At 44.7% G+C, this 242998-nt stretch overlaps 10 protein-coding genes and 2 long non-coding RNA genes across 18 annotated transcripts; 6 read left to right on the top strand and 6 right to left on the bottom strand.

Moving 5' to 3' along the window:
- Window positions 1-2265: 2265 nt before the first annotated feature.
- HEATR9 (HEAT repeat containing 9) lies at window positions 2266-15503 on the top strand. The gene is made up of 16 exons (XM_084862337.1): window positions 2266-2562; window positions 4358-4407; window positions 6015-6196; window positions 6858-7037; window positions 7190-7250; window positions 7414-7470; window positions 8124-8211; window positions 8592-8749; window positions 8917-8971; window positions 10502-10713; window positions 11003-11095; window positions 11201-11320; window positions 12330-12403; window positions 12864-12915; window positions 14041-14273; window positions 14359-15503. Exons 1-16 carry the CDS (start codon window positions 2475-2477, stop codon window positions 14759-14761), a joined length of 2106 nt encoding a protein of 701 aa, XP_084718463.1. The 5' UTR covers window positions 2266-2474; the 3' UTR covers window positions 14762-15503.
- A 3270-nt stretch (window positions 15504-18773) lies between these two features.
- TAF15 (TATA-box binding protein associated factor 15) lies at window positions 18774-56488 on the bottom strand. Its single transcript, XM_084863505.1, has 16 exons — window positions 56355-56488; window positions 44106-44145; window positions 42625-42676; window positions 42454-42538; window positions 42266-42368; window positions 39058-39251; window positions 37489-37609; window positions 30017-30051; window positions 29372-29404; window positions 28063-28172; window positions 25264-25393; window positions 22071-22163; window positions 21324-21405; window positions 21119-21207; window positions 20486-20999; window positions 18774-19100 (listed from the first exon to the last, which is right to left on the bottom strand). The coding sequence occupies exons 1-16, from the start codon at window positions 56359-56361 to the stop codon at window positions 19061-19063; spliced, it is 1728 nt and encodes a 575-aa protein (XP_084719631.1). The 5' UTR covers window positions 56362-56488; the 3' UTR covers window positions 18774-19060.
- LOC311611437 (calmodulin-like) lies at window positions 23822-24239 on the top strand (the record flags this gene model as incomplete). Its single annotated transcript, XM_084863671.1, has 1 exon — window positions 23822-24239. Exon 1 carries the CDS (start codon window positions 23841-23843, stop codon window positions 24237-24239), a length of 399 nt encoding a protein of 132 aa, XP_084719797.1. The 5' UTR covers window positions 23822-23840.
- Window positions 56489-64641: 8153 nt separating the features above from the next.
- On the bottom strand, window positions 64642-71223 carry LOC311611448. Its single transcript, XR_014793113.1, has 4 exons — window positions 71167-71223; window positions 70021-70101; window positions 69275-69408; window positions 64642-65001 (listed from the first exon to the last, which is right to left on the bottom strand). It is a non-coding gene; the product is annotated as an uncharacterized lncRNA (long non-coding RNA).
- On the top strand, window positions 66705-91399 carry MMP28 (matrix metallopeptidase 28). 2 transcript variants are annotated; one of them, XM_084863518.1, is made up of 8 exons: window positions 66706-66860; window positions 78527-78606; window positions 78836-79023; window positions 84701-84925; window positions 87390-87635; window positions 88355-88504; window positions 88808-88975; window positions 89880-91399. In XM_084863518.1, the coding sequence occupies exons 1-8, from the start codon at window positions 66750-66752 to the stop codon at window positions 90272-90274; spliced, it is 1563 nt and encodes a 520-aa protein (XP_084719644.1). In that variant the 5' UTR covers window positions 66706-66749; the 3' UTR covers window positions 90275-91399. The 2 variants fall into 2 exon arrangements, with proteins under 2 accessions (XP_084719645.1, XP_084719644.1); XM_084863519.1 differs by lacking the exon at window positions 84701-84925 and having other exon boundaries at window positions 66705-66860.
- Window positions 91400-92374: 975 nt separating this feature from the next.
- Window positions 92375-95096, bottom strand: LOC311610819 (uncharacterized protein C17orf50 homolog; the record flags this gene model as incomplete). Its single annotated transcript, XM_084862336.1, has 2 exons — window positions 92375-92891; window positions 95084-95096. The coding sequence occupies 2 exons, from the start codon at window positions 95094-95096 to the stop codon at window positions 92518-92520; spliced, it is 387 nt and encodes a 128-aa protein (XP_084718462.1). The 3' UTR covers window positions 92375-92517.
- Window positions 95097-97729: 2633 nt separating this feature from the next.
- GAS2L2 (growth arrest specific 2 like 2) lies at window positions 97730-105847 on the top strand. Its single transcript, XM_084863440.1, has 6 exons — window positions 97730-98495; window positions 99809-100050; window positions 100886-100993; window positions 102048-102144; window positions 102762-103014; window positions 104002-105847. The coding sequence occupies exons 1-6, from the start codon at window positions 98111-98113 to the stop codon at window positions 105509-105511; spliced, it is 2595 nt and encodes an 864-aa protein (XP_084719566.1). The 5' UTR covers window positions 97730-98110; the 3' UTR covers window positions 105512-105847.
- A 591-nt stretch (window positions 105848-106438) lies between these two features.
- RASL10B (RAS like family 10 member B) lies at window positions 106439-117788 on the bottom strand. 3 transcript variants are annotated; one of them, XM_084863648.1, is made up of 5 exons: window positions 117581-117788; window positions 116092-116258; window positions 114186-114548; window positions 109479-109603; window positions 106439-108941 (listed from the first exon to the last, which is right to left on the bottom strand). In XM_084863648.1, the coding sequence occupies exons 3-5, from the start codon at window positions 114399-114401 to the stop codon at window positions 108671-108673; spliced, it is 612 nt and encodes a 203-aa protein (XP_084719774.1). In that variant the 5' UTR covers window positions 114402-114548; window positions 116092-116258; window positions 117581-117788; the 3' UTR covers window positions 106439-108670. The 3 variants fall into 3 exon arrangements, with proteins under 3 accessions (XP_084719774.1, XP_084719772.1, XP_084719773.1); XM_084863646.1 differs by lacking the exon at window positions 116092-116258; XM_084863647.1 differs by lacking the exon at window positions 117581-117788 and having other exon boundaries at window positions 116092-117318.
- A 6577-nt stretch (window positions 117789-124365) lies between these two features.
- On the bottom strand, window positions 124366-209863 carry AP2B1 (adaptor related protein complex 2 subunit beta 1). 3 transcript variants are annotated; one of them, XM_084863427.1, is made up of 22 exons: window positions 209689-209863; window positions 203516-203575; window positions 198056-198161; window positions 191272-191407; window positions 189018-189263; window positions 183764-183954; window positions 181325-181546; window positions 180492-180612; window positions 180276-180371; window positions 179037-179152; window positions 173798-173963; window positions 172033-172131; window positions 169538-169797; window positions 168143-168335; window positions 155665-155706; window positions 154711-154857; window positions 153216-153361; window positions 150766-150895; window positions 136722-136806; window positions 135456-135542; window positions 129190-129344; window positions 124366-125635 (listed from the first exon to the last, which is right to left on the bottom strand). In XM_084863427.1, exons 2-22 carry the CDS (start codon window positions 203550-203552, stop codon window positions 125561-125563), a joined length of 2856 nt encoding a protein of 951 aa, XP_084719553.1. In that variant the 5' UTR covers window positions 203553-203575; window positions 209689-209863; the 3' UTR covers window positions 124366-125560. The 3 variants fall into 3 exon arrangements, with proteins under 3 accessions (XP_084719553.1, XP_084719554.1, XP_084719555.1); XM_084863428.1 differs by having other exon boundaries at window positions 209664-209833; XM_084863429.1 differs by lacking the exon at window positions 155665-155706.
- A 2674-nt stretch (window positions 209864-212537) lies between these two features.
- Window positions 212538-218064, top strand: PEX12 (peroxisomal biogenesis factor 12). Its single transcript, XM_084863593.1, has 3 exons — window positions 212538-213268; window positions 213609-214162; window positions 215134-218064. Exons 1-3 carry the CDS (start codon window positions 213143-213145, stop codon window positions 215531-215533), a joined length of 1080 nt encoding a protein of 359 aa, XP_084719719.1. The 5' UTR covers window positions 212538-213142; the 3' UTR covers window positions 215534-218064.
- LOC311611445 lies at window positions 217889-220300 on the bottom strand. Its single transcript, XR_014793110.1, has 2 exons — window positions 220233-220300; window positions 217889-218091 (listed from the first exon to the last, which is right to left on the bottom strand). It is a non-coding gene; the product is annotated as an uncharacterized lncRNA (long non-coding RNA).
- Window positions 220301-223385: 3085 nt separating this feature from the next.
- On the top strand, window positions 223386-241383 carry LOC311611342 (protein SLFN14-like). 2 transcript variants are annotated; one of them, XM_084863437.1, is made up of 6 exons: window positions 223386-223593; window positions 225960-227037; window positions 228467-228595; window positions 230135-230852; window positions 232973-238676; window positions 238984-241383. In XM_084863437.1, exons 2-5 carry the CDS (start codon window positions 225978-225980, stop codon window positions 233805-233807), a joined length of 2742 nt encoding a protein of 913 aa, XP_084719563.1. In that variant the 5' UTR covers window positions 223386-223593; window positions 225960-225977; the 3' UTR covers window positions 233808-238676; window positions 238984-241383. The 2 variants fall into 2 exon arrangements, with proteins under 2 accessions (XP_084719563.1, XP_084719562.1); XM_084863436.1 differs by having other exon boundaries at window positions 225967-227037; window positions 238984-241382.
- Window positions 241384-242998: the final 1615 nt, after the last annotated feature.

The raw sequence follows: 242998 nt of genomic DNA, 5'->3' as shown, positions 1-242998 counted from the left end.
CTAATTAAACTCAGGTTTCGTTTTTGGCCAGATTACCAGAATGATGCTGTCTCTCTCAGTGCAGCACATCAGGGCACACGATGTCAGTTACCTAGTGATGTCAAGTCTGATTGCATGGTGGCCCATGTTCTCCTGCTACCGTGAGCTGCCTGCTGTGCGCCAAGCACTGTGCTAGGCATTGGGGGTGGGGGTCAGGGGCAGAATAGAGGGGTGAAAGAGCTACCAGCCACAATCTGTACTGTTAGGTAGCTCATAGTCTAGTGAGGAAGATGGAAAGACCCAGGAACAGATGAAACAGAAGACAAAGCCTTTGAAGGGAAGCACCACTACAAAAGGTTGTGGTCATATTGTGGGGTAGGAAGGATTACACCTAAATGGGGTGAGGAAGGGTGCCTCTGAGAGAAAAGAGACTTTAAGAGATAACATTTAAGCCTTAGTGGTTTGGCTCAGTGGATAGAGTGTCGGCCTGCAGACTGCGGGTCGGCCTGCAGACTGGTTCGATTCCAGTCGGGGGCATGTGCCTGGGTTGTGGGCTCGGTTCCCAGTGAGGGGCATTCGGGAGGCAGACAATCAATGGTTCTCTCAGTATTAATGTTCCTATCTCTTCCTCTCTGAAATCAATATATATATATATATATATTTTTTTAAGATAACTTTTAAGTAGAGTTTAAAAGATTTGAAAAACTGTTTAAAATGAAAAACATTTTAAAAATAAAATGAAAGGTCTGACAAGTAGAGGAAACAGCATATGCAGAAGTAGGGGTATGAATGGTCTTAGTCTACACTTAGTTCAGTCTCTTGCTACCCAGGAGGGAGGTGTGTGTTTACGAGGGGCTTTCCCATCCCTGCCATTTTCCTGATGAGTAATCCTAAGAAAAACCCCTGCTCCTAACCGATTTATGTGAGCTTGACACTTCACCAAACCCTTTGACTCTCTCTTTGAATTTATGCCTCACCATAGTCCCTCTAGTTAGCTAGACAGGCCTGACTTTCCCGCTTTTTAGATGGGGATACTGAAGTTCCCAGAGGTAAAATGACTAGCTCAATCCATCCGCCAGTAGATGCCGGGGCTGGGGCTAACGAAGGGAGCTGGAGCCCTGGCTTGGTTGGAGCATTGTCCCACTGTGCAAGAGATGCAGGTTTAATCCCCAGTCAGGGCACATACCAGAGTCGACCAATGAATGCATAAGTACTAGTAAGTGCAACAACAAGTCAATGTATCTCTTTCTCCCTTTCTCTCTCTCTCTCAAAATCAATCAATAATCTTTTTTATTTATTTTTTATTTTTTTAAATATATTTTATTGATTTTTTACAGAGAGAAATTGAGAGAGATAGAGAGTTAGAAACATCAATGAGAGAGAATCATCGATCAGCTGCCTTTTGCACACCCCCTACTGGGAATGTGCCAGCAACCAAGGTACATGCCCTTGATCGGAATCGAACCCGGGACCTTTCAGTCTGCAGGCCAACGCTCTATCCACTGAGCCAAACCAGTTTTGGCAATAATTTTTCTTTAAAGAATGGAACTGGAAAACCAGAGATGGTCTGACCTGCATCACTACCATTTGTCCACCACCTAGAACTGAAGAATCATTGCGGACATGTACACATAAGGACATGTTCCACATTGAAATTGGGTCTCAAAAGAACTGTTGGCTCAGAAAGAAACTCACTACAGACTGATTCATTTGCCTCTCAGCAAGTAACCATTATGGGCTTCTCTCATTTTCGGTTCTTTTAAGTGTATTTTTTGTATCACATGATCTCACACATCTAAGGGAAATAATGAACAACATAAGCTGAAGAACAAAAACAGACCCGGTGACAAAGAAGCATCGATCAGACTGTCAAACCTCAGAGGGAAGGCAGAAGAGGGTGGAGGAAAGGGGGAGAGATCAACCAAAGGACTTGTATTCATGCATATAAACCTAACTAGTGGTCATGGACAACAGAGAGGTGGGGGCATGCGCGGGGAGAGGTTTGGGATGGGAATAGGAGGATGAGGACAATTATGTGATATCATAGTATGGTGTTTCCCAAACTTTTGACATATGTGTACCCCTTCTATAATTTTCATAACACTGATTACCCCTCATACTCATGAGAACGTAGAATTAAGCACAGCTAAACACAGTGCAGTGCATATCTCCACCAAACTCCGGTGCAACGCGTACCCCCACCAAACTCTTCCCATACCCCTGGGGGTACACGTACCACACTTTGGGAAACACTAATCCCATAACCAATTAAGAAATTAAAAAAAAAAAAAAAAGAATGGAACTGGAGCATTCTAGTTACCTAGGACACCTGGTTGCTTAGTATTTGGAAGCTTCCATTTCCAGAAGCCCAGACATCTCATTAGTTCCTCTTGTGCAGAAGACAGGTCTCCCTGACCTTGTCTCCACATCCCAAAGGCCCCGTATTCTTCTACCACCACCACCCTGCCCTCTCGCCCCACCAGGAGAATAAAAAGATGGCCTACGAAAAATCAGTTGATTTCTTTGAAATTGCCAGGTCAATGTTCAAGTACCCATGGCTGGAATATCCAAACAGGACCAAAGGTGAGGCTGGGGTGGAGAGGAACAGAATCAGGGGCCAGGGCCTGAAAAGAAAAGCCCCCTGGCTCCCCTCCCAGGCAGGGGTCTGGGCGAGTTCAGCAAATCCATGGAGTGGGTCAGGGAAAGCCCATGGACACTTGGATGGCTCCCCCAGCTGGCAAGGTAAGTCTCCAGGGTCTTAAGTAGGACATCTTGTGTTTCCCAGGGTCTGCTCCTACATCTGCACCCTGGCTCTCTACCTAACACTCACACCTGCAAGTCTTTGCATACATTGTTCCCCGAGCCTAATGCTCCTCCCCTTATCCATCTGGCTAACTCCTACTTGGACTGAAGACTCAGCTTGTGCAGAGTCTCTGGGTAAACAAGTACCGAGCCAGGTTAAGGGTCCCTCCTCTGTACCACCTGTGCTTTCATCTGTCTTCACATTTGTTTCCCTTTGTGTCTCACCGGCTGGTCCAGTGGCTCTCAAAGTGTGGCCCCAAGACCAGCAGCATCAGCATCTCATTAGAAATGCAAATTCTCAGGCTGAATCCATCTCTAGGGCAGTGTTTCCCAAACTTCTCTCACGATGAGAATCACCTGGTGGAGTTGTTAAACTACAGAATTTTGGGAACATATAGCTTAGAGCACGAATTAAGTATACAATTTTACCTATATGTTCCCAAAAATTCCAGTTTAGCACTTCTTAGTTGGGATTCAGGAATCTGTATTTTAACTCCACTAGGTGATTCTCATCATGAGAGAAGTTTGGGAATTGCTCTGACAAACTCTCCAAGTGACTCTGATGCACACTCAAGTTTGAAAAACACTGGTCAGAAACAATGGTTTTCACCATTAGCTGCACATTAGAATCCTCTGGGGAGTTTTCTCTACTACCGTGTTTCCCCGAAAATAAGACATTCTCCGAAAATAAGACCTACTTACAGGTTTCCTTCTGAGTGAAATTTAAGGCATCCCCCCGAAAATAAGGCCCCCCGTAGGCTCTGTATCAGAATGCTATTGCTAAACATGAGAGATTTGGTCCACTGATTCTGAAAGAAATGGAGTCACAAGAAATTCACCAGGAAATTCAGGAATTGGTTTGTTATGATGATGTTCCAGAAGATGATGACATGATTGTCATTGAATAAATGAGTAAATTCTTAATACTGTAGGATTCACAGTTTGTCTGGTTTGTGTTGACAACTACCGTACTACAGTACCGTATACAGGTAATAAATTTCCTTTATTTTCATTTAACAATAAATGTGTACCGAATTCTTCTTCATGGAAAAATAAGACATCCCCTGAAAATAAGACCTAGCGCATCTTTGGGAGCAAAAATTAATATAAGGCACTGTCTTATTTTCGGGGAAACAGGGTACCTGGGCCCCTTCCTCAGAGAATCTGTTCTGATTCTATTAGTCCTATGTAGGGCCAAGGCATGCTAAAAGTCTCCTCAAATAATTCCAATACGCAGCCAGGTTGAGAACCACTCTGCTAGACCAGAGTTTCTCAAACTTCAAAGTACAAATAAATCTTGTTAAAATGGAGATCCTGATTTGTGAGGCCTGGAGTGGAGCCTGAGACACTGCGTTTCTGAGAATCTCCCAGGCTATGGCAATCCTGCTGTTCCACAAACCACATTTTGAGCAGCAAGTTATCAGGAAACCATGAGCCCCTTGAGGACAGGAATAACACCTTATTTACCTCCCTGGTGCCTGGTACTCCTCCTGTTCACTAAATGCTGAATAAGTGAATGCCTGAAGGGATGCTATCTTTACCCACCTTTGTGACTGCTGTCTCATTTGTACCACAGAACTCAAAAAGGCCTCGGTACCTGTTTGGCTCCCTTTGTCATGCCACAAGGTAAGACCCTAACTTCTGCCACCCTGGGAGCTCTGTTGAATAGGAGGATCAACAGACCTTCCCTTCCCATTGAAGTCGGTTCACAGAACCCCAACACTCACCCTTGGGCATGTTAAAAGTTCCCTTGAATAATTCCAATACACAGCCACGGTTGAGAACTTCCTCTGGTCCCATCTCTGAGCTGGGCTGAGTAACTGAGGGCAGAGAAGAATTTGTCAGTAATTCCAGAACTTTCCTTCTGGACTGGCCTCAGAAGCCTCCTCTGTCACAGGCCAACCCTTTCCCAGCACCCTTCGTGGAACTGTTGTGAGGAACCATCTGCCAGGCCTGGGCTACGCAATCAGTGCTGAATGATGAGTCATTTTTATTAATTAATACAGACATCCTCATTTTAAAACACTGAGCACCCAATTAAATTTGAATTTCACATAAACAATGAAATATAGGGGTGTGTGTGTGTGTGTGTGAGTGTGTGTGTGTGTATCTATATATAAAAAAGCCAGTGGTCCTAACACCGTAACAACCAAATAAGCAGCAGCTCTCGAGGTGGGCCAGGTGGGGTGCAAGCTACTCAGAGAGCTATGAGCTGTCGAGGGCGGGGTGCAAGTTACAAGTGGTGATAGGTGGGGCGGCCAGCTGAGGCAAGCGGAAGTGAGCTACTCACACTGGGCCTCTAGTGTATGTATGTGTATATATACTAGGATATGTGTGTGTGTGTGTGTGTGTACATGGATGTGTATGTACATGTGTGTGTGTGCATATGTATATGTATGTGTATACTACACACATGCATACATACATACACACACATGCATAGTATATATCCTATATAATAAAACCCTAATATGCTAAGTGCCTGGCCAACCTGTCAGCCGTTCAACCCCCGTAAGCTCTGTATCAGCTCTGTATAAGGCCCCCCGTAGCATAATATGCAATCAAAGCATAATATGCTAATGATATTCAAAGGTTACTCAACCATTCACTATGATGTGCACTGACCATCCGGGGTGGGGGGACACTCCGACAGATAGGTTAGCTTGCTGCTGGGGTCCAGCTGACTGGGACTGAGCAAGATGGGCCGCAGTTCCTTCTGGACTGGCCAACCTCCCACATCCCTCCTCAGCCCCAATAGTGTACCAGTGGGGTTTGGCCTGGCCTGTACCCTCTTGCAGTCCAGGCTGAGGGACCTGCTCCCCCCCAACCCCTTGAGTGCACAAATTTCATGCACCGAGCCTCTTGTGTATATATTAGTGCAGTGGTTGGCAAACCACGACTCTCAAGCCATATGCGGCTCTTTGGCCCCTTGAGTGTTCTAATGCCACTTCTTCAAAATAGACTCACCCAGGCAGAAAACCGACTTCTGCGCATGGGCCACAAAGTTTCAATCACACTGTACATGCGTGCCTGCACGTGGTATTTTGTGGAATAGCCACACTCAAGGGACCAAAGAGCCACACGTGGCTCGCCAACCACTGTACTAGTATACACACACACATATACAGTACATAGCATTCATTACCTGAAATCCAAGTTTAACTGAATATCCTGTTATTTGATTGCTATTTACTAAATCTGCAACTGCTCTGCCATCCACCCTGTTCTCCCAGATACCAAAGGAAGAGTTCCCCCCAAGTCCAGAGTGCTGGAGGCAGCACCCAGCCAAGCCAGACTCGGCACCATACTGCTACTCTGAGAAGCCTGAGCTGTACACACACTGGCACGCCTTGTATGATCATCAACAGGAACGGTTGGCCCAGAAGATGTTGCAGAAAATGAGAGAACAACCTAGGTGTGATTTACTGATATTCTCCACACCATGTACAACTTCGAGGAGAGAGAATGAAAGGGTGTGTGTGGGGGGGCAGGGAGTGGAGCAAGTCAGCCTATAGATCCCAGAGAAGATCTCAGGATAGAAGTATAGGAATCTCTTTCACGGCCCGTGTAGAAAGAGTTGCAATTCAGGGTTCAGGTTCTGGAGAAGGGCCGCACACAAATGAAGATACTTGAGACTTGAAGAAATTCAACTTGGCGATATGGGGGGCCAGGTGGTAGTCCTACTCTAGTGGGAGAACTACCACTGCTCTGACCCTGCCATCCCCTTTTATTGAGGCTTCGGGAAAAACATTTTAGGCAACATAAACAGAAATATACATGTAGCCCTTAGGCAGGAAATAATAGAAACTTACACAGGACAAACAAGGTGGAGGCTGCTTCAGCTAACAATATCTCAACTAAAGATTAGAACAATTAAGGTTGTTGACCAGCCTTCCTGGCTTTCTGTCAACATCTCTGTTTTAGTGAAACTGATTTGTTTTCCAGCATAGAAGGAGGCTCATCTGTCTTCCTCTGGTCCCATCTCTAAGCTGGGCTGAGAACCAGGGGCAGAGGAAAATGTGTGAAGTGGGGAGGGAACAAGGGGACCAAGGCTGCCTGTGTAATCTCTCACACAGATACCACTTCAGAGAGGGCAGTCCCATCCAAAAAGTCTATCTCCCCATGGCCAAGTTGTCTACAAAATATCAGAAGGTACCCAAGACTTTACACCCTACGAAGGACTCCTTTAAGCAGCGAAGATTAAAGGTCAGGGACCATGGCGGGAGGAAGGATGGAGAGACTCCCTTCCTGTGGATGCCCTTACCTTGAGCTCACACCATCCTTCAGCCCTCAATCCCATAATGGAGGACAAGGGGGAAAGGGGATTGAATTGAAGGAGCTTCTTTCAGTTTGAAGTTTTAAAACTATATTTATTCCTTTCCTCCTTTCCACTGGCTCCTTTGGAAAGGCAGGAACTCACAAAAAGCCTGAAATCTCCCAGAGAGGATGAGCAATACTACGCAGCAAAGGTGAGAAATTGCAAGGGTGGGGGGCTGACTTGAAGAGGAGAAAGATACTTGAGGTGGGGATTGGGTGCTCTTCCAAGAACCAAATCCAGCTGTGAACAGAGAATGGTAACTCCTGGGGTGGTATCCAAGGTCTCTTCCCTGTCCTCTGCTCCTCTTCCTGCAGGCTCTGGGGTGCCTGGGCATCAGTGATGAATCTATCATAGAGGCACTACTGCAGGTGGTAAGTCTGGGGCTGCACCGAGTTCAGGAGAGGAGGGAGCAGGGCATGAGGTGTGTAGAACATGGGCACAGACAATGCTCACAAGGCTGGTGCGTCAGATCTAGCAAAGAGCCGCTAGGGTGCAGTATATGCCCGCTCATGCCCTTTAAAGGGCAGCTTGATCTAAAAGGATGGGGGAGGTGGGATCTGAAGAGCCCTTTTGTCTAAGAAGACACTCAACGGAAAAACTAGGAGAGAATTGAGACCGAATTCATTCTCTCGACTAAATCAATGCCTCCTATTTATATGCCCATTTATTATGGAGTGCGTGCATCCTTCTACATAATCTCTTACATTATGTAGAGATTTAAATCTTACAATATTAGGTGGTAGTATCTGCATTTTTCCTAATGAGAAAATGGAAACTCGGAGAGGCCAAGCGACTTGCCCCAGGCCACATGGCGACTAGATTAGATCCCAGAGAGGTATTTGAACAAGTCTTCCTCCAAGTTGCGTTCCTTCCATTGCACCTTCCTGGCTGTACTCTGTGTTTGAGTACTAACAGGTCACTCTCTAGGCCTCAGTTTCCTCATTTATACAATGAGATTAAGCTGAGATTTTTTTTTTTAAGCTGATATTCTTAAAGCTCTCACATCCCATCCATCACCTTATAGCATGTTTCCACCACCTGCCTCTTAAATCAGGTCGAAACTGCTCCAGAGAGAGTGAAGTATGAGGCCTATAGAAGCCTGGCCATCCTGGGTAAGTATATCCTCTCCCTGGCTGGAAAGGGTTGTAGTTGGCACCAGGAGTGGATTCCAAGACAGGAGGCAGTGCAGCCACTCTCCCATCTGGGTAAGGACAGAAGGGTAGTGCAGTATATGCCTGTACTAACCTAGCACTGGGCGGTGACTGGGAACTCTCCTAGGTACTGTTGGGCAGAGAGAGAGAGGTGACGTGAAAAGGGAGATTGGAATTGTGGTTGTGCTCAGCCAGCTGCTCTGGTGTCCTGGAAGACGGGCAACATCTTGGGACCTAGTGCTTAGAATTTTATGTCTTGAGGGCAAAGTAGAGTCCAATGGGTCCCGGCGGAGAGGAGCAACCCGAGGCTCTGCCCTGACCTCAGGACCCTCCCTGTCTAGGTTGCCTGAATAAGGATGTGATCCAGGCTCTCATCAAGCAGTTGAAGGAGCCAAATGAGGAGCAAAGGATGGATACTCTGAGGGGACTACGAGTAGCTCTGAACTTCTGGACTGCTATCCCCAAAGACAAGGTGATTGGGAGGAGATCGGTAATTGAGGCAAGATAGGGCAGGTAATTGATGGTGTTGGCTGGGGGTTAGGTCAGGGAGAAGGTAACCTAGCTCCTGATTTTGATGGGAAGGCATTGTCCTGTGGAGTTTCCTGAATAGAAGCACTGGAATAACTTCTTACCAGTTTCAACCTACTTTTGCCCCCCTGTGTACAGCAAGAACAGAGCACTTTCCAAGTTTTGCTAGAAAGGGTTGTAGTTGGCACCAGGAGTGGATTCCAGAAAAAGAAAAATAACATGATCCTAGTCTGAGGGATAATAATTCAGTAGTTAGAAAACTGCTCAATTTGAAGAGAGTAAGAAGAGCTGTGCAGCAATGTTGTTCAGTAGGTGAGTGAGAAGAAATGAGTCTAACTCACAGGTGGGCAGACTGACTTGAGATAAGGTGGTTTGGTTACAGTACAAGTGGAAAGGAAGAACATATGGGTGCAGGTTGAAAGTTGGATAAAAGTGGTGGTATCTGTGAAACTTATACTTGCTCAATAAAGTAGGAAGCAAGGTCATTAGCTGAGTGGGAATGGAGGAAGAAAGCATTACAGGTACCAGAGGAAAGGGTATGAACTAGAGGGTGGGAAAGAGAATTGCCTAGAGAAAAGCAGGATCAGTAGGCAGCATTAGGGATCTACATGAGGTTTGTGTTCATACATCTAAAGCAAGATCAATCATTGTGACAGTGTTTTTCTCCAGGAAGTACAGGCACAGAGCAAGTAAGAGTTGAATACAATGAACCAAGATAAAGTAAAGGAGTTGAGGCAGGAAGTAATTATAGCAGGACCATGGAATTTAAGCTGGTTTAAGAGGGATGAAGGTGAGGAGCAGTGAAATAGTGCTTAATGATGATTAGTCCTTGTGGAGTCCAACTGTTAACATCAAGAGTTGAGCTGGGCCGAGACTGGTTTGGCTCAGTGGATAGAGCATCGGCCTGCGGACTGAAAGGTCCCAGGTTCGATTCCGGTCAAGGACATGTACCTTGGTTGCGGGCACATCCCCGGTAGGGGGTGTGCAAGAGGCAGCTGATCGATGTCTCTCTCTCTCATCGATGTTTCTAACTCTCTATCCCTTTCCCTTCCTCTCTGTAAAAAATCAATAAAATAGCCGAAACCGGTTTGGCTCAGTGGTAGAGCGTGGGTCTGCGGACTGAAAGGTCCCGGGTTCGATTCCGGTCAAGGGCATGTACATTGGTTGCGGGCACATCCCCGGTGGGGGGTGTGCAAGAGGCAGCTGGTCGATGTTTCTCTCTCATCGACGTTTCTAGCTCTCTATCTCTCTCCCTTCCTCTCTGTAAAAAAATCAATAAAATATATTTAAAAAAAAAAAAAATCAATAAAATATATTTAAAAAAAAAAAGAGTTGAGCTGGAAAGATAGGAAGTGATGGTCAGAATGGGATCCATGAAATGTAGAAATTGTAGTAATAAGTAATGATAAAGTCTTTGTGGGAATTAATAGCTGACATAGAATGGAGTACAAGATTATTGGAGGGGAGGAACTGGATCAATGACATGTATATATTTTTAAATGCTGGGAATTAGACAGCAAAAGTGTTAAGAGAGAAACATTAATCCATTCAGAAGATGAAGTCATAGAGAAATGATAGGATGTGACCTAGGAGCAAGTCGATGACAGCAAAAACAAGAAGTGGATAAAATAATCGGATAACATGAGATTCATTTTAGGGAGAATGGTCTGGAAGCAGCAAAGAATTGCCCTCTTAACAAAGCCTGGCTGAGAACGTAATCCAGGCCCATTTTACCTCCTGCCTTCCTCTCAGAGGACTCAAATCGGGGATGAAAGGATGCTGGCATCTGTGCTGCGGATGCTGATGCGGAACGCACCGAATGAAGCAGCCATGGAGGCAGCCCTGTGTTTGGGTTTCCTGAGACCCTGCAGCAACACAGCCCGAGACTTCTTGCTGCAGTGCCTATGCCACGGGTCCATGTCCCAGAAGATGAAGGTGTGCGGGGCAGGAGGCTGGATCCCTGGGAAGGACGGGGAAACAGAGGCTAGTGCTGACTTCCGTCATCCTCATCCCAGGGAGTACTGCAGGTCCTCTGTGTGTGAATGTGTATGCATGGGTATGGGGTCATGTGGACCAGCGTATACACATGTCTGCACATCTTATTTGTATTCATTTATGTGTGTGCACACTCAAGAGGCAGGGCCCCGCCTATTCACCACAAGTTCTAGACTCAGCCCTCAAGTCTGCCTACTTGAACCCCACCCACCCTGCCTGCCCTCCATAGTCACTTAGGATGCTGGTCAAGATGATGCGTGTACACTCAGCCGAGGTCATCAGGGCCGTCCTAGACCAGCTGTGCTATTCTTGTGTCCTTGAGGTGAGTCTAGGGCTGCCTAGTACCCTTCTTTCTCCAGCATTAGGACAGGGTTGGGGATGGATGAGAGGGAGTCTATCCTTCATGGCTCCCCACCCCTGCCCTCAGCACCGCTTTGAGGCCATCCAGATGCTCAAGACCATCGGGCTGGAACAGATCCAGGCACAGGATCTGGAGGGACTCACATTTGAGCTACTCAGGAGGAAGATATTTAATGAACCCTTCCTCGTAAGTGAGACCAAAGCTCCAAAGCCCAAGCAGCCCAAAGCTGTCTCTCTCCCTTCTCAGACCTCCCCTGTCTTGGTTCCAGCCACACCGCCCCCCAAAGAATCACATTCACTCTAACCCACTCCATTTCCCTAAGGCAGCCCGTTTTCAAGCCTCTTTGCCTTTGCTCAAAATGCCCCCGTCACCCCTCTCCCCTCTGCTAAGTAACTCCTGTCTCCTTCTGCCTACTCAAATATGACAGCTCCTTCAAGCCCAGGCTAAGCACCACCTCCTATGGGAAGCTTTCCCAAATCACCACAAAGAGCATCAGCTCTGCCCTCCAACGTCCCATTGCTTTTACCTTTACAACAGCTTATACAAAACCAGTCACACAACTTTTATCTAAAGACATTTTCCTAAAATGTACATCAGGTTGTGCCTTACCTGTGCATAGAACTTTTCAGTAGCTCCCACCGCCCTCAGAATGGTTTACCGTCCTTCACCGCCTAGCCCGCTGATGCCTCCAGCTTCACCTCAAACACTCAACTCCTCAGAAGCACACACCAACTATGCTTAGGATGACCCGACCCTGATTTACACCTGTGATCCCAGTGTAACTTCTCAGTGTCTCATGTTGAAGAGTCACAGTGTGGTCACCTTGATAAACTGAACTATTTTCTGTTCTCTAAACACTCTGTGCTCTCTCTCTCTCTCTTGCCTCCAGGCTTTTATACATGTCCTCCCCTTCACCGGCACCTAGAAAATCACCCTCCCCCAACCCTCTGCCTGGTTTCAGTTAAGACATCACCTCCTCCAGGAAATCTTCCCGGTGCCCAGACTACGTTAGGAGACCTTCCTATGTGCACCCTATCCTTCGCTCCGTTGTAACACTTACCACAGTAATGTAATTGCCTACTCACCTGTCTGCTTCCCCCACCAGAAACTAAGCATCCAACAAAGGTTTGTGGAGCTCTTCAGGGTACACCCCAGTATCCCTTCTCCCTCTTGTCCCATCTTAATATCTCTTCAGGCTATGAGGCAGGCTGTGGCAGAAACTGTGGAAGAGCTCAAGATGAAGCCCATGATGATGAACTTGGTGGAGGAGTGAGTGGCTTAGACTGGGAACAGCCGGGGCCAAATCCTAGGAGGTGGGAATGGGGCAGAGAAGCAGAGAGAGCTAAGAACTCGCTGCCAGTTCTCAGCTCTCACTTGCCTTTGCTCCTGGCCAAGTCACTTTTTGACCCCTGGACTATCCTTCTACTGTAAAGAGACCGATTATACCTCCCAGTCAGGTTTGCTATAAAGCTCAAATTAAGATGAGGACATGAATGGGACTTGTAAAAGGTAAAGTTCTGAACAGATATATTTGTCACTCACCACCTCCTCAGTATCTCCTTTTCCCCTCCCAGCCTCTTCTGACCCAAGAAACAACAGGAAAAATTTAATGAAATTAGCATCACTCATCAGCCTTATGCCCAACTCACTCTGGGCTGTAACAAGAATAATCAGCCTTCTTCCTCTCCTGCTTAACTGAACCACAACACTCTTACTCCCTTCTACACAGGCAGCTAATGAACCCACAAGCCGCTTCACGCCAGGAGGCAGTCATCTCTTTGGTAAGGCCAGTTTTGCTTCTTTGATCAGAGGTGTTGATGGCAAGGGCAATAGGCAACTGAGCAGTTACTGAAAGGGAAAAAAAGGATGTAAAGTTCAGGCTGTTCACTTGTTTATTTTACTAGTAGGAGCCCAGCGCACGAATTCATGCACCTTGAAAGGAACTGTGGGCCGTGAGGCTCTAGTGGGAACAAGGGCGGGTCCTGGCCCATCCTCCGCTCCCCTGCCGGGCCCTTCCCGCTGCGGCCCCCTGTACCCTTCTGCCTGCGGCCCCACTCCCACTGCCGCTGCTCCCACGCACTGACAGCGCTGGCACTGCTTGCACCCACTCACAGCGTGGAGCAATTGGGACCAGCACCAGCAGCGAGCGCAAGCAGGGTCGGTTCTGTCAGCAGGTGTGAGCAGTGGCTGCTGCCCCAATTGCCCTTCAGGAGCAGGGAGAGGTGGAAAAGCCCTCAGAGGCCATCAGGGCCAGCAGCCGCTGCTCGCACCCGCTGACGGCACTGAGCCATCAGAACTGGCACTGGCAGCAGGTGCAAGCAGCGGCTCTGGCACCAGGTGTAAGCGGGGCTGGCACCAGCAGCAGGTGCAAACGCCAGGCGGGACCACAGTGCACAGGAGTAAAGAGTTTTCAGTAACCACCAGAGGCTCACCCCATGATAGCAACCAGCATCCTGCCTAGGTCTGACACCCCCACTCACCTGCCCCACCATCCTGCCATGCTCTTGCCCCTGCTGCCCCTGGTGGTCAGTGCACGTCATAGTAACTGGTTATTGGTTGTTCCACTGTTTGATCTATTTGCATATTAGAATTTTATATATATAGATTCCAGCTCTACCAGAAGTTCAGAGTAACCTTTTCTTCAGGATTAGAGGACAGTGGGTTAAGGAATAAGGGACAGAGATGGATGTAAAAGAGAATTAGATATTAGAGAAACTTTCTGAACTCTTCCTGGTGAATAATGTGCAATGGAACCAAATGCAGTGTCCCCAAAAGGCAAGGAAAGGGATACGTCAGCTGGAAAGCCATTATCTCCCACTCTCCAGAGCCATCACAATGGGATTAGAATTGACAAGGGGATCTTCCTGGGGCTGATAACTTAGGCACTCTCCTTCTACCTCTACCAGGGCGTCCTGGGGATCCGCAGCCCACATGTGTTCCACTTGCTCCTGGAAATGCTAGATAAAGAAAACAACCAGTCTGTAAAGAAGAGAGTAAGGCATTCCTGCTCTCCTCTTCCTCTCCTAACCCCTCCTCCGAGCCCTTCCCATCTATCCTCACTACTTACTTTGTCAGAAGGGAGGAGAGGGGAGTTAGTCCTCACACACCGTCCCTTTACCTCATTCCTTGGGGCCGTAGTGCCCTGTGGCTAGAGCTCCCCCTCCCACGGGTAACCCCCCACCCCCAATCCCACCCAGCCTTAGCCTGAAGTGAGCCAGCCACAGAGCCTTTATTTCAATGCAGCTACAAGAAACACTCACTATTTTGGCCTCAATTGATCCCTGGATCGAAGACAAGCTGAAAAATAAGATTTTCTTTGTATCTGAGTCACCTCTGACCAAGGAGAAGGAAGAGCCTACAAGGTTCAGAACAGAGAACGAGATGCTAGAAGAGTTAAATATCCGAGACTTTCGACTTGCACGGCTGAGCCCCCTGTTTATTGCAAAGGCCAGTACCTCATCAGACCAACAGGAAAAGTTGAGGGCCCAGAAAAGGTCTGCCTGTTACCTCACCTCTGCCTTCCCTCCCCGTTCCCCTAAACCACTAAAACCAAAGTCACAGGCCACAGGGCCTTGGACACTAGAAATCAGGAAACAGCTTTCGATCCTTGCCAAAACCTCCAAATAGGTTAATTTTGGGGGCCTAGCCCTCACTTCCTGAGGATGCTTCTCAGGCTCCCATGAGAAAATGTCTTCTTACTTACCCTCAATGAATAAATGTCACTCTACCTATGCTGTTCCCTTCATCAGAGGCTCCACTGAGATACAGATCTCCTCACGCTGGGTTGAAGGGACACGGAGGACAGAACCACAACTATTCTGGATGACCGGCCTGCCTCCCTAAACCAAGCCCTTGTCTATAACCGAAACTTAATAGCAGAGCTAGAGTAGAGCTTCTGCCCCCAGAAGGGGGCGGAGGAAAAGTGCTGAAGAGAAAATAGGAGAAAATCCTGTAAGCATGGCTCTTGGACTATTGCCTCTTACTAACTTGCCCAACCCCCCACCACTCTCAGTGGAGATAATTAGGCTATAGTTAAGACCAACCATACTCTCTGCTCTCTCTTCTTCTATGCCTACTTTCTACCCACCTCACGCCATTTCTTTGACAGGCCCTATTTATCCTTCCAAACTGCTTTAGTTCCTCCTTGTTTACTGGAGGCTTCAGTTTCCCTTTGCCAGTAGGACCTGCCACACCAATCCAACAAATTATGTCCACCCTCAAGAAAAAAAAAGGTTTAGACTTTGGAATCAGATCATTTGAAATCTAGGGACCACCATTTACTTGATCACATGTTCACCATAAGCTTCCCAAAGTATAGATAACTTTCAGCAGAACTTTTCTTCAAAATACAGTAATGAATTAAAACTTAAAAAAAAGAAAAAAAAGAAAAAAACTTGCCGAAACCGGTTTGGCTCAGTGGATAGAGTGTCGGCCTGCGGACTGAAGGGTCCTGGGTTTGATTCCAGTCAAGGGCATGTACCTTGGTTGCGGGCACATCCCCAGTAGGGGTGGTACAAGAGGCAGTTGATCGATGATTCTCTCTCATCGATGTTTCTCTCTATCCCTCTCTCTTCCTCTCTGTAAAAAATCAATAAAATATATTAAAAAAAAAAAAAAAAAAAGACTTCATTTTGGAGTGAAGCTCAGATATCCTTGTCTTAAAAAACTTACTAATTCCAGTATACAGCTGGGGTAAAGAACCACTATTATGGACAGCCTTATTTTAATCATATCCACTTTCATCTTAATGACTCTCAAATCTGCATCTGTAATAGATTCATTCATTTGATCAATATTCACTAAGTCTCTATCTAACCTGTGCCTCAGACTCTTCTAGGCACTGGCTAGAATAGTGGGCAGCAGACAAGGTTCCCTGCTCTCCTGGAGCTCATAATCTAATCAAGAGAAAAGTTTATACCCACAAAAAGATAATTTCAAATACTTAAAAGTTCTGTGAAGACTTAAGAGGTGATGTGAAAGTAATTAGGAGAGGCAGTATTTTATTTAAAGATTTTTTTTTTTTATTTCAGAGGGAGAAAGGAATAGAAACACCCATGAAAAGATCGGCTACCTCCTACACGCCACACACTGGGGATCAAGCTCTCAATCTGGACAGGTGCCTGACTGGGAATCAAACCATGACCTACCTAATTCATAGGTTGACACTCAACCACTGAACCACGCCAGTCAGGCAGAGAGAGGGAGGCCATTTTTTAGATAAAAGCCAAGGAAGACCTCAAAGGGAAGGAGGAAGAATTTGACCCTAGTTGTAGTGAAAAGGAGGAACAAGAATTCTAAACTATATATAAAATACGGAAGCAGAAGCATATCTGATACCATCTAGAATTATGACCAATGTTCTCAAACCAAGGTAAGTCTAGAGAGGTAGATAGGCCAGATCCTATAGTGTTTTGTAAGCCAGGGTAAGGAATTTGTTGCCTACTTGCATGACACAAGGTCTGATTTACATCATTACAGTATCACTTGGCTACTGTATGAAAAAGTCGATTTTAGAGGGGCAAGACTGGGGGACCCTAATAATAGGCAATTGCAATTGTCCAAAAAAGAAATGACTGTAGTTCATACTAGGATTGTAACCAAGACTATAAAGATGGTTTCAGGATATATTCTGGAGGTACAATTAAAAGGGACTGCAGGTACAGAATGAATGAGAGAAAGCAAGTATAAGCTCTAAAGTTTTTTTACCTGATCTGATCTAGGTGGACAGTGAGGACATTTACTGAGATGGAAAAGACTAGATGGAAAAGAACTTGGAGAGGAAGATCAAAAGTTTTGTTCAATCCTGGAGGAGTTGCCAAGAAAAATCAAATTTATTTAGTAGAGAGGTCAAGTAGGAAGCTGGGTATAAACCAGAGTTAAGGTGAGAGGACAGGACTGAAGACATAAATTTGGTAGTCATTGCTGTATTGGGATATTTAAAGCAATAATATGAGTTTGCCCAGAATAAAAGTGTCAATAAAAAAGAGCAGAGATCAGAACTTCCAACATGCAAAAACCAAGTAGAGAAGTTTAGCAAAACAAATGCCAGTATGAAACAGTATCAGGGAAGTGTAGTTTTCTGAGCTGCAGATTTGCACATCCAGGTCTACTGGATGTCTCTACTTGTAATTTTGAGTGCCCCAAACTCAACATACCTAAAAAAATCCATTCCCACCTTGTTCCCACATCTGTTCCTTACTCAGTGTTTCCTATTTCAATAAATACCTATCCAATTGCCCATGCCAGTAACCTAACTCTTCCCTCCCATTTCTGACATGTAGCCAGATCCTATCTAATTCCCCTCATTATTTCTCAGATTTAGTTATGTCCTCCTCTTCCAGTCAATATCTGAGCTCAGACCAGTGTTTCTCACTGGCTTACCATTGTCTCCTGTTCAGCTTCTTCACTTTCAGCCATTATTGTCTTTCAGTAGATACCTCAGGTTAGGACACTCCCCTGGTTAAAATCTTTTGATTCCCTATTTTAAGGTAGGAGGAAACTGAAATGCAAGGACCTTATGTAAGGTGACCTGACATCCCGATTTTTAACTATTTGTTCGCGTCCCTCGGCATTTTAAAAAAGTCCTGATTTTTGAGATTCTTTTAAATCTTTTGGACTTTTTTAAACCGCGAGACATGGGACTCTCGTTAAAAATCTGGACTCTCTCCCCAAAAACAGGACGTCTGATCACCTTAATTGTGGTAAAGCTTGTTTACCTCTCCAGTCTTATCTTTTGCAAGCCTATCTTTGAACTCCTCCCTCACAATGCACTACTTATACTTCTCAAGCCAGCATCTATTCCTCAATCTCTTCATTTCTCTAATCCCGTGGTCAGCAAACTGAGGCTCAAGAGCCACATTTGGCTTTTTGGCCCCTTGTGTGTGGCTTTTCCACAAAATACCACGGCTAATGAGTTTGCTGACCACTGCTCTAATCTATTTGATGCCATTAATTTTCTGCTGGGAATACCATTTCCTCAACCCAGCCTCATTACTTGGCCAATTCCTACTCTTCCCTCAAGACTCACCAAGCCTTCCTGATCCCATGACTGAATTAAGTGTCCTTCAAATCAGCCCTCAAAAGCATCTTGCATTTATTCTTACTGGAGCACTTATCTGTATATTGTGTTTGCTTGATGTGCACATATCGAGATCTGATATGGTGCCTGTCCCAGGTTCTTGGTAAGGGTAGAAGAAATAGTTTTTAATGAATACCAAATAACACACCCTCTACACTATTGAATTGTTTCTCTTCTTACCTAGCCCTTCGACCTCCATATTCCCAGCATCTAGAACATTGCCCTAAATCAGTGGTTCTAAATTATAAACTGGAATTCTCAAAATCACCTGGTGAGCTTGACATAAAGGAGCTAACTCCTTCCCCACATCCCCACTAAGTTCTGATCCAACAAACCTGAGATGAGGCTTAGGTAATCGAATTTTGACAACTCCCTCAGGTAATTCTGATGTACAGTCATTCTTTAGAAATTGCTATTCTAAACAGAGTAGACGCTCAATAAATACTGTTGAAAGTAACATTTTAATTTAATGAAGTAGGATCCATTTCCTAATTCTTCAGGGTTAGAATCTGCTGTAACTGAATCCTGAGTGTGACAGAACGATGCACTAATATACAAAAATCCACAAAACAAGAAGCCTTTATTGCAGTATTATAAAACACTTTCCATTTTGGCAATATTTTACAACGCACTTAGCTTCAAGGGTTGGGAAGGAGAAAGTTGGAAACTAAAGGAGAAAATTCCAACATTACTAAAAGAAAAACTGTCCCAGACCTCCCACCCAAATAAAATTCTAAATGTCACTTAATTTCACTACCCAAGAAGAGGCCACCAGGAAAGCAGCAGGCAAAACTCTGGCAATTTCACTATGGATCATGTCAGAGACAAAGGAACATTCAAAACAGTCATCAGTATGGTCGGTTGCGCTGATCATTTCTGTAGTCATTTCTAGGAATGAAAAATAAAGAGCCAGATTAAATTCTAATTTTCTACCAAAGGAACACATCAAATACCTCTTCAGGGTGCTGGTGACTGGTATCAGCTTGACAATTTCTGCAAGGTTAGCACCATGCCCGATTTATCTACTTCTAGAGGATGAGTAATAAATCTCAGCTTTAAGATCCTAAAAGCAGCTTTACTATCACCAACTTATTAAAATTTTCCACCTAGAACACATGTGTCAAACACAAGGCCCACGGGCCAAATCCAGCCCGCCAGGCCTTGCAATGTGGCCCGCACCGCGCTGTCATCACTGCACTCCGCTGTCAGTTGATGACATTGTCAGTTTATGACTGTTCAGTAAACCATTCGGCCCGCGATTTAGGCTGGATTTTAGATTTTGGCCCCTTCTCTGAGTTTGACACCCCTAACCTAGAATAAGGACTCCACACCACTGTGGTATTTTCAGGAGGCCAGTGGAAACATATCCTCCTGTGAGGATTAAAACAAACAAATAAATTTTAAAAACCATACTTATTTTAAAAAAGAATAAACTATTTCACAATTGTAACTCTTATCTTTGCCTATTCTGTATACACAGACACTTTTATAGGATTTGCCACACAGAAGTATTCAATAGATGATAATTACTAATAGTAAACAATTACACAATACTTACTATGGGCCAGCAACTGTTATAACAGTTAATCTAAATCCATGAAGGAAGTATTATTAGCCCCACTGTACACATCAGAGTACTGATGCTCCACAGGGGTAAGTAACTTGCCTAAAGACACATAGCTAGAAAGTGGTGAAGACAAGACTTAAACCCAAGCAGTCTGTCTCTAAACTCTGTGCTCTTAACCACATGCTATACTAAGTCTCACTACCTATATTCCCTCTGGCATACAAATGCTTATAATAACTAAAAGTTATTTAATATCACTGGTCATTCCTTTTTTTCTACCTCTACACCATTCATTGTGCAGTATGCAACACACTCCCAGCAGTGCCAACAGTGATTTTCATCTGGAAAAGGTATTACCAGAATTGCCAGAAAAACAACTGTAGAGTATATATAGCACCACGTGATTTGAAAAAGCATACCCTCACCACTGAGATTAAGAATTCCTAATTTACAGTTTCAAAATACCACTCAATCTCACCTTTAGCCAGGGAATGAATAATAAACACATACATATACAAATATAGGGAATTATGAGTAAGAACTTCCAAAACAATAAATTTTAGAAACTGCTAAAAAGGGAACTAAATATCTTCTCCATCCCTACTGGCAGAATTGTCAATGGGAAATTCAAGTGCCAAAACACTGGACAATAAAAGAACCTTAAAAATCTAGGAGCAGTGAGGTAAAACTATGTTCTAATACTCACCTTCCTCCCATTTTGCCTCCATAGCCACCTCGGTCTCCTCCATAGCTGCCACCACTCCGATCTCCTCCGTAGCCTCCACTTCGGTCTCCACCATAGCCACCGCCGCCTCCGTAGCCCCCCCCACTTCGGTCTCCACCGTAGCCACCTCGGTCCCCACCGTAGCCTCCACGGTCCCCACCGTAGCTGCCTCGATCCCCTCCGTAGCCACCTCGGTCTCCTCCGTAGCCGCCTCGGTCCCCGCCGTAGCCACCTCGGTTTCCTCCATAGCCGCCTCGGTCTCCTCCATAGCCGCCTCGGTCTCCTCCATAGCCACCTCCTCTGTCCCCACCATAACCATCCCCACTTCTATCTCCACCATAGCCACCCCCACTTCTGTCTCCTCCATAGCCACCCCCACCTCTGTCTCCTCCATAGCCACCCCCACTTCTGTCTCCACCATAGCCACCTCGGTCTCCACCTCTGCCCCCACGACCTCTATAGCCCCTCTCTCCACCGTAGCCTCTTCCCCGGAAATCTGCAAGGTAGAAATAGAAACCAGTAAGGTCAGCAAAATAATGTAAGGCTTCCTTAGTGCTAGCCAGAAGACAAACACCATGTAGATGCTAACAAGGCGGACCCAAAGAGCTAACCTACCTCCTCCTGAGGGACGAGAATCCTCTGGTCTGGGCTCATTGCACTGATTGCAGGAGTTCCTTCGAGCGAAGTTCATATTACCACATGACCTGAGAAGAAAGGAAAATAAAAGGCTCAATAGCTTCCAATGGATTCAGAACCCCCACTTGCAGCTTCCAACCTCAAACCTAACTTCTACTCCTACCGAAGTAAGTGGAATACTTACGGATTAGGGCAAACCCAGTCCCCACTTTTGGGGTCTCCACCTCTCCCCTGAAAGCCTCCACGGCCTCTATATCCTCCACGGCCTGAGGAATATAGGGGAGGAAGAGAAAAATCAGCAGCAGACCTTAACTAAGCAGAGAAAAAGCACAGATGAAAGAACTAACAGCAAGTGCCTACCAAGAAGTGGACAGCCCCACACCCTGTGGTAAGCCTCCATGATTCTTTAATTTGGGGCTTTATGTAGTAAGCACAGGCTATGTGAGAAAGACCACAGGCACACTTTATAGTGTCAATAATGCACTTAAAAACTTTCCTGTAATACCCTCCTTAGTTTGAGAATCTCAGTAATAAAAGTTAAGTGAAAAGACATATTCCAAATTTAAGGAATTAGACCCAACAGAAATAACAAGCTAGCAGTAACTTTATCAGGGAACTTACAAACCGGTCAAATTAAGTGCCTAATTAGGTGTCATTTAAATGACTGCCTCCTGATTTCAGGGTTAATAACGAACTGCTATACAGCTTTCCAAAGGGATATTTACAACCTTCTCCCACTATTCTCTTAGGTACTATATGACATCTTATTTACTTAGTCTCCTATTTAAGTATCCACTCTCACCTTAAAACAGAAGGAAAAAGACCAAGAGAGCGAAAGAGGTGTAGCAAGTTCTCACAATAGGGACAGAGCATACACTCAAATTCAAACCCTTTGTACAATATTCAGGCCAGTAAGCAACAAGTATCTTACCTCGCCGCCCACCTCCACTTCCACCTCCCCTCATAAATTCAGGTCTTCTAGTAGCAAAGGACACTTTAATGATGTTGCCATGAAATTCTTTTCCTAAGAAGAAAGAAAATGGTTTTGAAGAAATGCTACTCCACATCTGCATTTCTCAACAACTGTAAACTGTCTTGGTAATTTCAATTTCAGAAGAATAAGTAACATGTCCTCACAGAAATTCAAACACACTAGTGTTCCCAAACAGTCAAGGTAACACTGCTAAGACATGACATAATCTATTTAATAGAGCAGATCTATCACTGGGAGTCATTTATTACTAGCAAAAAATAAAATAAAAACTTATTTTTACATGAGCAATGTGTATAGTTTGCTACTATTTGTTTTTTAAAAGGAATGTGTGTGTGCCTAAATACACATGCCTAAGTGTGCACACGTAGTTATATGTGTACACATATGCTTGTATATTCACTGCCTATTTTAGTTCAGTCTCAATAGGGACGAGAGACCACTGATGGGGGAAGGGGTAGTCAAAGGTAGAAAGGAAACTAATTTTTTACTATATACTCTTGGTACTGTCTGACATTTTTTTACTATATGAAAGTAATATCTTTAAAAATAATGTGTGCATATGTGCTTAATTAAATACATGTACTATGTACAAATTCTGCTGCCCTAGGCCTTACAGATAGAAATTTATCTTTACTTTATATTAAATAAGAGAATTGACATATAAAGAAAAGATGCCCAAAGATTCATGAAATAGCTTTAAATCCAAGAGCCTTGGCTCCCTGAACAAAGCCCTAATCACTTTCCACAATGTCAGATGGTATGGCATGCACTTTGACATAGGAAGCAATTCAAGGATCAGTCTTTTCTTTTTTTCTTTTTTTTAAATCTATTTTATTGATTTTTAACAGAGAGAAAGGGAGAGAGATAGAGAGTTAGAAACGTCGACGAGAGAGAAACCTCGACCAGCTGCCTTTTGCACACCCCCTACCGGGGATGTGCCCGCAACCAAGGTACATGCCCTTGACCAGAATTGAACCTGGGACCTTTCAGTCCGCAGACCGACGCTCTACCACTGAGCCAAACCGGCTTCGGCCAAGGATCAGTCTTTTTAAAGCTGTAAAAAGACTTGGTAAGAGATGAACTATAGACATACAATTTAAGAGGCTCATAGACCTTGTGGGCAAATGGCACAATAATTTTTAAACATATCATGAGCAAAAGAAATTGCTTTATGATTCACAGAAACTGTAAAAAAAAAAAAAAAAAAAAAAAAAAAAAAAAAGCAAAAGCAGAAGTGAGGGAAAATGGACCCAACCTTCAAGAGCAAGGTGTTGGTTGGGTGGCCTGATGGAGTAGTATAAAAACAAAGAATATGGAAGTAAGAAGACATAGGGTATCACAATCTCATCTTGAAAGAAGTAAAGTAAAATTATGTTTTGAAAAACAGGGGAATCTATAACATGAGAAAATGACTAGGTTAAAACGTTAAGTGAAAAAAACATGAAGCAGAGAGGGCACACTGAGGGGTTGTGTGGCGGCATCTCAGAGATCAGAGCACTGGCAGCATGGCTGGCCAACTGACTGAAGAGCAGACTGCAGAATTCAAGGAAGCTTTTTCACAATTTGACACAACGTGATGGAACTATAACAAAGAAACTGGGAACTGTAAAAATCAATAAAATATGTAAAAATAAAAATAAATAAATAAATGGGAAAAAAATAATAATAAAAAAAGAAAAAAGAAAAAAAAAGAAACTGGGAACTGTAATGAGGCCTCCTGGGCAGAATCTCACAGAAACAGAGTTACAGGACATGATTAATGAAGTGGATGCTGATGGTAATGGCACAACTGACTTCCCAGAATTTCTGACAATGATGGCAAGAAAAATGAAAGACACAGACGGTGAAGGAGAAATTAGAGAGGAATTCCATGTGTTTGATATAGAGGACACTTGCTACATTGATGCAGCAGAACTTTGTCATGTGATGACAAACCTTGGAGAGAAGTTAGCAGTTAAAGTTGATGAAATGATGATCAGGGGAGCAGCGATTGATAGTGATGGTCAAGTAAACCATGAAGAGTTTGTACAAATGATGACAGCAAAGCGAAGGCATTATACAGAATGTGTTGAATTTCTTGTACAAAACTGTTTATTTGTCTTATAAGTTATTTGGAAAAGCTTTTCCCTACTGTCAAAAAAATATGCATGTATAGTAATTAGGACTTCATTTCTCCATGGTTTCTTCCCTTAATTTACTATCATTGTCCTGAAACCTTATTTTAGAAAATTGATTAAGGGCTTACTCTGGATATATCTAAGACCTTCTGCATGTCTAAACTTAGATGGAGTTGGTCAAATGAGACCTGGGTTATGCCTTTTTTTTAAATGTATTTTTATTGATTTCAGAGAGAAAGGGAAAGGGAGTGACATAGAAACATTAATGATGAAAATCATTAATCGGCTGCCTCCTGCACACCCACTACGGGGGGTGGGAGAGATTGAGCCTGCAACCTGGGCATGTATCCTGGACTGAAATTGAACCCAGGACCCTACAGTCCTCAGGCCAACACTCTATCCACTGAGCCAAACCTGCTAGAGCGTTATGCCTTTTTTAAAGTAGTTTTCTTTAGCCCTAACCGGTTTGGCTCAGTGGATAGAGCGTCAGCTTGCAGACTCAAGGGTCCCAGGTTTTTTGTTTTTCTATTTTTTTTTTTTGGGGGGGGGTGTGTGTAAAGTTTTTAATTGTAAAACAAATCTACAAATTGGAATGGATTTGAGGCAAATTGTGCTGTAATCAAATTTTAAGTGGCTAAACAAAGTTTAAAAAGCAAATAATGAAATAAAGTGTTTCTGGTACAGGATCAGCAGTGCAAAAAATATAAAGTATAATAAACACTTTATTAATAATAAAGAAAATATTCTATCCCATTCCTCCTTGGGGGTGTGCAGGAGGCAGCCAATCAATGATTCTCTCATCACTGATGTATATGTGTGTGTGTGTGTATATATATATATATATATATCCCTTCCTCTCTGAAATCAATAAAAATATATTGATTTTTAAAAAAATATATTGATTTTTTTTAAAAAGTGAACAGAAAAATAACCACTGTCTACCAGAACATATTTTGACTTCAACACTAGGAAATATCCAAATGGCATGTTGAAATTATATGAATAAGATATACCATCAAACCAGTCAATGGCTGCCTTAGCTGAAGGAGGGTCATCAAATGACACTGTCGCCTCCCCTTTTGACTTCCCTGTGTCCTTGTCTGTGTACAGATTTATCATTGGTTTTCCAGTCTTCTTATTTGTCTGAGGAACAAACAAGTTGGTGTTAATATTTTAAGAAAAAAAATGATCAGCAACCATATCATTTATTATTTTTAAGGAATTCATACACCTCACTCTTCAGATTCAGATATAAGACTAAAGCTTACAAAATACTATGTACCTTTTATAAAAATAAAGTTATCTCTAGTTGTAAAAAAGAAAATACTCTTAAGACACATTAAGTGAAAACCAAACTAAAAATACATAGCATAATGTTTTATCTATGTAGAATTCCCTCAAGCCCCGCCCAAAAAATAGTAAATATTGCTTCTTGTAAAACAAATTAAAAAGACCAGGAAAGCCCTAATTGGTTTGGCTCAGTGGATAGAGCATCGGCCTGCAGAATGAAGGGTCCCAGGTTCGATTTCAGTCAAGGGCATGTGCCTTGGTTGTGGGCACACCCCCAGTAGAGGGTGTGCAGGAGGCAGCTGATTGATGTTTCTCTCTCATGGATGTTACTAACTATCCCTCTTCCTTCTCTGTAAAAAAAAAAAAAAAAATCAATTAAAAAAAAAAAAAAAATATATATATATATATATATTTTAAAAATAATAATTTTTTTAAAAGACCAGGAAAAATGTTCACTAAGCAAACCAATACATTATCACTAAGATTACAAACAGATCTGGCTAGGATGGGAGTGGAAGACAAAGCAGAATTTTTACTTAACCAGAATTGTGAATTTTTTACATATTTCATGTGTAATTAATTCCTTCAGAAGTTTTAACTTCCAAAGAAGAGGGGAAAATAGTAAGTTATTCCACAGACACCAAAACAAGACAACTGCCAACTGATTTCAAGCAAATGCTATAATCTACTAACACTGCTCTAAAGGATGCTTTCTACTTGAGAGATGAAAATATTTGCATGAAACAAATAGCATACAACAAACTGAAGTAAACAATAAAGTTATAAAATAAAGCATTATACATTGGGCTAATATATATCACAGACATAAAATAGCGAAGTAAAAATGCTATCTAAAAGGGTAATATACAAATTGTCCATCACTCCAACACATAAGATGGCTGCCCCCTTGTGGACACAAGATGTCCAGCAAGGGAGGGCAGTTGTGGACGATCAGGCCAGCAAGGGAGGGCAGTTTGGAGGAACCAGACCTGTAGGGGAGGGCAGTTTGGGGAAGGCCAGGCCTGCAGGAGAGGGCAGTTGCGAAGAACCAGGCCTGCAAGGGAGGGAAGTTAGGGGAGATCATTCCACAGGGGAGGGCAGTTAGGGTTGGCTGGGTCAGCAGAGGAGGGCAATTGGGGGGTCACCAGGCTGTCAAGGGAGGGCAGTTAGGGGTGACCAGGCCTGCATGAGAGGGCAGTTAGGGGCAAACAGGCAGGGAAAGGAGCAGTTTGGCGTCGATCAGGCTGGCAAGGGAGTGGTTAGGGGTGATCAGGCTGGCAAAAAGAAGTAGTTACGGGCAATCAGGCAGGCAAGTGGTTGGGAGCCAGCAGTCCTAGATTGTGTTCGGACCTAAACGGGCAGTCGGACATTACTCAAGGGTCCCAGGTTGGAGAGGATGCAGACTGGGCTAACGGACACATACCTCCCCCACACCAGGCCTCCAGTGTTTTATAACAACTTGAGTTTGCATTTATTTGTATTTCAGAATCTATAAAATGTTCTCACAATCTCATTTGGTTCTCACAATTTTAGGTGCTAGTCAGACTGTTTATATATATATATATATATATTTAAAATATGTTTTTATTGATTTTAGAGAGGGAGGGAGAAAGATAGATAGAAACATTGATGAGAGTGGAACACCATCAATCTGCTGCCTCCTGAATGTCCCCTACTGAGTTCAAGCCCACAATCTGGGCATGTGCACAGGGAATCACGCCAGTGCTCTCTCTCTTTTTTTTATAGTTTGATTTTTTTTCTTTTTACAAACCCTTGTGTCGAGGGCTGAGTTTCAATAGATCGCAGTGAGGGAGCTGCTCTGCTGCGTACAAAACCCAGACCCAGAAGCAGGTCGTCTACAAATGGTTTTGCCAGCATACCAGTGATCTCTCGATGCCCAACCACTCAGGCACACCTGCTGGGCCAGAGACTATTTTTAGAGCCCTAATATTAAAAGCTAAAGCTGTGAAAGACTGTGGAAAGGTAACACAAGCAAGGAATAAAATCTTAATGTATTTAGCAAATGCCTGCAGACAATGGTGAGCATATACATCAATGAATTTTTAAGAGACAAGGCTATCGCTAGCCCTGGCCCTGGCCCTGAGAGGTTAGCTCAATTGGTTAGAGCATCATCTATTACACCAAGGTTTTGGGTTTAATCCCTAGTTGGGTTTAATCCCTAAAAGAAAGAATACTAATTAGCAGTATAAAATCAAATATTTCTTCACAGAAGAAAAAGCGGAACATAAGAAAGCATAAACATAATTTGTTGCAGCAAACTTTCCAATCTCTCTAAATTTTCCTTTGGGGTATATATAAGAATCAACCATTTATCGTAAATAAATGGAACAACAAAGTGATATTTCTCTCTCCCCCTCTTTCTCTCTAAAATAAATAAATAAAAATCTTATTAAAAAAGAGAGCCAAGCTTAGAGTATAGGCTTATTATGTAATCTATGTATCTTAACCAGAATATGTTAATGACTGTGAGATTTTTAACATAAGCCATACTTTTCACTCACCTTGATAATTCCTATCTGTTTAAAGAACTCCCCCACTTGATCTGTAGACACACCCTCCCCAAGTCCTTGCACAAAGATTGTGTTGTTATCTGTATTATCAGATTCTGAATCTAAGAGGGAAAAAAAATTATGGTTAATTTTACATAGTCCTTGGTTTTACTATATCCTGCTTAGTAAATCAGAATAATTTACTATCCAATATTCAACTGTTTCTCTGACCAAAAGGAAAAAGGATCAATGTAAAAAAAAACACAAAGCAACAACAACAACAAAAAAAACCTTATATAAAACATGCAAAGTGGTCACAATCATTATTTGATCAAGTCCACACTATGTAAAATACGTAAGACCAATTAAGAGAGATCTTACAAATCTGACTCTTCAGATACAGGACTAATGCTCATGAAGAGATAAAGAAAATTTATAAATTTGCACTCCTTTCTTTGAAGAGCTTTAATTCTTATGGTTAATCAATACTTTTAAGGATCTCTAGTGGAAAAGTCCCCAAATCTAGCACTTTGGACCTCCAAGCAAGGTAGGCAGAATTGGTGGTTTCCCCATCCACTGCAAAAAGCTTTGTATATACAAAGGGTAGGGGCACCTTGACACACACCTTACCTTACACACACACTTTTGGATTAGTACAACAAAGCAAAAAAGATGTAAAAAATTCAGTCCATCAAGGGATAATTCAGAAATTGCCATCCATATAGAATACTTTGGCATCTTAATAAAAACAAGAGTTCTGATTTCAATATATATTAAAATTTTTTGTCTCAAAGATTTTAAATCTCTAAATCATAATTTTCAGGCCTGGTCAGGCAGCTCAGTTAGTTAGAGCATCATCCCAATACGCCAGGGTATAGGTTCAATCTCCAGCTGGGGCACATACAGAAACAACCAATGAATGCATAAATAAGTGGAACAACAAATCAATGTTTCTCTCTCTCTCTAAAAATCAATCAATAAATATAATTTAAATCATAACTTTCAAAAGGTTCCATGTAGCCTTGAATTTCATTTAAAAATAAAAGGCCACATGAAATTAGTGACTCATGCCCAGAGTAAGACAATTCTCTCATGAGCGGAACATAAGAGAGCATAAACATAATTTGTTGCAGCAAACTTTCCAATCTCTCTAAATTTTCCTTTCTGGTATGTCTTAAAAAATAACGCACCCTAGTTCTGGCAGGACTATCAGATTAAATCTTTCTCCTGCTCTAACTCCTCCAAACACACCTTTCCCTTGAAAAAAGTAGAAAATTAACATTCTCTTAAAGGCAAAGTTATAAACTACCATAAACCTTACCAGCATCTGGTCTGGGTCCATAATCCCTGTGACCTAAGAAAAAGAAAAGAAAAAGAAAAGAAAAGCTATTTAAGACAACTCATTATAAACTATTATAAAACAGAAATAATAACCAAGGCATGGAAAGTCAATACTTCCAAAATCCTTGAAACAAGTCAACCATCACAGAATTATAAAGTAAATATATAAATTAAGTTTTATTAAAAGTTTAAGAAATCAAGATGAATTGTCAAAATGTCCCAAACAACACCTGCAACTTTGGCATTATGCTAATATCACTTTTGTTAAGCTCTGGTTGTGAAGGCTGATTAAAAACCCTAGTAATTTAAAAACTCCATGTCAGCTACCTTTACTTAAAAAATGTATTGTTCAAAATCCAGTGAAGGTCTTTTCATTGGTCACCATAGACTCTTTCATGCAAATTCACTGTGTCGAAATCCATTGGACTGAGATCAACTTTGGCTTTTTAATGTTTTCTTTGATATATATACATGTATATATAGAGAATCTATTTTTTTTAAAGCACACAACACACACCAGCCTCAACCGAGTAAGATAGGGCTTAGACTGCATCTGCGAGATATTGGTGGCTTTTAGATTTATATAGCATTTCCACGGAAACATTTTGGGATACTCAGCACTTACCACCAAAATTTTTGAAGCCACCGCGGTCACCACCACTGCAGAGGAAAAATTGAAGAAATGATTTCTTCCTTAAGTCTCTAATGTGCTGAGCCCTGGGCTCAATCTACACTTAACTGTCACAAGTAGAGCACCTAGGAAAACAGTAGCACCTCTAACTTTCCAGTAAATTCCACTTCATAAACTTCAAAATGTTGTTTTTATCTAAGTGTTTTCCCAATTATCTATTTCCACAAGCGTGTCTTTTCAAGTGTATTATAAAACATATCTATAATATACTTATTTAAAGTCTTCCCAACCCAAGCCAAAGGGATACTATTCAAATCATAACTTAAAGCTGAAAGCACAGCATGAAGAATGTCAGAGAAACAATCTTTCCAAGGAGATAAAAAATAGAACAACATAAAACAAGGTTAAGATTTTGATAGCAGAATAGGAGAGATAACTTTAGTGTATTTTATTCTGATACAAAATAGGTTTTATGAGATGAAGAAAAAGGGGAAGGTAGTTACAGTAATATTCTAAAAACTATGGATGGTGTCAGATGGATATGAGATTTATCAGAATGATCATTTAGTAAGTTATATAATGTCTAATCACTGAGGTGTATACCTGAAACTAATATAATACTGTATATCAACTGTTAATTGAAAAATAAAAAATGATTTAAAAAATAAGTGTGGTACAAATATACATGAAAATAAGCCTGAGTGAAAGCAGTCTTAAAATTGCAAATCAGTCTAAAAACTGATAAAATGAGCATAAAAAAAGGTTTAACTTAAAATTGCCACTTACTCCATACCCACTATAATGTACTAGGATCTGTTCACAGCAGAGCTACTGAGGGTGATGTTATTAAATGTTCTGTACTCCATTTGGTAGAGTGTATTAAACAGAAAGCAATACACTCCAATACTGTAACTTCCCATAAGAAAATAACTTATTTGGCAAATTTCTACTGTCAGATAAGTCAATGGTCCTTTATGTGCACAGCTTTATGTAAGAATCTAAGATCTGTCTTATCAAGAAACTTTAAACATCCATACACTGAAAGCTTGTTTCTCTTGACTGAATTAAGTAATCCTCTAAGATTCAAGTGCTGAAATGGAAATCAAACACAAAGTTTTTAGATGGTAATACCCAATCTTCTATTTCTACTACTAATCTCCTACTGTAATCCAAGAAACTAATCCAATGTACTAATGTCTCTTCACTACAGAAAAGCTTCTCTGGGGATAACCATGCCCTCTAGATGGCTTTTCTAAGCCATCCAGAGAAAAACTGCTCTGACTAAATATGAGAAAGATAGTCTTCCTTTATCATTAATTTATTCTACTAACTTGATGTAAAAAAAAATTAACTCTTGCAATCAGCTTAGATACATACATCTTAATATGCTACTTATTCTATTTGATTTTTAGGAAGACTAAAAAGGAAAATAAGCCAAAAGAGTTCTTGAGATTAAACTGCTAAAAATCTTATTATTAGAAACCAAAATATCTCAGGTTTCTTCAAAGATGATCATTGGAATTTCAAAAAGTGATGAGAAAAGAACCAGCGAAAATGTTTATTTTAGTTCATATTCCTATGCAAGGGAGTTAAAGTCCCAGGATAAAGCAGATTTTTTTAAATAGGCAATTTTCATAAGTAAATACTGAAAGAAATACTCTTAATTATTTTGCTGTCATCTTAACTGAGTACCAAATTGTTTATATGGCCAAAAGATAACATGTAATTTCATACATCAGCTAATCCCTACAATTTGTTATTATGGCCAGCAATAAAACTTTCAACAATTTTTAAAAAGGATATGTCACTGCAAAATAAAAGGGATATAAAACAAATGACATTTGAATAGGCTTATAATTTTCTATTCCCTCATATAGTGAGTGGCATTTCAATTTAAGTCATCTTTATTGAGCATTTCCTTAGAAAATATAGCAACTGAAGATTTCAACATAATATCCATAAATATGGAAACACCTACCGCACCTTAAATATAGAAACACCTAGTACTAGCCTTCAAACTAAGATTCAGGGTATAGTCTTCTTTTTTAAAAAAAATTTATTTTTTATTGATTTTAGAGAGAAAAAGAGAGAGGGAGAGAGATAGAAACATCAATGAAGAGAAACATCAATCAGCTGCTTCTTGCACACTCCCTACTGGGATCGAACTGGGACATATGCCCTGACAGGGCATCAAATCTGTTACCTCTTAGTGCATGGGACGACACTCAACCAACTGAGCCACACCGGCCAGGGTATAGTCTCAACTATCACTAATCAATCTTGAAAATTTGGACAACACTAATTTTTCCCTTGGCTTCAGATTCTTTCTTTACAAAATAAGGGTCTCTATCCTTGCTACTCAAAGGACCATCCATGGAACAGCAGCATAAACTGAGCCTGCCTACGTCTCAAAAGAGCGTGATTTTGGGCCTCACCCTAGACCTAATGATCAGAATCTGCATTTAAGATCCCCAATAAATTAATATGTACATTAAAGTTTGAGAAGCGCTGGTCTAGATGATCTAAAAAAGTTTTCTTCCAACTTCAAATATTTCAATCATTTTTCTTTTTTTTTAAAGAGCTAATGATGTCCTTAATTTTCATTTAATTTTTTCTTAAATATATTTTGTTGATTTTTTTACAGAGAGGAAGAAAGAGGGATAGTTAGAAACATCGATGAGAGAGAATCATCCATCAGCTGCCTCTTGCACACCCCCTACTGGGGATGTGCCCGCAACCAAATTACATGCCCTTGACCAGAATCGAACCCGGGACCTTTCAGTCTGCAGGCCAACGCTCTACCCACTGAGCCAAACCGGTTTCAGCCATTTTCTATTTTCTTATTAGAAAACTAGTGGCCCAGTGCACATAAAAGGAAATTAGTTAGAAGAAATATTTTAATATTGCTATTTGCCCTTTCTCTATAATAGAAATGTCAGAGATGAAAGGAAATTAGTAAAATGTATATGAAATATATAAATTTATTAATAAACAATAACAACATCATGTCCCTGGCTGGCACTGGGCAGGGACACAGCCTCATGTCCCTGGCCTGCACCAGGCAGTCCCTTGCCCACCCGCACACGCCTCACCACACATGCAGCCCTGCCCACCCATGCCTGCTGGGCACGCAGCCTCCTGCTGATCGTTTGTTACGGCATGAGGGCGTCATGACCATTTGCATATTAGCCTTTTATTATATATGATTCCATATTTGTTATATTATAATCTCTTATAAGAAATTTATTATATTAAATACAGTAAATAAACCAGACAGTACTATTATTTAACAAAGGATCAGTTTATGGTTAAGAATCTTTCTTCCAAACCTGCAGTAAAGTTACAAGTCCCTTTTCCATATACTAAGTTAAGGCCTCACCAGCAAATTAAGACATGAACATATGTGAACATCTATGAGTCAAGATTTTGCCACAACTAATTTGTTTTCCTCCCTGAAAAGGAAGCAAATTTGTGCACATAAAAAAATTCCTAAAGTAAGAACATTTTAAGGTGAAGCAGTAGAGGTATTTATACTCAAAGTTACAGCTGAATGCCCCCTGCATAAGGAAACCAACTGAATACTTTTTAAAAAATATATATTTTTAATGATCTCATAGAGAAAGAAGAGTTAGACCGACAGAAACATCAATGATGATGGAAACAAGCCTGCAACCTGGGCATGTGCCCTGACCGGGAATCAAACCATGACCTCAGAGTTCATGGGTCAGTGCTCAACCACTGAGCCACACTGACCAGGCTAACTGAATACACTTAACTCACCTGCAGGAATGATTTAAAATAACAATGAGCAGCCTACCCCAGGATAGAGCTTAGAAAAGACAGATTTAATTTCAGGTGCTTATCACGAAGAAAAAAGTTCTTTGACAGAATCTCTATTCCCAATCTTTAATTTAAAAATATCTAAATATATCTATTCAAGGGCCCAAACTGCCAAGAGTAAAAGAACAATGCAGTAATCTTTATTCCCAGAATCTAGAGAAAAAAAGGGACTTGGCTAAAACTGAAAAAAGATTAGTTTAAAACAAACAAACTATACTGTACTTGAGTTTTCATATTAGTAAAGCCAAAATATAATATCTGAGCTACAAATAACTCAAACATTAATTCCAAATATAAATGACTCAATGGATGTAAATAGCATTCTCAACAGTAGCCATATTTGTTTCATCTCCTCCCTTGTGTAATATGTGTGTTTCAAAAAGCTTTCTAGATTCAGCAACTACCAATATTGCAGGAGGACAAGAATCTATATTGTAGAGTTATACTGTCCAATACATTATCCCCTGGTCATATGTAGCTGTTGACCATTTGAAATGTGGGATGGTCTAAATTGAAAGGTAGTCTAAATGTAAAACAAAATGGATTTCAAAGTCGTAGTATGAAAAAAAAGAATGTACACTATTTTTTATACTGATTACTTAAATATTTTGGATATATTAAATAAAATATATCGATATTATTAACTTCACTTATTTTTTTGACTACTAGAAAACTTAAAATTACATATGTGGCTTACACTTGTGACATACATTACACTTCTACTAAAATTCGTGCACAGGTGGGATCCCTCTGCCTGGCTGGTTATCGGGGCCTATCAGGGCCATCTTGCCCAGTCCCGATTGGCCAGACCCCAGCAGCAAGCTAACCTACCAGTCAGAGCATCTGCGCCCTGGTGGTCAGTACACTTCATAGTGACCCGTCAGTGGACCACCCAGTCGGACACTTAGCATATTAGGCTTTTCTATATATAGATTGAGCAACATTGTTCTAGACAATCACCAGGACATATGCACATTTTTAAGAGAGCTCACCATAAACTTTTGTAAGAAAACATTGGAAATTAAAAAAACAAAAAAAACCTGTAACAATTATCTTAACTTGATGACATACTAATGAAAAACTGTTATCTATAAAGTTCTGGCATTTTTGTAATGCATTCATCACAAAACTGAAGTTGAAAACAGAGAATTTATGGCCTTAAACTTCTAATTCACTAAGATGTCAGTGATCAATTGTAGATGACAATTAGAAATTCAATCTTTTTTTCTGCAACTGCTTTTCCAAAGCAAAATACTGTTTCCTATAATCTCTATAATGTTCACATTTCTCTTGCATATATGGGAAACTGACAGTTTCCTTTTTGTCTGAATTCTTCCTCCAGTCAAGCAATCATACAACCTGAGTCTACGAGTGTCCCATCCTTTACCACATCGCACCCTCACCCTGTTCTTCAAATATAAACCCAATTAATGCAAGATATCCTTCACACAGCCCCAAAAGGATATTTTCAACCTTACTATTTTTAAGTAAGATGAATAGAAACACAAATGCAAGTGTTAATAAAGACTAACAACAAATGTTTGGGTATTTTGGTACTTACGTGTAAAACCACATGTGAAAAAAATTCTAAAACTGAGCATTTTAATTTTATTTCAAAATACTCCTACAAATGGACTTTTTTTTTTTTTAGCACATCTTTGAGCAAGATATTGTGAATGAATGTATATGAATTTCAAATTTCAGTTTCCCATAAGTAAAGTTTTATTGGAACACAATCATATTTATTCATTTATATATTGTCTAAGGCTGCTTTGATGCTACATGGGCAGAGTTGAGTAGCTGTAAGAAAAACCATATGGCCTGCAAAATCTAAATTATTTATTATGTGGCCTTTCACATAAAAAGTTTGCCAACCCAATATAGAGAATAATTATTACATTCCATACGGGTTTCTATTGATTGACTGAAGGGTTGCCTCAAGTAGACAGAACTTGGGCAAGATCCCTCCCCCATTCTTACCCTGACATGAACCAGATTGGCATTTGACCTAATTAATATATAGTGGGCTCCTGCATAAGATTTCATTTAAAGAGGTTCTAAGACTAAATAAAAAGCTATGAAAATCAAGAACTTAGTACCTGATTCAGCATATAGACTAAAACTTATACTGAAATATGTTGCCAAATAGGTTATAAAGCATTTTAAAACAGAACTTCTGGGCTGGTTATGGTATGGATCTTCACTCCTTCATCAGGAGGATCATTCAAGGTCCTTTCAGCTCTGATTCTTAAATGAGCCATCTCTCCAAAATGAAATTACATAAAGACTTTTCTTCTATCATTCAGACATAATTATAGCTTCCTTATGAAGAAAATTAAACCTGTCATATACTATAAATGTAGAGCATTCCAAGGCAATTACCTAAAACATATTAATTAGAAAATTAAATATGCCTGTTGGTTAACTTGTTTGGAATTCTGTTTTAAAGTAGGAGGGAGGCTATTAGGTAAGCACTGTGTCACTTTATATTGTCACTTTACATTGTTCATTTGCATACAAATGATGGCTGACTGCTCTCTTTGACAATGAAGAGGCATACAATATATTTGTTTTACCTTAGTATTTGATCTAGGCTATAAATAAAAAGGCTTTTAATGTTTAAGTCTTATAAAAAGTTTATCAATTATGTTTAGATTTTTGTTTTGCCATATCAAAACATAAAAAATATTAAGTCAGTGAGATCAAATTCCTGACTCACTTAAAGAAGTAACAGTGCTATGCATAACTGGCTGTGTTTCTCAGGTCACTGCAGGGCAGACACTTGGCTCAGTACCAAAAGGACAAGAGTAAACTAGTACTGATATATTATTATTGTCAGTTAACAAGCCGCTGACAATTTCAATTCCCAGGGAATATAAATTATCTTTTAAGCCTGTGTATTTTACACACAAATTTATAATCTACACACCTCATCTGAGGACAATAAATGACAACTCCTTTTTCATTATTGTTTTTATAGTCAAAGTGCTAAATTTACAGATAACTTAAATGCAATTTTAAAACCAGCTTTCATAAGATATGCCATAGTAAATATCAAGCGTGATAATACTGTCAATGGAGATAGAAAAGCTGAGTTACAAAATAATTCCTTTTCCACAGTTTTAAATATAAAATACACAATGGTATGTGATTTTGCACTTATTTCAATATTTATTTACTAACGAAGAGAATATTTTTCCTTCCCAAGGGGATTCAAGTTTAAGGAAAAGCCTCTCTGCCCTCCAATCTACAATTAACTTACCTTTTATTTTTTACAAACAAAATACTTGGATTTCTCAGAGCCATCTTTTAACATTTAGATTCAAAAGCTCTGGCAATTTTGAAAAACATAGTTATGTCTCCATAGTAGGGGACTTTCATCCATTGGTGTTTAATATACACCGTCTAAACCAACTGCTAACATAACTTATTCTAAGATAATTTATGCGACATCTTAAGACTGAAAATAAATTTTTACTTTTTGCCTTCTTTTCTACAACATAACCTCTTTAAAGCCTCTTAACTACGTTAGATGCTGGAATTAAACCAGCCAAGTAACAATCAAAATTAAAGTTAAAAAAGAAAGAGAGAAGAAATATAGTAGACGTTTATACCTGAAAACTTACCTTGATCCTGTCATAGGACCTCTTCCATCCTTGTCATATCCCCCACGCCCTCTACCTCCTCCCTGTGACCCGCCATATCCTCTATTATCTTCTCCATACCTACTCACATCACGACGGTCATCTATAAAAAAGAAAATATGTACGTAAATAAATAACTACTATTCTGTTTTCAGACACAGACTTCCCGCAACAACCTTAAATGGCTCTTTAGGTCAAACTATATTTCCTTTGGAAAATAGCATTTGTGAACAGAACCCAAATTCAAGCCATCATAAAACCAACTGGAATTAAATGTGTTCAGGAATTATATTTGTGTCAAACAAAGTCAGACAGCAAAATGGTGATGGTGATGTAGAAAAGTGTGAATTCAAGTACAACAATAGGTACAAAACCCTAATAAATTAGGTGAAAAGCATAACCTGAAATCTGAAAAATTATTACTTTCTTGACCTCAAAAATACTTAAATGCAAATTAAGCATGGATCAGAAATAACTGGATTTTCAAACTGAGATACTCAGTGTACACGTTCACTGAAAAAAATATTCAATGCGAAGATATTCAGTGTGTCCAGCCAGTGTGGCTCAGTGATTGAATGTCGACCCATGCACCAAGAGGTTGCTATTTCGATTCACAGTCAGGGTACAAGTCCAGGTTGTGGGCTGGATCCCCGGTTTGCAGGTATCATACAGAAGGCAGCCAGTCCATGTTTCTCTCACATCGATGTTTCTATCTCTCCCTCCCTATCCCTTCCTCTCTCTCTAAAAGTCAATTTTAAAAAATATTTTAAAAGTTTATCTCCATGTATAAATTTAAAAAATATTCAGTAAATGAGCGTCCACTTTTACTCATTCACTTATTCAATTATTCATGAACCAAGCCCTATACTAGGCAATGAAGGTACAAATATAAATAAAACTGAACTTATGCCTTTTCTTGGCAAGGATAGATTCCTAGCTATCAGTTGTATATATAATGTGCTATCGGAAAACAAGAAGAAATGACTGGTCCTTCTTAGATGAGGTCAGAGAAAGCTAATAAAGATTCATAATTTCCCCAAATCAAGTATACTAACACTTCCAAAAGAAGTGGTAGCAGCAGCAATTGCCAAATGATCACATTTCTCTGAGAAAAAAAGGAAATTAATGTATCAGCAACCAAAAAGTCACATGACCATTTGGGAATCTCCAAGAAGCTCAGAAATAGGAATCTAATAAACTAATTTTGATAGCCATGAGAGAACATATGGCCACAGTTACTCTAAATTTTTACAGTTAAAATCCTATTTGAGTTTTGTGGATTTTTTTCTTTTCTTTAAATCCTCACCTGAGGACATGCTTACTGATTAGAGGGGAAAAAAACATCAAAGTGATAAAGAAACATCACTGGTTGCCTTCCATACACAATCCAACTGGGGATCGAACCTGTAACCCAGGTATGTGCCCTGACCTGGAACTGAACCCAGCAACCATTTGGTGTATGGGACGATGATCCAAATGTAAATGTAATTACTCAATATGTAAGTAATTCTGTAAGTAGAGAAATAAAAAAAAGAGGTAAGTATATCTTACCTTGTGTGTGGTGGCTGTAATTTTCCCTTTGTGAATGGTAGGACTGCTGGTTTTGATTATAGGAATCATGCTGCTGATCATAATTTGACTGCTCATCATATGAACCTTGATGATGATCATAGCCTGACTGCTGGCCATACGAATCTTGTTGACCATAGTTTGACTGGTCATATGAAGGCGCTCTTCCACTTTGGCTAAACAGAAATCAAGAACTTGAGAGATTTTATAGAAGGGTTATGTTTACTGTAGCAAGTCGACTGATACTGATATAAAAAGTCTGACTAGCTAAACCTGAACCATATTTACTACTTTTTTGTGGTGGAAATCATTTCGTTCTTTTATCTATCTATAAAGTCTCTTTTATCACCAATAGAATGACCTTCAAACAACAATTCAACTATCCTTGAAGAGGTGCCACATTATGAGAAAAAACATATGCACCTTTGAAAATAGTGAAGCAAAAAAATCAGTATGATTTTTACATCTCCTTAAATTAAAAAATTAATGGAGCCACAAAGTACAGTAATGTCAATTCTTTAACACACATGCCACAAGTACTGAGTCCCTTTAATAATTACACTGAAAGGCTCTATGTCACCTAATTTTAATATTTCATAATGTTTTAAGGACTACTTTAATTTCAAAAAGGAAGGGGGAAGAGAGGAAGAGAGAGAAGGGGGGGAAGAGGGGGAGAAGTGGAAGAAAAGGGGGAGGGAGAGGGGGAGAGAGGAAAAGAGGGAGAGGGAGAGGGAAACATCAAAGAGAGAATTCACTGATCATCTGCTTCCTGCACACCTCCTACTCGGGATCAAGCCAGCAACCTGGCAAGCCCTGACTGGGAATGGAACTGTGATCTCCTGGTGCACAGGTTGACACTCAACCATTGAGCCACACCGGCAGGGCTCTAATCATTTTTTATAATTATCTTTAGAACCTACAGTATATTCTCTTTATTTTAAAATTTTCTATTTACTTAGAAGCATTCAGAACATCAATAAAAGAGCTGCAACATTTTTTTGCAATTAGAGTGGTACAGTCAATTAACAGAACAATTATTTCATATAAGCTGTATCAGAGACAAGTGAAGATGAAAAAACTAGCATCCCTATATATACCTAATTTGTGCTGTGTACCAACAAGAACCTGCTTTAAATTGCCATGCCAATGTACAATCCCTGTATTATACCGAGCAAAGTTAGTGGCTACTGAAAATATCCATAGGACAGGGATATCTAAAGACATTTGGTAGTGTATTAACTATACAAAGAGAGACACTATACAGCTTAAAAATAAATCTTACACAACTTATATTTCAATTTTTTTCTCTAAAAGGAATTAGTTGTGTACAGGGGGTTAAATGATTTTATAGACAAGAAATGAAACTGCATTAAAACCAACATATTCATCATCACATTCTTCTTCATCTTAAGAGTACATTCTTTTAAATATCTTTAATGATAATATGTTTTAGAAAACAGGTATGCATTCAGATTTTTAGTCTGCTGAGTGAATAGAGAATTCACTTTGTGATGCCATTTTTTATCTGAAAAGAAGTCTAACTACCAAATAATAACATTGCTTTCTTATCTCTGGCAATTCAAAAAGGAAATTCTAAGTATGTTCTTTGCAACATGACTATTAATTACCTGCCTTAAGGATAGGGATGTTGAAAGGAATACTTAATTGGATTTGAGTTCTAATGTTCACTTTTTTAAAAGGTCTCATAACTTATTAGTCACATCTTATTCTGCATCAGATGATCAGATCAGTATGCTTCCCAACTTCCTACCCAAAATATATCATATTAATGGTCAGAACCCTAGCACTTCACTTTTAAAATGGTTGTGTTTGATCTCCAATCAGTGCACGTACAAGAAGCAACTAATCCTATATGATAAAGAGCTAATATGCTAATTAGACTGAACAACAGGAAGACTGAATGGATGAAGCCACTATGGCGACGGCCGAGCCCATTGCATGAATTTCATGCATTGGGCCTCTAGTAAATACATAAATAACTGGAACAACAAATCAATGTCTCTCTCTCTCCCTTCCTCTGAAATCAATTTTTAAAATATTTTTAATTGGTTGGGAACCAAAATCTAACATTTCTCTTTGGTCTACATTTACATGTGACACTTCCAAAAATGTATCCTTATAAAAGGGTTCTTCTTAAATTTAAAGCTAACTAGTAGGGCTTGAAGAGTTCTTCCTTCCAATGTAGCATGCTTTCTGGATGTTATCCCCTACATTTGTACTCATTCTCTACTTTTCAAAGCACTCTCATTAAAGTGATAGTTTGACCTCACAAATCTTTCCCCATTGTTTTTATTTGAATTTCACTTAGAATAATTTTTTTTGCTGCAAGAGAAAATACTAGTGACTTCAGTTTTTCCTTTAATTACTGATACTATCTCATTCTGGTGTTCAAGGATCATCAATTAAATTAGAGAATGCAAAAGCATTTCACAAAATGTAAAGCACAATAAAAAAAGTAAATCATTATTATTAAAATTAATAACAAGTACAGACTCCTCAAATCTGAAAGTTAAAAAAACAATAAGGCCCGACTGGTATGGCTCAGTCGGTTGAGCATCATCACCCCATGCACTGAGAGGTCTCAGGTTCAATTCCCAGTCAGGGCATCTACCCAGATTTCAACCTTGATGCCCAGTAGGAACATGTAGAAAACAGCCAATCAATGTTTTTTTCTCTCTCTCCTTCCAAAAACCAATAAAAATTTATTTTTAGAAAACCACAACTATAAAACCTATAAATGTGCTGGCAAATATTCATATACTTATATTAATAAAATATATTTTAGGGTATCTGAAATATGTGGACAGGTTTTGGCACTTTTTAAAGCATTTTTGTCCCTCAAAAGATAATACATTAAAATAATTTAAAAAAATAGAAATAAAAGCATTGAAAAATCTTTCATAGGTAAGTTTTTATTTAATCTCAGGCATAAAGGAGAGGCCAAGTTTTTCCTTCATGTGTATTCATTTACAGCTAAATAATCATTTTACAAATAACACATCATAAGTATTAAATAACATTGCTAACAATAAAACTGTGAAATTCATACTCCATCAAAAAATTTCTGAAAAAAATGTTCAGTTAGGAGTATATTGCTGAAACCTGTTTAATACACAAAGTATTATTTCCACTGCCCGACACAATCTCAGTACTTTTACTGTTTCCTTACCCTCCTGATGGTTCCGTGTTTTGCTGTCCCTGGTTATTATAAGATTGCTGGCCATATGAGCTCTGTTTTTGATTCTCATAACCACCGTAGGATTGTGAATAACCTAAAGATTGGATGGATATACCACTTAGTAAAGGTTCTGATTTTTTTAAATTTGTAAAGTAGCAAATTTAACAAACCAGTCCAACCTGATTGGCTTTGTCCATAATTGGAGTAGCCGCCATAGTTCTGTCCATATGAGGAATCAGTAGTTTGCCCATAACCAGAATAGCCCTGAAATTTAGGTAAATACAAGTTTTGTCATCTACTTAAGATAAAAATAACTATTTATAAAGAATACAATTTGTATTTTAACCTACTTGTGGTGCTTGTCCATAACCTTGATTGCCTTGATTTCCATAGGAAGAATAACTGTAAAAAAAGAAAAAAAAAGAAAAAAGTAATACTTGAAAGAAATTTGCTAGCATTGGCACAAGCAAATTTAACAGCTTGAAGAACCCTAACCTCATTTTCAAATTTAAGCTTCTTTTCTGAGAAACTGTCAATCTGTCTGTCTCTTGAGTCTAAATTGAAAGGTGATGATCAAAGACAACTAAAGATATAAATGAAGTCACTCCCAGACCTTTTGGATGCCAAACACACACCAACAAAAGTTTTCCTTTGATAATCTCCCACAATTAAACAAAACTTCACCAGAGCTGGAAAATCCCAGTGAATTAATTATGCTTAAAAGGTGGGGAGGGAGGGACAATAAAACAAAACCCATAAAATTATCTGACACAGAAAAATGATGACTGTCAATGCTTTAATCAATTTACTATGTTTTGACAGATTAATTTCTTCCTACTATTTGCCTTTCATTTCCTAGAAATGGCACAGGGTGGCACTAAAAGTTTAATTTTTCGTGCCGTGGTAATTAAAATAATGTATATCTTCAGAATATTATCATAAGATTATTTTGAATCCCCAATGTCAAAACACAGCCTGGAATACAGTTTGACTGAACAAATGTAACTTTCTCAGATTTGAAGAAGTATCTTTAATTTTGCCTAACATGTAAGTTCTAACAAGTCAAAAACAAACTTTCTAAATATATGCCAAAGAAAACTAAAACATTTGCAAAAAAATATTTTTATCATTTTAGAGCTTTCAAGTGCTAACAAAATTTAAATTTGAGAAATATATTTCATTGAATAAACATTTGCTAGCTGCCTACTATGAGATTAGCACCATCCTATGAGAATAAAAAATTAAATCAGTTTTCATGAACTAATATCTGAAATGCTATTCTGAATATCTCACAGTGGACTGCAAAACATTTATAGTATAAGTTCAAGGCTGTATTTCTAGTAAGCATGAGAAACCCTACTACATGTAAACATTCACATAAAACATACTTTTTATTGTGAGCATAATAAGGAATCTTTAAAAAATTCTAACCACTTCTATTATAGTGCTTCTAGAAAATCTTTTCCAAATGAATATATTACTTACAATAAAAATATTAAATGCTTTCTCTAAGAATCTGTTATAGTTCTATTGTTTACATCCTTTTAATAACTGTTCTTTTTTAAATTTTCCAAAGAAAACAATCTTTACTATACCTGTAAGGTTCGTTTTAATCTCCAGGAGGCATCTATATTCACTGATTCAAACAGTCTTTTAAAAAGGGAGGAAGTGTCTCACAGCACCTATTTACAAAGGCTGACTCTTTTCCCTTGCCGAGCTAATATTTAACTCTCTTAAGACATTCAAATACCAAATCTCAAGTGGGAAGGCCTAAATTCATCTTTTTTTCAATTCTACTCTTTCATGGTATTAAAATGTATGTATACTTTACCTTTGCTGCTCACCCCCAGACTGACCGTAACTTCCAGAATCTAAAACACATAAAAAGAATTTTTAATCTGATTTTAAATTATGCTTCCCTCAAAGGCTGGCTTAGACCTTATAGAATAATGTGATAAGAAGTTGTCATATAAAGAAACTATAGAAAGAAAAATGAAGTTAAAGAACTGTGCAAGGAGAAATCTGTACAAGTAGCATTTGCTGATAATAGTACCTACTAGAGGCCAGGTGCACGAAATTCATGGTGGTGGGGGGTATCCCTCAGCCCAGTCTGCACCCTCTCCAATCTGGGACCCCTCGAGGGATGTCTGACTGCCTGTTTAGGTCCGATCCAAGTAGGATTGAGCCTAAACGAGCAGTCAGACATCCCTCTCACAATCCAGGACTGCTTGCTCCCAAATGCTCACCTGCCTGCCTTCCTGATTGCCCCTAACTGCTTCTGCCTGCCAGCCAGATCACCCCCTAACCACTCCCCTGCCAGCCTGTTTGCCCTTAACTGCCCTTCCCTGCAAGGCCTAGTCACCTCCTCTGCTGGCCTAGTCACCCCTAACTGCCCTCCCTTGCAGGTCTGGTCCCTCCCAACCGCCTTCCCCTGCTGGCCTGATCACCCATAACTGCCCTCCCTTGCAGGTCTGGTTCCTCCCAACTACCCTCCCCAATGTGATCATAGATGGATGCCCCCATGTGGACACAAGATGTGGAGGCCATCTTGTGTCCACATGGGGACATCCATCTTTGAGCACATGCAGGCAGCCATCTTGTGTTGGGGTGATGGTCAATTTGCATATTACTCTTTTATTAGATAGGATATCTTTGAAAACAACTACTACACAAACGTGTCCTAATGGTCACAAGGACCAAGTGACCAAATGTGAAACCAGTGAAAAATCCATCCTTTTAGCAAAAACTCAAAAGCTCAAACTATATTACCTTTATATACAAAAAGATATATTAAAACTAACCAGGACCAAAAAGGGGGAAGACACTCTGACAAGATAAATGCCAGGATTACATTTACTTCCATATCCTTCTCAGCCCAACATCTATACCATTCCCTTGTACTGGATTGCCTTGGCTGACAGCAGCAACAAAAGCATCTGTGAAGACTTGGTGAAAGCAGCTATTAGTTGTTTAAATATAACTTTACCAAGCTTTCAGGGTGTTAGCCAATTGATAAAGCAACTCAGCAACACATACTTCGAACTTCCTTTTTGGCAATAAAATCTACCAAGAAAGGCATGAATTGAATAATATATGTAAAAAAATAAAAAATTTTCTCAATACTTAAAAAATGTATGCTTTATCAAAAACCTTTTAATAGGCTATAGCTTTCAGGCTCCTACTCACAAATGAATGACCTAAGTTTATCGATGATGAATAAGAGCAAAATATTAGATGACTAGAGGCCCAGTGCACAAAATTCGGCCTGCTCCCTCTCCAATCTGGGATCCCTCAGGGGATGTCCGACTGCCAGTTTAGGCCCAATCCCTGTGGGCCTACACTGGCAGTCAGACATCCCTTTTGCAATCCCAGACTGCTGGCTCCTAACTGCTCACTTGCCTGCCTGATCACCCTTAACCACTTTGCATGCCGGCCTACTCACTCCCAACTGACCCCCACCACAGGTCTGCTCACCCCAACTGCTCTCTCTCCTGGCGTGATCACCCCTAATCACCTCTGCCTTGGCCCCACCACCATGGCTTTGTCCGGAAGGACGTCTGGACGGTCTCCTGGTCTAATTATTAGTATGGATAGAAGATACTTTCAAGCAAAAAATGACACTCATAGTCAAAGTGCTGACCATTAGACCAACCTTATCCAATTTGAAATACAACCATTTGTTGTTGTACAGTTCTGAAAACCAACCAAAAATCAAATCAGTGACTTTTTCATTCAACTCATATAAAGTTACAATATGAAAACATTACTATATAATAAAAGAATATGCTAATTAGACCAAACATCCTTCCAGATGTCCTTCTGAACAACCTTCGGGACGAAGCCAGGGCTGCAAGGGAAGCCGGTGCCAGCAGCCGAGGGAAGGAAGGCCTACTCTCTTTCTTTTTAAAAAATATATTTTATTGATTTTTTACAGAGAGGAAGGGAGTTAGAAATCAATGAGAGAGAAACATCAATCAGCTGCCTACTGGGGATGTGCCCGCAACCAAGGTACATGCCCTTGACAGGAATCAAACCCAGGACCCTTCAGTCCGCAGGTTGATGCTCTATCCAATGAGCCAAACCAGTTTCAGCGGGAAGGCCTACATCGGGCCTCAAATTACTATATTAAGTGGATGACATCAAATTTGGCACTTTCCTAAGTTCTCCAATCAGACTGAAACTATTTTTAAGCCTTAATTAAATGCAATCCTGACACAACTACTCCTATGAATATGAAAAGCATAAAGCTACATGAGATAAAAAACTGCTATGTCCGTGGTAATAAATGACTATCAATTTATAGCTAAGCAAGTAAGAAAAACATGAAAAGAATATAGAGTCTAGCCGAAACTAGTTTGGCTCAGTGGTAGAGCATCGGCCTGCGGATTGAATGGTCCCGGGTTCGATTCCGGTCAGGGGCATGTACCTTGGTTGCGGGTGCATCCCCAGTGGGGGTGTGCAGGAGGCAGCTGGTCGATGTTTCTCTCTCATCGATGTTTCTAACTCCCTATCCCTCTCCCTTCCTTATAGTGAAAAATCAATATATATATTTAAAAAAAGAAAGAAAAAAAGAATATAGACTCTAACTGGACCATAACAATTAGATGCATCTATCAAATGAGGGGGGAAAGTTAGCTTTAATCAGATAAGAAACGGAAAAGAATTATTGGGGGCGGGATAGGTGTCATGTGAATAAAATTTAAGATACTTTAGGGATGTGTGAAGCTAGGTTAAATTATATCCAAAGGTATGAATGTGGTTTCTCTATGACAAAAGTGGAGTCCAAGATCTCAGTATACATCCCTTTGACACAGGCAAAATTACCGAAGTGCATAACACATAGGTCTTTAGTTCCTGGTTCAAATCTAATACTGAGTCCTTAACCGTAACCCAGTCACTTCAGCTAGCTGACTTTAAAACTGCTGAAGATACAAAAATAAGCATACTGACCAATAAGTCTGACCCTTAGTATAAATACTTGAGTCTGAGGAAGTACAGATGTTTATATTCATCAGAGAAAATCAGTTTATAATTATTTAGGGCATTTCAAACAACTGCTTATTACAGGTAGACACCTAGGCCTTGTGTCTGGATCCACGAATTATTTATAAGTGCTTTTACTTCCAAGTGTATAGGGTTTGATTCTCTTTGTTTTTGTCTTCTAATTACATTCCATTGCAGTAAGAAAAGGTATTTTCTGTATTTTTCCTGGTATTTGTTAGGATTTACTGTTTTGTTGCTTTTCCTCCTTGAAAAATGCTTTACTTGTATAAATATCCCGGAGAATCCAAGATGGCTGCTCGGGTAGGCAACTAGCCGCAGCCGCACACAACAATTTTAATAAAATACAACTAAAATATAAAATGGACATTACCCAGAACTACAGGAAAGTCGACTGACTGGAAATCCTACAACAAGAAGCAAGGAGAAAACCAGAAGGAAGCACGGAGGAGCTGTAAAAGCCTAAGGTACGGAGACACGCGGCACACGCGAAGAGGACGGAGCCGGAGAGGAGGGAGGCCGAGTGCCTGGCGGGCGTTCCCTAGCGGAAAGGAGATAAAACTCCGACTGTGCTGGGCCCCTGACTGCTCTGAACCCCCGTTCTAGGCCAGACCCCGGGGACTCAGGCTCAGCCATAGGGAGCTGGGCTGTAAAGCGGAACCCCGGGGTAGCGGAGAAAGGAGGTCCCGGAGGCGCACTCACTGCCCCCAGAGAAGGGACGGCCGGCTGTGCCGCGGGATTGCCCTGACGGGAAGGAGACTGGGGCTCCAGACTGCTGTGAACGCCACCTCCAACTCCACTTCCAACTGAACTGAACCCCAATACCGGGCTCATTGTGGGAGAGCATAGACTGTTTGGCAGCAGGCGAAAATCGAGGGCACCTTTCTCTCAGAGGCGCCGGCAGCGAGCACTGAAGGACCCGCATAGGGCGGGGCTGACGGAAGCCAAAGCTGCAGGCTCCACCCTGAAACCCCGTCCCATCTGTAACTGCGAAATGCGACAACAAAATAGATCACAAACGAAAGAAATGGAGGACAAAAAGCGTCTGGATATAGAGTTCAAATCTACGCTTATAAGGTTTTTCAAGAATTTCCTAGAAAAGATGGATAAGGCCTATGAGGATATGAAAAGAGATCAACTAGAATTAATAAGGAGTCAACAAGAAATGATAAGGGATCAACAAGAAATAAAGAATACATTGTCTGAAATAAAAAATATTCTACAGAGTCCTAAAAACAGAAGGGAAGATCGCAAGAATCAAGTCAAAGATTTGGAACATAAAGAGCCAGAAGACACTCCTCCACAGAAGCTAGAAGGCAAGAGAATCCAGAAAATTGAAGATAATGTAAGAAACCTCTGGGACAACTTCAAACAAACCAACATCAGAATTATGGGGGTTCCAGAAGATGAGAGAGAGCAAGATATCGAAAACATACTGAAAGAAATAGTGACAGAAAACTTCCCCCACCTGGTGAAAGAATTTGACTTACAAGTCCAGGAAGCGCACAGAACTCCAAACAAAAGGAATCCAAAGAGGACCACACCGAGACACATCATTATTAAAATTCCAAGAGCAAAAGATAAAGAGAGAATACTAAAAGAAGCAAGAGCAAAGAAGGTAGTAACTTATAAAGGAGCACCTATACGATTGTCAGCTGACTTCTCAACAGAAACCATGCAGGCCAGAAGGGAATGGCAAGAAATATTCAAGGTGATGAATAGCAAGAACCTACAGCCAAAAGTAAGCTACCCAGCAAAGCTATCACTCAGAATCGAAGGCCAGATAAAGAGCTTCACTAATAAAAAAAAGCTAAAGGAGTTCATCACCACCAAACCAGAATTATATGAATTGCTGAAGGGGGTTCTTTCAGAAGAGAAAGTAAACAAAGATAAAAATTATGAACAACAAATACGTAATTATCAACAAGTGAATCTAAAAACCAAGGAAATTAAAAAAATCTGATGAACAATATTAACTGTTGAATATAATAGAATCAGAGGTATGGAAGGGGAGTGAACTGACGATTCTTGGGGAAAAGGGGAGAGGGGGGCGTGGGAAGAGACTGAACATAAACTGTGCACCTATGGATGAGGACAATGGGGAGAGGGGAAAGGGCAGAGGGTGGGGTGGGAACCTGGTGGAGGAGAGCAATGGTGGGGGGGGGGGGGAAGGAACATTTGTAATAATATGAAAAATAAAAACTTATTAAGAAAAAAAAAATAAATAAATAAATAAATAAATATCCCTATGTGCTCGAAAAGAACTGTGTATTTCTGTTAAATGAATTCCCTAAGACTATAAGATGATGCTTATTAGTTCTATCATTCATATTCTTACTAACGTTTGGTCTGCCCAACCTATTAATTACACAGAGAGGCATGTTTAAAAACTCTATTTGACTTTTTTTTGGCTTTCATATTTTGAAGCTATAATTACAGTTAGGCATATAAAAGTATCAGCTTACATTTCCTGGTGAATTTCCTTTAAACATTCATTACATAAAAACTATCATTTAAAATGTCCACACATTATTCTGCTGGTAACATAATCTCTATACTTTCAAAATTTCTTATATTTTAGGCCTATTTCTGAACAGCACATATTCAGATTTTATTCCAATGAGAAAATCTTTGTCTTTAAGTTATTTCTGTATTTTTACTACTTTATTTCTACCCACTAATATTGAACTTTCTACTTACCAGGGTTGGTTGGTTGATTCCTTTTAAACTCCTTCCCTGCCTTCTATTAAATGTTTACATTTTCCTTTTACTGCTTTATAAGTGATACATTCAATTTGTTATTTTAATAACTCACCACTCATAATTTAATTATGTTCAATTTTAACATGTATTCTTGGCAAAGTTCAAAATGATCAACTCCATTAGAATATAAAAATCTTACTAACAGGCCAATCAGCCTTCACCTATTATTTTGCTCCACTTTTCCCCTATCCTTTTCCTGCCATGTTTTTTAAATCTTTAAATGTAATCATTTTCATCTTCAATAATTTGCTTTTTGTTTGTTTCCTCTATATTACTTTTTATTCTATTCCTCCATTCCAGATTTAACATATTTTATTAGTTCTGTAAGCCAAGACATGAAAGTGGCAGTCTTAGTCTTATTTTGGTAAAAATTTCAAGATCAATGGTTATTTTGCCTCTAAATTCCAAGGATTTCAATATTTTCCAGCTTAAACTTTAAGTCTCTCAATCACTTTCCTATTCCCTCCAGTAGGTTTGTTACTGGTATTTCAATCTGCAGTTTTACATGTGTCTCTAGCTATAACTTTTGTTTGAAACCACTACTTAATTTTTAAAAAATCATCAGTTTTGTAAAACTATCAGCCATCTATTAATTCTTCCATTTCCTCCTCAAATTCATATTCAATGTATGACAGGACTCCTCACACTACTTGCCATGTTTCTTAATCTTTCATTTTTCATCTCTATATCCTTCTAAATTGAATTCTGAGTAAATTGTATCACATCTTCCCCTTCACAATTTCTTCTACAAGGTCTACCGTAATTCAATTTATTCTTTTTTTCCACTTCTAGAAGTTGTACTTGTTTCTTCTTCAAATATGCATGTGGTTTTTCATAGCATCGTGGACTCAGGGTTGATTCTTCCTTTTAGGTTTTTAATAATTTTAAACATATAATATTCACTTTCAGATTACCTATTAGGGGTTCTAATCCCATTTGTCACTAACTCTCATTTTGGCGAATTGTTTCCTGGAGTTCCGCAATTTTCTGTGAACTCATCTTTCCTAAGGCGTGTTTTTTCTTTAAGATTAGTCTTGTGACGTAGGGTGTGAAATTTCTTCCAGGAAAGGTTTTTCATTTGTTTCTACAGTCAAACCTCATTTCTGGAACATCTCCCATCTCAAACAATTCAGTTCTCAACCAAATTGTTCCCCAAAAAATGTGGAACCAAATTTTTTCAACTAGTCAACCCTTTCATACTCATACTTCAGCATGACAAAAAGCTCTCAGATAACAAAGATCATGCTTTTGTTGCTGGGGAAATCATAAAACATAAAGAAGTCATCAAGAGTGCTAATGCTGCCCAGTGGTTAAGCATCAATCTATAAACCAGGAGCTCACAATTCATTTCCTAGTTAAGGCATATGCCCAGGGTTGAGGGCTCAGTCTCCAATAGGGGACGTGCAGAAGGCAGACTATCATAATTCTCATTATTGATGTTTCTATCTCCCTTCCTCTCTGAAATCAATAAAAATTTATTTTTAAAAAGTGCTAATGTTACTAAGGGTGTGAAAGAAACAATGGCCACAGGCAACTGAAAAGGTAGAAAAACTATTGTGTTGCCTTGCATAAAAGAAAAGCAGTTCGTCAGCCAGTAACAGCATTTCAGAGGCAGTGATATGTGGAACAGCAAAGATGCTGCATGCTAACCTGAGAGACACTCCTAGAATGAGTACTAAAAGTGATTCCTTTTGCCGAAACCGGTTTGGCTCAATGGAGAGCGTCGGCTTGGGAACTGAAGGGTCCCAGGTTCGATTCCGGTCAAGGGCATGTACCTTGGTTGCGGGCATATCCCCAGTGGGGGGTGTGCAAGAGGCAGATAATCGATGACTCTCTCTCATTGACGTTTCTAACTCTCTATCTCTTTCCCTTCCTCTCTGTACAAAATCAATAATATATATATATATATATATATATATATATATATATATATATATATATATATATATATATTTTTAAAAAAAGTGATTCCTTTAAGGATGGTAGAGAGTGATTTGATAAATTTAAGAAAAAATGTCTGGCCAGTGTGGTTCAGTGGTTGGCATGTACCTATGGACCAGGAGGTCACCATTCAATTTCCAGTCAGGGTGGGTCATAGGCTCCATCCCCAGTGTGGGGCATGTAAGAGGCAGCCAATCAATGATTCTCTCTCATCATTGATGTTTCTCTCTCTCCCCCATTCCCTTCCCCTCTGAAATCAATGAGTTGTTTGGCCACTGTGCTCAGTGGTTAGAGCATACCTCGGATGCAGGTTCGCACCCTGCCCCCAAAAGGCACATGCATGTTTCTCCGCCCCCCCCACCCTTTCTCCCTTCTGCTCTGAAAATGGAAGAAAATCCTCAGATGAGAATTAAAAAAAATAAAAGTATTTATAAACAGTACATTAAACATGTATAGTATATAAAGCCATGTACTGTATATAAGGTTAAAACGGATTCATTTAGGAGTCTGGAACTAATTAATTCAATTTACATTACGGTGGAACCTTGTTTCTCGAATATCTCCCATCTTGAACAATTCACTCATCAGCTGACAACTCTTTCATGCTGATACCTGTACAATCAGTCATGCATCTCTCAGTTGACAAAGAAAGGAGAGAATGCGGAAATATGAGTCAGTGTACCACTGTTGAAATCTCAAAATGTTTTGCTGTGAATATTTTCATGTTTTTTGCTTTTGCTGCTGCTTGTTAATAAACTTTTCATTTTTTTATTTTTTACTAGAGGCCCAGTGCCCGCAATTCATCCACAGGTAGGGTCCCTAGGCCTGGCTGTCAATCAGGGCTGATCTGTGGGGCAATTGGCGGGGTAATTTGGCTCCCCCCGCTCACACCAACCTTGGCCAGCCTGTGCGGCCTGCTCGCTGCCCCCCCCCCCACAGCAGGTGGCCTCCCTTTGTGGGGTGACCAGCGGGGCTATCAGAGGGACCCCCATTAGCGCCTGCTGTGACCAGCCTGGTGCCTGCAGGCTGGGGGCAGCTCCTGCATTGAACATCTGCCCCCTGGTGGTCAGTGCACATCATAGCATTCCACTGTTTGGTCAATTTGCATATTATGCTTTTATTATATAGGATGTTTTTATTGATTCAGAGAGAAAGGGAGAGGGAGAGAAAAATAGAAACATCAATGATGAGAATCCTTGATCAGCTGCCTCCTGCACACCCCACACTGGGGATTGAGCCCACAACCCAGGCATGTGCTCCCTGACCAGGAATGAAACCATGACCTCCTGATTCATAGGTCAATGCTCAACAACTGAGCCACACCAGTTGGGCAATTTTTCATTATTTTACTATACATTCTTTTCCCTTCTGTTAAATCTTCATTTACATTTCATGTCCTTTTTGTTTTTAAAGTGTTCATTTATACTTTAAAAGTACAATAGACATGTACTGTATATAAGAAAGGTTAAAACAAAATCATTTTGGCGTCTGGAACTGATTAATTCAATTTGCATTACATATTTCTAAAGAGGAAAAAATGATTTGGTTCTCAAAAACAAATGGCTTCTCCAATTGCCTTCCAGAATGAATTAAGTTTGAGAACTGAGGTTCCACTATACCAGGAGCCCCAAGGTTATTACCAACCCAGAACCAATTTTATCTTGATTTCCTTGGGCCCCATAACTAACCTAAATACACATCCAAATTGTCTTTAGAACAGGTTCCAGTTTACGAATCCTCAGAACTTTTTCACTCAGGCATTCTTGCTCTCTCTTATGCTGGTAGGTACAAGTTTTTTCCAGTTCATTCTTTTTCCAAAGGTACAGTCCTTCAAACCGCCAAGTCTTATGTAAGGTTCTTAGTTCCCATTACCTAGCGCTAATGGTCTCAAGGCTTCGTCTCCTGTCTTTAGTTTTAGTTACTGAGCAATGGAATTGTTTCCAAATGATGAGATCCATACCCTCCTCTCCAGGGCAACCACAAGTTAGCTGTAGTACCTACTATAATAGTTATTACTTCATGTCTGGTAGCTGGGGCTTCCCCTATCCCCTTTTGTCATTTCTTACGCTTTTGGGTGTTTATAGAGGATTTTCAAGTTGTCTTGGCCTGCCATATTGCCAAAATGAGAACTTGATCTTTAATTTTTATATGTGTAACTGATACTAGATTTGTAATTTTAACTTGAAAGGTGTTAGATAATTCACATTTGTAAACAGTATTTGAATGTCTGAGAGCCTGACAATATTTATAATTTTGACTTACTGGTTACACAAGTGCTTATATTTTGTTAGGTTTTAGAAGTTTACACTGTCAGGTATATGGTGTGGCTGAGTCAACTTGATAGATTAAACTTATACGTGTAGTTTGGAATGTTTAAAGGACTTAACTAAACCTAATGCCATTAGTTGTTTATGGGGAGTTCACTATTAAATTTACTAACAATATTCACCAAAGAACAAGTCAAAAGCATTACTCCTATATCTTACAAAGTCAAAAATTATAATTATTTTATACACATTATAATTATGTGATTGATGCTAAGTAGACTTAATGATTCTAGCTTGATTGATTTAGACGTGAGCAATTTTAAAATCATTTTCACATGTGAAAACCAATGTTGATGTTAAAAACATTGAAAATATAAAGTGACAAAAATCTGGTGTCTTGGTAATTTGAAGATTTAGTACTAATGTAAACCAGTTCACACACTTGAGATGCTGAAAATCTTGGATTTTACAAATGGTAAACCTCTAAAATTTAATTTTCCATAAAAGCTACCTACTCCTATAAAATTAAGCCATCATTTTATACCAACAATTATGTTAAAAGTCAGGCCAGGCCAAGTTTTTAATGAGCACTGTATCCCTTGAAAGCTGGTGAATTTCTCCATGACTGGAGAATATTTTTTTAACCGTGGATGAAGAGATCACATACCCTCCCTGAGGGTATACTTCTATATACTTCTGGGGAGCTTTACCAGACTTCATCCCACATTATGCACCTGGTAAGACGTACCAATGTCTACTTTAGGGTAAGAAATTATTTCTTGTTTGAGCAAGGATTGCATAGAAACTGAAAGGAGATAAAAGAAGCCCCCTCCCCAAAAAGATAAATATTATGGCTTCCTGACATCAATGTTAATCTAAGGAATGTTTGTCATTTTCCTCTGCAACCATTTCGTCTTAGCCTACTGCTTCCTTTTGACCACATTTCCATCCTCCTGCCACACTGGATTACTTGGGGGTGTGGGTTTTTTGTTTTGAATACCAACGGGGTTCTCCCTTACAAAAGAAAAAAAAAAAGTACAAGACTGTCACCAGTCATTTTCATCCCAACTATTCGACTTTTTTGTTCTGCTTTTGCACCTGAAAGATGGCATCTTACTCTCACGATGGTTTCTAGCACGTGGATAGCTGGGTCTTTGCAGCCTGTGAGGCACCCAATGACCTCGTGTTCTCTTGATTCTAGGACTGCTAAAGCAAAAGAACACCCATGTCCCAGACTTTATATTCTGGGTTAGCAGGACCTAAGTTGGCTGCGCTGTCCTAAAGAGACCAAGGCCTCTCTTTCTCTTCTACACAACATGGGGGGGGGGGGGGGGGGGGGGTTAAGTGCTTCGTTCTTTCTTTCTTTGGTCTATGTTTGCCTGTCGATAATGGGAAAGGCTCCCTTTCAAGTCTTGCAAGAGACTTAGTATTATTATTTTTTTTTAAAGAAACTGAACAGGGGAGAAGACAGACCAGGGAGAAAAGGAAGCTGCATGTCTTACAAACACCCTCGACTGGAATTCGACTCGTTACGACAGAGGGAATGACGACAAGGAGTATTTCGTGGAATGCAACGTCCTTCTGAAAGGGCTCCGAGGGCGTCGAGGCCCTCACCTGGTGAGTGGGTGAGTCCGAAGGCCCAGCTCCACTTCGTGACTAGGTCAACTGAGGCACGAGGCGGAGAGACGACTGGCCCGGGGCCTCGCAGAAGGCTCTGAGGCGAAGGCGCGGAGAGCCAGAAGCGCCGGTTCCCTCAGACGGATGCTCTTCACTCACGGGCTCCCCCCGCCCCTGGGATGGCTGTAGCCTGCCTCCGCCCCCCAACGCACACACCCTCCCCGGGAACGGCACGCCGCCTCGGGTTCCAAGGACAGAGCCGAAAGACAGCGGGGCCCGCGGCGCTCCCGCCGCGATTTGCAGGCGGGGAGCGTTGGGAGCGTGCGTCCCTCCAGTCCAACATGGCGGCGGCCGCGTCCGCGCCCCCACCCCCCAGCCTCCCTCAGGGCCGGAGAGAGCTTTTCCTCGGGGCCCTTCGGTGGGCGGGAAGATGGCCCGACCCTGCCAAACCCCTCTCGCCGCTGCCGCTGCTCGCTGGGAGAATCACCTACCCGACATGGCTAACGGCCGCGGCGCCGGGCCCCCACAGCCCGCCGAGAACAAGGAGTACGGAAGCCAGGCGGCACGGCGGCCGGAGCGGTACTGAGGGCAGAGCGGCGGGGTGAGCACGACTGCGGGGCCTCGGCAGCCAATCAGAAGGCGGCGGGCGGGACCATCGCGTCACGGCCGAAGGGGTGATTCTAGCCTCCAAACCCTGAGGACGTCGGAATCCCCAACTGTCCTCCCCCTCCTCGGACCATACCATTATTGAGAGGGAACGGAGGAGAAAGTACCAACGCCGCGATCAGGATGGGGGGGGAGGAAGCTGAACCTGCTCTCTCTTGTCCTAATGACAGTCCTGGTTCCTACTTTATTGGGTCTGATAGAATTGGAGGCTAGGAAGTAGAAGAGGAGAGACCTTGGGAACACAGATTTATTTGGTTAGAAATGGACTTTCTTCCCCTAAGTTTTCGAATGGTATGCCCCAAGTTTCTAGGCATGGGCTGCAGGCTGCTTGGGCCGCCTGGGGGCGATCAGAGTCTACAAGCTCCGAGACGGAAAATCGTGACCGGTTCAGGTACCTAATCGCCTTCCAGTTTTCAAGTAAACGTGTCAAGTAAAAAATAAATAAATAAATAAATTTTTTAAAAAAGAAAATAGACGACAAGGTAATACGGAAACAAACATGTGCATTAAAACCAAATCACACAGACTTTAAGAAGAAGAAAAAAAAGGAACAGACTGAACGCTCTGAACGCTGAGGATGAGGCGAGATGGGGTGCAGAGCTTTAGTCTTCAATGCTATTGTAGTATCAAACTCTAATGGTCAGGCACCTTACATTATCTCATTTAATTCTCGCAGCAGGTTGATGAAATGTTATCTCCATGAAACAGAAGATGGAGCAGAATTCACTTGCTTGAGGTCACACAGCAAGTAAATGGCCAACGGGAAATTTGAATCCTAGTAACCAGATACCGATGTCTGTCCTGCCTAAAGGAAACTAGAACTCTATTAAGGTGTGAGACAAAACTGTGAACGCCCAGTGAGCATGCAAGGACATTTTCTCCTAGGGCAAGGTGACATCTGAGGCAAACCATAGGTGGTGAGCAGAAGTTGACCAAATTGTGAAAGTGCTTGGGACAACATAGTTGCAAAACAAGTAAGTCAGTATGTTCAGTTTGCTCGTGAGGGTAGAATGGTAGGAGATGAGGCCAGAAAAGTAGCTGAGACCTTGTAAAGTACATGAGAGTCTGTGCTTTACTTTGAAAGCAGTGGGAACCCCTCACCGGGGGATTTCAGAGGGGAGTGCAAGGGATGGAGGAGGGGGAGAGAAAGAGAAAAAAGAAACATAAAGGTGAGAGAGACACATGGATTCATTGCCTCTCACACACCCCTATCAGGGCTGCAACCTGGGTACATACCCTTGACTGGGAATTGAACCTACGACCCTTTGGTCTGTGGGCCCGATGCTCTAATCACTGGGTCAAACCAGCCAGGGTGAGAATTGGGATTTTTTTTTTTTTAAGAATAAGAATATAGAAAGTATTGCTCATCATCAATTCTTTAAGTTTGTACCACCATTCATCAATATATTCATTCATGCACGCATGCATTCTTCAGTCAATTGCCATCTCATGATGATTGCTAGGTGTTAGTTAGGTCCTGGAAGGCCCTAGCGATAGGAAATAGGAAGCACCGCAGCCCCTGCCCTTCAGGAATTGCAATCTCCAAGCAGGGACAGTATAAACCTGTATAAACCTGTGATTCCAATCAACTACTAAACATGCACCCTAGGATGCAAAGGGTGCTCTGAAAACACAAAGGAAGAGCATCTGGGGACCGAAGGGTGGAGGGTGGAAGGGTTGAGGAGGTATTAAGGGAGACTTCCTACCTCCCAAACTGAGCTTTGAAGAAAGAGCAGGAATTCACGGTGTGTGTGTGTGTGTGTGTGTGTGTGTGTGTGTGTGTGTAATATTAGGAATAGCTTGCTCCACATGCAAAGGGCTGTATTTGCAAAGACTAAGAGGGAGCAAAGTTCTGGGAATTGCAAGTGGATTAGTCTGGCTGTTCTGTAGAGTTGCAGGGGTGGGGAGTGATTATAAATGAAGTGAAAGCATTAGGCAGAAATCACAGCTTGAAGAGCCTTATGTGCCTTGTGAAGGATTTTGGATATTCAATTTCAAACAATGGGGAACTTCTGAGGAATCTAATCAAACGAGTGACATTTCGTTTTCTATATCCATCCTCTCTTTTAATCTTCTGGATGCCCTATTGCTGTTATCCACATTTTGTAGACGAGAACACTGAAGATGGAATTCTTTAGTTCACGCAGCCAATTAAGGGCAGAGGCAGAGCTTAAATCTAGGCCTTTGAACCAAGGGCAGTGTTCTTTTTGCAATACCCCTGGTCTCCCAAACTTCAAACGGGGAACTCCTCCCAGGTCTGCACTGCTTTGGGGCTTCTTTCCACGGGTCCTGCTCCACCACACAGGGACTCACAGATTGAATCCTGTGCCCTCCTGCCTTCCAAACTTTTGCCTAGGGATGATTATCTGCAACATAATTCAGCCATTCTTTTTTTAAATATACATTTTTATTGATTTCAGAGACGAAGGGAGAGGGAGAGAGAAATAGAAGCATCAATGATGAGAATCATCGATCAGCTGCCTCCTACAATCACCACTCCCCCTCAACCCCCCCACTCCCCCACCCTGGGATCAAACCTGCGCACAACCGAGCTTGTGCCCTGACAAGGAATCAAACCGTGACCTCCTGGTAGAGCCATGCCAGCCGGCCACCCAGCCATTCTTCACACAAGATCCTGCTCCCCCTACCATGGCCTTAGTCTGCAAATTTAGGGAAGACAGCAGGTACATTTTCACATCGGCTTTAAGAGAATGTATTGGGGAAGGTCTCAGTCCTGGGCCTGTTGCCACTGGTCTAGCCCTTAAGTCCTCACATGGAGAGCTGACCCTGCAGGGAGCTCCGTTTCAGTTTCAGAGATTCCTTCAGGCAATACCTTCCAACTAGAACCAGTCAATGGGTGTCCCATTGGGCAAGAAGGTGGTAGGAAAAAATGAGAAACTAGGGTTATTTCTCCCTACCCTCTCTGCCATGGGCCAGAGGGTGTGGTGTAGGGTCTCAGGCAGCAGCTGTCTTCTCCAGGGCTCCAGTTTCCATCTTTGACTCTAGCCACTGGACTCCAGGAACCTTACTCCTCCCTTCATTCCCCCAGGCCAGTGGTCGGCAAACTCAGACCAAATTTGGCTCAACAGAACCAAATATCAACAGGACAACGATTGAAATTTCTTTTGAGAGCCAAAGTTTTTAAACTTAAACTTCTTCTAATGCCATTTCTTCAAAATAGACTCGCCCAGGCAGTGGTATTTTGTGGAAGAGCCACACTCAAGGGGCCAAAGAACCGCATGTGGCTCTTGAGCACCAGTTTGCCTACCACAGCCCCAGGCTATGGCTGGTAGAGACCTCTAGCTATTGTTTTTAAAAGACACAAACAAATAACGGCACAATGGAGTCACTTTTGCTAAACCTCAGCACCAAACCAAAACTTAATAACAAACCTAATTGTAATTTCAGCCTCTCCCAGGGGTGGAATTTTAAACCAATCAGTCTGGAATTTCCTGATCCACACTAGTGAGGCAGTCTGACCCATAACCCCCCCCCCCCCCCCCGCCTTCCTCTAGGGCAGCAGTTTTGAAAGTTTTTAACTGGTGTGCCGCAAGAATTTTTTAAACATGCAATACCTGACTATTTAGTCAGCGCACTAACTTCTTTTTCCTTAGATTGTCAAATTAAAAAAAAAAAAAAATGACAACAGCCAACACAACAATAGCCATTTGATGTGAAAGAATCAAATTTTTACCTTTTTGTCAGATCAGAAAACATATATATTTTTTGATGTGCCTCAGAATTTTAGTAATTAGTTTATGTGTACCATGAGATGAAAAAGGTTGAAAATCGCTGCTCTAAGGTGTGGCATCTTTGTCTGAAATAATCCACTCTTAATTTAGTCCTCTCTTCTTTCTTCCTATAAAAACCCCCCACTATTTTGTATAACTCATCTGAGCACCCTTCTGGTGATTCGTGAATCACTTAATAAAACCAACTAGATCTTCAGATGTACTGTTAAATCTTGTTCTTCAACACTGTTGACAATTTTTGAATTGCCTTCATTCCCTGGTTGGCTTTCCAATCCTTTGACTGTTGCTCCCGCTGCTGTTTCGAGAATAGACTGTAGGGGACAGGAGAGGGAGCAGGGAGCGGTAATTCCCTTACCAGAGTGAAAAACAGACCACAGTGATTCTTGCCTCTCTTGTGAAAGCCTGTGGAATTCACCGTTGTACCACATAATCCCAGGCTTGCCTACCTGACTAGGGACCAATTTGTTCTTTAGTTGGGTCGCATAGTTCATCGCTGAACCAACCTCTCAGTGCCTGAAACAGGAGGCACCAAAAAGAAGGAGAAGGAAGGAGAGGAGAAGAACCTTGCATTTAACAAATGAATAAATAAATGAGGGAGAAATGTCAGGACTTGTCTCTCTCACTTATCTGTAAAGTCCTCAAGCTCAAAGGCCTCATCTAGGACTTTCCTAGTCTCCCAAGTGCTTGGTGAGTGTTTGCTGAAAAGCTGACAGCCGGTTCTGTGCCAGGTGCCACAGGCAGTAGTACCATCACCACCCTCCAGGAGGTGCCACTCACGGCTCTGCCCGCCTTCTTAGAGAGCAAGCCGCCCGCAGGCTCCACTTTGGCAGGGGAAGGCTCCTTGTAAATGACCGGGCTACTCCTCCTCTGGACAGTGGCAGGCACTTCCTGTTTGGGGTGGAAAGGAAGCAGACAATTTCCTGTTAGCAGGTCTTTTGAGCAAAGCAGCAGAGTCTGAGCAGGGCCTGGCCCAGCCTTTGAGGCCAGATGCCTGGCGGATAGATAGCCTTTATGTGGAAGGGAAGTGGGGCACAGTGCCAGGTTGGCCAGGCTTTTATTATGCTCCTAGCAAGTCCCCTGGGTCCTGGTGGAGTAAAAAAACAAACCAGAAGAGGCTGACACCTGCAAACTGTGATGAGGGTTAGGGGAGATGGGACTGGTCTGAGCCAAAGAGCACAGCCTGGTGAGGAGGTGCTCATGTGACTGTCCTGGGGCAGGCCTGTGCCCATAGTCCATGTGAGCACGCTCGAATGTGAGCCTGTGTAAAGAATGTATGTGTGAGCCCTGACCGGTTTGGCTTAGTGGGTAGAGCATCGGCCTTCGGACTCAGGAGTCCCAGGTTCGATTCCGGTCAAGGGCATGTACCTTGGTTGCGGGCACATCCCAACCATGTACCTTGGTTGCGGGCACATCTGCACAGTGGGGAGTGTGCAGGAGGCAGCTGATCGATGTTACTTTCTCATCAATGTTTCTGACTCTCTATTCTTCTCCCTTCCTCTCTGTAAAAAATCCATAAAATATATATTTTTTAAAAGAATATATGTGTGAGCCCTGACCAGGTGCCTCAGTTGGTTAGAGCACCCTCCTGATACACCAAGGTTGCAGGTTTGATCCCCAGTCAGGGCACATACAAGAATCAACCAACGAATGCATAAGTAAGTAGAACAACAAATCAATGCTTCTCTCTCTCTAAAATCAATAATAATAATAATAATAATAATAATAATAAAAGAATATGTGTGCGTGTGTTTGTTTCTAGGCACCCAATACCCAGCACTTGATAGGATTTAACATTTATTAACTGTCTAGCTTGTTCTCCATAGAAAACCGGGGTACTAGAAAAGGCAGGAATTATTGCTGTCCCATTTTAAGATGGCAGAAACTGAGAGAGATTAGTTGACTTGTTTCAACAGTCTGTGGGGGGGAGGGGGAATCAAACCCAGTTCTGTCTTGTTCTACATTTCTTGCTTTTTCTAGTCCCATATGAGCATGTGCGTGTGTGTGTGTGTGTGTGTGTGTGTGTGTGTGAGCAGGGAGGGAGGGAGGAAGGGAGGAAGGTATACTTGTGAATGTGATCCAAACTGATGAGACCACATACACATGTGCTAGAGAGAGGAATTTCTGTTTCAGAGGCAGAAGTGATTGCTAGAGAATCAGGGCTTTAAGAATTGAATAACAGCAAAAAATGCACAGAGGTTATGGTCAATAATGAATCCAAATTATCACAGCTAAAATGCTCAAAACTCCAGGAAAAGCCTCCTTTCAGCTCTCCCAAGCTAACCTCATGTCCTCGTGATTCCTCTTCATATTCCTATTATTGTAGGTTTGGGAGGTTGATCATTCTGTTAGTGCCTTTCTCTGGAGTCTAGAATTCCTCCTGATAAAATCTGCTTTGTGTTCTGCACACTTCCTGGGGAGGCGGAAGGGGCAGAGACAAAGCGGATTGTTTCTTGTGTTATGAAGAGAGAAACTGAGGCCCAGAGGGGCCTTGTCCAGGCCCGCACATCCTGCCTGATTCAAGAGGTCCTGGCCAGGAAGACGACCCGTTGGCCAGCTGTTGCCTTCTGTCACAGAAGGAATGGTGCAGGCAGCTGCCAGCCTGGGCAGGCAACATGCCCAAGCCCTGGCTTGAGTTCCACAGAAGCCTGGTCCACTCTGGGAAAGCTGGGAGGCACTGTGGATCTGAACTAAGCCCAGTGTGGGGAGAAGGAGGGAAACAAGCTCTCTTTGAAGAAGAAGTATGAGAGGACTGCCAGCCTTCCTGGGCCAAGAATCTGCCCAGCCAAGTTAACGTGAGAGGGAAGGAGAGAGCCAGATTCTTGGAAAACCTAGTACTATCTTCCTCTACAACATTGCTATCCAGTATTTAGCGATTAGGTAGGTCTGCAGTAGGGCTCTAGAGTCTGAATTTTTAATGTGTGCCTTTAGGTGATTCAATGCAGATGATCCAAGAATCACATTTTATAAATTTGACTTGAGGAAAGACAGTATAGTGTTTAAGGGTGTGAGATCTGGACTTATTCTCCAGTTTTGTACCCTGGCTCCATTTCTAGATTTGTGATCTTGGACAAGTGTTATCTCTCTGTGCCTCAGTTTCCTCATCTTTAAGACAAGGATGCTTACACTAGTTGCTATAAAGATTCGATGACATAATTTGTGTCAAGCACACTGCACATGCATGGCTCATGTTAAGTTCTCAACAAGTATTTACCATTATTATTTGCTCCAATTCCTCATTCCCACCCCCACCCCTCTCCCACCAGAGGAAGAAATAATAGTATTGGATTGATACAGGGATTTGCCACCGCAGTATTGTTTGGGATATGGGTGATCTTTGGGCTGTGCTTTGAGAATTCCAACTCCAAAGCCATTCTCCTCCTATCACTCTTCTGATACCCTGGCTGGGGACTGAGCTTCTTCCAGTAAACCTATCCTGACTTTCTTCTCTTCCTTTCCTCCTTGATCCTTCTCTCATTTGGCAAGCCACCCCTTCGAAAGTTATTTGGCTCAGCATATGTCCTAGAAGGTAACACCAAACAGCAAGTCAGTTGTGGGGCTGCATAGACCTCCAGATTCCTGAAGAAGACCACAGAATCTGTTGCTCTGGGGCTTGTGAGTGAGCTTCAGAGGCAGAAGGGAAACAGAAGCTCTATCCACTGAGCCAAACTGGTTTTGGCAGAACAGAAGCTTTTGCTACCCAGGTTCTAACCATGGAAACATGCTGGGAAGCAGACATTCTGTGCAAAGGCATGGTTGAAGCCCAAGGGGAGTGGTGGGCAAATTCCTGCAGGCACTTCCAACTCTGCATGGCATCTCCAAGTGACCAGAAGCAGAAAGAGAATGGGGGAAGTAAGGATGGCATGAAATAATTCAACCAAGGACACAAAAGGAAAGCCGAGGAAGTCGACTTTCAAACACAGTCAGTGTGCTAGTTTTTGAAGTTCAGAGACCAGGTCTCACCTGGGATGCGGAGAAAAGCAGGGTCAGCTATCCGAGTGTCTCCTCCCAGTCACTCAGCCCTCCTGAGACCACTGTTTCCTGCCTCCCACTGTCCGACCAGTGCAGCTGAAATAGAAAACCCCTGGGACGGGCTAAAGGAAAGGATGGAGACATTCTTCCCAAGAAAAAACGGGCAAATCTGGGTTTGGCTCCAGCTTGGCCCACAATGTCCTTACCAACTGGCACTCCCCAGAACTCCCGGGCCCAAAGCAGATTTGTATCCACCTTATTAGCCAAGGGCACCGTATAGCATGTCATACCTGCAACGTTCTGACATCCTCCCCAACACACACACACACACACACACACACACACACAAACACGTATGTACGTCGCCAGATAAGAGTACACCAAGTTAAACTTGAATTTCAGGTTAAATTTTTAATTTAAACATGTCCCAAATAGTGCATTGGCACATGCTTATTCTAAAAAAAAAAAAAAAAAAAAATTATGCGTCGTTAACCCGATACTCGTTTAACTGTATTTTTATTTGCTAAATCTAGCAACCTTACCCAATTTACCTGCAGAATCTGCCTCATCCAGGCTCACCACAGGACTTCGCTGGACACCTGTGGCTTGTTTTGGCTTTAGCTGAGCATCTTCGTTACAGTCTAACCCGCTAGACTGAAAGCTCTGTGAAGGGAAGGCCCGGGCCTTGTCCACAACCTCTGGCGCTCCGTTCCAGGAAAGGACTCTTTTTTACTGATGTACACAAGGGCATCTGTGGAGAGGAGATGGGCAAAGAAATCCACTCTCAACTCTACGCCCCAGCGGAGTCCTGGCACGGAGCTGTGCCATTGAAAGGCGCCTTTTCCTCATTGGTCTGCCGGAGGAGCATCTGTTTCTAATTGGTTCGTCCAGGAGGCGTGACCCATTTTCATTGGTTGGCTGGGAAGTGGGTGGGGCCTATCTAATTACTCCACCCACCGGACCGCCTGTTTCAGAGGAAGGTTGTCTAATCAAAGAGGGGCCCTTTAAAAATTCCTCCACCAGAGTGGCATCTTTTTCTAAATAACAAAACCATTCTATGTACTAATAAACTTTCTGAGGCCCTACGCCTTAGGATAAGAACACTTCATTCCATTTGCTTAGCACTTTATGGATTCCAAACGACTTTTACATCTAACAACTCATTTAATCCACACAACTCCGAGAGGTGGGTATCACGGTGTCCTTTGCATGTTACAGACTGAGACTAGGAGACAGTAACCTGCTTGCCGTTACGGAGGCAGATGAGGAAAACAGTTTACTTTTGCTCAGCACGAGGTTAGCTATGGCCTCCAAGGGAATCATTTCATTCCACCTTTACTACCACGGCGGGGGATCCGTAAAGCCAGGCGGCACTTTGCACTCATTCTCTCTTTTAACCTTCCTGCAACGCCAGACACTAAATACCATTTGCTCCCATTTTACTGGTGAGGAAACTGACGCTCCAAGTTCGTGGTTAAATCAATCCTTTTGCGAAAAGTCCACAGTGCTTTGCAAGCTACCGTTTAATAAATGCGTTCTTAATGCCAGCAAGGTGCCAAGCTACTTGCAGGCATTCTTCTCTCATCAAATGCTCCCTACAATGACATGGTTCCGCCTGGTATTATTATCCCTGGTTAGTGATGGGAGAAATCAGTTCAGAGAAGGCTTACCCAAGACCACACAGTCAGCAGGTAGATTGAGGCAGGATTCATACTGCTAGCCAAAAAAAAAAAAAAAAAAAAAGCAGAGCCAAGACCGGTTTGGCTCCGTGGATAGAGCATCGACCTGCAGACTGAAGGGTGTGCAGGAGGCAACTGATAGATGTTTCTCTCTCATCGATGTTTCTAACTCTCTGTCCCTCTCTCTTCCTCTCTGTTAAAAAATCAATAAAATATATTTAAAAAAAAAAAAAAAAAAAAAAAAAAAAAAAAAAAAAAAGCAGAGCTGGAACTCAAATTAAATTCTTCTGACCCGGCCCAAGGCTCCTTCCTTCCCTCTCCAGGTCCTTGCTCCCTGCCAGCCTGGCTGAAACAATCCATGAGCCTCAGATACAAGACCCTTTTACCCCGCCTCCCCAGAGCGATCTGCATCCACTCGAGGTGGCCGGCGGCGGGCGGGAGACGGGTCGGCAGGGCGCAGCAGGCGAGGCGCGCAGCCGGCGGAGGAAACTTCGGAACCCCGCGTTCCAGCAGCGGAGCGGGTGGGTGTGGCCGGAGCCGGGCTCCCGCCCCTCCTCCCGCCCTTCCTCCCTCGCCTTTTAGGTCTCGGGGCCCGCAACCCACTGAGCAGACACCGCCGGAGCTGCACCTCCTCCGGCTCCGGGCGGAGCGTCCCGGAGGAGCGGCCCAGCGCGGAGTCGGGGCGCTGGCCACCCCCGGGCGCCCTCCCCTGGGTGCCGGGCGGCGCGAACCCGCAGCATCCGAGGAGCTCAGCGCTGCTGCCGGCCGGCGGGCGGCTTCCCCGCGCCCCCAGCCCCGCGCCCCACCGCGCCCCGCGGAGATGGCTGCGCGCGCGGGGCTCCTGCTGCGCGCCCTGCCGCTGCTGCTGTGCGGCGGCCTGGGCGCCCGGCCCCCGGGGCGTGCGGGCCGGGAGCTGCGCCGGGAGGCGGAGGTAAGGGGCGTGTGCGGGCCGCGGAGGTCCGCGTGCGGGAGGGGGAGCCGCCAGAACTGCGCATTCCGGCCACCCGCCTGCCCCTCCGCGCTGGCAACCTGCTCTGTCCTCTCCCTGTCCCCGCACCCTCCACCAGGGCACACACAGAGCCCGGGGCAGCATTCTCCCCGGGCTGGGGCGGGGACCACACAGGCACGCGGGTCTGCACGGCTGTTCCCGGACGGGGAAGGAGGGAGAGACCAGAGGGGACAGACAGGCAGGAGCGCAGAGAGAGGCAGCCCCCGCCCCTCGCCACCTAAGCCGGGGAGGCATGGCGTTCATTCATCCGAAACCCGTCAAACACGGCGGAGAGGATACCGCTCACTGGGCGGGGACACCGGCGACAGAACCGGCTTTCCTGAGCGGCTGGTAACTGGGTGAGAGTATTCCACCACTATCCAGAGCTGCTTCTGAGGAGCTCTGAGCCGTGCTCCTGGAAGAGGGGCAGGAAGGTGGCGATGAACCTTAAACATTCCCATTTCCAGTTTCCTCCTTCGGACTCAGCTGCTTGCTGTAGGTTGCATAAGCGAGAACTTTTTGTGAAGTGAGAGTGGGGGTCGGCTTGGGACATCTATTTTCTAGATTACGGTGATTGTAGCAATACACCGGTGTCTCATCTTTTTTCTTCTCTTTTCTTTTCTTTTCTTTTCTTTTCTTTTTCCTTTTCCTTTTCTTTCTCTCTCTCTCTCTCTCTCTCTCTCTCTCTCTCTCTCTCTCTCTCCTCCCTCCCTCCCTCCCTCCCTCCCTCCCTCCCTCCCTCTCTCTCTCTCTCTCTCTCTCTCTCTCTCTCTCTCTCTCTCTCTCTCTCTCTCTCTCCCAGAGAAGCACTTCTGTATTCTTTTGCTTTTTAATCATCACCCAAGAATGTTTTTTTTCCTCACTGATGATCAGAATCAGGGGGAAAGGGGAGGCAGAGAGAGAGAGAGAGAGAGAGAGAGAGAGAGAGAGAGAAATATGGATGTGAAAGAGACACACGTACCCTTTGGACCACGGCCCTCGCTCTAACTACTGAGAAGCCCCACCAGGACTCTGTGTTCTTAGCTCTTCACAGAAATAAATCTGGAGTTGCCACTATTTTAAGGCAAAGAGATGCACATAACTTCTAAATTACCGAGCCCAGCACTCTGCCCTGAGACGTGCCCACCTAAGAGCATCTTTCCTGCTCTACAACTGCCAGTTTAGAGCTTCTCAGTACCCTTACCCCCTTTCCTGGAAGGGGCGGGCTTTCCTGGAAGGAATTTGGGAAACTGGAGGAGGGCCCACAGCCGGCTTCTGTGGCTGCTCGGGAATATCTGGGAATGATCACGCTTCAACAAGAAGGTCCTTTCTCAAACTCCCTGCCCCTGTCCCCTTCCAAGCACTGGTCTCTTGCTCTGTGTTCTCTGCTTCTGGACATTTAAGAATCATTTTGTTCTCTGAATTTAGAATCTTACAACATCAAGTGCAAAGTCCTTGTGGCCCCAGGAGAAAGCTTCTGTCTACCAAGCCAAGTCCTGTTAAGAGTCCCCCCTCACCAACTCCCCCCCTCGTGTCCAGGTCCCGGGCGATCCTTGGCAGGAGAATAGAGACAACAGCTCTGCCGCTCCTGCCTGTGGTGGCCTCAGATGGAGAGAATTTCATCCTGGGAAATGTAATATCTAACAGATTGAGTCTCTTTCCGTCTATTTAACATAATTGCGGTAAAGGGGATTTTTAACTCTGAAAACAAGAAATATTTTAAAAGCATAAAGACTCCGGAAATGTGTAATGGGTGCATAGTGTCTCCATATGCCTATGCCTGTACATACGTATGTTGTACATATGTAAATTGGGATGTGTGTGTGCATGTGTGATGTCGGTACAACTAGATGTGTTTCTGTGTAGGGTCAATTGAATGGTCTTTGGTGACAGACAGACCTGCGTGCAAACCATAGGTTTAACCTCTGTGAACCTCAGTTTTCTTCTCTGTGCAATGGGGTTAATAATGCCCGTTTCACAAGATTATTGTGTGGTTTTATTGAGATCCCTGGTTCCTAGAAAGTAGTTTATAAAAGGAAGTTGCTGTCAATGTTGTTAGTATCTTTATCATTATTTTAGAGAACAGAGACTCAGATTAAAGCCTTGGCTTGGTGACTAGCTCTCCTAAAACAATCACAAAATGCACAAGGAAACTATTTTCAGCATTGGACAACAGATAGCACAGCTCTGTAATTCTCAGATGGTGTTGCTTTTACGATGGCTACATTACACATAACCCCAAAACTTAGAAAAGTAAAACAGCCATTTACTATGTCCATTGGTGCCATGGTACAGAATTCAAACAGCACATCAGGGCAGCTTGTCTCTGCTGTGCAGCATCTGGAGGTGGGATCGTCTGAAGGATGCTTATCGCCTACCTGGTGGTTGATGCTGGCTGTCAGCGGGGCCTCAGCTCAGTTCCTCCCCATTCGGGCCTATCCACAGTGTCTCTCCATGCGGGCTAGTTTGGGCTGCCTCAAAACATGGAGGCAGGGTCTCCAAGATAAGTGTTCTGAGAAGTAGAAAGGGAGACAGACAGACAGACAGACAAGCAAAAGAAGCTGTGCCCTCCTTATGGCCTAGACTGAGAAGTTAGGCATAATCACACCTGCTGGATCAGTCACAAACCCCCCAGGTCAAGGGGAGGCAACATGGTTCCCACAATAGGTAGGAGGAGTGCTGAAGTCACGTTGCGAAAAGAGCATGGAAATGGAAATGTCACGGTCATTTAGGGAAATACAACCATTGCAGAAGGGAACGCACAAAGTAAGCCCACGATCACTCCGGCTCTCTGCTCAGGTGCAATCCCCTGACCGCGGGGCAGGGAGCTAGACCCCAGGAGAGCATAGCAGTCCTACTGAGCCCATGGACAGAGGCCAGGTTGCAGAACATAGACGGAAAGAAATAATAAAAACAGACGGCGTGATCTTGACACATTGCGGACGGATCACGGGAATTCTCACTTCATATTACACAGTGTTTTACAAAGTGTCCTACTTTAAAAAGATATTAGCCTGTAAGGACATGTAACACATAACTTCAAAATGCAATGGGTATTTAACTTTAAAGCGTGCCTTTAACATTTACGTAAAACATTTTTTGTGCTCGTTCAGTAAAAACTTACCTGGCCACTGGGCAAAGCCAGCAACACAACTCCTGGTCCGCAATGTGTTATTTCCTTCACTTCTCCAGGCTGCAGTTTCCTCTGGAAAATAAGGGCATTAATTTTATTTAAGTGGTTTAAATGACTTTTAAGATTCTCTCTAGCACTAACATTGACTTTGGTGTATGTGTGTGCACGCATGTGTGCACGTGTGCGCGTGTGCATTGGTGTACATTTCATCTGCCTGTGTGTCCATGCCTGTGTTCCATGTCTCTGTGTGCATGGCTGTATGTGTCTCCTGTGTGCTCATAAAGTAATAAAACTGAGGGCTTTCCGGAGTGGGCTTTGGCTGGGAGGAGACTGACTGCTCACAAAGCTGCATTATGAACAAGGTCATTGTCGCCCACTTAGCAGAACTAGGGCCGCTCACACACTGGTGGGTGGGAAGGGCCTCCACTGCCCAATTGCGAGACTGAGGGTTAATGAATGACATCATCATCCTGGCCCCACTCTCATTCTCACCCGGGCCCTACTCTGTTCTTGGGTGACACAGACTATCCCAAGGGATCTATCTGCCGTGTTTGGCTCAGACCTTCCTTAGAACCACAAGGCAAGTATGTGCAGGACCTGCCTTCCACGCGGTGGTGGTCTGCGCAGACCGGCACAGCCACTCCCAGGGTGGCGCACTTCAGGAGCTGGGGAGTTGGTTTCTCCAGGGAAACATTGGCGCTTCTGTGAAGTATCCACCCCCAGATGCTGTGTCTGCTTCTCATAGCCCAGAGCCATTTATTTGACTTCGTGTGAGTCAGAAACTCAGAAGCCCGGGTGTGGGAGCCATTCCCAAGGGCTCAGCTCAGTGACTCATGGGTACAGGGTGAATGGAAGTGCAGGAGACACTCTGAAGGGTCCCAGAGAAGCAGGAGTTGGTGGGAAAGCAGTTGTCAAGCCAGCTTGAAAACCAAGAAATCTAGTACGGTGGCCCTAGCTGGTTTGGCTCAGTGGATAGAGCGTCAACCTGCGAACCGAAAGGTCCCAGGTTCGATTCTGGTCAAGGGCGCGTACCCAAGTTGCAGGCTCCTCCCCATCCCAGGCCCTGGTCAGAGCGTATGCATCCTGGAGTCCAATGTTTGTCTTTGTGAAGGAACATGCTTTGGTGCTGTTACATACCTCTGGCTGGTCAGAGGACTGGTTTGGGGTGCGATGGGGTGTGATCCCAGCCTCTACCGAGCAGCTTCTTCCCTCCGCTCTGCCCCTGGCCTGCCTGCAGAGGAGACAGAAGGGAGCCGCTTAGAAAGAGCCCAATTCTGCCTCCTTCTTCTTTGAGGGCTGTCTCCGCAGTGGGGAGGGCAGCTTGGCTCTTGCTCCTTCACTTTGAAAGCCTCTGAGTCACTTGTTAAAATGTGCAATAAAACATCCTGGAGAGGTGTCGGACTCACATACTGGCTCTGTCCCTCACTAAGACCTTTTTTTTAAAAAAATATTTTTTTATTGATTTTTTTACAGAGAGGAATAGAGAGTTAGAAACATGGATGAATCATCGATCAGCTGCCTCTTGCACACCCCCTACTGGGGATGTGCCCGCAACCAAGGTACATGCCCTTGACTGGAATCGAACCCGGGACCTTTCAGTCCGCAGGCTGACGCTCTATCCACTGAGCCAAACCGGTTTCAGCTCACTAAGACCTTTTACCAATGTACTGCACTCCTCGGAGACTTACTTTCTTCATCTTTAAAATGGAATAACAGCCCTGGCCAGTTGCTCAGTGGTTAGAGCATTGGCCTGTGAACCAAAGGGTGCAGGTTTTGGCCACCATGATGTGTGTGGGAGGCAACCAGTTGATGTGTCTCTCTCACATTGATGTCTCCCTCTCTTTCTCTCACCCCCGTCCACCTCTCTTCCAGTGTCTCTAAAAGCAATGAAAATTTTAAAAATCCTTGGGTGAGGATTGACTAAAATAAAATAAGAATAAGCCCAGCAGGTGTGGCTCAGCAGTTAAGCATCGACCCAGGAACCAGGAGGTCATGGTCAAGGCACATGTGTTGATTGTGGGCTCCATCCCCAGAAGAGGGCTTGCCAGAGTTAACCAATTGATGGTTCTCTCTCATCTTGATGTTTATCTCTCTCCCTCTCCCTTTCTCTCTGAAATCAAGAAAATCAATTAAATAAGTAAATATAAAATAAAATGGGAATAATACCCGCTGGCCTCTGTTCTTACAACGTGTTTGTGATGCTCGAAGGCATAATCCCCTTAAAAACTCTGAAGTGGCCAAGCACTCACTGTGCTCTTGATTACCCGAAAACAGCTTTATTTATAGGACGTGCAAGGCAGAACACCAACAATCATCCCTCGAATCTTGACTTGGCTAATCATGCAAAAGATGTATTAAATGATAAAACACAGTCACGTAGCATCACTTTGAAAAGCCTAAAATCATAATGAACATGAAATGAGCTGGAATAAATCATAGATAAAGCAACATGGTTTCTCTATGAACTTGCCATTTTGCAATTTTTAAATTTCTGGGCTCTTTTTTTTTTTTTTTTTTAATTGATTATGGTATCACATAATTGTCCTCATCCCCCTCTGGGCTCATTTTTGCTGCCGGAATTCTTTGATATGGAGGGTGTCACAGCCACTCTGTGGACTTGAGACTGGGAGCTGGCCCCTCCTAGACTTCCAGCAATAAAGCTCTGTGACTATAGAGGGGAAAATAATGTTTTGTTTTTAATATATATTTTTATTGATTTCATAAAGGGAGAGAGAGAGAAACATCAATGATGAGAATCATTGATGGGCTGCCTCCTGCATGCCCCCTACTGGGCATGTGCCCTTGACCAGAATCGAACCCAAGAACCTTTAGGCCACAAACTGATGGTCTATCCACTGAGCCAAACCGGCTAGGGCAGGGAAAATAATGTTTTCAATGGGACAATTATCCCAAAGCACCTTCTTACTGGATTTTCATGATGCTCCTATGAGAAACATAAGCAGTACTCTTACCCCCATTTTAGACTTTGGGGCACAGAGAGGTTAAGTAATCGTGTCATAGATCACACAGAAGCAAAGCTACAATAATAGACAGACCTGGAGTATATCTTAGCTCTAATCCGACTCTCTCGTTTTACAAAAGAGGAACCTAAGGCCCAGAAAGGTGCAGGGCTCACCCAAGGACACATAGCTAGCAGCAGCCCCAGGAATAAAACTCAAGACACTCAGCCCAACCAGTGAAGCTCAGTGGTTGAGACTCGACCTATGAACCAGGAGGTCACGGTTCAATTCCTGGTCAGGGCACATGCCTGGGTTGTGGACTAGATCCCCAGAGTGGGGTGTGCAGGAGGCAGTTGATCAATGATTCTCTCTCATCATTGATGTTTCTATCTCTCCCTCTTCCTCTCTTAAATCAATATATATATATATATATATATATATATATATATATATATATTTAAATTTAAATGAGACTCAGCCCAGGACTGTTGTCCTGCCAGGCCAGTGACTCAGAGTTCCTGACTCAGCCCTGGATTCGTTTTGCTAAACCTTATTGCTTGTCTTGCCCTGGCCAGAATAGCCCCTTCCCTCAGGCATCAGATGGGCTGGGACCCACACACCCTGTCATGACAAGTCAGGACGGATGCAGGGCTAGAACCCCCGGCGCTCTGATTCCGCTGAGCTCTCTGGGCTCCAGGGGGAACCATTCTTGTTTTACCCAAACATCCCAGCCACGCCCAGGGCTTTCCAGAGATGACTCCCAGGAAAGCGGCCCCAGCCACCACCGGGAGGGTGAGGCAGGTTGGCACCAGCTTTTAAACCCGGGCAGGTGAATCACAGAGGGCACGGCCCCACGGCTTCCTCTCCACGCAGCTCCAGCGCTGGGCTCCTCAGCACGGGGTGGGTGGAGAACAGGGGAGCGAGAATTGCCAGGCAGAGCGGAGCGGGCCGGGTGCTGCCTCCATGAAGGGGGGCAGAAGGCCACGGCTGGGGCTCAGGGCGTCCCTGGGAGGACACAGGCCCCAGGAACACTGCCGCCTGGAAGGGAAATGACGCCTCCGAGGAGGCTGTTCGCGTGGAGCTGAGATGAAAACGAGAGCTCCGCCTCTCAGGCCTGCCCCCTTTCCCGGGATCCCTGTGCCTCGGTGTCCTCTGCCCCACACCCTGCTCTGATGCAGACAGGGACGTTTCTCGCACCTTTGCAGGGGAAACTGAGGCACGGCAAATGGGTTAGGGGCGGCTGCAGGAGCAGAGGTGCCTCAACCCTGCCTCCTCCTCACCAGGGACATAGGTCTGCCCCCCTCGACAGAACTACAGAGCACTCGGCTCTGGGCTCTGGCGGGATTCAGGAGACCCTTTCTGTAATGGAAAACACTTTAATCAGAGGCATAGTAAACAGGAAATAAGTGTAAGAGGGTTCTTTGTTGTTGTTGTTAATTCTCCCCCAAGGATATTTTCCCATTGATTTTTTTTAAAAGAGCTAGTAAAGGGGACAACAGAGACAGAGAGAAACATCGATATGAGAGAGACATCCATTGGTTGCCTCCTGCACGTGCCCCAACCCGGGCCAGGATTGAGACCGCATCAGAGGTGCAGTGCCCTTGACCGGAATCGAACCCGCAACCCTTTGGTCTGCAGGCCCCTGCTCTATCCATTGAGCCAAACTGTTTAGGGCTATAAGGGAGTTTTTAAGTCCTGCTAATCTCCATCATAATACTTCAGGGCTTTTGTGGAAATACAAAATGTCAAATTCTTGAGATTTCTCTCCCTCATTCTTTTGGTGTCTGTTGGCTCGTGTGAACACAGGCTCACTGCTTCCCGGGAATTCGGCTATGCCTGGCAGCCCGCAGGGTCCCAGAGGCGGGCAGGAGAAAGGACTTCTCAGGACTTCCCCTCCTAGGGACCCTTGAAAAAAACACCTCCACCCCCATCCCGCCCTCCACCCACCGTGCCTGCCAAAGCACCAGGCACGGGCCCAGCCAGGAAACAGGAGACGCCGCAGCTCGTCCATTTCCCCTCCCTTCTCCCCCTCTGTCCAAGGTTTCCTAGCTCCAGACCTGGGGCCAACTCCCTGATAAGGGCTGGGTGGGTCTGGGGGGAGAGGCACAGGGAGTGCCAGCCCCATGGCCTGTGACCCAGTCTCCTCCAAATCACTCACTCAGCAAAACGGCTTCTGCGGACACTCTCACTCCCTGGCTTCCGGTAAAAAGCCGCGCCCTCTCCATCCTCACCAGGGGAAAGGGAAGAGGCGAGGAAGAGAGCCAGGCACCTGGCTGGGCGAGGCGCTTCTGGGATGGAGCACCTGCCCGGAGAGGAGAACCGAGGTGTCACTGCCTCATTCAAAGCAGCTCCCATTCTCACAGATGTGCTGCATTCCCAAAGCCTGTTGCTAGTTTTCCCCTGTACGTTAAACCAGCCAGATAAACTGTTTATTGAGCATGAACTATAGCAGGCACGACGCTAGACGCGCACTGCTTTATTTAATCCTTCTGAGAATCCTGCGGGGGGGAAGGGGGGAGGTGCCCTTGTTCTCACATTGTGGCTGAGGAAGTGGAGGCCCAGAGAGGTGACGTCATCTGTCCCTGGCCACCCAGCAGGGTCAGGGTTGGGAACGGATTCTGGATTCCAAGCCCAGTGGTTATTCCATGATGCCACACTATTTTGAGCCGTAAATAGTCTTCCAGATTAAGCCACAAAAACTCCCTTAATCCATTATGCATCCCAAAAATAGTGTGCTCGTGAAAAGGGAAAACAGAAAATAGGGCTGAAAGTCTAATGAGTTAGGGCAGGAAAACAATAAAGCAGGCTTGGGGCGTGTTCTGTGGTCCAGAATAAGGGCTCCTTATGGGAAGTGGCTTTAAGGAGAAGAGGACGTGGAGGTTGCTAAGGACGGATGTAATGAAATCCACCAAGAGGAGGCTGGATGCTGGCAAAGGCTTAGGGGCTTGGGGTCCTGGCTCAGTGTCTAGTTTCCTTCCCAATAGGTGCCTTTTTCTCGAGGCAGCAGCTATGACTGGAGTTGACCGGAGTGAAGAAATGCAGCAAAGGCCCTGGCCTCGTCCCGTACACCAAGAGGTTGTAGGTTTGACTCTGGATCAGAGCACATTACTGGGGTGCAGGTTTGATCCCTGTCAGGGCAGGTGCGGAAGACATCAATGGATGTTTCTCTCACATTTCTTTCTCACTCTCTCTCCCTCTCTTTCTCAAAATCAATAAACAGCCCGGCTGGTGTGTCTCAGTGGTTGAGCATTGACCTATGAGCAAAGAGGTCACGGTTCGATTCCCTGTCAGGGCACATGCCTGTCAGGGCTTGGTCCCCCGTGGGGGGCGTGCAGGAGGCAGCCAATCTATGATTCTCTCATCATTGATGTTGCTATCTCTCCCTTTTCCTTCCTCTCTGAAATTAATAAAAGATTAAAAATTTTTAAAAATCAATAAACGTCCTTGAGTGAGGATTTAAAAAAAAAAATGCAGCAAATACAAGTGAGTAAAAGAACAGGGAAAACAGAAAATGATTTCTGTAACATAGCAAAGAGGGGTAAAAATTGAGAGACAACGTGTGTCTGCATGAGAATTAAGCAGCCCGGTGACATTTTAAAGAACCCATTCCTGCAGCTTCATCAGTGAGAAAGGCAAGCAGGGAGCCAAGTACAGTGACACCCCCCCCCCTTCTCAGGGTAGGACAGGTGACCGGTAAGGACAATGAATCACACACTTCTCTCCAGCGGCTGCTGAGAGAGCGGCTTCCCGGGCGGCAGTGAGTAAAAGGCATGTGGGGGATGGGGTGTTCTCCTCCAGCCCCACAGCTTCCCATCACCCACGTGCTGAGATTCCAGCTTCTCTGAGCTCCAGGATCACTCAGCCAGCGCCAACGGACCTCATCAGAGTCGATCTTAGTCACACACACACACACACACATACACACACACACGCCCCATTTTTCCTTCAGGCTTTCTCCTACAGTAAATGGCATCATCTTCTAAGGCAAACACGTAGGAGCCGTCCTGGATTCCTCTCTTTCTTTCATTCCCCACAATTAACCCACCAGGAAGATGCAAATAAAACTCACACTTCTTACCCCGACGGACAGTTGGCCTGCCTCTGATGTCATCACGTTTCCTGCGGCTACACGTGAACCCACTGCCCCAGCCCTCCTTCTATGCCGCAAACAGGCAACGTCCTTCCTAGCTCAGCCTTTGCATTTGCTGCTCCCTCTGCCCAAACCCCCTTTCCCACCTCAGTGCAAGGCTAGCTACTTCTCATTCTATCCAAATGTTTTTATTGATTTTTAGAGAGAAAGGAAGGGAGAAGGATAGAAACATCAATAAGAGAGGAACATTATCCCAAGGCTGCCTCCTGCACGCCCCCTACTGGGGATCCAGCCTGTAACCTGGGCATGTGCCCTGACAGGGAATCAAATGGTGACCTCTTGGTTCCTGGGTCAACTCTCAACTGCTGAGCCACACCAGCCAGGCATGTCTCATTCTTTAGGACGCTCACATCGAATATCAGCTCTTCAGAGGGACCTTCCCTGACCTCCTCATGTAAAGTGTCTAAGTTATTCTCAATCACATCATTCCGTTTCTTTTCTTTATAGCATCAAACGTTCTCCTTTATTTGCTATCTGTGCTTTCATTGTCTGTCCCCGTCCACAAGTGTACATATAGGTTCCTTTAAGAGTGTCTTGTTGACTCTTGCACCTGGCAATGTACCTAGTACATTGTATGAATAATCAAACAAATGAATGAAAGGAAGTTGCAGGTTTCGAATTCAAACAGTGCTTCTCTAGAGAGTTAAGGTTTCGTATAAACCATAGGGTTGAAGGTAAGGCCATTGTTCTTAAATATATCTGCGTTCGGGAGGAGTGCAATTGTTTAGGGAGTAGCCAGCATTAGGTAATTAATCCCCAATCCATGCTTGGCAGAGCCCGCAGGGGATCAGCTCAACTCCTGACCAATCCCGAAATGTTCCTAAAGAGATGGCAGGTGTCAGGAGAAGAGTTGAGGCATATCGATCATGTATGTTTACATAAAGTTATAATAGCTGCCCTGTGTGGAGCCTGGGCTAGGTGAGAGGTACTGTGGTAAGTACTTTACATTTACTGTGGTGATTCACTCACACACACACACCCTGTAAAGCAGGTACTATTTCTAAATCCACGTTACAATTGAGAAACCAGTGATTGAGGGCAGCAGCTTGCTAACTGGGATTCTAACCCAGGCAGGCCTGACTCTACCGTCCGCTGACAATGCCATGCGACACTCAGGGCAGGGACTGCGTGGCCAGTGTTAGGGATAAAGAAGCTAAGGTTCAAGCATGATGAGTGACTTGCTCAAGACCATCGGCTAGCGGTTGGTGGCCTGGGATGAAGTCCAGGTCCTGACTCTGATGCCAGAACCCTTTCTGCTGTAGCTCATGGACCCTGTTGGGACGAGGGGTGAGTCCAGGCATGATGCAGGTGCCATGGACACTTGGGGGTCACGGGAAGGGAAAGGATGCCACACAGTGGGAAAGGCAGATGCTCCTCTCTCCCCCAGGCATTCCTGGAGAGGTATGGCTACCTCAGTGAACAGGCCCCTGGAGCTCCCTCCTCCACGCGACTCAGCAATGCCATCAGGTAGGATGGAGGGGCGTGAGGGTTTGGCAGTGCTGGGTATACGCTTAGGTCATCTCCTCCCTCCTGGGGGAAGGCTGCCCCCATGTGGGTCCAGGGGGCCATGCTCCATTGTTCCTCCCCACAACCGCCCACTCCCACCCGCCCCAGCCTCCTGCTGTATCCAGGGAAGCTCCCCGCTCTCACCACCCACCCTCCCTTTGTGGTCCTTTATCTCAATTCCTCCCCGCAGGGAGTTCCAGTGGGTGTCCCAGCTGCCCATCAGTGGTGTCCTGGACCCCGCCACCCTCCACCAGATGACACTGCCCCGCTGTGGGGTGGCGGATACTGACGGCCAGGCAGCCCGGACCAAGTGGGTCAGCGCCCTGTTTGCCGGACGCCGGGCCAAAATGAGGCGCAAGAAACGCTTTGCAAAACAAGGTGAGCACCGTGGCCATCTCGCTAGGATGGGATTCCTCGCCATCCCGGAGCCCCACGGCCAGAAAAAGGGCTCCGCCTCGGCCTGGGCTGTGTCCATAACCTCGTCCCTGGCGTGGGGGCGGGGAGCACAATGGGACCTGAGGACCGTGTTTGTGAACAAAGACACCTACATCAGAATGATGCCCATGCTGATGAATGGTCATCGTGCCAAGTATTGTCCAGCTCGAACCCCATCGGGCCCACTTGATTTCTCAGCCAGTTTGCTATGCAGGGCAGTCAAACTGTGGCCAACACGCTTCTTTCTATTTCACTGGAGTTATTTTCATCAGAATCGGTTCTTTTTCATAAGGATTATCCAACAAGGATGGGATCCATCCATCAGTTTGATTTTGTCCATAGTACATTTTCAGCAGCTTGATTGAACTCTAATTCACATGCCAATACAATTCACCCATTGGGAGCCTACAGTCCAGTGGCTTTTAGCATATTTGCAGAATTGTGCAACCATCATCACAATGCAATTGCAGAACGTTTTCATCACCTCAAGCAGAAACCCCAAGCCCCTGAGCTGGCCCTTCCCAGCCCCCTCCCCCAGCTCCTAGCAGCCATGAATCTACTTTCTGTCTCTGTGGATTTGCCTCTTCTGAACATTTCATCAGAACACATTTTAGGCATTACACTTCCTCCTGTTATGATTTAATTGTAGGGTTTTTTTTTTTTTCTTCTCTTCACTTCTTCCTCCTTCTTTGGCCAAATCCAGTCTTCCAGGGTCAAAGGTTACTTATCTAAGATTTGTAAAGATTTTATTCTCCTGTCCATTCTTCATCAGTAACAAGTTTTGCAGTTTACTAAGTCTCATTTCCTCTGGTCATCTTCTGCCGTTTTCAAGATTCGGGGTTGTTTAGTCAGCTTTTTACCTGGAATGAATTTTACTGTGAGCCCTTCGGGCGATTGTCTCTTTGAATTTGCAGTAACTACTTTTACCGACCATAGCCATTAGGAACCAGGCCAGAAGGCACATAGTTTGTTTTCATTTCTTAGCTAACCCCAAAGGAAATGGAGGGCATTTCCCCTCAGCTGCTGGAGGATGGCCATTTCCAGGTATTCGCCGATCCAGTTCAGCTGTGTCTACACTCCCAGCTGCCCCGGGTCTCCGGTGCTGACACGGTGTCCTGGGCAGCAGAGGAGAAGGACCAGGCCTGAGCACAGGAGGCCCTGGCAGAGCAGGAAGAGCAACATTCCTGGGGCTCTGGCTCTGGGTTCAGCTGTGTGACCCGAGCTGAGTTACTTTGCTGTTTCCTCATCTGAGACACAGGCCCTTTAAGGATGCAAAGGAGAGATGAGTTCTGATAACCAAGCGGAGGGGGCTTGCCCTGGCCAGCGTGGCTCAGTTGGTTGGCTCGTCATCCCATCTATTGAAAGAGGGCAGGTTGGATTCCCTGTCAGGGCACATGCCCAGGTTTCAAGCTGGAATCCCAGGAGGGGGCCTGCAGGAGGCAGCTGATCAATGTTCTATTCCCACATTGATGTTTCTCTCTCTCTCTCTCCCTCTCCCTTCTTCTCTCTTTAAAATCAATTTAAAGGAAGTGGGGGGGGGGGGAAGAGATTGTGAGAATACAGCGGAAAGGGGGGCAGCCCCAGACACAGACTCAGCAGCAACACTTCCAGGCTAGATTCCATGGAGATTAGGGACGATGCCTCCTGGACGGTCAGGGCATGACCTGAGCACTCAGGATGCTTCCTCCCAGTAGCACCTCATCTTCTCACACCCCAAGGGAGAATCTGATGGAGTGTCTGTTGGTCACTGTCAAATTTGGAGCATCCCTTTTATTTTGTTTTAAAAACTATATATTTTATTGATTTTAGAGAGGAAGGGAGAGGGAGAGAGGGATCGAAATATCAAGGATGAGAGAGAATCATTGATTGGCTGCCTCTTGCACGTCCCCTACTGGGGATCAAGCCTGCAATCCAGGCATGTGCCCTTGGCCGGAATAGAACCTGGGACCTTTCAGTCTGCAGACTGACGCTCTATCCATTAAGCCTAACCAGCTAGGGCTGGAGCATCCCTTTTAGACAGAGATTTGGGCTAAGGCGCCTCTCAGGCAGGCAGCTGCCCCCCACCAGCCTCGCCCCATTTCCTTGTCTGACCCCTGGTCCAGACGGCCGGGTTAGACAGAGAATTTCCCTCTCGGTCACAACATGACTTCACTTCCTTTCCTCCCTGGGTGGGGAGATAGTCCCTGGATTCTAGGGCCTAGAAGGAAGTTGTAGGTTTGGCAGGCACTGAGCCCTTCCTAAGCCTTAGGAAAGAAAGTGTAATAGTACCAGCTCACACCTATTGAGCATTTATGATGTGCCAAGCACAGCTGTGAACAGATTAACTCATTTTCTCCCGGAACAACCCTCTGAGACAGGTACCACCATTACCCTCACTTCCAGGTGGGCACGCTGATGGACAAGGAGCTTAGGCACCTTTCCCAGGGCCAAACAGCCAGAGGGTAGCCAAGCCTTCTTGTCACTGGAGGATTAAGTGAGATTCCAGATGTGGAAAAACCCAAAATATGGGTAGGTGCTTTAAAAATGAGTGGAAAACCCCAGAATATGGGTAGGTGCTTTAAAAATTTTATGGATCCCGAAGCCAGTGACTTTTCATTATGTGGGTGAGCGCTGTGCCGAGAGAGCTGGGCTCCAGGGTAGGAATGCCAGATAAAATGCAGGATTCCCACGTTGAATTTCAATTTCAGATAAACACCAAATAATTGTTCTGTCTTTATGTCCTTATACTAAAATAATGACGTGTTGACCTGAAGTTCAGGTTTAGCCAGGCATTCTGCATTCTCATTCGCTAAATCTGGCAACCTTCTTCCAAGTGCCTGCTCCCCTCTGCACCTGCGGGTTTTCAGTGGCCCCGCCCCCTCCCAGAGCTGGTGGGGTGGGGAGCTCAGGGGCGGAAAAGGAAGAAGGGAATGGATAATCACTGGGCACCCAGCACGTGCCAGGCAGCTACGGGTTGCTATGTCATTTCTACTTTGCAAATAAGGAAACTGAGGCTCGGAGGGATTCTGTCCTTTGTAAGGAAAGGTACTGAGATTCCAACCCTTGTTCTCTCCACCGTAGCAGGTTGCCATTGGGAGTTAGGACTCTCGCTCGGGTCCTGCCCAAGCAAGGAATCTAGCTCTCCTCCCTCCCCATCTCTTTTTCCTCTTCTCTTCCCTTTTGGGTATTATTTTTTAAATGTATTGTTTTAAATCCTCACCGAGGATATGTTTTTATTGACTTTAGAGAGAGAGGAAGGAAGAGGGAGAGAGAGAGAGAGAAAAAAAAACACCAAAAACACTTCTACGTGAGAAAGAAACATTGATCAATTGCCTCCCGTACCCACCCCATTCAGGGATCAAACCCGAAACCTGGGTATGTGCCCTGACTGGGAATCCCTTTTGCTGTACGGGATGATGCTCCAACCAAACGACCCACACCAGTCAGGGCCCCTTTTGGAAGTTAGATCAAGGGTGTAGGGTGCAGTGCCAGGTGCTAGGGTCGCCTGGGGGTTGCCATGGAAACAAGCCAGGCACTTGGGGTGGGACCTGCAGTGGCCAGCCTGCTCCAAAGACAGGAATCTGGGAGAAGCCAGTGGACAGGGCTCAGGCCGCTGGCCCCGCAGTCCTTCCTTCCCGCAGGCACACCCACAACCTACCACCCTGCTCCCCGCAAGGAAAATGGTCATTTTCTCTCAATTCCTGTTCCTAGGTGTCCCCATTCCCTGCCCACCCCTCAGCTGCACAGAGGACTGGTATCCTTTTATCCTTCGAGCTGTCACCTTCCCTGACCACCCAGAGTGAGAGAATTGCCCCCTCCCTGTTCCCTGTCTTTGGAGTGAGGGCCACCCTCGCTCTGGGGTTGGTTGCCCATCGCAGGGTGTGAAAGAGCCCAATGCCAGCTCCTCTCCCCGCCCCCCAGTGCCCAGGGCCCGCTTACAATGCTCTAGAAGTGTTAATGGCTGCGCTTGCTTCTGGACGCCAGGCCTCTCCTCCCGTCGAGTCCTTCCCTCTCCCCTCCCTGAGGGCTGCTCGCTGGCTGGGAGGGGTTGGGTGGCTGCCAAGCCAAACAGGCCAGGAGGCAGCATTGCCTTGAATGGAGCTTGGCTCAGGGGTGGGAGAAGGGACGTCCCCCTCCCTCTTTCAGGGGGGGGGAGGGGGAGAGGGTGCTCAGCTCCTCTGCCCTGTGACCCTCCCTCCCATCCAGAGAATGTAGCTCTCGCAGAGCCCCTGCTCACCCAGAGGAGCGACCTGCAGGCATGTTTATAAGTCTTAGCACATGTGTCTGCTTATCTGCTCAGAAGGAAAAATGCACTGAATTCGGTGTCAGGGGCTGGGCTCCTACTTTGTGTGTGACCCTGGGGGCAGTTCTTACACACACACACACACACACACACACACACACACACACACGGTCTCAGAGCCCCCAAATGGAGGAGAGGTTGACCGAGGAGATGGCTCAACCCCCACCACTTCCCTCCTCTTGCCAGGACTTCCCTGGGACAAAGGGGCAGGAGGCCTGGACCTTCAACTGCCCCGCCCTCAAGGGGAGGGGGGGCTGTGCCCGCTCAGCTGGTGCCCCAGCATGGTCAACCCCACCCTGCCTGCTGTCACCCAGGCCCCATGGATTTGGTCTATTTGGGAAACTGAGGCCCAAAAGACATGACTCTTGTGTGCTCCCGAGCCCAGAGGCCTGCCTCCAAGCAGTCCTGCCTCCAAGCTTGTGTGCTCGGGGTCCCAGTCCCAGTCCCTGAGCGTGCAGGGCTCAGAAACAGCTTAGGAGAACTCGGAGCGTGGGCCTTCGAGGCACCCCGGTCCTGGGCGTGTGGTGAGCTGGCGCTGGACCAAGACTAGCTGACCTGGGGCTTGGCCCGAGGCCCGGGTCTCGGCCCTCAGGGAGGAACTGCTGCGGTTCTGGGCAAAGGAATAGAAAGGCCCAGCGGAGTGGAGATGGAAAAATTGCTCTCGGTCAGCGACAGAACACACCCTTTGTTCTTGTTTTCACCTCAGAGCTCTCCAGGGCCCCTGAGGAAGCGAGCGGGAGGGCCAGGGGTCAGGGAGGGACCTCACATAAATGGGTCTTGTGATGGCTACTCGGGGACAGGCCCCGAGCGCTGGAAAGGGAGGCGGCCGGAGGGTGTGAGGGCTGGGGAGGAGGACTGGTCCGGAAAGTCAGGAAGGACAGGGAGGCGGTGACCCCGTGGCTCTGCCTCTCCTCTGCCCGGCACCGGCACCGTTGTCAGGGGCGGGGGTTTGCTGCCAGCAGGAGGCACAGAGTGGATTTTCAGGCTCGGCCCAGGCTGTGCGGGAGGAGACCCCAGACCAGAGGGTCCTCCAGGCTGGGGGTTCTCCTGGGCAGCGGCTGCATCGCCCCATTCTATTATATTTTGGAAGGCGATGCCGCTTGGCCAAGGTCCTTAGGGACCTCCTTAGGCCAACCCACTGGACAGGGATTCTCCAGGACAAGGGTAGGCTGGTCTGTCTGAGAGCGGGGTCTCCCCAGCCAAATGGGGGCCATCGCAAGGCAAGGGCTGTGTCTTCCCCGCCGGACCACGGGCTCCTGGGGGAAGGCCAATCTCCCTACCATACGTGCTGCCCCGGGGACCAGCCCCAGGCTCTGACGTGGCCTCTCCGGGTGGCAGGCAACAAGTGGTACAAGCAGCACCTGTCCTACCGCCTGGTGAACTGGCCGCAGCACCTGCCGGAGCCCGCCGTCCGGGGGGCCGTGCGTGCCGCCTTCCAGCTCTGGAGCAACGTGTCGGCGCTGCAGTTCTGGGAGGCCCCGGCCACAGGCCCCGCGGACATCCGCCTCACCTTCTACCAGGGGGACCACAACGACGGGCTGAGCAACGCCTTCGACGGCCCAGGTGCTGACAGCCTCTGCCCTCCCCAGGCAGAGGGGGGCCCTGCTAGGAGGGGCCGTCTGCGGAGGGCAGTGGAGGACCATGCACTCTCCCCGAGGCCTTGCCCACGCTGCATCCCCCTCCAAAGAGCCCTCAGTCTCCTCACCTGTCAAACGGGAACAGAACCTGCCCGATGTTGTGCCCCGCGGCTGTGGGGATGGTCAGAGGCGGTTCTGCAGGGAAAGTGCCTTGCAAACTCGAACAAGCATTTTATCTTTTCTGGGAGGGCCTTCTGCAGTCCCATCACCCATCCCCGGCCTCCAGACAAGCCTGTGCCTCTATTTTTTTTTTTTAATTGATTTTACACAGAGAGGAATTGAGAGGGATAGAGAGTGAGAAACGTCGATGAGAGAGAAACATCCACCAGCTGCCTCCTGCACACCCCCCTGCTGGGGATGTGCCCGCAACCAAGCTACGTGCCCTTGACCGGAATCGAACCTGGGACCCTTGAGTCCAAAAGCCAACGGTCTATCCACTGAGCCAAACCGGTTTTGGTGTCTGGGCCTCTCTTGTTCTCCAGACCAGGATGGCTGAAGCCACCACTGCCCTACACCTGCCCTCCCCCAGGCCACTGTCACCGTCACTGCCTCCGAGCAAGAGGCCTTCTACCTGCTCCTGCCACAGAAGCGCTTCAGAGGCCCACGGCCCAGACGGGCCTCCTGTCTGCCCCCAACCTGAAGGCTTCCAGCTGAGATTTACACTGCTGTCCCTCCCCCATCCCCCTCTTCTGCTCAACACTGGCCTGCAGAGCCTAAGCGCAGGCTGCCTCTGCATCCTCCCAATTCCCCTCTCCCCCTCTCCCCCTCTTCCCCCCTCTGCACTAAGGAGCCAGGAGACCTGATCAAACCGCTTCAGCTGGGCACTTAAGCCCTGTGTGGCCTCAGAGCTCGGGCCCCCACCCCCCGCACTCTCCTGCTTTCCAACAATCCCACTCAGAGCAAGGCCCCTTCCGCCCGGCTGCCCGGACCAGGGTAAGGCTGGCAGAAATCTAGGCTTTCTGAGAACCCGCCGTAGGACACACACATGCTTGCCTACGATTCATTTCATCCATGATTATCTACATGAGACGTTCCATCCGTCCCCAGGTGGAGTCTGGTAGCAAAGACAGCACTAGGCTGGGACTCAGCTCTCTGATGTGGGACAGGTGCTCTATCTTTAGCCAAACACCTCCCATCTGTCTCCCAAGATCGTTGTAAGGGTTGAATGGAAAGGCGAGCATTGCTCAGAAACGGTTCAGGGCACATACAAAACAGGGAGGCATGTGTTCTTCCCACACGTGGCCATCTCTGCACTCCCACGAGGCTCTCCTCAGCATCAGCCTCCGGACCGCTGTCAGTCCCCGTTGGGCTGGGCTCCAAGATGGCAGCACTGGCGGGACCCTCAACATCACCACAGTGCGGTGTGCTGCCGCTGCCGCTGCCCCTGCCCCTGCCCCTGCCCCTGCCCCTGCCCCTGTCCCTGCAGAAAGTGACCTCTGAAGGTGGGGCCCTGGGAACTGCATGGCTGATAGACTAAATTTGGGGCACCCTACACTTGAGCATCACTGTCCAGCCCAATTCCTTCTGCTCACTCCTATTATAGCAGGGAGTAAAGACCCCCAGAGGGGCCCTGGCAGAGGGAAGGCAAGGACACAAGAATACATACACCTCCCTCTCCCCCCCCCCCCTCAAAGATTGGAAGGGAGAGGGAGACAGAGACAGAAACATCCATGATAAGAGAGAATCACTGATTGGCTGCCTCCTGCACGCCCCCTACTCGGAACCAAGCCTACAACCCACCCATGCATAGGCCCTGACTGGGAATCGAACCATGATCTCCTGGTTCATGGGTCGATGCTCAACCACTGAGCCACACCAGCCGGGCAAGAATACATGTACTTTTTTTTTATTAAAGAAACTATGCATACCCATGAACACACCCAGTGCCCAGATCAAAACACATTACCAGGACCCCACAGGGTCCCCTCGTGCTACAATTCTGGGGTAACCCCTGTACCTACTCCAAGATCTCCTAAAAAGAAATTCCTACATTTATTATATGCTGGGCACTCGGTGTAGGTAACACACAGATACACACATCTCTTTTCAATCCTCAGAAAAACCCTGTGAGGAAGAAATCATTATCATCACCCCTGTTTTCAGATCGGGAAGCGAAGGCACAGAGGGTTTAAGAGACTTGCCCAGGGTCACTCCCCTAGAAAATGGGAAAACCAGGCAGTCTGACCCCATTAGCACGCGCACCCCTCTGCCTCCCAGCGCCTGCACTCCACAGCTGGGCCTGGGGTCACCGCCCTTGAGCTCCTGCCAGACGGAATTGGGAGGGAAACTGAGCAGCAGAATACAGCGCTCCCCTGGCATGTGCGCTGGGCGGTGGGTGGGAACGCGGGGGTCGCGGGCGGCGGCCCCCCTGACCCCCGCGCCGCCTGCAGGGGGCGCCCTGGCGCACGCCTTCCTGCCGCGCCGCGGAGAAGCGCACTTCGACCGGGACGAGCGCTGGTCGCTGAGCCGCCGCCGCGGGCGCAACCTGTTCGTGGTGCTGGCGCACGAGATCGGCCACACGCTCGGCCTGGCGCACTCGCCCGCGCCGCGCGCGCTCATGGCGCCCTACTACAAGCGGCTGGGCCGCGACGCGCTGCTCAGCTGGGACGACGTGCTGGCCGTGCAGAGCCTGTATGGTGAGTCCCCGGACCCCGGACCTGGACCCCAGACCCCGGACTCCGGACCCCGGCCACTGCCCGCCCCTGCCTGCAGGCCTGGGCTCCTCAATTGCATCTTCCACCCTAAGCGCGGGTCCCCATCACGGGCCCTTCCAAATCCTTAGGCTCCTGAAATCTGAAAAACCTCAAGCCCCACCTCTCCCATGCTTGCCCTGGATCAACCCCAACGAATCGAATGCCTGGGCACAGTCCTGCCGAACCCCCCACCTCCACAGTTGCTCTCACATCCCTGCCCATCACCCAGACCCAGTCCTCAGACTCACATCTTCTCCCACCCCCTACCCCCTACGCCAGGGCCCTCATCCCTGCTCCCAGCGGCGCTTTCTCTCTCTCCCAGTGGCTCCCAACCCGTTTTTTATTGTCCACGCGCCCTCTGCTTCGTCCAGGAATCAGAGGAGAGTACGCGCTGCACTTCTTAGTTCCACACCCCTGGAGAGCCCCCGCTTCCAGTTTGTCTCTGTCGGTGCCTCTTTCCAGACTGAGATGGGAGCGAGGGCTTCTGAGTTTAGTGCTATGGTTAACACCCACAACCAAAGACAATTCTTAACCCCACCCCCGCTCTCCCTCCCGGCCCCTCCTATCGGACAGGGATGAAAGGAGCCAAGGAGAAGGGGTTTTGAGCCCGCAACCCCCTCCTAACCACCGTGTGCTCTTCCCCTCTCCCCTCCCCCGTGCAGGGAAGCCCCAGGGCGGCTCTGTGGCCACCCAGCTCCCAGGAAAGCTGTTCACCGACTTCGAGGCCTGGGACCCCCACAGACCCCAGGGAAGGCGCCCCGAAACCCAGGGCCCTAAATACTGCCACTCTTCCTTTGACGCCATCACTGTAGGTAAGACGGTCCCACCCATGCAGTGCTTCCTCTTCCCTCCTCCCCCACGTTTCAGGGGTCTCCAGAACTGGAGCTCAAGGAAGAGCAGGTAGGATAAAACCCAGAAATTCCAAGCCACAAGGATTCTGCAAGGCAGCAAGCCCGTGCCAAGCAGAACACTCCTTTCTCCTCCCGCCAGCTGTGCCCGCTGCCACCTCTCTGCTCAGCGTGGGAGCCGGGTTCCGGGACTGCGCCTTCCCTTCCCTGGGCGGAAGGCAGGAGGCGGGTGGTCCCCGCTTCACTCTCTCCCGTCTCTCTGCGCAGACCGGCAGCGGCGACTGTACGTTTTCCAAGGGAGCCACTTCTGGGAGGTGGGAGCGGACGGCAACGTCTCAGGGCCCCACCCGCTGCAGGAACGGTGGGCCGGGCTACCCCCCAACATCGAGGCGGCCGCGGTGTCACTGGAGAACGGAGACTTCTACTTCTTCAAAGGTACCATCCCGGGGGGCTGGTGAGAAAGGGGGTCCTGCCCAAGGTCAAAGGAGGGGAGGCACCTCAATTCCAACCCCAACCTGTGGCCTGGGGAACTCTCCCGGGAGATTCCTTCAGTGGTGGATGCGGGAGGCGGTGTCCAGCTTGTTCGAGAGGGAGAGGGTGGGAGAACCCCAGAGAAGACTCTAGCAAGCACGTCAGACTCCGTGGCCGGCAAGTCTGACATGCTAGTCTGGAGGGGAGAGAGGACCACTCCGAGCTCTGTGATTCTGCAGAAAGGCCTGCCTTCCCCGGAATCCTCAGAATCTGTAGGAGGTGGGGCTTGCTGTCACTTAATTCTTGGAGCTTGGATTTTCTGAATGGGGAACGCAATCCCTCGGGTTTGTTGGGGAAGAAGGGTGGAAAGAACATCCTGCCTGAGCAGTGTGCAGTGTATCACTGCAGTAAACAGTGTCCATTCATTCATTCAACAAGCATGGAGCGCCTTCGATGGCCTGGGCGCGGTCGGAGGTGTTGGGGTATGTAGTGAGCCAAAGTCCCTGCCCTCCTAGAACTGGGAGGAGTAGTGGCAGTGAGGACAGCCCCTGGCCTTCCCTGGAGCCCAGTCCTCACCCAGGGAGTGCCCGCTGCTACCCAGGGAGGGGCTAGACATGTTCCTTTGGCGCCATGTGCCCTCTGCTGACACCTGCTGGAAGCCCAGGCCACAGCAGTCCCTCCCCTACTGTTCATAACCAAATATTAATTAGTATGATCCATTTTATCACAAACACTGACCGCCTTGGGCTCCGACACAAGACGGAAGAGAGGGTACAGGGGACAGAGTTGGGGTAGGGGGGCAGAGTTGGGGTGGAGGCCCAAAGGGTGAGAGCTGCCAGCTCACCCTGGCTCTCCCAACGCCCCGCAGGGAGTCGATGCTGGAGGTTCCGGGGCCCCGAGCCGGTGTGGGGTTCTCCTCAGCGGTGCCGGGCAGGAGGCCTGCCTCGCCACCCGGACGCAGCCCTCTTCTTCCCTCCTCTGAGCCGCCTGGTCCTCTTCAAGGGGGCCCGCTACTATGTGCTGGCCCCAGGGGGGCTGCAGGTGGAGCCCTACTACCCCCGAGGCCTGCGGGACTGGGGCGGCGCCCCCGAAGAGGTCAGCGGGGCCCTGCCCCAGCCGGACGGCTCCGTCATCTTCTTCAGGGACGACCGCTACTGGCGCCTGGACCAGCCCTCACGGCGGGTGACAGCCTCGGGCCGCTGGGCGGCGGAGCTGCCCTGGATGGGCTGCTGGCACGTGAACTCGGGGGGTGCCCTGTTCTGAAGGCGCCCCCACCTCATGGTGAACGTCAGGTGCTCTCGTGGCCAGCCCCAGGGGCAGAGCCTGTCTCGGACGCCTCGGGGAGGCCCCCCCTGCAGAAGACTCAGCGGAGAAGTTGGTCTGCGTCTGCTCCCCGGAGAACCGGGGCACTCGCTGTCTTGGCGCTGTTCCCAGGACGTGGAAGTGGGGCCGGGATCAATCCCAGGAGAAGCCAGAAAGGGCCCCAGAGGCCACAGCCTTTTTCGCAAGGACCTTCTTCCCTGGGGCGCGGGGATCCTGCTTTTTCTGTTGACGGTGCAGCTCCTGCCTCCGAGGCAGCGGCACTGGGCAGCCAGGCAGGGTGCAGGGCTCCGCAGAGAGGCTGGGACCTTCCCCGGAGGACCTTCGGGCTCAGTTCTTGGAGGACGGTGTCCTGTTTAACAGAGGCCTGCCCGCAGAGAGCCTGGATGGGCCGGGTACGAGGGACTCCGGCCCCGAGGCCCTGCGTGGGGTCAGGACTGAGAGCCGGCGGGAGATGGATGCAGCCCAGCTTTCTGGGGGAGGCTGGATAAAGAGGTGCCCCCGCTGGTGGGCCTGGAGGCGCCGTCAGCCTTCTGCGGAAGAGCTTCCAGGGAGGGAGGCGGGTGTGGATTCTGGTGAGGTGGTGACTGTTCTTACTTCTGACCAAGCCAGGACCAGCAGGCTGTGAGTGTGAGCATGTGAGCGTGTGAGCGTGAGCATGTGTGTGTGTGTGTGTGTGTGTGTGAGAGAGAGAGAGAGAGAGAGAGAGAGAGATGGGAAGAGGGAGCCTATTTCTCCTCAAAAAGCTCAATGTCCTCGCCCCCTCCCCTCACCACTCAGGCCAGATGGAGAACCGCGTGTGGCAGGGGAGGTCAGGCTCTCTGGGGGCCTCACCGCTGGGGAGGGGGGGACTGGGGGTGCTGGGGGCGCTGCAGGCTGGGGGAGGCTGGTGCTCCCAGTGGCTCCCTTCTCCAGGCCACACACACAGCATTCCAGCAGCTCCTCCTGGCAGGCAGGAATAGCTGGGATTCCTCCCGAAGGAGCCAGCTCCCCGGGCTCCTGCCTTCTGCCTCAGCCAGCCTCAGGGCTGCAGCGTCTGGCTCTCAGACCCCCCACCCCCACCCCCCACACACACATACACCTGCCGGCGCCTCACCTGCACCCAATGGACCTCAGCACCGTGACCTCAGCCAGACCGGCTTCGGGGGACCGGGAGAACGGCTTGGCCAAGTTCAGCCCTCAGCTTCCCACGGGCATTCCTGGCCCCGTGCCTTCCTTTTTCCCTCTGCGCAGCGGGAGAGTGACCTCTGACTGCCCTTGGATGCCTGTGCTGGCTCCGCCCAGGCCCGGGGGCGGCGGAGGGCGGAGGCCCAGCCTGCCCTTTCCCCTCCGGCCTGACCTTCTGCAGCAGGGAAGGCGGTCACCGCCCGTCGTCCTCACCAGGAGGGCACACCTGGCTCCCGCGCTCTGCTTACAGCTTTATTGGGTGCTTTGCGGGGAAGAGCAGGCTTGAGGGAACCCAGAGGTTATGTCCTCTAGGGGGCGATGCCGGGAGGACCTGAAATACCCAAGAGAGGAGCGTGAGGCTCTGCCTGGGGACCCGAGCCAGGTGGCCAGTGGGCACTGGGTGATGCCAGGGGAGGGAGCCCCAGGGGCGCTAGGAGAGGAATGGAGCTCCGGGTGGCCTTGGGCTCTGCACTGGGCGGGCGACAGAGGAGCGGGGGCACCGTCCCATCCACGGTGCCCGCTTGCCTGAGGGGGGCGCTCTGGGAGCGGCTCTGAGAAGGGGCAGCCCTGGGATGTGCTGAGAGCGCTCAGCGTCGGGGACAGGAGGACGTTGCGGGGAGTCGGGGGTCAGGAGAGAATGGGGGTGGACGGGCACAGAGGCTCTAAGTGGGGGCGCTCCGGGGACCCCCGCCCCGCCCGAAGCCCGCGCCTCACCCAGGTCCGGGTGCTCCAGAACGCAGTGCGCTACGTAGGCCGGGTTGCTGTGCAGGTCGCTGCATTTCTTGCAGAAAAGGATCTCGCAGAGCTCACAACCCCCGCCGCACGGCTGCTGCGGCCGCTGGGTCTGCAGCACGCACGGCTCCTCCTCCGGGGAGGTCCGCCTCCTACCGTGCGACCGGGCCCCCTGACGCTCGGTGCTCCGCGCCGGCCCCTCCCGCCGGGCCCGGGGTGCCCCCTCACCGGTCCGCCCGGCCCCGGGGCGCCCCCCTCACCGGTCCGCCCGGGCCCGGGGCGCCCCCTCACCGGTCGGCCAGCGCCGCGGGGCCGCGCAGCAGGGCCAAGGGCAGCAGCCAGCTCCAGAAGCCGCTGTCCGCGCGCCGCAGCAGCGCCACCTGCTGGGCGCTGGGCTCCTGGCGCAGCGGGCTGTACGACACGGTCTCCCGCTCCTGGGCGCCCTCCGCCTCCCGGGCCTCCGCCTCGCCCGGCTCCGCGCTCTCCGCCGGCTGCCTCCCCTCGTCCTCCTCCTCCGACCCCGACTCCTCCGCCGCCTCCTCCGGGACCCCCGGCTCCTCCGGCTCCTTCTTCCACAAGGGGGTCTTCACGCCTGCGGGCGGGGCGGCGGAGAGGAGGTCGGACCCTGACTGTGCCCACAACCCGACTCTTGCCCCGCACCCTATTCACCCCTCCACCCCCCGAAAAAGCTCCTTAAAGATGGTGCGTACGGAGGAGCCAGCAGGACTCCAAGAGAAGGTTACAGCGTCCAGGATTTCCCGGGCCTGCCTGGCTGCACCCCTCATCACCCCCACCCTGATTGCCCAGGTTTCTGCGCTTCCTAGGATTTGAGACGAGTCACGCTGCTTCTGTCTAGTTCCCTTTGCTCGCCTGTGAGATGGGGAGAGCGGTGCCTATTTCAGGGGTGGTTGAGAGGCAGCTATGAGATCGCCCAGCTGGGCCAGCGGGCAGCAATGAAGAGGAGGCAGCAATGAGACTTTCGAGCCTGGAACCAATGAGGGCTCATCCCCCTCCTTTCTGACTGGCTCTAGGGTGGGTACTGGTCTGTGGCGGTCAATAAACATCGATCAATAAACATCGTGTACTGGCCTGAATCCTAACACGTGGTGGTTTGTTTTCTAGATGATTCTTCCCTCTTCCCAGGGGGCCTTGCCTTAAGGAAGCCCAGCATCACCTGTGGAGGGCTGGGCGGGCAGCGGGCACAGAGCACCTCGTTGATGAGAAAAAGGTGCCTCCAATGAGCAGAGCAATGAGGAAAAAGCATCTCTTTCTCCTTCAGGGCATGACCCCGATGGCCAGCCAGAGTCAGCTGCCACAGACCCCTCTTGCCGATGTCTTTGTTCAGGGCACAAATCCCAGGACTCTAAGCCCCTGCAGAGGCAGGGATTCCTGGTCCGACAGGGAGAGTAACCGCCTGCGTGACTGGGCGGTGTCCAGCCTCAGCAGCAAACACCAGCCCAGCGCCCTCGGGTGCCCTGCTGTCCGCTGGGCCTGGGGAGCTGGCCTTGTGATGGAAAGAAGCGGGAGGGGTGCTGAAACCGGTTTGGCTCAGTGGATAGAGCATCGGCCTGCAGACTGAAAGGTCCCAGGTTCGATTCCGGTCAAGGGCATGTACATTGGTTGCGGGCACATCCCCGGTGGGGGGCGTGCAGGAGGCAGCTGGTCGATGTTTCTCTCTCATCGATGTTTCTAGCTCTCTATCCTTCTCCCTTCCTCTCTGTAAAAAAATCAATAAAATATATTTTTTAAAAAGAAGAAGAAGGGGGAGGGTGACAGAGAAGGCACAACGCTGGGGGTTTGCCCTGGAAAGGTGAAGGAAATCTGCCATGGACCCCTGCCTGACCTAAAGAGGTTGGAGACGAAGGGGAACCGTGATACAATTAGCATTCTAGCTCGCTTGTCTTAAGCACCAATTACATGCAATCACCACGCTAGGCTCTCTCTTCAGACACCGTGTTCCTTCATCGTCACAACGCCCTCAGCGAGGTGCCGGGTGAGGTAGGTCACAGAGGGCCCTGTGAACTTCATCTAAGATTTTTGGAAACCTTCCAAGAAAAGTTGTTCTCTTCAGAGATTCTGCCCGTTCTTGGAGCTCTGAGGTTGTGAGAGGCCAGACCCACTGCACAGCCAGAGAAGGGCATTGGGGACTTGGCAGGAGGAAGGGAAATTGGAGAGAAAAGTTGGGACTTGGGTAAGGTGACCAGACGCCCTGCTTTTGGCGGGACAGTTCCAATTTTCAACAATTTGTCCCGCATCCCATAGCGTTTTTAAAAAGTCCCGATTTTGGGGGGGGGGGGGGGAAATTGGGACTTTTTTAAAACGCCACGGGACGTGGGACAAATTGTTGAAAATCGGGTCGTCTGGTCACCTTAGACTTGAGGAGCTGGGCCATGGTGTGTGGACTTTGGTAGCATGTGAAGTTCACAGAGGCATTTAGCAAAGGGTCCAGAGCCAAATTCACGTGTTTGGACTCCATCGCTGTGCCCATTCCCCCCCACCCCCCCACAGTGCTCACCAAGCACCAAAGGCCACAGCCCTTCCGCAGCGGAAACACTGCGTGTTCTGATGCAGGGACACCTGCAGAGCTGTGTTGTAGGATGTTTCCTCCAACAGAGGAAGACCCACTGTGGTCCAGGCCAGAGAAGATAAAAGTCTGAATCGCAGGAGGTAAAGAAAGAGGGAGCAGATATCAAGAATATTCAGGAAACAGAAAGGAGAGGGCTTGTACGTGGATGGGAATAATCTTAAAAGGCTGGGCGACTACTCTGGGGTTGCCATGGTGATGAGCTGGTTGGTCCACCTGTAGTCAAGAGACCCTGTCCTCTAGCCCCACCCTGCCTCCAGCCCCCTTACCGTCCTTATCCATCCTTCCCAAGGCTATGCTGCCTGCTTCTCCTGATCAGAGCCTAGGATGAGAGGAAGTAGCAGACCCCGTAGAACGTGGTCTGGTCTCTAGGCTTCCGTTGGATCACCTGGGCGGGGCTAGAACCTCACCTGCCCACCGCGTTCCGCTCAGGAATGTGCCTTTTCTCGGCCTCCAAAAGCACCCAGCCTCAGATACCCCCCACCTCCCTCCTGGAAGAGCGTTATTAAAAGACAGTAGAGGGAGGGTTCAAACCTAGCTCTAGCACATACATGTATTTATTTTATTTTTTGTTAATCCTCACCTGAAGATATTTTCCCATTGACTTTTAGGGAGAGTGGAGGAGAGATGGAAAGACAGAGAGAAACATCGATATGGGAGAAACACATTGATTGGTTGCCTGCAACCAAGGTGCATGCCCTTAACCAGATTGAACCTGGGATCCTTTGGTCCACAGACCGACACTCTATTCACTGAGTCTAACCGGCTAGGGCTCTAGCACATAAATATAAAAGGTGTCTGGCCCTTGCCGGTTTGGCTCAGTGGTTAGGCCTGTGGACTGAAGGGTCCCTATTTGATTCCGGTCAAGGCCACATGCCGGGGTTGTGGGCTTGATTCCCAGTAGGGGGCGTGCAGGAGGCAGCCAATCAATGATTTTGTCTTATCATCTATCTCTCCTCTCTTCCTCTGTGAAATAAATAAATATATATATATATATATATATATATATATATATATATATATATATATATTTTTTTTTTTTAAAAAAGGTGTCTGGTTTTCAGCATGTTCTCTCTCTGACCCTCAGCCTCTTCCTCTGTAAACCAGATGTTGTGGTACAGCACCACTTTCCCTGGCCCGCAGAAACCGCTTAGAGCATGGCTTATCTGTTTCATTATTTTCTCCCCTCCCCTCTGTTCTGTCCCTGTCCTTCCTCAGCCCCGCACCCCCTTCACCCACTGCCGGCTCACTGCCTCAGCTCAGGGGAAGCCCAGCTGCCTGCACGGGGACATTCAACCTGCTGAGAGGATCATACAAGCGAGGAACCAGGGCTCCTGCTGCTCCCGTTTCCTTGGGTACAACCATCATGCCTTGATGCCTTTATTTATTTTAAATTCTCTATCACTTTCATGCTTAAATGGCCATCCAGTTTGACATTACCTTTTATTGAGAATTATAAGTCTTTTTTAAAAAAACATATTTTCATTTATTTCAGAGAGGAAGGGACAGGGAGAGAGAGAGAAAGAAACATCAATGATGAGAGGGAATCACCGATTGGCTGACTCCTGCACGCCCCCTACTGGGAATATAGCCAGTAACCCGGGCATGTGCCCTGCCTGGGAATTGAACCGTGACCTTCTGGTTCCTAGGTGGATGCTCAGCCACTGAGCCAGGCAGGCCAGGCTGCCAGAGCTTTCACACTGGCTGTTCCCTCTGCCCGAGTGCCCTGCCCCCAGAGACCTGCAGGTCCTGCTCCCTTACTTCTCTCAGGTTCAATAGCATCCCATCAGTGAGGCCTGCCCGCCCACCTCACATAAAATCCCTCACACACCCATCGCTTTAGTTCTTCATTTTTCTCCCGGTGTTCCGCACCATCTGACTCCCTACAGATTTGTGTGTTTGCCATTTGTCAACCAGCACCCATCAACATGCAAGCAGCCTCCATCGAGTCAGGGGCCTCTGCCAAAACTGGTTTGGCTCAGTGGATAGAGCGTCGGTCTGCGGACTGAAGGGTCCCCGGTTCGATTCCGGTCAAGGGCATGTACCTTGATTGAGGGCACATCCCCAGTAGGGGGCGTGCAAGAGGCAGCTGATCGATGATTCTCTCTCATCGATGTTTCTAACTCTCTATCCCTCTCTCTTCCTCTCTGTAAAAAATCAATAAAATATATTAAAAAAAAAAAAAAAGTCAGGGGCCTCATTGGCTGCTCTACATTTGGGCCTTTAATACTGTCCGGCACACAGTAGGTACTCAAGACATGCTTGTTGAGTGAATGCCTTTCTTTGGCCCTGGGCTGAGGAGCTATGAGCGATGGCCCACTGTGGAGGAATCCCGGGGGTAGCGTTAGGGTCGTGCAGATTCTCAAAAGAAAGGGGGCGGGGGTCCTGGTGTGGAGACGAGGATGCTGGGAGAATCACCGAGAGCTGGGACCCGCCCTGTCCCCAGCGTGGGTGCTCTTACAGTCTGATACGTCCACACACATCACACCTTTATTCCTCACCCTCGCAACACCCCGGAGAGGCAGACAGTGGCATCCCCATTTTACACGTGGGAAAACTGAGGCACAGAGAGGCTAGGTAGCATAGGAAGGTCACAGAGGGCTTTAGCAGAGGGTCCGGGGCAGACGCTTGCCTTTAGACCCTGTCCCTGTGTTTATTCACCCCCATCCTCCAGTGCTCACTAACCACCCAGCACCCCCTGCCCCAGAAGCCTCCACGTGTTCAACCCCACGTTTCCTCCTCTCCCAGCTCCAGGGCGGGCTCTGCAGGGCAGTCCTCGCCTGCCAGGAAGAGCTAACAATGAGTGTTTGTAGCAGCCGCTGTCTCCAAGGAGAGGAGAGGAGAGTGGAGAGGCCACGCCAGGCTCCACTGAGGTCCGGCGGGCGGTGGGGGGTGGGAGGCAGCCGGCGGGACCTGCCCAGCCCTGGAGGCGGCGAGACAGGAGTGTCCTCACTTCCATCCGTCCTGGCAGGGGGCGAACTCTGGGTCCCCTGGGCAGCCAGAGAGGGGGGGTGCTGCAGGACCCCCCAGCAGGGAAGGTTCTGGCAGGGACTGAGGAATGTGGGGAGGGGGCGGGACCTGGCCAGCCCCGTGGAGGCGGCTGAAGCCAGTGGCGAGTGGCAGAACCTGAAATCTGAGGCTCTCAGAGGGCAGAAGGGGAGCCGGGAGTCAGGGAGAACCAGCCAAGACACAGCAGGTGGCAGGAGGGAAGACAAAGCAGCGGGAGAGAAGAGGCCCCCCCCCCCTCCTCCTCCTCCTCCTCCTCCTCCTCCTCCTCCTCCGCTGAGGGCCAAGCCATGTCCCAGCGAGGGGGCCGCAGGAGGAGGCCTGGGGCCCCGGGGCCTCGGCTGTGCAGCGTCCGGCCCTTTAAGTCCAGCGAGCAGTACCTGGAGGCCATGAAGGAGGACCTGGCCGAGTGGCTCCGGGATCTCTACGGGCTGGACATCAGCGCCGCCAACTTCCTGCAGTCGCTGGAGACGGGCCTGGTGCTGTGCCAGCACGCCAACGCCGTCACCGAGGCCGCCCTGGCCTTCCTGGCTGCGGCGCCCGCCCGCGCCCGGAGGACTCCCGTGCCCCGGGCCGGGGTGACCTGCAATGACGCCGCCCGGCCAGGCACCTTCCAGGCCCGGGACAACGTCTCCAACTTCATCCAGTGGTGTCGCCAGGAGATGGGCATCCAAGGTACCCGCCCCGGCCCTCCCCGGCCCCAGACCCTCCCTCGCCTTGCTGGGCGACTGCCTCCTCTCTGGGGCCCAGGCCGCACGGAGGGTCCAAAGCCAGGGTCCTCCTCCCAGCTCATCCCTTTTCATCCTTCAGTTTGCCCACCTCACAGTGAGCCCTCAATAGGGAAGGGTGTTCCCGGGATGATTCCTTCATTCCCCCAGCACACGCCGAGTACCTCTCTCCTTTGTGGGGAGCACCGGGCACGGAGAGCGCCGATCCCCAGCTCCGAGGAGTTCAGGGTCTAGGGACGGAGACGGGTGAGAGCGTAGATGCGTGAATCACAGCCCGTTGTGATAAAAGCTCAGGAGAGGCGAGGGGGAGCTGGGAGGACACATCAGCTTCCTGATGAGGTGGGAGGTGGGGGCAGAGGGAGGCCACACCGAAGAAGGAAATCTGAGCTGAGTCTTGAGGCATGACTCGTGGGGGGAAAGGGGATTCTAAGCAGGGGACCCGCAGGGGCAGGACCGTTTGGGGACTGGGAGAGGCTGCGGTGGGTGAGGCCGAGGGCTGGGGTGAGGAGCTGAGAAAACAGTGGAGGAAGCACTGGGCCTTCAGGAGGGGCCGGCCGTGCTGGGGCCTGTGAGACTCAGGGGAGTGGGTGTCAGGGTCCCTCACCTCCGCGGCCTGGTTCCCAGCAGCAGGAGGGAGCTGGACGGTGTGCCAGCCTCCAGGCCAATGGCGGTGAGTGTGAGGCAGAGGGGAGGGTTAGGCCGGGTACTGGCTGGTGGCAAGGCAGTGAGGGGCAGGGTTGGAGGGGGGATGGAGGCTAGTGTTTGACTGAACACTTACTGTGTGCTGGACTTTGCAAACACAGCGGCCCCATGAAATAGACTATATCCCCATGTTACAGAAGAGAAGACTGAGGGCCCAGGGACTAGCCCAAGGTCACACAGCGGGCGGGTGGGAGTGTCCAGGATCCCTGGCGGTCAGGCTCCCAGGCCTCGTCCTCAGCCCTGCCTCCGGATACCTGGGCTGGAGGCGGAGGAGGAGATGCCTGGAGGTGAGAGGAGGAAGCAGAACGAACCTTTCTGCATCCGGACTCACCGTCTCACAGCCGGGCCCCAAGCTCCTTGGCTTGGCTGTGTCCCTTCTTCCCGTCCCCAACCTGCCCTCTCCTGTGGGATACCCCACCTTGTCTGCACCCAGCGCCCGAGCCATCCTGCCCAGGCCCTTCGCAGGCGCTGGTTTCAACTGGGAAACTCGGACCCAGACCGGCCAGCAGGGGCTCAGACTGCCTGACACCCTCCCCCACCCTCCCCCTCCCCGGTCAGAGGTGCTGATGTTCGAGACGGAGGACCTGGTGCTGCGCAAGAACGTGAGGAGCGTGGTGCTGTGTCTGCTGGAGCTGGGCCGCCGCGCCTGGCGCTTCGGGGTGGCGGCGCCCACGCTGGTGCAGCTGGAGGCGGAGATCGACGAGGAGCTGCGGAGGGAGCTGGCCCTGCCCCCGCCCGACCCCCCGCCGCCCGTGCCGCCCCGGCGCAGGCCCTGCCACTTCCGCAACCTGGACCGGATGGTGCGGCCCCTGGACTGCCCCCCAGCCCCGCCCTCCTCCCTCCCCCTCCTGTCCCCTCTGGGGCCACCCCCTGTTTGAACGCCTGTGCCCACCCCACACTGATCCACAGAGTGGTTTTAAGTCTCAGCTCTAACCACACACAGATCACGTTTTTTATTATTCACTCAGTAGTCTGCGCTTCGCTCATTTAACCCCCGTGAGAGGGTTTTTAAGAACACAGTCCCTGGCACCATCTCTGACACCTGGGATCAAGCCTGAGTCCCGCTGCTTTGCAGCTGTGTGACTTTGGGCAAAGGACTGAACCTCTCTGTGCCTGCGTTCCCGGTGCTTGGCTTCTATGCCTGACAGGGGTATCAGAGACGGAAGTCCGTATGACGGGCTCAGGACAGTGTCTGGCAGAGGGCGCCTGCCATAGGAGTTAGTTAGCTCTTCTGTGGTTAGCCCCGTTCTACCACCGCGGAATTGGGGTCCGGGAGGTTCCTTACCTGGCCACAGCCTATGACACGGTGGAGGCGGGACTCTGACCCTGCCACAGCCTGTCCGATTCCAAGACCCACCGTCTTCACCATGTCACCATTCCACTCCACCACCCCCATCAGCTGACCCCGTGGGCGCTGGGCCATAGGTGACCACTCCGGGCCTTGTTCCTGCTGCGTCGTTAAAAGTCTTCCCCACTCACTTCTCAGCCCCAGCCCTGACCTCAGCAGAAGCCTTGGACTGGCTCTGGGGAGAGGAATGTCCTCCATTGGGCTTGGCTTGGCATGGATGAGGGGGAGCAGGGGGAGGGGTTTGGGCACATGTGCAGGAGGGCTGAGCCCATGCCCACCGCCCGCAGGTTCAGAGCCTCGTGAGCCACTGCACATGCCCAGTGCAGTTCTCCATGGTCAAGGTGTCCGAGGGGAAGTACCGTGTGGGGGACTCCAACACCCTCATCTTCATCCGGGTAAGTGCTGGGTCTGAGGTGGAAGGGCCCCAGGGCCCGCAGACCAGGATTTCCTTCCATGGGACCCTGCCCGGGCCTGAGGGCTAGAATAGGAAGTCACCATTCATCCTAGCGTCCCAGGTCTTGAGGCTTGCTTTCTCTCGCTGGAAAAATTCCAGAAGATTCCTCACAAAGCTGGCAAGCCTATCCCCTCCTTCCATCAGGGCAGCCAGGACCACCCCCACCGTCTGCCTCCAACTTTGCCTGACTCTGAGGGGTCCCCAGGCAGACGTGAGGTATGCAGGGTCCTCCCAGCTCCCATCACCTCCACTCCACCCGCAGGCTTGGTCAGAGCAAGGGGCTTGAGAATCCCAAGTTTGGGTCCAGTGCATGGCCCAGCCACAGGGACCTCAGAGTTCACCCCTCAGATGCCTGGCTTGGTACATTCTGCACTCAGAGCAGGAGTACCAGCTGAAACGTGCCTCCAGCTACCTCCTCCACGCTCCATACCTGGCTGCTCCTCTGCAGAGACAGTCTGTGCCCAGGGGAGTGGCCTGCAGCTCAGGGGCATGGCCAAGCCCTTTAGGGCACAGGCCACAGCTGGGGACAGAGCCAGCTCCCTAAGCCCTCCCCCAGGCCCTGAGCCAATAGCCCTGGGAAGGCGGTTGGGGCAAGGATTTGTGGCCTTGAGTGGAGTGGGTCAGAGAGTCCCCCGAATTCTTTGACACACACACTGCAGGGCCAGGACCCCGTTTCTAATACAAGGATACGCAGGGGGACCCCTTTCCCATGAAGGGAGGGGAGAGGGCTCTGCGGCCAGACGGCACAATGCCTGTGCGACGCCTGGCTTCCTTGTGGGACAGCTTCCTGTTTGACCTGCCTCCATCCTTGACAACTTGTGTTATCTGATGCCCATCACAGAGGAGACTCGGGTGGCAAAATATGCACACGCCCCACTACAAGGGAATATTTGCGTGTGTGCGTGGGTGGGGCGTGTGCTGGGAGCCTGCAGGCTGGTCCAGAAAGGGGACACACTCTCCGTTTTGCCCTCCACCTTCTACTCGCTCCCTTGCAGGTCCTCCGGAACCACGTGATGGTGCGCGTCGGGGGCGGCTGGGACACCCTGGGCCATTATCTGGACAAACACGACCCCTGCCGGTGCACATCCCTCTGTGAGTCCCTTGAGAGTTTCCCTCCCTGCGCTCTGGGTTGGGAGGCTGGAAGTGGGAGGTAGGTATGAACCCCAGGGGCAAGAGGAGTGTGGGGTGGAGGTGGGGGATGTGGAGGAAAGAAGATGCTATAGAAGGTACAGGTGTGGTGCCGCCTCAGCCCTAGAAAGCAAGCTGAGCAGGCATCGTGCAATACCAATTCTAGCCACAAGATGACGCCACACACAGAGAATCAGCATTTTGGTCAGGGGGCATCTTGGCAGGGCTTAGGTCTGGCTGTGAGGTCCACAGCGGTGGCATCAAGCATGACCTGGAGGGGTCTTTAGACCCCCCAGTAATCTCCACCAGCACCTCAGGCCCCCTGATAAGCATCCATTGTAAGTAAAATATGTGAACTTGCAATACAAATGCAGCTTTAAGTAAGTCCCCTGCAGCGCTCTCGCACCAGGTTTCACCCCCCAAGCCCCGATAAGAGCAATTCTGGCACTGGTGCCGTCCCTGTCCCTGTGAGTCCCACTGTCTCTGATGTGGGGCGAGGCGTGTGGGAACGGCTGTGGCGAGAGCCGGCAGCAGGAACCTCATCCTCTCTTCCCCTCCTCTCCGGGGGGCTGTGCTGGTAGCACACAAGCCACGCAGCTTCCTGAAGCCCCCAGCCACGCCGGTGCAGCACGAGGTGCGGGTGCTGGATGGGCCCTGGCAGCTGCAGCCCAGGATGACCGTCAGCCGCTCTCAGAGCCCGCCGCCCCCTGTGGACTGGAAGGCATACACCTCCTCAGGCCGGAAGCTGAGGCCGCCCGCCTCCTCCCCCACACCCCGCCGTGAACGGGGAGGAGCAGGAGCGGGGGTCCTCAGGGAGACAACGCCATTCCTAAGGTACAGGGGAGGGACGGCAGGGCCTCTTTCTTCTCTGGAGCCCACATCCTCAGAGCCCCCCCACAACCCCCGAGATAAAGGGAATGAGTCTCCCGGCAGTACCCGTACCCCAACATGAACTCTGGTGTTCAGAACCAGAAAAAAAGCACCCAATACCTGTGGGATTATCTAGTGCACATATGTCAAACACAAGGCCTGCGGGCCAAATCCAGCCAGCCAGGCCTTGCAATGTGGCCCGCACTGCGCTGTCATCACTGCACTCCGCTGTCAGTTTATGACATTGTCAGTTTATGACTGTTCAGTAAACCATTCGGCCCGCGATTTAGGCTGGATTTTAGATTTTGGCCCCTTCTCTGATTGAGTTCGACACCCCTAATCTAGTGACTCCAGGTGCTCCCATTTCACAGAGGAGGAAGCTGAGGCCCATAAAGGGAACAGGCTTAGGCAAGGCCTTTCTGCCGGTTCATGGCAGAGCAGACACGAAGGCTCCCTGCCCCCCAAGACGGTGGCCTGTGGTGGCTGGGTTTGAAGTAACCCGGGGTGCAGGCCAGGCTGCTTGCCACCGGCTGCAAGGCGACGATGGAGAACAAAGTTAAATGGTATTTGCCATTAAGGCAGTGGTCGGCAAACTCATCCGTCCACAGAGCCAAATATCAACAGGACAACGACTGCCCTTTCTTTGGAGAGCCACATTTTTAAAACTTAAACTTCTTCTAACGCACCTTCTTCAACATAGACGCGCCCAGGCCGTGGTATCTTGTGGAAGAGCCACACTCGAGGGGCCAAAGAGCCGCATGTGGCTCGGGAGCCGGTTTGCCGACCGCTGCCGTAAGGAATACCCTTGGACAGACGCAGAGGGAGAGGGAACATGTGTTTCCTTCCACATGACGGCTGGCGCCTTGGAGTTCTGGTTGGGGAAAGGCCATCCCTCCCCAGGGCCAGGGGCTGGATTGGGTGACCCTGCCAGCCTATGATTCTCCCTTCCAGGTGCCAGGAGAGGCCACCCACCCCACCTCCGAGGCGGCTGCCAGCTGAGGACAGCTCACCCAGACCCCAATCCTCACCCACCCCCAGGGGCCGAGACCCACAGTGCACCTCCTCAGGGAGGAGGGCGGACGGACACCCCCCTGAACTCCCCAGGGGAAGGACTCCTGCGTCTTGGGTTCATGGGGAGACAGACAGCTGGGGAGCCCCTTCCAGGGCTTCCACCCCCCAGAGACGCCGAGCCCCCGAGGCTACTGCCCCAGGGACGCCAGCAGGAGGACCGTCTCCCCTGCCCAGTTACTCCAGCTCCTCAGCCAGGCCCCCGGGCCCCAGGGAGCCGCCTCGGGGGGGTGCTCCCTCCCAGCTCGGGGCGCCAGTGCCTGTCCGTCCTCCACCCCCTGCTGAAGGACCCACCGAGACCACTGTCCAGCGGGCCCCCGCCCGACCTCCCCCTCCAGGAGGAAGCTGTCCAGGTCTCACCACAGACCGGGAAAGAGGCTCCATGCCACCAGGGGCCGCCGCTGGAGTGCTGGCTGGGTCCAGTCCTGGTGGGGACTGCTCAGTGGAAGGAAGGCCAGGGGTCCGGAGGCTGGACATCTGGGTGACAGCAGAGGCTGGACAGTCTCGGGGCCTGGACACGCCCCTGGCCCCGGGCGGGACCCGGAAGCCAGCCATCTGCCGCAGCCTTGAGGAGGAGCTTCTGGCCAACATGAAGCTGCTCGAGGTGGGGACTGCCCACCCCCGGGGCCCAGGTGCTGGCCTCATCCCTCGCAGTGGAGTCTACGTCCCCGGCCTGGGGGGGCGGTGGCCTGAGCCTGGGGGTCCTTATGACGAAGTCATCCAGGAACTGGCGCGGGGCCCTCCACCCCTCACTAAGGTGGACCTGGCAGCCTGGAAGGCTGCCCCTCCCAGCTCCCCTAAGCTGGCAGTTACCACGGGCCCAGGAAGCCCAAGAGGGAAACTGGGAGCCAGAGAGAGTGGGCCAAGGTCAAAGGCAGCCCTGAGTGCCACGGACGCCGGGATGAGGAAGGTCCCAGCTCCAGGAGGGCAGGACCGCTCAGCCCCTCCCATGGGTGCCAGCCTGGCAGCCCCCGCACCTTCGCCCTTGGACCCAAATTCTGACAAAGCCAAGGCATGCCCAGGCCAGGGCAGGAGAGCACTGCGGAAGCCCCAGAGAGTACCATCTATCTACAAGCTGAAGCTGAGGCTCAGAATCCGGCCCCGGAGAGACCACAGGCCTGAGAAGCGGCCCTCGCGAATCCCTAAACCCCTGGCCTACCTCCGCCTGGGTCCAGCCAGGGCGCCCCCTAGCGGCAGGCCGGAAAGAGCGTCAGCGCTGGGCAGGAAGGGAGGAGAGGCAGCCCTGGTGGATGGAGCCGGGGCAGGGGAGAAAGAGGAAGGAAAGGAGGAGAAAGAGCCAGCCATTCCACGGGAGAGCAGACCCCAATGTACAGAGGGCTTGGGGCCTCAGCGGCTGGATCCACTCCCTCCCGAGGAGGAGTCCTGGGTCTAGGGAGGGGCTTCTCATCCCGGGGCCAGTGAAAAGAATGCCTAGGTAGCCACTGGGATCCCAGCTGCAGGAACAGAAGGAAGGGTCCCTCACCTCGATATAGGGCCTTGTCCAGGAGGGGTCAGAAGACAAACAGAGCATCTATCAGCGCAGACTAGCAAATGGACCACCCATCACCCCCATTCCAACTCCAGAATTGGGATAGAGGCAGTGGGGCCACCCTGTATGGTATCACCCTCCCCCATAGCAGCTCCCCAAACTCCTGTCCTCAGGCCGTGCCCACTGTTTCCATAATGTCTGTAAGTTATTAAACACGGGTGGGTCTGTCCTTGAGTGCCCAGCTTGAGTTGCTCTCTCTAGGGCTGTAGTGATGCAGGAAAGTGTAGCCTCAGACATTCTCCACTGGAGGGAAGAGGATGGGGAGGGAGCTGGGGTGAGAGAGGCGGTCTTTCCTGCGGTTCAGCCAGCCTTGCCCCCAGATAGCCCATCTCCTGGAGGTGGCTGGTGCGTCAGCACCACGGACAGGGGCAACGGCCACCAACACAGGCTCCTGGGAGACTTCAAAGCTCGGCTCTGGGGCTTGGGGACTGAGAGCCCTGGAGTCCAGAGGGATGGTTACCATATCCACACCCGTGACGTCATGGCCAAAGGATTACAGAGGCTCTGTGGGGGTGAGACAGCCCCTGGGGTTGAGTCCAGTTGTGCAAGGTGTCCCGAGCACAGCAGAGGCAGATGAGCTTCCCTTCCGGAGGGTTCTGGCCAGTGGGAAGGCTCAGGGGTAGGTGGCGTAGAGGTGAGTCCATCCTCTTCCCCGTGGTCCTTCTGGTTGCCCTGAGCCCCCAAACTCAGGCCACCCCAGCACCCGTGCCCAGCAGAGCGCTGTAGGGAGCCCCTTCCTCCCCACCCTCAGACACGGAGCCGACACCTCGGTACAGAAACGAGGGAAAACACTCCCTGATTTTTAATCTGACTTCCGTTCACAGCGCAATGGGCGTCGCACACACTTCCAGACCCTGTGGTGGGAAACCCTGGGTGGGTGGGGGGAGGCAGGGAGAAGGACAGAGACTCAGAATGGGGGGGTGGAGGAAACAGAAACCAAAGACCTGGGTGAGCCGAGGGGGTGAGGTGGGACGGGCAGGCAATACATTCCAATGGCTCCCACGGGGGCAGCCAGAGACCTGGCCCCCCCCCCCCCCCCTTCAGGAGCCTCAGAGCTGGGGATGGCGGTGATGATGAGATGCTGCCATCCCTCACCCTGTCCCCCTGGTGAACCAGGGAGCGGGATGCAGGGATGGAGGGGGCAGGCCCTCTCCCGTACCCTCCCAGCCACTCGGGGTGTGGGGAAGGGGAGCCACCTCCTCTGCAGCAGAGGGCGGCTCTGAGGGCAGGTGACTTGCCCCAAGTCATGTAGCACAACGGGGACCAGAACCAGGGAGACCCCGGACGGCCCGGGTCGGGCTGTGCTACCCAGGTGGGTGGAGGGGGAATCAGCTGGGAAATTCATAGATTCCCTCTCCCACTAGATCTGGATGATAAACTCCCCACCCACAAACCCTCCCCCAGACTCCTCTCCATCACCGCTCTGGGCTACCTGACTTCCTGGTCTAGCCAACAACGCTGGCCAGGTCAAGGCCGAGGTGTCCTATCCGCCCCTCTTCTAACAAGGAACCTTGCCGTCCTCCCATCAGCCCGGGGCTGAGGGCCCAGCCTCAAGGAGAACTTGGCCTGGGGGGCAGGAAACACGCCCCGTTTTGTGGCCTCCAAGTCCCCCAGGCATCCCTCAGGCCGCTCCTGGGACCTTCGTTATTTTTGTTATTTCTAAGTCGATACAAAACGGACAGTGATCAGCTCTGGTGAGGAGAGGTAGAAACCCGGCCGGGCAGCCGGAGAAGACGGGGCGGAGTGAGTCAGGGCACAGGGCCAACCGGTGTCGGCACAGGAAGTGTAGACCTGAGGGCCTCCATCCAGGAGGGGCGGGAGGAGGACGCGGGCCTATCTCCCTCGAGCAAGGGGGTCCCCATCATTCTCTTCCTGCCTCTACCCCTCCCCAGATTAATCAGGGTAACCTGAGATTCAAGCAGGGGCATCTAATCGGGGTGGATGGAAAAGCAGAGCCTTTGCTGGCACAACCTGGGCCCCAACCCCCACCCTGGGAACCAACCTGCCTCCCCTCCCCCCGAGCTCCCCAAACCCAGCATCCCCCGATCTAACGCCACCCAATCCAGGAAGGAACAGGGGGCTGGGACCTGGCATCATGGGAGTACACCTCTCCTTCGGGGGAGTTCCTCTCCACACTCTGCCAGGGGACAAAGCTTTAACCCAGGGGGTGACCTGGCTTCAGGGTCAGGAAGGGGGCGGGGGGCACCCGGCAGGGACGGACCATCGAGTTAAGGCTGGAAGGTAGGCTGTTGTGTCTCGCTCGGGGCTGCTGCGTGGGGAGGTCTCCCTGGAGAGGGCAGAGCTCAGCTTTTGCCCCTTGACTTAATCTGGGACCTCAACCCTCGGACCGGACCGAACCGAACGTGGTCCTAGGACCACCGGCCTCTCTCTCTGTCCTGCGCCGGTGGTGGTGCTGCCAGGCCAGAGGCAGCACCAGGACCTGCAACAGGGGGTGGGAGAAATGAGAGCCCTGTGAGCTGAGCTGGGGGCAGGGAGGAGGGGGGCCAGAGAGTGGGTGAGACCAAGAGACACTTGGGCAGACCGATGGGCAGGGGAGGAAGGCGCGGGGCGATGACAGACACACTCTCTGGAGAAGACTGGAGGGGGACCGGCTAAGGCAACACCTCCCCATGCCCACCCTCCGTTTCCTGCGCGCACCCCATGATCCCAAAAGGCTGTGGCGCCCCTGGGGGCCAGGCTGGGTACTGCGCTCACCACAGCCCTCAAGGAGCCGTCCCAGGAAGACAGATTGGAGAGACGGGAGGACCCGGCCGTTTGGGGGAGCTCCCTCTCGGTCCCCCCCCTCCCCCGCACCCACCTCTCACCGGGAGGCGCGCGGCTGCGGGGGCGGACCAGGCCCGGGCTCAGCGTTCTTGGCCCGCCGCTCGCTGCTCAGGCCGGGCAGGCCCGGGAGGAGGCCGCCCCGGCGGCGGGTGCCCGGGGCCGGCGGGCGGTGGGTCCGGGCAGCAGCCTGGGCGCCCGGGGCGGCGGGCGGGCGGGCGGTCACATGACGGCGCAGCGGTTGCGGCGCAGCGCGCCCTGGAAGCGCAGCGCGGCGTGCACGTGCTTGCAGCGGGCGCAGCCGATGCTCTTGAGCAGCTCGCTGAAGAGCAGCAGGATGTGCCAGTTGTACTTGGCCGAGCACTCCACGTAGCCGCACTTCCAGGTCTTGCGCACCAGGTGCGACACGTTCCAGCGCGGGATCACGCGGCCGCGCTGCAGGTCCCGCTTGTTGCCCACGATGATGATGGGCGTCTCCGAGGTGCCGATCACCCTGGGGGACGGGGAGGGACGAGGGGGCGAGGGGGGACTCTCAGGACTCCACCGGGGTCGCAGCCACTTGGACTGCCCTGGAGGCCGGCTGTGCCTGGCCGATAACAGTGTTGCCACACGTCTGTCCCAGGCACATCTGGGGCTACGTTACATTCTCTAATCCGCACAGCTGATCCAAAAGGTGGGTACTGGTGTGTGAGCCCCATTTTACAGATGAGGAGCCTGAGGCTTACCCATTTCACTGACCCGGGCATGCAGCTGAGGGGCCCTGGCAGTCAGTCTTGTTCCTGGAGCCCCTGATCGAACCCCTGTATTAGACTCCCCAGGATAAGGGTCCCTGAATGAGTCCACAGAAATGGGGAACAGGTAACAGAAAATGTCATGAGTGTGTGTGTGTGTGTGTGTGTGTGTGTGAGACGGGATGTGTGGGACCTGGCGGGGACTCCATCTGCACCCCTCCACCGCGCCCTTTCCCCGGGGACTGGCTAGCACTAGGGCACCCACTGAGGTGGCAAAAGACTGTATCCTGGGCCCTCACCTCGTCTCCAGGATCTGCTGGCGGATGGTCTTGACGTACTCAAAACTGTCAAAGCAGCAGATGTCGTAGACCAGGATGTAGGCGTGGACGCTCCGGAGTCCCCTGCAGCAGGCGTCTGCCCACTCCTGCAACACCCCAGTGAGGGCCAAGGTTAGAGCAGCTACGGGGGCTCCCCTGTCCCCAGCCACCCCAGCCATAGACGGACAGCTCTCACCGCCACTGCACCCTGAGCCTCTCACACCCACCTCTTCCCAGGAAGCCAGGGCCTGGGCCGAAGGGAGCTCAGTGCCGCGGGCTCCCCACCCCAAGCTGGGAGAGGGCAGGTCACACTGTCCGACCTCCAGGACCACTACACGGATCTGTGCATACCCGGAGCTGTTGAAATAGTCTCCATCTGTCCTAACGGGTTTGGCTCAGTGGATAGAGCACCGGCCTGCAGACTGAAAGGTCCCAGGTTCGATTCCCATCAAGGGCATGTACCTTGGTTGCAGGCACATCCCCAGTGGAAGGTGTGCGGGAGGCAGCTGATCGATGTTTCTCTCTCACCAATGTTTCTAACTCTCTATCCCTCTGCCTTCCTCTCTATAAAAAAATCAATTAAAAAAATAGTCTCTATCTTTAAAAAAAATTGATTCCAGAGAGAACGGGAGAAGGAGAGATAGAAACATCAATGATGAGAATCACTGATGGGTCGCCTGCTGTGTGGCCCACCGCTAAGGATCAAGCCCACAACCCGAGCATGTGCCCTGACTGGGGAATCGAACCATGACCTCCTGGTTGATAAGTGGATGCTCAGCCACTGAGCCATGCCAGCTGAGCAAAACAGACTCTAACTTCTAAGCCTTAGCTCAAATGCCTCCTCCTCCAAGAAGCCTTCCTACAATCTACTCCCTTATCTCCTGTGTGTATATACCTTGGTTACAACTGTTTCCATCTCCAGACCCCCCACTTCTGTGAGCTCCTGAGAGAAGCAGAACCAAGCCATCCTCATTTTTATGTAACTCCTCCTCCTCCTCCTCTCCTCTCAGTACCTTGCACACTGTGTTTGCTCCTAGCAGGCTCCGTTAAGGGCGCACTGCCTAACCTGGTGAGCTCTCCATGGTCCTGAAGCCAACTTGGTCCACACTAGGATCAACACTAACTCCTGTCTGCCAGGCTGCCCTTAGGTTGCTATCTGATGTTCCCCTTCTGTAGGCTCCACTCTGCCCAGGGACAGAAGGAGCGGGTCTGAGAAGACTGAGACTGGATACATAGTCGGGGCTGATGGACAGCAGGGCCCCAGGGACCCGGAACTTCCTGAATGTTTGTGGCAAATTCTCAGGATGGTGTTGCAGCTCCAGAGGAATAGACCCATGGAAAGTCTGAGTGCACTAAAGAGGAGGTTCCTTAAGAATTAACTAATTAACTTGCCAGCAGATGGCAATTGCAAGAGCAGTTGAAGGCAGCCAGTGTGTGGAAAGAGGATGGACTCGGAAGCGGGGGAGGCAGAGGCCTCCGGGCCCAGGGGAACCAGGGTCTTCTCCTTGGAGGGGCCGGGAAAAGACGAGGAGGAGGCGCAGCGTGTCTCCTGTGCCAGCTTGTGAGTGGAACTGGGGCAAAGGCCCCAGGGAGGACTACGGCGGCTCTCCACCTCAGAGAAGGAATGAAAAGGAAGCGACTTTGGTGGTGGTGGTGGTAGAGAGTTGTGTCTGACTCCGGAAAGGTGCTTCCCACCTCAGAAGCTCAGAGGCTGCGGCAGGGGGTTTCCCCAGGAGGAGGAGGAGGCATCTTTTCTTTGTGCTGAGCTCTAACTTGGGTGCAGGGGGAAGACACCGAGGACAAAGCTAACACTGTAGGAAGCCGTTCACTGGCCTCCGGGGCCAGGGAACACAGCACTCCGCTGGACACCGTGAGCACCAGGAGCCTAGGACCCACATCTGTAAATGGTTCCGCCCCCAACCCACAGGGGCGTGGTTAGTGGCAAGTGGGAGGAATGGGGAAAACAGGCCCCGAGGTGCCCTCCCTCCTCCAGCTCTCGGCTGGGGAGAGGAAACAGCTGCCAGGCTTCCAGGGTGACAGCCCCACCTCTTCCTCCTCTTCCCCCACACACTGACTCCTCAAGGGGCCTCCAGCCTGCCTCCCACCCCCTTCTCTCCGGAGGCTCCTAAAAGGGGGAGGAGGAAGGCTCCTGATTGGCTGGCTTGTCCCTTCACCCCTGGTTGAAGGGAGGGGACAAGAAAGCTCAACTTTCCTTCCAGCTTGTTCTAGGAAGGGTTCCAGGTGGTCAAAGACCATCTTGGGGCCCTGTCAAAGCACAAGAAGGAGCGATGGAAACTGAGTCCAGCCCTAGCCGGTTTGGCTTAGTGGATAGAATGTTGGCCTGGGGACTGAAGGGTCCTGGGTTCGATACCGGTCAAGGGCACACCCCCAGTAGGGGGTGTGCAGGAGGCAGCTGATTGATGCTTCTCTCTCATCAATATTTCTAACTCTCTCTCTCCCTTCCTCTCTGTAAAAAAATCAATAAAATATATATATATTTTTAAAAAGAAACTGAGTCCAGTTCCAAGGACCTGGGAGATGAGGGAGGGAGGTCAACACCTGGGCCTCACCCTGCATTCGCTGCCTGAGCCCTCTAACCTCCGCTTCCTCCTCTGATAGGAAGGAGGAGAGGGGGCTGCGGGAGGGACGACTGAGGCTCAGACCCAGGAAACACCACTCTCCTGGGCTGCTTTCACCTGGAATTGGGAAGGAATGTGTTTTTGTTCTATTGTCAGGTGGTGCCATCAGGATACTTGGGTTTTATATTGTTACTTGTTGCTCCAGGAGTGAAGTCTTGGACATCCTAAAGAGTCCAAAACTCAGGGTCAACCAGAAAGAAAAAGGCCAACAATCCAATAGAAAGCTGGGCAAAGGGCATTAATAGTTGTCAGAAAAAGAAATATAAAGGCCCTTAAACGTATGAAAAGACGCTCAACTTCACTCACAATCAGAGATGGAAATAAAACCTACACAGAGACTATCAAATCTCATCTATCCGATTGTCAGGCAACACGCTCTGATGGTAAAGCTTTGGGGAGTCCTGGCGGGGTAGCTCAGTTGGTTAGAATATTGTCTTGATACGCCAAGGTTGCGGGTTCGATCCCTGGTCAGGGCACATACAAGAAGCAACAAATGAATGCGTCAGTAGATGGAACAATAAATCGATCACTCTCTTTCTCTCCCAAATCAGTAACAAAAAAGGCTTTGGGGAAAACAGCGCTCAGATGGGGAGGGGAGTCTGACACCTCCCAAACTCCAGGTGCGTTTACCCTTGATCTAAGCAATGCATTTCCAGAAATTCACCCCACGGGCATGTCTCCTATGTGCTACCTGACTGTGTACAAGACTGCTCATCGCAGCACCCTCTGAACCAGCAAAAGATCGGAAAGAACCCCCTTGTCCAACCAGTGGGGAGCTGCCTAGGACGTCTCTCCAATGGACTCCAGCGCAGTCACAAAAGAACGAGATGACCCCTAGATACTGACATGGAAAGATCTCCAGCTTATACCATTCAGTCAAAACACACACACACACACACACACACACACACACACACACACAAAAAAGGTCCAGAACAGTGTTGATTTTAAATGTTAAGAAAGGAAGTGGAATAAGAACACATTTTCTTATTTGAGAAACCCTAGAAGTCTGAATAAAAAATCCCGAAAACAAGGAGAGTGAGCGGCTTCAGAGAGTGGGGCAAGAATCAGGATGAAGCGGGCAGAGGTGGCACTGAGATTTCTCGGGGTGTACCTTTTTACCAAGTTTGAACTTTTAAATCGCGTCTTACCTAAGCCAAATGTGAAATTAAATTAAAACGAAGTACACAACGAAACGTGAAAAGTGCACAAAGCTTGATGTGCCGGCCTGGAGTGAGATCTGAGACTCAGGCTACTGTTCAAGTCTCCTTTGGAGATCTAGACCCTGACCCACCGCCCTGACCTCGCTGCCCCCGAGGAGGGGTGCCTGAACCAGGCTGCGGTCTGTGGTGCTGACCCCCCCACCTGGGATGGCAGAAGCAAGCGTCCATGAGGCTGGGCCCAGGCCCTCCTGCCCGGGGTTGCTGGGACAGTGCTGAGCCTGAGTCCCTCCCCAGCACTAGCTGCACAATTACAACTGGCCAAGCCGTGGCCCCTGCCTTCCTGTCCACCACTGTGCCTATCCCCCTTCCAGAGCAAACCTCTGGCGGGGGCTGCCGCCCGTGAGCAAAGTGTCTTAGACTCCCCGGCGCCCAGCCCCTCTGAAGCCAGAAGCAGAGAGAAGGAAGGAGGACGTGGTCCCTGCAAGCTTGGGGCAGGAGCACTGTAAGCTGTGGCTCTGGGGGCATCTGAGTCCACCCCCTGCAGGAAGGGTGCCCAGCAGGCCAGTCTGGAGAGCAGGGGCAGAGCATGGCGTAAGAGTAAAACCCCTTGGGCAGGAGACCTGTCTCTGAGAACACACCTTCTCCAGGCCTTGGCCTTTCCGTCTGCTGTCCGTCCACTGACCTTTCTACCCCAGAGCCCACTACAGAGCCCAGCACACGTAAATAAGGCTCATTAAATGTCTGTAGAATAGACCAGCACACAATGGACTCGGGGTACGGCTCTAAGCATTCCTGGTGGCCCATGGTGCAGCGTGGAGCTGGAGAGGGCTGGAGTCCACGGTCCCCCTCCCCTCTCCCGGCCCCCCTCCCCTCCCCGGCCCTCCTACCTGCAGCGTGTTGACAGGGAAGGCGCTGATGGGCGGGAAGTCGAGGATCTGGAGGTCGTGCACGTGGCCGTTCATGACGACGGCAGGCAGGTAGAGGCGGCGGGTGGTGGTGGGCACGCAGACCTCGCTGAACTCGTTGTACAGGAACTGGCGCACGATGGCACTCTTGCCCACGCCTCGCGCCCCCAGCACGGCCACCCGGTAGGTGGAGACCATGCCTCTCGCCCCGCGCCGCCACCGCGTCCTCGCCGCTGCCTGGGGCTCCCCCGGGCTGCATATTCCAGGGGCTGGGGGCTCAGCCACCGTCAGGACTGGTCATTGCTGCCCCTGCCCGCCCTGGGCCCTCTGCGGCCTCCACCTGGACTGTGGGGACAAGAGGTGGGCTGGCTTTAGGGTCTGTGCTGAAGCGGCTCCGGCCACTCAGCATGCCTCCCCTTGCCCGGAACCCCCGTCTTATCTACTGAAATCCTCTCCGTCTTTGCTTCGTTTGCTCCTGTCCTCCCACCACGGGGGATGACCTGACTTCTGGCCAGCGAGGCGGCTGCAGAGCAGCGGGGCCCTGCTTCCCCAGAGCCTGGGGCGTGTCTGGGTCTCCTCCCTCCGCAGGGGTGAGCCCAGGCCAGCGTGTCTCAGTGAAGGCGCTCCTGGCATTCCTCAGAGGGAGGATTCTTCATTGGGCAGGAGGACTGCCTGCTCACTGCAGGTCCTTTCACATCCCAGCCGCCAGCTGCAGCAGCCTCCAGTCACCATGACGACCCAAAATGCGCCCCCCCCTCCTCCCCTTTCCAAATGTCCCCAGTGGGACCCCTGGACTAGATGGCCTCTTGGCTCTGGAGGGCAACACCTGAGCTATTGCTCTGTCAGCGTGCGCGCCCACGAGGATCCCCTCCGTGAATACGACACCCCTCAGGGCAGGGGCTCCCACGTTAGAGAAGGCTCGGAGGGAGTGAGAAACGCGCCCAGAGAACGCCAGCCACTCCTCGCCACACTGTCACGGTACTTCTTCCAAGTTCAGTGATTCCAGCTGGTCAATGCCCACAGGCCAAGGGCTGTGTCTGATCCTCTGGCAACCCCCTGGGCTCAGAGGGCCTGGCACAGAGCAGGTGTGCTGGCAGCCAGGACCCGGCTGCTACAAGGTTGGACCTTGTCACAGACTCATTAGCTCCTCGCTCACTCAGTTTCAGGGACTTCAGAGCTTGGGCATAAACCACAGCTATGTTTTCCAGCGGTGGGTCCGTGGGCAAATCACCTGCCCAATCGGAGCCACGCTCTGCACATATATTAAAGGGGTCCATAGCCCCTACTTCTGAGAACATGTATGTCGGGTCGGCAAACTCATTAGACAACAGAGCCAAATATCAACAGTACGACGATTGAAATTTGAGAGCCAAAATTTTAAAACTTATTCCTCTAATGCCACTTCTTCAAAATAGACTGGCCCAGGCCATGGTATTTTAAGGAAGAACCACACTCCAGGGGCCAAAGAGCCGCATGTGGCTCGTGAGCCGCAGTTTGCCGACCACGGATCTATGTAAATCTCCTAGCTAGGTGCCCTCCCTTTTTTAGGGGTTGAGGGGAGGATGATGACCAGGGAGCTGCTACCTGCCTAAGCCCTTCTGTTTGGGGACTGTTCCCAGGCAGGATGAGACCAGAGCCTGCCAAGGGGGTCCCGGGGAGATGGGTTGGCTGGATTTTGATAGGGCCGTGCTCTTCAGGCTGCACGTACGTTTTTTCTGTGTGGATGCGTGCTCTTTCCACACATGCACAGCTCACAGCTGAAGGTACTGCGGTCTTTCCTCATCCAGAGGACCTAGCCCACTAGGTCCTTGTACCGACAGCACAGTGTGCAAAGGGCAGGATGTGGAGTGAGACACACCGGGGGTGGATTCCCAGCTTTGCCACTCACCTCACGCGTGACCTTGGGCATGAAACGTCACAGGGGGTGGTGTGGTTGCACAGGTAAAGCCAGGTGCCTGGCACAGAGCAGGTGTTCAGGGAGGAGTGGCCATTGTGCTGCACCTCCATCTAAGGTGGCTAGGACCTCTTAGCAATCCTGGGATGGGTCATCATCCACTGTTGTTGACAAACATGCTTTGTGTGTGTGTGTGTGTGCGCGTTTGTGATTCTTTCCCCCATTTTATTGACGGTAAAAACAAGAACCAAAACACCCCCCTGAGACTTAGGGGACGTGACCACAGAGCCAGCTGAGCTGTGAACTAAGAGTAGGACCCTGATCGCCTTCCTGCCCCATGTAGTGTCTTCTCAACAGGTGCTTATGGCTCCCAACTGGGGTAAGTACCAGTCCCTGCTCCCCACAAAGCCCTCAGGCCCTGGGCCCCTCGGGCACCCCTGGGCCCGGCCAGCTTGGCAGAGAACCCCAGCTGGGTTAATTACATAACCAGACAAGCAGGTGGGGAGGGGGCCATCCGAGGGCAGGCAGAGAGCACAGGGAATCCAAGAAGAGCCCTCTGCCTCTCTCTCTCTGGGTGGCAAAACTCAGAGGTATCTAGGATGTCCCCTACCTGCAGATCCTCCCGGACACCACACTGCCTGCCCAGAAACCAGCCCTTCAGGGGCAATAACGGGGAAATAAAAGCGGGTCATCGTGCTCGCGCCAGGAAGCGGTGCCAGAGAGGCCCCTAGGCTGGGGCAGCCTCCTGGAACTCACCAGGCCCGAGCGTGGCCCTGTGCCTGGCTGGGAGGTGACCAGTGCCCCCTCCTTCTCCCCAGGCCGGGGTCCTGGGTCTAAGTGTCTACGAATCCAGCGTCCCCAGCAGGTGGGGGTGGGTGGGGGCTGCCCGGAGCAGCCGGGCCCAGCCCCTGAGCGCTCCCTCCCCAAGGCCTGCGCTCCGCAGTGAGTCTGCAGACAGCGCCCGCTCGCCCGCCCGCCCGCCCGCCCGCCCGGGAAGAGCCTGGGGACTCACACGGGGCCCAAGCCCGCCTCCCGTCCTCTCCCCCGGGCCTGGCTGCCGGAGTCTCTGCCCCAGACCGAGGACCGGGCTTCCCGGGTCCCGTGGGCCGAGTCCCCCGCCGTCTGCCTGCTGCTGTCCCCACCACGTTCCCGGGCGAGCGGGTGGGTGGGGGCTCCGGAGGATGCTGGGCTCCGCATGACCTGATTGGTAGGAGTTGGGGTGGGGGGTGCTAGAGCCCAGCCCGATCTCCGCCTCCAGCAGCACCTGGCAGGCACCCCGCACCCCCAGCTCCGGCTCTCACGTGGCAGCCCCGCGCCGCTTCCCCGCCAGCCCGCCGGCCCCCTCCTCCCTCCCTCCCTCCCTCCCTCGCTCCTCGCCCGGGCACCCGTCGCCCCAGCCGTACCCCCTTCACCTACCCCCCGACCCCCCCCCGACCCCCCCACCCCGCGCCACCCCGCCGGCCCCGGACCTCCCGCCGCTTACCCGGGGCCGTCTTAGCTGCCCCCAGCCCTGGGGCCGCGCTCCCCCCGGGCTCCGGCGCTGCCCCCGGTCCCTGGCCCGGGGGGAGAGGAGGGGCCCCGGCTGCCCTGGCGGCGGCTCAGAGGCGGGCGCGGGGGCAGGTGCGGGCGCCGAGGGGTAGGCACCTCCAGCCCCTGGTCCCGGAGCGCCGCCCGCCAGCGCCGGGAGGAGGGAGGAGGGGCAGGGAGCAGGGAGCAGGGAGGAGGGAGCAAGGAGGAGGGAGGAGGGACGCCGGGCGGGGCAGGGGGGGTGGGGGGGGGCGGCGAGTGGCTGGCATTCCGCTGGGTCCCTGAGCCTGACACATTCACTTGGACGACCCTGGTGGAATTTGTTAATCCTCAGACGCAGCACCCCCTCGGACTCTGCTGGCGGTATTTTCAGCTCTAACCTGGAGGGCGGGAAGAAGGGACCGGGAGGCCCTCAGGGCATCTGCTTCACTCCAGGCGAGGCTTGCTCCGAGCGAAGCTGCTCTGCTTCTTCCATGGAATGATGCCCCCTAACCAGGCTGCTCCTTCTCCTCTTCAGACGGGGAGATAGCAGGGGCTGAGGGCAGACTCACCCTCGTATTTATTCTGGAACCGTCGTTACCGGCGTCATTATCAGCAGCTAACACTTATGAGCACCTACTATGTGCCAGGCGACGTGCTCCGAGCTTTGGGTGTATCCTCAAATGTCACCCGCACAATTCCGTGAAGGAGAGTGTTGATCCCGGTTTACAGATGAGCTAGCTGAGGCTGAGAGAGGCTAAGTTGTCTTACCGAAGGGCAAAAAGTGGAATATAGCTGAAACCGGTTTGGCTCAATGGATAGAGCGTTGGCTTGGGGACTGAAGGGACCCGGGTTCGATTCTGGTCAAGGGCATGTAGCTTGGTTGCGGGCATATTCCCAGTAGGGGGTGTGCAAGAGGCAGCTGATTGATGATTCTCATTGATGTTTCTAACTCTCTATCCCTCTCTCTTCCTCTCTGTACAAAATCAATAAAATATACTTTTTTAAAAAAGTGGAATATAAACATTGGGAGTCCCGAACTGGGCGGCCGCTGATGAGCTTGGAGCTGTGCTGTGCTGTGCCAAGGCAAGGTTCGGAGGGAAGGCAGAGGGCGTGGGCCAACTAGCTAGAGGAGTCCGTGGAGGCAACATTCAGGGAAGGAGCCTTGACAGGAATGAACTTGGGGTGGGGATGCTGTGGGAGAGGAGGCCTGAGCGGAGTCCGGGACCAGACCTGCACGCCAGGGGCAGGAATCATGGTGAGTGACAGGGAGCCACGTTGGTTGAGGTGAGGTAGCGAAGGCCTTGATTGCCGGTAGGAGTTTGGACATAGTCCCGTGCTGCATGGGAAGGCATTGAAGGTTTTTGGTTTTAGTTTTGTTAATTCTCACCCAAGTATATTTTTTCCCATTGATTTCTTTTAGAGAGAGTGATAGGGAGGGGAGAGACACAGAGAGAAACATTGATGTGAGAGAGACACATTGATTGGTTGCCTCCTCAAGGCATCCTGACCAGGATTGGGGATCAAGCCTGCAACTGAGGTACATGCCCTTGACTGGAATCCAACCTGGGACCCTAACCACTGAGCAAACCGGCCAGGGCCATTAGAGGGTGTTGAAGCAGGGTAGCCACCTGGTCACAGTTGTATTTCAAACGCCGGGAGGGCCGGGAGGCAGAGGAGCGGGAGCTCTGAAATATGTCTCTGCCTCTGGGACCCAGCATCGGCCCCTCGCACTTCCTACTATTTGTGGCCATGGTTTCCCCGCAGACCCTAGTCCTCCTCCTCACTGGGCTCTACATTTTGGGCACCCTCCCCATTGTTCCCTCTCCTTTCCTGTCCAGACAGAAAGCACAGTGGTTATGAGCCAGAGTTCAGAATCAGACAGACCTGGATTTAGATCCTGGCCTTACCACTTACTGTGGGGCTGAAGGCAAGCAAGGTGACCTCTCAGAGCTCCAACTGCCTTCTTTGTCAAAGTGGAGATGTGATCCCACCGCAAAAACTGGGCTGCATTGTGCCAAATCCTCAATGCAGCGCCTCACACGCACAGGTTTCCTTTTCTCTTTTACAGACCCACGGCCACTCACAGAGGAACCTGAGCCGCACCCGGGAAAGTTCCTATTTATTCTGGTGGGCGCACAGTGGGTGAGGGTGGGGGTATGGGGAGGAAGGCCATGGCAGCGGCTGAAAGCAAATACAAGGCCCAGAAGGATGGCGCTTCCTCCTGGAGAGCCGCTGGCGGGGGTGGGGGTGGGGGTGGGGGGGCGGGGGTGGTTGGGGGGGTTGGGAAGCAGACTTACTAGGCTCCTGAGATTACTCCTAACGTGATTAAACCATCCAGGGCACTATCTCCCCCTCCCCCCATATCTGAAATCTTTCATTCTTACTCTCCCGAGGGTCCTAAGCTTTATGCCAACTTCCTGGGGCCTTAACACTCCATTCTGGTTCTGTCTCAGAGCAAGTGGACTAGAAATAAGAGACTGTGCAATGCTCACACTCGTATCTTGGGGCGTTTTCTCCAAAGCTTCTCAACTTAATTATATGAGGAGAACACAGAGCTACAGGTTAATTACGGAGCCTCATACTGGCCTCCAGTGGTAGGTCATTGAAAGCATTTTACACACACACACACACACACACACACACACACACACATGCACACACACCATAAAATGCACCATTTGCCTGAACGTAAGATTCAGTTGTCATTTTGGTTTGCTGAGAGTCACTTTCGGCGGCTAAGAATGTACATCCAGGGGCCTGTTCACTGTCTTCTATCAGTAGGATTACCGTGGTGAGAGTTTCTTTTTCTTTAAAATGTTTTTATTTTATTGACTTTAGAGAGAAGGGAAGGAGGATAGAGAGATAGAAACATTGATTGGTTGCCTCCTGCACATCCCCTAGGTTGTGAACTCGATCTGTCATGCGTGTGCCCTGAGAGGGAATCAGGAACCGATCTAGTGACCTCTTGGTTCAAGGGTCGACACTCAACTATTGAGCCACATCTGCCAGGCTTGGTGAGAGCTTCAGAGGCACTGTCCTCAGTTCTATCTGACTTTAAGCCTCATGTGGCTCTGGTTCAGCTGAGGACACCAGACAGCGGAGGTGCAAGCTCAAGCTCTGTGGGAGCAAGTGTGTGTCCACCCACAGCATCTGAGGCCGACATGCAGTGGGACAGAAAAGGCAAAGACCCAAACCTGCCTACTCTGGCCTGGTCCATCATGGCCGAGGACCCTGCACTAGCTTCCGGAGGCTGTTCAGCCATGTATCCTGGAACCTCTGACCGTAAGTGGAGAGTGAATGAAACCGGGGAGGGAAAGCCAGAGGCCAGATCGGAACATCAGCCCCATCACCTACGCAGTGGCGGTGAGGGTGAGTGGCGTTGTCTCAGTCCCTAGAGTTGGGACAAAAGTCTGCCTGGGTCTCGTGAGCCTCCGAATCAGCTTTGCCCTCGTTGGCAGCATTAAGGATGGTGGGGCAAAAGCTAAATGAGAAACTGAGATGGCAAGTTTGGAGTGAAACACCCTGGTTACTAATGACGTATCTGGGGGCTGGCTGGGTTTCTAGGATTAGTGTTCGGAAGGTAGAAATGGGTAACAGCGGGGGAGGTGTGATCTTCCCCAAGCGCCACCCCAGGTATTAAAATAAACAGGCTCTTGCTCCTGGAGCTGAGGGTGGCAGGGAATAGAGATCTGGGTCCCAACAACATCAGAAAAAGCATCAATGCCTGAGGTGGGAGTAGGAGGGCTCAAACCAGGGAGTCCTCAGCTGTTCTCTGGCTTCAGAAATAGCGTCCCTGAGCTCTCAGCATTTCATAGTTGCCACTTGGTGGGCAGAGAAGGATCATAACATATCATTATCTTGGGGGCTTACAAGGTTGGCCGTTGGCCTGGTGGCTCACTGCAGAGGGAGGAGGGAGCCTGTTTGGGAACGCTGTAGTGCAGGGGTAAGGACTCCAAGTTGGAAGACATGACTCTACTGCATCTCATAAAAAACGAACTTAATGCTCAATTCAGGGGATGGTCAGGGATCATGAGCATAAAGTGCTTTTACAGTTTTTCAGCTGCCACAAAAACTGAGCATCACTGTATTAGAGGAAGCAGACCAACAGTGTGAATCTGCCCCGAGAGCACCTTAGAAACACTTGGGGACATTAGGCTGCCTCCTGCACGCCCCCCAATGGGGATCGAGCCCGCAACCGGGGCATGTGCCCTTGAACGAAATCTAACCTGGGACCCTCAGTCCACATGCCGATGCTCTACCCACGGAGCCAAACCGGCTAAGGCTCCCCCAAATGTTATTCTTATTACAGTCGGGGCTAACTGCTGCCCAGCAATACAGACAGCCAAACAAGCTCCCAGATGCCAGAGGAAGTTGGCTCATGGTGTTTGGATCCAAGTAATGAAAGCAGTTTGTTCCGGGCACCTGAGTGCCGAGCACTGACTGTGCTCACCTGCATGAACTGGACTGGTGCGGACGGACTAGTCCAAGGGCATCAGTGTTGGATCCCTCTGCCTCTTTCCTCCACTCCAGCTGTGGGAGATTTCAGAGGCTCCCGCTCATCAGAACCTGGGGCGGGGCCTCCATTTGGTACCACTTGGGTCACATGCCCCCAGTAACACAGGCAGGTCACCTGAACTCCTTGGGAAGTTTGCTTTCCAGCAGCATTAATTCTATTCCCTTGAGAACACGCAGTCTGACCCAGGCCTGAAAGCCTTTATAAATGGGGGATTAGTGAAATGTCCTGAGTAATAGGAAACTGATGAGCTGTGCTGTGCTCCTTCTGCCCATGGGACCATCTGCCTGCGGCCCAGCAAGGGAGCTGCCAGGGAAGACAGATTGGCTCGTTCTGATCACTCCCTGCTTGAGGCGAGGGGCCTGTGGTGGTGACGGTGGTATGGGCTTGGTTCACAGGAGCCTCTGGGATTTTTCCGCAGGCCAATCTTGATTTCATCCAGCCGAATCCCCGGGAGGCAGCAAAGAAAAGTTCACAGTGTGGGTATCAACGCCCATCCCTCGCCAGGCCAGCGGTGTTTGGTCCTAGAGTGTCAGTTCTGAGAGCAAAGTACATACACCAAATACTTCATTTTATGTAAATGAAGAGTTTATTGAGGAAGACACAAGGTCAAGCTTCCCCCAACCCCCACCCTCCCCGAGAACAGATCCCAACAACAAGAGAATGATAAGCATTCTTAGGTGACACTACCCCGCCCCCCTCCCCATTTCTCTCCAGAGTCCGAAGCTTCACAACACAGACACACTGAACAGGCTCGGGCAGGACAGACACTCAGGGAATCTCTGACCAGCAAGAGTCCTGGCTGTGTGTGTGCTTCCCTTGCCCTTTGTATGACACCAGCTGACGTGACAAAGACATATTGAGGCAGAAGAGAGGGGACAGCAGGGCAATCTCCATTCCGTTTCCCTAACTGGGCCGAGCCTGAAAGAGGCCAAAGGGAAGCTGCGCTGGAGGCTGGAGGTCTGTCTCCTGGGGAGAGTCCTTTTCTGGGAGCAGAGCCCTCCGAGTGCTGGGGGAGCTCCGGAGGCAGCCTCCCAGGGAGCTGAGTTCCCAAGGGCTCAGTGAGGTCAGCTGAGAATAGCAGTTGTTACGGTCACTGCCGGGGAGGCTGAGAGAAGCCCAGTTTCAGGGGCGGAGGAGCATGGCCTGATACAAAATTGTTTTGTCTGCTTACCCTGACACTCCTCCTTTTGGAGCTACTATTTGCTTTGAGAAGAGAACACAGTCTTTATAGTGTGAACTCTTACTGCTTGATTCCAACAAACTATGATTTCCCAACCAGGGAACTTGATCAACCTGTTTTCCCACCCACACACCACCAACCCATCCGCCTCCCACACACAACCCTGTGTGAGCGCGGGAAACAGCTCCTTTCCCCACCCCAGCACATTTTCTCTTGGAGATTCTCAAGGTTTAAGAAACTGCTTGGAGTATCCCCAAGCTTTGCAAATGGTCTAAATTGGGGTCATTTCAGACATGGCAGGATGGGGGCTGGGGGCCAGTTTCTGCTCTTTTTGTTTTGTTTTGTTATTTTAATATATTTTTATTGATTTCAGAGAGGAAGGGAGTGGGAGAGATAGAAACATCAATGATGATAGAGAATCATTGATTGGCTGCCTCCTGCACGCCCCTCTACTGGGGATCCCACAACCCTGACGGGAAATAGAATCTTGACTTCCTGGTTCATAGGTCAACACTCAACCACTGAGCCATGCCGGCTGGGCTTTGCTCTTGTTTTCGCTACGTTTCTTCCACTGGGACTCTCTCGTAGGTGTGAGTCCAGTATCGGGCCTTTGGAACCTGAAATGTCTCTGATTTAAGTAGGGGCAGCTGAGAAACAGTCTCAGTCGTGGACTCTGAATACTGAGTGCCAGGCAACTCAGGTGACCACAGATGAAACGGTGCGAACACTGCTAAACAGGCTGGTGTTTTGGGTTGCCTATTGCATGCACCCCAACCAGGGTCAGAGAACTTGCAACCAAGGCATTCATTGACAAATCACACCAGTGTGTTAATAATAAGCAAGGGGATTCCACATCTCCCTATCTTTTGAGAGATGACAAGAACTGCTTAACCCTCTGAGATGATCTCCATTGCCTGCGAGCCTAAAGAACATGAGCCAAGAGCACATCAGAGAGCTGCAGGGACAAAGGGATGCTGTGACATCTTTAAGCTTACCCCCTCTCTGCACCCACCCCGGTGGCCTCAAGAATTCCGGCTCCAGGAGCATATGGGAAACATAGCTACTCCTCCATTCTGACATCTGGATTCACCTTCAAGTGACTGAAAAGATACTCTGCTGCCGCCTGATACCAATGAGTGAAGTGACAAAATCAGTGTGGAGTATGAGAAAAGAAAGCCATACAGAAGCAGGCACAGAGAAGGCAAGAAAAAGGCATTGAGGAGAAAAAAACACAAAACAAACCGAGACACGACTGCAGTGAAAACAATGCTGATGGGGGTTCAGGAGACCCAGTCCCCCAGCTCTGCTACTGAACAGCTCCCAGGCCTCAGGCCAAAATACCCCACTGCCCTTCACGGTTTCCTTTGCTGAAAAACAGCATTGGCTGGTTTCAACTCTAAAAGTATGACTTTTGGTTCTGAAATGGACCTGAGAAACCAAATACAGGGCAGGGGGTGGGGAAAGGCATTTTGGTTCCTGTCTCCCACATCTCTACCCAGTTTCCTTAGTAGTGTCATTAATGGGTCAGAGCAGGGGAAAGGAATGTAGTAAGTTCTGATTTCTCTCAGCCCAGCCTTGGTACCGACAGGCCCTATTCCTGCACTAAAACAGCACTCGGGGTAGACCACCATTCCCAACTGCAGGGCATCAAATGAGAGGATAAGACAGAGCAGGGGGCATCGCAAAGGAAAGGAGCTGGGAAGGGAAAAAAGTGAAAATCCAAATGACGGGCAAGGTGGCCGCAGAGGGCGGGCAAGTAGCGGTCTTCCTCCAGGCCGTGCGGGAGTGACGGCCGGCTGTCTCGACACTTTCTAGCGATGGTTATACTGCTCCCTCGATTTCTCTTATGTACAAAAATATGAAACAATAAAGTGCAGCTTACGTTTCAGTGACACTTTTCCTTGCTTTAATATTTTTTGTCTTTTTCTGCTTTTGAAATGAACTTTCAATTACAAAATATCAAACTACGCTAAAAAATGCCAGCCATTGGCCCAGAATGGAGAAGCCCACAAGTAAGGACAGACAGCAGCAGCAGGAGGCGGAGGTGGGAAGTGATTGAAGCGGTGGTTACAGAGTTCACAGAAAGCTAACACTATCCAGCAGGTTGCGGCCTAATTGAGCACAGGTTAGACTAGTCACTACCTTGGTGGGTGGCCTCAGTGTATTTAGGTTCAGCTTCTATTCGGCAAAACAATTCTTCTAGCTAAGAGTTCCTGGCTTGCACCGATCGCAGGGTGGCCGGAGGCACCAGAGCAGTCTTAGTTTTTCAGAATGCTGTCGTAGACCTGGTAGACGTACTGAGAGACCTCCGGAGCTCTGCACTTCAGCGACAGCTGTGGGCGGGAAAGGAGGAGAAAGATCAGCATGGAGATCGGCATGAACTCGAAAGGTAGCCAAGTAGCCAGGCTAAGAAAAACTCTGATACAGTGGGAGAGAAACCTATCACCGAGTAGGCAAAGACAGCCTGTTTGAGGAACTGTCCTCCGGGTTTTAGAATTTTAATTTAATCCATGACAGGTTATGCTGTGTTTCCACCTACATTTCACGTGGGTCTCTGAGATTAGGAAATACTCCACACTGAAAACATCCAAATCTCTGACTACAGGGGCACGGCTGCTCCAATGCTTTGCTAAGCATCACAGAGATTACTCCTAAATGAAAAGGAAAGGGCTAAAGCTTTATCTTGCTGCCTGCCTCAGGTTCTCAGTCTGACAGGGGCGCTTCTCTCAGTACAGGGGGATGTACAATCAAGTAAAAGAAAAGTTTAAGCCAGCCACGTCCAAGGTACTAGTGCTTTCTGTATTATATTGAGGAGAGCACACAGTCATGGAAAGAAACTTAATTATCACAAAAAAGACATTTACTCAATAACCAGACAGCAATTCATGCCAACAACTTAATCTTATTTTCTGCCTTTCTTAGAAGGCAAATCAGACACTTCCGATACCACTCTACTTCTCTAGCACCAGCTCTTCCAGCCTAACAATTACCAAATAAAAATGAAAATATTAAAGGATTTCAATGTTGAACACTGAAATTTTCGCTTCATTGATCAAGGGCAGTCCAAAATTTAAATCCAGACTCAGACTCAATCGTATTAGATTAGGCAACATATTAGCACTACAAAAGTGAAAGCATGCAAATTGCAGTTAGAACCATAAAATTTCATATTTGCTTTTTGAACTGCTAATACCATTGCTATTATATCTTCAATGATATGTCATTTTGCTTCTTCTTGTCTGTTTGTTAATCTTCATCTGAAGATATTTTTCCATTGATTTTTAGAGAGTAGAAGGAAGGGGGAATGACAGAAACATTGACGTGAGGAAACACATTGATTGGTTGCCTCTTGCATGTACCCCAAACAGGGTCAGAGAACCTGCAACCAAGGTACATGCCCTTGACCAGAATGGAACCCAGGACCCTTTGGTCCACAGGCCAGTGCTCTATCCACTGAGCCAAACTGGCTAGGGTAATTTTACCTCTTTATTAAAAAACACTAGAGGGCCGAAACCGGTTTAGCTCAGTAGATAGAGCGTCGGCCTGCGGACTGAAAGGTCCCAGGTTCAATTCTGGTCAGGGGCATGTACATTGGTTGCGGGCACATCCCCAGTAGTAGGGGGTGTGCAGGAGGCAGCTGGTCCATGTTTCTCTCTCATCAACGTTTCTAGCTCTCTATCCCTCTCCCTTCCTCTCTGTGGAAAATCAATTAAAAAAAAAATATATATATATATACAAAAAAAAAACCCACACTAGAGGCACGATCATGAAATTTGTGTAAGAGTAGGCCTTCACAGCCCCATGCAACCCTGGCTTTGTCCAAACGTTGTCTGTAAGGTCATTCTGCTATTCAGTTGTTTGGTCAATTTGCATATTACACTTTTATTATTATAGATATTATTGATTTCAGAGAGGATGGGAGAGGGGAAGAGAGACAAGGGCAGAGGGGGAGGAAGAGAGCAAGAGAAACATGAATATGAAATAGAAACATCCAAAGGCTGCCTCCAAATACATACTCCAACTGGGGATCAAATCTGCAACCTAGGTATGTGTCCTGACTAGGAATCAAACCCACAAACTTTTGGTTTATGGAATGAGCCAATTGGCCAGGACATAAAAAAAAAACAACTTCTGTAATGAAATACAGTAAGGACTAGGGTGAGGAAGTGATTTATCATTATCTCAGAAGAGTAAGGGACCATCAGTCCTCATGCACTGGTACTGGGCACAACCAGACAGATTTTTCCCCTCCTTAATTGGTAGCTGAGGTCAGATCAATAGTATAATGGGTGTTTAGAGTGATGAGGGGAAGGAAATGGATCCAAAAAATTTTGAAGTCTGGAACACATTTAGGGGAATAGATTAGGCCCATGTCAGACTGTAATGAAAAAATTTAGATGGTTTTGTGGGCAGTAGGAATCTAGTCACCAGATGGATAGAAAATAGGAAAGGGGACAAGGAAATATTATCAAACTTATTATATACAAATACAGAGGTGGTAGGCACGCACTGAGGATAGGATCTCATGGGGCTATTTCTTATAACTGCATGCAAATCTACGATGACCTCAAAATAAAAATTTTAAAAATATATAGGATAGGAAATGTCCTTCAACAGGTGAACAGATAAACTGCTGTATTTCTATATGGTGGATTACTATTTTGTCTAAAAAAGAACAAACTATTGATACATGCAACAATTTAGGTGGGTATCATGGGTATTGTGCTAAGTGGAAAAAAAAGTCTCAAAATGTTACATGTTATATGAATTTAATGAAGGACTTCACATCAGTGGTTTCCAGGGGTTAGGGCAGGCATGAGAGTTTAAAATGAGATAACAAGAGGGAGGTTTTGTTATGATGGAACAGTTTTGGGTTCTGACTGTTATAAATCCAAACATGTGATAAGATTTCATAGTATTGTACACTACACAACAGAGTAATGTAATAGACTCATCTGTGGTCTTGTTAGCATTATTTTATCAATGTCATTTTCATTTGAAAATGCACAATGGATATGTAAGATGTTATCAATGGGTGTTATCAATGGAAAACTGTGAAAGACACATGGGAACTCTATGTACCATTTAAAAAAACTTTTTGCAAGTCAAATTATAACAAATGAAGAAGTTAAACTTAAAAAGATTTTTTAAATGTTTTTATTGATTTCAGAGAGGGAGAGAGAGAGAAGCATCAATGATGCCCTAACTGGTTAAGCTGCCAAAAATGTGTTCCATTTTGCCTTACCTTTCACAAAAATATTTCAGGACAAATAATGCTAAAAAAAAGTCTCAGGTGTTCTCAATTCCGCTACCATTAGATCGTAAACTCCAAAAGCAGGAAAGACCTCCTTGAAATGAGCTATGTTAACAATCCTCCTGGCAGCGTGTTATGGGGCTACCTGCACAGACAGGCTAAGTCCGTGGTCGGCAAACTGCGGCTCTTCCACAAAGTACCACGGCCTGGGCGAATTTATTTTGAAGAAGTGGCGTTAGAAGAAGTTTAAGTTTAAAAAATGTGGCTCTTAAAAAAAAAAATTTCAATCGTCGTACTGTTGATATTTGGTTCTGTTGACTAATGAGTTTGCCGACCACTGGGCTAGATATGTATTAACTGAGACTGAAAAGTTGCCCTGTTCTGTGAGCAGCTCCATATATCCTCGGGAAAGTGTGAGGCACTCTTGCTGCAGAGGCACATGCCTGTGCTGATAGGGCGGTCACTGTAAGGAGATTTTCCAGAGAGGCCACTGAGGACTTCTGTATTGACCACTTGTTTTGACATAGGGGTCTGAAGCGTCTCTTGCAGGCCTTTCCAGGGTGCTAAGAAAAAACGAAACGGCTCTTATCTCCCTCCTTGAACCCATCTCACTTATTCCGAGAAAGGCCTTACCGTATAGTTGGGGTTTCCAGGCTGGATGCGTAGCTCAGCCAAGATCCAAATGCCATTAGTGAGCTTCAGAGATTGGTACAGCATGTCCTGCCCTTCCACATTCCTCTTGGCAATAGTATAAACGTTGTTGTTTTGCAACTTGCTGGAAACAGTGTCTGGAAACACAGATTCAAAATATCAAGCAAATGCTTACTAACTCTCTTCCGACATCCTCACGGCCACACGTGCTAAAATCCCAACAAACACTGTTCCACGCTCACATTTCAGAAAGCCCTTCTCCTATAAGAGCAAAGTGCCTATCACATCCCAGGACAGAAAACAGGACACGGGGCGACTAAGTATTAGTGTAAGAAATACCTGAGGAGATACGATAGGTCAAAGAGGTTGGTATTACCTGGAGCTAGATGGTAAAAATGGTCCGAAGAGGACAAAGGCAGAAATGGGTGCATGAGTGTGCCAGGGCGGCTCTCGTGTTGGTATTCCTGTTTGGAACACGCCTCAGAGCCACAGGGAGACATAGACTGACGATCAAATCCACAACACTACTGCCCAGTCACTATACCTCCCTGTGAGCCCCTCTGGCCTCAGCGGCCAGGATCAGAAAACAGCAGAGCTGCAGAAATCCTGCAAGCCAAATTTGTTAACATGGACGTTTAAGTTTTTAGTTGTTTTTTTCTTAAAAGCAGGCAAATGATTCCTAAAGCCTGTAGGGAATACCATGACTTCAAATTAATAATGAAACAAACGGTCTCAACAAGACTTTGAGAAAGACTGAAATTGTACAAAGATGATTATTACAAGGCCCCGTAACCTCAGCTGCTGTTGCCGGTTACAGATTGGAGGCCTGTGGTCACCAATCCAGGTAACAACAGAATGGGGCCTTCCTTGTGACTACAGCATCAAAGAGACATGGCATTTTAGAATTAAAGGTCATTTCTCTCTTCTTGTTTTCTTACTGCTAATATGGAAGATGTTGTGGCATCAAAGAGAAACTTTAATAGAGATTATAAACACTGCTTCTTGGTTGACAGTTTATTATGTTCATTTCTGATGAGAATTTAATTTACTCATGCCAACTTCAGGAACTAACTTCTTTCCATCTAAAAATCTGTCATATTCTAATGTGCTCTTAGGGAAAGGTTGCCACGATGGACAGTCTTTACGGTCTCCTAGACAGGAAGCTCTCTGAGCACAGGGATCCTGAAGTTTTTCATCACTGTGCTTCCCACAATACCTGGGGCGCAATGGATACCTGCCATCATTACCTGTGGACAGGCTTCTGACTCAGGTGTTGGTGATGCCAATGTGTATATAGAACCATCTTGCCCTGACATCGTTCTCCCACAGTCAAACTGGTGGAAGCTCAGGGAAGGAGGCACTAAAGTCCATTCATTAAACATTTGCACTACACCCAGTTATTACTTAACTTTTCCCCTTTGAATTCCAAAGGTTTTCACTAGCACCAAGCAGAGCAGATAAGAACTGGGTCTCTTTGAGGAGCCAAAATGTGTATCGTAGGTTAGTTATTAAACGCAATACTGTTGGAGAAGGCGGCCTCAATATGCTTTTTTACTCACCTCTGAGGGACCAGGCGGTTCTGGTGGTCACCTTGGTTCTCACATTGAAGGATTCCTGCAGCCTAGATTGGGTAACTAGGCAATGTCACCAGCTGGAGTGTGGCTAATACCTTTTGACAGGGCTGTCTTTAAGTTGTAAAGCCATTCCTAACTTCCAAGGCTCTTGCCCATTTCCAAGGAAGTGGAAAACACACACAGCGGGAGCTTTTACTGAAGCGCCACCTTGTTGCAAAGGCACAAATATGTTCTAGACAATGTTTACAACAAGTTCCAGATTCCTAAAGACATCTCCTGATTTACCATCTCTGTAAGAGATGATAGGCTAAGAAGTGGAAGCATTTAAACACACATACACACTCACCCCTCTAGAATTAGAAAACATGGCCATCAGCCAGGCAGAGTAAGCAAGTTGAATGGATGTAACTATAATACATTTGGAAGCACTCTGGCCAGGCTCTGCTCCTCTTGAATGGCTGTGGCATGATTTCTATTGAAATATTGAATGGCGTGCGTGCGCAATAACTTAAGAATGTGTGTGAGTCAATTTCTATGAATCTTCCTAGTAGATACTAGGTTTGAGCTTGAGGATGTATAGATGGCAGGATAACCAGACTCTGCAATGAAAGCCAGGTATGATAAGGCTTCCCAGCCAGACTGGGACAGACTTCCTGACAAGGTGTCAGGTATTTTTCACACACCTGAACTCCTGAAACAAATGGAATCTTACAGTTTTGAAACTTTGAGAAGAAGGTAATGTTAAGACACTGAGTTGTGCCCCAAAGAGTAAAAAAAAAATGATGGTCAAATATAATTATACTGCTGGAGAACAACACGGGCTTGAAATGTCTGGGTCTACTTATAAATGGGTTTTTCAACTGACTCAAGCAGTTCAAATCCGAGTGTTCAGGGTCAGTTGGAAACCCTGCACGTGGAGGGCTGATTTAAGTTATCCGCAAACGTTGGACTGCATGGTGATCAGCATCCCTAACTCTGGCACTGTTCAAGGGTCAATTGTACCTGCTTCAAGATGTGGTTCTTCTGGTTCATTTGTCTTCCTGAAATTCGGCTCTTTGGGTCTGGGGCCTAAACTCTTAGAAGGTATAGATGTGGTCTCCCTCCCTTCATCTTCCTACTTTAGCTAAAACACCTCTTCCAGCAGCAAGAGTGAAAAGACAGTGCTTAGAGAGTCGGAAGAGGGGACTCTGCATTGGCACCCACGTGTGGTATTCATTAGCAAGTTCAAAACCACTATGACTGCTGAAAATAACACTTTACCGTTTGAGCAACCAAATTACATTTAAGTACTGGCTGGTAAAACATTTCTATTTGTGAGATGTTAAAGAGAATGGGGAGAGCCAAACCACAATAAAGAAACAGAGCTCTGCCGAAGCCAGTTTGGCTCAGTGGTAGAGCGTCGGTCTGCGGACTGAAGGGTCCCAGGTTCAATTCTGGTCAAGGGCATGTACCCGAGTTGCGGGCACATTCCCAGTAGGGGGTGTGCAAGAGGCAGCTGGTCAATGTTTCTCTCTCATCGAAGTTTCTAGCTCTCTATCTTTCTCCCTTCCTCTCTGTAAAAAATCAATAAAATATATTAAAAAAAAAAAAAAAAAAAAAAGAAACAGAGCTCACCCTTGCCTGGCCCTCCTGCCAAAAAAATATGTCCCCCACGGCAGTGCCTAACTAGTGACAAAATGGGTTTACGGTTGTGAGTACATGAAACACAGTTTATTAATTATTGTATTATTTTTCATATGAACAATGTAAAACTACTTTTGCCTATCCCCGTTTATACAGAGCATAATATATTTAAAAAAAAGTTTGTAGACTGCTTGAAAGATTCCTTTCTTGATATGGCTAGAGATGCAATTACTTATTTACTTAAGACAGTGGTCCCAGACATATACCAACCCTAAATGCAGCTATAATAGTAAGCTATATATAGATTCATATAGATCTCTTGACACCAGTAGAGATGACTAGTACTAGAAAGCAGGGAGCCCCATTAGTTAGTGCAGTTCTGATCTGGTATTTATACAACTATGGCATCACAATGCCTTTCTATTAAGATCTGATTATTAAAGCTTGGGAAGAGAATTTCTTCTTCAGGAAGAAATGGAGGAACAAAAGTAAAAGCTCAAGGCTAGGTTGGTAAGTCCTTTAAACTTGTAACTTCCCATAGCCCTCAGACTGTCACTGCCATCTGTCAAATGTCTACTCTGGCACAGAAAGCTATTTAAAGTGTTGGTGCTATTGTGATTAGGGCAGATCAGCTGGAAAGGATGGTATTTTTAGCTCTCAGCTAGACCCAGGGTGTTGAATCAGAAGGCACTAAACCTGGAAAATTCATGTTAATAGAGCTTCAAGAATGGAAGGAAGTGCAAAGGCCAGGGCACTCCAGACCTTGGGGTGGAGGCAATTGAAAATCGAGAAAGGATTAGCTTCTTGAAAGATTAGCAGGGTTTAGTGTGGGAAAATGTGGCTTGGGCTCCGGAGAACAGAGAGGCTGTTTTTCCTTCTGCCCCATGTGCTGTGCCACCCTAGAGCTGTGTCACACTGGAAAACCCGTTCGCTGGCATTTGGAGCACCCAAGGCAAGGAGACACTGGCATGAAGCCATGGCAGAACTGACCAGAATGGACTGCTCTGAGAAACTGGTCCAGGCTCGATCAGAGGACACAGCCGCACTAGGAGAAAGGCCAGATACTGCTTTGGCAACATCACAAATGTACATCAAGGTACAACCGTGTTCACGATTCCAATCTGGAAACAGGGAGATCTTTTCATTTATTTTGGCAGGCCAGACGAAGTTATCCAAACTTCCTCCCCTTCCTTTTAAAGCATGTTCCTTTCATACTGGATGTCAGAAACCAAATCTTTCCAATTAGTCTGGCCTTTTTCTGTGTGTCTACAGGCCAATGTTTCCCAGATCATGTTGAAGGAATTCTTGTGTTCCAAAAAATGTTAACATTCTGTCATTTTAAATGCCAGTCACCAATTATCTAAACAGGTGTTCTCAGTATGGGACTCCTCAGCTTTTAGTGTGCTAATGTGCAACAGCAACTTCTTAGACAGAAACACGGTGCACTGCATTTTTCAACTCTAATTGAACCCCCGCCCCTTTGGGGAAAAAAAAAAAAAAAAAGAACAAATGTTTTCAGGAGCATAATATAAGAAATGTTGCCATAGGACCAACTACCACAAGGGTAACTACAACAAAGGACCCGGTCTTTTCCAAGCTGGGCACAGAGGCTGCCTCTCTTGACAGGATCCACGCTGGTCCTTAGCATGAGCAGCCACTGTGGACCTGACAAGCTTCCCGAAGCACCTGACGCCCTCCTGAAGAACAGGAGGCTGTACTGTGGAAAGCTGCCCAACCTCCTACCCTCATCAAATGGGTTTTGTGGTGAACTTCAGAGAGTGACAGGAAACACTGTCATCTACCAGAACACGCACAAAAAGCAGTTCAATTTGAGTATGGCTGTGTGTGCGCACACATGTATGTGCGTGTGTGTAAACAGCAAAAACTCTGGTTTTGGTGCATAAAGACATAACCAGTCATGGTGAAAAACCTAGACCAAGAATATGTTAGAAAGAAGGCAGATATATGGTATTCTTGAAGAAAATCAATTAACTAGTTATTACAATAAAACTTATAGAAGACTTATCACCTCAAATACCTCTCCAAAGGCTCCGGAGAAACCTTCTCAGAAAAGAGTATTTGTCTGAACAGAGAATGGATACATCATAGAGCCCCCCAAAAAGTAAAATTAAAAAGAAAAATTTGGAGGGAGAAGACAGTTTTGCCCCTCTCTGTACCTGCCATATTGCCTGTCTCTCAGTACTATGCTCTAGCTAGAAGGGGATGGCAGCATAAGAAAAACACTTATGAGAACTGGCAACATATGGGGGATGAATGAGGGGTAAACGAAGAAAAAGGAGGTATGGACCAAACACCAAGGCTAAATTTTATTTAAACTTAACCTTGTATTAGTAACCTAAAAAGAGACTGGACAAAGGCAGGCCTCTAAGAGCTTAGTGCTCCTGCCACGCTTAAGGAACACTTTGATGAAACAAAGCCCTCGGGACTGAGAGCTGCTATTGTTTCTCCTCTGGTGTTACCTCTATTACTATTGTTTCTCCTCTGGTGTTACCTCTATTACGGTAACGTGGTTATAAAAATAACTACAAAAGGGTCTGGGGCTTTTTAACGGTGATTAAAGAGGTTAGTGTCATGATAGATGCTGATACAAGGTAAGAAAGAAAAAGGTTACCAACTAGTCTTTAATCAACTATGATGTATTCTTATTTAATAACAAACACAAGATTCTAAATAAGGATATCAGAGTCACTTTTCCTCCCATACTGACGGTAGATAATAAAGGAAAAATCGTTCTTTTAATTCTAGGGAGAGTGTACATCATTAAATGCCATTTCCATTATTTAATGGCTTACAGGATGTTCAAATAATATGACTAACACATGTTCAACTACTGAACTGCGAAGATGGAACCATTCTAGCTTGTTCTTAAATCTGTTGGCTCATAGTAATCTAGTGTCTACATCAAAACGTCCCAAATTTTTAAAGAGAAGTTTGCAAAGTAATATAGCTACCATATAACCACGAGAAACAAGGTAAGTATAAAAATAAGAGGTATATAAAGACAAAAAATTAAATGTAGTCATTACTCACCAGCATTTAAATGACATTCCTTAATCTGAAACTGAAGTTCATTTTCATTGGGAATATCCTTCCATGTTGCGAGAAAGACCTGGCGCTCTGCATGGGGAAGCAGAGGGAAGGAAGGATGTGCACAATCTGTCAATATTCTGATTTCTGATGACTTGCACCATTTCTCCTTTGGAGTGCTGGCTCTTGCAATAGCAATAAAGCCAGGGTTAGCCTGGGCCTGGAGCCCATTTTTGGCCTACTCCAAGTCAATTAACCCCCCATCAGTAATACTAAGATACATTGAAAGAGTTTACCATCTAGGGTTTAATTTTGGCTCCGCTGTTTTCCTATTTGGTAACTTTAGGTAAGTTTGTAACCTTTCTGATCCTTAATTTCACCATATGTCTGTCTTGCTTATCCAAAGAGGACTGTAAAAACCAAGTTAATTAAGTGCCAATACAATTTAATATGTACCAATATATGCTAGTTTTATTAGATGGTGGTTTTATAGTAAGGGAAGAGAGAAATATGAATAACCACATGAGTAATACTAGTGGTTTATTACAAACTAGAAGCCCGGTGCATGAAATTTCATGCACAAGTAGGTCCCTAGGCCTGGCTGGTGATCAGGGCCAATCTGTGGGGCAACCGGTGGTGGTGGTGGTGGTGATGGGGAGTGGACCCGCTGGCACCCGCATTGGCTGGCCTGCCGCCGCCCACTCGCCGGCCCTGGTCCCCACAGCTGCTGCCATTCGGGGCCTGAAGGCTGGGGGCAGCTCCCATGTTGAGAGTTTGCCCCCTGGTGGTCAGTGTGCATCATAGTGATCAGTAGTTCTGCCGTCTGATTAATTTGCATATTAGGCTTTTATTATAATTATAAGGAAAAAGTGTGAAATAGTGAGAGAATTACAAAAATGTGACAGAGAAACCAGTGAGCAAATGTTGGAAAAATACAGACTTGCTTAATGCAGGATTGCCACACTTCCATTTGTAAAAAAAAAATTAAAAAATGCAGTATCTGTGTAGTAAAATGAGGTATGCCTGTACTCTGTATGCTGGGGTGACAGGGTTATTCAGAAAATCGGCATTGTAATTTTGAGACCAATAGCAAAACAGACCACAGTGACTCAGGCGAATACATAATTAGTAATTATTAGAGCTTTAGAATAGCTTTACCCATCCCATTTTTTTCAAATCTCAAAATAACTTGTGCTTTTGGGCTATGCTCTGCCTAGCATTCAGAGGAAGGGCAAAGGTACATTAGCCATGACAGGAGGACATACTCACCCATTTTGCCATCTTCTACAAAAAGCACATTGAGTGGGATGAGGCAGCTGAAGTAGAAGACATCAATATTGTTTTTCACAGCTACCTGCCAGGAAAGAACAAGGGAAAATGAGAACATCATAGGAAGCCAGAACACAGAAAAGAACACTTACGTGTCTTGAAATATATCACCCTTTTTCCTTTCTCCTTTAGACAGAGCAGGACTCCTCAAATCAAGACACACCAGTCCATACATTGCAAAGCATATCCTTACCCATTGCACTGTTACAGTGAGTACTGTGACAACCTGCAACACGACCTCTCTCTTAGGCGGAGCTCCAGTGGGGAATGAATTCAAGGCACAAGTTCCATACCCAGAATATTCTGTTCAATTATTCCTTTGTTTCTTTGGTTATTAGCAGTAGTTGCTGCTACTACCTACCTATTAATGATATAATTTCTAATACTCATTATTACCATCCCAAAGTAGGAGTTACTCCCTTATCATTTTATAGATGAGGAACTGAGGTTCAGAAAGATTCAGGTTCACATTACTAGTACATAGAAGAAACAGGCTCAAATGCAATTTGTATGACCCTAAATTTGTATGACCCTAAAACCTGATCAACCCCCACCCCCAACCCCACCCCGCCCCGGCCACAAGTAAGTGATCATACTGCCCCTTATCTTTTTTTTAGATGTTGGTTTTAAAGTTGTTTGTTTTATAAAATCTTATCTCCTAAGTCTTATGGTTGGAAAAGCTTGTGGGTAAAATACTGGTAAATCAGATGACTATAAGGAAAAAGCCGGGACCGGTTTGGCTCAAGTGGATAGAGTGTCGGCCTGGGGACTGAAAGGTCCCGGGTTCGATTCTGGTCAAGGGCATGTACCTTGGTTGCGGGCGCATCCCCAGTAGGGGGTGTGCAAGAGGCAGCTGATCGATAATTCTCTCTCATCGATGTTTCTAACTCTCTATCTCTCTCTTCCTCTCTGTGAAAAATCAATAAAATATATATTAAAAAAAAAAAAAGAACATTTCATTAAAAAAAAAAAAAAGGAAAAGCCTTGGCCCTGGCCAAGTGGCTCAGTTGATTGGAAACGTCGTCCTATACACCAAAAGGTTGCCGGTTCCATTCCTAGTCGGGACACATACAGGAGGCAACTAGTTGATGTTTTATCTCCCGCCTTCCCTCCCTCTCTCTCTCCTCTTTCAAATTAATAAACATATCCTCTGGTGAGGATTAAGAAAAAAAAGGAAAATCCTTGAGCAAGCAAAGAAATTAGTTTTCTTCTCACAACACAAGCTTCCATGGCCCACTCAATTCCGAGCATGCTCTTTATATTTTTCAAAAAGTTAGTATTTTTATTCAGGGGCAACACTGGTTGGCATATACATTCAGGAACAGGCAGCTTCCAGTGAGGCAGATTATAAGAACCATGTACTGTAAGAAGGGAGAGAAGGGGGGAGAATCGCTTTAAACCACCACATGCCCTTGACCGGAATCGAACCTAGGACCTTTCAGTCTGCAGACCGACGCTCTACCACTGAGCCAAACCGGTTTTGGCTATATTTCATTGATTTTTTTACAGAGAGGAAGGGAGAGGGATAAAAAGTCAGAAACATCGATGAGAGAGAAACATTGACTAGCTGCCTCCTGCACACCCCCTACTGGGGATGTGCCCGCAACCAAGGCACGTGCCCTTGACCATAATCGAATCCGGGACCCTTCAGTCTGCAGGCCGACACTCTACCCACTGAGCCAAACCAGTTTCGGCAAAAATAAGTAATCTTTAAAAAAAAATTTATTGATTGATTTGAAAGAGAGAGAGAAAGAGAAAGAGATATTTGTTGTATCACTTATTTAAGCATTCATCGGTTGATTATTGTATATGCCCTGACCAGGGATTGAACCCATAACCTGGGATGATGCTTTAAACAACTGAGCTCCCGGCCAGGGCTCTATGTAATCTTAAATTCAGTTATTCAGTTCAAGCTTGAGATTTCTCAGGATAGCTCTTCCCCTTCCCCGCAGAGCGCCCAGTGCACACACTTCCACTGCAGCACACAATTGGTTTAGAACTAACTTTACACCTGCCTCACCCTGAACACATGAGCTTCTCGCGTGCAGGGGCTCTCATTTTTCACTCGGATACTAGTGGCTCCATGAATATCTGTTGCATGAAATTAAGGTGAAGATGTTGAGCAAATGGAATTAAATACTCATTTCTCATCCTTTTTTTTTCTACCTCTACATCATTTATCTGCATAACATAATCTCAAAATCTCTCTCATTACATAAACTGATACTGAATGAAGCAGAGATGGGGTAATATGTGGGCTCTTTTAGTTTCAAATCACTCAGCTAAAATAACACCTATACGCTAAGAAAGAATAACATAAGTATTCACAAAGAATACTAGATTCTCCAAGGATATGCCAGTCACTCCTCAGGAGTTAAGGCATAAAAGAATCAAGGGAACATAGTATGGTTCAGTTCGATCCAATCCAGATGGCAGTTACTTTTAAAGAGAAATAAGTCAACCTTAAAGAGTATGATATTGATTGCTTTGGAAGTAGGAGGGAGGTCCTTTTTTTATTTTATTTTTTAATTAACTATCCTAACAGGTACAGAATAGTTGGGAAACTATTTTCCAAGAGCTTTAACATCAATACCCACCTTGCCTATAAGATATCAATGATCACATATATATCCAACTGCCTACTTAGTATGCTTAGATAGTAAATCAAATGAACATTTCCAAAAACAAATTTCTGCTCTCTCCTCCTCATCCTTAAAATACCCTGCTGTCCTTCCAAACACAGTAAATAGAATACTGCAAAGCCTTTTAATGGTCTCCCAGCTTCTGTACTTGTCTTTCCCACTCTGTACACCTACCTTCCTCAGTCTATTCTTGACACAGCAGCCGAGTGAACTTAAAATGTAGGTCAGCTCACAAGCACTTCTCTGCTCAACCCTCCAATGACTTCCCATCTCACTCAGAATAAAAATTAAAGTTACAATTGCCTGTAATCTGATCCCTATTGCCTCTGATGGTATGTGCTACGACTCTTCTCATGACTGCTCCATGTCAGCCACAGGAGCCTGTTGTTGAGCTCCTTGTACATGCCAGCCACACTCCTCTCTCGTGGCTTTTTGGATTTTCTGTTCCTTTGTCTGGCAGTCTCTTCCTTCAGTGATATGCACGGCTCATTCCTATCCTCCTTTAGGTTTTTACTTTTATCAAATACTAGAAGCCCAGTGCGTGAATTCACGCACTAGTGGGATCCCTCGGCCTGCCTGAGGGATTGGGCTAAAACTAGCTCTCAGGCATCCCCTGAGGGGTCCCAGATTGTGAGAGGCACAGGCCAGGCCGAGGGACCCTACCAATGCATGATTGGGGCTGGGGAGGGATGCAAGAAGTTGGCCAGCGTGGAAGGGACCGTAGGAGGGCTCCACGGCCAGACCCCAGCAGCAAGCTAACCTACTGGTAGGAGCATCTGCTCCCTGGTGGTCAGTGCATGCCATAGGGAGTGGTTGAGCGGCCTTAGCATATCATTAGCATATTACACTTTAATTGGTTGAACAGCCAACAGAATGACTAGACACTTAGCATAGTAAGCTTTTATTATATAGGATTATCTTTTCAGGTAGCTCTTACATGACCAACATATTTATAAAATTATACCACTCAATCTTCAATTCTAGGACTCCCCACTTCAGTCTCTGCTTTATTTTCTCCATTGCCCTCATCTGACATACTATTTTACTAATTTGTTGGTTTATTGCCTGTCTCCCATCTCCAGTAGAATATGAGTTCTATAAGGAAGAGATTTTTGCCTCTTGTTCACTCTGTATCCTCCGTTTTAGATCTGGAACTGGTACTCATACTGAGGAGAAGTACTCAATATAAATAATGATTGTAAAATATATTACTCAAAGTTCTGAACAAACATTTAGTCAAAATATAAACTTGTTCTAAAGTTTTCAAAAGAACAGCACTCTCAAGTTTTTTCTAATCTCTATCCCTTAACAGAAGAGGGAAGTATGGACATACATACTGGGGTGAAGGTGGAAGGAGGGTCAGGATTAGAAGTATAATACTAAGTAGCCCATCAGAAAAACAAAATTTCTTTGAAGTTGCATGCTATTCCATAATGCATCTATATATGTTAATATAAAAATATATTTCTCCTTATCTTTGAGTAAAATAGATGCTCCAGAAAAATCTGTCATGTGTATTCTTCAGCTTTAGGTACCTCCTCAGCAGTGTGTTTTTAAAAACTGTGGGTCATTCCCCAGCTTGGGTTGGAGCAAACTCGCATACTCCAAAGAGTTGCAGGTTCGATCCCAAGTTGGGGCATATACGTAGGTTGTAGGTTTGATCCCTGGTCAAGGTGCATATGGAGGCAACCAATTGATGTCTCTCTCTCTCTCTCTCTCTCTCTCTCTCTCTCTCTCTCTCTCTCTCTCTGATCCTTTTGCTTTAAAAACAATTGAGCATTGACCTAAGAATCAGGAGGTTACAGTTTCATTCCTGGTCAGGGTACATGCTGGGGTTGCAGGCTTAATCCGGTTGGGGCATTGCGGGAGGCAGCCGATGAATAATTCTCTCTCATCATTCATGTTTCTATCTCTCTTTGCCTCTCCCTTCCTCTCTGGAATTAATAAAAAATATTAAAAAATAAAAGCAATAAACATATCCTTGGGTGAGGATTAAAAATCAATAACAACTGTGGGTCACAACCAAATGGTGGTTCTTAAAATTAATTTAGTGGTCTGGAACTGACATAAAAAATAGAATGGAAAATATCATAGTGTATTTCATGAAGAGTAAATAATGTTTCCTGAAAGTGTTTCAATTTTATGTATGTATTAAATCCATTAATACTCATACACCAAATTAAAAGCTAGTAGTAAAGAAATGGGCTCAATGAGCTAAGGGACAGAATGTACACCTGAGCTTCTGCTTTGAGGCTGCCTAAAGCAGATCACACAGATGGTACCGAAGAGCAGATTACCTAATACTCTGTTCCTCTGGTCTGTCACGTGCAACATGTGGCCATACAATATTAATTTGCCTCACATGGACATCAATAGGAAAAGCAAATAGAAATGATTCTGAGGCACTTTGAAAGCACAAAAGGAAGCTATAAATGCTTAAGAATAATAATGATTTTTAAAAGTTACTTTTAGTGGCTGCTGGGTAAAGAGCAGCCTGTCAGCTTCAGCCTGTAACCAGCAATTAGTTTCTTTCCATGGCATGGAAGCCTGCTGCAGTAGCTGCAGCCTCTTTATGATGGCACAGCTGGAGACGAACAGGCTAAATTAATATTCTAACCTTGTTCCAGTGTACTCAAAAGTACTATAAAAAGGTACTAGATGAACTCAGTCTGAACTGTGGCAAATGCAGCCTCTCACCACAGATAACCACAGGAGGCACAGCCACAAGAAAAGCTAAGGCAAGTGGCACACAGCTCACCTTTGAGAGTATATCATCTACTCTTCCATGATGTCACTTGTGACCTTTCCAAGTCTCTGAAGAATATTTTTTTCTTTTATTCCTGCTCTTACTTAGCTTTTGGAAGGATTATTTACAGGCTGGTCCAGGCAGTGATGCTGACCATTTCCATTTCTCTGAGAAATGATGGTTCAGATGGGTTTCCAGGCCAACTAGTCAATAGATCCTAGGGGAATGGCTCTGAGGGACAGGTTTTTAATGACACTGACTCCAACTGTGTGATAAATGTCATCTGAGACTCAAGCAGACGTGCTCTTTCTGCTAGCTGCTGGAGTTAAATCTACCTGCTCTGTTTCTACTCAATGCCAAAAAGACCGACCATCTATAGGTTAAATATGGTCTCCCGTTTCAAACCCATCTGAAGACCAGTGAGAAAGCCAGGGTGGCCAGAGTGGAGGAAGTGGGGAGGAGCAGGTGAAGTCAATGAGGTAAGGCATGGCTAGATCTCATAGGGCTATGTGGACCATTGTAAGGATTTTGGTTCTTCTGCTTAGAAAAATATCAACACAAGCTCTTCCAGCTTGGCAATGTAAACCTCAGTATAACACAGCGGTGTGACAGTACGCAGCTGTCACAAACTGATAGGACATACCTATGTGAAGAGGGTCACTGGGAGCTGCGTGCCTCGCAAGGAACCCAGGTCAAGGGAAAAGAATGCTAAGATACACTGCATCTGTTCCTGCGCCAGGTAGTTTCCTTGTTTTTAAAGTTTTCTATGTTAGGCAAAATATATCAGAAAGTTGCAGCAAATGTACATGTAATCTCTTTCTGCCTGTACAGAACCCACTTGCCATACTATACTGACCAATCTGGTTACAAGCTCCAAATTATCTCTTCCTCCAGAAGTCAACAACAAAATTACTCTATGGTTTCAGTTGCTATAAATAAACAGCAATATTGTCACAGGTCTTTCATTCTGCCCGACAAATTCCCAAAAACGTAAGGTATTACCTTAAACAGGTTCTGCCAGACCTGTAAGGGCTCTAAACCTTAAGGCATCAATCTCCCTTTAACGACAGCTTTGTGTACCTTCATAGGACTGGCTGATGTGCCCTCAGCTGCAGTTTTTGCATCTTAGAATACTATTTACATTAACAATATGAACTGTTTGCTGTGTAGGGCTTATTGGTAAACTTAAAAATGCACTTAATATATACTGTACTGAATCATAAAATGGTAAAGACAGAACTAGTAAACTACCAGTTAAAGTGATTAGCTATTCCACACCAAGTTGGTAGGTCTTGAGACAAAAGACCCAAGGAAACTCAACAGAAAAACAGACCTCTGTAATAAGAATGAATAAACACTATTAATTTCAAAATCCTAGTGTAAAACTGATTTAGAACCTACTCTAGGTTCTATCTAGATAATAAAGATACAGTCTCAGATTAGTTTACAGCAAGTCAGAAATCAAATAGGTTCACAGATGAGCCTACTGGACAGAAGAAGGGCATGTGGCAACCAAGATGATTAGGGCAGGACACTGTGCAGAGATGCGACAGACATTACTGATATGAACACAGCGCGAGCTACGGAACTAAGAAGTTCAGTGCTTTCATATTTGGAGTACCTGACTTCCAAACTCACTCAATGGTTCCTGAAAAGAAATGTTGCCATGAAACCAAGGAGCACCATTCATTTTCACACTTAAAAATTAAAAAAAAAAAAAAATAATGTTCCTTAGTTTCCAAACTGTAACTGATACTAAATACATTTGCCAGTTTTACTTCTAACGGGTTTTTATTAAAATTAGAACAATAAATGAACATTTGCAGTACATACAAATAAATGTCCTCCCACAAATTTAGACTTTCCTAAAGTGAAATAAAAACGGAAAAAAAAAAAAAATTCAGATTGAATATATTTTTATTATAGGCCCACCTGAGTGATTTTCAGGCCCCATGTACTTTTACTCAGACAGAAACTTGTCTATAAAACTCCAGCTGTAAAATGAGGATCTACAGATAGAATTTAAAGATATATTTCAGTTCAATATAAATGAATTACTAACAGTTTTAGGAATATTAAACGGACCTTCTTAAGGTAATAAATCATTAGTATTTTTATAGATGTTGAGACTTACATCACTGCTCACATAGGGTAAATTCCATCAGAAATAGGGTTTGAAACAGACATTAAATCAGTGCATCACAGTGATTAGAGCGGTGCCTTGCGCACCGAAGGGCCTCAGGTTCCATTGCTGGTCAAAGGCATGTACTTCAGTTGCTTGTTTGCTTCCTCCCTGCCCAGTCACGGCATGTGCAGAAGGCAACCAGCTGATGTGTCCTCAGGTGAGAATTAAAAACAAAAAAAGTTATCTCTTCCAACGATGAGATTTAACTTAAAAAAAAAAAAAAAAAAAAAAATATATATATATATATATATATATATATATATATATATATATATATATATATATTTTTTTTTTTTTTCTCCCCCTTTGTGCTGACTTTAAAAAAAAAAAGAAAAACTTTTATTGACTTCAGAGTGGAAAGGAGAGGGAGGGAGGGAGAGATAGAAACATCAATAATGAGTGTGAATCATTGATTGGCTACTTCCTGCACGTCCCACATTGGGGACCCAGCCCACAACCCAGGCATGTGCCCTTGACAGGAATCGAACCTGGGACCCTTCAGTCTGCAGGCCAACGCTCTACATGGAGCCAAAACTGCTTGGGCTTAATATTCTTTATGTTTGCTTAAAGGCTCAAAGCTTTTCTCAAGTTTTACTTCAAGATGTATGGACCTCAATAATATAAAGCATATGCATAATCCCTACATAAACATTTTGAATAAAGCAAATTTTTCCCTATCTTACTGAATATAATGCTACAGCAAAATGTAAGAGGATACATACTGGTATGTATGAGGGAAGAGCATGGCTCTCAAGTGGGCTTCAATCCAGCTCTGGAAAATCCCAGTGAATTGCCTTTAATTCCGACCTATAATGTACATTACTACTTTGGGAAGTCCCCTATTACATTAAAGATCATATGGTTGAGTGTATTTTCCAATTATTTATCCAACCAGAAACACAAAACTGATCCAATTTTTCATCATCAACTCTCAACTTACTATCATAATATAAAGTTGGCTGGGATTTTCATAGGTGAAAACCCACAAATAACTTTTATTGCTATTAACAGACACATTTGCAAAGAGTTTCAGAAGCAAGTTGAGTGCTGGTTATATTAAGATAAAGGATATTGTCTAGTAGAATCTTGATACCTTTTTAAAAAAATATATTTTATTGACTTTCTACAGAGAGGAAAGGAGAGGGATAGAGAGTCAGAAACATTGATGAGAGAGAAACATCAATCAGCTGCCTCCTGCACACTCCCTACCGGGTACTCGCCCGCAACCAAGGCACATGCCCTCGGCTGGACTGGGCACAACCAAGGCATATGCCCTCCGCAGGTCGACGCTCTATCCACTGAGCCAAACTGGTGAGGGCAGAACCTTGATATCTTGACAAGGATAAGGAGTGTTTTCAAAAACAACAACCAAGTAAGAAATGAAATATTCATATATAAGATACCCTGTTTCTCAGGTGAGATTTAAAGGATATGTTTAAATGACACACACACACACACACACACACACACACACACACACACACACAGATAAAATTTAAAGTAGAAATCACAGAAGGTAATTTTCTCTTTTGCTTTCTTGGGAATTAAAATGTTTTCATCTTTTATAACCAAAACTCCATTGCCTACATTTGCTAAAGGAATATTTCAGGTTCTGTTCTGTCTGGAGGGGGCTATTTTCAGCACTGGATCTACCCGTCTGACCTGGGGATCTCTTATAGTTCCCATAAGATCCACCACGTCAAGGACTCAAACTCTAAGTGGCATGTGTTCCCAGAAAAGCGATCCGAGTGCACAGTCCTCAATTGTGAATCTCGAAAGGCCAAGGAGGCTTTCATACTGAACTTGCTTGCCCTGCACAACAGTCAAGAAAAGCCAGCAGATAACAAGCTGGTTTGTTTCATTATATGGAAGCTCCTGAAAAAGCTTTCCATTTGGAAGCAGTTACCAGTTTTTCTGGTACAATAGCTAGAGCTGTGGGCTTTCTGAGTGTGAATGGACATATGTAAGACATGAAATATCAGGGACAGGCACCATCTGCAACTCATTTTCTCACAGGTTGGGACTGCAATGTAGGAGTAGCAAGGGACAGAATTTTCTCAGGACCAAACACTGGCAAAAAAAAAATAACACACACACAGACACACACAAAACCCAACACCTTTTGGCTGACAAAGATCTTAAGGATATAAATAAACAGAACTGTAAGATTGTGTCCTTTGTAGCTACCATCTTCAGCACTTTCTGCCCTAGTCATTCAAAGGCTAAACAGAACTGATGAAATACTGCTTTGTTTTAGAAGAGGTATTCAAAGAAAGAAGCCGAGACATTACTGCTTTCCCCTAATATTTGTCCCCCTATTATACACCACTAAGTGGGGTCTAAAGATGATAGGTCGATAGAAAGATAACAAAAACTATATATAGAAAGGGACCAATACTTTTTTTTTTTTAATATACTGGTTTTGGGTGTACAGCTTAATGATTAGGCAATTGCCTACTTTACATAGTGTCCCCCTCTATATTTCCAGTGCCTCAACTGACACCTATACATAGCTATCACAACTGATTGTATTCTCCATTCTTTACTTATTTTCCCGTGACTATTTTGAAGCTATAAATTTGTGCTTGTTAGTCCCTTCACCTCTTCCACCCAGTGTCCCAACCCCGCCTCCCCTCTGACAACCATCAGTTCTCTCCCTGTAATTTGGGTTCACAAGGCTTTTTTTTTTTTTTTTTAAACAACCAACATCAGTAAAGTAGAAAAAAACTTTATAGGTTCCAATCTCTATTAGGTATTTAATTTGTGTCTCTAGCCAAAACCGGTTTGGCTCAGTGGTAGAGTGTCAGTCTGTGGATTGAAAGGTCCCAGGTTCGATTCCCGTCAAGGGCATGTACATTGGTTGTGGGCACGTGCCAAGTAGGGGGTGTGCAAGAGGCAGCTGGTCGATGTTTCTCTCTCATCGACATTTCTAGCTCTCTATCTCTCTCCCTTCCTCTCTGTAAAAAATCAATAAAATATATATTTTTTAAATTTGTGTCTCTAAGGTATAATCTATTTTACATTTTAAGAGGAAACAGTGTCTTTTTAACTTTGCAATAGTGTTTCAAACAGATTATAAGCCAACAAGTAGTCTAATGAACATTTTAAAGAAAAATGTTTTTACTAAGAGTCACATTAAAGTTCTAGAAGCTGGGTTTGATTTACTTGTCCTACATACAGATATTAAATTAGCCAAAATTGCTAAAACACACACTGCATTCAAATTATCATTTCCTCAATCCTCAGATATTCCCTCCCCCCCACCAAGGAGTACTAAAAAAGTATTAACTTTTCCTACATGAGCTCTTAAATTTTAAACATTATGCAAATATAATGTTTGGCTTTACCTGGGTCTAAGATTTGATTCTTTTTTTTCACACTGGGACAGGGGGAGAATGGAAGTGAAATCTAAAGTTACCCACCTACCTTAAGCTAACCATTAGTTGCAACTTCCATCAGCAGACATTAAATAGAGCTGCTTATAGTGGGAAAGTTTCTCTCTTTTCAAGTGTTTTGCTTATTTTCTCCACTGGGAAATCCCAATTAAGGAGAAAATAGCCATAATTATGACATTCCTTGAAAGAAGAGAATCCATGAGAACAACACGACCAGCAGTTGACTACAGATGGAATTATATTTCCTAGAGAAGTGATATGCTTCATTACACTCCACTTACCGTAGATTGAACAAGTTTACGTTAGCTTTTTATAAAGGCAGGTTTGTAAAAATGAAAACTTTTGAGGTAGGGGTTTGGACTAAGATTCAAAGTCTATTATGAAATTTTCTACTTGGGAAGTTCATTTCATGGAATCTGAAATGAAAATGCAAATAGGAAAGTAAACTGACATTCATTTATTCTTTTTTAAGAGCAGAAAATTTGCCCTCGTTTCTGTAACCCAGATTCCATTTCTTATTTCTAAAGTAAAGCATTTTGCAGTCATGCTGACTGTCCTCAATATTAGGCTAGAGGCTCTATGGGCCAACAGAAGGTTAGATCGCAATAAAAAGAAAGCAGATGTAGATTTGGGTTAGTTGCTTGCTTCGGAGATTCAGGGCTGGAAAAGCCCCTTAAACACTTTACTTTCATCATAGAAATAGCCAATTCTATCTGCACAGCAATCCTTGTTTTATTCTTCCAGTCTGAGCCAAGCTATACTGTGACTCACCCACCTTCATTCTAAATCATTATACCCTTTGCTGAAGAAGAGGCAGTCAACGACTGTAGCATCAAGGCAGTTAATGAACTGGCAAACAAGCTTGTTTTGTTGCTATTTAAACTACTGAGAAACATTAGTTTTAACTTCAAATAATTTTACTGTTCATGTCTCACTACCAGTACTATTATTTCACACTGGTATTTCCAGAATAAGCAATGGAATCACTTAGACTATTCTATCATTTCAAGTTCTTGGTAGGAAGGGAACACTAATCCTCTTTGCTGTGTCTTCAGATTACCCTTCACAAGGCATCTTTTTAGGCTGGCCTTTGAATATTAGTGATGCAAGATGGCAGCCACCATGGGCTGAGACAAATTTTTTTGTTTGTTAATCCTTACCTTAGGACATTTTTCATTGAATTTTTTCAGAGAGACTGAAAAGGAAGGGGAGAGACAGAGAGAAACATCGATGTGAGAGGAACACATCGATTAGTTGCCTCACACACACCCCCCAAACGGAGCTGGGATTGATCCTGCAACTCTTCAGTTTATGAGCTGACACTCTAACCACTGAGCAAAACTGGCTAAGGCAGCTCACATAATTTATAAAAAAACAAACATACAGCCTTAAAATAGGATATGAACCTAAATATCAAGAAGCACCACCTCCCTTTATAAGATTTGTAACAAAAATTAATATGAATAGAGTTAACAGTTCTAGTGGGTGGTGGACCCAAGAGCCATTTGAATGCTAGTAAAATGGCAGAGTTCATGTAGCATAAAAGTTGCCCTGCAGTAGCTTTGGTGTCTAATGATGTCTAAAGAAAATATGATAGTCCCTCAGCCACCTGAAGGAAAGCAATTAATCAAAAAGAAATGCCAGATGTCCTTCCCTTCACCCATTCAATAAAGTCTTCCGTTTCCATAGTAGTACATTTTCTAGATACATCCTGTACATCTCAAAGTACTGGAAAGGAAGCTCCCATTCAAAGGCAATGTATCTTACCATACTGTAAATGATAGTAATGTTTTGTCCGTTCGATATAAGTTGTGCTATAACAACAACAATAACAACAGAAAACAACCCCAACTTCCAGGGCCTTTATCTGTATTAATACCCATTCAGGGCTGCTACAGTTTCAGCTCATAAGCTTACTACTCTGCCTTCACATTGTTTGAACCCCAAAAAGGTTATATTTCAAAGAGAAATTCAAAATAGATGAAAATGGAATAAAACTCTAAACAAGGACTTAAACATTCTAAAAACTACAATGTCTTCAAGATTAAGAGGCTCTTGTAGACCTGATAAAGTTCTGAACTCCTCTAAGATTCTGGTACACTTACCATAGATATGTGTTAACAATGGATATCTAAATCCAGATAACTAACTATACATGTTGTGTATTTAACAATAGCCTCCACGTGATTCTCTATTTAAATCTTTTTTAAAAAAAATATTTTTATTGATTTCAGAGAGGAAGTGAGGAGAGAGATAGCAACATCAATGATGTGAGAGAATCATTGACTGGCTGCCTCTGGCACGCCCCCTACTGAGGATCGAGCCTACAACCCGGGCATGTGCCCTTGATAGGTATCAAACACAGGACCTTTGAGTCCACAGGCTAGCGCTCTAGCCACTGAGCCAAACTAGCTAGGGTGAAATCTGCCTGCCTGCCTGTCTGTCTGTCTGTCTGTCTATCTATCTATCTATCTATCTATCTGCCTAAGCGACCTTTACAACTTAATGACCGTAACAACTGACCAGTTGCTATGATATGCACTGATCACCAGGGTGCAGACATTCAATGCAGGAGCTGACCCCTAGCGGTCAGTGCACTCCCACAGTCCACCTCCCTCAGCCAGCCAACCTCCCCTGGTCCCTTCCCTTGGTCAGCCAACTTCCCCTAACTGGGCAAGATGGTCCCGATTGCTGGACAGGCTTAGAGGTATTCATGCAGGTATTTCATGCACCAGGCCTCTAGTTTTTATATAAATAACACTCAAATTTGCTATGTAAGTTTTAAGAACAAAAGATTTGTAAAAACCATCTTTAAACGTTTCTAAATGTTTGAGTAAAAAAATAACTTTCCATGTCAATGCATGACTTTAAAAAAATAAATAAAACAGTTCCTCACAGAGTTATTACAAATCTGATACCATGAACAAATCTAATATAAATTATAAATATATACACACATAATAAAATAATATTGGCAAGATATCAACTTGTACCCTGAGTGAAGTAAAACTCGAACCTGTAGGTTATTCAGAGGTTCCATCTTCATGACTGGACCCAAAGTGTTGAGAGGCAGGGAGACATCAATGCTCTGATTTGGCATCAATGGTGTATGGATGGCCAGAGGAGTGCTAGGGATAACGCCAAAGCTAGGAGAGAGGATGAAGAAGTTCTGGAAGTTAATCAGGAGGCAGGATTTAGCCTCATCATTAGGTTTCAATGGCATTTGAAGGAACATAATTTTTTACAATATTAAATGAAGAAATAAGACGCATGTGGCTTGTGAGCCACAGTTTGCTGACCACTAGTTTATACTATTTGATTTCAAGACGTATTATAGGAAAAAAATTTACTTTGACTCTTACTTTGTGTTATATATAAAAATTACCTCTAGCTGAAACCGGTTTGGCTCAGTGGATAGAGCATCAGTCTGCGGACTGAAGAGTCCCAGGTTCGATTCCGGTCAAGGGCATGTACCTGGGTTTTGGGCACATCCCCAGTAGGGGGTGTGCAAGAGGCAGCTGATCAATGATTCTCTCTTATCGATGTTTCTAACTCTCTATCCCTCTCTCTTCCTCTCTGGAAAAAAAAAAATCAATAAAATATATACTTAAAAAATTATCTCTAAATGAATTATAAAAATAAATATAAGAATTAAGTCTATATAACATGTCTATTAAAAAAGATCGGTAATTATGGGCCTAACAAAAATTTCTAGCTAGAACACAAACAGCGTAAGCCATAAATTTTTTAAAAATTTAAGACATGTATCTTAAAGGACTTTGTATCCAGAATATGTAAAAAAAATTTAGCCCAGTTGTTGTGGCTCAGTGGTTGAGCATCAACCTATGAACCAAAAGGTCACTGGTTCGATTCCCGGTCAGGGCGCATGCCTGGGCTGTGGGCTTGATCTCTAGTTGGAAGGGGGAGGGGGAGGGAGAGGCATGCAGGAGGCAGCCAACAGGTGGATGGATTACTGTTTCTCTCTCAGTTCTACTCTCTCTTCCTCTCTCTAAAGTCAGTAAAAAAATAAAATAAAACAACTAGACCAAAACCAAACAGTTCTTTCCTCTGTACAGTATACTGTTTCTAAATCATTCTACAAGAAACAGTAATAGTAGAAATTAGGAATATAACTTGCCTCATTAAAAAAAAAAAGTCACAAGAGATATAGTGTAATTGGCTTTTCTTTGTCTGGAAATAAGTACAAATTCAAGTCAAAACAAAAGGTGAAAGGATGAAATTTAGAAATGATACAATTTACAAAATGAGCAAAAGAGGGATCAAGGGAGTGGGAAGAGCAAGTTGGCCTCATCTGTCATAACTGAAGGTCAAAGATAACAAATCAAGTACAGAAATTTAAGCATTCTTAAGAGTATAAAAGTAAATTCAAAGACAGTACTAATGACATAACGTAATTGGAGAGAAGATAGAGGTTACAGTAGGAAATTAATAGACTATCTATAGAAAGCAGGGACTATGAATATGTTATGAAGGAAAAAGTATAACTATTAGAACCCAAAATAAAAACTTTTCTAAGCATTATACTATTTTTAAAAAAAAAAGCACAAGCAAAGACAAGTAGGAACAAAGTGTGAAGGTAGACAATGCAGATTGCCTTTATTACAATATATTTTCCCAACAGTTTTGGCCTTGAACGTGGCTAGCTCCCTTAAAAGTGACTGGAAATGTAACTGGTCTTGACAGAAAACACACACAGATTTTCTAATAACTAATTAGAAATCCATAGTAACTAATTAAGTTGTTACTGACCAATTTTATTAAATTTATTTTAGGGGTGCAGTTTGAGTATCTTGTATTTATGAATAAACAGACCTGTCATCAAAGTCTAATAGCCAGTTTTCTGAATAACAATGAATAAAAACCAGTGATGTCTCAGAACTGTGAGACATCAACATTTTATGTCTTCATGTCCTCCTTATTAAAGCAGAGAATTCATGCTAAAAACAGACTGTCAGCCTATATTTAATTACTCAGCTAACCAGGTACACTGAATGTCGTCTGTATTTTTTTTTTTTTATCAACCAAAGTCCATTTACTCCCACCGAAATGTGAGCTTTGGACATACATTGGTTTGGTTCACTACTCTAGTCTCAGTACCTCGAAATGTCTGGCACACAGATGCTAAACAGTTATTTGTTGAATGAGTAAATGGATTTCAATTAAAAACATTTTTTAAAATAAACTGTTTTAGTAAAAACATTCTAGTCCTAGAATCCTTTAAGAAGGCATTAAGGTCTGGTTCCCTCTTCCTACAGGGATGAGTTTCCCAGCAAAGTTCCCTATGGCCTTCAGAGTTGAAGCTGACAACCGAATAGATGTGCAACAGCCAGCATTCCCTCTACATCCAGCATTTGTCAACATGAGAATTTCCCCCCATCGTTAATGGACTATTCTCTTGTTGGCACAAGGTACACATGAATCTAGCTGAGGACACTTATTTCTTACCTATTCTTGTTAAACTGGATTGCAAAGTCTGTCATATGCTGCAGAGCTTTGTTGGTGAAGTTCATTTCCATATAGATGTGCCCCTGACGATGAGTAAATGTTCCAGAAATCTCCAAGCCTTTGGCCTTTACTGCAGGCAGCCAGACCTGAAACACAGCATAGAGCTCAATGAAGCTAGGTAAGATTTATCTCAAAGCTATTTTTTAAAAATAAAGATGAAATTTCACTTCCTTAGGTAATAATGGTGATTTTGTTAGTAGCTTTGGTGAAAGGCTTAAAAGGGGAGACATTGAATCTACTAATGAAAATGCATGTTTATAATCTTTTGAAGGTTTTTTTTTTTTATTATAAATAATCTCCTTAAGGGCAAGGATTATGTCTAATGCATATTTTTAATTCTTGCTATATTTTCCAGTAAATAGTAAGATCAAAAGTTGCTTAAATAATTTGAATACCTGTTTTCTTTATGTAATTCATTCATTACCCACCCCTGACCCTCAAACTATAGTAAAGGTAGTTTCCCTTTTTGAATTTCTACGTGAGCATAACATCAAGCTGAGACTAAAAGAACACCAATGACAAAAACCTAAATCAGAACTCTATAAAGGTACACCAAATTTGAACAGGCACTCTAGAATTGATATGTAGTATCAATGGAAAGGGGGAATGTAAGGAATGATAAATAAAAATATTACTTCCCTACATTTCCCCCCTGTGGTATTATATATCAAATTTATACTAGATTGACTTCAGTATTGACACACTAGACAATATTTCTAAGCATGAGAACAAAACTCAAATATTTAGTAATGCCAATTTTAACTATAATTATAAAAATGGTTACAGTACTTCCTATTGCTAAGTTAAGGACATCTTTCATCTTTTTCTTAAACCGTGCAAAACAAGGGCCCAAACCTTGAATTTATTTCAGTGGAAGTAACACAAATGATAGAAACTAAGTAATTCAGGTCATGTCCATTAAGAAAGTGTTGCTTTGCCTTGCTGGTGTGGTGTCGCTCAGTAGTTGAGAACCAACCTATGAATTATATTCCCAGTCAGGGCACATGCCTGGTTGTGGGCTTATTCCCCATAGAGGGTGTCAGGAGGCAGCCAATCAATGATTCTCACATCATTGATGTTTCTATCTTTCCCTCTCCCTTCTTCTCTGAAGATTCGTGCAAGAATGGGCCTTTCCTTCCCTGGCTGCCAGCACCACCTTCACTCTGGCCAGAGCCGCCTTTCTACCTTCACATGTTGCCCAGAGGACTGGAGTAGCTAGGGCTGTGTGGATGCCTATCATCGCCATAGTGATGATGCGAGCATCCTGCCCCTTGCTGCTGGGCGCCTATGTATGCAAATTAACCCACTATCTTTGTTGGGTTAATTTGCATACTCACTCCTGATTGGCTGGTAGGCGTCGAGAAGGTATGGTCAATTTGCATCTTTCTCTTTTATTAGTGTAGATTAGTATAGATGAAAGAGTTGCTTTACTTACAGCCTTAGGAGCCACATATCCACCATGTACCATGCCAATCCCTGTAGAGAGTTCAAAAAGATCATTCAGACCACTGCTGACCACAGCAGGAGTAGGTGAAGGAGCAAAGGTTGCAGGCACTGATGATGGAATGAAGGATTGTCCCACCTGCAGAGAGAAAAAGGGGAGGGGAGTGGATCAGGAAGAACAAATTAATAGCCCTTACAATATTTCTACATATTTTGGCATTACTGATAAATCAATAAGAACACACTATAATCACAATATTATTAGGAATTGAATCAGTATATTCTTTGTCCTTTTAATCATCACTGATAAGATAAACACTCTTTAAAGGTTCTATCAAGAGAAAATAATCAGTAGGATTAGAAACACAGTGATCAAGATTTTTTATTTGTTTCCAATTTTAGCTTCCACGATTCTGTGCAAAAGGCCTATAAGTACCCTATAGAAGAAAAGTTTGTTTCCACAGAAAGAAGGAGAAGCATTCAACTCAGACAGCAGATCCATTCTTACCTGGGTCCAGGCATAAATATCTAGCAGGAAACTCTCCTGTGGGAGGATATTCCCATCCCCCAAACTAACTTACAAGGAGAGTCTCACTCTGAGCCCAATTGACTCTGTCAAGTATTTTAAGATGACACCAGAGAATAAAGGTATTAGCCAGTCAAGATGGGAGGGTCCATTTAGCTCTCTAATGTCAGGAAAACAAACATTTGTGTAAACACCAGAGCACCAATCCCTAACGATGCCCCTAGACCACATGTGAGGTATGACCCCAAAGATCCCAAGTATCCCTGTGCTACTCTCTATTCTTCATATACTGTTATAAAAGTTTTGGTGTATAGTGCTAGATAGTGGTGGCTGGTCTGAGGATGTGTGCATAGGAAAGGCATCAAACAGGGCAGCGCATCCCATGGTAAAAAAAAAAAAAAAAAAATGGATGGCACTTACTGCCGGACTTCCTCCAATGCCCCCGCCAAGGTCACTGCCAAGCTGAAAGAGAGAAAGGAGAGAGAGAAGAGAGAGGTAGAGTTCATTTAACTAAGTACTAGATGCCCATACAGAATCTGTAAATTGCTCTACCAAGTTTCTGGAATACATGCTCTTCAGTTGTGTCCCAAAGCTGAATTTCTAGACTGCAGAGAAATATGTCCTATGGGAACCAAGTAATGTGGTAGTGTGTAGGAGTGTTGAGAAAATTTGGAAAGAAGATGGAGCTGGGACATCTTAGGGATGTTTCAGATCCAATCTTTCCAAAGGGATACATAGGTACAAATCCAAATAGAAATTTAAAAATCTGCATATTTAAAAAAGCTCTACCTTCAAGCAGTAATATTTAAAAAAAAAATATTTTAATTGGTTTCAGAGAGGAAGGTTGGGAAAGAGAGACAGAAACATCAATGATGAGAGATTATCACTGATCGGCTGCCTCCTGCAAGCCCCCTACTGGGGATCAAACACGCAACCCGGGCATTGGTCCTTGATTGGAATTGAACCTGGGACTCTTTAGTCCACAGGCTGACACTCTATCCACTGAGCCAAAGCAGCCAGGGCCAAGCACCAATATTTTGAAAATATTTTATTTTTTCTTTGTTGCCTCTCTAAGAAGGGGGAACCAAACCAGTATTGAGTTGCAATTTTAAGCTACAAAAATTACAGGGGGAACAAGCGTGGTTTGTAGAGTTTAGAACTTTCCTAAGAAAGAAAACAGCTGGGATAGGAAGATATTCTAGTTGGTGAGGAAGTGGGAATGCAAATCTCTCTCACGGTCAGTACTACTGAGAAACACTGTGATTTATTTGGAGATCATGTAAAATGATGCTGACTGTTGGAGAGTTAGCCCAATTTAATTAGCTAGGTGGCAGGAAAATAATTCCGCATGGTCTCAGTCTCGGCCCTGCCTGCCCCTACGGGGTTCTTATATAATTCACCCTGAAGTCAGTCTTCCACAACAAAAGCATTAAAGAACAACTGAAGCTGAGACTAGTTGGCATGAAAAAACACCGAACACACATATACACACAATTAATGATGCTGTTTAAAAACAAACAAACAAAAAAAATAAATAAATAAAAAATCCACCCTTTTTTGCTATAGTTCCACATTTGCTTCCTCCTTAGTTCTCACTGTGCATCTAAAATTCCTCTTTGAACCACCAAAGGCTTGTGTTTGCTTTACAAAACAATGTTCCCTTTACTATCTGTCATCCAGTGTAGAAACTTGGAAATCTTGGTACTGGGATTGTGCTAAAAATTGCAGCCCTGGTCAGTTTTGCTCAGGAGTTAGAGCATCAGTCATGGACTCAAGGGTCACGGGTTCCTGGTCAAGGGCATGTACCTTGGTTGCAGGTTAGATCCCTGACCCTTGTTGGGGCTCCAGCAGAAGGCAAACAGTTGATGTCTGTTTGTTGATCTCTCTCTCCTTCCCTCTCCTCCCTCCCTTTCACTCTCTCTAAAAACCAATAGAAAAAATATTCTCGAATGAAAATTTAAAAAAATTTATTTTTTTAAATATGTTTTCAGGATTTGGGAAAGATTTATCTTCTCAAAGAATAAACAGGGCGACCAAACTCTAAAATATAATCTATACTGAAAAATAGTAAGACCTCTGACAAAGTCTTATTTCTTTCTTTCTTTTTTTTTTTTTTAAAATATATCTTATTGATTTTGTACAGAGAGGAAGGGAGAGAGATAGAGAGTTAGAAACATCGATAAGAGTCATCGATCAGCTGCCTCTTGCACACCCCCTACTGGAGATATGCCTGCAACCAAGGTACATGCCTTTGACCGGAATCGAACCCGGGACCTCTCAGTCCCCAAGCCGACGCTCTATCCATTGAGCCAAACCGGTTTCGGCTGACAAAGTCTTATTTCTACCATGACAGAAAATAACTGGCATTAATAAGCAATTTCTGCTCTAAGCTACAAAGTATTCCAAACCTCTCCAGAATCTGGTTAGACATGGAACAAAAATCACATGCATAAATAAGTAAAAAGGTCATCATAAATAACAATCTGAATAACTGTAGAAGTATGAAAGAAAAAAAAGATACATCTACTTTCTCACACATATCACACATCTGCAGCATGACATCAAAAAAGCATGAAATTCCTTTTATCTAAGCAAATACTGATGTAATGTTTAATGGGATACAGGCACTACTGGAAATGTAAAGATATCAGGCAATGAAGGGAATACACAAATGCATAAAACCCAGACTTTGCCCACTGGCAGGAGAAATAAAACACAAACAGAATATTGAGTAAAAACAAGAAGTTCTGAAGGGAGAGCCTCCTTCTGGCTGAAGATAATAAAAAGAAGCTTCAAAAAGGTGGTAGTGTGGGATTATAAAAAGCAAAAATGGGGGGTTATTTATTGAATGGAATGAACAAAGTCTGAAAAACACATACACGAATAAAAGCAAGATCAAGGAGGAGTATGGTTCAATTAAACTGGAGCACAGGCTAGCTATGGGGGGGGGGGGGGGAGAAAGAGTAATGGGGGAAGGAAAGTTGTAGAAAATAAGTCTGCAAAGGTAGGCTGATTACAACATGTTTTTAGTTTTTATTCCATAAAAACCTGGAATTTCTTAGACTAAAATTCAAGTGTACTATGAGTACTAATAATTACTTCAATTGTGTTTCATTATCTATGGTTTTTAGCTTTAGATACACAATGCAAGGTGTTTTGTTTGTGTGTGTGTGGGGGGGGGAGACACAGAAATTTAAAAAATAGTGATGTCTTGCCTGAGTCTCACCCCAGAGATGGTCTAATTGTTCGGGATATAGCCTGGGCATCAGAATTTTGAAAAGCTTCCCTATGATTCTTACACACAGACAAGGCTGAAAAACATTGCCTTAGAGCAGTGGTTGACAAACACATGTGGCTCTTTGGTCCCTTGAGTGTGGCTCTTCCACAAAATATCACAGCCTGGGCGAGTCTATTTTGAAGAAGTGGTGTTAGAATAAGTTTAAGTTTAAAAAATTTGGCTCTCAAAAGAAATTTCAATCGTTGTACTGTTGATATTTGGCTCTGTTGACTAATGAGTTTGCCGACCACTGCCTTAGAGAATCAACTATTATTTGAACTCGATTAATCTGTTCAGAGATGACTTAGAAGCTAGCTCTTAAATAAAAAGGGAGTTAGAACTTGAGTAGAAAGAAAAATCCTTCCTATGGACAGGGAGAATGCAAAATGCCTCATTTGTCCTGATACTTTGATCTGGTTTTGTGACTTTCTAATGGGTGAACTCCTTCCTTCTCCCTCCCACCATTGTCCTCCCTTCTGGTCAGATTTACTATCCGAGCTTGAAAGAGATGGAATTCTTTAGAAGGACTTGGTTGGCACTCATTGGCAAGGAAAAAAAAAACAATGAGAGAGAAAGAGGAGTTTTATCAAATATGCTGAATTCAAGAAAAGCTCTTGAGGAAAAGACCCTCACCGACAGTGTTTAGGTCAAAGAAGTAAAGCCCAATTATAGCCCTTATTTTCTTAGCTACCAATCTTATTATCTCTGAGTATATGAACATCATCTTAGCTGGAAAAGATCTGAATGTACTCTCCCCCTCCTCAGGCCGCTGGTCAATTTAATTTAAAACCAAGGAAGAAACTAAAAAGAAATCCCGATATTCATTTCTTTATGTTCAGTATAGCAGATACAATTCGGCTAGAATCAAGAACTCTGATCTTACAAGAGAGGATCCAAGGACTATTAGAGACATGAGGTCAGACATATAAAGGCTCACCTAACTATGCTGTATGTCCAGAGAGCAAAGGGAAAGGAAAATTTCAGTATGTTTTCTAACTAGCAAAACTAAAGCTTGACTGAAAAGCATTCTGAGGAACGTTATTATCCTCCTCTCTGAAAATATGACAGCGGGAATGGCACAATGATGGCATGAGTGACTAATAGGGAGATGTCAGCAAGATGAGAGCCAATTACCCAGTGAGCGGCTTCTCTTATCTACTGTGACAAGCTGAATGATGCAGAGATTAGTCAAGAAAGAAAATGAAAGCTAGAAAGCTGAACCCAGGAAAGTTGTTGTCATGCAGCCTGAACTAGCTATTAACCATTTCAGTGAGTTGCTGGTGTTATCTGGAGTCAGATGAGATTTATCTGTTTGGCAATACTTATTCGGTAGTGTACACAATCAGTAAAACTAGGATTTGTAAAAATTCAGTGTTATCTGTTATCCAGCGAGCTGTTGAAAGCCAGGAATGAAATGTGGTAGATATGTAAGACATGGCTGTAATCTCAACCTGAGGTGTCCTGATTCTGTGTTTAAGTGTCTCTCTGAAGCTGCCACTTCCCATCGTCCCCCGTATTGCCTTACTCAGACTATTTTCTCTACAAAGGAAATAATATCACCTATAGCCAAGTAAAACAGAATGCAGAAAGATGAAAGATGGCGAGGTGCCAACTCTGGAAAAGAATATATCAGCCCCTGACTGATGTGGCTTAGTTGGTTGAACGTTATCTTGAGGACCAAAAGGTCACTGGTTGGATTCCTGGTCATGGCATAGGTCCAGGTTATAGGTTTGATTTGTACAGGAAGCAGCCAATTGATGTTTCTCTCTGTCTCTCTCAAAAACCAATAAAAACAAAAAAAAGATACTTATTTTTAAAAAATAAAGTATTTCGAATGCTAAAAATGGAGAAATTTTCATAAAGTTCTGTAGCTGATAACCAAGTCCAAATGTTCTACTAGAGGAATAGAACTCCAATCTCCAACCTAAAGCATAGTAGTTGTAGTCATTAAATGGTACTTAGAATAATACTAATATCTGGCCTCTTTATTATGCCAGGAGTAGTGCTGAACAGGGCTCAGTTCATGCTGAACTACACAACGTGTCCTTGCAATGTTAGTTCAGTAACTGGATAGAAAACTGTGATTTCATGGTCACCCATTATAACTAATGAGCTAAAGGGATTTTAGTATGATTACATAAGCTCTGCAAGCACAGCCAGGATGAGCCAAAAGTTAGAGCTGAGTTTGCATACAGCTCTAGCTCACATAGATCAAAAGGAAAAACCCTCGATCCAATGGTAGTATGTTATAATAGCAGAACCACATAGAAGTTCTATAAGGAAACAGGTCTGCCTGACTCCAAGAAAAGAGAAAAAAAATCTTTTATAAAGTTTATCAACTGAACCTTGGCTGGTGTGACTTAGTTGGTTGGAGCATCGTCCATACACCAAAAGGCCCAGACTGGAAGCAACCGATCTATGTTTCTCTCTCTCTCTCTCTCTCTCTCTCTCTCTCTCTCTCTCTCTCTCTCTCTCTCTCTCTCTCTGTCTCTCTCTCTCTCTTGGCAATACTTATTCGGTAGTGTACACAATCAGTAAAGCTAGGATTTGTAAAAATTCTTTACAAATTCTACTTTAAAAAAGTTTCTACTTTAAAAAGAAATTCTACTTTAAAAAAAAATTCTACTTTAAAAAAGATTATCAACGGAGATGGCCGCTGAGCAGACATACATACAAATTCTAATTTTTTTTCAAAATATCACAACAATCTGGATTAGATGTATTTGAGATACATCTGACCAGTCCAAAGTACCTTCCTGCTTCTAAAACTGTGGAGTTGTCCAAGTATCTAAAGACATTCTCCTAAGAAGAGGTGTAGATCTTAAGCTCAGATATTTCTTTGCTCCCATCTATAGTTATTTGCTACTTTCCAGAACTGGTTTAATTGAAGGGAGTCTAAGGAATGCTTCAGGTTAGATAGCTTACTGACAGCTCTGTTATTCTGACTCAGAACAGAATGTTATACAAACAGTATACAAAGAGTCCATCACAAACAATAAAACTTATACCAAAACTCTATTGGTGTAAAAAATATCAATCTGTATTTCTTCCTATTAGGGTATTAGATTTTAGAAGGCACAATTCATCTCCTAGGTGAAAGTATGATTTTCAGCTGTTGGGCTGCAAATTTTAATTTGATCTTCAAATTTAAAAAGGCTATTCAAAAAAGCATCATAAACTATAATCAAATTGGTAAAAGAATCTGTAACCATGCAAAAGCTACTCAACTAATGGCTGAGAACAGCTTTAAATGAGTATATCATACAAAACTATCAGGATACTCAACTTTACAGAAAAAAAGGCTTATATAAGCAGAAAAGTAGGAGGATGTAACATATTACTTCTTGAGATGGAACAGAAATCAGAATGGCCACTACCACTACCAAAGAGTATTATGCTAAGTAAAATTCTCAAGTCAGACAATTTTATGTTGAATCTGGTAAAAATCTACAAGGGAAGTTCTACATCTCATTTTCCTTTGTAGTACTTACTACCTCCCCATGCAGGGTGAGGCAAAAGTGTGTGAAATACAGTTTATTCTTATGTTTTTTTTTATTAGTTATTGTATTATTTTCCATATGAACAACTGTAAATCTACTTTTCCCCACCCTGTATATTTGTCATCTGTCTGCCTCCTACTAGAATATAAGCTTGTATGGACTCATCACAACCATATTTGCAGTACATAGAATAGAGCCTGTCATAGGTTGGTGACCGCTGGCCTGAGACACCTGAAATACCAATCAGAAAGATGGTATGCACCCCTATGTTCATAGCAGCAATATTTATTATAGATAAGATCTGGAAACAGCTCAAGTGCCCAGCAGTAGATGAGTGGACACAAAAGTTGTGGTACATTTACACCATGGAATACTATACAGCAGTAAAAAAGGACCTCTTACCCTCTGAGACAGCATGGAGGGACCTGGAGAATATTATGGTAAGTAAGATAAGTCAGCCAGAGAAAGACAAGTGTCAAATGTGGAATCTAAGTAACAAAATGGATCCAGAGACAAGGAATCATGGAACAGAGGGCAGAATCTTGGAGAGAAGGCGGGGGAGGGGGGACCAACCAAGGACCTTGCATGCATATTTGAGGGGTGCAGATGAGGGCTGGAGGGAGTCAATGGGGAAAAAGGGGGACATATATAATACGTTAAACAATAAAGAATTATTAAAAAGAAAAATAAGACTTATTTGCTGTGTCTCCTCCAGTTTTCTATAAAATGAAGCTCAATACAAATTACTTTGCAGGATTATTCTGAGGATTAAAAATGATAAAAATTCTAACACAGGGGCTGGCACAGACATAGACACTGAATAATTGGTAATTATTCCCTTGACTGCCAGAGATCAACCTTGACTAAATCCATGCATTGATTAAAAAAATAAAAATTAGTGGTTATAGAAGTCACACTGAAGAATTACCAGGCAAAAGTGGGCCACAATATACAAAGATCTCTCCACAACACTACCAACTCTAAAATAAGCTCTGAAATCACTACAAATCTATTCCAAAGGAAGAAATATAAAAATGCAAAACTAGGCCTGGCTGGTATGCTCAGTAGTTAGAGCATCGTCCTGCGCACCAGAGGGTCACAGGTTCAATTCCTGGTCAAGGGCACATACCTGAGTTGCAGATCCAAAACCCACCCCCCCAGATTGTGGGCCCATGTGAGAGGCAACCAATCTATGTGTCTTTGGCACATGGATGTTTCTCCATCTTTCCCTCTCTTCCACTGTCTCTAAAAACCAATGGAAAAATATCTTCATGTGAGAATTAACAAAAAAAGAAAAAAGAAAAAGAAACAGAGGAGGAGGTTTTTGAAAAGCATGCAGTGGAGTCAGGAAAAGGCAGTTTCCTCTATTCCACTCCATTCCAGCTAGGCACACTGAGAGCACATTCCCCAGGCAGGAAACCCTTCGTCAGCATGAAGGGCTCTCTGGATAATGCTTCCTTTCCATTTTTGATGTACAATAGCACCATTTTTCTAAGTAGAGTAATACACAGCACCTTGGATGAACAAAAGGTTATAATTTAGCCAAGGCCTTTGCTGATGCTTGAAAGTAAAGGCAGCAAATAATTGAGATGAAATGACTACTTTAGTGATCCTCAGAGATATCAGACTTATTCCAGATGGTTATCTTTATTACATGTATGCAAGAATTATATACATGGGCAATGGGTCACCTTCCACACTACAAACCAGAAAGATTTGCCCTGTGAAAAAATAACCTTAGATGAGCAGTTTTTTAGATTCAGTATCAGAGGCCTCAAAAGATACATACACAGTTTTTAAATCAAAGAACAAAAAAAACCCAAGTAACTACTTTTGTAAGACTACATCTGAATAGTACACCACCATGCTCTACATACAGAACAGAGTAAGTTCCATTCATTACCTGAATTCATTTTATATCAAGACAACAGTTAAATTTATACTAAAAGAAAGAGGAAATTTATCTGTAGACTTCAAGCAAAAGAGAATACTGTAGTCCCCCCATTATCTGCAGGGGAATCCATCCCAAGATCCCCAGTGGATGCCTGAAACAGCAGATAGTACCAAACACTCTATAGGCAATATTTTTCCCTATAATACAGTCTATGATAAAGTTTAACTTATAAGTTAGGCACGGTAAAACATTCATAATAATAAAAAAATAAAATAATTATAACAATATACTGTAATAAAAGTTACGTGAATATAGTCTATCTCTCTCCCATAACCAACCTGATAATTGAGATGGCTACTAAGAGACTAACAGGTAGGTAGTGTAGCTACACTGGACAAAAGAACAATTTGTATCTGAGTGGGACAGCATGAGATTTCATCACATCTATATATATAAAAAGCCAGCAAACAGAACGCTGTGATGACCAGAATGACCAGTTGCAATGCGCCCTCCGTGGCTAGCAAACCGGACCCATCTGGGGTGGGGCTGGCCAGCCAACCTCCTACGGCCTCTCCCCCAGGCTGGCCCTGCTCCCTAACAGCCTTTCCACTCCATCAAGGGCAGGCCAGCCAACTCCTGCAGCCTCCCCCAAAGCCCCCGCCTGGCCCCATCCCAATTAGGGGCCAGGACGACCAGCCAAGCACCCACAACTCCTTCCCCTGGCCCCCAATCATGCCTCCCATCTCATTCGGGGGTGGGGCCGGCCCAACACCCACAGCCCCTTCCCCTGGTTGGCCACACCCCCGATCAGCCCCCACCACCCCAATTGGTCCACAGCCCCTTCCCCTGGCCAGATCTATCCCTGATTGCCACTCCCCCATTCCAATGAGGGATGGGGCTGGCTGGCCCACCACCCAAAGCCCCTCCCCTTGGCTGGCCCCACCCTCAACTGGCTACCACACCCCAATCAGGGGCAGGGCCCACCAGCCAATTGCCCTCGGCCCCTTCCCGCACCCCAGCCTTGATTGGGCCCTGATTGGGGCCGAGCCAGCCAGTCCCCACCTGTGCACAAATTTGTGCACTGGGGCCTCTAGTTATTCATCATAGTGCACAATTTAAAACTTAGGAATTGTTTATGAAATTTCCTATTTAATATATTTGCACTACAGTTGACCACATGTAACTGCAACCATAGAAAATAAAAAAATCATTGATAAGGGGACTAATGCATTTCCTGAATGATATTTTAGGAAGTCAAATTCACTAAATCTCTGCCGGGACCGGTTTGGCTCAATGGATAGAGAGTTGGCCTGTGGACTGAAGGGTCCCGGGTTCGATTCCGGTCAGGGGCATGTGCCTTGGTTGCGGGCACATCCCCAGTGGGGGATGTGCAGGGGGCGGCTGGTCGATGTTTCTCTCTCATTGATGTTTCTAGCTCTCTGTCCCTCTCAATTCCTCTCTGTGTAAAATCAATAAAATATATTAAAAAAAAAAATTCACTAAATCTCAAAATTTCTTAAGTGCAATAATGAAAGAGGGTGAACAAGATCTAATGGAAAGATCCTCAGGATAGGAAAAGAGAATAACATCTTCTAGTGAATATCAAGCTTTAAAACAAGAATAGAAAATGGGTAGCCAATCACCTCCTGTCTCCCCCCCCCCAAAAAAAAAATACAAAACCCCAACTATTTTCAGTTTCTAATTATGGAAAGTAAACAAGGGTATAGAAAGACTTTAGGACTGAACAACTAAACCTAAATTGGTCAAATTCAACTTCTGATGGGTTGTATCACCTAAAAGCAAATCACAATGGAAAAATGTCCCGGGAGAAAGAACAAAGGTAAAGTCAGAGAGGTTTATTTTTTATAGGAGGTGCCAAAGAGGCTTAATAGAATATAATTCTTCTGTGGAAATTACTTTCTTGGCTAAGAGATCAACTTTTAATATTTTTACCTAACTCCATTTGAAATTTCATATGGCTCAATTTTCTCAACCTAGGAGGTAAAGTTTAAATAACCTAGGTATCTTTTAAAAACAAGTGTTTAGGTCCTCCCAGAACTTCAGTTTAATTTGCTCTGGGGTTGGGCCCCAACACTAACAGTACTTTTTAAAATATGGTGCTAATTATGTAGTTAAAATTGAGAACCACATGCTTGAAATCAAAGGTTAGTAGCTGCCATACTCCATTAGCAGCACACCACTGACCTCTATGGGTGAGGTTCTGTTAGAACTAATGATAAAAACAACAGCCACAGTCCAGAGCAGCGGTAGCCAATCAGTTGTCCGTGGACCACGCTGGTGGTCCCTGAGGTCCAAAGGGTGGCGACCATTAGTCTAGAGGTCTTGTTGATAACCTTTCTGAAATGAACACCGAGCTTATTATAACCCAGGGCCAGATAACCACATAACTCTAATCCTGGCCATATTTAAGGGGGGTCTGGGTCAAATTTTATCACTCTTAGCAACAATAATTTTCCCTGTTCAACAATCATTTTCACTGTTCAAAATGATTGTTGAACAGGGAAAATTATTGTTGCTAAGAGTGATTTTACCAGCATGGCTCATAAAATCATTTATACATGTTAGGTTATTTAAACTTTGCCGCCTAGTTGAGATATTAAAAAAGATAACATGTCTCTTTCCTTCCATGCTAAAATGGGCCAAGAAATAAGAGCATAGAATCTTGGGCCAGACAACATCAAAACATAAGGCTTCTTTCTCCCCTCCATCTTTCAAACTTAATTTGTCATTCTTAGGTACAATAAGCAACCAGGAAAATTAATAATTATGGCTGTTAACGCATTAACTTGAGAAGGATGTAGCATTTAACTTGTGGTTGATGCATCAACAGAATAGGAAAAGCTATTTCAATGTTTATAAGGGATCTGTGGAAGTCAGCATGAATATTTCAATATTCATTTGTCAGTGTCCTGAGTCTCTAAGGAAGCTATACAGCATTGCAGAATAATCATCTGAGGAAAATACTGTTCTTCTATTATCAGTCAACTACAGCCACTGAAGATATGAATTTGAAAAGCAAACACTTATATCCCCCAGAAACACTATAGGAGTACTCGTTTATGTCACTATAAGCTGGAGTCCAGAGTTTGGTCAGAGTAGACTCTGAAAGCAGGACTTCCCATTAGTAAAATGCACAACCCACAGAGTTATGACTATAATCCTATTTCCTTAGATTCTCTACCTGCCAAAAAGTAAATGTACCTATAATGGTGGACATGAATGCAAAGTAGAATACTGCTCATAAAGTAGAAGAGAAAAATGCTGGTATATATAGTAAAAAATAAGGTTTATTTTATTTTATGTAATCTCTGAGAACATACATTTTCCTCTCATGGCATCTGCCTTCTAATTTCTGATGTTAAATAAATCAGTTTCTAGTCATTAGGTTGACAAACATCTTATTTGCAATTGTCTAGCTAAAAGAGCCCATCTAATCCCATCACAGTTAAGTACCTAGTTTGCAGGGAGCCATGTAATGAGACCTGTTATTTTTCTGGCCTACACAAATGAAAGGTCATCTTTAATATTTCTCATTTATCTTCTACAGCAACAAAAACTAATTTTGGTTCCCATTGGTGGCATATATTCAGATACCCCAGACTTTGGAGCCTTTTAGTATTAGAATCCTGGAAGCTAATTAAATTGGAGGTATGATGGGGTGAGAGCAGGGGGAGGGGAAGAACCTATTAAGCACTACTTCCCAACTGTAATAAAGGTGTATTTTTAACACAAATGGCTGCCTCAAAATCTTTTAGAGTTAGATAGGCCATAAACTATAAAATATTAAAAAGGCAAAGGTTTGAAAGCCTCAAAAAAAAAAGAAGAAAAAAAAAGGATGATCTCCATGAGGTCACTTAAATGCTATTCAGGTGAAAAGGGGAATTACAGAGGCTATCCAGAGTTAAACAGCAGGAGCAATAATGAGCTCTGGAAAAGAACACTAAACATCAAGATTGCTGAATAGGCTGGTTAAACATCAAAAGTTCTATTTAGAGGCAGGACAACAAAATCATCCTGTACACTTGTAGACATACCACTGACTGACAGTATCATTAATTTGCTAAAGATAATAATTCTGTCCTTTATCAGAGGGCAATGCTTTGCTTATCAAGGAAAGATCTAGTTCTAAAAAGCCAAATAATTTAAAGTTCTTTAGCATATCAAGAGTGAAAACAACCACGAGGAAGAAGGAAGAAAGATGCTTACCAGACTATCCAGTCCTCCTCCTAAGAGATCCACTGCTCCCACCTGCATGGAGGATACCTGTGGCACATTGACTGGTGGACCGAGATCAAGGTTTAAAAGGTCCCCTAGAAGGTCCCCTTGAGAGGGAATAACCTGAGTCTGCTCCAGGTTGGTGGCAGTGGTGGTGCCAACAGGGCTGTCACCTGCATCAGTGCTGCAGACGCACATACAAAGGGAAGAGAGAAAAATCAGTTTAACCTGGGACATAATAAGGTGGCAACAAGTGAATGTCAATTATGTAAAACACTGCCCCCTCCCCAGTGGGGGGGGGAGGGGAGGTTGATGTACATGAAGAAATAACAACAATTCTTATTTTCATCAAAATATAGTTATTAAAATGGAAAGAAATGTAATATAACGTAATCAGTCAATTTTAATGGAGTACCTCTATGAGGAAGAGCTGCCTCTGGTGCCGCTTGGTCAGCTGAGTGGCGCTTCCACTGTGGGAGCACACTGACCACCAGGGGGAGCTCCTGGGTTGAGGGTCTGGCCCTGGTGATCAGTGCATCTCATAGCAACTGGTCATTTGGTTGTTCGTTTGCTTAGGGCGGCTTTTATTTATTTTATTTTTTTAAGTTTTATTTTTTTAAAAAATTAAATTATTATCTGTGTACATCTTACCATTTCCCCCCACCCCCCGGCTTTTATATATATATATAGATAGATAGATAGCCTTAACTGCCTGAATATGCTGAAGTTTATGTGTGTGTTCCCTTAATTGTCAGATAATTTTTAAAACTTTTCTTAGGTAATGAAAATAGTATAATAAAAATGCATATATGCCTGGCTGGTGTTGCTCAGTGGTTGAGTGTTGACCAGTGAACTAGGAAGTCACAGTTCAATTCCCAGTTGGGGCATATGCAGAAGTTTGTGGGTTTGATTCCCCAGTGTGGATCGTGCAGGAGGCACCTGATCAATGATTCTCTCTAATCATTGATGTGTCTATCTCTCCTCCCTTCCTCTCTGAAATCAATAAAAAAAAAAGTATTAAAAAAAAAAAAAGATAGCTAAGTGTGCATGTAGTCTTTTTCCCCCAAGTTTTCAACTCTGGGAAAATTTCTAGTCTCATCTGACTAAGAGATAAGCAACTTCCAAACTTGATCAGTTTAGAAGATCTTCATAATTTTCTAAACCATACTCTTATCAACTCCTGGATTAGAAGCAAGGGATCTTTCATCCATTCTGTGGTCTTTCACCCATTGTGTGCATGTGTGGTCACAGCTATTCAGACAGAGCCTCAGGGCAGTATAGTAGAGGTCTGCTTCCATTTTGCAAACTTACTAAGTATAAAAGCATGAGGAAGACCAACTCTGTCTAAGCAAAGAGACATTTCTCAAATCCATTTCACCCGCTTACCTCCCATGATGTATTGGCAAGTGTTTGCGATGGATTCCGTGACTTCCTTCCACAAAAGCATTGGGAGGCTTGTGGTACACAGAGGCCAAAGAACCAATGTGGCAGATCAGCTCATCCAGCAGAGTTGGCTCAATAAGATCTGTCTCCTCAGAGATCAGTGGCTTCTCAGACAAGACTACTTCTTTGGCTGTGACAGGATCGGTTGAGAGAAGCCGCCAATAAATATAGCCCCTATCTCGAAGGTCAGGATTATCGGAATCCTAATGAAAAGAGAAAGGCAAGAAGGTTTAAATGAAGCTGTTCAGAACCCAACTGCCAGATTTATTATCAAAGCAATGCTGTAGTGACATACACACCATGGCTCTTAAGACTCAACTTAGACTCAATACCATTTTAATAGTCATAATTCTATTAACTCTATGTTTCAACAAATCTAAACATAAATTGAGATGGGTTACTCTTAAAATTCAAAGCCAAGTTGGGAAAAGCAAAATAAAGTTTAGTCTAGTAAAAATTAATTGGTGAAATGGCTTTGGGAGATACAAATGTTTTTTAACTGCTATAATATTAACAGAATTATTAATGAAATACATCTTATATATTTCACTCATACCTTCTTTCTTCACTCAAATATTTAAGTATCTCCTATGGAGACACTGTCTAGACCCTGGAAATAGAGATAACAAACAACAGTGTCTGACTTTACTGAGCTCACAGGGTACTAATTATTACAATTTTGTATGAGATGTAACTATTTTCTGTTAAAAGTTTTATCAATGCCACATCATGATTTAGAAGTGTGTAATATAAAAATAAGTCTCTCCCAATCATCTGGCCCTTCCCCACCTTTAACTCCCCATCCCCAAAATAGCCATGTTAAGTGTGTTATTTATCTTTCTAGACAGCTCCCACACATTCGCATATTTATTTTACAAGAAACCAGTTTCATACTATACATACTGCTCTGCAAGTTGCTTTCCACATTGGCACATACAGTTGTAGTCTGCCACTGTATTTGTAGCACTCATTATTTACTGGCGCCCTACTGATGGACATTTAGATTGTTGCCTATCTATCTATCTATCTATCTATCTGTTTATGATCATTAAAAAGTGGCAATAAATATCCTGGTATGTACCTCTGAGAGTTAAGTCTATATGGTGGCATTTATTTATGCATGAGTTGTTCCAGTGGTATCATGTTATTAAAAGCAACAATAAGTCCTTATTTCAATTTTTTTATTTAAAATTCACATACAAAAATAGTTTCTTTACATTAGGCCAGTTTGAGGGCTTCCACATGAGTTTATAAAATGAACAGGTTCATTATTTAGCCACCTAAAGCACATGTAATTTAGCTCAATACCAGCAATGATCCAAGTGGTTTTAACTACATAGTTTTAAGTGGTTTTTCTTAGTCATATATTGTTGGTACTTACCAGCCATAAATATTAGGTTTTTATTTTACAAACTTGAGAAAAATATCCCAACTTCCAGTGGAAAAGAGTTATATAAATATGGTTGTCCTTTTATGCAAACTACTCAGATACCATTAACTGTACAGAAAAGGCAAGCTCAGAGAAACTGCTTAATAATTATTTATAGTCAAATATGAAATAATATCCTCAATGATCTTAAAATTACTAAGGTCAGTTATACCCGCTGGCTTATACACAACAGTGCTTTTGGCCGGGAAAGCAGGAATGGGTATTCTCAAAGTCATTCTTAACTTTCAGACTAGAAAAGCAGCATAACACAATGGATAAGGTCAAAGACTCTGGAACCAGGCTACCTCATTATAAAGTGGAATAGTAGCAGTACTGAGATTGAGCTAATATGTAAAGTGCTTACTAGAATGCCTGATACACAGTAGTAATCACTATACAAATGACTGTTGTTATGGTTTATTTATACCCTGCCCTGTTCTAGAAAGAAATTTAATGAAGTATACAAAAATGCATGCCACAATGACCTACACATTTTCTACAGGAGATCCTTACATTTGATTCTAAGGTTTTGAACAACTGATATAAAAAAGAAATCTAGTCAGATAAGTAATTCAGAGGGTTAGATAATTCCACACCAATGCACAGGAAATTCTAACACTGGTTAGGAATGTTTGATGGAGCCTCGTAAAGAAGAAAACAATGAAATGAACAATGACTTTGACAACAACAGATCCAAATACGATAACTTCCATGACAACACTTACTACAGGATGATGGTATCAGTATGGGGTGGGCAACAGTAGATTTACAGTTGTGGGTACGAGAAACACATTGTAAAAATCATAACCTGCATGTCTTTTTCCATGCGAACAACTATACTAGTATAACTGTAAACCTATTTTTGCCCATCCCTGTACATAAGTCACTGTTTTTATATTTTACAGATCTAAAGACTGGTGAACCCTTCCAATTAAAACCTGCACAAATGGGGCGTTTCATAATTTCCTATAGTGTAAAATCAACCCCATGCTTTTTCCAGATTTCTTACCTGGGTTGCCAAACTCAAGACCTGCTGTACCAGTTCCTGTGTTTCTGATGGTTTCTTGAGAAACAGCTTCACTATGGCAGTAAGCAGAGTGAGCTGCACCTAAGCAGACATATTTTAATAAAGTGAAAGACATTAGCATTATTCATAACATCATTTCCAAAATAATATTTCCAAAATTAATTACTATGGGGTCTTTCTGATTTTGATTAAGAGACAAAGATGAAAACTGAGCCAATATCAACAGTAGCAGTCAAAGGTACCCATCAACTGAAAACTCAATAGACTACTATTTCCAAATTGCATTTTTGGCATCAAAATTGCTTATCTGTTTCTGACCCTGATAATTACCTATATTTCTAAAGTACATGCTAACATTGTGATGATAATAAAATCAGTTCCTGACCAAGTCCTTTATTATTTACTTACTCCAAAAGCTGGAACATTGCATATATGCATAACTCATGGACACAGGCAATAGGGTAGTGAAGGGGCAGGAATCTGGGGCAGGTTATAGGGGGGGTCAATGGGCGGAAGGGTGCCATATGTAATACTTTCAACAATAAAGATTAAAAAAAATAATAATAAATAAAAACTGGGGGAGAAAGAAAAAGCTACAACTTTGGAAGAACTAGGGAATCATCTGTCATACTGGGGCAAGAGCAGAGATAGTAGAATTATGCCAGATCACAGCCAAATAAGAGTGGGGTGCTGAATTACAAAGCTACTGGCTTATATGTGTTCTTCGTATAGGCCTATTAAAAATACTGATGGCCCTGGCCAGTTCTGCTCAGTGATTAGAGTATCGGCCTGCACACCAAAGGGTCACACATTCAATTCCCAATCAAGTGCATGTACCTTGGTTATGGGTTTGAACCCCAGCCCAGATTGGGGTATATGCAGGAGGCAACCAATTGATGTGTCTCTCTCACATTAATGTTTCTCTCTCTCTTCTCTCTCCCTCCGGCCTCTCTCTCTATAAAAAAAAGAAAAGAAAAGAAAAGAAAAAAAGAAAAGAAAAGAAAAGAAAGAAAAAGAATTAAAGTTAAAAATATTGTTGGATTACTTACATAAACTTTAAATTGCCCTGAGTACAAATGCTAGAGGGTAGAGGGGAAGGATTTAATAATTTATCTGCTTCTCTGGGCTTTGGCCCTAAGATTAGGTCTCTTACTTTTGATACAGGAGAGACAAAATGGAAAGGAATCTAATCACGCAGAGAATCTTTTCATACTGCACATACCAGCACTTACCGAAGCCCCAGATGAAAACACCCACTATAATAAGCTATTAAAGGTTACCAACAGGAATGGGTAATTGTCTTTGGGTGGCAGAAAATGAAAAAGTGGTAACTACTACTCTAAGCCAGTAGTTGTCAAAGTGTGGTTCTAGAGCAGCAGCCGAACCACCACCACCACCACCACCACGCTGAGCCTTGCAAGAAAGGAAAATGCTTATTAGGCCCATCTCAGACCTAAGTCAGAAACTAGGGATAGAGGCCCATCACCCCGTGCTTTAACAAGTTTTCCAGGTATTTCTGAGGCTCATTAAAGTTTGAGGATCACTGGCCTAAGTTAAGTCGATTTGGTTCCACCAGAAATCAGCTAACTAAAATAACTCGATCTTTAGGGAGGGAAAAATAAATAAATACACACACACACACACACACACACACACACACACACTTCTCTCTGGAACTACTGAGCATTTACTTTCCCTAAAATCTTCCCCAAAAGATCTATGACATAGGATATAGATGAAAACTTACCTGGGTGCTCTCATCATGAAAACCCTCCAGGAAGCTCTCTAGTAACTCATCTGCATTGTCAATTCGTTCAGCATATTCTCCCACAATCCAAATCATAGCTGCTCGAGCGTCTGGTTCATCCAGCGAGTCTAAGTTCTCACACAGAGTGGCAATGATACTTTCATACCTGATACAACAATGAGGGCAAAACTGAGAACTGTACTTAATAATAAAGGTTACAGGTAAAACCACAGACAAGGACAGACAAGGTACTCAAACCTAGCCACCAAAATACAGAGGCCTTTTAGTACAGGATTATAAATGTATTAAAATATCCTTCAATTATGTTTAATAAATAGACCTTAAATGCTTATAAAAGCTCATCCAATATTCCTTTCACAAGGAAAAATTAACCTGTGGTACAAGGTAATACCACTATTGTACATTTCTAAAAATCTTTCTTACATGATTACAGAATTTTCCTATTATTCCATTTTGCCTTCATGGTAGATGAACAAATCCTACTCCACTTTTAGGAAAATGGAGTTAGATAACAGCATCCAGACTAGAAACAGTAATTTTGTCCCTTAATTCACATCTCTCTTTTTAAAAAAAAAATGTTTTTATTGATTTTTAGAGCGAGAGGAAGGAGAGGGATATGGAGATAGAAACATGGATTGGCTGCCCTCTACTGAGATCAAGCCTGCTACCCAGGTATGTGCCCTTATTTTTTGTTTCATGGGTTGATGCTCAACCACTGAGCAACACTGGCCAGATAATCCACATCTCTTTTTATAGAGATCGTTATGGTCTTTTCTCCCAAAGTACCTGCACTAATGATGTTTTTCTCCAAAGAAACAAGTAATTCAAATATTTATTTTTAATTTTACAGGTCTACAGCTCTCTCACTTTTAACATGTTGAATCCATCTCCTTGGCTAATGTAGTTTTAAACATCCAAATGACATTATATATTAGATGTAGACAAATAAATAATACATTTCATTATTTGCTCTACTTCCACTGAATAAACCAGGCTTTTGATAATTCTTTCTTAAAATTAAACTGTCCTACCCCTTACTAATATAAATCAGAAATGGACACATCTCTCTACCAATCATATTGTGATTATACATATCCACCCTTAATCAAGAAATTTAGAAACCTAACATTCCTCTTTTCTGGAGAGTGGCAAAAGTATATGATTATTTTTCCAAAATACCATTTCCAAAATTTAAAAATTATATACATAAAACCAGAGGCCTGGTGCACAAATTCATGCCATCAGCAGGGGTCCCTCAGCCTGGTCTGCGCTCTCACAGTCTAGGAGCACTCAGGGGATGTCTGACTGCCACGGAGGTGGAAGAGGCTCCCACCACCATGCTGTGCTTGCCACTGTGCGCCCAGCTTCTGGCTGAGCTGTGCTCCCCCTGTGGGAGCACACTGACCACCAGGGAGCAGCTCCTGCATTGAGCATCTGCCCCTGGTGGTCAGTGTGCATCATAACGACTGGTTGTTCCGCCGTTCAGTCGATTTGCATATTACCCTTTTATTAAATAGGATGATTAATAAACCACTATTTTACTAAAATATTTCTTCTAATTTTGAGCCCACCAGCAAGCTAACTTACTGCAAGTTGCTTCATTTAACACTATGTTTAATAACCAACAAGAAGTTGCAGCACAAAGTATCTCTATAACTTTAAAACAAAGTGAGCTTAGGATGCTTACAAGACCTGGTCGTATTTCACTCTTTCAGATTCCTTAATTACTTGCTTTCAAAATCAATTCTAAAAAATGTATTTTTGCTTTATAAACTAAGGCCTTGATGTGAAAAATATGTGGGGTAAAAATGTATATCTTGAGAGGATCCAAGATGGCTGCTCAGGTATACACCTAGCCGCAGCAGCTCACAACAATTTCAAGGAAATACAACTAAAATGTAGAGTGGACATTGTCCAGAGCTACAGGTAGTCGACTGACTGAAAACTCTACAATAGGAAGGAGGGAGAAAACCAGAAGGAAAATCAGAGGAGCTGAAAAAAAGCCTAAGGTACGGAGACATGCTGCGCACTCGCACGCACGCGCGCGCAGAGAGGTCGCAGCCGGAGAGGAGGAGAGGGCTGGGTGCTGCCTGGCGTTCCCTAGCAGGAAGGAAATAGAACCCCCAGCCTGGGCTGAACCCCCGAACCGGCAGCGCTGAGCCCCAAGTTATGGGCCAGACCCTGGGGACCCAGGCTCCGGCAGGGGGAGACAATCCCGGGGGACGGCGAAATGCGGGGCCCCCGGAGTCGCGCGCACATGGCGCGCAGAGGACTGAATGTTGACTCTGATGCTGGATTACCCTAGCCGGAAGAAACAAAGCCTCCGGCGGCAGCTCTGAGCCTCAGCCCAGACCGCCCCCGAACTCCAGGTCTGGGCCAGTCCCTGGGGACCCAGGCTCGGGCAGGGGGAGACGGAGCGGTGAGGTGGAGTCCTGGGAGCGCGGCGCAAGGCCGAGCCCCCGGAGTCGCGCACACTGTGAGCAGAGGACAGTCTGTTGACTCTGATCCTGGACTCCCCTAGTGGGAGGGAGAAAGAAAGCTCCAGACTGGAGGAACGCGACGAGGAGCAGGAGCCCCTGCCGGACACCGGCCAGCCGGGCGCCAGCAAGGAGCCGGGCGACAGGGCCCCCAGTGGGGGGGGGTGCCCCTGAGCCTTCGACTGCTGAGCGCTGGCAACGGAGCCAAGGACGGGGGCTGCTTCCTGGGCGGCGCCGACCCCGGCAACAGGCTGGAGCAGTGCGGGAGCCCGCGGAGAACAAAGGGGTGCCACAGGCCAACCTGCTGAGCTCCCAGGACAAGGAGGAAGAAACCAAAGAAGTTCTCAATGTGAAGAAATCAAGTGAGAGCAAATGATAGTAAAATTACTTAAGAAAGAATACAAAGAAGATCTTGAAAAATCAAAGACTAAGTCAGAACTCAACGCACCAGCCAACATTGCAACATAAATGCGTTTTGTTTTGTTTTTTTTAAAAAAGAAAAAAAAAAAAGAGAGAAAAAAGGGACAGAATGTTGGAACAGCGGCGACCAGACCTAGAGTGGCCAGGCACAAGGCAGTGGCAGCTGGGCCCGGAGCAGCAGTGGCCAGGCCCCAGAGCAGCAGCAGCCAGAACAAGAGCATCAACGGCCAGCACTGGAGCAGCCAGACCTGGGGCAGTGGCAGCCAGGCCTGAGGCAGAGGCGGCCAAGCCCAGGGTGGCCAGTCCAGGAACACCCAGACACGGAGTGGCTGGGCCCGGAGAAGCCCGGCCCAGAGCAGCCGGGTTGGGAGCAGCCAGGTGCAGAACAGCAGTAGCCAAGCACGGAGCATCCAGGCTGGGAGCGGCCAGGCTCGGAGCAGCCGGGTCGGCTGCGGCCAGGCCCGGAGCAGCGGCGGCCAGGCTGGGAGCAGCCAGGCCCAGAGAAGCTGGGTCTGGTGTGGCCAGGCCTGGAGCAGCGGCTGCCAGGCTAGGAGCGGCCAGGCCCGGAGCAGCAGCTGCCAGGCTGGGAGCGGCCAGGCCCGGAGCAGCCGGGTCTGGTGCGGCCAGGCCAGGAGCAGCGGCTGCCAGGCTGGGAGCGGCCAGGCCCGGAGCAGCGGCTGCCAGGCTGGGAGTGGCCAAGCCCGGAGCAGCCGGGTCTGGTGCGGCCAGGCCCGGAGCAGTGGCTGCCAGGCTGGGAGTGGCCAGGCCTGGAGAAGCGGCTGCCAGGCTGGGAGCAGCCAGGCCCGAGCAGCCGGGCCTGGTGCGGCCAGGCCCGGAGCAGCGGCGGCCAGGCTGGGAGCGGCCAGGCCCGGAGCAGCCGGGTCTGGTGCGGCCAGGCCAGGAGCAGCAGCTGCCAGGCTGGGAGCGGCCAGGCCCGGAGCAGCAGCTGCCAGGCTGGGAGTGGCCAGGCCCGGAGCAGCCGGGTCTGGTGCGGCCAGGCCAGGAGCAGTGGCTGCCAGGCTGGGAGCAGCCAGGCCCGGAGCAGCGGCTGACAGGCTGGGAGCGGCCAGGCCCGGAGCGGCCGGGACCGGAGCAACCGGTCCCAGAGCAGCCGGGTCGGGTGCGGCCAGGCCTGTAGCAGCAACAGCCAAGTCCAGAGCAACTAGGTCGGGAGCGGCAGTGACCAGACCCGGAGCAGCTGGTTGTGGAACGAACCAGAGCAACAGAGGCCAGGCCAGGAGCAGCCAGGCCCGAAACAGCTCGCTCCTCGCCTGTACCTGCCCACGGCTGCCTCTCAGACATGGCTGGAAACTTTTGCGGGAACTTGAGGGTCTGCTGAATCAAGTGATGAAGGCTTAGATCTGGATGTGTCGAGTTAGTATAGCGCTGGGGTGTTGATCTGTGAGTGCCTTGGGTGGGGCCTGGATGAGGCTGGTTGACCTATTTGAAAATGTCTTTTGTGTGAAGTGTATCATTGGGCATGTGGAGGTATTATTGATATGAGAAAATGCTAAGTAACAGATTTACTATCTGAAAAGGGATTTACTATCGGGAAAAGGGAGGGAGGAAGAGACTGAACATAAACTGTGCACCTATGGATGAGGACAATGGGGGATGGGGAGGGGGCAGAGGGTGGTGTGGGAACCTGGTGGAGGGGGGAAGAAATGAGGAACCTTTGTAATAATATGAACAATAAAGATTGATTTAAAAAAAAAAAAAAAAAAAAAAAAAAAAAAAAAAAAAAAAAAAATGTATATCTTGTAGCTATATACATGGGAGCAACTAGAATACTTCAGAAAAGACCTGAGACCCTGGTAATTCACTGTTATCTGTTCTATAATTTTCCACAAAGTACTATGTTACATGCAAAGTGAACAGCCCGGCTGTCACCTTCCTGGTTTTTATAGTATGGTGGTCAGACAATTTAATCTTCTAAACTGAGACATTTCTGAGAGTGAAAGGGGGCACAATCATTAATTATGCCAGTAACAGGTGTAAACTGGGATTATACATGGAGAATCTGAAATATATGGGTATCCTATTTAATAGTAACTTCGCTACCAAAAAATCTGGTCAATTTCAATACATGCCAATCAACAGTGCATATTTAGAGTTTCAATTCTTCTAAAAGTAATAAAGAGGGTGAAAAATTAGGTTTTAATCCCTGTGCTAACTACCTTATATGTTTCTGATTTTTAATAAAGTATCCCATTATGACCAGTTACATTACAAAAAATAATTCTTACCTAGCCAATTTCAAAGTGCCTTACTTAAACATCTCCTAAATGATTTGGGAAAGAGGGTGGAGTACTTAGACGTACTTGTTGGGATACTTGCGGAAGATGTCCCGGATGACAACTATTGCCTCTTGGACCACATAATTTACTTTGGTTTGGATGAGATCAAGCAATGTGCTCACACAACGTTCTGCAGATTGCTGTGAGGAGGGACATAATAAATGAGAAGTTAGAGATATATCCAATAATATTTTTTAAAAAATTCAGAAGAATATAGGCACATCAACTAAACTAGACTAAAAGATCAGGCACTTAAATTGACCAAGCAATCCTATAGGGCTGGGCTATCTGATGGAAATATATAGAGTTATAGACAGATACAGACATATACTGACAGGTGAATCCAATCAAATGAAAAGAATCATCTTATATATCCAGGAGAATAAAATGGGAAGAATAAGGCAAGGTAGTTCTTTATCTGGAGTTCATGGGTAAATGGAGACCAGAAAGGCAACTTTAAACTCTTGAAATGTATTGTAATTGCCAAATTTTATATATGCATACAAGCATATTTTCCAGGGAGAGAGTCCACAGCTTTCATGGTATAATAGTTTCAAAGTTATCAGTGATTCAAAAAACTCTTAAGTAAAACTTGCTATCTTGCCGGGACCGGTTTGGCTCAATGGATAGAGCGTCGGCTTGGGGACTGAAGGGTCCCGGGTTCGATTCTGGTCAAGGGCATGTACCTTGGTTGCGGGCATATCCCCAGTAGGGGGTGTGCAAGAGGCAGCTGATCGATGACTCTCTCTCATCGATGTTTCTAACTCTCTATCTCTCTCCCTTCCTCTCTGTATAAAATCAATAAAAATATATTTAAAAAAAAAAAAAAACTTGCTATCTTTTGGGTTATATACTAAAAATCTATGTCTTAGATAAACTGCAATTTCTGAGTTTTTAATTAATCTATAAAATGGAATTTAATATAGTAATCTTTCATTGATGAAGGGAGTATGAAAGAATACACATGACAAAATTAATACATTGAAATTGTAAGTCACAGGTTTTAAAAGGAGATGGGCTCCAGATAAGAAATTCAAAAAGGTCACAGTTCCAGTCCCAGAAAGTAAAACCAGAAACATGATTAAAATGATTTCCTCTCTAGATGAGAGGAACCAGGGATAACTGCTTTTCATCAAAATTTTTTAAGTATTTTAACTATGAGCTTTATTATTTTGATAAACTTTAAAATTACATTTTAAAGAAAGGAGTAAAGGGAACACTCAGAATCCCATAACATGATCACAGCTACCATCAGACACTTGCCTCCACCTTGATGGCACACCTTCCAATGGCCCGCACAGCTTTGCGAACAAAGTCAACATCCACCTCCGTGGCATATTCCTTTAGCTCCGCCAGAACCTGTTAAAAATCCAGGAAGTGAACAAGCATCAAAGATTATCAAACAGCAATTTAACAGCCTGGCTTTTTAGGAAGGCCAGACCTTAAGATCTAAGTCATTGAGTCTACAAAAAGTCTGACCTGAGCAATATTGGCTTGAGATGCCAAACGAATCATGATGTCCAACTTCTCTAGTTTAACATAGATGGGATCATTATACTTCACAAAGAAGACTTTGATTTCCTGCTTTAAGATCTCAGGCCTGCGATACATAGAAACACAAGATAAGGAAGGTGAATCTGTATTAATATCTCATCTATGCCTACCTGCTCTCCTCCCACCTTACCCCCCTCAGGAAAATAATTCATAAACTTCCCTTACATCCATCTAATCAGTTCCATTTAGTGGACTAATTTTATCCTTTAAAGAGTCAGGGTACATGCAGTGAAAAACTACTAGAAGAACAGCAATCTGTTCTACACAATGACATAAACCAGTGGTCGGCAAACTGCGGTTCGCGAGCCACATGCGGCTCTTTGGCCCCTTGAGTGTGGCTCTTCCACAAAATACCACGTGCAGGTGTGCACATACAGTGCGATTGAAACTTCGTGGCCCATGCGCAAAAGTCGGTTTTCTGCTCTCAAAAGAAATTTCAATCGTGCTGTTGATATTTAGCTCTGTTGACTTGTGAGTTTGCCGACCATTGACCTAAACCATATTAAGCAGGCACTAGCTAGTATGCTATTAAGAGACCCCTCAAAAAACAAACTGCATTCTGAGAAACAACAGACATTTATTATAGGAATACTCCAAAATCAATAGTTAGCCTCCTGATCCAGAGCAAGCTGTTTAGTCATGCAACATTCTCTTTCTATGCATCAAGAAGAGATTAACACTGGCCTCTTTAATACTGGTACTATTAAACTTAATTCAAAATTACAAACACTTTGATCACCAATTCACTTTTTCCCAACCTTTTCTGAACAATGAGGTTGATGTTCCTCAGGGCGACATACTGCACCTCTGGCTCCCCAGACAGCAAAGTGACAAGTGGAGGGGCCAGCTTCTTCAGCAGCATGTTGTAGTAGTCCGAGTCCTTGGGTAACAACTCCAGAAATTTCATCAGGACTTTTACTGCTGAAAGCACCACTGCTGAGTTGGCATGAGATAGCCGGGGAGTTACCCGCTCACAGATGCTGAGGGATAAAAAAGGAAAATTATTACCTTAAGTTGTAATTTCTTTGCTCAGTACAGTCTATAAGGCAATGTGTCAGAGTCCCATAGGCCAAGTATCAAGGAATTAGAGAATCAGTTAGAAAAGTCCAAGCTCCATGCGTAGGTAAAATTGTAATCCAACATTGCAGAAGCCTCATTCCCAGCAAACTACAGGCAGAGCAGGGACATCAGAAGACTTTAAGAAACCAGCAACAAGGGGTTTTCAAACTGGAAGGAAACTAGCCAATACCCCAAACACTTGAAGTTCACACCATTTACCTTCCAGTTTTATAGTCCTCTCTGTCGCCCCATATTATGCCAGGGCTCCCTGCCTCACAGCCCATTTCTCCTCAACCTACAGGAAGTCAAATTAAGCATTCTGAGAGTGATTTCATACTGACAGGTATCAACCAACTGTGGTTGAAGATTTCACTGTTAAAATGCAGTAGGGGGTGGGTTAACAAGGAAAACTACCCAACCCTTTGCCTTCAGAATAAGGGAATCTCTGAAAGGTTTTTGTTTGTTTTTTAACAACTGTACACCATTGCAATATTCTCCCAATCTGTTCCCTTTCTTCTAGCCACTGTCACCCACTTTAATGCTTCATGAAATCTTGAATATTTAATTATCTGTGGAAGGGTCTTCAGAAATAAACCTAATCTTAATAGCTCTCGGGCAATGTAAATGGCTGATTATTGGTATATCCGGTTAAAGACACAAGATAAATACACTGTGTTTCTTTTCCCTCCCTCCTGAATCTGCTTGGCTAACTCCCTGACCTGCTTCAGGTCTTTATACAAATGCCACTTCTCAGTTAGGCCTTCCCTGACCACCCTTTTATAAAATACAGCTCATCCCAATGCCCAGCATATCTTAGATCTCCTCCCTGTTTTATCTCTCTCATGAACACTTACCATCTGACATACGATATATATCTTTATTTCTGTGTCATCCCTCAGAATGAGTGTTCTATGAGGACTATGATTTATCTGTCCACTGTTGTACCCTCAGGGCCTGTAGCAGTGCCTAGTACATAGCTTGGGCTATATTTCCTGAGTGAATGAGTAAGTATGAGATGTCAATGACCAACAGAAAATAAATTCTATATAAAATTCTTTCCAGAAGATATCTGTTCTTCCAATGATTGAACTAAACTATCAGGTGAAATTTTGCTACTAAATTCAGAGGGAACAACTTCCCAGACAAGCAAAGAGTACTTATGTGATAGAAACTTGAGCTTCAGCCAGGCAAAGGTTCTTATCTACCATATTAAAATGTCAGCTTAACGAAGAGCCAACATTTCTTCAGAAGAGCCAATGTTTCCTCAAAAGATTGCAAGTTCAGCCCTGGCTGGTTTGCTCAGTGGATAGAGTATCAGCCTGCGGATTGAAGGGTCTCAGGTTCGATTCCCATCAAGGGCATGTGCCCGAGTTGTGGGCTTGATCCCAATGGGGGATGCGTGGGAGGCAGCCGATCAGTGGTTGTCTCTCATCACTGATGTTTCTATCTCTCTCTCCATCTCCCTTCCTCTCTGAAATTAATATATACATATATTAAAATAAAATAAAAAAGATTGCAAGTTCAATTCCCAGGCAGGGTGTGTATCGGTGGCAAGCAATTGGTCTCTCTCTCTCTCTCTCTCTCTCTCTCTCCTCTGCCTCCCTCACCCTCTCCCTATCTCTAAAATCAATGTACAATTTCTGATAGTCAAAGAAAATTTGAAACACTCCAGTGGCCACGGGCTGAGCTGAATAACCCAGTCAAAATTTCCAAATTCAGACTGACATGACTTCTATAGTAATGGAAGACATCATATAGTTGGCTGGCTCCAACATACTTTTTTCTAGTACTGAATTATAGGTACAGCTCAACTCAATAACTAGTATAAAGCCAATTAATCTGATTAAATAAAAAATTTGTTGTATGGGAGATGTAAGGTGATGATGATATAGCACAGTGTAAATATACTGTTCAAACAAGAAATGAAAAACACACATCTCTTAGAAAGAGCTATTTTGCATGGTTTACTCCACTACCTAAAATGTTCCTAAAAATCTGGTAGAAAATACCATGGGGATAGCAGTATCTATCACATAAGCCACTGATCTTCAACACAATAGTCTTTTATTCTAATACAAATACTAGAACTTATTAAATCAGTTAAGACTCCATGATACTATCCAGAACCCCAGACTGACCTCTGCGCCTCCCGGTCATCTTTAGGGTTGTAATTGGACAGGCAGTCCAGGATGAAAATCTGGCCCCATTCAGTGCACTCATTCAGGGCTGTCAGCAGCTTATTAATGTTCTGTGGATTCAAATCGAGTAAGTTGCTGTTTGGGTGAGATTCACTGATTTCAGATAATGCTGCTACAGCATTAGCCACCACCTGGGAAAAAAGAAGATACGACCTTTATTTACCAAGAACAGGACAACTATAGACAACTATAACCTCTCAATCACAGTTCTCAAGTCATTCCGGAATGTCTTACCAGTCTATTAGAAATAAACTACTTTTAAAACATATATTAAACCTCCAATGATGGCATATTCAGCTTCCTAGTGGTCAGAAAACCCAGAATTAAAACAATTCATATATTAGCAGAAAGTCACATAATTTACTATTAAAACATTAACAGTATGAGTAGTACTCAAAACTATCAATAGAATCAAAAAAACAAAACAAACAAACAAAAAAACTATCAATAGAATCAAGATATGAACAGCTAAAAAAAAGCAGCAAAGTTTTAATATAAAACACATACATTAGGCAATGAAGAGAAAAACCTAGGCCAAATAATTCTATAGATGAATGGGTATGCATGTATTGGGGGAGGGGAAAGTGGTGAGGGAGATGGCACCATCAAGAAAGTTTGAACTTGAAACCGTAGACCCCTATCTACACATATAAAAGGCTAATATGCAAAGTGTCCCCACAGGAGTTCAACCAGGAGACCGGGAGTTCTATCATTCACATGATTTACACTGACCACCAGGGAGCGGCGTGGAATGAAGGAAGGCACCGGCCGGCAGTTAGAAGGCCCTGATTGGCCCTGATTTGAGAGAGAGAGGAAGGGAGAAAGAGAGAAATATCAATGTGAAAGAGAAACTTCATTCTCGGTTATCTCCTATATGCAACCTGACCGCAGACTGAACTGGTAACCTAGGTATATGCCCTAATCAAACATCAAACCCATAATCTTTTGGTGTTCTGGACAACCACTCAACCAACTGAGCCACCCAGCCAGGACTCAAAAATAGTTTAGGTCTAATTTCCCCAGAAAAGAATTTACTATGTGAATGTATACAAATATCAAAGGAATCAGAACCCTTTAAATTAATGCTGTACCAATAATTTTACCCTTTGCCATTAGGTAATGGTAGCAACAGTGCTCCTCTCATGTGCTCTCCTAAGCCAGCCCCTTTAGTAGGCGCTTTTTATGCAACAGCTCAATTAATACATTCCAAAACTATCTAAGATGGTAGCCCTCAACTGTAAAGAAAGAAAATGAGGCTTAGTGAAGTTAAGCCAGGACTTAACAGAATGAAATTTTTACTTCAAAGTCTGTCTTTTTTCTTTCAAATAGCATCTCACTAAAAATCAGCTTTAACTAAAGTATAAATGATAAAACAGCTGCAAGAAAATGAGGTCTGTGTGATCCCCCAAAACAGAGAATAAAAAAATAATAAAATTCTATTACTTATAACAAGGTACACTACACCCTTAGGAACCAGCCTGGCGGTCGACATAACCCCAAGAGTAGTCACATCTTGATCAACATTTTACTCGTAAGATTTCAAAGTCATTTCTGCAGATGTTCTAATGTTATGATATCTAGGATGCCCTTCTGAAGTGAGCTACAAGAAAACTACTAAGGCAGAACACCCTAGAAGCATTCATTTCATTTGTAGGAGATTCTATTGGGTCGGCAACTAAGTAATTGCGGGTTTCACACATATATGGCTTCAGTTGAATTTTTAGGTTTGCAGACGTAGTACAAATGTAAAACACATTTTGTATTTGATAGTTGGATATTCAGCTGTTAATCAGTAAAAAAAGTTTTTTGATCTGTTTTGTAGTTTTTGTTTGGCGTTCGTTGAAAAATGGAAAATCAAAAGGAACATTTTCGTCATATTTTGCTTTTTTATTTCCGCAAGGAAAAAACGCATCACAAGCTCATAAAAAGTTATGTGCTGTTTATGGTGACGAAGCCTTAAAAGAACGGCAGTGTCAAAATTGGTTTGCCAAATTTCGTTCTGGTGATTTTTCACTCAAAGATGAAAGACGCTCTGGTCGTCCAGTTGAAGTTGATGACGCCCTAATCAAAGCAATAATCAATTCGGACTGTCACAGTACAACACGTGAGATTGCAGAGAAGCTTCATGTATCACATACATGCATTGAAAATGACTTAAAACAACTTGGCTATGTTCAAAAACTCAATACATGGGTTCCTCACGAACTGAAAGAATCACAGTTAACGCAACGCATTAGCAGCTGCGATTTGCTAAAGAAACGTAATGAAAATGATCCATTTTTAAAACGACTGATAACTGGCGATGAAAAATGGGTTGTTTACAACAATATCAAGCGGAAAAGATCGTGGAGCAGGCCAGGTGAACCAACTCAAACAACATCAAAAGCTGATATTCATCAAAAGAAGGTTTTGTTATCAGTTTGGTGGGATTACAAAGGAATTGTCTACTTTGAACTCTTACCACCCAACCGAACGATCAATTCTGATGTCTACATTGAACAACTAACGAAATTAAACAATGCAGTTGAAGAAAAGTGGCCCGAATTGACAAATCGAAAAGGTGTTGTATTCCATCATGACAATGCAAGGCCACACACATCTTTGGTCACTCGGCAAAAATTAATGGAGCTTGGTTGGGATGTTTTGCCACATCCACCATATAGTCCTGACCTTGCACCATCTGATTACTTTTTGTTTCGATCTTTACAAAACTCCTTGAATGGTAAAAATTTCAATAATGATGATGATGTCAAATCGTACCTGATTCAGTTTTTTGCTAATAAAAAACAGAAGTTTTTTGAACGTGGGATTATGATGCTGCCTGAAAGATGGCAAAAGGTCATTGATCAAAATGGGCAATGCATTAAAGAATAAAGTTATTTAGTTCCTTGAAAAAATTGTCTTTTTCTTTAAAAAATCCGCAATTACTTAGCTGCCGACCCAATAATATTTGCTGGTACAGTGCTGCCCCCATGTGGAGCAACTTCTGGGGGGGGGGGGGGAAGTGGAACAAAACTACTTTTTAAAAAAATTAATCCTCACCTAAGGATATTTTTCCATTGATTTTTAGGGACAGTGGAAGGTAGGTAGGGGAAGAGAGACAGAGAGAAACATCAATGTGAGAGTCACGTCGACTGGTTGCCTCTTTCAAGCGCCCCCAACCCACCAGGGCCTGGGATGAAACCTGCAACCCAGGTATGTGCCCTTGACCAGGAATTGACCGGAGACCTTTTGGTGCACAGGCCAGTGTTCTAACCAATGAGAAACACCAGCCAGGGCCTGACCCACATTCTTAGCCCCACTGGATATTTAACAAGTTTCCACAGGTACATGATCTCACGCTCATCTAGAGGCCCAAATCTTCTCGTTTGTCCTCAGGTAGAAAATTTCAAAAATGGTTGCTCAGAGTAACAGGGTGAATCAAAAGCAGTGTCAAAACCACAACTTGGTACCAGCTAAATATTTTATAAAACAAATACGATTGCCTGAAACATTTATTTCTTTGTGGAATTTTTTTTAAAAAGTAGCACATGGTATTGCTTGAAGGGGAAAAAGGCAAGATTGAATCAGAATTCTAATACTGGTGGCGATACCCTAACAGAAGTCTGTGCCTAGGTGGTGGTTGAAAGATTCCTGATGGCAGTACCACAGTACTTAAAAAAGTTATTGCTTCACCCTTTGACCTCGATACTAAATTTAATGGATAATGAGAAGTCAAGACTACTCAAAGACTAAGATAAACCATATGAACTGTCAAAGGAGAAATGTGAGCAGGTAATTTGCAAATGAGAGACAATGTCTATTTCAAGGCAAATTCCTACTCTCTATTTCAAAAAGTAAAAAAAAAAAATATTCAGAGGTTATCTACTGATTAACTCATAATGTTATTCACCTCCTAGTAAATACTACATTAGGCAAAAATGGAAGAAAACTTTCTATATTCTTTCATCATCTTGTATTGATACTTAGAACTCAATACAAATGAGCTTCAGTCACTAGCAGAGTCAACGTAATAGTTGAGACTTGACTCATTATATAGGCAAAGTTTAAAATGTCAATAAGAGAAATAAAAGATTCACAAACTTTAAGGTGTTACATTCTGGCTGCCAAACATTTAAAACATAATCATGGGTTATATATGCACAGACAATAGGGTGGTGAAGACCTGGGGCAGGGGGTGGACCAGAAAGACTTGATGGGAGGGCAAAAGGGAGACATAAATAATACTTTCAACAATAAAAAAATTTTTTTTTTAAAAAAAAGAACATAATTAAGTTGGCTAAAAAGAATCTTGTCGCCCAGCCAGGGTGGCTCAGTGGTTCAGTGCCAACCTATGAACCAAGAGGTCACGGTTCGATTCTCAGTCAGGACACATGCCTAGGTTGTGGGCTTGATCTCTGTGTGGCGTGCAGGAGGCAGCTGATCAATAATTCTCTCTCATCATGGATGTTCCTATCTCTGCCTCTCCCTTCTTCAATTCAATTAAAAAAAACAAAAAACATATTTTAAAGAATCTTACCCTAGAATTCTACTGTAGAAGAATGCATTAAATAATTAGGCAATAAAGATAATTTTGATTCAGTTTCTATTCCCACACCACCAGAAAATACCACAAACATCTTTCTGAAGAAATAATCTTTAAATATTTTATATAAATTTAATGTGAAACTTTAAGAAAATGATGAAAGGACTGATTTGTTTCTAGGCCAACAATTTTCAACCCTTTCCATATCATGACACACAAACTAATCACTAAAATTCTGGGGCACACAAAAAAATCTATTTTTTGCCAATCTGATAAAAAAAAAAATTTAAAGGTATAATTTTGATTCATTCACATTGGACAGCTACTGTTGTGCTATTATCATTTTTTGTTTGTTTGTTTGACAATCTAAGGGGACTGCATGTTGTAAAAATTCTGGCGGCATACCAGTTGTAAATCACTGTTCTAAACATAGTATACAGGGCTAAGTATGATACAAAGTTTTGCTTTAAGACCCTTGTATTTTAGTACTTGGTTTCACCTCAGAAACACCAAGGGTGTGAGATAGACAAATCTGTGGGACACACAGAAGTAACGCTCCCCATAGCTAACCTTTCGTTCAATGTCCCAAAGCTAAGATTTGCTTTAAACATACTTTTTAAAGTAACCCATTTAAAATAGTGCTCTTTTCTAAAAGCAGAAGTTTATTACCATTGGATTTGAATCTGCTATGAGATCCCGCAGAGAATCCAGAAATCCCTGATCTTCCACCATCTGGGCATTGATGTCATGGAGCTTTGCCACGCAGACGGCTGCTGTTTTCCGGACGTAGGGATCCTCATCCTTCAAGCACTTTCGGAGGGGCTCGCAAAGATATTCTGTGATCTTGTCCACTCGGATGCATCCCATGGTTCTAACTGCCAAGGCCCGAATCAGAGGATTGGGATCTTCACAGTCCTATGAAAGACAATCCGTAACCACTATAGGTACACATGGTGACTGAAAGTAAACAGTCTAGTCTGTATAAGCCATAAAAGAATATTCAGTAACGCAAGCTTCCAGCTACTCTACATCAGAATCCAAATCTCCCATGCTAATCCTTTCCTTTCCTAAGTACAAACCTTAGTTACCTATAAGAATCTAGGTAAGCAATTCATTTTAACTGTTTTCTATACACAATAAAGAAATGCCAACAGTAGTTGCAGGGCTAAGCAAAAGCCTAGTGAGCTGAAGTTACCAGCCCCATGGCCATTTGGGAACTAGCCCTAAAACAAAAGAGGCCTTTTGGCTTGTATTCTGGTGGGAGGGAGGGAGGAGAAAATGAGGAATTGGAAAGATGAGTCCCATTCCACAGTTGGTTTGCAAATAGCAAGTAGGGAGAAAAGGGAGGTTGGTCTACAGGCAAGAAAGCAGACTGCAGAAGCTGGCGAGGGCCATACTGAAGTAAGTTCCTGGGTTAAGCTGCAGAAGGCCTTCTGACATAATTAATATACATTCTCCTTTATTAGCAAGTGCTCTTCCAAATACAGAACAATCAAAATACTCAGTAAGATGGAACCTTCCTTAAATTGCCCTACTTAAAAATATTTCTTCAAACATTATAAACTTATATGTGTGCTAACTTCAAAAATGTAAACTAGCCCTAGCTGGTTTCACTCACTAGATAGAGAGTCAGCCTGTGGACTGAAGGGTCCCGGGTTCAATTACAACTAAGGGCACATGCTGGGTTGTGGGTTCAATCCCCAGTGTGGGGCATGGAGGAGACAACCAATCAATGATTCCCTCTCATCACTGATGTTTCTAGCTCTCTCTCCTTCTCCCTTCCTCTCTGAAACCAATAAAAATATATATATAAAAAAAGAAATGCTATCTCTATGGGTGTGTAAAGGGAGGTGGGGAAAGGTTATAAGGGGACAAACGGTGATGGGAAAAAAAATAAATACTAAATCCTCAAAAAAACGCTGTGTGTGTGTGTGTGTGTATTTCAGAGAAGAAGGAGAGGGAGAGAGAGATAGAAACATCAATGATGAGAAGGAATCAATGATTGGTGCCTTCTGCACGCCCCACACTGGGGATCAAGCCCGCAATCTGGCATGTGCCCTTGACTGGAATCAAACCTGGGACCCTTCAGTCTGCAGGCTGATGCTTATCCACTGAGCTAGGGTTCTACTTCTATTTTGTAGGTCTTACAACATTTGATTACTTTTTTTTATTATGGCAAATTTCAAACATTTTCAAATAGAGGGAATCTTAAAAGTACCCATCTTGTATTTATAGTGGTTATCAACTCATGCTTATCTTATTTAATTTATATTCTTTATACATTTCTGATCTTCATTTCCTTTTTGAGTAGATAATTTTAAAGCAAATCCCAAACCTGGTCAAGGGCACAGGACCAGGTTGCAAGCTTGATCCCCAGGGGTGGGTGTGCAGGAGGCAGCCGGTCAATGAGTCTCTCTCATCACTGATGTTTCTATCTCTTTCCCTCTCTCCCTTCCTCTCTGAAATCAATAAAAGATATATTTTTTAAAAGATAAAATAAATAAATAAACAAAATAGAGGTTATACCTCCTATACTTTCCACTACTTATGACCTATAACCTGTTTTCTCTTTCTACAAAGAGAAAAAGGTTGCTGATACTACAAGAATATGCCCACCCTGTCAGCCTTGAAAGCCTTTGTCAGTTCACAAACACTGAGGTTTCACCTGGTTTTCTTCTCCCATCTGACAAGGATGCACGAAGCCCAGCTAACAGAAGGCTCACCATATGGTCTGAACTGGATGACAAACGTTGGCTTATAGAAAGCTAAAACATGAACATTCCTAGTCACTGCCAGTACTTCTCTAGAGGCTCTCTTTTGGAACAGAAGTTGCTTATTTGCAATGCAGACACTAAATATCAAGAGACACTTCTGAAAAGGTTACTTAACGTAGAAGAGACTGCTCCTGAGTCCTTTAAGTTACCTTCACAAAGCTGTTGACAGCCATAATGGCCATGTCTGGCTGACTCTTGGCATAGTTCATCAAGTAGAGATACACCAGCTTCTTTAGTTCCAGGTTGTCAGTCTGCATACAGTTCACTACATCTGGAAAGAGAGAACTGAAAAGAGAGAACAGAGAAAGGAAAGGTGAACATACGGTGCCAATCTGTTGAAAAAAACATGAAAAAATTAGCCTTATTTTACAAGTAATTTGATGCAAGGACAAATGTTCCCACAGTGATAATTGTTATTACAGAAATGAATTATTAAAGAAATTATAGTACTGGTCCTAAGAGGTCTCTAAAAATAGATTTTTTTAAAAAAACCCTGGCCAAGTAACTCAGTTGGTTAAGAGCATCATCCTAATACACTAAAGTTTTAGGTTTAATCCTGGTCAGGGCACATACAAGAATCAATCAATGAAACATTAATAAGTGGGACAACAAATTGATGTATCTATTTCCCTAAAATTTTTTTAAATAAAAATAATTAAAAACACTTTTTATTATGAAAATTTCCCAACAAAAACAGAGAAAGAACTGTAAAGAACCCAATGTATCTATCACCCAACTGAAAACAAATACTAATACATGCCCAATGTTGTTTCAGATTCTCTCTCTTACCAAGTCCCTAGCCCATTTAGTTGCTCTGGATTTTTTTTTTTTTAAACAAATCCTAGCCATTATAGCATTTCATACATAACAGTCTAGTGCATATCTTTAGAATTTTTGAAAAACCACTATTTTTATCACACACAAAAATTAACAGTAATTCTTCATATCACTTAATTGCAATTTCAAACCACTACAGCTATTATACATTTTTAATCGTCATATTTGTCCATCTTTGACCAGTAGGAACTTAATTTAGTTAGCTCCTGAGTCCTTGTGATATGACCCTTTATTTTCAGTAGCTTCCTTGCTTTCTGGCGGAACAAGATGCTCCATTCAGGCTCATCTTGTAATTTCTAATCCTATAACTGGAATCCATTTCTCTAAGACATCATGAATCCCTTTTCGTGGAACTTACTTATTTTTAACATACACATTCAGGCAAATGAAAATTTCAGTGTATGCAAATATAAAAGGACTCTTCCTAAGTTCAAGTCATTTAATGATTTATCATTCTCCTATAAGGCCAATGGAAAGGAATTTATGTTTCCATTCACAAGTATCACCATTAGCTTAAAAGAGTAGAGTTTGTCAGATTTTAAAGTGTAATCTGCATTTTAAAAACATAAATTAGCTACAATTTTATGGGAAGTTAGTAATTAACCTCTCCCCTAAAGCTACCAAAATACCTTATAAATTAAATACTTCTAAATATCTTCTTACTAACACAGAAGGAAGAGAAATAGTTGATAACATAGTATAGCTCCCACACACAGACAAAAACCATATACAGAAACAGGAATTATTTACAAAAAGGAAGATATACTGCAAAGTCACAGAATCCACTATATCTCCAATGAAGCAACAGTTTCTGCCCTGGAAAGCAAACTATTTCTTTAATTTGCATGTGTGTATCTTTCGTCGTTTCGTCGATTATTAATAAACACTAAAAACATTCTCTAACAATGAATGTTCTTTCCATTTCTCAGGGGAATAGATCATGTGCAAAACAATTGAAAGACAAATAAATGTGATACATTAGTCAATAGGAAACTGAACATCTTAAATAATTTAATTCAACAATCTGTACAAGAGCAGGAAGATCTTGATCAAGAATAGTCTAAGGCCTAGCCAGTGAGGTTCTGTGGTTGAGTGTCAACCTATGAACCAGGAAGTCAATGTTCAATTACCAGTCAGGGCACATGTCCGGCTGCAGGCTCAATCCCCAGTTGGGGGCATGCAAGAGGCAGAGGATCAGTGATTCTCTCTCATCAATGATGTTTCTATCTCTCTCTCTCCCCTCTCCCTTCCTCTCTGAAATTAATATATATTTTTTAAAAAGAGAGAATAGTCTAAGTTCTACATAAAGACTGTTACGTACCAAAGTATAAAGCTAAAAACATAAATTTTCCAATATGGTAGCCACTAGCAGATGTGGTTTGCAATGTGGCCAGTCCAAACTGAGATGTATATAGGGTGTATCGAAAATGTAGATACACTTTGAATAATTATTAATTCCAATGGGTTAAATCTGAAAAGAAAGAAACATTAGAATTAATAATTATTTAAAGTGTGTATTTATTTTTTGGGGATACCCAATATATAAAATACATTGAATTAAAAATATAATGTAAAATATTTCATTAAAATTTTTATACTGATTTTATGCTGAAATAATAATATTCTGGGTATATTGGATTAAATAAAATATATTATTAAAATTAATTTCATCCATTTTTAACTTTAATGCGGCTATCAGAAATTTAAAACTGCGTGTGTAGCTCACATTATATTTCCATTGGATAGCACTGAACTTGAGGTTACTTGCAGTGGGACTGAAATATAATCCAAAAACAGCTAACTCTATTGTTTCTTTAAGCTATCTTTCTAGGCACAGCATAAATTCCATCTACTCCAAGAAGAGTTTTTCAACTATTCTTGTTTAAATGGACCTATCTTGTAGAGAACTCTTCTTGCCTTTAACATATACATTCTAGTACTTAATTATCTAACTATATCTTATTATTAAGGCTAAATGACACTACCCTTTTGTCTGAATTATATGTGGTATAGTTCTAGGCACAAAATAAACAATCCGCAATTAACAGATTAACAAATAGTACTAACCAAGCATACAAAAGTAAGCTCAAAAAAAGTTTTAACTTTTCTGTAGGATATAGAAATAAACTTGGCAAGAACACAAAAGCCCCACCAATGAGGTATGCTAACTTTTACCAGTTCTTCCAATCTAGATTTATTTATTCCTTCAGAGACTGATCATGGGTAAGCAAACTTCAGCCTGTGGGCCAAATTCAGCCCACCACCTACTTTTGTATGAGTAGTGAGCTAAAAATGGTTTTTACATATGAACATTTACAGATTTGATTATAGAAAGAATAATAGCTTTGAATCCCAACTAAGCAAAATTACACTCCCCAAAAAAGAATGCCAACTTCTTCTTTAGTAAATGTGTAGTACAAAAAAACCAAAACTGTGCTTACAACATGTTCAATTTTGTCAACAAAATCTTTGTGGAAATACTTTTCTCTCATTATATACTTATCTACATAATATCCTCAATTTTTTGCCCATTAGCCAGCTAAATCTAAAGTCTTTACTATCTTTAAAAAAAAATAAAAAATAGTCTTGCTCTTTACAAAAATCAAAATAAAAAATGGAAAAAAAAACCACTATCCTGCCCTTTATAGAAGTCTGCTGACCTCTAAGGTATATGGTTATCTAAAAGAAGGTTAAGAACCAAATGTGCTTATGTGCTAACAAACAAAACTCCAACAACAAAACCTGCCTCAGACAGCGGCACCGAGGGCACAAGAAGGTAACTGAGCCACTTCCTATTGCCGCTGTTTCCACCTGAGCTCCAGATCTGGTTAGAGAAGCTGCTCTCACTATTTGGGTCTCAAGACCCCTTTAAAACACTTTAAAAATTTTTTTTAAATATATTTTATTGATTTTTTACAGAGAGGAAAAGAGAGGGATAGAAAGCTAGAAATATCGATAAGAATCACCGATCAGCTGCCTCTTGCCCGCAACCAAGGCACATGCCCTTGACTGGAATCGAACCTGGGACCCTTCAGTCCTCAGGCAGACGCTCTATTCATTGAGCCAAACCAGTTTCGGCCTTTAAAACACTTTTAAAAATTACTGCCCGGCTGGCGTGGTTCAGTGGTTAAGCATCAATCTGTGAACTAAGAGGTGATGGTTCGATGGTCACATGGTTGCAGGCTCAATTCTCCCAATAGAGGGCATGCAGGAGGCAGCCAATCAATGATTCTCTCTCATCACTGATAGTTTCTCTTTCTCCCTCTTCCTTCCTCTCGGAAATCAATAAAAAAATATATTTAAATAAATAAATAAAAATTACTGAGATCCCCGGAGAGTTTTTGTTCATGTGGGTTATATAAGTATTAATATTTTACCATATCAGGAATTAAAGCTGAGAAATTCTGCTCTGGCATTCAACCTGCTATAGAATATTGTTTTGGTTGAAGTGTCCAGCTTCATACACATATATAAAACAGAAAAGGGAGGAGTATTTTAATAGCTTTTTCACATAACTTATCCTTCTTTAATACATTAAAGCTAGCCCTAGCTGGTTTGGCTCAGTGGGTAGAGCGTCAGCCTACGGACTGAAGGGTCCCAGGTTCGATTCCAGTCAAGGTACATGCCTGGGTTGTGGGTTTGGTTCCCACGAGGGGATGTGCAAGAGGCAGTCAATCAATGATTTTCTCTTATCAATGATGTTTCCATCTCTCTTATCTCTCCCTTCCTTTCTAAAATCAATAGATATTTTTAAAAAATATATTAAAGCTAGACAAACGGTTGTTTCACATCTCTTTCAGTCCACAAATAGTAGTTTCTTAAAAATTACTTACAGAATGGGGGTGTGGGGGGATAATAGGGAGGTAAGGACACATATGTAATACCTTAATCAATAAAGAAATTTTAAAAAAAAGTTAAGTTACAAGGCAATCTGAACTTGGTTGCATTAAAATCTAGTCATTTATCATTTATTTTTATGTATCTTTTATCCATGGTAATTTTTGATATATGCACTGGTCATTTGGGAAATATTGGTTCAATGAGTTATGCAGATTTTCCCAATGTTGGCACATCTATATAGATAAAGCGGTAATATGCAAATTAGCTGGGCATCACCACCGGCTCAGGAGGAGCTGCCGCACAGATGGACTGCATGCCGCCCCCAGCCCCAGTGGACACACACCAGGGGTGGGGTGTGCTCTGAGCGGCTGTGGGGTGGCTCAGAGCACACCCCCGGTGAGCGGTGGCAGCGGCCAGAAAGAAGCAGCCCCAGTTCCAGATGCCCGGCAGTGGCAGGAGCAAAGCAGCTCAGACCCAGTGGGTGGCAGCGGAAGCCAGAGCGAAGCAGTCCAGGTCCTGGATGCTGGAGGGAAGCCTGTGCGACAGCGAGGGGAAGGAAGGCCTACTCTTGCACGAATCTTCGTGCATCGGACCTCTAGTTTCATTATATAACAGCAAATAAGCACATTCATTAATTTCAACACCAATCTCATCATGAAAGTATTGGGAAGCTAAGATGCAAGTTTTCTAACACTCCTAATTTTTACTTTGAAGTTTAAATTTATCCAATGTCATTTTTCCCCTTGAAGTGACATGTTCAGTTTATTCATTTTTGATAAAACGGCTCCCAAATACTGAAGTCTAACTATAATTTACCTGTCAATCATCCTTTCACATGAAAATGGGCGTTTTTACCCTAGCCAGTTTAGCTCAGTTGGATAGAGCATCAGCCTGCAGACTGAAGGGTCCCTGGTTCGATTCTGGTCAAGGGCATGTGCCTCGGTTGCACGCTCGATCCCCAGTAGGGGGCATGCAGGAGGCAACCTATCAATGATCCTCTCTCATCACCGACTGATGTTTTTATCTCTCTCCCCCTCTCCCTCCCTCTCTGAAATCAATAAAAATCTATTTTAAAAAATAAATAGCCCAAACCAGTTTGGCTCAGTGGATAGAGCGTCAGCCTGTGGACTGAAAGGTCCCAGGTTCGATTCTGGTCAAGAGCATGTACCTTGGTTGCGGGCACATCCCCAATAGGGGGTATGTAGGAGGCAGCTGATTAATGTTTTTCTCCCATCAATGTTTCTAACTTTCTATTCCTCTCCCTTCTTCTCTGTAAAAAAAATCAATAAAATATATTTTAAAATAAAATACAATAAATACGAGAGAGAGAGAGAGAGAGAGAGAGAGAGAAAGAGAGAGAGAGGGAGGGAGGAAGAAAGGGAGGAAGGGAAGGAGGGAGGGAAAATGGTGTTTTCAATTTAAATACTCATGCATGGGGTTTTTTTTTTCCAATTCAACTATCACTCTGCTATACAGCAGAAGTGCTTTATGCATAATTCCTATTTCATCATACAGAATATTAAAAAGGTTTAATAAAATAAAATTTGAATGTTTCACAAAAAATCCGAAGTGAAACTGCATTTATTCCCTGCAAGTACACGGTGGTGAAAAATACAATGACTTCTCTTATAGTTTGGCACCACTGCCTTGATTCATGCTACCACACCAGCAGTGCAAATATCAACACAATAAAAAAGACTAATAACACCTAAATATCAATATTATTGTAAAAATAGCTTTGACCTCATGGACCCTCTTGGGAATCCTCAGGAGCCTGCAGACAATCCTTACTTATTTCCAAATGGTATTATTAAATTACAGAAAGAAAACAAAACACATTTTTAAAAACTGATTTTGTTAATACTGATTTTTATCTTGAATTCAGGAACTGAATGTAAAGTTGTAAAGTTGAGGGCACTGGCTTGAGCCAGTTAGAGAGCATATGCGCTTCTGCTTCTCAGTGTATTTTTATCATCTTCTAAAGCTACCTCAGCAACAATTTGTAACTGTGCCAGCTCTCAGGAGGGTTTATGCTAGATCGGCATGCAACAAAAATCAAACTGATTTCTCTCTTCCAAAAACACAAAGCAAAATAAAACTAACTTAAATCACAGAATATAAAAGCAACTATTTTCTGATGATGTTTTCAGGGACAAGCCCATTGTTGTAAGTTCTATGATGACAGTCAGTTTTGATGAGAAGCAGTAACAGCCCTAAGGCAGGGTCTGGGACTAAAGCAGGAGTGCCTGCCCTTACCTGACATCCTTTCCCACAGTCATGGCAGCAATCACTTTCTTCACGGCCTCCTTCCGCTTTTCCTTCTTTTCATTGTTGAGTTCAGCCTTTAATTCAAAGATTTCTCCTAGAAAAGAAGAGAGCAAAATGGATGGATTTCCAGGACCAAAGATCTAAAGCACAATACTGTTATGTAATAAGTAACATCATGAAAGTTGCCCAGAGGTTTAAAAATTGTAGGACAGGTACAATTCAAATCCTTAGAATAGTAACTAACCTATTCATAAGGACACCATCTTTCAGGTTATGGCCAGAAAGGAAGATGCAATCCAGATCTTAGGAGGCTTAGGAGTGGGGAAAAGTAAATCTCAGGATATCTTACTACACTGGGGTGAAAATGGAATCTGAGGAATGTTCTTCCATCACAATTCCAATGTTCTGGAGGAAAAATAAATGTAGGCAGGAGAAAGGCTCACAAATCAGTGTTTTCAGAACCCCGAAGACTCCAGATATCATCTCTTCACCTACTCTTAACTTCACAAATGAAGAACTGAGGCTCAAAGATCTCAGAGTGAGTGACAGAGTATCTCCTGAATCCAGAGATTCTCAACCTTGGCCATACACTATTATCTGGGAAGTATTTAAAAATAATAATGCTCAGGCTCTACTTTGGACCAAATAAATAAGAATGTCAGGGAGTAGAATTCTTACATTCATATTTTCAAAGTTCACACAAGTAATTCCAATGCAAAAACAGGGTTGAAAATCACCGCTCTCCTCTAATTAGTAATTTACGAAGTTAATGGGACCCCGGGCCAGTGTGCTCAGTGGATAGCGTGTCGGCCTGTGAACTGAAGGGTCTTGGGTTTGATTCCAATCAAGTGCGCATGCCCAGGTTGTGGGCTAGATCCCCATCGGGGGGCATGTAGGAGGCAGCCAATCAATGATTCTCTCTCAACATTGACATTTCTACCTCTCTCCCCCTCTGAAAGCAATAAAAATATATATTTTTAAAAAGTTAATGGGAACGGAGGAGGATTGAGCAAAAAAGAGAAAAAGCTCATGAACACAGACAAGTGTGGTGATTGTAGGTGGGAGGGGGGTGGGTGGAGGTGGAAGAGGTAAAGGGGGGATAAATGGTGATGGAAAAGTAATATGAGAAGCTAATGGGGAAATAAAAAAAATTAATGGTCTTTTATTCAATCACTCTAACAAAAGCAATGTACCAGACTCATTTCTAAAGGAATAATCTCGAATAACTGACTGCTCTATGGAATGGCAGGGCTGTCACCACTACTGTAAGGCCAGGCTCACCTATCTTCAGAAAGCTGGAGCTGAAATAAGCAAAGGTTACAACCCTCACTGGTTTTAAAAGAAAATATACCACCACTTCCATCTTAAACCCTTCTAAAATATTGCCTCATTTTTTCCATCTTTATGTTAGTTCTTGATGTTCATTTAACCAGACTGCACCAGTCAGTATAGAAATCGTGGGGACAGCAACTGTGTGATCTGCTGAAGCCTCTACATGTGATGGATGAAACAAAGAAATACAGCCATTCAACAATTAAAAATAAATAAATAAATAAAGTGTGTTACATTAATATCCATTGCCAACAATGCAAACAAATTCATGTCACAAAAACGGCTGTTTTATTTTATCAACAGCTGCAAAAACAGTACAGCCAGAAAAGCTAGACTCTTTTTAAGAGTCATTCTCCTCTTCATCAAGTCCTCTGCTGCCAAATCCAGCTCTTAGGGCTCCTTCCCATCATTTATTTCTGGGAACAGTAAAAGACAAGCAGCAGGACTTCAGAAAGTCTGAATTGTGAATAGCTGTAGGAGTTGAAGAATCAAAACAGGATGTAACTGAAATCATTCCAACTCCAACAGCATATACTTAAAGAATATGTTCACTGGCAATTCTGGTGGGTGTTGCAGGAAGTAAAAGGAACATAGTCTATTCATTTTTAAAATATGGTATTTACCCAGCCATGATTCATCTATAAATCTCAAAGTTTTACAAGTTCCTAAATAAAAAGGTACCAGAGTAGATTACAAGAAAATGATTGAAGAGGTAGGTGAGTTTTTAAATTATAATTTTTATGTCATTAAAGACAATATATTCTTCTCAAAACCCATGAAATGTTAACAGAAGAAATACATCCATTTCAAAATAATAAAATCAGATAAAAGCTGGAAAATGAATGGCAAGGAGGCTAGAGGCTTTTGTGAGGTGTAAGCAATAAAGACAGGAAGAGGCTGTGAGGAGCTAAGGAGGAGCTTTAAGTGAAGCAAGGTTATCTCATACATACAACTTTATTAAATTCTTACCTTTTCTCCCCTTCTCCTCCCCTTAAATCTACCAAGCACTGCTAGCAGCTAGCAATAGTTCTCAATCTTGACTATACATTAGAAAAGTTTAGGGAGAGGATTTTTAAAATCCTCTCCTCCCCCCGGCATATCCCAGATCAATGAAATCAGGATATCTGGGTATGAAACCTGGACATCAGTATTGTTTTTAATTCATGAGATAACTCCAATGTGTAGGTAAGGTTGAAAGCCACTGACCAGTAGGCAGTTGATATAATTAAGCAACAGACTATAGAGCTTCCTGTATTGTGATAGAAGAGCTTGATTACCCTTACATAACTCCAAATGATGGAACAGGACAGATATGCTTGTGCTTTCTAGAAAATATCCTGGTGTTCCTTGCTCACTATAGGTCACTATAATGTGCCCTCCTACTTTTTTTTTTCTTCTCTTTTCTGGATCATTGCAATCTTACAAGATTCCCCAATTGTTACCATTATGCCATAGTTGTTTTATCATGCTTCTATAAATTTACAAGTTTTTTTCTTGAATCATTTTAATAGGAAGCTGCAGACATCATCTCTTCAGCTCTAAATGTCACTGTATAATCTCTAAGAACAAAAAATTATCTTACATAACCATAATACAATTATCAAAATCAGGAAATTTAACACTGATACATTATCATCATATAGACCTTACTCACAGATCTTGATAATGTCCTTTATAACAATTTTACACCCATTCCCCTTAGGCCAAGATCCAATTCAGGATCATGCTTTACATTTATTGTCATGTCTATTTAGTCTCCTTTAACCTGAAATGGTTCTTCAGCCTTTGTCTTTCATGATAATGACTTTTGTTTTAAAGCCAGTTATTTTATCGCATGTTCTCAGCTTGGGTTTCTCATTGGTGTCCCTTCATGATTACATTGACGTTAGGCATTTTGGCAGACATAATTCATAAATGATGGTATGTTCTACTCAGTGCATCACATCAAGAGGAAAATGTTAATTTGTTCCATTATTGGTGATGTTAACACCGAATACTTGGTTAAAGTGGCAACTGCCAGGTCCTGACACTGTAAAGGATACTTTGGAGACTATTTAAATATCCTATTCCTCATCAAACTTTCCCCTGCCAGTTATTTCAGGATCCACTGATGACTCTTGCCTGAATCAACTACAACTACAATTTATGTGTGTGTGTGTGTGTGTGTGTATATACACACATATATATTCAATGGTTTACAATTCACTTCTTTGATCACTTTTTTAAATTCTCAAATTATCCCCAAGTTAGCCAGTGGAAGCCCTTTCAAAGTATACTGCTCCTGGACATGTGCCATCATTTTTTGAGTACTCCCTTCCTTTTGCTTTCTGGCATAGGATGTTCATGTTCATCCTGTACTTGGCCTTGATCCAGCCTTGGAATCAGTCATTTCTCTAAGGAGTCCCAATTCCTTTTAGTGAGAGACAATATTTAGAAACTGAATACTAAGTATCCTTTTGCATCTACTCTGACTTAAAGAGGAAATTAGGATATTTAATTAAAAAAAAAAAATCCACCACTGTTAAGGTAGAGAATGGGACTCATACATGGTAGGCACCCAATAAATATTTACTACATAAATGAACAAATCAAAATAGAGAGACACTGCAGCATGTTTTTCAAGACAAACTTAGTTAAATCTGGAGACAGACAGGAGGCTAAGGCCAGTAAACATCACAAGGTAAACCTGAAAGAGAAATTCTAGGAAGAGAAGATGTCTTATTTTAGCCGCTGGAGGAGGAGAAAAGGTACATTTGAGAAGGCAAGTTGTTAGAGAATAAGATGCCCAGAACACTTCAGTAAATACAAGGACTGCTGAATACAAAAGCACAGCATGCTCATCCTGAGGGGCACAACAGGCTTAAAAGACCTAAACCAGTCTGCCTTGGATGGGAGGGCCATCTAAGCACTGGAGCTATTTTACTTAGGAACAATTTAACGGAAGATAAGGAGGTTGAATTTTCCCAAGATTCCTTAGTTTCTAGGTTAACACTCAAATGTATAAAACCAGTATTATATTTCTAATAACAAAGATGATGAGGCTAATAAATTTAAAGTTACTCAAGCAATCTAAGACCAAAAAAAATCACAATACTAACTTTAGAGGTTCCCTGTTTTAAGTTAAAAGAATGTATCTAGCCACAAAGTATGATATAGATCTAGATGGGATGTGAAATACCAAGTTTCTCACTTTGTATGATCCCATTTTCTTCAACGATAAAAACTATAAAAAATCATATATAGAACTAGCCAGTTTGGCTCAGTGGATAGAGCACTGGCCTACAGACTGAAGTGTACTGGGTTTAATTCTAGTCAAGGGCACATGCCTGGGTTGTGGGCTCAATCCCCAGTAGGGGGCCATACAGGAGGTAGCCCATCAATGATTATCTCTCATCATTGATGTTTTTCTCTCTCTCCCTCTCCCTTCTACTCTAAAATCAATAAAAACATTTTTAAAAAATCATATGTATTAATAGATGCATGTATATGCATAGAAAAAGATTAAGAATATACACCGAGTTCCCCTCAGAAACAGGAATAAGGAGAAAGAGAACTTCCATTTTTTCACTTTTTTTATGCCTATATCTAATAGTATTCCTTATTATAAAAATGTATATTTCCAAGTAAAAAATTGAAAGAAAATAAAAATGCTCAGGATCTATCAATCTTCAATGGATAAATGTTGGATCCCTTCCTTTTACTAAACGAAAACCTTCAAATCAAATTAAAACCCTATACTTTAGCCCAGCTGGGTGGCTCAGTTGGTTGAGTGCCATCCTGTGCACTGAAAGGTTGCTGCTTCAATTCCCAGTGAGGGAACATACCTGGATTGCGGGATCCACTCCCAGTTGGGGCAGGTATGGGAGGCAACTGATCAATATTTCTCTTTCATATCGATGTTTTTCTCTCCCCGCCCCTCTTCCTCTATAGGATATAAATAAATGAATGAATAAATAAATAAATAAATACCTATACTTTAATTTCCTCAATACAATTGTCTGTATTGAGACAATGAGACTGTCTATAACATGCATGTCTGAAGAAGTCAGGAACACCATAATCTCACACTGTAACTTTTGAAGGACCTCAAAGCTTTGATCACGTTCTCATACTTACCTTTTTTATTGGTTGTGAAGTACTTGGAGTCAGTCATGGTGTTGGCTCTTTAATGTCCACCTACAGCAAGAGAAAAGAATTCCTTTCTAAATTAATGTATGCCTTGCTGGACATAAATAACTTGGAGAAAGAACATTTACCTATTAAAATTTCTGTATTCAAAAATGAGTGTCTCCTTCCTTACCACTAACATTTGTGATTCAAGGAATGCAAAGATAATTAAGAATGTAACTCTTGCCTTAAGAAGCTAATTGGGACAAAAGCCAAATGAAATGGATTAATAGCCTGAACCTATCATGGCTTTGTGATTTTACCCACAATTATCTTCGGAAAGCCTCCAAGACCTACAACTAGACCTTTTTATAAATACATCTTCAGTTTTCACTCAAATATTTAAGATAAGGCAAAGTTTGTTTTGAGAGATTCCCCCCGTTACTTTCCATTCAGGAAAATCTGATTTACTTCTCTGCCTCGAGATGAAGTCACTTCAAAACCAGTATTCTGGGCCTGGCAGTGTGGGTCAGTTGGGTGGGTGTCATCCTATGCATCAAAAGATTATCAGTTCAGTTCTCATTTGGGGGACAAGCCCAGGTTGTGGGCTGGATCCCTGGTAGAGGATGTGACAGGAGGCAGCCTAAAGATATGTCACTCTCATATCGATGTTTCTCTCTCTCCTTCTCCCTTTCTCACTCTCTAAAAAGCAATAACATATCTATCTTAAAAAACAAACAAACACATATTCTGACTCAGTGTAAGGTCAAAGAAGAAAACAATTCTGCCAATCTATTTACCACTGCATGCAACTTTCAATAAAAGGAATACACACACACACACACACACATACATACATATATATATATATATATATGTATGTATGTATTTTTAAGCCTAAATTAGTAGCTACTTTGACAACAGACATCTAGAGAGGCAAACACGTTTTACCCATGGATTTTTTTAAACTATGATTTTCCAACAACATACACTTAGCACAACAGTATTACCAAAGAATAAATAACAATTTACTGTTAAAAGCAAGGCAAAAAAACGTGGGGTATTTGTTTAGTCACATTGAATACAAGAGAATCAGAACTGGCATTAAAATTTATGAGAAGACAAATTTTACCCTCAACTTTAAGTCTTCTGTTTCAATTTCCAGAAATAATCTAGCTGACACATGGCTCTACCAATAAAACGAAAAGAATACTAGTCACATTTCTCCCAATGAGAAAATGTTTTCTGATTTCAGAAACTCATAGTAAGACTTTTGTCTAACATACCTGATGTCTTTAAATACATTTCCTCCTGCACTCAAAATTGAGTATCTTCTTCTTTCCACCATAATTAACAATACTAATTACCAAATTTAGGAAAGATGCCCTGGTACCGGTTCATTACTGTCAGATCAAAACAACACAGGTGATAATATATTTGGCAAACCTGAGTGATTAACACACTGGGCCAACAACAGTAAATGTGGATGGGAGAAAAGACCTACACACTAAACAAATCAGTGTAATCAAGGAAAAGGAGAAAGAGTCAGAAAACACAAAATACTGAAAAAAGCTAAGCTCAAACCATCTCTAAAATGTGCTGCTTTGACAACCTAAGAGAAATTAGGCTTATGTACTATCTTTCCAAACAACAACTTTACTATTTAGTCTTCCTAAGACTTTATCAGAATTTCACTGAATTACCTTAAACAAGTGAGCTAGAACTCACAACAATTATTATAGAATACAGAAATTTCTTTTGATCACATTTGTTATAATTAATTAGTCTCTAGCAGAGCTTGCCTTACACAGTATTTTCACAATGCCTTTCTAGCAAAAATTCAAAGAATGTATAACCATTTAATCCATTCACAGTGTAAACTGAATGTGGAGTGGGCAAACTGAAGAAAGGAGTCCTTCACATAAAAGACTTGGAATATACCTGAAGTTACCATCTAAGGACTTCCGTATGCAGAGAAAAACCAATCTACAGAAAGGACTACTAGAGCCTAACAGAAGGGCCGTAGCTCAAGGCTGCTGTGGTCTGTCTATTATTATGCCAGTCTAGGTCAAAACTTAAAACTTGCTTAAGATTTAAAAACAAAATCTGCTTGGAATTTTTCACCCCGTTTCTTTGAAAAAATGGTACAAAAATTGTTGTTTGCTTAATGCTCTGATACACACATGTTAAATTCTTAACAGTTTTCAATACAACCTGTTAAATATTAAATTAATTTAATCTTAAATCCTACCTTTTTAATGACCCACACATTTCATTACTTCCCCTAACAAATTTCATTGTCAAGGAACAGATTTCTGTCCTATTCATTGTGAGCATTGAGTGTTCTTAACAAGAGATTAATATACCAACTCACAAAATTTCAGGGGAGAAAATCAAAAGTAATCTTAGGTTCTAAATTAAGAATTCCGCCGAAACCGGTTTGGCTCAATGGATAGAGCATCGGCTTGGGGACGGAAAGGTCCCAGGTTCGATTCCGGTCAAGGGCATGTACCTTGGTTGCGGGCATATCCCCAGTAGGGGGTGTGCAAGAGGCAGCTGATCGATGACTCTCATCGATGTTTCTAACTCTCTCTCCCTTCTTCTCTGTACAAAATCAATAAAAATAAAAATAAAAAATAAAAAAGAATTCCTACTCTTCCCTGGCCTGTGGATCAGTGGTTAGAGCATCAGCCCCCAGACCAAGGGTCTTGGGTTCCATTCCTAGTCAAGGGCAAGTACCTAGATTGCAGGTTCACTACCCGCTCTACCCTTTCCAACCCCACCCCCCTACCCAGGGTATGTGGGGCGAGTGCAGGAGGCAACCAGTGGATGTTTCTCTCTCTTTCTCAGTCTCTATCTCCATCCACCTCCCTCCCTCTCTTCCTTTCCCTCTCTCTGAAAAGCAATGGGAAAAAAAATATCCTCAGGAGAGGATTAATAAAACAAAAAAGAAAGAATCTCTGGGCTTAGAAGAGGAAAACCATCACTCTCGTAGCTCACACTGTTGTAAACACCAGTACTGGAGTATCCCTCACTCACATTGGCTGGGAAATAATTGTATCAAGTCAGCCCCTGCCTTAAATTCCAAGAAAAATGAAAATAGTCTATACAAAAACAAAAATGAGATGGTGAGTGCACAACACTGTGAATGTATGAAGTGCCACTGAACTGCTCACTTTTAAATGGTTCATTCTGTTATGTGAATTTCACTTCAAAAATTACATTTGTATCAATATTTAAAAATGAGATTCACTTAATCATATGCTAGAGATGTGCATAACCAGATTCTCCAAAATATAGGATGGTGAAAACTATTGTCTGCATTAGAAGCCAAAAAAAAAAAAAAAGCAGCCAAGATAGAACTCAAGGAAAAAAAAAAAAAATCAAGTATCAGTTTCTCCAAATCAAGCTCCTGGAGGGAAAGACACATTGTTCCTTCAGGAGTGCCCTGGGGGAAAAAAGCAAAACCACCAGAATCTGAACTCACCCTACCCTCCTACCAGACTGACAAGTCCTGGCCCTTCTGAGGGCAGCATGGCCTCGGGGCATTGCTAAAAAACACAGCTGCCACAGTCAAAGCACACAGTAACTTTCCCTTGTCCTAGCCCAGGTGTCACGTCACTGCACTGACAGAAGGCCTCCCCATACAGGATCATACATCTACATTTAACATAAGCTAGTTTCTACTAAATATAGATTGCGAAAGTCCTTTCTCTCCTCCTACTTCTTCCTCCTTCCAGTCGCCCTAAAGAAAAATAAGGCCAGAAAAATATTAATAGAGTCTTAATTTCGAATGGCTCTCTGGGAAATGGCAGCTAAATTAAGAGTTGACAAGGTCACTAAATCCATTTTTTCACTTAAATTTGAGTTTTACACAGTTTGGTATTTATACTAAAAAAACTGGCCAAAGAGTTAACCTTAGTATTCCAGCAACCTTTTATACAAGGGTAAGAAGTGCTAATCAGATATGTCAATAATAATGCAAAGACAATAGCATCTTCAGGTCTCATTCAGCTCATAAGAAATTACAAAAGACACTGGGACCGGTTTGGCTCAATGGATAGAGCGTCGGCTTGGGGACTGAAGGGCCCCGGGTTCGATTCTGGTCAAGGGCATGTACCTTGGTTGCGAGCATATCCCTAGTAGGGGGTGTGCAAGAGGCAGCTGATCGATGACTCTCTCTCATTGATGTTTCTAACTCTTTATCTCTCTCCCTTCCTCTCAGTACAAAAATCAATAAAATATATTTTTAAAAAAAGAAAGAAAAAAAGAAATTACAAAAGACACCTAATTACACACCTGTGATTTCACTTAAATATGGCAGACTACAAGGTAATTTGTTAATACTATACAGTAAGAAAGAAGCTCAACGTTTTACATCTAATTTTTAGCTGAAATACCAATAAGCTCTGGAAAACTTAAACCGAGAAGGAAGCAAAGAAGGAAAAAGGGAGAGCATATTCTATTTTTAAAAAATATTTTTTATTGATATTTTTACAGAGAGGAAAAGAAAGGGATAGAGAGCTAGAAACATCAATGAAAGATAATCATGGACCAGCTGCCTCTTGCACACCCCCTACTGGAGATGTGCCCGCAACCAAGGTACATGCCCCTGACCGGAATCGAACCTGGGACCCTTCAGTTCGCAGGCGGACGCTCTATCCACTGAGCCAAACCGAAATATTATTCATTCCTTGTTCAGTTTGGTTCAAACCTGAGCCTAAAATGTACTGGACTTTCTTGAGTCTCTTCATTCACAGAAAGTTAGCTTTTATTGATTTTGCCATCCAACTTCCTGTGAGGCCGTTTTCAGAACACACTATCCTTTTGCTTCCTTGGGAGTTTCAACTGTTAAGATACTTGCAAACAGTTCTCACCTTACCACTAGCTTAGTCATCACTGGAATGTGTTACACTTTTCACATTACCGCTGAGTCTCCTTCCTCCACTGCTATTATTACTTTGTAAGTGTACCCTGAGGCTAAGCAAGAGAAGTATACCACGAAGGCTATTAATAATTTAAATTGTTCCTCATTGAGACCACCCTCTCTGTCATTCTGCCTTTACCGCGTTTTATTAAAAAAAAAATTACATTGTTTATTAAGTGTCTGACATTTAAAAAACACTTCTTTCTAAAAGTCCAAGTTTAACGAAGCATACATACTTCATTCCCATTGCTTCATAATGAAGCAGCCAAGTGAGTTCAGTAAAAGCCCCGAATACTACTCTGAAAACAAACAGCAGCAGGAATAAATTCTCTGGATTCAAAGAATTAGCAAGTACCAGGAAGTATTAGTTTCTTTGCCGCCGGCTTAATCTACGGCCTTTTCTCAAACCAGACCATTCCTGCTAAACCCAAAATGGAAAAATTCGGGGCTAAGATTTATCCCCAATTGCAACCCCCTCGTTCACATCGGGACAGTTCTGGAGGTTTTTCCTCCCCATCTCTTTCTTTAATAGATTTTTAATGATGTCAGAGAGGAAGGGAGAGGGAGAGAGAGAGAAACATCAATGATGAGAATCAATGACCAGCTGCCTCCTGCACGCCCCACACTGGGGGATCGAGCCCGCAACCTGGGCGAGGGCCCTGACCGGGAATGAACCGTGACCTCCCGGTTCATAGGTCGACGCCCAACCCCTGGGGCCACGCCCGCTGGGCTCTCCCCATCTCCTAAGTGCCAGGTGGTCAGGGTTCTAGGAACATGTCCCTCCATCACGGGGCGGGGAGCAGCGGCTCTCAGCCTCCAGCTGCGGGAGACAGACGAGGTTTGCCCACCATCGGGGGGACTGCCGCCCTTTTCCCTTTCGCTGGCGGCCACGTCCCAGGCTCCCCGCGAACCACGCCCAGCGGCCAGGCTGGTTCGCCCCTCGGCCTCCGGCCTCCACCGGCCGCACCCCTGGCCCGTGGCCTCCCGAACCTGCGGACTTCGGCACCTCCCAGCCTGCCGGCCTGTGGCCCCGGCTCCCGGCCGCCGCCCCCAGGGTCCCCTCGCCCCGCCACGGCCCCGGAGTCCCTTTCTCCAGCCCTCCAGCTCACAACGGTCACACCCGACGGCTCCCTCCATCCTCAACGGTCCCGCTCCCAGGCTTTCCTCGCCTCCCCCGTCTCCGAGCCAACCTCCGGCCACCCCGTCCCGAGCATCCCCGGGGGGACACACCCGCAGTCAGCCGCCGGGAACTCACCGGAGGCGAGGGCGGGGGCGGCGGCGGCGGCCGGAGAGCGCGGCCCCAGCGGTGTTGTAATGGGTTCCTGCACGTCACGGCTCCCTTTCCAGGTCTAAGCCGCTGCGCAAACCCGCTTTGCCAGGGACAAAGATGGCGGACAGGAAACGCCGACGTCAGAGGGGCGCGCCGGGCGACGTCATCGCGGCGCGCGGGGGCGCGGGGATGCGGAGGCAGCGATCTCGTCGCCTAGGAGATGCAAAGATTTTTATTTTATTTTTTTTGGTTTTATTTTTTTCTATTTTCTTGGTCGGGAAGAGACCTGCCGCCGGCGTTTCAAATGATGTTCAGTGTCTATCCGAAGGGATGTGTTAAGCAAGATGACATTCTCTGAGTTTGTTTACTCGCACAGTTCTCTAAAAACAAACAAACAAACAAAAAACCACTACAAATACCTTGTTCCTTTCTTAAAGAAAAACCAACTCGGCTCACTTCCCGGGCCAGTTCAGGAGCGTGGACAGTGGTGATCCAGCCCAGGACTGTGCACGGGCCTGGCTAGCACTAGAGGGGAGTGGTGCAGAGAGAAAGGCTGAGATGGCAGCGGATCAGAGATGAAATCGCTGCCCTGAATGTCACTGGGAAAGTTGCCTCCGTTCTTCTCATATCTTAGTTTTCTTATCTGCGAGATAAGAAAGTCTCAAATGACTTGCACTCTCTCTTGGTTTTGTGAAGCTTAACTGGGATAAAGTACTTTATGCACCTAGCACGTAATAGGTTTGCTTCCACGAAAGTGAAGTTCTTTTTGTTAGCCACAAATTATAGACATCTCTGTATCTTATCCTCAACTTTGCTGTGAACCTAAAATAACTGATCTAAAATAAAACTTTTTTTTTTTTTTTATGTGGAGAGAGATAGAGAGAGAGAGGAGAGGAGAGGGGAAGGGAGGGGAGGGGAGGGGAGGGGAGGGGAGGGGAGAGACTGGGACAGAAGCTGAGGAAACCAAATTTGGAAAGGGATCAAGAAAGAGTAATCAGAGAGGCAGAAGGAAAAGCCAGCAGTTATGTTTCAGGATGCTTTTATAATTTCATGAAAGAAGTATATCAATCTGTTCACGCTTCCATTTCTGAGGCCTAGCCCACCCCTCCCCAAAATTTGTTGAATGAATGAGTAGTCAATAATATCAATTGCTACAGTCTCCTTCCCATGGCCCTTAGAGCTTGCATGGTTGGCCCCTGCCTCTCTCTCTAATATTTTATGCCTCTCAGTCACTCCTCATTCCCCATATCCCCCTTTCTGGCTATTATAACACTCAAATATGCCAAGTTCTTTCCCACCTTAGGGCCTCCACAAATACTACTCCTCCTGCTTAATATTCTTTTCCCAACTCCTTACATGACTGGTTCATAATTTGGTCTCAGTTTAAGTGCAATCTCCTCAGAAAGACACTCCGATTACCCGGTGTCCCCTCCTATCCCATCCCTCTTATTCAATTTAGAAATTATATATTAGTTTGTTATTTTCCTCCCCAACTAGACTGTAAATTCCATTATAGTGTAGATACTTTGTATGTTTTGTTGTTGTTTAATCCTCACCTGTGGATATTTCTCCATTGATTTTTTCTTTAGAGAGAGTGGAAGGGAAAGGGAAAGAGAAATATTGATTTGAGAGAAACACATCGGTTGTTTGCCTCCCGCATGTTGCTCGCTTGAGGAAAGCTTGTATATAACAGCTACCATTGATCAAGCACCTAACATGTATCAGGTAGTTTATAAATACATTGTCTAGTCTTTAAGCTTTGTAAGGTAAAAATCTTTACCAATGTGACTTTTTAGCAGGCATTTTGGTAAAGAACACCTTTTAGAAGTATAATTAAGGTTAACTTGCAATATATCATTTCTTTCTATTCAAATAACCAAAGCCAAATCTTGTTTCTGTAGATTTATTATTTCTCATTATGCAAAGCAATTATCTACATACCCTAAGGTCCTCTGGGCAGTGAATGCCTCCTATATACAACCTATTTAGCCCAGAGGTGAGGGAAGAGTTCTGGAGAGAGAGGAGCGAGAGCGCGAGAGCGAGAGCGAGCGAGCGAGCGAGCGAGCGAGAGAAAGAGACAGGGGTGGGGGGAGAGAGAGAGAGAACAGCTAGAACTCTTGTCCACATTCAATAAACCTGTATTAGCAATGCAAATGAGGCACGGCTGCATAAAAGCACTTTGCAAACCGTAAGGTAAATTACACCAACTTTGGTATACAATGAAGTTATCTTTTCTGTCAAGCTTCCCAGTTCCTGCTGGTGGAACTTATCAGGGTTCCTTCGTCTCAGCACTCTATTCTTATAGCTAATGGGACACATCCTCCCGTGTACAGAGATAGGAATCACTTTGATCTAGGGTAGCAAGCAACTAAGAGTTTATGCTAGAATACAACCAAACGTAGAACACTGTGGTAAACTACCAGCTTGGACGAAATGTAATAACAAAACTCACAAATATTGAGGTCTCACAGGAACCTTTCTCATCCTAATCGTCTTTATCAAATCTTTCCCCAAAGGCGCAAGACGTAAATTCACCATCGCACCTGCTGCACCCACTGAGGGCCGTCCCACCTCCACGTTCCCTCTATCCCTCCGCCCCTGGGACCAAGTTCCGGCGCCAGGGGTGGGCGCCCCAAACATCTCGCCAAAAACACCTCGGCAGAGACTCAGAGCTGTGGTTTCCTACCGAAACAGCACGCAGACCCAACAAACTAAAGCGGGCAAAAATTTCTCTCTGGGGAACTAGCCCGCCCCTTTTATTTCCGCGGGGGCGGAACCGGAAGTGCCGGTGGGTCATAGAGTTTTCCAGTTCCGGTTTCGGCGCCGCGTTTGGGGCTAGAGCGCCTCTCCTCCTCCGCAATTACCCCCGCCGGCGGGGAACTTCTATTTCCGGGCGCGGCTTCTGTCCTGAAGCGGAGACGTCCCTTCACAGGTGGCGTCGCGGGCCCTTCGCGCCGCGCCCGGGGTCAGCGCGCAAGGACGGGCGCGGGCGGTGCTCAGCAGCCAGCGGCTGGAGCCCGACCTCGGGCACCGGCCCGCACCTGCACCTCTCGTTTCCCAGAACAGGTCGGCTTTTGAGCCCTCGCGATCGGAAGCCCCTGATTCGCAGCTTCCACGATTGCAGCTCGAGAGGACAGACCTCCCGGCCCAAACCTATGCCCCAGAGTCACGTTCTGTCCTGTGAGGTGCAGCATTTGCAAGTCACCCCTTCTGCACACAGCACTCCCACCCACGTCTGCGTTAACTTCGTCCTTCCTTGAGACCCGTCCCCTCTGCCTCCAGAGGTGCTCTTTTCTCCCCCCAGTTCCTGTAAAAATTGAGAATTAGGAGTCTCGGTGTCCAGCAGAAATATTACTTTTCAGACTGAGCACCCATTGGACACCCCAAACAAGTTCATGCTTACTAGAGGCAAAGTGAAACCCAGTGCACGCAGAAAACCATGGCTGAGCACGGGGCTCACATCACAGCTGCTTCTGTGGTGGATGACCAGCCATCCATCTTTGAGGTGGTAGCACAGGACAGTTTAATGACAGCAGTGAGACCTGCTCTTCAGCATGTGGTCAAGGTAAGGTATTAATTCTTTAAGTGGTTTTAGGGACGACTGGATAAAAACCAAACCAATAATTTGAGTTTATCTTGTAGCCTAGGTTTGAAATGACCAATCAGCACATCATTCACATCCTATAATTCACATAACTTAACGGTTATTGAACCCCTGTTATGTGTAGAGCCCAGAAATGAATGCCCAGCACCGCAGGAAGGATAGGGTAGACCCCCAAAGTAGTGATGTGTTTAATCTCAAAGTGTAGAATCTAGAGGGTGTGGGGGAGATGGGAATGCAAATATAAGACACAGTACCTGTGAAATGGAGTGAATTTCATTTATTAATATCTACTTTGCTTTAGGTTCTTGCAGAATCAAATCCTGCCCACTATGGCTTCTTTTGGAGGTGGTTTGATGAAATCTTTACGCTGCTGGATCTTCTGCTCCAGCAGCATTATCTGTCTAAAACCAGTGCCTCATTCTCCGAAAACTTTTACGGCTTAAAGCGGATCGTAACGGGGGACACACACAAGCTTCAGAGACTGGCCAGTGCTGGTCTCCCAAAGAAGCAGCTTTGGAAGTCAATTATGTTCCTGGTGCTACTTCCCTATCTGAAGGTGAAGCTGGAGAAGCTGGTTTCTAGCCTTAGAGAAGAGGATGAATATTCTATCCATCCCCCTTCTTCCCGCTGGAAACAGTTCTACCGAGCCTTCCTGGCAGCCTACCCGTTTGTTAACATGGCCTGGGAAGGCTGGTTTCTTGTACAGCAGCTTCGATACATCCTAGGAAAAGCTCAGCATCACTCACCACTGCTCAGTCTGGCTGGAGTTCGGCTAGGCCGACTTACAGTTCAGGATATCCAAGCTCTGGAGCACAGAGCAGCTGAAGCCAGCGTGATGCAGCGACCAGCCAGGAGGTAAGGCCTTAACATTACCCCACATCTTTGATTAACAGATTCTAAAATCTTACTTTAATTTTATGAAATCACCTCCTTCATAAAATTATAGAAAAATTCTGTGTTCATAAATCAAGGATTGCCATCCTGGTAAGCAACCTCATCATAACACTTGCTATGGCCAGGCCCTGAGCGAAGTGTTGGTTTCATATACATTATCCCAATCCCCACCGCAACCCATTCATTAGCCCAGTTTAACGGCGGAGGAAACTAAGCCCCAGCAGCTGAGTACCTTGTCAAGGCCACACAGCTAGAAGGTGGCAGAGCTGAGATTCAAGGCAGATCAACACAATTCTCACCTGCTCTTAACCACGATGCTATACTGCTTCTAGTTAGTGTCCATGCTCTCCTACAAGTGTGTGTGTGTGTGTATATATATATTCCTCAATGCTGCTAAGTTATTTTTTTAAGTGAGTTGTTTCTTTTTCTGGATATACTATCATCCACGCATACACAAAAAGATCTATATAATCAATGTCTCACTAATTTCTTCTCCACACACACAACCCTAGTCTTTAAAAACAAAAGCTTTGCCGAAACCGGTTTGGCTCAGTGGTAGAGTGTCAGTCTGCAGACTGAAGGGTCCCAGGTTCGATTCCGGTCAGGGGCATGTACCTTGGTTGCCGGCACATCCCCAGTGGGGGGTGTGCAAGAGGCAGCTGGTCGATGTTTCTCTCTCATTGACGTTTCCAGCTCTCTCCCTTCCTCTCTGTAAAAAATCAATAAAAACAAAAGCTTTGCTCTATGCTCCTAAAATACTGTAAGTCAGAAAGGGAATCACTTAGAGTACAGCCTTAAGCAGACAATACCAGTCTGGCAACTGTTCCTTCCCCAAATTGAATTGGCGATTCTGATGAAAAGGGTGAGAAATACATTTATATTGTACCTAAACCAAGTTTCTCCTTTTGCCTTCTTGTTCTCTTTTCTAACAGTATTAGTGAGAAGATCAAGTCAACTCTGAAAAAAGCCGTGGGGGGTGTTGCCTTATCCCTCTCTACCGGCCTGTCTGTCGGTGTCTTCTTCCTGCAATTCCTTGAGTGGTGGTACTCATCTGAAAATCAAGAAACCATCAAATCACTGACTGCCCTGCCTACCCCACCACCACCTATACACCTAGACTACAATTCCGATTCTCCCCTGCTACCCAAAGTGAAGACTGTGTGCCCACTGTGTCGTAAAACCCGGGTGAATGATACTGTTCTTGCCACCTCTGGCTACGTGTTTTGCTATCGCTGTGTGTTTAGTTATGTGAGGACTCACCAGGCTTGTCCCATCACAGGTTATCCAACGGAAGTGCAACACCTAATTAAACTCTACTCCCCTGACAACTGAAAGGGATTAGCATCTTAACTTGCAGCAAAATTATTGCCCTAAAGGCCACAGGGCTGGTTTTCAGCATGGTATACAGCCTTATTTCGTACTACTTAGCCTCAATTCATAATTATGTGAATTAAAAAAAAATTATATGGATTTCTTTAAAAGGCTATACCCATGGATTTGACCTTCTAACCTGCTCTCTAGGCCCCAACTTAACGTTAACCAAGTTGATTAGAGTAACAGAATTGAGGTTAGTATAGACGTGGATAAGAGGGTAATCAGGACAGAAGTTTTTTCTTAAAGAACAAAGAGGTACAGAAGCTCTCAGGAAAAACCCATGTTAGACCTCATAAAGTGGGTGGTGAAGGGGACGCAAACCTTTTATTTAGAAAAGTCTTCATCTGCCTATGAGGAAGGTTTTATCAGTGTGCAGTGTGAAAAGTGGGCTTACTCTTGAAAAATAGCTCCTTCTATGTACTGTGACTCATTTGTTAAGTAATATCTGCTGTAATTTATCAACTTTTAAAGATTTCTTTATGAGTCTTTCTTGGGAAATTGGTTAAAGAAAAATTAAGGTCAAGTGTATATATAGATTTTGGTGAGAAAGCAAAGCTAATAAGCAATGAAGAGATGAAGTAAGCCTAGATGGTGTGACTCAGTGGTTGAGCATCAACACATCCACCAAGAGGTCACCAGTTCAATTCCCAGTCAGGGTACATGCCTGGGTTGTAGGCTCAATCCCCAGTGAGGGGCATGCAGCAGGCAGTCAATCTCTTATCGATATTTCTATCTCTCCGTCTACCTTCCTCTCTAAAATCAATAAATATTTTTAAAAGATGAAGTAAAATACTCATCTATGTGTAAAGAAAGGCTCCTTTAATAAGCTCTTTCTCCTTGCTATTAAGAGTTTGCTAAACTGGCATGAATTATTCTGGCTATTACTGAAGTTTCTATGAAACACTTAAATACATTTCAAGAATAAACGTTTTTGGCAAAGAACTGTTCCATGTTGTCATGATTGTATAGAAACTGAAAGATTACTTGAGGTGTTTAAATTTTTCATTCAGACAGCCTTTGACTTTTTGGGATATTTTTGTATTAACGTGGGTTTTTTTTTGCTAATCCAATAATTGGGGAGGAAATCCTTCACTCCAACAGCAAAAATTCAGCATTCAGCTTTGTTCGAAATATCTTGTATTAGAAAGACTACAAAAACACTTAAGTTGCCTATGCAGAAAAAATCATGCCTGGATTGGCAAACTGATGGGAAAATATGGGTTAAAAAATCATCATGACTAGATGAGGAAGGATGAAAGTAATTTGTGGTGCCTCTGCTGAGATAGGTGTTTTCCAATATTTAACTCATTTTAGCAATTCAAAGGATAAACATTCTAATGGCACCACGGTGATAAAACTAAAATCTGAAATGGAACATCCTATTGATTTTAAAATATTAACACTTTTACCAGGTGTACCAGTTAATAATGTGCATTTTTTTCAATACATGGAATTACACATATGTTGATACATATGTAATTTGATATGTATGCTATTTTGTTGTATTGACAACAAGCTTTTAAATTTTACATGTAAAATTTTCTGAAGATGTTAACATTATAGATATTTTTACACTTAAAAATGTCGAATTTCGTGCCAAAAAAAGAGCATGTACGAAAAGTTTTAATTAATTACTTTATTTTGAAGAAAAGCGCTGCTAAATACTTCGGCAATCTTATGGTGAACATGCTCCATCTCAAGATCCTTGTGAATGCTGGTTTAAATGCTTTAAAAGTGATGATTTCTATGTGAAAGACAAAGAACATCCAGGTCAATGTGAACCACGCTTTGATCATAAAACAACCAGAAAGGGCCAGAAGTCACAGCAAAGTAATTTTGCTTTATGATAACACACCATCACGCACTTCAAAATCAGTTAAAGGCACGTTAAAAGATCTTGACTGGGAAGTACTAACCGCCAGCCGTATTCACCAGACCTTGCTCCTTCAGATTACCACTCCTTCCAGTAGATGGCACAGGCACCTTCTAAGCAGCATTTTAATATGCACTAATAAGTGGAAAATTGGGTCTCTCAATGGTTTGCCTCAAAACAAGAAAAGTTCTATTGGAATGGTATCCACAAATTACCTGAAAGTAGCTAGCCATGGACATTACTTTGAATAAAGCACTTTTAATGTTTCTCTTGAAATTAATGTGTTTTCTTTGATTACAAAATCTGCATTATTAACCAGTACACCTGGTCCCTAGAGGTCTGATGCATAAAATTCGTGCAAGGGGCTCAGCCCTCAGAGCTGAGGTGGCTGCCTAGGTCCTCGCAGCCCCAGCCAAAGCAGTCTGGAAGGACGTCTGGTCTAATTAGCATATTATGCTTTTATTATTACAGATAATAAAAATATATGGGATAGTTGCAAGAATTCTTATTAAACAGCAAGGTTTTGCCAAAGCAAATATAAACATTTTTAATATAATAAGTCAATCAGAGGACTGAACCAGATTCAGGACTGAAATAACGTAGTACTCCATGAAGGTATCAAAGCCAGGTTTTTCGCCTCAACCTAAAAAGGAAAACATGAAAGTATCAGTAAAATTGAAACAAATACCGAAGAAACACTCATATACATAATAAAACCAGTATCCAAATAGGCTAGAACATACCAATGTGGGAAAACCATAAGCAGACTCAGCTCAGAGAGAAGATTAAGTGATCATACCCTGGTCAGAGCCAACACGGAGGCAATGGCAATACCAGGTCAGACTATACTTCACTCATCATCGCATCATTGCAATTCACCTCCTTGTATTAGAGTATTTTCACTCGCTGTTTTCACTTCTAAAAAAACTAAGGTTTACCCATGAAAAAAAGGAAAAGCTTCTCTTTAGATAAATTTAAATTGCAACCATGGGCTTCCAATAAATATTTTTCCTTTTACTATGCTTTAGTTTAAGTAACTTTACAAAAATGCAAGTTTTGTTTGGGGGAGCTTTCTTATTTTTGAAATACAGGTAAGTGTGCCGAAACCGGTTTGGCTCAGCGGTAGAGCGTCGGTCTGCGGACTGAAAGGTCCCAGGTTCAATTCCGGTCAAGGGCATGTACATTGATTGCGGGCACATCCCCGGTGGGGGGTGTGCAAGAGGCAGCTGGTCGATGTTTCTCATCAACGTTTCTAGTTCTCTATCTCTCTCCCTTCCTCTCTGTAAAAAATCAATAAAATATATTTAAAAGAAAGAAAGAAATACAGGTAAGTGGGTAAGCATTTACAGTTTAAAAAAAAAAAACAACTTTTTTTTTAATTGAACCCAAACACAATGCAAGATAAAATTTCAGATGCCTGCGAAGGGATTTAGAGACAAGTTCTTAAGCAAAAGCTTTAGAAAAGATTTTATACTAAATTCTATTACAAAGTCAACTCCAGTTCATTTATTATATATTTTGATTCACAATCATCCTGCACATACTGATAAAAACTAGTCACATTTGTTATATCAGAATCTCCTATCTAAAGAGTCCAAGACACAGCCGAAACCGGTTTGGCTCAGTGGATAGAGCGTCTGCCTGCGGACTGAAGGGTCCTGGGTTCGATTCCGGTCGGGGGCATGTACATTGGTTGCGGGCACGTCCCCAGTGGGGGGTGTGCAGGAGGCAGCTGGTCGATGTTTCTCTCTCATCGATGCTTCTAGCTTTCTATCCCTCCCCTTTCCTCTCTGTAAGAAATCAATAAAATATATTTAAAAAAAAAAAAAAAATAAATAAAAAAAATAAAAAATAAAGAGTCCAAGACACAGAGAGGCTATGATTTGCCTAAGGTCCAGAGCAAATTATCATCAGCTGGGAAGACAACTGAAGTCTGATTACCAGATTTGTATTTTTCCACTATCAGCAAATATAGGGTTTGATTTCATTTTCCTCCAGGGCATGAGCGAGATGAAGGAAACAAGGCAAAGCCTGGATAATTCACAACCTGAATAATTAATTTCTGAATGAAAAAGCTGATTGCATTTCATTTATTCTAAATGGCACCTGGTAAGATACCATCGTTGACGTGGTAAAATACTAGGATCACATGTCACCCTTCCCAGCTTTTCAGCATGGTATTGACAGTACCTAATAATTGTGGAGACACCACATGCTTCAGCCATCTATCAGCATCAATAGGTCGATTTTCCATAAAAGTGACAATGGGTCTGTTTGCCATTCAGCAACCAAACTCCATAAAGAGAGGGAGACCAAGAAAGTGTCTATTTTACACGGGTTATGCTTGAGCCTTTATCTCTTCATCCTCTGAGTCTACACAAATATATTTTCCTAATTTTCTTCCTTAGTACTCTGCGCCCTCTGGAATGCTTCCCCACCCCTTTCAATCTGGAGAGCGCCTGATTAGTTTTAAAACCTTACTCACATGTCACCTTCTCTGTTCAGTGGTCCCTAACTCCTCAGTCATCCCCTCCTCTGAGTCCCACAGCACTTTCCCCCACAACACGCATCAAATGCCATTTATTCACGACCCCCTCCTCCCCCATCACAGAGTTCCTAAAGAGCCAGGACTGTGTCTTACTGGCTTTTGCATCCATTACATTCAGATGGTGCACAGGAGGAGGCTCAATAAATGAGCGTTTAACTCACGCTCCGCCCTACTAAATTCTAAACTCCTAGATATAAAGGCATCAGCACCATTGACAAAGCCGACTTACGACTTACCTCCAACGTTTCACGTAGGTAAGGACCACGTCTCAAGCATCTCCAAACCCTCCGCTTTCCCCCCCTCCCCACTGCCCCTCCCCGCTTCTACCTCATGGCGTCCTGCCCAGGTCAACCAATGCTTACACACAGGGGACCGTCAAACATAAATAGTATGGTCCAAACCTCACCAACTTCAAGAAAGACAGAAAAGCCGTCCTTGCGGGGAAACACGAGTAAGGCCGGAGCCAAGGCTCACACCAAAGACCCAGGCAGGAGTCCTAAGCCCTATTTGGAAAATCCTAAAACTAAAACTCTTACGCCCTACACTTCAGGAGGCCTGCCCAGCCGGCGAAAGCTCACGGAGCCGACTGCTGGCCTTCCCGCCCGCCCTCTCTGATCACAGCTCCCCTCTCCCCACCCGCCTCCGCCTCCGCCTCCAGGCTCCGCCCGCATCCCACCACCCAGGTGGCTTTGGCCAGACAACCAATCCCGCGGCGGCCAGCGGGTCACGTGCAAGGATCAGCCAATAGGAGGGCGAATCGGACTTCAGGGGTGGGGCGAGCCGGCGGGCGGAACCTCCTTTTCCGTCACTTGGTTTCCAGGCGGACTCCATACAGCGAGACTCAGAGCCCTCGGGCCTCCGAACGTCTATCGTTTTCCCGGCGGGTTTCGGTGGTGCCTTGTTTCACACCTGGGAAAGGGCTTCGGAGATCGTTGTGCCCTGGGTTTCCGTTTCCGGGGAAAAAAAGATTGACTGAGTGATCCAACATTGTGTATTGCACTTGGCCGCGTGGCCGCGTGAGGGCCAGGGGTTGGGGTGGGCTGTCTTAGATGAATGTGTCCTCCTCTGTCCGGAGGGAACTTACCGACTCATCGGGCTCTTGGATGTTTCCTAAGCAAACAAGAGGTGCTGCCAGAAAAGTGCAGCTAAATATCAAAGAAGTGTGAAGGAGAGCGAGAAAGGCTTTCCGGAAGAGATGGCACTAGATTTGGGTCTTGAAAGATTTGGGGGGGGGGGGGGGGAAGAAGAGGAAGGGGGAGAGGTTGAGAATTAGGACATTCTGGGAAAAGGAATAATTACCGAATTAAATGAGAATGCATGGGGGGAGCTGACCAATTTAAAGCTGAGACGTGTAGTGTTTCTCAAAAATTGGTGAGTTAGCAACACCAGGGGGAAACAATATAAATGTCCTCCATCAAAAACATATCACACGTGCCGAAGCCGGTTTGGCTCAGTGGATAGAGCATTGGCCTGCAGACTGAAAGGTCCCAGGTTCGATTCTGGTCAAGAGCATGTACCTTGGTTGCTGGCACGTCCCCACTGGGGGGTGTGCAGGAGGCAGCTGGTCGATGATTCTCTCTCATCGATGTTTCTAGCTCTCTGTCCCTCTCTTCCTCTCTGTAAAAAAATCAATAAAATATGTTTTTAAAAAAACACATCACACGTGGGATTGCAGTGGTTCAGGTGAGAACTAGTAAGAGCCTAAATTGGGACTATGGTAGTGGAAATGGGAGGTAGCATACAATAAGCAGCATGAGGATTGTGATGAGTGTTGGACCAGGGTGGGTAGAAGGACATGAAGAAATAAAAAGGAAAAATGAAGACAAACAAGAGTCTCTTGTACCAGACCTACCAAGGAACTCCAGTGGTCATGCATATGGACTGTATTTGTAAGCATCACACTCAGTGCCAGACCTAAGATTTCAATACCCTAGGTTTGTCAGTGAAAGAATGAATAAATGTTCAGAGATCCAGAGTTAGTGTGGCTTGGTGAAACTAGCATTTTTGTTCTGGGTCACTTTTCCCTACAGTCTTTGAATTATCTCTGTGAATGAATTTAGGAAGGAGGTTGGTGTTTGTTGTAGTTATGGTGCCATAACTAATGCTGATAAATTTAAATTCTTAATAAATATATCTGAAATAAATTGGGACTCTAGTTCTTAGCCAATTGTGAATAGAATGGCCAGCTCATTTTCCTAAGACCTAGGAAGAAGCACTGTCCAAGCTAATAATTTCAAGTTACTTCGTAGCATGGACATTTGATGTGAGATCCTCCCTGGTGTGATAACCTATAACTTTATAACTAGGGGACTTGACTAGGGAACTTCGAAGAAGGAAGAGAAACTCTTTGCTCATCTTTCACATTTTCTCCTTCTGATTTGGTTCCTTATAATGCATTGAAGAAGAATAAAGAAACCACAATCTGGCTCCTGGTTCTCCTGTCCAAATAATGTCCTTCCTGTGGACCGGGAAGGAAAGGGGGAGACACTTAGGTAGAGTTCTTATTTTGAAGACTTCAAAACTTGAAGGCAGAATCCCAAAGGTGAAAGGCAGTGGAAGGAGCAGGAACATTTGTATTAGACAAACCTGCCTTTGAACTCCATCTCTTCCACGTACTGGCCAAGTAATCTCAGTTTCTTTGTAGTGTTAAAAGCTCCCATCTTGGTCCCTTGTGCCAAAATGCACATGTCCAGTAAAGAATGTCATTTATCTTTCTAAAGGTAAAGAGAGATTGCAATGTGAGTGTGAGGCTGGGAATTAAGGTTAGTTGTAGAATTAAAAGACTGAGTTTAGAAGTGAAGTTAATGAAAATCAGTTAGAGTTGAGGCTGAGGGCAGGCTTTTAGAGTTTATGGTGCTACTATGCTAATATAGCATCCATTCTGCCTCCTATCCTGAAACTATTCAGCCAACATGTACAAAGAGTAATGCCGGCAAAGCAGAACTTCATAGGAATGTAACCTCAGTTAATAATAATAATAATAATAATAGTAATAGTAATAAACAACCAGAAATCTATTAAGAATCTCATTTAGCCAAAACCGGTTTTGCTCAGTGGATAGAGCGTGGGTCTGCGGACTGAAAGGTCCTAGGTTCGATTCCCGTCAAGGGCATGTAGGGAGTGTGCAGGAAGCAGCTGATGGATGCTTCTCATCAATGTTTCTGACTTTCTATCCTTCTCCCTTCCTCTCCGTAAAAAAATCAATAAAATATATTTTTAAAAAATAAAAATAGAGCTTTGAAATGAAATTGACCAGGACAGGAGGTGCTTGTATGATGTATGGAAATGACACGCAGTCCCTTAGAGGTGAGCAGTGTAACTGGCTCTCACTTGAAAAAGCCTGAATCTTCCCATTACTACCTAATTCACTCCCAGAAGCCGAACTGCAGCCTTCGAATCTGCCCTGTCATAGGCTTTTCTTGAGTCCTTATCAGCCTTCCTCAGTGGGTCAATGTTATGAAGTCTGGGAGAGTCTGGCAGGGCTCCTGCTCCTCCCAGGCTGATATCAAAGAGCCACAGGACTGTGACAGAAAGCAAACATTCAGACCAAAGCCAGATGTGGAACTGAAACAACAAGAATAGAAGCAAACGTATCAGGTAAAAATTTTTATTTTCATTTAAAAAACTTCATCTCATCTTAAGTGCAGTTTATGTTTGAGGGTATGAAGGGCTTAGTAAAATAATAGCTACAGGACGATGAGTGAGAAGTTTTGGGGAAATCGGAAAGGATATTCATATGGAGCTTGAATCTCAGAACGCATTGTATTTATCAGTTGTTAACAGCATTAGTAACATCAGTGAGACCCGGGAGTCATGAGAGCACAGTTCTGCTAGTTCAAAAGCAAGTAGATTTGTCCTGTGAATCCAGCAGGTGGAAATTATAGGGAGACAAATTACAGTTGAAAATGAGGGAACCCCTTTCTAACAGAGCTGTCAGGAAATAGAAGGGACTAATTTGATAGGTAATAAGTTACTCCTCGCTGGAGGTGTTCAAGCAGTTGCTGGAGAGCAATATGTTGGGAGATGGGAATATTATACAGAGGATGTAAGAATCAGATGGATGGTTGGACCTGAAGGTATTTAAAGTCCTTTCCAACACTTCTGTGACTCTAAGACATGAATAGAATGTTAATCAGAAGTTTCTCTGAAGAGCCAGGCATTTACATTTTACCTGCTCACATATGAAAAAATAAATAAATAAAACCATGTTGATTCTGGCATACCTGGCAGAAATGAGAAGGCAGCCATAAGGGAACTATGGCAGAAGAGGATGTATGTCCTGTTGAATGCCTGCTTTTTGTCCCCTCTTCATGGTCATAACACCCACATGGCCTCTACTTTGCAAAGATTACAGGAAGAATTTTGGTTTGGGTTAGTAAACAGCTTATTTTGTAGTTAACAAAAGCTAAGGGAGCCATGTCTGAAATATTTGCTTCAGAGCCCTGATTTCTATTTTGATGGCTATTCTCTGATCTGAGAAGCAAAAGGAGGTTGATCAGAGTTTAACAACTATGTCCCAAAGGCTCATGTTTTTTCCAAGTCTTAAAGGTTCCCACAGCACAGGGCAGAACTATTAGAAGGGTAGGAAGATGCCTGTATCACACTATATAGGAAGAAATGCACTTTTAGAAGAATGTTTGAAAAGATAAAAAGAGCCCAGCCTGCGTGGCTCAGTGGTTGAGCATGGAGCTATGAACCAAGGTCATGGTTTGATTCCCAGGCCAGGCACATGGCCAGGTCAGGGCACATGCCCAGGTTGTGGGACATGTAGGAGGCAGCCAGTCAACAATTCTCTCTCATCATTGATGTTTCTAACTCTCTTTCCCTCTCCTTTCTTCTCTGAAATCAAGAAAAATATGTATTTTTTTTTTAAAGAGAAGACTTAACAACAAAGATAAAAATAATTCTGCATTTGGTATCTATTGACAGACTTTCAGGAATAGAATAAAGCTTTAAAAATGTACAGAATAGCACGAAAAAATACCATGTTTATGCGTGTTTATACAGCAAGATATCTACATCACATATATTATTAACCTATACTCCCTTAAATATCACCCCCTTTCTTTTGCTCTGAATAAGAAATAGGAGCATCTTCTGATTTCAACTTCTAAGTCTGCGAATTCTCTAATAACTTAACTTTGGTTTCAGTGCCAATCCATGCCTACCCCCCCCGCCCCCAGGACTTTTATAAATACCTAAGTTCACTAGTGGCATTTCCTGATTTTAAATTTTAAAATGGCTAAAAATTGTAGCACTCTAAGTTTTCCATTATAGCAAAATATTAAGCATTTACCTTTAACTATGCCCATTCATGCTGGGAAGGCTAAGGATATTTATGAAGTTGTTAGAAAACAGTGATATCAAATATTATTTCCACCTGGCCATTGTTGCTTAGTGGTTGAGCATCAGCCTATAAACCAAGAGGTTACAGTTCAATTCCCAGTCAGGGCACATGCCCAGGTTGCATACTAGATCCCCAGGGCCATACAGGAAGCAGCTGATCAATAATTCTCTCTCATCATTGATGTTTTAATCTCTCTCTCTTCTTCTCCCTCTCTCTTCCACTCTAAAACCAATAAAACCAATATATTTTAAAATATTATTTCTGCCGAGACCGGTTTGGCTCAATGGATAGAGCGTCGGCTTGGGGACTGAAGGGTCCCGGGTTCGATTCTGGTCAAGGGCATGTACCTTGGTTGCGGGCATATCCCCAATAGGAGGTGTGCAAGAGGCAGCTGATCGATGACTCTCTCTCATCGATGTTTCTAACTCTCTATCTCTCTCCCTTCCTCTCTGTACAAAATCAATTAAATATATTTAAAATATATATATATTGTTTCTGTGTTAAAATGTATTTATAGCTTTGAAGAAAATATTGTAATCTCTGAAATTCTTGTTAATGAGAAACAACATTTCTGTCCTGCTTATTTACTGGGACCCCTTTCTGTAATTGTTTTGAGCACACAGGGGCTGCTGAGATGGAAAGTCTCCAGACCAATACGGAAATGCTCTATCCTGAGATAATTGTGGACGTGGGCACAGTGACTTTTGGAGAAGAGAACAGGAAGAACATGACCAATAACCAGTTGAAAAGGAATGAGAATTCTAAAATCATCCAAGCCGCCTGTGCACTGCTAAATTCTGGAGGGGGTGTGATCAAAGCGAAGATTGATGATAAAACCTACAGCTTCCGGTGCCAAGGGCTGGGTCAGGATCTGGAGACTTCTTTTCAAAAGCTCCTTCCTTCAGGTTCACAGAAATACCTTGACTACATGCAACAGGGGCACAATCTCTTGATTTTCGTGAAGTCATGGAGCCCAGATGTTTTCAGCCTCCCCCTAAGGATCTGTAGTTTGCGTTCCAATTTATATCAGAGAGATGTGACTTCCGCTATAAACCTGAGTGCTAGCAGTGCCCAAGAACTTCTCAGACAGAAGCAGTATAGAGCCCAAAGAGGAAGACCCAGGGTGAAGGAGTGGCATCCTCAGAAGGTTCTTGACAGACACATTCAGGAAGAGGAAGATATGAGGCTGTCTGCTTCGGAATTTCTTAAAAAGGACAAACTCATGTATAAAGAGAAACTCAACTTTACTGAGTCGACACATGTTGAGTTAAAAAGGTTCACCACCAAAAAGATTGTCCCTAGGATTAAAGAAATGTTGCCCCATTACATTTCTGCATTTGCCAACACTCAGGGGGGATACTTAATTATCGGGGTAGATGATAAGAGCAAAGAAGTGTTTGGATGTAAGAGAGAAAAAGTGAACCCCGACTTATTAAAAAAGGAAATAGAAAACTGCATAGAAAAACTGCCTACATTCCACTTCTGCCATGAAAAGCCGAAGGTGAATTTCACTACCAAAATCTTGGATGTATACCAAAAGGATGTCCTGTATGGTTATGTCTGTATTGTTCAGGTGGAGCCTTTCTGCTGTGTGGTATTCACAGAGGCCCCAGATTCGTGGATCATGAGGGACAATTTGGTCACAAGGCTGACAGCAGAGGACTGGGTGGCTATGATGCTGGATATTCCATCAGGTAAACCAGAATAGAAGCCATTATTCAATTAGCAGGGAGTAACCCTTTCTCTGCCTCCTGTGGGTAGTTGGTCAGATGTTTTTTTTAAAATATGCTTTTTATTGATTTTAGAGAGAAAGGGAAAGGGAGAGAGAGATAGAAACATCATTGATGAGAGAGAATAATTGATCAGCTGCCTCCTGCACACCCCACATTGGGGATCTATTATAGTCCATAACCGGGGCATGTGCCATGACCGGGAATTGAACCATGGCCTCCTGGTTCATTGGTCAATGCTCAGCCACTGAGCCATGCTGGCTGGGCTGGCCAGATATTTTACTTAAAGAACAGAAAGCAGTTTTGCTTAAAAATATTCTCCTATTGCCCTGGCCAGTGTTCTCAGTAGTTAGAATGCCAGGCCATGCACTGAAGGATTTGGTTTGATTCCCAGTCAGTGCACATGCCCAGGTTGTGGGCTTGATCTCCAGTGGAAGGCATACAGGAGGCAACCAATCAATGATTCTCTCTCATCATTAATGTTTCTATACCTTTCTCTCTCTCTCCCTTCCTCCCTGAAATCAATTTAAAAAATATATATTTTAAAAACTTTAATCAGTAATCTAACTCTAAAGATGATATTCCAAAGGCAAATTGTTTAAGAAGGACTCTTCACTAATTCTTTCAAGGGAAGCTTGTTGACAATTCTGAATTGTTTCAGTAACATTAGGAACTAATACCTCCAATTATTGGGCTTGGGGCACCATCAAGTGGAGAAAAGCTGTTGCAAAAGGAGATGCTTGGGCAGGGGATAGAGGGATGGAGGGGAGGGTGGGGCGGGGAGTTTGGAGGGGAGGGGTGAAGAGACTCCTAGTGTTTTCACTTTCCTTATAGTTTTGCTCAGAATCAGCCCTAGTGATCTCTAAGCAATCCATGGAGGACTTACAGCCTGAACGCAGCTTATCAATTTGCCTTCATGGTTAATATGTTCCAAATTTTATAAAAGAAGCTTGGATCGAGCCTTAAGTGATTATTCTTTCTCTTGTCCTAAATTTGTTTGAATTTAAACACACACACACACACATACACCCAAACTAGAGATCCTGTCACTTCCTATTCCATCCAAACCTTGTATGGGGACTTAAACAACTATAGCAAAATAAAAAATATATAGTATGCTTAACTTTTTCTGACCTCACTCCCTCTAGAAGCTGGAATCAGAATATTAGAGTTGGAATGAATCTTAGGGATTATCTCACCCTGACATGAGGTCAAATGACTAGCCCTGCAGGAGTCCCCAAACTTCCTTTCTTACATATGTGAATGGTTTGAGGCATAGAAAGTGTGAGAGCAGCTCAGCACCATGCAAATTGCATGCCAACAGTAGGAGGACAATTAAAAAGTGCTTTTCCGTTTTCTTCTGAAACAACTCTCCATGTATTCATTTGTTTAGCTCCCTCCAGTGTGGCCACAGACTACAGCCTTCCCCCGATTTCACCAGCTTCATCTGCACTAAGAAGCTCATCATATCCTATGAAAGTCCTGGAATTTAAGGAGGTTCTACAACAACGTTTGTTTCCAGGTATTCCCTTCTTATTTCTTTTCTAAAATTATGTTGGAAGGAATTGATAGCAATTAATCCAAATTTTTCTCCTTAGAGAGAAGGTCAGGTGTAGGACTTAGCAAATATAACGGTCTCAAAATAATATATAGGGCTAACTCTTGTTTCCCAGTCATCAAATTCACACAGTATTTCTCTGTGCTTTGGGGCTTCCAGTCATGTATGGCTTTTGTTTCCTAAATATGAGAGAATTTGGGAGTCATCCTAAATCCCCCATGTCTATATCACAAGAGAATTGCCCCCTGGCTTTCCAATACAGAAGGAGGTGAGCAGAGTTTCTCAGCCTTGGTACTATTGACTTGTGGATCAGCTAATTGTTTGTTGAGGGGCCTGCCCTGTGCACTGTAGGATGTTTAGCACCGTTCGAGGCCTCTATCCACTAAATTCCAGTAGCAGCCCTCCAGCCGTGACAATCAAAAAATGTCCAGCCCTTCCCTGTTTGGCTCAGTGGATAAAGGAGGTTCATGGTTTGATTCTGGTCAATGGCGTGTACCTTGGTTGCGGTCTGGTAGTGGGGGTTGTGCAGGAGGCAGCTGATCGATGTTTCTCTCTCATCGATGTTTCTAACTCTCTATCTCTAGTTCTTCCTTTCTAAAAAAAAAAAATCAATAAAAATATATTTTTTAAAAAATTGCCAGCCCTGGCCAGTGTGGTTCACTTGGTTGGGTGTCAACCCATGTACTGAGAGAGAGGTTGCTGGTTCCATTCGTAGTGGGGGCACATGCCCTGGGTTGTGGGCTGGATCCCAGGGTGAGTGTCCAAGAGGCAGGCCATCTATGGATGTTTCTCTCTCTCTAAAAATTAAATAAATTATGGTTTTTAAAAATGTGCAGATATTATTAAATACCCCAGGGTGTGTGTGTGTGTGTGTGTGTGTGTGTGTGTGTGTGAGAATTGCCACGTTAGAATCATGGTTTTATTTTTTTATTTTTAAATATATTTTTATTGGTTTTTTACAGAGAGGAAAGGAGAGAGATAGAGAGCTAGAAACATCGATGAGAGAGAAACAACTACCTCTTGCACACCCCCTACCGGGGATGTGCCCGCAACCAAGGTACATGCCCTTGACCGGAATCGAACCCGGGACCTTTCAGTCCGCAGACCGACGCTCTACCACTGAGCCAAATTGGTTTCGGCTAGAATCATGGTTTTAAAGGAATGTTCTTAATTCTCCCAAAAGCATCAGGTTCACACACACACACACACACACACACACCCTCAACAGGAAGGAGGACTTCCTAGCAATAGTGGACCATTTGGGGCTGAGGAGAACAGTGCCAGGAGGCTGTTCTGTGAAGACCCCTCATTGACTGCCCTCCCCTATAGGAGAGTTGCCAACAGCAGGAACTTCTTAGCCCTGGCCTGTGAAGAGGGGGTGCTTTCTTTGCAGACAGGGATCCTATGGTTTCAGAGCTAGCCTCATTTCTTCCTATGATGTTGCAGGAATACTTTTAATATGCTTTTGTACATTTTAGTAACTTCTATCCCTTGAATTTTCAGTGACACAAGAAGAGATACAATTTAAACCAGAATCTCTCTGTAAGACATTGTTCTCAGATCATAAAGAACTGGAGGAATTCATGAAGATGCAGATACGTCCTATCTCGCAGGGGATTGTGGTATTTTCTCGAAGCTGGGCTAGTGATATTGGCTTAAGGAAAGAACAGAACGTCTTGTGTGATGCTCTCCTGATAGCGGTGAACAGCCCCTTGGTACTTTATACAATCTTGATACACCCCGGTGGGACCGAAGGGCCTGAATATGCCCGAAACACTGCTCGTCAGTTAAAGCAGAAACTGGGAACTGTTGGTGGTTACACCGGGAGAGTGTGTGTCATTCCAAGACTGCTGCACCTGCCGGGCACACACTCTAGACCCTGTGGGACCCCTGTGCACTACCCTCAATCCTACCAGCTTGCTAACGAGGAGGAAATGGAAGACTTGTTGCAGGCCCTTGTCGTGGTGGTCTTGCTGTGCTCTCGTTCCCTTCTGAGTGACCGGCTGGGCTGTGAATTTTTCAACTTGCTCATAGAGGAGCAGTGTGAGTTGCTCGCAGAGAGCCTTCAGGAGACGCGAGAATTGTTCATCCACTGCTTCCCAGGAAGCAGGAAGACAGCCCTAGCCATAAAGATCATGGAGAAAATCAAGGACCTATTCCACTGCAAACCAAGAGAGATCCTCTACGTTTGCGAACATGACTCCTTAAAGGACTACGTGGCGTGAGTGTTTCACTGACTAAACACAGTAAATGTGTTGAGTCAGTCTTTTCAACAATATCACCAAAGTAATTTGTATAACTTAAGATTTTACAATGCCTTAACTATGTAAGTGCAGGAGCCCAAACCTTTGCAAGTGACCAGGCAGTTGAGCTATAAATGGGTACTTTGCTATTTCCAGCCTTTAGTATTTCATCATAAATCAGCCAAGTCTGCATACATTTAAGTTTATGTAACTAGGAACAGTTCCTCACAATATGTGGTCTTAAATGCAAAGAAAAGTAGAAATGAAACTATCTTGATTTAAGGAAACATTTTTCTTGCTGCTTAATATTTTAAAGCCACAGTATATTTCAGTTGATGAGACATTCTACCACTAGAAACTTGAATTTAAATACCATTTGATTTTGTTTATAAAATGTTTTCATTTGTTTGACTTGTTCTGAATCAGTAATTTTGGAAGACATACAATTCTGCTTCTGATTTAAATCTTTAGGTTTTAATTTAGTAAAAGCATTGATTGCTTTGTAATTCAGCAAATGAGGGCAAACTCATTTTCATTTTTGTCTGGTTTACTTACTGATACAACAAATTTTTTTGAGCACCATGTATATGCTAGGTACTGTGTACACTGAGTGCTAGTGGGAATAAAGATATTGAAGACCTGGCCATAAAGCCCAAAAAGGGGGACAGAAAATAAAATAAGCAATGTGAATATTGTATAATTAGTATGGCAGTAAAGATATGCTTATCTTAACTTGAGCTGAAGGTTGGTCAGTAAATTCTCCCCAGTGAAGAAGATCTCTAAGAAGGATACACTCTTAAGAAGTCAGTAGGGAAAGTGAATAAAATAAGGGCTCTTTAGGCAAAGGGCACAGCGTGTGCAAAGGCATGGATATGTTTAGAGAATCAAGAGGGTAAGTCTAACTAGAGCAGTGGGGGTGGGGTATGGTTATGTAGTAGGTGATGAAATTGGAAAAGGAGGAAGATGCCCTATTATGAAAGATTTGTAAATTGTGCTATGGGTTAAGTTCTTTACTGTGCTCTATAGGTAAATTTAAAAATGCTCCGGTTAATTCAACAAGTATCTATTGAACCCTAGTGTGAGGAGGATACAGAGAATGGCTGGGAATCATTGCTTTTCTTTCACATTGCTTATTTTATTTTCTGTCCCCCTTTTTGGGCTTTATGGCCAGGTCTTCAATATCTTTATTCCCACTAGCACTCAGTGTACACAGTACCTAGCATATACATGGTGCTCAAAAAGATTTGTTGTATCAGTAAGTAAACCAGACAAAAATGAAAATGAGTTTGCCCTCATTTGCTGAATTACAAAGCAACCAATGCTTTTACACAGTCCAAACTGGAAGAGCAGAACATAACCAGTTGTGATTCAGGGCACAGGGAGTGAAGCCCCAGGGACTGCGTATGTAACATCAGGAAATTTATAGGCAGGAGTGATATTACCTGGATCCAAATTAGAGCAGGCAACAATCAAACTTGATTGTTTCTTGCCTCCTCTAAGGTGTTCCTCCTCCTCTGAAATGCTAAAACATACTGTAAAGGGAACCTGAACACGCTAAACAGGATTATAGCCCTGTAGATTTATTACCCAGTTGACATGTCATGGAACTCAGCAGCCTCTTCATGTTTTCCTTACCAAAATCTAAAGAGGCTTCTGGTTTTGTACTACAAGTAAATGGGGTGATGGGATTTGCTTTAGAGGAATTTGTATTTACCCATACCTCTTTTCCACATAAAAAAAAGTATGATATGCCTCCAGATATCTGTTCTCTAGCTCTAAGAAGGACAGAAAGTAAAGAGCTTGTCTTCAGGGATTATCAAGCAGCAGAATTGTTACTAATAGAAAAAATAACGTTCCTACCTAGGTTTATATCAAAAGTTTCACATGCATATTTAAACTAGGTAAACCTGAAGAGTAGGGTTTACAATGAAGTGTTCTCTCTATCAGGTAACTTGTAAGTAGAGCAGTTTTGTAGTATTCCGCATACAGCTGGCTCAATGAATCATCATCCAGGTGAGAACTAGTCTCTAATTTCAATCCCGAGAGTAATGAGTGCATGGTGCTCCCTGAAATCCAATTCTCTCTTTCATCCTTACAGCCAACAAACCACCTGCCAGGCCGTGACCCGGAAAACCTTCATGCAAGGGGAGTTCCTAAAGATTAAACACATAGTGATGGATGAGACCGAGAATTTCTGCAGTGTGTATGGTGATTGGTACAAGAAGGCTAAGGGTATCACCCATCCAGAGGGGAGGGGAGCTGGAAGGAAAAACCTTCACCATGGGGTTCTCTGGCTCTTTCTGGACCCCTTCCAAGTCCGTCATGCTGATGTCAACGGCCTCCCTCCTCCATCTGCTCAGTTTCCTCGGAAAACAATCACTAAAGGGATCCACTGTTCTCTGGAAATAGCAATGGTCATGAAACAAGAAATGAGGAAGATCAAAGAAAATCCTCCCTCCAACACGTTTCTGGACACACTGGCACTCTTCAGGGAAGCTGCCTACGAGGCAGCAATGCGTGCCCAGGCTCTTCCTGGGGTGTGTGAAACGGAGACCAACCTGACAATAGAACAAATCGCAAAGTACGTGGCAGAAAGATGTCACCACCTGTTCCAGTGTGGCTATCTGCCCAAAGATATAGCAATCCTGTGCAGGAGCGGGGAGGACAGAGGACGCTATGAGCTTGCACTGCTAAAAGCAATGGAATTAACTGAGACCCGCAGAGCCGCAGGAGTTGTGTTCAGGCAGGCCTCTGGTGCTTTGGGCAGTCACATCATTTTAGACAGCATTCAGCAGTTTTCAGGCCTGGAGAGGAACATTGTGTTTGGGCTTAGTCCAGAATGCACTCCTTCAGAGGAAACGCATAAGCTCTCCTTCGCCTCAAGAGCCATTAAACACCTCTACCTGCTTTATGAAAAGAGAACAGCCTTCTGAAAACCATTTCAAACAAAACAGGAAGCCAGAGGAGCAGAGTCCCTTCTCCCAGGCAGGCGGCAGGTACTCCTTTTCACGTATTACAAATGGGAAGATCAAGGCACAATCAGTATGGCAGAGAGCCACAGACACGTCTCTTGGGACTGATCCTGCCACTGCATTTGCAGCGTCACTGTCCTTTTCCCAGTCCACTCCACCTCCTCCATGCACAATTACAACAGACTTACAATTGGTGCCCTGCCTCTGGTTTTTCCTTGTCCAATCCAGCTTTCATCCTGTCAACCAGAGATGTTCTTTTCAAACAGAGAACTGATTTTATGACATTCCCTGCTAATGTGTCTTCAGGGAGTCCCTGCAATGTTTAAACCAAGCCATTTTTCAATGTTTTCCATGATATACCCTGACTTACTCTCTTAACACAGTATTTATTATGCCTTTCCAGAGTTTCTAATGCACCCAGCCTTGCAGACCTATTTGGATGTGAGAGGTAGGGTGCCCTTCAGGCTACTCACTTTGACTGGGTCTCTCAGGGTAGTACCTTGGTTGGCACCTCATACTGGCTGTGGGTCTCAAGCATCATAGGCTCAGAACTTGATTTCTTCTTTGCACCAAGTTTGGACCAGTTTCTTGAGGATGGCTTTATGTCAATCAAGCTCACAAAAGACCAAGGCATAACTGACAATGCCACTCTTGTCAATTTACAGGGAGGATTATAGTAATAAGTGGGCCAGATACTCTTGCTAATCAGCAATGCAGTAGTTTTACAGCAAGGAGAACTGGTAATCTGATCCAAATGTATGGCTTAAAGCTATAATAGACTATCGCAAACACCTCTAAAATAGGGATATTTCCACCATAAGGCCAGATTTATAAAAAAATAAGCAAATTTGGAATGCTAAGAGTGACTAGTTGTTCCATATTCTTTGCCTTAAATGATGTTTTCTTTCTTTCTGAGCTTCTAAAGTAAACCACCAACCTTCCCCTCACTCCTCTCAACACATTATAATACTCTACTCACATTCATTTTCTACCTGTTAATACTTTCATCTAGATGAGAAACTGCTCCTTCCCTGCTACTGGCCTGGGAAGCAGTCTATCATGGGTTTTACACATCCCTAAACTCTTCCATTATGATTTGGTGTTGATTTTAGAATTCAGCTTTAAGAGTTCATGGGAGCCTGGATGGCAATTCTGCTATACAGTATATTAATCACAAACCTCAGGACCATTTAACTTTTTAAACTATATGCATGCATTATGTAATTTTTTATAAAATAATTTGTTTTTAAAGTAACTGTTTTAAAATAATTGTTTTATTTTGAGAGTGCTTGTCAGTTCTCAGTCAGGTTTACAGTAGAAGGCCTAACCCAGTGATTCTCCACCCTGGATGCTCATTTTGATGGTCTGAGAAACTTTAAAAATACCAATGAGCTAGCCAGACACCAGACCAATTAAATTAGAATCCTTGGGCATGGGCTTGGACATGGGTGTTTATTAAAAGTTGTCCAGATGATTCTAATTTACCACCAGGGTTTAGAACATGGGACCAATCTCCTAGTCCAGTGGTCAGCAAACTGCAGCTCGTGAGCCACGGTTTGCCGCTCTGTTGACTAATGAGGTTGCTGACCACTATCCTAGTCTGTTCTTTCTACCCTCAAATAGATGTGTCCACACTTCTCTTCCCATTAGATTGTGAGATCCTTGAGGGTAAGGATGGTCATTTACACATCTTTATTTCCCCAGAAGCAACTAGTGTAGGGCCTCCAACATGGAAGGTGCTCATAATTATTTGTTGAATGGATTTGCTACTTTCAGAGAGTCAGAATCTACTAGGGATAATGTTTATATTTAATGAAACAAATACCTAATTTTGGAGACTTCAAAGAGGTCAATGTGGAGAATAATCAGCACTGCAATAATGAAGAATAAGAGGATAATGGAACTTAAGCTGTTTTTTTTTTGTTTTTTGTTGTTTTTTTTTTGTTTGTTTGTTTTAGGCAATAGGCAAAGTTAAAGATCCATGTTGATGGTTTGTGTTTGAGATTAGCAATTGGTGGGGACTGAGAATAATTGACTATCTTGCTTGTACTTAGAATTCTAAATTTTTTCTATAGGCCCGTAATATAATGGACAAAGCAGGTAGTTTGATGAACTAATTTGTCGGCTATAAGAAACTTCGAAAACTTACTTTTAAAAAGAAGGGTATCCCTGGCCTGGTAGCTCAGTTGGTTATAGTGTCATCACAATAAACCAAGGTTGCATGTTCAATCCTTGGTCAGGGCATGTACAAGACTTAATCAATGAATGCATGAATAAGTGGAACAACAAATAGATGTTTCTCCCTTTCTCTTTCTCTCCCTTCCTCTCTCTAACATCAGTTATTATATAAATAAATAAAAAAAGAAAAAGAAGAGTAATATACTTCTATTGTGTTAAATTTGAGAAATGGAGAAAGGCAAAATAAAAAGTACTTATTATCCTGTTACCCAGGTCCAGTGATTTTTTTTTTAAATTTTTGCTTACTTATTCTATTCTTTGTTGATAAGCAAAAATATTTTTACATAGTTATGGCCAAGTTGTACAATCAACTTTATATCCTGTGCATATGTTTTTCAACATCACCTTTTTGTTATAGTCTATACCAGCGTTTCCCAAACTTTTGACATATGTGTACTCCTTCTATAATTTTCGTAACGTTGAGTACCCCTCGTACTCATGAGAACGTAGAATTAGGCGCAGCTAAGCACGGTGCAGTGCATATCCCCACCAAACTCGGGTGCAACACGTACCCCCACCAAACTCTTCCCATACCCCTGGGGGTACGCGTACCACACTTTGGGAAACACTGGTATACTATTGTTCCCAAAACTTCTCCCTCTCCCTCTCCCTATACCCTTTATAGTTCCTAACATTACAGTTGGAGTATATTTTCCCACCCCCTTGATATGGGCTTGGCCGTGTCACTTTATTTGGTCAATGACATGTTAGTGCAGAGGCTTTACGCGTTTCAGTATTACATCTGTTCTCTTGGGCTTCTGCTACTGTGAAGACTGTGCTTTTGGCAGCCCATCAGTCACCGAGAAATGAGATGTGAAGCAAGCAGTCTTGAACTCAACTCGTGACGCAGAGCCAAGTTGGACTGATCCTAACTAGATAGCCAAAACCCAACTGATTTGCAATGTGTAAGTGATACATAAGTGCTTATTATTGTCTGAGTGAGATTTCAAGTTTGTTTCTTTTGCAGCAGTACCTGACTGATGCAGGCATTTCTTGATGTTGTAGCATTATCTTAAAAATTACCATTTTAGCCCTGACCAGTTTGGCTCAGTGGATAGAGGGTCGCCCCATACTCAGGCATACAAAACTAACTTTTCTTCCTTTGGTATATTTATAAATCCCCAGAGATTACAATATTGGATCAAAGGGGTGGCCTAGATAAAATATTCATCTTATTTATATTGGTTCTGATGGGAAGTGCATAGACAAACCCTAATCACTGTACCTGACAACATACATATTTGTTGCCTTAAGTAACAAAACAAAATCCTGACAGGTTCTGAAGGAAAAAAAAAAAGACATCATATCTCAGAAACAGGCGGCTTAGAACATGCTGTTTCTGGAGAGTGAAACCAAGGCTCATCACCCTAGCACAGAACCCTAGAAGAAGGGAATTACAGATGGAAACATGAATTATGTAAATAAACATTTTGTAGGAAAAAAACTCTGGTCTCCTGAAACTGATGTATGGCACTGTCTCAGAAAAAATACAGTATGCCTCAACAGCACTTCTGTTGTTGTTAGTCCTCACCCCAGGATATTTTTTCCATTGATTTTTAGAGAGAGTGGAAGGGAGGGGGAGAGAGAAAGAGAAACATTGATGTGAGAGAGACACATCAGTTGATTGCCTCCTGCCTTTGATCAGGGCCAGAGCCTGCAACCAAGATACTAGTACATTCCCTTGGTCGGTATGGGACCCAGGGCCCTTCAGTCTACAGGCCGACGCTTTATCCACTAAGCAAAACTGAGTAGGGCGACTTTTTAAAATTTTTTTATTTTTTTAAAAGAGAAACTATGGCATGGAGAAGCCCATTTAAGAAAGGAAGAAGAAGCATAAACTAGATTTTTTATAAAGCTGAGCTCCCCATTTCCTCAAGGTTTTGGGGAGGCCAAACATAAAATTATTATTTAAAAAATATATATATTTTATTGATTTTTTTACAGAGAGGAAGAGAGAAGGATAGAGAGTTAGAAACATCGATGAGAGAGAAACATCGATCAGCTGCCTCTTGCACACACCCTACTGGGAATGTGCCCGCAACAAGGTACATGCCCTTGACCGGAATCGAACCCAGGATCTTTCAGTCTCTATCTATTGAGCCAAACCGGTTTCGGCCATAAAATTATTTTAAAGAAGCTTCAATTGGGAAATAAGCACATTTATAATAACTGTATGTTACTATTTATTGAGATATCACTACAACCAGCTACTATTCTGTTTCCCCAAAAATAAGACAGTGTCTTATATTAATTTTTTCTCCCAAAGTTGCGCTAGGTCTTATTTTCGGAGGATGTCTTATTTTTGGGGAAACACGGTATTTGCTAATGCTTTGTATATTTTCACAACTACATGAAGTATATTCATTTTATCTCCATTTTATACATTATAAAAATGAGGCACAGAGAATTTAACTTTCTCAAAAGCACATGTCTAGTAAGTGTCCAAGCTGAGTAAATAGAACATCTAAATAGAATCCTTAATGGGGTCATCTCAATCTTGAGAATGTGAGAACACTCTGAAAACACTCCCCAGAGCCGAGAATACTCATGTTTGCTTTCAGAACCCTCTGTCAAGTTCTCATCTCTAGAGCAGTGTTTCCCAACCTTCTCTCATGATGAGAATCACCTGGTGGAGTTGTTAAAACACAGATTCCTGAATCCCAACTAAGAAGTGCTAAACTAGAATTTTTGAGAACATATAGGTAAAATTGCATACCTAACTTAGTGCTCTGTATATAACATCTGTCTTAGAGCACTAGTTAAGTATACAATTTTACCTATATGTTCCCAAAAATTCTAGTTTAGCACTTCTTAGTTGGGATTCAGGAATCTGTGTTTTAACAACTCCACCAGGTGATTCTCATCATGAGAGAAGGTTGGGAAACACTGCTCTAGAGAGCATTGACTTCATTGTAAGTGAAAACAGCTGACTAAACTGTTTCCTATACTTAACAGTCAAGGTTTCTCCCTGAGTCACCTGATCATTCTAGAAAAACCTGAATTTCTTCTTCTATAAAGCTCAGAAACAGACTCAGTTCATATTCCTGACTGTCCAAGGTCAGGCACTCTGACTTGAACTGCCAGGCTGCTGCATCTTGATTCAATATCTTCAGTTGACGGAAGCAACATGATTTTGAAATAAATGAGATCAGTTTTGTTTCTTCTTTCATTCTCAGCCTTAAATGGAAGTGAAAAATAAGGAATTAGGACATGGCTATTGCATACTTTGTCTTATTGTTTACTGCCTCGGGTCATTTGCATTTAAAATGCACCTTCACCCCTGCTTTAATCAGGGCAGGCTATCTTCTTTGCCCAATTATACAGACTGGAAGAGACATGAGTTAGAGGGGGGCAGGGAGGCAAGCAAGGGATCCCAGGTATGACAAATAAAGCCATTAGTCAATGGCTAATTCATCACAATACCTCTATAGCTCCATTCCTATATCCTCTGATATCCTATATAATAAATAGGTAATATGCAAATTGGCCATCACTCCAACACATAAGATGGCCACCCTCAGGTGGACACAAGATGGCCACCACAAGATGGCCTTCGGGGGAGAGCAGTTGTAGGTGATCAGGCCAGCAGGGGAAGGCAGATGGGAGGGACCAGGCCTGCAAGGGAGGACAGTTGGGGGCGACCAGGCCTTCAGGGGAGGACAGTTGGGGGGGAGGGGGGAGACCAGGCCTACAAGGAGGACAGTTAGGGGCAACCATGCCAGCAGGGGAGGGCAGTTAGGGGCAATCAGGCTGGCAGGGGGTGTTTAAGGTGTGATCAGGTTGGCAGGCAAAAGCAGTTAGGGGCAATCAGGCAGGCAGGCAAGCAAGTGGTTGGGAGCCAGCAGTCCTGGATTCTGAGAGGGATTTCCGATTTCCCATTTAGGCCCGATCCCACTAAACAGGCAAATGGACATCCCTCAAGGGGTCTCAGATTGGAGAGGGTGCAGCCTGGGCTGAGGGACACCCCCTTCCCCCCCCCCCCAAAATTTCCTGCACTGGGCCTCTAGTATAGTATAAAATTATAGCTAACAGATAGTAAATGCTTACTATGTGTCAGACACTCAAAATGTTTTAATTACATTATAACTTTTATCCTACCAGCAACCTTTGAATTATGTTTAGCAACACCATGTAAAATAAGATAATGTGGTGTTAAGAGCACAAGTCTTAGAGGCAAACCAACCCTGGTTTTGAATTCAAACTCAATTCTTAATTAGCTAGATGACTTTAGACAAGTTAATTTTTCCCTTTAAATCTTGGGTTTCTGGATCCTGGCCAGGTAGTTCAGTTGTTTAGACTCTAAACTTTAGAGCATTGTCCTGATACACCCAGGATGTGAGTTTGATCCCTGATCAGGGCACATACAAGAATCAACCAGTGAATGCATAAATTAGTGGAACAACAAATTGAAGTTTCTTTCTCGCTCTGCTTCTCTTTTTTTGCCTCCCTTCCCTTTCTCTCTTTCTCAAGTCAAAAAAAAAAAAAAAAAAAAAAAAAATTTAAACTCAGGTTTCTCATCTGTAAAGCAGAGATGAAATTCAGACCTGTGCCTTAAGATAAAGATGAGGATTGAAATAAATAATCCATTTAAATAAAGCCTGACATACAGAAAGCTCTCAATACATTTGGTCCTGATTAGCTTTAATTTATAGTTGAGGAAGCTGTGGCTTACAGGTAAATACCTTGCCCAAGATCACAGAACTATAAAGCCCTGAACCCGTGTCTGCCTGACTCCAAAATCCATTTTAGCCTCTATGCTTTTCTGCCTTCCTGTACATCAAAGTTTCAGACACGAGTCTCCATGATCTGTGACCTGATGTCAAGACCAGGATTGAATATATTAATAATATTTGTGATATTAAGCAATATGGTTATTGTTAGTTTCTAAAATTTTTCTACAAAATTGATATAATTAAAATGACTTACATAACAAAAATGTTTAGAGAAAAATATATTCAACATTAAGAAACTTAATATAGCCGAAACCAGTTTGGCTCAGTGGATAGAGCGTCAGCCTGCGGGCTGAAAGGTCCTGGGTTCGATTCCGGCAAGGGCATGTATCTTGGTTGTGGGCACATCCCCAATAGGGGCAGCTGATCGATGATTCTCTCTCATCGATGTTTCTAACTCTCTATCCCTCTCTCTTTCTCTCTGTAAAAAATCAATAAAATATATATTTTTTTAAAAAGAAACTTAATATAACTTTCATTTCTAAGTCTGTATAGGCTTACAGTTCTGATGGGAAATAATGCGATAATTAATAAATAATAATACAAGAATAAATTCTGTGCCTCTTATATTCACAACTGTAAACCTGCTTTTGCCCTAACCTGGATAATGACATTACCAAAAGCTTAGAAAATACAGGATAAAGAAACAACAACTCATTCCCGTATTACCACCATACCACACAGTTTGTCATTTTTGCTTATTCATTTCCAGTGTGGGTCCATTGACAGATATATTTCAGCAGAGTTGTAATCATTGTGTACATTCAATTTTTTATCCTGTTTGGGTTTTTTCTGGAAGCCAATCTTATTCTTCATTGTGTGAGACAGCTTCCATACTGCAGCCTAGGGTGGGGCAACTCAGGGTACAGAGGAGCCTCCCACATTCCCTTTGATTTCTTGGCCCAGACCACCGACAGAGAGGAAGACGGTGATGGACAAGTGAAGGATCCAAAGCTCCTCACCAAGCTCCATGAAATATGGGGTGGGGTGGAATGAAGATGTTTTAGGGAACTCAGCAACAGAGCTCCACAATTAGGACTGAAGCATTCTTCTTCTCTGGCTTTGGTGGCCGTGCCATCCCCACAAAATGGCAGCTGCCAGGAGCACAACTCAGGAGGTCCGTAGGACAAACCTTCACTTGCACAAAGCAACCTAAACAGAGTTTTCCAGCTTTGCCCCATAAAAACCACCTGGAGTGATTGTTACAGTCCCAGGTCCCTCTCAGCGCTAGGACAGGTGCCTGAGACTAATTTGGAGGTCCTGTGGGAAATATTGTATTGAATGTTGAAATGGGTAGAAAAACATCCACCCACTACTTAGAATCCTACCCAGGGATGACCAGCTTCCATTCGATGGAGCTTTGGGGTACCCAGGTACTTGTGAGGGTTTAAAGTCAGATGTGACAAGGTTCAAATAGGGACTCAAGCACCCAAATGTGATCTGGGCAAATTAACTGGTCTTTCTTTCTTTTAAAAAAATCTATATCTAGGTATGTATTTTATTGATTTCAGAGAGGAAGGGAGAGGAAGAGAAACATCAATGATGAGAGAGTATCTTTCACTCCCCTTGGGAACGGAGCCCAGAATCAGGACATGTACCCTTGACCAAAATAGAACCTGGCTCACAGGCTGGCACTCTATCCTCTAAGCCAGTGTTTTCCAAAGTGTGGTATGTGTACCCCCAGGGGTACAGGAAGAGTTTGGTGGGGGTACGCGTTGCACCAGAGTTTGGTGGGGATATGCACTGCACCGTGCTTAGCTGCGCCTAATTCTACGTTCTCATGCGGGCGAGGGGGACTCAGCGTTACGAAAATTATAGAAGGGGAACACATATGTCAAAAGTTTGGGAAACACTGCACTAAGCAAAACCAGCTAAGGCTGAACTTCCTTTTGTAAAACGGAAATAATTATATGTCTCAGATGATTGTTGTGAAGATTAAGTGCTTTGTTTCATGTGATTGGCACAAACCAAAGTGCCTACAACCAGTAGCTATTAAACTATGTTCTCAGTGCCTGGCGTATAAATGGTCAAGGACTCAGTGATTGAGAGATGTCACTTTATCAGCTTTGTTACTTAACCTTTCTGAAGCATAGTTTCTTCCTAGAGATAACCAACGTGTAGGATTTATCACAACACTAAATCCTCTGTAAACATGGTTAAGACATCCTCTGGACCCTGTTGTTT

Source organism: Pipistrellus hanaki (assembly GCF_964339955.1).
Source record: "Pipistrellus hanaki genome assembly, chromosome: 16".
Lineage (NCBI taxonomy): Eukaryota > Metazoa > Chordata > Mammalia > Chiroptera > Vespertilionidae > Pipistrellus > Pipistrellus hanaki.
The sequence above is the reverse complement of the archived record's forward strand: the minus strand, read 5'-3'. Positions and strand labels throughout refer to the sequence as shown.

Bases quoted from the DNA above. Each gene is read 5' to 3' on its own strand.
- GAS2L2 (XM_084863440.1), top strand. From the start codon at position 98,111: ATGTCCCAGCGAGGGGGCCGCAGGAGGAGGCCTGGGGCCCCGGGGCCT. The intron at 100,051-100,885 runs GTGCGGCCCCTG...CACCGCCCGCAG, and splicing joins TCCGCAACCTGGACCGGATG to GTTCAGAGCCTCGTGAGCCA. The intron at 102,145-102,761 runs GTGAGTCCCTTG...CTGTGCTGGTAG, and splicing joins CTGCCGGTGCACATCCCTCT to CACACAAGCCACGCAGCTTC.
- TAF15 (XM_084863505.1), bottom strand. The intron at 29,405-30,016 runs GTAAGTGCTGAG...TCTTTTTCTTAG, and splicing joins TGGCTTCAAAAATTTTGGTG to GTCACAGGGATTATGGACCC. The intron at 21,208-21,323 runs GTAAGTATTCCA...CTTTCTTCTCAG, and splicing joins GACTGGGTTTGCCCTAATCC to GTCATGTGGTAATATGAACT.
- AP2B1 (XM_084863427.1), bottom strand. From the start codon at position 203,552: ATGACTGACTCCAAGTACTTCACAACCAATAAAAAAG. The intron at 191,408-198,055 runs GTAAGGGCAGGC...CTCTCTTTTCAG, and splicing joins ACTGTGGGAAAGGATGTCAG to TTCTCTCTTTCCAGATGTAG. The intron at 180,613-181,324 runs GTTGGGAAAAAG...TATGTATCGCAG, and splicing joins AACCTCATTGTTCAGAAAAG to GCCTGAGATCTTAAAGCAGG.
- PEX12 (XM_084863593.1), top strand. From the start codon at position 213,143: ATGGCTGAGCACGGGGCTCACATCACAGCTGCTTCTGTGGTGGATGAC. The intron at 213,269-213,608 runs GTAAGGTATTAA...ACTTTGCTTTAG, and splicing joins CTCTTCAGCATGTGGTCAAG to GTTCTTGCAGAATCAAATCC. The intron at 214,163-215,133 runs GTAAGGCCTTAA...CTTTTCTAACAG, and splicing joins ATGCAGCGACCAGCCAGGAG to TATTAGTGAGAAGATCAAGT.
- MMP28 (XM_084863518.1), top strand. From the start codon at position 66,750: ATGGCTGCGCGCGCGGGGCTCCTGCTGCGCGCCCTGCCGCTGCTGCTG. The intron at 78,607-78,835 runs GTAGGATGGAGG...TCCTCCCCGCAG, and splicing joins CGACTCAGCAATGCCATCAG to GGAGTTCCAGTGGGTGTCCC. The intron at 84,926-87,389 runs GTGCTGACAGCC...CGCCGCCTGCAG, and splicing joins CAACGCCTTCGACGGCCCAG to GGGGCGCCCTGGCGCACGCC.
- RASL10B (XM_084863648.1), bottom strand. From the start codon at position 114,401: ATGGTCTCCACCTACCGGGTGGCCGTGCTGGGGGCGCGAGGCGTGGGC. The intron at 109,604-114,185 runs GTAGGAGGGCCG...GGGGTGTTGCAG, and splicing joins TCCCTGTCAACACGCTGCAG to GAGTGGGCAGACGCCTGCTG. The intron at 108,942-109,478 runs GTGAGGGCCCAG...CCCGTCCCCCAG, and splicing joins CAGCAGATCCTGGAGACGAG to GGTGATCGGCACCTCGGAGA.
- HEATR9 (XM_084862337.1), top strand. From the start codon at position 2,475: ATGGCCTACGAAAAATCAGTTGATTTCTTTGAAATTGCCAGGTCAATG. The intron at 11,096-11,200 runs GTGAGTCTAGGG...CCCTGCCCTCAG, and splicing joins GCTATTCTTGTGTCCTTGAG to CACCGCTTTGAGGCCATCCA. The intron at 14,274-14,358 runs GCCCTGTGGCTA...AGCCAGCCACAG, and splicing joins TCATTCCTTGGGGCCGTAGT to AGCCTTTATTTCAATGCAGC.
- LOC311611342 (XM_084863437.1), top strand. From the start codon at position 225,978: ATGGAAAGTCTCCAGACCAATACGGAAATGCTCTATCCTGAGATAATT. The intron at 227,038-228,466 runs GTAAACCAGAAT...TCATTTGTTTAG, and splicing joins GATGCTGGATATTCCATCAG to CTCCCTCCAGTGTGGCCACA. The intron at 230,853-232,972 runs GTGAGTGTTTCA...TCATCCTTACAG, and splicing joins TCCTTAAAGGACTACGTGGC to CCAACAAACCACCTGCCAGG.